Source organism: Homo sapiens, chromosome 1, assembly GCF_000001405.40.
Source record: "Homo sapiens chromosome 1, GRCh38.p14 Primary Assembly".
NCBI classification, from domain to species: domain Eukaryota; kingdom Metazoa; phylum Chordata; class Mammalia; order Primates; family Hominidae; genus Homo; species Homo sapiens.
In genome coordinates this window covers 24,484,431-24,696,879 of record NC_000001.11, presented here as the reverse complement: position 1 = coordinate 24,696,879, position 212,449 = coordinate 24,484,431, and the positions used below count along the sequence as shown (strand labels likewise).

The window sequence follows — 212,449 nt, the reverse complement described above, 5'->3', positions numbered from 1 at the left end:
AGTGTGACTCTGTCTTTAAAAAAAAAAAAAAAAAGTATATTTTACATGCTCAATGTGTCAGTTTATTTTATGTCAATATGTCAGTTTATTGTATGTCAATTTTACCTCTGTGAAGCTGCGAAGTCACTATTGTGGAATCCCAGTGTGTAAAAGCTAAAAGCTAAGAATGGAGCAGCTCTGGATGGTGGGGTGAGGGCTGGAGTACCAGTCCCCATCTGCCCCTGAGGATTATCCACTTCACGCCTGGCCTCCACCTGGCACATTTTGAAAAACCACAGATGCTTTTGACAGAGCCTTGCCTAAAGTCCTGCAGACTGAGTTGAGCAGAACCAGGAGCAGAAACTGGGGTTCCTCCCTGTGTGGCCAGAACGCTGCAACAGGCACTGGTGATGGAGGCCATGTTCATCAAGGGCCTCAAGGATGGCCCAACAGCACAGCTGCTAACCAGCCCTGAGGGTCTACTCTGTGCTAAGCCCTAGTTCTTGGGGAGGGGTAAGGAGACCCCAGTTGCTTGTCCTCAGGGAGCTCTCCATCTACTTGGGAACAAGAAAGAACTGGAATTCAGGAAGCACCAGAAACAGAAAATGACACAGATGACTTGAGTGTCATCTGGGTGTCACACTTGAGTGTCCTGGGCTGGGGAGCTGTTGACCACACCCAGAGAGGGCAGCACATGTGGCATGAGCCTTTTCTCCAGCAGCCCAGGAAGAAGGCACAAGGAACAACACTTTGTGGCAGGGGTAGCAAGTGGTACGCCAGATCCACACTATGTAAATGCCCTCGAGGGAATGTCCCTTATTCCACAGTAGGGATGCTGATACCCAGCGAGGAGAAGGGACAAAACCAGAACAAGAGCCGGCGCCTCCTGACTCCAGTTCCAGTCACTTGCCAAAGCTGCCCCTTGGGAGGGTTTGGCATTTGTGCATCGCAGTGCTGGAGTCTGGTGTTCCCCTTGGTAGGACAGGCTATGGGGACTGAGTCCTGGACCATGAGGCCAGGGCAGGGCCATGACACAGGCTGAGGGGGAGGCATGCAACCTACCCATCCAGGCCTCTCCCCAGCTGTTGCTGGGTCAGGTGCTGACAGACTTTCTCCCTGCTGAGCCCTCTGGCATGCTTGGAGCTCAGTGGTGATAATCCAGAACTTCTCTTCCCTTGGAGGGCTCTTGCATGGAGGCAGAGTTCTAGATAAGGACCTAGAGCTTTGCCCTTTCTTCCGGCCCACCCTCCTCCTTTCCTGGGGACTTAATGAAGAACACCAGGGACGGAAGTAGTCACTCTTGGGCAGGGACACTTGGCCGCCCTAATCAGCCTGCCTACTTCCTGCCCTGGCTCCTGCTCTGAGATTAAGAAAAACAACAACCTCTTAAATTTAGACAACTTCTTTGCCATACATGGGGGATGCTCACATACATGCCCTTATTAAAAATGTTTTTACCCAATCCTCACAATTTGGATGACAAATTATGATCCCCATTTTACAGATAAGGAAACTGAGGCTGAGCAAGATGAAAGATTTACCCTGGCCTTAGAATTAGTAAGTGTTCAGAGTTTGTTCGTGAACCTAAGTCTTTGTTTTTGTTTTGTTTTGCTTTGTTTTGAGACGGAATCTCGCTCTTGTTGCTTAGGCTGGAGTTCAATGGCAATGGTGTGATCTTGGCTCACTGCAACCTCTGCCTCCCGAGTTCAAGCGATTCTCCTGCCTCAGCCTCCCAAGTAGCTGGGATTACAGGCGCCCGCCACTGCGCCTGCCACCGCAACTGACAAATTTTGGTATTCTTAGTAGAGACGAGGTTTCGCAAGGTTGGCCAGGCTGGTCTCAAACTCCTGACCTCAGGTGATCCATTCGCCTCGACCTCTTGATGTGCTGGGATTACAGGCGTGAGCCACCGCATCTGCGCAAGTCTTTGGTTTTGTACTTTTTTATTCTTTATTTTTTAAAGGTCCTCTACCATTTCCAAGACATAGTCTTTCTCTGTTTCCCAGGCTGGAGTGCAGTGGCACGATCACGGCTCACTGCAACCTTGATCTCTTGGGCTCAAGCCATCCTCCCACCTCAGCCTCCTAAAATGCTGGGATTACAGGTGCATGCCACCATGCCTGGCCCCTCAAGTCTTCGGACTCCTAGCTTTCCCCTCCCTACTCCTATCCTTGAGCTCCTGTGAATGCCTAGAGGGAGTGTTATGTGATCGAAAACAGATGAGTGCTGAGATGTTCAAGCTGAATTTGAATCCCAGTTACATGGCTTACTTTTGCTGGACTAGTTACTCCACCCCTCTGGGCTTCAGTTTCCTTATCTGTAAAAGGAGATAATTATAGTAACCACCCATCAGGTTTGATGTGAGAATGACACAAAGCAGCCACATGTGAAGTACTTGGCACATAATAAGCAGAAAGCACTTAGTGAACCACAGCTGCTGTTTAATCACGGGTCCTGCTGGTGAGGCCACGTCTGTCCCGCAGCTCTCTGCACGTACCCTGTCTTGCTGCTGAGCCTCTGTTGCCTCCAGTGCCTTGCCCCGTGTCCTTGCTGGCTGCTGGGAGGATCAGATGAGATGGTGAAGGGCAAAGGGCATGAAGTATGCAGCTTTTTCTCTGCCGGGGTATGAATGACCACGCAAGACCCGGTGTGTTGGAAGTGAGGCTGCTCCTAAAATTTCATCATCTTCTCTGGACAGAAGTGAACTAAGAAAACCCCAAAGCATCCTCAGATATGTTAATACAACCTTCTGCATTCAAAAAGGAGGAAACTGTGGCCCAGAGAGGAGCAGGGACTTCCTCAAGGTCACACAGCAAGGCTGAGTGGAAGCTGGCCCAGAGCTCTTCCCACCTGGCCACATGATTCCTCTGTCTTCCTTCCCCCGAAGGGACTGACCCAGAGAGACCTGGAAATTGTTGCCCAATGTTTAAGGGCAATTACAGGATGGAAAAGCCATGTCTTAGCAGGAGTGGCCAGTGGAAGGATGAGTACCATGGTCAGGAGTCCATAGAACAATGTGGTTTTCCTGTACCCAGCATCACTGGTGGCCATGGGACAGTAGTGTGTACCCACTATGTTGCCCAGGCTTGTAGTATAAAGGACCAAGGCTGAGCATGGTGGCTCACACCTGTAATCCAGCACTTTGGAAGGCCAAGGTGGGCAGACCACCTGAGTTCAGGAGTTCGAGACCAGCCTGGCCAACATGGTGGAACCCCGTCTCTACTAAAAATACAAAAATTAGGCCGGGCTTGGTGGCTCACACCTGTAATCACAGCACTTTGGGAGGCCGAGTGGGCAGATCACGAGGTCAGGAGATTGAGACCATCCTGGCTTACACGGTTAAACCCCGTCTCTACTAAAAATACAAAAAATTAGCCAGGAGTGGCGGTGGGCACCTGTAGTCCCAGCTACTCGGAGGCTGAGGCAGGAGAATGGCGTGAACCCAGGAGGGGGAGCTTGCAGTGAGCCGAGATCGCACCACTGCACTCCAGCCTGGGCAACAGAGTGAGATTCCATCTCAAAAACAAAAACAAACAAAAAAAAAAAACAAAAAAAAAGGACCAAGGCCAAATGTGGTGGCTTACGCCTATAATGCCAGCACTTGGGGAGACTGAGGCAGGAGGATTGCTTGAGCCCAAGAATTCGAGACCAGCCTGGGCAACATGGCGAAAACCCATCTATATTAAAAATACAAAAAAATTAGCCAGATATGGTGGTGTGAGACTGTAGTCCCAACTACTTGAGACGCTGAAGTGAGAGAATCATCTGAGCCTGGGAGGTTGAGGCTGCAAGTGAGCCATGATAGCTCCACTGCACTCCAGCCTGGGTGACAAAGTGAGACCCCTTTTCAAAAAAAAAGAAAAAAAATAGGACCAAAGACTGAGAAGGTGAGAAGGGTCCACCCTTCCTCCCCTAGAGTCTGGGCCCAGCTCCCACCACTGCCCATAAAAGGAGCATAGTCAGACAAGGCAGATCTGGAGGATAAGATGAGGAAGATAAAAATCATTCTTTGAATGGTATGACTTAGAAAACCTAGGTCAAACTGGCTTCACCATAAGGGGAATTAACTGGATTCGAGGTGAGTCCTCAGGTGAGGGCTTCCTCCAGCAGCTCGAGTGGCGTCACTACGGTGTGGTTTAAAATCAGTCCATGCGTTCTTTGGCACTTCCTTTAAAAGGAATCCTAGTTATGCTTCCCTTGGCTGTGGGCTGGACATAGTGACTTGCTTCTAATGAATAGAAAAAAAGCAAAGATGATAGTGTGCAGGTTGTAGAAGGCACTGTGGCTTCCTTCTCTCTATCACACACACAATCATCATCATCATCATCGTCATCGTCATCGTCATCATCGCTCTGGGGAAAGCTAGCTGCTATGGAGAGCCCGCTTGGTGAGGCACTGAGACCTCCTGCCAATTGCCACATGAGTGCACCATCTTCAAAGTGGATCCTCCAGCCCCATCTTGGAAGTGGATGACTGCACCCCTAGCCAACATCTTAACTATAAACACATTAGAGACCCTGAGCCAGAACCACTAATTGGGATCTCTTCCAATTTCCAATCCTCAACTCTGGCGACTCTGGGAGATAATAAATGTTTTTTGTTATTGTTGTTTTTTTTTGTTTTCAAGACAGAGTCTTGCTCTGTCACCCAGGCTGGAGTGCAGTAGCCCGATCTTGGCTCCTTGTAACCTCTGCCTCCCGGGTTCTAGCAATTCTCCTGCCTCAGCCTCCCGAGTAGCTGGAATTACAGGCGCCTGCCACCACGCTCGGCTAATTTTTGTATTCTTAGTAGAGACGGGGTTTCACCATGTTGGCCAGGCTGGTCTTGAACTCTTAACCTCGTGATCCACCTGCCTCGGCCTCCCAAAGTGCTGGGATTACAGGCATGAACCACTGCGCCTGGCCCAATAAATGTTTTAAACTGCTAAATTGGGGGTGATTTGTTACACAGCAATAAGTAACTAATAACACCACAGACTAGGTTCTATTTCTTCTTTCATTGTTTTCTTTTTTTCTTATTTTGGAGACAGGGTCTCCTTCTGTTGCCCAGGCTGGAGTGCAGTGGTGCAATCACGGCTCATTGCAGCCTCTATTCAAGCGATTCTCCTGGGCTAAAGTGATCCACCCATCTCAGACTCCCAAGTAACTGGGACCAAGTAACTGGCTAATAAAAAAAGATTTTTTTTTTTTAGTAGAGAAGAGGTCTCACAATGTTGCCCAGGCTTGTCTTGAACACAAGCTGAAACGATCCTCCCGCCTTGTCCTCCCAAAGTGCTGGGATTGCAGGTGTGAACCACTGTGCCTGGCCTAGGTTCTTTTTCTTCTTGAAGTCTCTGGGCTCTGCCTTCCTCTGTATGTTGACTTCATTCTCAACAGAAATTTTTGGGAATAAGAGCTACTGCATCTCTAGCTCTCACATCCCCTTAACACACTGTCCAGGGAAAGAGAGTACCTCTTCCAGTACTCCTGTAGAAATGAAAAGCAGCTTCTCTCCCTCAAAAAGCTCCACTGACTTCTCTTGGCAAATCCTTGGCTCTGACTGAGGTAGTGTTCATTTCTGTGACTAGAGAGATTGGATGCATATGGCTTCTCCTCCAGGGTCATCAGAGCCCACCCTGGAAGAGTGCTACCAACCCCACCCACTAGCATAGAATTCCAGTAGAGCCCAATATGGCTCTGATGGTGGGAGAGACAGGGAACATATGCTGGGAAGCCATGTAATAGCCATGACATCGGGGTAGTACGTGGAAGGCTCAGAACAGAAAATTCCCCACAGGCCCCAGAACATCCTCTAGAGCAGCAGTCCCCAACCTTTTTGACACCAGGGACCAGTTTTGTGGAAGACAATTTTTCCACAGGCAGCAGGAGCATGGTTTCAGGATGAAATCTTCCCACCTCAGATCATCAGTCATTAGATTCTCATAAGGAGCACAAAACCTAGATCTCTCAAATGCACACTTCACAGTAGGGTTCGTGCTCCTATGAGGATCTTTTTTTTTTTTGACTGGAAGTCTAGCTCTGTCACCCAGGCTGGAGTGCAGTGGCTCGATCTTGGCCCACTGCAACCTCCGCCTCCCGGGCTTAAGCGATTCTTCTGCCTCAGCCTCCTGAGTAGCTGAGACTACAGGTGCGTGCCACCACACCCGGCTCACAGTGAGCCAAGATTGTGTCACTGCACTCCAGCCTGGATGACAGAGTGAGACTTCATCTCAAAAAAAAAAAAAAAAAAAGGCCAGGCACGTGGTGGCTCACACCTGTAATCCCAGCACTTTGGGAGGCTGAGGCGGGTGGATCATGAGGTTAGGAGTTCGAGACCAGTCTGGTCAACATGGTGAAACCCTGTCTCTACTAATAAGGCTTAGAGGTGAAGGGGTGGGTTCTGGAGTCAGACAGACAAGATCTAAATCCTGGTTCTATTGCTCACCAGCTATGTGACTTTCTTTTTTTTTGAGACAGATTCTGCCTCCCAGGCTCAGGAGATCTTCCTGCCTCAGCTCCCAGAGTAGCTGGGACTACAGGTGCGTGCCATCACGCCTGGCTAATTTTTTTGTAGAGATGGGGTTTCTCCATGTTACCAAGGCTGGCCTCAAACTCCTGGGCTCAAGCAATATGCCTGCCTTGGCCTTCTAAAGTGCTAGGATTACAGGCGTGAGCCACCGCGCCCAGCCTATGTGACCTTTGTGTGCCTTGGTTCCTTCATCTATAAAATGGGAGAAGAATGCCCAGGAACACAGGTGGAAGAATTAATGAGATGCAGTAAGGGCTCAGTGCTGGAATTACAGGTGGGAGCCACCGCACCCAGCCTGTGTGAAAATTTTAAGAATTAGAATCAGGCCGGGCACCGTGGCTCATGCCTGTAATCCCAGCACTTTGGGAGGCCAAGGCAGGTGGATCGCTTGAGCCCAGGAGTTCAAGACCAGCCTGGGCCACATGAAAAACCCAGTCTCTACAAAAAAATTTTTTTAATTAGCCAGGCATGGTGGCATGCGTCTGTAGTCCCAGCTACTTGGGAGGCTAAGGTGGGAGGATTGCCTGAGCCCAGGAGGTCGAGGCTGCAGTGAGTTGTGATCATGCCATGTACTCCAAGCCTGGGCAACAGTATGAGACCCTGTCTAAAAAAAAAAAAAAAAAAATCAGAATCACTTTGCTCTAAAACAGATCTTTCAGATAATAAGAGCAGAGCTATGGCAGCCAGGTGTGGTGGCTCACACCTGTAATCCCAGCACTTTGGGAGGCCAAGGCCAGCGGATCATCTGAGGTCGGGAGTTGGAGACCAGCCTGAGCAACATGGAGAAACCCCATCTGTACTAAAAATACAAAAATTAGCTGGGCATGGTGGCACATGCCTGTAATCCCAGCTATTCAGGAGGCTAAGGCAGGAGAATAACTTGAACCTGGGAGGTGGAGGTTGCGGTGAGCCAATATCACACCACTGCACTCTAGCTTGGGCAACAAGAGCGAAACTCCACGTCAAAAAAAAAAAGAAAAAAAGAGTAGAGCTATCTGTAGCTATTAAAGAAGAGAAAAAATAAGAGGAAAACAATATTTGCTGAGGATTTATTATGTACCAGGCATGGCACTAAACCTGTTTAGAGGTCCTGTCTCATTTAATCCTCACAGCCTTATGAGGTAAATACTATTATTAACCCTGTTTCACAGGTAATGAAACAGATGCACAGAACAACTGAGTGTGTTCATTGACTGTCATTCATTCACTCAATGCCTCGCCTGTGCCAGGCCTTGGGGACTCCCCAGTACACAAAGTAGACAAAGGCCCAAGTCGCCTGCTGTTGAAGGACTAGAAAGTGGGTTCCCTAGGACCCTCGGGGGAGCGTCTTCAGAGCCCAAGTGCATGACCACGATGGAACGGGATCCTCATGAAGTAGTGAGTTTCCTGCCACTGAAGGTATGCAAGTGAGAGCTGGGGACTTGCTGGGAAGGAATTCCCGCTTGGGATGGGCTGGAGCCAGTGGACGGCAGGAGCCCTGTAGCTGTTCTTCAAGTTCTGCAATCCTACAGGGAACCTCTGAGCACTGAATCAAAGCCTCCCACTTGCAGGATAAAAGGTGGGGAGGAGGAAAAAGGAAAGGGGAAGAAAGCATGGAGAAGCCGGAGGGGCAGGACTGACCTCAGGGCATCAGCTCCACAGCAGGCACCCAGGCCCGGGTGCCACCTAGTGGAAGGCTCAGAAAACGAAGAGAAGGCCAGAGAGAGGGACAGAGACGAAGAAATTGAGAGTGACGGATGAGTGTGTCCCTGAGCTAACTCAGGAGCCCTACCTCAGTGTCCCAGACCCTTCTGAATAATGACACTGGATATAGTGAAATTTAAGACTTTTTTCCCCTGTATTTTGACCTCTCTAAAGTCAGATACGTCTTACAATGAATGCGGTGGTGGTTTAATAGGTGGTGGTGCATCCTACAATTGCACGTATGTAAGATTTGATGGAACACTGAAAACTGTCATTGATGGAGCCCTTGTGACATGCCAGGCATGAGCTAAGCCCTCTACCTGTATGATGTTATTGAATCCATGCCCATTTAACAGAAGAGGAAACAGAGGAGGCTGAGGGAGGTGAAGTCATGTGCCCAGGTCTCACAGTAAGTATGTCTGTGGCTGAGAAGCTGGCTGCAGGACTGCTGACCACTGCTACACTGCACAGCTCCCCTCTCTGTGTCACCAGTCACCTTGTTTTATCACTGCCTGAGTGTCCCCTGGCTCCCACCCTCGACCCCTGCCCACATGCCATGATCTCCGCTGGGACAGGGCCTGTGTTTCATTTGTCTAATTTAATGCTCACAAAAACCCTGTGAAGGTGGGTACCATCACTACCATTTGACCTACAGAGGTTAAAGTTTAAATAAATAGAAGCATCTGGCTGGGTGTGATGGCTCATGCCTGTAATTCCAGCACTTTGGGAGACCGAGGCGGGCAGATCACTTGAGGCCAGGAGTTCCAGACCAACCTGGCCAACATGGCAAAACCCTGTCTCTACTAAAAATACAAAAATTAGGCTGGGCATGCTGGCTCACGCCTGTAATCCTAGCACTTTGGGAGGCCGAGGCGGGTAGATCACCTGAGGTCAGGAGTTCGAGACCAACCTGGTCAACATGGTGAAACCCTGTCTCTACTAAAAAATACAAAAAAAATTAGTTGGGCATGGCACGCTCCTGTAATCCCAGCTACTCGGGAGGCTGAGGCTAGAGAATCACTTGAACCCGGGAGGTGGAGGTTGCAGTGAGCCGAGATTGCACCACTGCACTCCAGCCTGGGCGACAGAGCAAGACTCCGTCTCAAAAAAAAAAAAAAAAAGTATGCTATAATTCTAGTTCATATTATGCCCAGTGAAAAAAAGAATATTAAATATTATGTGTATCTGGTATGATCCTGATATTTGTAGCTATGAATGTACTTATAGAGAAAAAACCTGACTCATTTTATATATTAGAGGAGAGGAGCTCAGGGTGGGTTCGGTGTAGCCAGGTAGGACATTTGACCTAGGACAGGTGTCTTTGATTATATTAGGATGGTGGGATTGCCAATAATTTTTTCTCTAGATTTTTATGTTTTCCAAATTCTCTAAAAATGAGCATGTCTTTTTAAAATTAGAAAATATCCTATAAGGCCAGGCGCGGTGGCTCACGCCTGTAATTCCAGCACTTTGGGAGGCCAAGGAGAGCAGATCACTTGAGGCCAGGAATACCAGACCAACCTGGCCAACATGGCAAAACCCTGTCTCTACTAAAAACACAAAAATTAGGCTGGGCACAGTGGCTCATGCCTGTAATCCTGGCACCTTGGGAGGCCGAGGCGGGTGGATCACCTGAGGTCAGGAGTTTGAGACCAGCCTGGTCAACATGGTAAAACCCCGTCTCTACTAAAAAAATACAAAAAAAATTAGCCGGGCATGGTGGCACATGCGTGTAATCCCAGCTACTGGAGAGGCTGAGGCTGGAGAATCAGTTGAACCTGGGAGGTGGAGGTTGCAGTGAGCCAAGATCATGCCACTGCACACGCCAGCCTGGGCAACAGAGCGAGACTTTGTCTGAAAGAAAAAAAAAAGGCATCTAAAATTATTTTTAAATGACTGGGTAAGAAATTTACAACGGGGAGGACTGTGGCTGTGTTTTGATGTTGGCATAGGGGTGACTTTTATTTATTTTCCAATTTTCCTGGCCATAGAAAACACTTTTAAAATGTATGCTATAGCCGGGCACAGTGGCTCACACCTGTAATACCAGCACTTTGGGAGGTCAAGGCGGGTGGATCACCTGACGCTGGGAGTTCGAGACCAGCCTGACCAACATGGAGAAACCCTGTCTTACTAAAAATACAAAATTAGCCGGGCGTGGTTGGCACATGGCTGTAATCCCAGCTGCTCGGGAGGCTGAGGCAGGAGAATCACTTGAACCCGGGAGGCGGAGGTTGCGTTGAGCTGAGATCACACCATTGCACTCCAGCCTGGGCGACAAGAGCAAAACTCTGTCTCAAAAAAAAAAGAAAAAAAGAAAAAAAAGAAAAGAAAATATCATATTAAATGCATTTATAAGTCCAACAAAGATTTGGACAAGAAAGGACATACCAGGCTAGGTGCAGTGGCCCACCCTGTGATCCCAGCACTTTGGGAGGCCAAGGTGGGAGGACTGCTTGAGCTTAGGAGTTTGAGACCAGCTTGGGCAACGTGGCCAAACCCCACTTCTACCAGAAATACAAAAATTAGCTGGGCCTGCTGGCATCCGCCTATAGTCCCAGCTACTCAGGAGGCTGAGGTGGGAGGATGACTTGAGCCCAGGAGGCGGAGGGTGCAGTGAGCTGAGATCACGCTATTGCACTCCAGCCTGGGCGACAGAGCAAGACTCTGCCCCCACCGGCCCCCGCCCTGGCCACCCCCCACCAAAAGAAAAAGGACATTCCAGGCAGAAACAGCAAGAAGCAAGAAAAGCAAAAGAAAGAAAGTGGGAAATCCCAGGGTATGAGCCTTGAACCAGCCATGAGCACCTGGCGGATGCTCGGCAAATCCCTACTGCCTGGGTGGGTCCGACCGGGCTGAGACCAGTTAGGCTTTGGCACCTCCCTCTGGTTGGCTACAGAAGCCAAGCCCCCACGTTTAAAATGCCAGAAGCCCCGGGCCTGGTTGTGCACTGAGGAGGGTCTTGGTGAAGAAACACATGCTGAACTTCATAAGGACCGTTGTTTCACACCCTTTTCCCAGGTGCGGCTTTTCACTCCATGTTACCAGGGTCCACTGGAACCACTTCTCCTCCTACTTCAGACGCCCTGGCTGACCTCACCTGGTCTTTGTTTCCTTCACTACAACAGAAGTTGGGCAATTTTACGAGCACCCTGGCTGAGGCAGTGTGATAGAGTGGGAAAGTGCCGGGGCCATGAGTTTGCTATGGTGTGTGGGAGTGTGGGGACCTTGGGCTAGTTAGTTCGGGGCTTTAGACTATTTTTTTTTTTTTTTGAGATGGAGTCTCGCTCTGTCACCCAGGCTGGAGTGCAATGGTGCGATCTTGGTTCACTGCAACCTCCACCTCCTGGGTTCAAGCAATTCTCCTGCCTCAGCCTCTCAAGTAGCTGGGATTACAGGCGCCCACCACCACGCCCAGCTAATTTTTTGTATTTTTAGTAGAGACGGGGTTTCACTATGTTGGTCAGGATGGTCTCGATCTCCTGACCTCGTGATCCGCCCGCCTCGGCCTCCCAAAGTGCTGGGATTACAGGTGTGAGCCACCGCGCCTGGCCCAGATCAGTGGTTTTCACTTTTTTTTTTTTTTTTGGCTAGGTCCTACTAGTGGCTCTATTTTACAGAGAAAGTTTGAACTATAACTTCCTCCTAAGGACTCTGCAGGCCAGTTTAAAAACTGGCAGCCTAGATATCTATAAAGTAGATAGTTTTGATTTTGTTAATTATAAATCGCATTAGAATACTTTTTTTTTTTTGAGACGGAGCCTCACCGTGTTACCCAGGCTGGCATACAGTGGTACAATCTCGTCTCACTGCAAACTTCACCTCCCGGGTTCAAGCAATTCTCCTGCCTCTGCCTCCTGAGTAGCTGAGATTACAGGCGCTTGCCACCACACCTGGCTAATTTTTGTGTTTTTAGTAGAGACAGGGTTTCACCATGTTGGTCAGGCTGGTCTTGAACTCCTGACCTCATGATCTGCCCACCTCAGCCTCCCAAAGTGCTAGGATTACAGGCGTGAGCCACTGTGCCTGGTCTAGAATATTTTTTATTTTATTTTTATTTTTATTTTTTTTGAGACAGAGTCTTGCTCTGTTGCCCAGGCTGGAGTGCAGTGGCGCGATCTCGGCTCACTGCAAGCTCCGCCTCCTGGGTGTCAAGTAATTCTCATGCCACAGCCTCCCAAGTAGCTGGGACTACGGTGTGTACCACCGCGCCTGGCTAATTTTTGTATATATATATATTTTTGGTAGAGATGGGTTTTCACCATGATGGCCAGGCTGGTCTCAAACTCCTGGCCTCAAGTGAACCACCTGCCTCAGCCTCCCAAAGTCCTGGGATTAGAGGCATGAGCAACCATGTCCAGTCTAGAATACATTTAATATTGCAACCCCATACACACACACACACACACATACATGAATATATATACACGATCCATGAAACAATACTTAACCCGCTATATGCGATTCAGACTCAAGTTTATTGTTTTCTTTTTCTTTTAATGCTAGTTGTGATACATTAAATTTTACAATTCACTCATGGGTCTCAACCTACAGTCTGTGAAACACTTCCTTAAGGTAGCTTCCAGCTAAGGAGTTTACAATTCTACTGATATTAAGTTGTTCCCGTCGTTCCTCCTGCCCCATCTGGTGAGAGGTATCCATAGCCCTCTGCAAACAGGGTGCTTCTCTTGGGACTCAGCACCCATCAGCTCCTCCTCTCTGATAGACATGAAATATAAGGGTCAGCATCTTGGCAGAAACCCCGAGAGAAAAAAAAAAAAAAAAGCTCGGGGCAGTCTGAGCTATGTGAGTCATGCAACATTTATCAAGCTCACAGATATAGGAGCATGGGACTTTAGTCATCCCTCTTCCCCACAACCCCATGCTCCGGGGCAACTGTTCAAAGGCATTTTGTTCCTGACTAGCTGCCTCACCCACTATCTTCATGCTCTTGGAATCTGTGATACAAAGAACAATGTACGGCCAATCAAGAACTAATTTTTTTTTCTTTGAGACGGAGTCTCACTCTGTTGCTCAGGCTGGAGTGCAGTGGCCTGATCTCACTGCAACCTCCGCTCCCCCGGTACAAGCGATTCCCCTGCCTCAGCCTCCCGAGTAGCTGGGATTACAGGAGTGCACCACTGCGCCCAACTAATTTTTGTATTTTTTAGTAGAGATGGGGTTTCACCATGTTGAGCAGGCTGGTCTTGAACTCCTGACTTCATGATCTGCCCGCCTCGGCCTCCCAAAGTGCTGGGGTTGCAGTCATGAGCCACCGCGCCCGGCCCCTATTTTTATTTTGGTTTTTTTTTAAGACAGTCTTGCTCTGTCGCCCAGGCTAGAGTGCAGTGGCATGATCTTGGCTCACTACAAGCCTCCCAGGTTCAAGCAATTCTCCTGCCTCAGCCTCCTGAGTAGCTGGGATTACAGGCACGTGCCACCACACCCAGCTAATTTTTGTATTTTTAGTAGGTATGGGGTTTTGCCATGTCGGTCAGTCTGGTCTCAAACTCCTGATCTTAGATGATCTGCCCGCCTCGGTCTCCCAAAGTGCTGGGATTACGGGCACGAGCCACTGTGCCCGACTGAGCTTATGTGATAGATGTAATAAATTCTTGGTAAACAATTTCAGAACTGCCTCTTCTTTATTCCTTCAAGAGACCCATTTGTAACTGCTGCTAATTGGAGTGTATATTTAGGACAACCTGAATCTATCCTCTTGGGTAGCCAACCTCAAGCTCTGGGCTCTGTACGTAGTCTTATTTTTTGAATCTCGTTATTCAAGCTTGACATTCTTATAATTATGAAAGCCTGCCAACCTGCTACATATTGACAAACATGAAACGTTTTTGCCAAGAGCTTTGGAAAAACCTGTACTTCAGATCCTACTGTGAACCCAAAGTGTCTGAGACAGGTCTCAATCAATTTAGAAAGTTTATTTTTGCCAAGGTTAAGGATGTGGCCATGGCAGCCTCAGGAGGCCCTAATGACACGTGCCCAAGGTGGCGTGGGTACAGCTTGCTTTTATGCATTTTAGGGAGCCATGAGACATCAGTCAATACGTGTAAGATGTACGTTCAGTCTGGAGAGGCAGGACAACTTGAAGCAGGGTACAAGAGGAGGTTCCAGGTGATAGGTAGATAAGAGACAAAAACAGTTGCATTCTTTTGAGTCTTTGATTAGCCTTTCACTGAATATACAATTTATATGTGACAGGAAAGTAGAGAAATAGTCACCTATGTTTTAGTTTGGCTCAGTGAATATACATTTTTACATAAAAAAAATAGGGCAGAGGGGCTGGGTGCAGTGGTTCACGCCTGTAATCCTAGCACTTTGGGAGGCCGAGGCCGGCAGATCACTTGAGGCCAGGAGTTTGAGACCAGCCTGGGTAACATGATGAAACCCCATCTCTATTAAAAATACAAAAAATTAGCTGGGCATGGTGGTATATGCCTGTAGTCCCAGCTGCCTGGGAGGCTGAGGTGGGAGGATCGCTTGAACTCCGGAAGCAGAGGTTGCAGGGAGCTGAGATTGCACCACTGCACTCCAGCCTGGGCGACAGAGGGAGACCCTGTCTCAAAAAATAAAATAAAATAAAATAAATAAAAGAGGGCAGAGGAAGCAATCAAATATGCATTTGTCTCAGGTGGCCAGTGGGATGACTGTCTCTCCCGCACCTGTGAAGACGAGCCATCAATTTACATTGCCAGGGTGAAATTCATCATAACTGTTTTATAGTAAAGATGTTGAGTAACTGTTTTATAGTAAAGATGTTTTATAGTAAAGTAAAGGAATTTCCTCGTGGGCACATTGTGAGGGAGGTACGTCGCTTTTTTATCTTTGCAGCTATCTCATTTAGAAATAAAATGGGAGGCAGTTTTACCTGATGCAGTTCCCAGCTTGACTTTCCCGTCGGCGTAGTGATTTTTGTGTCCCGAGGCTTATTTTCCTTTCACGCTACCAATTCATCAAACTAGGAGCACAGCAATAACTGAGTCCCTAAGAGCCAAAGGGCAACGTTCGGTATGAACTAAGATGGGTCTTTCAAATCAAAAATATGGGAATCTTAGAGTTGATCTTGCAGGATTGAGCAGAGTTGGGGCCTCAAAATACGCCTGCCTGTATGTAGAAGGATCGCTCGATTCTGGGAGGTGGAGTTTGCGGTGAGCCAAGATTGAGCCACTGCACTCCAGCCTGGGCAAAAGAGTGAGACCCTGTCCAAAAAGAAAAAAAAAAGCCTGCAGGGTGGGTGACTCACATATGTAGTCCCAGCACTTCAGGAGGCCAAGGCAGAATTGCTTGAGGCCAGGAGTTCAAGATCAGTCTGGAAGACATAAAGAGACCCCTTCTCTATAAAAAAATTTTAACACAATTAGCCAGGCAGGCCAGGTGTGGTGGCTCACGCCTGTAATTCCAGCACTTTTGGAGGGTGAGGCGGACAGATTGCTTGAGCTCAGGAGTTTTGAGACCAGCCTGGGTAACATGGCGAAACCCCTTCTCTATTAAAAATACAAAACATTAGCTCGGCATGGTGGCGTGCACCTGTGGTCCCAGCTACTTGGGAGGCTGAGGCAGGATGATCCTTTGAACCCAGGAGTTCAAGGTTCAAAGTACAGTGAACTATGATCATGCTGCTGCACTCCAGCCTGGGTGACAGAGACCCTGTCTCTAAAAAAATAAAAAATTAATGCCATGCAATTTTCAACTTCTAAACTTGGATTTCTTGGGATAATAAGCTACACCCTAAACCCCAGTGTTTTCCTAACAACCACACATTTGGGTGGTGTTTCTATATCCACTTTTTTTTTTCTTTTCTAAGACAAGGTCTCGTTCTGTCACCCAGGCTGGAGTGCAGTGGTGTAAATATGGCTCATTGCAAGCCTCGACCTCCCAGGCTCAAGTGATGTTCCTGCCTCAGCCTCCCAAGTATCTGGGACTATAGGCACACACCACTATGCCCGGATAATTTTTGTATTTTTTGTAGAGACAGGTTTCATCATGTTGCCCAGGCTGGTCTCAAACTCCTGGGCTCAAGTGATCCACCTACCTTGGCCTCCCAAAGTGTTGGGATTATAGGTGTGAGCCACTATGCCGCACCCTACATTCACTATCTTATGTGACTGTTATAATATTAGAAGTTGGACAGGTATATTGAGGAATTTTTTTTTTTTTTTTTTTTTTTTTTTTTTGAGACAGAGTCTTGCTCTGTCACCCAGGCTGGAGTGCAGTGACACAATCTCGGCTCACTGCAACCTCTGCCTCCCAGGTTCAAGCGATTCTCCTGTCCCAGCCTCCCAAGTAGCTGGGACTACAGGCGTGCACCACCACGCCCATCTAATTTTTGTATTTTTAGTAGAGACGGGGTTTCACCATGTTGGCCAGGATGGTCTTGATCTCCTGACCTCGTGATCCACCCGCCTCGGCCTCCCAAAGTGCTGGGATTACAGGCGTGAGCCACCGTGCCCCACCGAAAATATTGGGTTCTTTATCAGATGGTAGGAGGGACAATATTAATTAGAACTGCACCTACCAGTTACCTTGTCACACTCTCCCTGAGTCTCCTGATCCTGTTTATAAAATGGGAACACATTTTGGTTTGGCCATAATTCCCTATTCTCAACCTCCACATATGAGTATGAGAGTACTACAAATATCATCAGCTCCACTCTACGGACTCTGAGTCCAGCCCTGGATCTAATCCTATAGCCACAACTTCAGAAACATGCTCATGCAGATACAAATCAGCTTAAAGTGGCATTGAGGAATACCAGCACATGAACAGATGCTCACCATCACCAGCCATGTGGCAAATGCAAATCAAACACAGTGAGATAGCACTTCACGCCCACTAGGATGGTTATAATCAAAATGACAGATAATGACAAGTATTGACAAGGACATGGGGAAACTGGAATCCTCACACACTGATGTAGGAATGTAAAATGGTGCAGCTGTGGCTGGGTGCGGTGGCTCACGCCTATAATCCCAGCACTTTGGGAGCCCGAGGCAGGTGGATCACCTGAGGTCAGGAGTTCAAGACCAGCCTGGCTAACATGGTGAAACCCCACCTCTACTAAAAATACAAAAATTCGCCAGGCGCGGTGGCGGGCACCTGTATAATCTCAGCACTCAGGAGGCTGAGGTAGGAGAATCGCTTGAACCTGGGAGGCAGAGGTTGCAGTGAGCCGAGATCACACCATTGCACTCCAGCCTGGGCAACAAGAGCAAAACTCCGTCTCAAAAAAAAAAAAAAAAAAAAAAAGGTGCAGTTCCTAAAAACATTAAACATACAGTTACCACATGACCCAGCAATTCCAAATCCTAGGCACATATATCCAACAGCGTCAAAGCACATGCCCACACAGAAACTTGTATGCAAATGTTCATAGCAGCTTTATCCTAGTAGCCAGAAGGTGGAAATAGCCCAAATATTCAACTGATGGATAAACAAAACATGGTATATTCAAACAAGGGAATACTATCGAACAGTAAAAAGAAATGAAGTGGCTGGGCACGGCGGCTCACGCCTGTAATCCTAGTGTTACCAGAAAGGGGTCCTGATCCAGACCCCAAGAGAGAATTCAGGGTGAGTCCATAGAGTAAAGTCAAAAGTCTGTTTATTAGGAAAGTAATGGAAAAAAAAGTCTACTTCATAGGCAGAACAGCGGCATGGGCTGCTCGACTGAGTATACTTATAGTTGTTCCTTGATTATATGGTAAACAAGGGATGGATTATTCATGAGTTTTCCAGGAAAGGGGCATGGATTTCTTGGGACTGAGGGTCCCTCCCCACTTTAGACCATAAAGGGTAACTTCCAGAAGTTGTAAACTGTCACCGTGCTGGTGGGAGTGTCTTTTAGCATGCTAATACATTATAATTAGTATATAATGAGCAATGAGGATGACCAGAGGTCACTCGTCACCATCTTGGTTATGGTGGGATTTGGCCAACTTCTTTACCACAGACTTTTATCAATCAGCAAGGTCTTTGTGACCTTTATCTTGTGCCAACCTCCTGTCTCATCCTATGACTAAGAATGCCTAACCTCCTGGGAATGCAGCCCAGCAGGTCTCAGCCTTATTTTACCCAGCCCCTATTCAAAATGGAGTTGCTCTGGTTTGAACACCTCTGACACCAGCACTTTGGGAAACTGAGGCAGGTGAGTCACTTGAGTCCAGGAGTTCGACACCAGTCATGGTGAAACCCCATCTGTACTAAAAAAATGCAAAAATTAGCCGGGCATGGTGGTGCATGCCTATAATCTCAGCTACTTAGGAGGTTGTGGTGGGAGGGTTGCTTCAGCCTGGGAGGTCGAGGCTGCAGTGAGCCATGACTGCCTCACTGCACTCTGGCCTGGGTGACAGATAGACATCCTGTTTCAAAAAATAAAAATAAAAAAATAAAAAAGAAATGAAGCACTGATGCCTGCTATAACATGAATGAACCTGGAACACACTGTGCTAAGTGAAAGAAGCCAGACAAAAGGCCCAATATTGTATGATTTCAGTGAAATGTACAGAACAGGCAAATCTATAGATAGGAAAGTACTTGCCAGGGGCTGGGGCTAAAAGAACTGTCAGGGTAATTGAAGTGACTGTTAATGAGCGTGAAGTTTCTTTTTGGGGTGATGACAGTGTTTTGGAATAGATATTGGTGATGGTTGCATAACCTCTGAATACCACTGAGATGGTGAATTTTACGGCATGTGAGTTAAATCTTAAAAAAAAAGAGAAATAAATTGCCTTAAATGGGGCTGATCTAAAATCCGTTTTAGTCACCTAAGCTAAATTTTGCCATAATTACAAGAATGGCTATGTGTCGTGTTAGAATGGGAAGCTGTCTTTGTGGTATCATTGCATTATATGTATTAACTGACACATTTAAATCTTCAGAAACTCTTGAGATAGATTCCGTCATTTCCATTGAAGAAGAAATGGCACCACTTCAAGGTCAAGTAACTTGCCCAAGACCACACAGTAGAAGCTATGGTAGAAATCCTGGTTCACCAGACTCAGTGTGCAGTCTGCAAATTGTTTGCATGTCTGCATACCCAGTAGGTGGATGCTCCTTAAGGACAGCAACCATCTTTTCTTTTTTTTTTTTTTGGAGTGAAATGGCACAGTCACTGCTCACTGCAGCCCTGACCTCCCAGGCTCAAATGATCCTCCCTCCTCAGCCTCTGGAGTAGCTGGGACTACAGTCACATGCCACCATGACCTGCTAATTTTTAGGCTTTTTGTAGAGACAGGAGTCACCTATGTTGCCCAGGCTAGTCTCAAACTCCTGGGCTCAAGCAATCCCCCCACCTCGACCTTCCTAAAGTGCTGGGATTACAGACATGAGCCACTGCGTCTGGCCTCTTCATTTTACCTCAAACCCTGGTAGTATCTGGCCAGTACGGATGTAATGATAATTAAATTTATTCATTCATCGAATGAATACACTGGAATACGGTGTACAGTGGTACACTGGTTTGTACCACTGGGGACACAGCCATGAATAAGACAACTTCCTAGCGAGCAAAAATGCATCACTTTAGGTAGCAAAAGTTGACATCCATGAAAACAAAGGAGAGGGAATTAGGGAAGTGTCTGAGGCAAACCAAGTAAAGAAACAAGCAATAAGAGCAGGAGTGCCTTCCAAGATAAAGGCACAGTGGGCACGGTACAAAAATCTCTGAAAGAGAAGTCAGCTTTTTGGAAAAAAAGGAAGACAGGGTGGCCAGCATGGCTTGAGTAGACTGCTGAGTGACAATAAAGTTGCCAAAGCCAATTTGGCCCAATCCTATTAGAACTTGCAGGCCATAGTAAGAAATCTGCGTTTTATTCTAAAACAGCTTTCTGAGGATTTTTAGCAGACCTGTGATCTGACTTGGGCTGTAGGGAACAGCATGCACGGGTATTGGGGAGTGGACAGTATGGCCACTGATTGTAAGGACTCTTCAATTTTGAATAAATCACAGTGACAGGCACTGAAATGGACTGAGATCAGGATCGTATAAAAAATCCTATTTTGGACATGTTAATTTTGGTATGCCTTTTATGGTATTATGGCCGGATGTGGTGCCTCATGCCTATAATCCCAGCACTTTGGGAGCCCGAGGCAGGCGGATCACTTGAGGTCAGGAGTTCGAGACAGCCTGGCCAATATGGTGAAGCCCCGTCTCTACTAAAAATAAAAAATTAGCAGCCAGGCACGGTGGCTCACGCCTGTAATCCCAGCACTTTGGGAGGCCGAGGCGGGTGGATCACCTGAGGTCAGGAGTTTAAGAGCAGCCTGGCCAACTTGGCGAAACCTTGTCTCTACTAAAAATACAAAAAATTAGCCGGGTGTGGTGGCGGGCACCTGTAGTCCCAGCTACTCGGGAGGCTGAGGCAGGAGAATGGCGTGAACCCAGGAGGCGGAGCTTGCAGTGAGCCGAGATCGCGCCATTGCACTCCAGCTTGGGCAACAGAGCGAGACTCCGTCTCAAAAAAAAAAAAAAAATTAGCCAGGCATGGTGGCGGGTGCCAGTAATCTCAGCTACTAGGGAGGCCGAGATGGGAGAATTGCCTGTACCTGGGAGGGGGAGGTTGCAGTGAGCTGAGATCGCGCCACTTGAACTCCAGTCTGGGCGACAGAGCAAGACTCCGTCTCAAAAAAAAAAAAAAAAAAAAAATTAGCTGGGCATAGTGGCATGGTGGTAGGCCCTTGTAGTCCTAGCTACTCGGGAGGTTGAGGCAGAATTGCTTGAACCCGGGAGGCAGAGGTAACAATGAGCCGAGATCGCACTACTGCACTCCAGCCAGGCAACAGAGGGAGGCTCTGTCTCATATAAATAAATAAAATAAATGGCATTATCAAGCAGGTAGCTCAACAGGAGCCTAGCTCAGGGAGAAGTTTGAACTGGAGATTAAACACCTCAAACATAAAGATGACACTTAAAATCACGAGACTAGGGATTAAGTATAGGGAAGGCAACCAAGCACAAAAAAAGGCATACTACATCACTGCATGTTTAAAAGGACCCTTTAGAGACAAAAGTTAGTGAGGTAGGAGGACGACTAGTGTTGCTTAAAAGAACACGAGTGTGAGTCAACAGAGTGAGTGATTGAGCCCAATCCTGCAGAGGTCTAATAAAATAAGGATTCAGAACTGATTGTTCAATTTGGCAAAAGGCAGGCTATGGCTAATCTTTTTTTTTTTTTTTTTTTTTTTTTTTGAGACGGAGTCTTGCTCTGTCGCCCAGGCTGGAGTGCAGTGGCGGGATCTCGGCTCACTGCAAGCTCCGCCTCCCGGGTTCACGCCATTCTCCTGCCTCAGCCTCCCAAGTAGCTGGGACTACAGGCGCCCGCCGCTACGCCTGGCTAATTTTTTGTATTTTTAGTAGAGACGGGGTTTCACCGTTTTAGCCGGGATGGTCTCGATCTCCTGACCTCGTGGTCCGCCCGCCTCGGCCTCCCAAAGTGCTGGGATTACAGGCGTGAGCCACAGCGCCCGGCTATGGCTAATCTTAAGACCAGTCAAGTGGAGGAATAAAAGCCTACGGAGTAAACAAATGGACTGAATGATTGGCTAGACCCAAGTACAGTTGACCCTTGAACACAGGTTTACACTACATGGATCCACTTATAGGCAGATTTTTCCACCTCTCCCATTGCTGGGACAGCAAGACCAACCCCCGCCCTCTTTTTCAGCCTCAGAGATGCCCAGGCTGGAGTGCAGTGGTGTGATCATGGCTCACAGCAGCCTCAACTTCCAAGGCTCAAGTGAACCTCCCACCTCAGCCTCATGGGTAGCTGAGGCTATAGGCACACACCACCATGCCTAGGGCTTTTTTAAAAAAAGTTTTTTGGAGATGAGGTCTCGCTATTGTTGTCCAGGCTGGTCTCAAATTCCTGGGCTCAAGCAATCCTCTTGCCTCGGCCTCCCAAAGTGTTGGAATTACAGGCATGATCTACCATGCCTGGCAGGTACATTTTTAGGAAGTAAAAAAATTATACTTGAATTTTTGCCTGTGCAAGGGGTCAGTGCCTCAACCCTCTCATTGTTCAAGGGCCAACTCTACTCTGACGATGTTCACTGGTTTGTTCCTATTGGAAAGGAAATGTCAGCAAAAATCATCTTAGAAAATAAGTATTATGTGCTTTTCTTTTATCATAGAATTGTAAAATCAAAAGGAGCCATGTAGAAGGCCCTTGAAAATTCTTAAGTTGCTGCACACACATAAAATTCTATTATCATGGATAGAGCGTAGAGTCACTCACTCTACACTACCTTAGTGCAGTCCCTATAGAAGTTTCATCAAGCTTTTTTGCTTGTTACAAATCACTTTAAACCTGTAAAACACCTGTAAAAACAGCTCCTCATTGTTGAAGGTATATTTACTGTCCATGTCCTTTGAAAGATGTTTTTACCATCTTTATTTCAATAATTAACTGTGGTGAGTGCTGTAAAGGGAAAGTCTCAGCATGTGATTGGAACATTTAGAATACTGGTGGGAGAAGTCCACCAGGCAAAGGGAAGAGCACTGCAATCAGACAGTGTCTGTGTCTTCCCTAAGGCAGAAGGAGCGGTGCGGTGGCTCGCACCTGTAATTCCAGCACTTTGGGAGGGCGAGGCAGGCAAATCACAAGGTCAGGAGTTCAAGACTAGCTTGGCCAAGATGGTGAAACCCCATCTCTACTAAAAATATTTAAAAAATAGCTTGGCGTAGTGGCGGGCACTTATAATCCCAGCTACTTGGGAGGCTGGGGCAGGAGAATCACTTGAACCCAGGAGGCGGAGCTTGCAGTGAGCTGAGATTGTGCCACTGCACTCCAGCCTGGGTGACAGAGCAAGACCTCAACCAAAAAAGAAAAAGAAAGAAATTAAGATTGTAGGCATTTTCTTCCTTGTTTTGGTTCAACTGCCAGAACTTAAAATCAAACTATACATGCGTCGACCTGCTCAGCTTAGGTTTCTGGTGAACTTCTTTCATACGAATGTTGCTGTTTTACCTCACACTATGTTAACAACTCCAAGTTTCCCCAAATTTTCGTTCCACTTAGTTTTAAATGCAAAACAGACTTGGTTGTAGATAGCCAAATATTACGTGCGCACGCACACACACACGCACATACACACACACAACCCCCCCCCCCCCACCCCGCCCCTGACAGAGGGTGTTCCAGTCATTCCTTAGCCTTTGTTCACTTCCTAACATGCCAGCAGGCTCCTTCTGCCTCAGGGAAGACACAGACACTGTTTGTCTGACTGCAATCCTGTTCTCTTTGCCTGGTGGACTTCTCCCACCAGTATTCTAAATGTTCCAATCACATGCTGATTCCCTTTATAGCACTCACCACAGTAATTATTGAAATAAAGATGGTAAAACCTTAATTTCATCACCTTTTCTTTCCCCTGCCCAACTCCCAACACACCAAAAGGTTTACATAAGCACTACTAAGTAAGAGTGGCAAAATTTTTAAATTTAGAAATTTATTCTGTTTAATCCACAAGCTTTATATAGCTTTAGTTTAAAAAAAATCAAAACAAAAAAAAAATCAAAACAAAAACAGTGAAACCAAGACACTATTCCAAAGTCTGGGCCCTTCCAGCCTTCCAAATACAAGAGGCTCTGAAAGTTGTATATACCAATTGGAAGAACAAGACAAAAATATGAACAGAGCCATGACATTTCATTAAACAAATTGTATGTAACTGAAGGATCCTTTCTGGGACTAGCTCATTGCCTTTACAAAAGAAAAAAAACAAAACAAAAAAAACAAAACCAGAATAACAGAATGAGAGTCCAGTGTTCCAAATCAACTTGTTACACATCAATATAAACCCACAGTGTCCTGGCAAACAACATGCTTTCATTTTCTGTCTCATCCTAGAGCTCGAATCCTGATTCATTTCAGCAGAGACTCCACAGGCAACAGGAAAGATTGTGGCATTAAAATATTCATTTATACTTTTGTGGTAGTTCAAAACAGTGGTCTTATTTCTGGGCAAGCTTACAGACCATACAAGGTCAGAAGCATAACTTAAATGGGAGCTAAGACTCAAATGAAAAAAATAAGAAGAAGAAAGAAAAACAAAAAGAAAATCAAAACCAAAAAAACAAACAAAAAAACCCCTCTGGGAATAGCTAGGGCATTTAAAGGAACCATAAAAATGCCAACAGTATTTAAACCCCCTTTTTTAAAAAGGGAATTTTTTTTTGGCTTAAAATATTTCACTCAATGAATTATGTCAGCTGTCAATGAAAGAATGTCACTAATACACTGTGGACACCTTTTGCAATGTAAATCCATGCCCCCTTTTTTTACATGTTGAACTTCAACCTAGCAATTATTACAACAAATGTTATAGTCTAAAGCTCAAACACATTTTAGCAATTTTGAAATTGAACTGCGTACAAACCAAATAAAATTTACATCATAACAAACATTTCCCCCTAAGACTGTGGGGACACTTGGGCCTTCCTCATTGATCTCAGGGCCTTTTCACGCAGGTGCTTTTCTAAATCATCAAGGTTATCTTCAGCTTCACTTTCAGTCTCCTAAAAAAAACAGAATTTACACGGTTAAGTCTTGAGACCCTGGTGGGAAATGCCGAGTAAAGAGCAGAATCAAAGTGTGGGAGGGGAACATCACACACCGGGGACTGTTGTGGGGTAGGGGGAGCAGGGAGGGATATACCTAATGCTAAACGACGAGTTAATGGGTGCAGCACACCAACATGGCACATGTATACATATGTAACAAACCTGCACATTGTGCACATGTACCCTAAAACTTAAAGTATAATAATAATAAAATTAAAAAACAAACAAAAAAAAAAACCAACCTCACAAATCTTTTGAGTACTGAACTGTATGCAAATATAATGGCCACTGTGGATAGTTAATATTTTAAATAAATAAGTCACCTTTATAAAAAAAAAAAGTGTGGGGATCGCTGCACAACTGATATACTAAAACCCAGGGAACCACAAACTTTAAATGGGTGAACTGTATGGTACGTGACTTTTATCTCAGAGTAACTGGCTAATTAGTAGAAAAAACAATTTTGCTACTTCTCAAAACAAAATGACTTTGCTATCTGTACGTAAACTGCAAGACAGCCATATACAGAGTTCATAAATACCTTCTTCGGCTCTGGCGCTGCCACTGGCTCTTCCTGTGCTAATGTGGTTGTGGCAGCTGCAATGGCTGCAGGGGTCACAGCAGCTGCAGCAGCTGCAGCCACAGCCTTTTCCTTCTTGTGTTTTTTGTGCTTCTTGTGCTTCTTATCCTTTTTGTGTTTCTTGTCCTTCTTTTTCTTCTTTTTCTTTCCACCTCCTTCCTGATCTGAATTCTAGGAAGAAAAAAAAACAACACCCAGCATTTATAATCAATCTGATTAATATTCTGTCCAACTGAACATTTTATTTCCTCAAATCCCCAATGGACAAATCTCAAGATTTCCGAAAGGCTTTGGAGGGTGTGAGTGGGGAAGGCCCAAGGCCAATTATCACCAAGAAAAGTATTCAAAAGTCAGGGGCTATCTCCAGGATGAGCTCAATTCCAGCTCCTGAACTATTTGACCTTAGACAAATTGTTGAACTCTTTCTGAGACCTTTTTACCTAAAATAAGTGTAATAATCCCTACCTGATAAAGCTCTTGTGAAAATTAAATGAGAATATCTGTAAATCACCCATAATACTTGCCTAACATGTAGCAGACTTTTAATAAATGGTACCAGCCATTAGTCTAAACACATGCCTGTATGAATGCCATGTCTCTAGCTACCATCTGAGCTCTCCTATCTTTAGAGTGGGGATGACTGGTTCTTCCTCATGACACACATACCAAATTTATGCAAAAAGCAGGCTCCTATAATTTAATCCATAATATTTCAATTTCACACTTCTAAGCAATTACTTAAAATTCCTCACAAGTTAGCTTGCACAACTATTCAGTCAACCCAATTAAATATGGACATCTGAGGCCACAGCAGGAGGATCACTGGAGGCTAGGAGTTCAAGATCAGCCTGGTCAACACAGCAAGACCCTGTCTCTACAAAAAGTTAAAAACAAAAAACCAGCCAGGTGTAGCAGCATGTGCCTATAATCCCAGCTACTTGGGAGGCTGAGGCGAAGGGATCACCTGCGTCCAGGAAGGCTGCTGTGAGCTATGATCATCCCACTGCACTCAGCGTGGGTGACAGCATGAGACCCTGTCTCAAAAACAAACAAAAAACAGATGGACACCTAACCACTGATTTTATGCAATACAGAAACCTGCCCAAGATCAGATGTATAACTCACAAATGGGAAAAAAAGTTTAAACACCAATATTTTAATGCCCCAATGACATTTTCTCTGCTTCAAAGTGACCATATACATATTTATAAAAGGGTGTCCAAAATAAGGCAGACACATACTCTTGGCGGTGATGGGCTCGGTGTTGGGCTTTTGGCCTTTTTGACCGGTACAGCTGGTGACCAGTTTGTAGACGGTGACTGAGACTGGACGGGGGATGGAGGTGCTGGGGGCTTTTTAGCTGCTGGCTCAGGAGACCCGGAGACAGATCGGGAGGATGAGACCCTTCTTACAGACTGTGGGCTTGGGGAAGCAGCCCTAGACAAAAAGGAAAAAACATTCAGCATTGAGAACAGCCATCTCTCTTCACATGAGAAAACCACCAACTACACTGTACAACCAGGTTATGAATTTCAAATATACCACTTAGATTGCTGGTTGATTCAACTAACATATATCCAATTTACATTACCTATGTTTCCCAGAGGGTGGCTAAAGCCCCATAATCCTCTATCTATTCTGTTAATGATGCTTCTTATGTAAGATTAGTAATGTCAGTTCCTTACATCACACACAAGAAATGTTCAATGTCTTACTCAAGTTTAGTTTTGGAAGCATACCCCTCAAAAACAAATTAATAACTGCTAAGAACCAAGTAAAAGCCTGTGGCATTTAACTTATACCACAGAAACTATCCCAAAAAATGGAATAAGATCTGTAAATAGTACCTCAAGTTTGACTTAAAAGCTCATATTCATAACTTATTCCTTTTATATGGGGGTGGGGGGAAGCTTCCAAATATAAACAGCTATGTAAGTATTCCTAATGGAAAAGCATAAAATATTTTTACTTTTTTATCTTTTTAGGTTCCGGAGTCCTGGAGACTCTCCTAATGGGCCTAGTACTTGGAGACGGGGACTGCCTTCTTTGGGGTGATGACGACGCTCCTCTTCGAACGGGTGGAGGACTTGAGGAGGTCTGAGGAGCTCGAGGCCGTGGTGAGGGCGAATGCCGTTTGTTTGGTTGTGGTGATCGGGCCTCCCGGGTAGAGCGGCTTGGGGAAGACCCTTTCCTATGCTTGGATGATAATGAAGGTGAACGTCTCTTGGTGACTGGGGAGCTTCTTTGTTTGGGAGGTGGAGAATGGGAGACCCGCCGCTTTGGTGGTGGAGATGGTGATGCTCTTCGTTTAGGAGGGGGAGGAGGTGAAGCCGTTCTTCTCTTTGGAGGTGGAGAAGGAGAGTATCTCCTCTGTATTGGAGGAGAGTATCTTCTAGGAGAAGGTGAGCGCCGACGTGGGGGAGGAGAAGGAGTCCTAGGAAAAAGATACATAATTAAGCTGAAAGGCTCAACAAAATACAGAAACAGGATGAAAAGTAATCAGTAGGTTTGGCTATACTGTAGTTAGCACTAGGCAAAGGGAATATATTTATAAGTGAACATGCTATCTTTATATTCTCACTTAAATATCAATAAAACTTGTTTATCTCAGCTGACTGCAACACAGGACACTGTCTGCAGGACTAAGTACAAAAAAGAAAAAAAGACATTTTGATTAACAAAAATTTGCAATTTTCAGAAGATGTGAATTTGTCAATCTTTTAACATCTATACAAAATTAACGTTTTTTGAAAACAGAATCTTGCACTGTATTAACTGAACATCAGTTATTATATAATAACCAAGTAACTGTATTAGCAAAACTCTATTATGGTCACCTTAGGAAGTCTGCACTTTAAAGAGGTCTCCTATGTGGTATCCTCTCTGAATGAGCATTTGGACACTGTATGAATAATTAAGAGTTCACTGCACAAGCCTTAAAGACACTTCTACCTCCCCTCAAAGAGACTGTTCCATTTTCTGTCTCAAAAGGCCACTTTTCAGGCCAAACTGCCTAATTTCCTCTTGGATATTGCAGACTTTTAGATCAAAGTAAATTCCTGCCCAGAGTTAGCTTTACAATAGGCCATATATTTTGGCAATGTGGTAGGGCACAATTTCATCACTGTATCTGGGTAATTACTTAGTAATTCTCAACTCCCATTTCCTCACCTGAAAAATGCAAACAATACCAACTATCAAGCAAGGTCGCTTTGAAGACTAGTAGTAAAGCATATAAAGCACCTAGCACTTTGCCTGGCACTTAACAGGCATTCAAGAGTGGCAGCCAGGCTGGGCAGAGTGGGTCACACCTGTCATCCCAGCACTCTGGGAGGCTGAGGCGGATCACCTGAGGTCAGGAGTTTGAGACCAGCCTGGCTACCATGGTGAAACCTCATCTCTACAAAAAATACAAAAACTGGCTGGGTGTGGTGGCAGATGCCTGTAATCCCAGCTACTCGGGAGGCTGAGGCAGGAGAATCGCTTGAACCCAGGAGGCGGAGGTTACAGTGAGCTGAGATCGGCCACTGCACTCCAGCCTGGGTGACAGAGTGAGACTGTCTCAAAAAAAAAAAAAAAAAAAAAAAAAAAGAGTGGCAGCATGTCATTACATTGCTTGGCAACATATCCGAGCAATGACATTAAAACATTTTCCCCTAATTTTCACTTTAAAATAGTTGTAAAGAAGAGCTACAAAAATAGGAGATTTGCCACTTCACCATGCTAATATTTTATATAACCATAAGAAAATTAGCAAAACTGTAAAATGAACCTCAGTGATAACTTAGTATTACTAAAATAGCAAACAACCCAGTTTTCCACTACTGAATGTCCCTTTTCTGTTCCAGGACTTAATCAATGTTCCTTTTCTGCTCCAGGACCCTACATCTCTTTAGTTCTTGCCAATCTGTGACTGTTTCTGTCATTGTCTTTCATGACTGACACTTTTGAATACTGGTCAGGTATTCTGTAAAATGACTTTCAATTTGGGTTTGTCTGATTATTTCCTAATAATAAGACTGAGGTTTGGCATAATTGGTAAGCATACTACAGAGGTATCCAGGAAATACACGATGCCAATGTTTTATTGAGGATGTTATCTTTGATTATTTAGGTAAGAGATATCTGCCAGTATCCTCTAAATTTTCTCTTTACAATTACTAGTCAATACCATCTTTTAATGTATTAACATCTTTATGACAATACATGATTCACCTGCTATAAAATCTACCTATTTACCCATTTAAGGTCCATTTAAAGTATACAATTAAATGATTTTAGTATATTCATATAGTTCTGCAGCTATTACCATCCCCATGTCCACCCCACCCTAATCTGTTTTCTATCTCTATAGATTTGTGTATTCTAGACTTTTCATATAGATGGAATCATACGTGTTCTTTTATGACTGGCTGAACAATGCTAGTCTGCTTACTCTAATAAGATATAATCATCAGAAAGATTCAGAGATCCTTTTGTAGTTCATAAGCATGATGATTGGGTTTTCACATGCACACATGAGCTGTGCCTCTCTCCAACCTTGTTAGGAAGTGAGCACCATTACTCATCTGATGTTATCAGGGGCGGGGGGAGTTGGGGAGATGCTCCAGTTAGCATATTTGACAAAGTACCTTCGTCGTGGTGGTGGTGTGGGAGTCCTGCGCCGTCGAGGAGGAGGGGCGGGAGAAGGAGACCGTCGCCTTCTGGTGGGTGGTGGGGATGGACTTCTCCTCCGTCTACCACTAAACCAAGAAGAATTATAGTTAATTTTTTTTCTTTTTTTTGTGTGTGTGTGATGGCGTCTCACTCTGTCGCCCAGGCTGGAGTGCAATGGCATGATCTTGGCTCACTGCAACCTCCGCCTCCCAGGTTCAAGCAATTCTCCCCCCTCAGCCTCCTGAGTAGTTGGGATTACAGGCACCCATAATCATGCCTGGCTAATTTTTTAAAATATTTTTGTAGAGACGGAGTTTCACCATGTTGGCCAAGCTGGTCTTGAACTCCTGACCTCAGGTGATCTGCCTGCCTCAGCCTCCCAAAGTGCTGGGATTATAGGTGTGAGTTACCACGCCTGGCCTATATAGTTAACTTTGAGTCAGTGGCATTTATAGTTAAGTGACCCAGAAGACACGGTTTCAATTATCATTAACCCCAAGGGCAGCAATGGTTACTAAGTTTCAGAACAGTGTTTTTCAAACTACAGGTCAAGATCATCAGTCAAGACCCTGGGTGGCAGCATTAAAAAACTTAATAAAACCAGAGTGTTTTACTTGTGACAAGGGTAAGTACCGTTTTGTGAAATTTTTCTTTTACTCTGGATCACAATACCAAACATTCTTGACATGACACAGAGTGAAAAAGTTCGGCAACAGCACATAAGAGCACTGCTTTTTATTGGGGATGCACATTAGAACCACCTAGGAAGCTTATGTGAGATTTATGCCTACCAGGTCTGGGCTAAGGTCCAGCCAGGTGTTTTTGGGAAAGGCTCTCCAGGTGATTCTAATTCCTTATTAGGAATCAACTGCTTTAGAGACTCTAATACAGAAATTCAAAAATGCCAATAGTCACAAGTGGCTTAAGACCCAAGTCTGGACGTCTCTGCTCCAAGCTCTTAATTTTTTTTGCCCAGGACAGGACTCATGCTTCCTGTGAATCTGGAATTATGTTTTGTCTTGGTTCCCGTTAGAAACTAAGAAATCTCTGTTAACTGAACAGACAAAATCCTAAAAGTCACCACTAAATTTTTCAACTTAAATCTGCTTATGCTTTGTGGGGACTAAGACCTCACACTAAATACATATAAAATATTCAAAACCAGGCTCTATCTCCCCTTCTTTTCTTGAGACAGAGTCTCGCTCTGTTGCCCAGGCTGGAGTGCACTGGCACGATCTGGGCTTACTGCAAGCTCTGCCTCCTGGGTTCACACCATTCTCCTGCCTCAGCCTCCCAAGTAGCTGGGACTACAGGTGCCCGCCACCACACCCAGCTAATTTTTTGTATTTTTAGTAGAGACGGGGTTTCACCGTGTTAGCCAGGATGGTCTTTATCTCCTGACCTCGTGAACCACCCGCCTCGGCCTCCCAAAGTGCTGGGATTACAGGCGTGAGCCTCTTTTTTTTTTTTTGAGACGGAGTTTTGCTCTTGTTGCCCAGGCTGGAGTGCAATGGCACGATATCGGCTCACTGCAACCTCCACCTCCCGGATTCAAACGATTCTCCTGCCTGAGCCTCCCGAGTAGCTGGGACTACAGGCATGCGCCACCACGCCCGGCTAACTTTTTTGTATTTTTAGTAGAGATGGGGTTCCGTCGTGTTGGCCAGGCTGGTCTCAAACGTCTGATCTCAGGTGATCCACCCAACTCAGCCTCCCAAAGTGCTGAGATTACAGGCATGAGCCACCGCACCCGGCCTCTATCTCCCCTTCTAAAATACGATACTGAAGCATAATTCCAAATAATCCTTCCTCCATCTCTAAATCCTAGGAACCTGATGGCAATTTCTAATGGCATTAAACTTGAAGCTGCTGGTATATAACTTAAAATACTTTTTAAATGACGAGAAACAAAACAAAAACATCCTGGAGTAGAGCAATAAACATTAGTGTTGATTTTACTGCTGTGAGGAATCTCTTTCCAGAACAGAAAGTAGTGCCATAATTTGGTGGGGGGGTGGGGAGGGAAGGGGAGATGAAAGAGAAGAAATTGCACCACTAATCTAACTCTGTAAAGCAATTGTTTAGTTGCTGTGCTAGCAACTTCACAAAAGCCAGAGATAATTATAGCTGGGAAAGGAATGCTTTAGCAGCCAAACTAATCTTTTTTAGGTTTTTATCTTTTATTATCATGGAGCAGTTTCCTCCACAGTGTAAATACCCCGTGCTTTGCTCCATCACAAACACTGCTCACTGGTTCCTTTCCAAGAAAACACTCTTATTGATGAGATTACCTAAAACAACACAGCTTCAAAAACTGAGCTACAAAAAGGACAGTGGGATAGCTTCAGCAAGGATAAATACTTCAAAATTCAGTGGCAGCTAAGGCCCCAAAAGCAGAAAGCTGGTTAAGACAGACTAGTGTAATGCCAAATGTATAGGTCTAAGATCCAACTTTGTCACTTTGCGGCCCTAAGAAACTACCCCATCAGGGCCGCTATCTTCTCACTTATGAGAGTAAGGCCTGAATTAGGGATTTGGCTCTAAAATTTTACAGTTTTATGGTCACAGTGACACTAATAATCAAAAGTTTCAATAAAGATATGCAGGTCGGGCCCAGTGGCTCATGCCTGTAATCCCAACACTTTGGGAGGCCGAGGCGGGTGGATCACCTGACTTTAGGAGTTTGAGACCATCCTGGCCAACATGGCGAAATCCCTTCTCTACTAAAAATACAAAAATTAGCTGGGCATGGTGGCATGTGCCTGTAGTCCCAGCTACTCAGGAGGCTGAGGCAGGAGAATCGTTTGAACCTACAAAGCAGAAGTTGCAGTGAGCCGAGGTCGCACCAATGCACCCCAGCCTGGGTGATAGAGCCAGACTCCATCTCAACAAAAAAAAAAAAAAAAAAAAAAAGAGAGCTATGCAACCCACCTTTCTAGTACTGGAAAGACTGAACAGGGCCAAAGCCTTCCATTCGCTTTTATTTATTATTATTATTATTATTATTATTATTATTATTATTTTTGAGAGGGAATTTAGCTCTGTTGCCAGGCTGGAGTACAGTGGCGTGATCTCAGCTCATTGCAACCTCCGCCTCCTGGGTTCAAGCGATTCTCCTGCCTCAGCCTTCCGAGTAGCTGGGATTACAGGCACGCGCCAACACTCCCAGCTAATTTTTGTATTTTTAGTAGAAATGGGGTTTCACCATGTTGGCCAGGATGGTCTTGATCTCCTGACCTCGTGATCCTCTCACTTTTAATATTTCTAAAGTTTCTCCCTAGTTTTTCCTTGCCCTCCCTAATGTCACCACAAATACAAAGTCCCTCCCCCCAAATCTAAGGAGCAATAATCCTATCTCTGGAAAAGTATCCAGATACTGTTAAAAATCTGCGTGCTGCTTGATGTAAGTTGATGCAAATTATCACAAAAGAGCACAACCAGATATTAAAAATCTAAGTTCAAATAAGGGTCTAAACCAAATAGCTCATGTATAATTCTCCCTATCATTAATCTAATGTGTTAAAAAAAATACTCAAACCAAAACAACTTAGGATCTGCACATTCACAGCCACAGCCACCATATATTTAAGAATGAGATGAGGTCACCTAAATAGGAAATTAAGTCACTACAATTTTTGACATGTAACCCTAATTTACAAAGTAGTGTCTAACCAACCTTTTAGTCACTGGCGATTGCCATCGCTTTCCCATCTGCATCCTGAGAGCAGTGGAGAAAAACAAATGTCAAGAATTCCATTCACTAAATTATTTACTTGGGTGGATTAAGTACCATTAATGGAGACATTTTTAAATATTCAAAGATGTTCAGGAGTTACTGCTATAATAGTTTGGTTTATTTTTCTAATCATGCACACATATATGACATGGTGGTTTAAAATTTACCAATTCTAAATTAATTATTAATAACCACCAATAAAGCAAAAACAAAACAAAACAGAAACCCTAAAAAGCAAACAAAAATCCAACCACATCCAAATACTTGAAGGAGTTAACCAAATTCTCAAATAATCCCAAGTTATCAAATTTCATCACAATTACAGAACATCAGTGAACATCACTGAAGCAAAGATGTTACCGAGGGGAAGTCTCTTTTTGGCGCTTTCGTGGTGATGGAGAAGCACTCCGGGAAGGGGAATGTCTCCGCCGCCTGCCAACCTCACCATTCTTCACATGGGATCTCTTGGGTCGTTCATCTTCTGAGGAGGAGGAGGAGCCAGAGTCTATAATTACAAAATTAAAAAAATATTACATTAGGTTTGTGCTTGAATCTGTCCAAGTTTTCTGAAATCTAGGTGGATGGAGTGTTCACTAGGGTAAGCAAGCATGTATACAGGCCATCAGTTCTGAACAGAATCATTATCAATATATGATCAATGATTTCAAAGCCAAGCATATTATTTAAATAAGACATAGAAATAATTTCCACAGTGTAATCCAATCAAGATGGCATACTCTAAGAAGTTTGAGCTGGGCACGGTGGCTCACCCCTTTAACCCCAGCATTTGGGAGGCCAAGGCAGAAAGACCGCTTGTGCCTCCTGAGTAGCTGGGATTACAGGTCTGCACCATCATGCCTAACTAATCTTTGTATTTTTAGTTGAGACAAGGTTTTGCCATGTTGGCCAGGCTGGTCTCGAACTCCTGACCTCAAGTGATCCATCTACCTCAGCCTCCCAAAGTGTTGGGGTTACAGGTTAAGCCACCATACCCAGCCTGGTATATTCTTACAATAAAAAATGCAAATAGTAAAATAATAGGGTAGATTATTATTATTTTTTTTGTGGAAACAAAGCCTTGCTCTGTTGCCCAGGCTCCCAGGCTGGAGTGCAGTGGCGCGATCTCAGCTCACTCACTGCAACCTCTGCCTCCTGGGTTCAAGGGATTCTCCTGCCTGGGCCTCCCAAGTAACTGGGATTACAGGTGTGCGCCACTATGCCCGGTTAATTTTTGTATTTTTCGTAGAGATGGGGTTTCGCCCTATTGGCCAGGATGGTCTTGAACTCCTGATCTCGGCCTGCTCACCTCGGCCTCCCAAAGTGCTGGGACTACAGGTGTGAGCCACTGCGCCCAGTCTAGATTTTTAATAGGGAAAGATGTTCTAAATATACTGTTAAGTTAAAAAGTGAGGCAACATATCTACAGTTGAGCTTCTGTGGGGTTTTTTCTTTTCCTTTTTCTATATGCACAGAAAATTTCTGAATAAAAGCTTTAGGAGGTTGGAAAAAGAATGATACGTTTCCAATTTTATACTTCTGTTTTCTGTTTCACTATTGTATCCTAGGGACCTATTACTTTTATAACAATGTAACAGAAAATTAAATTTTGCAAAAGGACTTAAAACCAAAAAAAGAAACAATCCTGCCTCCTCAGACAGATTTCTATGTAGGCAAGTAAGTACTCATGCTGCACACACAGATGTTTATATACCAAGTATTTTTTAATAGGAAATACAGGTAGAAAAAAAACTTTCATCACCATCCATACCAGATGAAGACTGCTGGTTTTGTCGTCTGTATTGGCGTCTCTGCTGCACAGAATCTGCTGCAGCCATTTTGCCACCTTTATCTTCTTCTGAAAGATGGATGCATTTAGAAAGTGTTTCTTTAGTTAAGCATATAGAAAATTTGCAATTTGAATAGGAAAATAGTCTCTCAAACCTTCATTTGGTTGGATCAAAAATACAACTACTATATATTTTTTTTAAAAAGAGTTTAAAATGCCAATTCACAGGCTGATTTAGACTATCTTCACCAAATATAATAAAATTTATTTAGGCATTTACTACAGGTCAGGCTGGTGCCAAGCATTTTACAAGCAGATACAGTTAACTGTCAAAAACCTCTACTGTCCCTATTTCGGAGATGAAAGAAGAAAGGCTCAGATAAGTTAATTAAAACAGAAACAGTTAAATTCTGGAATGGGGGATTCCACCCAAGTCTGTCTGCCTTCAGAGTCTTAGCTCTTACCCTATACTTAATCTTCAAGCAGAAGGGGATGACCAAATGTGCAAAAAATCAAAATCAGCTTTAAGAAAAACAAAAACAAACAAACCAAAATCACAAAAAAAAACAACAAACTTACCCGATTCAGATAACTCTACTTTTCTAGGCTTCGGTGCTGGTGAAGGGGATTCTCTTTTCTCAGTACCTTTATGTTTTGTCACTAAAAAAGAATAAGAGTGGAAAAAAGCTTACGTACAAAAAAAGGTCTATACAAGATGCTTTTCTTTTAATTTTTAAAAATTTATTATTATTTTTAAATAAAGATGGGGTCTCACTATATTAGTCAGGCTAGTCTTGAACTCCTGACCTCAAGCAATCCTCCTGCCTGAGCCTCCCAAAGTGTTGGGATTACAGGCACAAGCCACTGTGCCCAGCCAAGATGCCTTCCTGCTATTACAAAAATGGGTGTGACTACTCTCAAAAAGAATTTATGAAGACTTAAAAAATTCCTGTAAGACCTTGTTGTCATATCTGAACATTATCTGAAGTGAGACAAGAATTTTTAAATGTTTAATGAAAAGCCTCAAAAAGTTCTACAATGATTTTCAAATCTTGAGATTCTCCCAAGAAAACCAACAGTTAAAGGAAATTGGGAGCTGCTACTGAGTAGAACAAGCTCAGTAAAGTAAACCTCTGTGTGCTACACGAGCTCCACAATCTAAAATACACACCCTCCACACCCACACTCACTCCCTCACACTCAACTTCAGAGACTTCATCAACATGAAAGCTTTTAAGCAACCACAATAGGTGGGTTCAGAAAAGTAAAAGATGATAAATGATTAAGAAATAAGATCTCATGAAACTTTCACAAAGATATTTGGTCTAGAAAAGAAGAATGACTGCCCAACAGGTTAAAGGTTCTTTATGTAGAGCATAATCTTCACAATAGCACAGGGGATTTAAACTACCCATGAAAAAAAGCAGACCGCCACAAATAGTAAAAATGATTAAATACAAAGACGAGGATTCTTTCCAAAGAGCTAGAAAGAAAAAAAGGCATTTCTATACCTCAAGTAGTAGGAGAGCAGTGGGTATCCTATGAATTATCCAATTGTCTTTTACCAATAACATAGAAATATGGTAACTACCTTTTGTAAGCCTGCTGTATTAGACACACTATTAACACAGTAGTATCACATCCCTTTCTCCCTGTTCCATTTCACAAGAGAGGAAACCTGAGGCTTAAAAAGAAGCAACTTCACCTCAGTCACAAAGACAATTTAAGTGAGCTAAGATGTGAATCCAAGAATCTATTTTTAGGCCATGGGTTTTAATCTCAACAACTAACTCTGCTTATAGTATCTATCCATTGCTACAACTAAAATCATAAGTATATTCACATATAAACATATATATACCATAAATTAACCTAAAACACCACTTGAGAACATCCCAATAAGAAATAAACCTACAGACAATTTGATCCTCTCAGGATCCTGATACCTGTTTTGTGTGATTAAAGCAATTGCCATGGAATGTTTGACTCAGAATACAGATACATCTCATTTAACAGACACTCACATTCAGAATTCTGTAATGGTTTATTCCAAGGGGCAGTAATTAGAGAACCAGTGATCTAACACAGTAATCGCATCTTTGCTAAAGAAGTCAAAATGAAGAATTTACCAGTATGCCTTTTCAATGAACAGACTTTTCCCTTTCTCTCTCTTTTTTTTTTTTTGAGACAGAGTTTCGCTCTTGTTGCCTAGGCTGGAGTGCAATGGCATGATCTCGGCTCACTGCAACCTCCGCCTCCCGGGTTCAAGGGATTCTCCTGCCTCAGCCACCTGAGTAGCTGGGATTACAGGCATGCGCCAACCACGCCCGGCTAATTTTGTATTTTTAGTAGAGACAGGGTTTCTCCATGTTGGTCACGCGGGTCTTGAACTCCCAACCTCGGGTGATCCACCCACCTCTGCCTCCCAAAGTGCTGGGATTACAGGCGTGAGCCACCGCGCCCAGCGACTTTTCTTAAAATTTCTACGTAATAAGCCATTTGGACAAATCACTGGATTGGGTAAAGAATGGCTATCACTCAATTAGATATCAGGAATCATGACAGTGCAAATAGCAAACTATACTTAATACTTATATTTTAACAAATTCAAAGAAATAAAAATATTTTAAAATTGTTAACTATTTGAGGCTCTTTTTCTAAGTCCATATTCTCTATTTTTAAGTGTTACTTAATCCTCAATTTCTGCAAAGATATTATGGGCACGTCGTTAAAAAGTGCATGTCCAAGTTACCACACCTTAGAGAACTGGGTTCCCAAGCTTGCTTTGGAAGCTGATTGTTTGGATACATTTTCCCCTAAGAAACATTAAAAATGTGGTTATGCTTACAAGATAGTTGGCAAAAGCCTACTCATTATATAATACAAGTGAATTTAACATTATTTCCATTCTCCCCCAGTGGAAATACACATCTGGAGTTGCATCCTGATTCAATTTCTCACTAATTACTCAGCTAAAGTAGTCTTTATTAATACATTTGTATTAGCTGGGTGTGGTGGCATGTGCCTGTAATCCCAGCTACTCGTGAGGCTGAGGCAGGAGAATTGCTTGAACCTGGGAGGCAGAGGTTGCAGTGAGCCAAGACTGCACCATTGCACTCCAGCCTGGGCGACAGAGCAAGACTCCGTCTCCAAAAAAAAAAAAAAAAAAATTTATACCATCAAACAACTATCATTTATATACTCCTACTCTGGTTTAATACAATTGAATCACAGCATTATTAATATTATAACAGCACTTCAGATTTCTATTTTTCTAGATGAGACTTTACACCATTTACTTTATGTTAATGTTGTTTTAAGTATTCAAGGGACAAAATCATTCTAGCATGAAGTCAGAAATCGTAGAAGGCAACTTTAAAACCACAATTTTAAATTTACTCCAACAGTCCTATTAATTATTAATCTTAGACCTGCCCAAAAGATCACTTATAAAGATAAGTTACTCTGTGACCAACAATAGTAAAATAACCATTTAAGTGTCCAGATAGCACAATGTATGTGGCCAAGCTAATCTAAATAAATCAAAATTACCACACCGTCACCACCAGTATTGATCATGTTAACATACTTCGCTGACTGTGCCACTGATTTCAAGCACTATTTTATGTACTAAGATAATGCCAATTTATGAAATGTCAGTAATTACAAATGTTTCCCCTAAGATCCCTTCAGATGACTGTATACTGTATTCCAAATAATTAACCTGTAAGTTCCCCAAAACACTTTTCCTGCCTCCCTCCCACTCCATTTGCCCACTATCAAGAGCAGAGCCCTAAAGCCCTGATTAGTGGCCACTAGGGAAAATATTAACTGTAATATCTATTACATTTCAATGATGTTACTGTTCTAAGCAGCAGAAACTGCAAAGTAATTTCTGAAATCATACTACCAGATAGAGAAGCTAAAGAATTTCAACCCTGCCCTCCATTTCTCACCTTTAGCAATCAAAGAAGAGTTCTGGGGTAGGAAAGTTGTGAAAAGTATTCACTATTTAACTGGGAATGACAACTCAAGTTTTATTCCTAGTTGGTTGACCTTGACCAAGTCAACTAACCTGAAAATCTGTTTCTTGATGACAACTGTTAAGGTCTTTTCTAGCTCTGAAATTTCATCACAGAGGGCTGGGATCAGTTTAATATAAAAGGTTGTCTGGGCCGGGTGTGGTGGCTCACACTTGTAATCCCAGGGGTTGGAGGCTGCAGTGAGCTATGACTGGGCCACTGCACTCCAGCCCGAGTGACAGAGTGAGATGCTGGCTCTATTTAGCGGGGTGGTGGGGAGAGGTTATTTCCAAGTAGGTCAAACCAATATTCAGCTCCAGTGGTCACAGGGGAGACTGACTACACTGCCTGTAGTGCCTCTCTTTGGGTAGGTTGTTTGAACACGGAAGCCCTGTCCCAAAACCCACAGAAATACTTATTTTCACCATGGCTTACTTCTTTCCTATGTACATATCCACTCTTGTCTTGTTTGCAAAAAGTATATGCCAAAACACAAGAAATTAGCATCTGTGCAGATGCTTTTTAAAAGTACCTAATAATTCTTAACAATCAACCTATTTTAACAAGGATTGGTCCCTCTGTTCAGGTACTTTTGCAACTCTTAGGCTATATGATATAAATAGAAAAAAATCATCACTTGATGTGTTTTTGCAAAGTAACAGGTAAAAACACTTGTTTTTTTCCCTGGAGAGCTTTGTGGCTCCAGACAAAGAATAAATATTCAGAAGTACAAACTTTACAGGAAAAGACAAAATAGGCCAGGGCCATGGGCATCAGATTTGGACATGGTAACTGAAAATGGACTGAAATTTTCCCAATGCTGAAAAGCAGTATGGTACATGAGGTTATGAAAACAGTGATCCCGAAGCCCCTCTCTCAAACTGAGGACTGAACCTGGAACAGTTACAGGCTTCTCTACTTTCACTAGCTGCTTCTCTAAGGGGCCAACAAAAGTGGCCATGTCTTATTTAATGAACCTATCACTACAATAAAAATGTCACAATTCAGAAAACATTACTTTTTACAGACTATCATAATCTGCTGGTCACCCTTTCACTCTGTCAGCTTATCTATGCCTCATTGTCACAGATACAAAAAAGGAAAGCAAAATTTGCCTTTCTAGGTATCACCACATTGCAGCCTTGGGGAGTGGGGAGATAAGGCAACAGGGTGAATAATTAGCAATGCTGGTCTCATCAAGCTCATTAAAATGTATAATGAAAATTTTGCCCATCCCCATTTCTTTGTTTCTAACCTGAAATTTTTTCTCTCTCTTTTTTTAAGAGTCAGGATCTCGCTATGGGGCTGAGGCCAGCCTTGAACTTCTGGGATCAAGTGATCTTCCTGCCTTAGCCTTCTGAGTAGCTGGGACCACAGGCTCATGCCACCACACCTGGCTCTAACCTGAAATTTTCAATATGATCATAATAACCCCAGCGTGTGTTAACCTACAGATTGCTCCTTAAAACTCAATTGCTTTAGCAGCTTTTAAGATCCTCCCCATCCCTTACTACTCACCTTTTAGGCTGTATATCATTCCAGCCCTAAGCTCCAGAGAGCCTGGTTCAAATGGACACTACAGTTTTTTCCATGCGTATTTAATGCTCACAGAACAAACCCCAATAGACCACAACCTTCACTCAGACTAACACAGCATTCTACTTGCCTGGCAGGTTCACAGATCATAAATTCCTCAGAAATCAATCTGCAGAATAAAGCAAGGACAACACTCAGAAGAACCCTGCCTAGAACCTAAATTAAAAAAACAAATCAGCTTTTAAGAGGACACCATGTCCTTTGCTTGGGAGCGCAATGCGACCAAGAAAGAACTAAAAGAGAATATGAAGTCCTCTTATTTAAGATATCAAACCAAAAATCTTCAGGAGAAAAAAAAGTTAACTGGTCTCATAGTAATAAAATGATCCCTTATCATGCCAACGCAAACTTTGATATGTTACCCCAACTCAAACAGCCCACGGCTGGTAAAAGATTTCTCCACCTGCGCAATGCCACAGGGCATTGCTAAAAACAAAACCCTTTTACACATAAAAAAGCCCCAAGATTTTAAAGCAGGAAAGAGGTAGGCTTATAAGTAAACCTACAGAGAGTATTAGATACAAATATTATCTAGCTATTTCATACTTTGAGAGTGAGCAGGGGGCAATAACTGACTACGCTTTGTAGCCAAAGAAAGAGAGACCATGTTTCATATGTGTTTGATTTTTACCTTTACCTGAAGTTCTCCCTGGAGACACAGAAACACGACTTTTTCTTGTACGGTTTGACTGCTGGGGTGTAGGGGAATGCCGAGTTTTGGGTGGTGGAGTTGCAGGAGGTGATGGCCTGTGCCTTCGCCTTGGAGGACTTGCTGAAGGAGATAACCTACGAGTTTTCCGAGGGGGGCTGGATGTCCTCTTGGGAGGCTTCTTTGGTGGTGACCGTGAACGAGATGAAGAGGATGATGAGCTACTCCCAGACAAGGATGCTGACGAACGTCTTCTTCTGTGGAATAAAGTATTCATATTCACTAATTGCACACTTATAAAGAACGGCCTTACAGGTATGAACAGTTTACACAAAAATACAGCTATTTTAATCCGACTTTTGAGTTTATGTAGCTAAGCACATAAATGAGTCCAAAAGAATGGGGGAAAAAACCATAACCTAGGCCAGGAAACAGCTAGTTCTGAGATTAATATAAACAACTTAATCTGATAAATACTTCTGTCTGTGTTCTCTCTCCAGTTATAAAACTTGTCAGGTTGAATGCTATAATAAAATAACTAACTAGTCCTTCTGCCTTAGGAATGGTATTGGTGTTTTGGAGTTTGCATATAAAATTTGGGGGCAAGGTATTTTCCATTTAATAACACAATGTTGAGAAACCTTTAGGTTGCATTTTTAAAAAAGATGTGCAAAACTAAGAATTCATTTAGCTACATAAACTTAGAAGCAGGGGCCTCTCGAATTCTGCGGCAAAATTTGTGTTAAGTTCTGTTGCAATTATGTGTACCTGCAGAATTCACCTTTGGCGGAAGAATTCCTGAGAACCTGAAAAAAAGAAACCCTACCTTAAGTGTGAGATAAAAACTGGCTGAAAGGGAATCTTAAACAATCTGTAAAATATTGACTGCTAAATGGCTGAGTAAGCACAATTTAAACATGCTGTTTGCAAAACTCCAGTATAAGAAATAGCTGTTTCCACTAATCTTGTACTAGGAAGCACCAGCATTACTTTTCTCCTAAAAGGGAATTAGAAAAGTGTGATGCCTGAAAATTGACTGACCATTTACCTCACTAATTTCCTCTATGAGCACAACACATCAATTCTTTGCAACAGTAGTAATAGTTCAATATATCTTAACAACCCCTCCCCAAAGAAAATTTTCAAAATATGGGACTCTGAAAAACCTGACTGCAGAAACAAAGTAACTTTACAGAGCTTACTTGATTTTTCCCCTCTTTATTTCCAAATTGATTTGGTTCCCTGAAAAGAACTTTAAAAGACTCAAACAAAAAATTCTGTCCAAAATAACTGGAAGCTTAATCATCGGCATTTCTTCCCAAGCCAGGTGAAACGTATTGCAAGAAGGCACAAAAACTGCTACCAGTGCACTAGGACTCTACTTTGGGTAGACTTAGCCACTAATTTTTGTTTAAAGTGATATATCCAAGATTCAAATATTTTATCTTATGCTCATTTTAGAATGATGTAAAAAAAAGAACACTGGTACAGTTGGGGTTTTGAAAAATAACCAGACACTAAACTAGTAATAGCAATTATATCTATGGAATATAGATATATTCCCCCACGGATTATGGAAAACTTCCAAGTTATGCTATTTCTGTCTGAATTACTTATAAGCTTCATTACTTCTATAATGAGAATTTTCTGAGAATTTTATAAAAAATTCATAAAAATACTTTTCTCAAAGTATAACAGCAAATGAATTACTTTAATACTGGTAAAAGGAGCTTACTGGCCCTATAATCAGCTACTTTTCAGAAGCCAGTTAAAAGCCAAAGAGAAGGTGGCCAATTCTCTTACTTAGTATGATTTCTTGGTGAAGTCTAGAAGGGTAAAAGTTAACAGAAAAGTATCAATAAGATGAATTTCTCGTTTACTTTCCAACACCAGACTAGACACTTTTCATAACACGAACAACTGCATTACACTTCAAATGAAACAGACTCTTTAGAAGACATTGTCTAATATCACCTATCAGTTCTTTCTTCCAGGGGACACTAATTTACAGATTATCCTAAAAGAAAGATTATCCAGAAGTGTCAAACACTTGACACTTCCAAATTTAAAAAATCTTACCGTCTTACTGGAGATCTACTCCTTCTATGCCTTGGTGGAGGAGGCATTCTTCTTGGCGGAGTTCTTCTTCGAGGAGATGGCCGCCTTCTTGGGCTTGGCCGCCTTCTAGGTGAATACGATCTGCCATAACAAAGAGAATTAGGTCCTGAATAAACCAGGAGTGAGGAATTTCTTGGCTTAGTTTTCTCAATGGCCACATCTAAAAAATAAATTTCAAAGATCAAAATTTTCCATTTATGTAGATTTTTATGGTACACAGAAAAGTGTCCTCAAATTCTCTGTGTACATTCAAAAAATATTTGTACTAAACATCTTCTACCACTTTGAAATTATTTATCTAATTGTACCCAGTAGAGTAGTATATAAAACCTAAGATCTTTGTTGATCTTAAAGCCACAACTCACCTTGATCGGGATCTATGGCGCCGTCTAGGTCGAGTGTGAGAAGGAGAGCGGGACCGCGTCCGGGATCTTGATTTGGAGCGTGACCGAGATCGTGGTCGGGTCTTCTCCTTCTCCTTTTCTTTTTTGGAATTTTTTTCCGGAGAAGGTTCTTTAGGCTCTGGTATAGGTTCAGGTTTGGGAACTTTCAGAATGTCACTGTGGAAACAAAAGCTTTTTTTTTTTTTTTTGCCTTCTTGTACTCAGCCTTCTAAATCATTACACAATGATGTAATAAAGTATTTCTAAAACTTTTCAAAATTCACAGACTTGTCTCTATCTCCAAAAGACACATAAGTATGTATGTACCTATCACTGAAACCCAGAGAGCAACTAATAATTCCAACCATGTACATTTTCTTTTCTTCTTCTGAGACAGGGTCTCACTCTTGTCACTCAGGCTGGAGTGTACTGGCATGATTTTGGCTCACTGCAGCTTCAACCTCCCAGGCTCAAGTGATCCTCCTGAGTAGCTGGGACTATAGGCATGTGCCAACCATGCCCGGCTAATTTGTGTGTGTGTGTGTACATATATATATATATATATATATATATATATATATTTTTAGTACAGATGGAGTTTCACCATGTTGCCCCAGGCTGCTCTCTAACTTGTGAGCTCAAGCGATCCACCCACCTCAGCCTCCCCAAGTGCCGAGATTACAGGCATGCACCCCCGCATCTGGCAACCACATACATTTCTTAAAAGTGCGAAGTTGTCCACAATACGTTGAGGAAAAAAAGCAAGTTACAATATATAAAATACCTGAAACAATACAACCAAAAGATAGTAATGGTCACCCTCTGGGGCATTTTCTTCTAATATACTCTCCTAAACAATTTCTTTTCAACAAACTAATTTTATAATTTAAAAAATCTAAAAGGAAAATAAGTAGTTTTATTTTAACTCAGATGTCATATTTGCAGTCACTATTAATCTAAAATTGTGATTATTTATAAATGAATTTTTATATACTTGCCTAGTAGAAGTAGCCTCTTGTACTGAAGGTTCTTTTACTTTCACTGAAGGTTCTGGGAGCTCTGGAGTTTTTTCCTTCTTTTCTGGAGCAGGGGAAGGACTCCGGCTCTTGGTTCTGTGACGGGGAGATCGAGAATGACTGCGCTTTCTCTCTCTCCTGACAGGGGAAGATCGTCTTCTAGGGGAAGGAGATCTGGATTTGCGTCTAGGATGAAAGTAATTTTTTTCAGGTTTTTAAATAACATGGATTGGAAGAGAGGAGTCAAAGGGAGAAGTGAGGATTAATCTTTAGTTACACTACTGTTTATATCTGAGATGTTTCCCTATGGAAATAAGACATGCTAACCTAATCTACTTGACAGGGAAGAGAAAGACAAGCAAATGAAAGATAACATTCTCGAGTATATCAGTTATAAGGGAGAAAAGCACTAACTTGGGACTCTAGACTTAGGTTCTTAATCATTCCCAGAGATCAAAAGACCAACTTTTCAGAGGCAAAGAGGATGCTTTAAAGCAAACAATGATAATCCTTGACAACAAATCAAACTCCCAAACATAAAACATTTAGATGCGGACAGATTACAATGGAGTTCATCAGGAAGAGCCTCAGTATGCCAGAAAAATGACTAATACCATTAAAGCAACATGTTCTTCAGAAAAGAGAAATATACATCAAACATCCAGAAGATAGCTTTTTTGCGAGAGGAGAAGCCCTCTTTCTTAACAGTAGCCTGCCTAACTCGAAGGGTTTTTCTCTTATTCACACAGAAGGAAAATGGCAGACATACTTCATCAATAGTCAAGTAGTTACCACCATGACAATTTGTGCTTAGCTCTATAAATATTACTTCCATAAGGAGATTTTAGTATCAAATATATAAATGAAAGGGACAAAGAAATTACCTCTTCTCTTTACTAATTCCAGCAGACATTTATGAAAGAAATAAGCAGAACCCTAAAAATAAAAAGCCTAATGGAGTTCTCACCTTTCACCACAAATATAGAAGCTGAGCCGTGGATTTAAAAATGTGAACCTAACAATAGTCTCACTGGAAGAAGAAAACAAATAAATGATCTGAAGTTTGGGTTCAGTACAACCATCTAAGAAAAGCAGAACAGGGAATTAGGTAAGTATTACATGAACGGCTAATGAGTACAGATTTCGAGTACAGATTTCTTTTTAGAAGAAAGGAAATGGAAAGAAAAAGTGAGTCAGAGTACATTTTTAAAAACCCAAATTAACTGTTATGAACTAAAGCAATATGGAAGAAAAAGTTTAAAGTTTTGATTTAGGAATTTAGAGTTGGATAATTTATGAACATCTGCGAGACACTCATGGCTAAATTATCTGTCTCAAACAAAATATGACAGATTTCTTTAGTCCAGAGGCAAGGCACAGGTCACCATGAAAACTGCATGATGGAACAAATTCCTTGAATAGCGCTGTTAGATTCCTTTTTAACTAAGGAAGTTTCTTAAGACCTAAAGTACCTGTAAAACATCAGTTATGCATCTATTGTATGATACCTTCTTGGGCTACGAGACCGCTCCCTTTTTTCTCTGCTGCTTTCTTTTTCTTCCTTATCTCTTTTATCTTTGTCTTCATCTTGCTTTTTCATAGATGCCAGTTTTTCTTGTTCAATCTGCAAAGACCAGGTTTTCAAAATACACATAGTTGAACATTTGAGAACAAACTGAAGACTACTTTCTACGTGTGTTAAACACCAATGCTATTATCATTTCATCGGCCTCTTCTTTTGAACCAGACCTGTTCTTTCTTCACCTACACTACAGATACGCATTAAGACTGGTATTATCGCCACTCATTTACAAATAAATATTCACTGAAAGTTAATCTCTAAGACCTGAACTAAAGAGATGTTTTCAAGCTTACTTCAAAAAAATAAAAATAAAAATAAAAAATAAAATAAAAAAGAAAATCACTTTCACATTGACCTTATTCTTTCTGGGAGTTCATCTGTATTGCCCATATTAAGAGTTTATGCTGGCTGGGCACGGTGGCTCACGTCTATAATCCCGCCAAGGGCGGGCAGATCACTTGAGGTCAGGAGTTCGAGACAAGTCTGGCCAACATGGCAAAATCCCGTCTGTACTAAAAATACAAAAATGAGTTGGATGTGGTGGTGTGCGCCTGTAATCCCAGCTACTCAGGAGACTGAGGCATGAGAATCGCTTGAACTCAGGAGGTGAAAGCTGCAGTGAGCAGAGACCACACCACTGCACTCTAGCCTGGGTGACAGACTGAAACTGTGTCTCAAAAAAACAACAAACCAAAAATCCTTATGCTTACCTTTCAGTGTTAAATTCAAATTTCTTTTAAGCTACATGCACTCACATATTAAGAATTTGTAAAAATCTAGCAAATCACTAGACTGGGAAAATGACATTCTAAACTCAATGTTTGGTTGGAGGGAGGAGCAGTGAACCAAAACTGAATGTTTAAATACAGTACAGCAAAGCAAAACTACATGAAGATCCTAGCTGAGTCATATACTACCTAAGGTGTCTCGGCAGCCTGGCCAATACTCTCAAATCGACATTACAGAAAAGAAAAGGTTATTACCTGTCTTTGTTTTATTTCTTCTTTCTTCAGTTCTAGGAAAGCAGAAGGGATTCCCGCGATGTTTTCTTGTGCACTTAGCAGCAGGGGCCACAGTTCTCCCATAAATTCTCGAGCATTTTTTCCATTCAAAAATCCAGTCAGGTTGATTTGCATCATTTTGGAGTCTGGATTCTGCAAAAAGACACGACAGGAAGAAAAACAGGTTACTTCAAAACCAACCAACCAACAAATCAACCAACCTAAAACTCATTTAAATTAGTATTTTTTAAGTCTACCATAGGGGCTTAGACATATATATAGTCCTTACTATTTTACAAATAGTCTTCCCTAGTAGCTTCTCAGCAATATAATCTCTAACAGATTACCAAATTCTCTCTCACTCTACCAAAAGCATCAGAGCAGCCTGTTAATCCTTTGTGGATTTCGTAAGTATTTTTAGACTCTGTGGCTGTTAGTGGGCCTTACATTTATTAACTTTAAAAACCATCATGAAACATCCACAAATTCTAGTATTTACTAACAAGAAAAGTATTTGCTTGCCTGGAAATTTTCCCCCAATGAGAAACGGAAAAAGTACATAAACTGCTCCCTAACACTACAGATAGCTTTGCATAAAATATCTATTGTCCAGTTATGAAAACTAACAAGTTATGCATGCAGTCTGTAACTTCTGAGGGCTAAGCTAAAGGCCTGAGTTTTATATAAGGAAAATCTATTATAACAATGCCTCAAATTCTCAACTGTCCACAAAGTGCTAAGAGGTCAAGATTTCTCAAAAATAATTGGGTTTTTAAATGCTAAATCCGTTGGTCAAGCAACAAGGTCTGTATAACAAGCACAGCTCAATAGCACAAAGCAAGTACAGATTCCAGGTGTCTTCAGTTTCTTCTTGGAACCTTGGGGGTTTGGAATCGCCAAGTCCCCTGTAGAGAAAGATGTTCCCTTGGCTTGCTTCCGACTCCCTACTGCAACTCAACCACCTTGAGTTTAATGTTATATCATTTATCTAAATTGCAAAAGACGAACAAGCAATAATGAGTACACAACCACAAAAAAAGAATTGTCTTAAAAAGTTCTAAACTTTAATCTCATGCTCACTACAAGGGGAATACTACCAGATACTTAGGTTTTTAAAATGCACTAAAATACACATCAGTAAAGCATTTCTCCAATAAAATCTATCTTCAATCATCATTTAAAAAACTTTCTCCCCTGTTCCTGGTTTTCTAAGATGCATATACTTTATAGAAAGTGCATTCTTAAAATTAGTCTTTAAAAATATTCAAAACAAAATACAAACACCAAATTATTTTAAAACTAGAAATACCTTATCAGTTGAAATGCCAACTGTTCTGTCAAAACATAGGGTGAACTCTTTGGGGGAAATGATTAATGTAAAAGTAAATTCACATTGGTATATATGCAAAAAGGTCATATGGTACATATCTTAACTGTCCTTTGGGTTGCTGTGGCAAAACAGAAACTGTCTTACAATAAGAATGTTCTTAAACATCAGTTATATCATCATATTATCTCATGTATAAAGGAACAATTATATGCTGCCAATTTGTCTGAAGTTTAAGTATAAACAAAAATCCTGTCTCTAAAATGTAACTGATGACTAGCTGACATGCAGCTACAAAGACCTTAGTTCCTTTAAAAACAATATCCAATCAAATCAGAATTGCCCCTCATGCTTCACATAAATGTCCATCTCATAATAGTATTTTAAAAGAGCAGTGTACAGCTTTACCCAATTGCTCTTTCCTGTTTGTGTTTTTTGTTGTTGTTGTTGATGTTTGGCCACTTTACACAACTCACCTCCAAACACACACTGCATCATCAAGGGAGTTGGGTCAGAGCGACATTGGGACACTCACTCTGCTGTGACCTAATAAGGTGATGGTGCTATACTTCAGACGCAAGGAATAACTTCCATTTTGGTTCAGGCCTTTTAAATCATAAATCACATTATCATTAGAAAATTGCTGTCAAAGTAACTTAACATGTAACAGCAAAATTACAAACAATAAGTTTGATTTTTCACCTGTGTAGCTTTCAAAACTATGCACCTTCACTAAACTTCCAGCCTTAATAGTTGTTTACAAAGTGAATTCTTTTCACAACAAACATTGTAAAATAACCCTTCTATATTTGCACTCCATAGAAAAAATTCAGTTTCCAAAGATTCACAAATTATATCACATATTCAGAAACAAGAGCCATTTGTATATTAGTACCTTCACTTCCAGCTGGTTGAATATAAACTCAATCACAACATCATCTTCAAACCCAAGGATTTCCGTTACTCTTTTTGTTATCCAAGGCTTTATAACCTCCAAATTTACTTTGCTCATGTCCACCTGATGAAACATAGAAACAATTAAGTACAACTTCACAATCCTAAAAAAAAATGCTCAAGTTAGAGTTCTGTCTACCAAAGTTCCTTTTAGCTTAGTTTTTTTGTTTGGCATAGTAGAATCTGCTAATTTTTTTTTTTTTTTTTTGAGACAGAGTCTTGCACTCTTGCCCAGGCTGGAGTGCAGTGGTGCTCAGCTCACTGCAAGCTCCGCCTCCCAGGTTCGTGCCATTCTCCTGCCTCAGCCTCCCAATTAGCTGGGATTACAGGCACCCGCCACCACGCCCGGCTAATTTTTTGTATTTTTAGTAGAGACAGGGTTTCACCGTGTTAGCCAGGATGGTCTCAATCTCCTGACATTGTGATTTGCCCGCCTCGGCCTCCCAAAGTGCTGGGATTACAGGCGTGAGCCACCTCGCCCAGCCACAATCTGCTAATTCTTATATGGCTGTGCCACGTGTGGTGGCTAAAAGGTGGTTAATGTTCAATTATGTTTTTCTTAGCATTCAAGTTACAATGCATCTCCAAAACAACCCCAGAACTTGAGTCAAGTAAGTGTGCTATAAAGATGCACAACAGTCTCATCCAGAAGAATACCTTTTTTTCTAGGCATTCTGCAAATTTCAGCTGCTTCAGTAGTTTCTTCTGTTTGTTGCTGAACCGATTATCCTGTTCTGCACTTGTTCCCTGCAGGAAGAGAACCACATCTTAACTAAGGGTTCAAAGTTAAATCCTTACTTTTTATCACCTACGACCTTTATAGCCAAAATAGGGTAACCAAGTAAACACAATACCAAACTAGTTTTCATAGATGAGAAATGCATACTCCTTCCCCAATGTAGCTGATACTTGGAAAACTTGACTGGATTTTTAAATTATCAAGTATATGTTCATCATAAGTCAAACCTAAAACAACAGTATACAGCATAAAGCCAACACCTCCTCATATCCAATGTTAGATTTGATTTGTATCCTTTCACACCTTTTCCTATGCTAATAGATACGTAGGGCTTTTCTGTTTAAATGAGAACACATTGAAGTATTTGAAATTTCATTCTTTTTTGAAAGCCAGTTGCATGCTTGCAAAACTACTGTGGCAATGCATACAAACAGGGTGAAAGGAAAAAAGAACATCCCAGGACTGTGCTGTTAGTCTTCTACAACTTTTAGGAACTTGGAATGAGTGAAGAAGACAGGGTTACCTAAATAAACTCAATTTCAGCAAAGAACCTGGAAAAATGAAAGCTTACAAATACTACCTTAGATCATCGAGTGATCACTAATTATTCTTTTCATTTTGTCATTCCTACTGGCCCAATTAAACACGGAAATAACTGGCTGTGCCATCTGAAATGTACTGATTGGTTCACTGAGTTGGCCACAGTCCCCTGGAAAGCGATCAAAAAAAATTTTGTTTGAGAAGGTAAAAACTGTGCCACTACTTAGCCGTAAGATCGTAAACCAAGTTACCCAGCCTCTCTGAGGATAGTTCCTTCCCTGCTAAAATAGAGGTATAGAAACCTACTCTGCAGGGTTGCTGTGTACATACCAGAAATAACATATGTAAAGTATCTGGCATGTGGAAGAAGTTCATTGAATGGAAGATATAACTTCTATACTACCTGAAATAGTTCATCTGGTTGGCAGGGTACTAGATAATGACCCTAAAATATTTTAACTTGGATCTTAAATCCAGTTAACTCTTGTATTTAAGCAATTGTAGGCTGTGTACTAAAAACTCGCCCCTCTCCCAGACCTTTACCAATACCACAAGCAAACTTCATGTTAAAATTTGCTCATCAATCACCTTACTCTTTTATTTATTTGGACTCCTTTCCACAGAAAATATTTTGACAAAAGTCAGAAAAGGCTTTCACTTGTTTCAAAATACTACTTGCACTGCAGAAAATATTGAATATTTACTACAAAACACTTTGATGGAAATTACAAAATGGACAGTTCATAAGCAGTTTGCAAATTCGATACGCTAATCTGAAACTATCATTCCAAAATAAGTATCTTACTGTTTGCCTAAGAACAGCTGGTTGTTCTTAGGTAAAATACTTGGGGGATAACATTCTAACATGACGAAAAACTCGTTGGCATATTTAAAGCCAATTAAAGAAGGATTTCAATGTCCAATTCGGAGTGTCCAAAGATATTTTTACTAAAGTTCTGGCCCTCCTCCCTTCCAATTTTTCCTTTGAAAACACACAAACTGCAAATTACATGCTCTAAAGAGAAGAGCTAACGTGTATTTCAGAAAACGGATATATTGGCTTAGATCAACTAGTTTCTATACGACTTCATTCTGCATTAACAGTTTGCAAGCCCTGAGAGACCAATGGTGCTCAACTCTAGTCCTGTGTCCCTTCTAGATCTTGATCTAGTACTAATTTCCTACAGGAGGGGACTATGGGACACACAGGCTCCAGCACGAGCCTGATAAAGTGTGGGCCCCGAGAACCAACTACGACGGAGTAACTTCCCTGCCTGCAGGCGATGGGCAGACGACGCTGGCAGAGCCTAGGTAAGAGTTACCTTTCACCAGCGGACTCCAAGAGTAAAACACGATGGTGGCGGGTGGTGAGGGATGTGGAGGGCGGGAAGGAATTGAATCACTCCACAACCTGCCTCCATACCCGCGCATAGTTTTCGTTGCACCCTCTACCCTCACAGAACCTTAAATTCACATTGTCCCAACAAGTTATCTACGTCCCCCTCCCTGAAGGGATATCAAATTGGGCGGGAGCTCCCGCGAACCCTGACCTGGCGCCTCCACGAAGGCTTAGGACCTGGAGGGAGGACGTTGGGGGGCGGGGAGGGCGCTTTTTCAAAAAAAGCCGCTGAATGCTTCTTCCTGTTCTCCCTCCCCTAAGGTGCTCTCCCAAGATGTACCCCCAAACCATATTCTCCCTGCCCTGCCGCCACCAGTGACCTTAGGGCTTTCCTTTGGCCTCCCACTCGGGACTTCCTCCTCCGGCTCCGCTAGGCCCCAGGACCCGGCGGCACGCACGGCGCTCGGCCTGCAGGCCCCGCCAGGCAGGCGGGCAGCGAGGTACCATCCCGGCCCATTCCCGCCGCCATTTTCCGGCCACCGTCGCCGCCGCGTAGGGGGGACCATTCCGGAGGAGGAGACTGCGCAGGGGCGCACCGGTCTCCGCCGCAGCGCACGGGGGGGGGGGGGGTGCGCCGGCTCTAGGAGGAATCCTTAAGATCTCCGAAGCTCCCCTCGCTGGCCACCCTGTGCCAAGCTAAGGTCTCCTACCAGGCCTTACCGAGAAGTCCCTGGCCTCACCCCGGCGCCCGGCGCTTCTACTTACGCGGAAAAATCCCGCGTCCATCTTGCCGCCTCGCTCGGAGATCGCTCCCTATCCCAGGGTACACCGCGCCGCCGCGACGGAGGGCGGGACCGGCGGAGGGAAAGCCGAGCGCCGGGACGCAGCGCGCGTCGTTGCGCCCGCCCCCTCCGGCCGACACGAGGCCGCGCCTGCTCAGTGCGCCGAGAGCCCGCCACGCGTGCGCACGAGCGCCAGCGGGGGCGGGCTTCTGTCAGGCCCTAAACTCCCCGGTAGGTAGTGGAGGAGGCGAACCTGACGACCGCAGCCAATGGGAGCAAAAGGGAAGGCCGTCGAGTCGCCCCGCCCTGCAAGTCCTTTTGTGGCGCGTGACCATCCTTGTTCGCGCAATGTGACGTGACCCATCCTTCGACCCGTAGTGGAAGAGGCTTGGCGTCCTGGAGTTCCATGAAGCGATTGAAGAGAAAGGCTGTTACCTCAGAGTGACGCGGGCGAGGCGGCCCGTGCGCCGACGAGAGGCCTGCGGCTTCCCTCTCGTTGTGAAAGTTGTGATTGTGTAGGTTTTACGCGTTTACCAGACGAGAGAGGATTGTCTGTAAAGCGGTCGAGCCTGGCAGCAGACATGAAATCTGCCTTGTAGCTCAGCTTGCTCAGCCTTTGGAGGAAGCTGGAAGTGTCCAGTAGATGGGTTTCGGTTTCGGCGGCCCGGTAATCACGCCGCTGGGCAGGACGCCCGCCAGAGAGCCGTGGTCCTCGGGCTCTGCCTCGGGCTCTCCCCAGCCCGGGTCTCGGACTCCGAGAAGCACCAGCTTCCTCGCAGCGCCTCGCCTGGCCGCCCTGGTGCCTCTGCTCTGGCTGCGAGGGCCTTGGGTTGGATGCGCACTGCTAGATTTTCTTATTTTGAAAATTATTGGCCGGGCGCGGTGGCTCACGCCTGTAATCCCAGCACTTTGGGAGGCCGAGGCGGGCGGATCACGAGGTCAGGAGATCGAGACCATCCTGGCTAACACGGTGAAACCCCGTCTCTACTAAAAATACAAAAAATTAGCTGGGCGTGGTGGCGGGCGTCTGTAGTCCCAGCTACTCGGGAGGCTGAGGCAGGAGAATGGCATTAACCCGGGAGGTGGAGCTTGCAGTGAGCCGAGATCACGCCACTGCACTCCAGCCTGGGTGACAGAGCGAGACTGTCTCAAAAAAAAAAGTTATTTTTATCTAATAAAGCAGAGATGGGGGTCTCGCTCTGTTGCTGGTCTCGAACTCCTGGCCTCCCAAAGTGCAGGGACTTCAGGCCTGAGCCACCGCGCCCGGCCCCACTCTGCCAGCTTTTTCGCAAGCGCTTCTCGCCCTTCTCGCTTCCCTTTCTCGGAGGGAAAGCCGGCGTCCCTTTCTCAGAAAGGCCTCCTCCGGCCATCTTTTGCATCGTTCCCGCCCCCACACACACTCTCGCCTCCCTTTTCTCTTTTTTTCCATGGCACTTAGCCCACCTGAAAGTATGTGTGTGTTTGCTCTCGTGGCTGGAGACACTAGCTGTGTGCTGGAGACATCCCTGCATCTCCAGCTCAGACTTCTCTCTTGACCGTCCCACGTGCCCCAAGTTGAAATCCTGATTCCTTCGCCCTCCATCCACCAAAACCACAAACCACCTGCCCTTCCCAGGGTCTTCCCTGGCTCCCGCTGACCGCAGTGGCTTTCCTTTGGTGTAGGACGCAAGCGTGTGTTACTCTTGACTCCTTTCCTTTACCTCGGCTTTCAAACCATCAAGAAACCCTCCCTGCTGTCATCGTGGTTCAGGGCACCATCGTCTCTTCCCTGAACTGCGCTAACCCCCTAAGTGGTCTTCCTGCTTCTACCCTGGCCACTCAGCATCTACTCTAAGTGTAGCCGGCAGGGTAGTTCTGTTAGAAAACCTTAATCAGACACTTTTCTCAAAACCTTCCAGCAGCCTCTCATTTTTGTTAGAACAAAAGCCAAAATCCTACCTGATGCACGCTATTTCGTCTTTGATGTAATCTAGAATGCTCTACTTCCAGATATCTTTTTTTTTTTTTTTTGAGACCGAGTCTCGCTCTGTCGCCCAGGCTGAAGTGCAGTGGCGCGATCTCGGCTCACTACAACCTCTGCCTCCCGGGTTCAAGCGATTCTCCTGCTTCAGCCTCCCTGGCAGCTGGGACTACAGGTGCGCACCACCACGCGCGGCTAATTATTGTATTTTTAGTAGAGATGGGGTTTTGCCATGTTGGCCAGTCTGGTCTCAAACTCCCAACCTTCACTGATCCTCCCGCCTCGGCCTCCCAAACTGCTGGGATTACAGGCATGAGCCACCACGCTGACCTACTCCTGGATATCTACTGGGCAAACTTAAAGTCCCCACTGCCCCCCCGCAGATGGGGTCTTGCTCTGTCTGCCCAGGTTGGAGTGCAGTGGCAGGATCTCGGCTCACTGCAACCTCCACCTCTCAGTTTCAAGGAATTCTCCTGCCTCAGCCTCCCAAATTGGGAGCTGGGATTACAGACGCCCGCCACCAAGTCCGGCTACTTTTTTTATCTTTAGTGGAGATGGGGTTTCACCATGTTAGCCAGGCTGGTCTGGGACTCCTGACCTCGTGATCCACCTGCCTTGGCCTCCTAAAGTGCTGGGATTATAGGCGTGAGCCACCGTGCCCGGCCTGGGCAAAGTTTTTACTTTAAAGTTTTTACTCGATGGTCACTCACTGAAGCCTAACCTGACTGCCTTGTTGGAAGTTGCTCGGATATCCTCTCTACATCCTGATGCCCGTTACTCTTTTTTTTTTTTTCATAGCTTTTATCACCTAATATGCATTTAACCTGTTTTTTTTTTTTTTTTTTTTTTTTGAGGCAAGGCCTGGCTCTGTCACCCAGGCTGGAGTGCAGTCACGTGATCTTGGCTCACTGCAGCCTCCGCCTCCTGGCTTTAAGCCATCCTCCCACCTCAACCTCTGGAGTAGCTGGGACTACAGGCCCGCACTACCATTCCCAGCTAATTTTTGTATTTTTTGTAGAGATGGGGTTTTGCCATGTTGCCCAGGCTGGTCTCGAACTCATGAGCTCAAGGGATACCTGCCTTGGCCTCCCAAAGTGCTGGGATTACAGGTGTGAGCCACTGCGCCCGGCCGTTTAACCTGTTTTTAATGTTTGTTTATTGTCTGTTCCCCACACTAGAATGTAAGTGCCCTAAAGTCAGGGCTTACTGTTTTGTTCATTCATGTGTCACTAGAAAAGTGACACATGGCATGGGTTCAATAAACATTTGTTCAGTGAATGAAGGCTTTGTCAGACGGCCAAAGACAGGGAAGTGACAGGCCTCCACAGAACAAGCCACTTGACCAGATGGGAACTATGAAATCACAACACCCCACATCTCCCTGACTATTCTCTATGGTTCTGATTAGTCATTCTGTTTTGGGCTTCCTTCACTGTCTCTGTCTGTTTGCTGTCAATCCTATAAATGTTGTTTTTTCTGGTAGTTCTGTCATTGACTACTTTTTCCCTCAACAAAGGTGCCCTCTCTGACCTCTCGGTTTTGATTACCTTTCATATTTCAAACCTGTGTATCTCAGGCACAGGCCTGCTCCAGACCTATATTTTCAACTTCCTGCTCACCTATTCACTTGGATGTCCCATAGGCACCTCACACTCAACATACCCTAAACTGAATTCATCTTCATCCACTTGCCTTCAACCTTCTGGTTTCCCATTCTCAATGAATGAGCCCACCTTTCTTTCTATCATGATTCTTCTCTCTTCCTCACACTCTACAACCAACTCTTGCCTTTTCACCTCTCTTAATAGCTTATGCCTCCCTCTCCTCATCCGTTACTTCTAAGTTGCAGCCACAATAAACTACAGATGCTTGTCTGATTATGAACAGATTTAGATTTCGAATGGCAATTTATTTGTCTATATATTGGTAAGCCTAAAATGACTAAGAGATGATTCAAATGGCACCTCTTCATCAAGCCTTTTCTGAACAACCTTCCAAAAAGGACACCCTCAATCCCCTCACTCTGTCTTACCTTTTTCTTTCTTTTCTTTTGGAGAGAGGGTCACTCTGTAACCCAAGCTGGAGTGCAGTGATGCAATCACAGCTCATTGCAGCCTCCTTAATTTCCCCAGCTCAAGCAATCTTCCTGCTTCAGCACCCTGAGTAGCTGGGACTACAGGTGTGTGCCACCACACCCAGCTAATTTTTAAATTATTTTTTAGAGACGGGGGCTTTATTGTATTGCCCAGGCTGGTCATAAACTCCTGGGCTCAAGTGAGCCTTCCACCTCAGCCTCCGAAAGTGCTGGGGTTATAGTCGTGAGCCACCATGCCTGGCCTATTTTTCTTTTCTTTCTTTCTTTTTTTTTTTTTTTTGGAGACAGGATCTCACTGCGTCACCCAGGCTGGAGTGCATTGGTGTGATCTTGGCTCATTGGTGTGATCTTGGCTCACTGCAGCCTCCACTTTCTGGGCTCAAGTGATGCTGCCACCTTAGCCTTCTGAATAGCTGGGACTACAGGCTCACACCACCACGCCTAGTTAATTTTTGTATTTTTTTCTTTTCGAGATGAAGCTTCACCGTGTTGCCCAGGCTGGTCTCAAAATCCTGAGCTCAAGCAATCTACCTGCCTCATCCTCCCAAAATGCTGGGATTACAAGCACGCACCACTATGCCCAGTCCTATTTTTTATTTATTTATTTATTTATTTTTTTTGAGACAGAGTCTTGCCATCTCCCAGGCTGGAGTGCAGTGGCCCGATCTCGGCTCACTGCAACCTCCGCCTCCCAGGTTCAAGTGATTCTCCTACCTCAGCCTCTTGAATAGCTGGGACTACAGGCATGCACCACCACGCCTGGCTAATTTTTTGTATTTTTAGTAGAGACAGGGTATCACCGTGTTAGCCAGGTTGGTCTTGATCTCCTGACCTCGTGATCTACCCGCCTCAGGCTCTCAAAAAGTGCTGGGATTACAGGCATGAGCCACCGTGCCCAGCCCCTTATTTTTTTTTAAATAACACTTAACATTTCCTGGGATTATTATCTATTTTGTTTATATGTTTACTATCTTCTTCCTTTTTTTTTTTTAAATAAAAAAGCTCTATGTGGGTGTGGATTTGCCCATCCTTGGAGCTCAATAAACATTTGTCGAAATGAGTATATGAATGAGAGTCTAAGGCTGGGCATCATGGTTCATGCCTGTAATCCCAGGACTTTGGGAGGCCAAGGCGGGAGGATTGCTCCAGGCCAAGGGTTTGAGACCAGCCTGGACAACATAGTGAGATACCCCCAACCCCACTGCCCCACCTCTATTTTTAAAAAAGAGTCTAAGACTCAATTTCCAAAAGTATTTCTATCAATGAGTGTCTGTTGGTTAAAATGTTGCAACCACTGATTCTATCAGTAAGAGTCTATACCGGAAAATCTGCTGAGGCCGATGAGCTGCCTACCTGATGATCCCTGCAGATGCAGTGGATAACTACTTGGCAGTGAAAGTTTTTGCAGACACCACCTGTTGCTCACTTTGATGCTGGGCAGATCAAAATAGGTGTTGGCTGGGCACGGTGGCTCACGCCTGTAATCCCAGCACTTTGGGAGGCTGGGGCGGGTGGATCATTTGAGGTCAGGAGTTCAAGACCAGCCTGGCCAACATGGTGAAACCCCGTCTGTACTAAAAAATACAAAAATTAGTCGGGCAGTGGTGGCACACGCCTGTAATCCCAGCTACTTGGGAGGCTGAGGCGGGAGAATCTCTAGAGCCTGGAAGTGGGAGGTTACGGTGAGCCAAGATCGCGACACTGTACTCCAGTCTGGGCGACAGATTGAGACCCTGTCTCAAAAAACAAAAACAAAAAAACAAACAACCAAAATAGGTCTTAATGCCGAGAAGCCACTCCTAGTGAACCTACCATGGCTCTTTTGCTGGGTCTGCTCTTTGAATCCTCAAACTCTGAGCCTCAGAAAGCTAATAGGCATCCAACCTTGGTGCCGATCGTCAAGGCACAGACTCAGATTTTTCCATTTCATCAACAGCTTTTCCTCATTGCTTGGTGATTGATGTTGATGGTTTAGGAGTTTCACCTGTTGCTTGTTCCCTGTGTTCTTCAGAATCCCTCCTACCGAACATTTATTCCATAGGCTGGGGCAGGTTTTATACTTTTCTTATTTTTGTTATCATCTTCACTTTTGTTTCCATCGTTTGCCTCTTCCTTCCACTTCTGCTTTTGTGTTTCCTGGATACAACAGGATTAACAGTCTTCCTAAAGTACTTCAAAAATGTGTAAAAAATGTATAAGCTTAAATTTACCAAGGAAGCTGTGGAATCCAACCAATAGCTCAGATGAAAATGACTGAAGAATAGAAACAGATGCATTTGCTCCAGGAGATATTTTTGAGCACATTAGTGAGTATATTATCTATTGCCGCATAACAAATTACTCCCCACATTTAGCAACTTAGAACAATAAACATTTGTTATCTCTCATTGTTGCTATGCATCAGGAATCTGGGGAGGCTAAGTTGGGTGATACTGGCTCAGGGTTTCTCAAGAGTATATAGTCAAGGTTACAGTCAACTGGGGCTGGAAAATATATTTCCAAGAAGACTCACTTATATAGCTATTGGCTAGAGGCCTCAGTTCCATCCCACAATGATAGGGCATCTTTGGTTTCCATGACATGGCAGCAAATGATCCAAAAGAGAGCAAGACAGAAGCCACAATGTCTTTTGTACCATAACCTCAGAAGTCATGCACAATAGTTTTCATAATATCCTATTGGTTACACAGGTTACCCCCATTAAGTGTTGGAAGGGACTACAGAAGGACATCAATATTATGTCCTTCTGTAGCAGGGGGAGGGTCATCGGGGGTCATCTTGGAGGCTGGCTACCACAGTAAGTGTGTAAGTTGAAACTATTTCAGTGTAGCAGCTTGTATACTTCCAGATCTAGAATGGATGTATTCTTTCTCTCTTTCTCCCCTCAGATCTTTGCACATATTCTGTTCCCTTGGTCTGAAACCACTGTTCCTTCCCAGCCCTTCCTTTGCCCTCCCCACTTTGCCTTTCTACCCTTTAACCCTTTAACTGGCCAGCTCTGATTCTTCCTTTAGGATTTAGTTTAGATATGACCTCTTCCAGGAAGCATTTCTGCTTAGTAGGGCTCAGTATTTATCATCTGATTATCTTTTAGGGAGTTGCTGAGCCTCCCAAAAACCCTGGGTCTAGACCTTCCAAAACAGGATTCAATTTTTCACATATGGTCTCATAGCATATTTTCCACTATATTCTAATCATACACACACACACACACACACACACACACACACACACACACACACACACACATATCTCTACTCTCTTCCCTATGTAAGAGGAACTGTTTGGAGACAAGGACTTTGTCTCTCTCATCTCTTTTTTCTCAGTACCCAAACCAGAATTTGGCAAATAATATGTTCTAAGTAGACGTGCAACAAAAATGCATCTTGGCCAAAATACAGAATGGTTGAGTGTTTAAAATAGTATTTTGCCAAAGCTGAAGATTTACATCGTACAATAAACTTTTGAGATAAAAGAGTAAACTTTTGTTTTTTTGAGATGATGTTTCATTCTTGTTGCCCAGGCTGGAGTGCAATATCGATGCTTTATGATTTCTGAATTTCTCTTGGTCTTCTGTATATTTATTCCATGGTCAATAATTGCATGACACTTTTATTTGTTGCTTCTCCATTCTATAAATAATCAGATTCACTGAGGTTAACTATATGAAGGCCAGAAGTCTCTTGGCAAGAGAAATAAAAGCTTAGTTGAATTTATCATTAATATATAAAGCTGCCAAACTATAAGATTTCTAGTTGGGTTTGCATATACAGATATCAAATAGATGAGACATGGAAGTAGCAATCTGAGATTTCCTGAATCTCACAGTTTTCTAGTCTGATAACAAGAGTCACTAGATGGCGTTCTACTCTCTCAGTATAATGTGCCTCTAATCGGGCAGGACTTGTTCCAAGACTAACTCAACTATCACAAGAGCATGTAGTTTGATTGGTTGTTTTTTACTGAGCCCTTCCTATATGCTTAGCATGGTGTTCTTAGATAGTAAGGGGCACAAAGGAAGTGTAAGTTAGTCCTTGGAGAGTTCATAATATTACCAGAAGAATAACAGCAACAGGCATCAGAGAAAAACGTAACATCTTTGCTTGTCATCCCATGGAAAGACCTCCACAGATGTTATATTCAAGTATTATGTTTGCTTTTTTTTTTTTTTTTTGGAGACAGAGTCTCGCTCTGTCACACAGGCTGGAGTGCAGTGGTGCGATATCAGCTCACTGCAACCTCCGCCTCCCGGGTTCAAGCAATTCTCCTGCCACAGCCTCCCGAGCAAAGCTGGGATTACAGGCATGCGGCATTATGCCAGGCTAATTTTTGTATTTTTATTAGAGATGGGGTTTCACCATGTTGGCCAGGCTGGTCTTGAACTCCTGACCTCAAGTGATATTCCCGTCTTGGCCTCCCAAAGTGCTGGGATTACAGACGTAAGCCACCGTGCCTGGCTGCATTTTTTTTCTTTTCTTTTTTTTTTTTAGATGGAGTCTCACTCTGTTGCCCAGGCTGGAGTGCAGTGGCATGATCTCGGCTCACTGCAACCTCCGGCTCCCGGGTTCAAGCAATTCTCTGACTTCAGCCTCCTAAGTAGTTGGGATTACAGGCATGTGCCAACACACTTGGCTAATTTTTGTATTTTTAGTAGAGATGGAGTTTTACCATGTTTGCTAGGCTGATCTCGAACTTTTGACCTTAAGTGATCCGCCCGCCTCAGCCTCCCAAACTGCCGAGATTACAGACGTGAGCCACTGTGCCCGGCCATGTTTGCATATATATATATTTTAGGTGGAGTCTTGCTCTGTCGCCAGGCTGGAGTGCAGTGGCACGATCTCGGCTCACTGCAACCTCTGCCTCCCAGGTTCAAGCAATTCTCCTGCCTCAGCCTCCCAAGTAGCTGGGACTACAGGCACACCACCACGGCTGGCTAATTTTTGTTATTTTTAGTAGAGACGGGGTTTCACCATGTTGGCCAGGATAGTCTCATCTCTCGACCTCGTGATCTGCCCATCTCGGCCTCCCAAAGTGCTGGGATTACAGGTGTGAGCAACCGCGCCCAGCCCATGTTTGCATATTTTTAAAACAAGAGCTGGAAGAATAAGAGCAGCACCCATCAGATGGGAAATGAAGAACCATGGTTGGAATTCCCTGTACCTGTCTATGTTCTCTCTGTATTTAGATGGCAGTACTTTTCTTTTATATGGGATTTCATAATAATAATTACCATTTTGGGGGGGTCATATTATGTCAGGCTTTGTGTTAATGCTTTAAACACTTTAGCTAATTCAGTCTTCACAATAATATCTAGCAGATTGTTACAGGCTGAATTGTCTCCCCCTCCCAACCCCTGGCCGAATTGTCTCCCCCTCTCAACCCCTGCCCTGTCCCTTCACCATCTCCAAATTCATATTGAGGTCCTAACCTCCAGTACCTTGGAATGTGACTGTATTTGGAGATAGCGTCCTTAAAAAGGTAATTAAGTTAGAATGAGACCATTAGGTGGGTCCTTATCCAATATAATTGGAGTCCTTATAAGAAGGGGAAATTGGCTGGGCACAGTGACTCATGCCTGTAATCCCAGCACTTTGGGAGGCCGAGGTGAGCGGATCACTTGAGGTCAGGGGTTCGAGACCAGCCTGGCCAACATGGTGAAACCCCATCTCTACTAAAAACACAAAAATCAGCTGGGCGTAGTGGCAGGTGCCTGTCGTCCCCGCTACTTGGGAGGCTGCGGCAGGAGAATTGTTGAACCTAGGAGGCGGAGGTTGCAGTGAGCCAAGATCGTGCCACTGCACTCCAGCCTGGGTGACAGAGCAAGACCTATCTCAAAAATAAATAAATAAATAAAGAAGAAGAGGAAATTAAGATACAGACGCACACACAGAGGGAAGACCAAATTAAGACATAAGGAGCAGACGGCCACCTATAAGCCAAGGAGAGATGCTTCAGAAGAAAACAACCCTGCTGACACTTGATCTTGGACTTCCAGCCTCCAGAACAGTGATAAAATACACTTCTGTTGCTTAAGCCACCCAGTGTGTGATACTTTGTTATGGCAGCCCTAGCAAGCTAATACATCGGTATTATTCCTGTTTTACAGATGAGTACAGTAAGGCGTGAGAAAAAGTGAGTTGTGTAAAATCACACAGGCAACATACAACAGAACTTACTTTCAGGGTTTGGTCCATCTGCTTAGGGTTAAGACCACATTACCAGTTGCTTGACATTCATGTAGGTGTTAAAGCAAATGGCTGGAGGAGGGAATATAGACAGATCTTATCTTTCTGGTGAATGAGCAAACAAGCCTTTCTTCATCTGGCCAGTGACTGCCTCCCAGCTGGTTCCCAAATCCACAAGGTGAGAGGAAGGGAAAGCCAGTGAGGCCTGTGCCAATTTTCTTCACCTTCAGGCCCAGCAACACTTGGACAGCAGGGGTCATAGTGGTCAGTGATTAAAAATCATCCTTGACTTCATTTAAAAATAATCAATAGCTCTTGTTGCTCTAAGTGGCCTTTCTTTTTTCTCTTTACCTCCCACACCCAAATTCCCTAGCTAGGCAGGGTCCTTAACACATTGTCTTGTAAATGTAGGGCTGGCTAGAGACCATTCAGCATATATGATAAACAAGACTTCTCTTTTGACCCTGGAGAATTGTAGTCCAGTTACCCATGGGCAATAGATAAAGACCCTTAGGCTGGATAGGTATGAAGATGAAGTCTATGAGTCCATGAATTATTGAAGTCCAAGTTCCAGCCCATGAGGGTTGCTTACATTGCAGGGAGGGTCATCACCCCTTATCAAGTGGACAAATTGCGGCTATTTGCTTATATGTCAAACCTACAACCAGATAAGGGGGGGTGGTAGAACCAGGATGTGCAGCAATCATATCTAGAATCAACATATTCACTAATATGCATATAGCCAATATGCATATAGCAAGGATGTGAACAACACCACCCCTATGGAAACTATTCACAGAAAGGAAGCTCCCAACTACAGAAAAGAAGAAGGCTAAGCTTTCTTTTTTTTTTTTTTTTTTTTTTTTTTTTGAGACGGAGTCTCGCTCTGTCGCCCAGGCGGGACTGCGGACTGCAGTGGCGCAATCTCGGCTCACTGCAAGCTCCGCTTCCCGGGTTCACGCCATTCTCCTGCCTCAGCCTCCCGAGTAGCTGGGACTACAGGCGCCCGCCACCGCGCCCGGCTAATTTTTTTTGTATTTTTAGTAGAGACGGGGTTTCACCTTGTTAGCCAGGATGGTCTCGATCTCCTGACCTCATGATCCACCCGCCTCGGCCTCCCAAAGTGCTGGGATTACAGGCGTGAGCCACCGCGCCCGGCCAGAAGGCTAAGCTTTCATAGCTCCATAACACTGGCTTCCACAACAGGAATGCCTGTTATTCTTCCATTCTGCTAAGTCTCAGGCAGCAGCTGGAAAGAGAGTGAGGAGCTTCTATATGTACAAGGTAACTAATGGACCATCGTAGACACTCACCTAGAGATTAAGATACTGTGGCCTTGGCTGGGCTCAGTGGCTCATATCTGTAATCCCAGCACTTTGGGAGGCCAAGGTGGGTGGCTCACTTGAATCCAGGAGTTTGAGACCAGCCTGGACAACAGGGCGAAACTCTGGCTCTACAAAAAATAAAAGATTAGCTGAGTGTGGTGGCATGTGCCTATATTCCCAGCTGCTCTGGAGGCTGGAGGACCACTTAAGCCCAGGAGTTAGAAGCTGCAGTGAGCAGTGAGCTATGATTTTGCCACTGAACTCCAGCCTGGATTTTTTTTTTTTTAAAGAAAAGCTGTTTTAGTGAAAGCTCAAGAGATGGGTGAATGGGTGAAGGAGAGAAATCTTTATAATGCCCTGAGAGGCTGGAGGCTAATCTATATAATAAAGGGAAAAGAGTGTTGGCTGGTCATGGTAGTTTACGCCTGTAATCCCAGCACTTTGGGAGGTAGAGGCGGGCGGATCATATGAGGCCAGGAGTTCAAGACCAGCCTGGGCAGTATAGCGAGACCCCATCTCTACTAAAAACATAAAAATTAGCCAGAATGATGGCGCATGCCTGTAATCCCAGCTACTGGGGAGGCTGAGGCACAAGAATTGCTTGAACCTGGGAGGGAGAGGTTGCAGTCAGTGGCCACTGTGCCACTGTACTCCAGTCTGGATGATAGAGTGAGACCCTGTCTCAAAAAGAAAAAAAAAAGAGGGTTAAAGAGAGAAGAGATTGTTTGGAGAGGAAGAGGCAACAGAGCAGCTACAGGTATCAGGGAACTGAACAGAAGTAGATAGGATTATTAACTGGGTCCCCTTTGCTGGTTTTTGAAAAATATGATTGGATTTTTGGATTTTTTTTTCACTATTTTTGACTACTGGACTCTTTATTTGAATGTGTGATACTAACATCTGGGCCATAAAGGACCCAAGATTTATTCAGATTATTCAGATACTTAAAACAGAGAAAAATGACTCTTCACTTATTATTATCATTACTACTTTTAGAGACAGGCTCTTGATCTGTCACCCAGGCTGGAGTGCAATGGCACAACTATAGCTCACTGTAACCTCAAACTCCTGGGCTCAAGCTATTCTCCTGCCTCAGCCTCCCGAGTAGCTGGGACTACAGGCATGTGCCAAATGTGCCAACATGCCTGGCTAATTTTTTTTTTTTTTTGGTAAAGATGAGAAGGTCTTGCTATGTTGATCAGGCTGATCTCAAACTCCTGGCCTCGAGCAATCCTTCCACCCATCTACACCTCCCAAAGTGTAGGGATTACAGGCATGAGCCACCACGCCCAGCTGCAGTACATTTTTGGTGGTGATGGTCAGGAGGTTCAGACATCAAGCTTGCCATAAAACTCAAGTTTACTTCTCCTTGATTATAAACCCCTCCCACACCAGCGTGATTCCAGTTCACCTGAAACTCTAAGAATATTCTGCCATCTTGGTAGATGGTCCTCTGTGATTGCTGTGGTCGGTTACTGAAGGCTTTTTTTTTTTCTCCTGACTGACATTTGTGAATCCAGCCATGTACCAGAGGTTTGTCATAAACCCCTGGCCTATAAGGCCATCTCCCTGGACAAGAGAAGTGTTTTCCGCTGTAACCCACAAAAACTAGGTAGGAAAGGAGAGTAGAGTCATGTTTAGATCTCTTGGGTTATGATGAAAATTGCTTAAGAAAATTAGATTTTAGGCCGGGCACGGTGGCTCACACCTGTAATCCCAGCACTTTGGGAGGCCGAGGCAGGCGGATCACGAAGTCAGGAGATCGAGACAATCCTGGCTAACACGGTGAAACCCCATCTCTACTAAAAAAATTAGCCAGGCATAGTGGCGGGCGCCTGTAGTCCCAGCTACTTGGGAGGCTGAGGCAGGAGAATGGCGTGAACCCGGGAAGCGGAGCTTGCAGTAAGCGGAGATCGAGCCACTGCCCTCCAGCCTGGGCGACAGAGCAAGACTCCGTCTCAAAAAAAAAAAAAAGAAAGAAAATTAGATTTTAGACAATTTAGTTATGGGCATGTGTCAGAGTTTTGTTACAATCATGTTACAAGGGAAAAGGACTTTAGTAAGCCAATTAATAAATTTGCTCTCTTAAAGAAAAAGAAAATGAGTACATAATCACTGAGAAGAGATAAAGAAAGAAAAAAGGATTGGTTCAAGATTACTAGGCTCTTAACAGAATACTCACAGGTAGCCTCTCAGAAAAAAGTCAATCGGATAGAAGTTTTTTGTTTTTTTTTTTTTGGAGACAGAGTCTCACTCTGTCGCCCAGGCTGGGGTGCAGTGATGTGATCTTAGCTCACTACAATCTCTGCCTCCCGGGTTCAAGAGATTCTCCTGCCTCAGCCTGCTGAGTAGCTGGGACTGCACGCATGCATGCACCACCACGCCCGGCTAATTTTTTTGTATTTTTAGTGGAGGTGGGGTTTTACCATGTTGCCCAGGCTGGTCTCAAACTCCTGGCCTCAAATGACCCACCCACCTCAGCCTCCCAAAGTGCTGGGATTACAGGCATGAGCCACCATGCCTGGCACCCAGAATAAGTCTTAATCATAGTTCATCAGAAAATAATGTAAACATTTTCTCAAGAATGGTATTTTTTTTCCTAGAGAAAAACTGGGAATTATATCCTACAAAAACATTTTGCCTCAGATCAGGTTTAGGACAATTTCCCTTTTACCAAGATTAAATGAGTTGATACTTGTAAAATGTTTATCATAGTGCTTGGTACAAATACTGTAGAAGTGTTTGAGAAAGGGAGAGAAAGAGAAAGAGGGAAGAAAAGGTACACACATGGTTGGGCGCAGTGGCTTACGCCTGTAATGCCAGCACTTTGCGAGGCTGAGACGGTCAGATCACTTGAGGTCAGGAGTTTGAGACCAACCTGGCTAAAGTGGTGAAACCCCATCTCTACTAAAAATACAAAAACTAGCTGGGTGTAGTGGCGCATGCCTATAATCCCAGCCACTTGGGAGGCTGGGGCAGGAGAATCGCTTAAACCCGGGAGGCGGAGGTTGCAGTGAGCTGAGAATGTGCCACTGCACTCCAGCCTGGGCAACAGTGCAAGACTCAGTCTAAAATAAAAAAAGAAAAGAAAAGGTATACACAAGAATGCTATAGAAGTGTTTATGAGAGAAAAGAAGGGAAGGAAGAAAGAGAAAGTTCTTAGAGGTCACATTTCTCTCCTAACTCTTGTTAACAAAAACTATTCAAAATTTGGGAATAGAGAAAAATAAATTATTGCATGTCCTTTCAGTGCTTAGGGCCATTGCCTAGCAAGCTCGCTCACAGATTATTCAGTTCTTTATAGGAATGTATTTTTATTTCAGTTACCATTTACCGTTGATTTATTTACATTGAGATACTTTGTAAGGCTAGATTTTAACTTGTAGGAAATTGAGAGCAATGCAAATAATTGTTGTCCAATAAGAATGGAAATAAATTTTGTTTGATAGAAAATTAACCCCAAAGATTTTATTATTTTTTTTTTTTTGCCTTTTGGACATTAGCCGGTTTTTCATTTTTTAATTTTTTTCCTGATTTTCAGTCTTTTATTCTCTCCATTGGGATGATGTTTATTGATCTGTTTTTAAATTCACTGATTATTTCCTTGGTTGTATTCAACCTGATGTTAATCACATTCAAGACTTTTTTTTTTTTTTTTAAATTTGAAATAGGGTCTTGCTTTGCCCAGGCTGGAGTGCAGTGGCTCCATCAGGGCTCACTGCACCCTCGACCTCCTGGGGTCAAGCAGTTCTCCTGCCTCAGCCTCCCGAGTAACTGGGCCCATGGGCACATGCCACCACACTTGGCTAATTCTTTATATTTTTTGTAGAGATGAGGTCTCACTATGTTGCCAGGTCTGGTCTCACACGCCTGGGCTTAAGTGATTCTCCCACCTCAGCCTCCCAAAGTACTGGGATTACAGGTGTGAGCCACTGCGTCCAACCAACAAAGTATTTTTTGGCTGCGCATGGTGGCTCATGCCTGTAATCCCAGTGCTTTGGGAGGCTGAGCGGGGAGGGTTGATTGAGCTCAGGAATTTGAGACCAGCCCGAGCAACATAGCGAGATCCCATCTCTACAAAAAACACAAAAATTAGCTGGGTTTGGTGGCGCATGTCTTGTACTCCCAGCTATTCAGGAGGCTGAGGTGGGAGGATCACTTGAACTGGGAGGTGAAGGTTTCAGTGAGCCAAGATCTCAGCACTGTATTCCAGCCTAGGCACTAGATCGAGACCCTGTCTCAAACAAAACAAAACAAAGCAACAACAAAAAAAAGGCCAGGCGCAGTGGCTCACGCTTGTAATCCCAGCACTTTGGGAGGCCAAGGCAGGCGGATCACAAGGTCAGGAGATCGAGACCATCCTGGCTAACACGGTGAAACCCTGTCTCTACTAAAAATACAAAAAAAAAAAAAAATTAGCCGGGCGTGGTGGCGGGCGCCTGTAGTACCAGCTACTCGGGAGGCTGAGGCAGGAGAATGGCGTGAACCCAGGAGGCGGAGCTTGCAGTGAGCTGAAATCACACCATTGCACTCCAGCCTGGGTGACAGAGGGAGACTCCATCTCAAAAAAAAAAAAAAAAAAAAAAAAAAAGTAAAAGCAGCCAGAGAAAATAGATGCATTACATAAAAGAGAACAATGATAAGAATTACAGTTGATTTCCGATTAGAGGCTAGAAAATAATGGAACTACATCTTTGAAGTGCTGGAAAAACAAAAATCAACCTAAAATTCAATATCCAGTGAAAATATTTTTCAAAAATAAAGGTGAAATATAGATATGTCTGATAAATAAAAGTTGAATGAATTTGTCACCAGCAGACTCTTACCACAGAAATTCTAAAGGAAATTCTATAGGCTGAAAGAAAATGATAGCAGTTGGAAATTTAGAAATACAGGAAAGGCTGGGCACGGTGGCTCACGCCTGTAATCCCAACATTTTGGGTGGCTGAGGCGGGTGGATCGCTTGAGGCCAGGAGTTCGAGACCAGCCTGGCCAACATGGTGAAACCCATCTCTACCAAAAATACAAAAATTAGCTGGGCGTGGTGGCGCGTGTCTGTAATCCCAGCTACTCGGGAGGCTGAGGTAAGAGAATCGCTTGAACCCAGAAGGCAGAAGTTGCAGTGAGCTGAGATCACGCCACTGCACTCCAGCCTGGGCGACAGAGTGAGACTCTGACTCAAAAAAAAAAAAAAAAGAGCCGGGCGCGGTGGCTCACACCTGTAATCCCAGCACTTTGGGAGGCTGAGGCGGGCAGATCACAAGGTCAGGAGATCAAGACCATCCTGACTAACATAGTGAAACCCCGTCTCTACAAAAAATACAAAAAAAAAAATTAGGCGGGTGTGGTGGCGGGCGCCTGTAGTCCCAGCTACTCAGGAGGCTGAGGCAGGAGAATGGCGTGAACCCGGGAGGCAGAGGTTGCAGTGAGTTGAGATCGTGCCACTGCACTCCAGCCTGGGCGACAGAGTGAGACTGTCTCAGAAAAAAAAGAAAGAAAGAAATGAAGGAAGGAAGGATGGAAGGACAGACATTGAGATTGGTAAATAAAGTGGATGAGTATTTAAAAAGCCAATTTCTAGGCAGGGCATGGTGGCTCATGTCTAGAACCCCAGCACTTTGGGAGGCCAAGGCGGGTAGATTACTTGAAGCCAGGAGTTTGAGACCAGCCTGGGCAACATGGTGAAACCCCATCTCTACAAAAAATATTAAAAAAGTAGCCGGACATGGTGGCGCATGCCTGTTGTTTCAACTACTCAGGAGGCTGAGGTGGGAGGATCACTTGATACCTGAAGGCTGAGGCTGTAGTGAGCTGTGATTGCACGCCACTGCACTCCAGCCTGGGTGACAGAGTGAGACCCTGTCTCAAAAAAAATAAAAACAAAAAATACCACAAGAAGAATAAAAAGACAAGTTGCAAATTGGGAGAAGATATTTGCAATAATATCATAACTGAGGAAAGGCTAATATCTAGGATATATTCTTTTATTTCTTATTTTTTTAGTAGAGGTCAGGTATCGCTCTATTAGTCAGGCTGGTCTCAAACTCTTGGCCTCAAGTGATCTGCCTGCCTCGGCCTCCCAAAGTGCTGGGATTACAGGCGTAAGCCACCACATCCAGCCAAGAATATATTCTTTTAAAGCAATTCCAAACAGATGAGAAAAAGACAGGCAGCCCAACAGAAAAATGGGCAAAGACTTGAACTGGCACTTCACAGAAGAACCTATCAACAAATGCAAAAATGCTTGACCCCAGCTGATCCAAAGGTAGTGAGTTGACTGTTTACAGTTAGCTACAGATCATACTGTTTGTTCTATTCTTTCACCCTTCTCGCTGCTGCATTTGACTAGTCCAAAAAAGAAAGAAAGAAAGAAAGAAAAATGCTCAACTGATTAACACATGACAAGATGCTCAATCTATGTAATAACCTGGGAAATGCAAATTAAGATCATAAAATACCAACTTATATCTGTTAGATTATTCAACATTAAGAAGTCTGGTAATACAAAGTGTTGTTGAAGATGTGAAGGTGTGAAAACTGTAACTCTTATATATTGCTGGTAGAAAGGTAAATTGGGGGCCAGGCGCGGTGTCTCACGCCTGCAATCCCAGCAGTTTAGGAGGCTGAGGTGGGCGGATCACCTGAGGTCGGGAGTTCGAGACCAGCCTGACCAACATGGTGAAACTCCGTCTCTACTAAAAATACAAAATTAGCCAGGCATAGCGGCGCATGCCTGTAATCCCAGCTACTCGGGAGGCTGAGGCAGGAGAATCGCTTGAATCCGGCAGGCGGAGGTTGCAGTGAGCCGAGATCGTGCCACTGCACTCCAGCCTGGGCAACAGAGCAAGACTCCTTTAAAAAACAAAAACAAAAACAAAAAAAAGCTGGCATGGTGGCTCACGCCTGTAATCCCAGCACTTTGGGAGGCCAAGGCGGGCGGATCACGAGGTCAGGAGATCTAGACCATCCTGGCTAACCTGGTGAAACCCTGTCTCTACTAAAAATACAGAAAATTAGCCGGGCGTAGTGGCGGGTGCCTGCAGTCCCAGCTACTCGGGAGGCGGAGGCTGAGGCAGGAGAATGGCGTGAACTCGGGAGGCGGAGCTTGCAGTGAGCCGAGATGGTGCCACTGCACTTTATGCTGGCGATAGAGCGAGAGTCCGTCTCAAAAAAAAAAAAAAAGGTAAATTGGAAGAAACATTTTGGAAAACAATTTGGCATTATTGAATAAAATTGAAGATGTACAAACTTTATGACTCAGCATTTCCATTCCAAACTCTTGCATGTGTGCACCAAGAGAAATGTATGGAATATTCACAGTAATATTTTTCCCGCTGGCACAAAACTGAAAATAACATAAATGTCTGTCACCAAGATAATGGATCAGTAAACGGTAATATGTTTAAAAGGTGGAATATTATGCAGAAGGAAAGAGAATTAAGTATAGCTACAGGCAACAAAATAGATAAAACGAGAAATATAACATTGAGTGAAAAAAATTGCAAAAGACTATACATGTTATGAGCTCATTTATAAAAAGCTGGAAAAAACTAGGAAAACTAAATATTGTATTGTTTAGGGAAGCATCAATCTATGATAAAATCATTTTTAAAGTGAGGAATGTTCAGGAAAGTGGTTCCCTCTGGAGAGTAGGATGGAAGAAGAGAGGGAAAGGGCACAGAAGTAAATTGCTCAACAGTATTGGTAAGGCTTCAACTCTTGATTTGAGTTAGAGGGTGTTCAAAGCCATTTAAAAAATTGTTACAGTGTGTAGTTGCTCACACTTATAATCCTAACACTTTGGGAGGCTGAGGCAGGAGAATCGCTTGAGCCCAGGAGTTCAGACCAGCTTGGGCAACATTAGAGAGACCCTGTCTCTACAAAAAGAAAAAAAAAGGAAAAAATATATATATATAATATTAGATGAGTGCAGTGATGTGGGCTTGTAGTCCCAGAACTTTGGGAGGCTGAGGTGAGAGGATTCCTTGAGTTCAGGAGTTTCAGGCTGCGGTGAGCTATGATCATGCCACTGCACTCCAGCTTGGGTGACAGAGCAAGACCCTGTCTTGAAAAAAGAAAAAAAAAGTTACATTTACAGATATAACACAATGTGGGTAGAGGATAAACTTGTGGAGAGAAAAAGCAGATTGTCAACAAAAGATCAAAAGATTTTTTTTTTTTGACATGGTCTTACTCTGTTGCCCAGGCTGGAGTGTAGTGATGTGATCTCAGTTCACTGCAGGCTCGACTTCTGGGGCTCAAGCAATCCTTCCACGTAGCTGGGACTACAGGTGAGCACCACCACGCCTGGCTAATTTTTGTAGAGACAAGAGTCTCGCTATGTTGCTCAGGCTGGTCTTGAACTCCTGGGCTGAAGTCATCTGTCCGCCTCAGCTTCCCAAAGTGCTGGGATTACAGGCATGAGCCACCAGGCCTGGCCCCAAAAGAACTTCTTAATCGCTGGGATGCAAAAAACACCAACAAAGTGACATTTTCTTTCTTTCTTTCTTTCTTTTTTTTTTTTTTGAGATGGAGTTTTGCTCTGTCGCCCAGGCTGGAGTGCAGTGGCGCGATCTCGGCTCATTGCAACTTCTGCCTCCTCGGTTCACGCCATTCTCCTGCCTCAGCCTCTTGAGCAGCTGGGACCACAGGCGCCCGCCAGCACACCCAGCTAATTTTTTGTATTTTTAGTAGAGACGGGGTTTCACCGTGCTGGCCAGGATAGTCTCGATTTCCTGACCTCGTGATCCACCTGCCTCGGCCTCCCAAAGTGCTGGGATTACAGGTGTGAGCCACTGTGCCTAGCCCGAAGTGACATTTTCAAAATGCTGAAGGAAAAAAACTTTAAAATTTGAATTTTTTTTTTTTTGACAGAGTCTCGCTCTGTCCCCTAGGCTGGAGTGCAGTGGCTCAATCTTGGCTTACTGCAACGTCCACCTCCCGGGGTCAAGTGATTCTTCTGCCTCGGTGTCCCAAGTAACTGGGACTACAGGGGTCTGCCACTATGCCCTGCTAATTTTTGTATTTTTAGTAGAGGTGGGGTTTCACCGTGTTAGCCAGGATGGTCTCAATCTCCCGACGTCATGGTCCGCCCACCTTGGCATCCCAAAGTGCTGGGATTACAGGTGTGAGCCATCACGCCCGGCCATAGTGAGATCTTTTAAAAAAATATGTTCAGTGAGGAAAATAAAAAAAAGAATATCCGGATCACATTTAAGTAAAATTCAGGGGAAGTTCTCTCTGATAAGGTTGACCTTTGAGCTGAGCAAAGCCTGCTTTTAGAGGAGGAGCAAGACTGTGGATTTGTGGAGGAAGAGAATTCCAGGCGAAGAGAACAGGAGGTGAAAGGTCCTGAGGTGGGAGTGTGTTTGGCATGTTCCAGGCTCCTCTGGGAGGTCAGCAAGTGGCTGCAGTGGAGCAGGGGAGAGAGCCATAGGAAGCGAGAGGGGTTGTGAGGGGCGAGATCCCCCAGGGCTTTGCCCACCCCACCCTCTCTTACTTCCTAGAGATGCTTAGGCTTTTGCTTGGAATGCAATGAAACTCCATTGGAGGCTTTTTAGCACAGAAATGAAATGATCTGGCTTATTTTTAGATCAGCATGGTTACTGTGTAGAGGCAATGCTAGAAGCTGAGAGAGCAGTAAATAGGCTGTTACATTGACCCAGGGCAGAGGTGATCATGACTTAGAATAGGGTGGTAGAAGAGATGGAAAGGGCAAAATAAACAAACAAAAAAGAGCTTCAAAATGTCTTTAAGACCTAAGGATAGGGTGTATATATATATATATATATATATATATTTTTTTTTTTTTTTTTGAGTTGGAGTCTTGCTCTGTCACCCAGGCTGGAGTGCAGTGGCATGATCTCGGCTCACTGCAACCTCTGCCTCCCACGCTCAAGCAATTCTCCTGCCTCAGGCTCCAGAGAAGCTGGAATTACAGGCACATGCCATCACGCCTAGTTCATTTTTGCATTTTTAGTAGCGATGGGGTTTTGCCATATTGGCCAGGCTAGTCTCGAACTCATGACCTCAACTGATCCACCTGCCTCAGCCTCCCCAAAGTGCTGGGATTACAGGTGTGAGCCATCACACTCAGCCAAGATATTTTTTTAAAAGTGCCAACCATAACAGAAAAAATTGAAAACCTGACATTAAGTTAAACACATTTGTTCATCAGTAGATACCACAGAGGGTACAAAGACAAGTTGCAAACTGGAAGAAGATATTTAATTTAAAAACAGAGCAGACAACTACTAATGGGTGGGTGTGAGAGAATGAGAGGAATCAAGGGTGTTGCTGAGGATTTTGGCCTGAGAATCTGGAAGAATGGAGCTGCTTGTTACTGAGTAAGAAAGACTAGGGGAGGAGTAGATTTAGCTGAAAAAAACAAGAGTTTGGTTTTGAGATGTTTGAGATGCCTATTAGATATCTCAGCGAGCCTGGGAAACACGGTGAAACCCCATCCTAAAAAAGATTCAAATATTAGCTGGCTATGGTGGCGCAAGCCTGTAGTCCCAGCTGCTCAGGAGGCTGAGGTGGGAGGATCGCTTGAACCCAGGTGATCGAAGCTGCAGTGAGCAGAGATTGTGTCACTGAACTACAGCCTGAGTGACAGAGTGAGACCCTGTCTCAACAAACAAACAAACGAAAGAAAAAGAAAAAAAGATATTCAAGTGGAGCTACCAAGTTGTGTGTTGGCCATTCATGCCTAGGATTCAGGAGAGAGATTTGATGCTACACATTTAGGAGCTGCAGCATATAGATGGTATTTAAGTCATGAGGTCAGATGAGGGTACCAAGGGAGTGAGCATAAGTAGTCTGGAAGTCTGACGGCAAACTCAGGCTCTCCATTATTTACAAGCAGAGAAAATGATGAGGAGCCTGCAGAAGAGATTGAAAAGGAACGGCCACTGCATTCGAAAGAGAACCAAGAGAAGGCAGCGTTGCAGAGGCCAAACAAGAAGATAATTCCAGAAGGAGGAAGTCATAGGCTATGGCCAATTTGGCTAAGTAAGTAGATAGATGAGGGTGGAGGACTGAGTAGATTTGGCAAGGACAACTTAGTGCAACGAGGGATGAAAGCCTGATGGGAGAGGGCTCTAGAAAGACATGGAAGAGAAATGGATGTAGCAGTAGAGACAGCACTTTCGAACAGGTTTGCTGTCCAGGAAAGCGGAGAGGTCGAGCAGTGCTTTGAAGGGGCCTGTGTTGTCAACGGAGGGTTCTTGTTTGTTTTTAATCTGAGACATAATAAAGAAATTAGAGGAGGATGTCTATAGTGGGGAAGAAAAGTAGAAGTGAGGCTGGGCGTGGTGGCTCACACCTGTAATCCCAGCACTTTGGGAGGCCGAGGCGGGTGGGTCACCTGAGGTCAGGAGTTCGAGACCAGCCTGGCCAACATGGTGAGACCCCATCTCTACTGAAAATACAAAACGATTCATCGGGCGTGGTGGGGGGGGCACCTGTAATTCCAGCTACTGGGGAGGCTGAGGCAGGAGAATCACCTGAACCCAGCAGGAAGAGGTTATAGTGAGCCAAGATTGCACCACTGCACTCCAGCCTGGGTGACAAGAATGAAACTCCATCTCAAAAAAAAAAAAAAAAGTAGGAGTGGAAATTCAGGATGAAGTAGAAAAAAATTATAAAACAGGAGGGGCTCTACATGGTCAAAGATGACAGTGTGCCATGAATTGGAGAGAATGGTAGAACCATCTCATCTGGGGACCGAGAAACAAACAAAATGAAATAAACATCACCCTCTTATCCCCTTTTTTTCTAAGTGGAGCAAACTGTCCAATTCACAGATCCTTCAATTTGAGGTTGTAATTATGCATATATGAATTTTTAAAAATCCCTTTTACTCCCATGGGCCTTCCAGGGCAAGAACTGGAAAGCTGGAAAGAATGAATAAGTTGGTTGTTATATTTCTCTGAGATCAATTAAGCCACTGCAGCATTCTGTAAGACCATGGGGGCCCAGGTAAAATGTATTCAAGAGATTGAATTTCAGCCAGCGAGGGACCCTCCCTGATAATAGCTGAGCTGAAGTCAGACAAAGAGGGTTTCATATCGCCAGCGACCTGAAGGTCAGTCTTGTTTCTACCTGCTTCTCCCAAATGTGGACAGTCTGGCAACGGCCGGGATGGTAGTATCTGCTGAACCACAGGAGTTTGCTTCTTTGCCAGGAAATTTTCTGTGAAGGGAATGGGTGTCCTGGGACAAAGGGCTACAGTACTGAGACAATGCCCCTGCTGTGTGCCCCCATCCAGTGGGCCTGAGATGATTCCTGGGGACATTTTTGTTGGGTTACTCCACACCCACAAATAGCTACTTAAAAAAAGAAAAAGAACAAAACTTAACACTTAGTGGGCTATTTGGAAAAGGCATTTTAAAACTAACAGATACACAGATGCGCCTGTTACTTCTTGCAATAGGCTCTAAATTGTTCTCCCAGCCTCCAGTCTCTCCCACACCAATCCATTCTGCACATTGTAGCAGAATTAATCTCCTTAAAGCACAGATCTGATCTTGCCACTTCTCCACTCAAGCATTTTCAGTGTCTCTCCACTGCCTTCAAAATAGCCAAGGAATGAAGATCTGTCAGCCTCTTTTCTCTTCCCAGCCCATCTCCCGCTATCTCCTTTGGGCTTCTGCGAAACCGAAGCTTTTCTCTCCTGCAGAGCGCTTTTTTTTTTTTTGAGATGGAGTTTCGCTCCTGTTGCCCAGGCTGGAGTGCAGTGGCACGATCTTGGCTCACTGCAACCTCCACCTCCCAGTTTCAAGCGATTCTCCTGCCTCAGCCTCCTGAGTAGCTGGGATTACAGGTGCCTGCCACCACGCCTGGCTACTTTCTGTATTTTTAGTAGAGATGGGGTTTCACCATGTTGGCCAGGCTGGTCTTGAACTCCTGACCTCAGGTGATCCACCCACCTCGGCCTCCCAAAGTGCTGAGATTACAGGCGTGAGCGACCACACCTGACCCAGAGCTCTCTTCTTTATTTCTCTTCTTTTCCCACTTCCCTTCACTCACTCCTACTCCATCTGTTTTTTTTTTTAAGACGGAGTTTCACTCTTATTGCCCAGGCTGGAGTGCAATGGCGCAATCTTGGCTCACTGTAACCTCTGCCTCCCAGGTTCAAGCAATTCTCCTGCTTCAGCCTCCCAAGTAGCTGGGATTACAGGCTTCTCCACCATGTTTGGCTAATTTTGTATTTTTTAGTAAAGACGGGATTTCACCGTGTTGGTCAGGCTGGTCTTGAACTCCTGACCTCAGGTGTTCCTCCTGCCTCAGCCTCCCAATGTGCTGGGATTACAGGTGTGAGCCACCGTGCCTGGCCCTACTCTATCTGTTTTGTTTTGTTTCTTTGAGACAGGGCCTCATTCCGTTGCCCAGGCTAGAGTACAGAGGTGTAATCGTAGTTCACTACAGCATCAACCTCCCAGGCTCAAGTGACCCTCCTGCCCCAGCCTCCCAAGTAGCTGAGACTACAGGCATGCACCACCGTGTCAGCTTTTTTTTTTTTTTTTTTTTTTTTTTTTTTTTTTTTTTTTTGCTAGAGACAAGGTCTTCCTAAGTTGCCCAGGCTGGTCGTGGACTCTTGGTGTCAGGCAAATCCTCCTGCCTTGGCCTCCCACAATGCTGGGATTACAGGCATGAGCCACTGCCTCTGGCCCCTACTCAATCTTTTACTCTTAGTTTATATGTTATTTATTCTGGGGAGCCCTTCCTGATTCCCACTCCCAATCTATGAACCTCCAGACTGAGCTAGGTGCTTCAGCAAGAGGTGTATATAACACCTTGAACTTCCCCTATTGCAAAAGAAATTGTTCTATATTGTGGTTGTTTGTTTAATTGTCTGTCTTCTCTGGTAGAGGATGATATGGTTTGCTGTGTCCCTACCCAAATCTCATCTTGAACTGTAGCTCCCATAATTCCCATGTGTTGTGGGAGAGATCCAGTGGGAGGTAATTGAATTATGGGCACTGGTTTTTCCCATTCTGTTCTCATGATAGTGAATAAGTCTCATGAGATCTGATGGTTTTATAGAGGAGAGTTCCCCTGCACACACTCTCTTGCCTGCTGCCATGTAAGACATGACTTTGTTTCTCATTCTCCTTCCACCAGGATTGTGAGGCCTCCCCAGCCATGTGGAACTGTGAGTCAATTAAATCTCTTTCCTTTATAAATTACCCAGTCTCAGGTATGTCTTTATTAGCAGTGTGAGAACAGACTTAATACAGGGGATAAGTTGTGAGGACCACAGGTAAGTCAGGGACCATGTTTATCTTGCTCATCGTATTAACTCCAATGACTGGTATGCGCTTATAAAAGTAAGCAAGAAAGATGCTGGCCACAGCGGCACCCCTGTAGTCCCAGCTACTCAGGCAGGAGGATTGCTTGAGCTCAGGAGTTTGAAGGCATCATAGCAAGATCCCATTTCTTAAAAAAAAAAAAATAATAATAAGAAAGGAGGAACAAATGAACTGAATGTTTTTCCTTGACTTCAAAGTTTTACTCTTGCCTTTATTTATCCCACCTGACCTCTCTTTGCCACAATTCCTATCAATAAAATTTCTACAGAAACTACACATATACAGTCACTCAATTCATGATAAGGTGATGCTATAGTAACACAGGAAAAGAATAATCTTCTTGACAAATGATTCTTAGTTAATCAGATATCTATATGGAAGAAAGGAATATTGACCCCACCTCCCACACATGGCAAAATCAATTTCAGACACATCACATATCCAGATACAAAAAGTAAAACAATGTGACTTTTAAAAGAAAACATAGAAGAAAAATCTTTAGGTAGGCAATGATTTCTTAAGCAGAATACAAAGAGCACTAATTATAAAGGAAAACATTGATAACATTTAGATTAAAAATGTATTTTCCCTAAAAGAAACCATTAAGAGATATAAAAAGGCAGACACCGAATAGAAAAATAATAGAGAAAAAAAATCAACAAAACCAAAAATTGGATTCTTGTAACAATCAAGAAAATTGACAAAGCTTTAGCTCAATTGAACAAAGAAAAAAGGAGAAAAGATTCAAATTACTAAAATCAGGAATGAAAGAGACAGCATCACTACGATCTTTCAGAAATAAAAAGGATTATAAGGGAATAGTATAAAAAATTGTATGCCAAGAAACTAGCTAACCTAGATAAAATGAACAAATTCCTGAAAAGACACAAGTTACCAAAACTGACTTAAGAAGAAATAGAAAATCTGAATAGACCCATAACAAGTAAAAAGATTGCATTAGTAATAGTAGTTAAAACAACAACAACACACTTCTTACAAAGAAAAGCTCAGACCCAGATGGCTTCACTGGTAAATTCTACCAGATGTTTAAAGAATTAATACCAATGCTTCCAAAAAATAGAAAAGGAGAAAATGCTTCCCAACTCATTCTATGAGGCCAGTATTACTCTGATATGAAAACCAAACAAAGACATCATAAGAAAACTACAGACCTATATGTCTTATAAATATAGATGCAAAAATCCTCAACAAAAACATATGAAAATCAATAGAGGTAATATCCCATATTAATAGAATAAAATATGAAAACAATATGATTATCTTGATAAATATAGAAACAGCATTTGGCAAAATTCAACTCCCTTTCCTGATAAAAACACTCAAAGTAGAAACAGAAGTTAATTTCCTCAACCTAAAAAAGGCCATCTGCAGAAAAATTCATGGGTATCATCATATTTAATGATGAAAGACTGGTTGCTTTCCTCTAAGATCAGGAAGAAGACAAAAATGCCTGCTCTCATCACCTCTATTCAACCTAGTACTGGAAGTTCTAGCCAGAGCAATTCGGTAAGAAAAAGAAATAAAAGGTATCCAGATTGTAAAGGAAGAAGTAAAATGACCTCTATTTGCAAATGACATGATCTCATATGTAAAAACCCTAAAGATCCCACAAAAAACAAAAAACCTGTTAGGGCTAATTTTAAAAATTCCTCAATATTGCAGTATACAAAATCAACAGGCAAAATTAGTTGCATTTCTATGCACTAGCAATGAAAAATTCAAAAAGGAAATTAAAACATTTATGATAGTATCAAAAAGCATAAAATACTTAGAGAAATATTTAGCAAAAAAGGTGAAAGATTTGTACACTGAAAACCAAAATTTCTTTGCAAAAATTAAAGAAGACCAAAATAAATAAAAATACATCCATGTTCATGGAACAAAAGACTTAATGTTATTAAAACGGCAATACTACCCAATTTGATCTACAAATTCAACTTAATTTCTATCAAAATCCCAGCTGCCATTTTTGCAAAATTGACAAGCTGATACTAAAATTCATACAGAGATACAAGAAACCTAGAATAGCCAAAATAATCTTTTTCTTTTCTTTTTTATTTTTTTTGAGACGGAGTTTTGCTCTTGTCCCCCAGGCTGGAGTGCAATGGTGTGATCTCAGCTCACTGCAACCTCCGCCTCCTGGGTTCAAGCGATTCTCCTGCCTCAACCTCTGAAGTAGCTGGGATTACAGGCAGGCACCACCATGCCCGGCTAATTTTTAGTAGAGTTGGGGTTTCACTGTGTTAGCCAGGCTGGTCTCAAACTCCTGACCTCAAGTGATCCCTCCACCTTGGCCTCCCAAAGTGCTAGGATTTCAGGCATGAACCACCACGCACGGCCCAAAATAATCTTGAACAAGGAAAACAAAGAGGGAGGACAGGAAAAAGTTTGAGGACTCACACTTCCTGATTTCCAAACTTATTATAAATCAACACAGTGTGATAATGGTAGAAGAATAGAAATATAGATCATGGAACAGAATTCAGAGTCCAGGTATAAACCCTCCTATTTATGGTCAACTGTTTTTTGACTAGAGTACCAAGATAATTCAATGGGAAAAAATAGTCTTTTCAACATACGGTGCTGGGAGAAGTGAATATCTACATGCAAAAGGATAAAGCTGGTCCCCTATCTCATACCATATATAAAAATTAACTCAATAACTTGGTCCTCAGTTTGATCAGAATAAAAAGAAAAAAATTAACTCAAAATGGATCATAGACCAAATTTTAAGAGCTAAAACTAGAAAACACTTACAAGAAAACATGGGAGTAAACCTTCATTACTTTGGATCAGGCAATGATTTCTGAGATATGAAATCAAAAGCACAAGTGACAAAAGACAAAAATAGATGAATTGGGCTTTGTCAAAATTAAAAATGTTTGGGCCGGACATGGTGGCTCACGCCTGTGATCCCAACACTTTGGGAGGCTGAAGCGGGCAGACCACCTGAGGTCCGGAGTTTGAGACCAGCCTGACCAACATGGTGAAACCTTGTCTGTACTAAAAATACAAAAATTAGATGGGAGCGGTGGTGCGCGCCTGTAATCCCAGCTACTCAGGAAGCTGAGGCAAGAGAATTGCTTGAACCTGGGAGGTGGAGGTTGCAGTGAGCCAAGATTGTGCCATTGTTCTCCAGCCTGGGAGACAGAGCAAGACTCTGTCTCAAAAAAAAAAAAAAAAAATAATAATAATAATAATAATAATAATTTAAAACATTTGTGCTGCAAAGGACATCACCAAGAAAGTGAAGAAAAGACAACCCACAGAACAGGAGAAAATGTTTGCAAATTATATATCTTATAAGGGACTTGTATCCAGAATATAGAAAGAATTCTTACAAGTCAAAACAACAAAAATCAAATAACCCAATTTAAAAATGAGCAAAGAAGTTGCAATAGACATTTCTTCAAAAATGATATAAAAATCACCAATCTGTACATGAAAAAGATGTTCAATATCATTCACTAGGGAAATGCAAATCAAAACCACCATGAGATACCATTTCTTACTTATTAGGATGGCTAGAATAGAAAAGATGGACAATAACAAGTGTTAATGAGGAAGCGGAGGAATGAGAACCCTCATACATTACTGGTGACGATATTAAATGGTGGCGCCACTTCAGAAAACAGTTTGGCATTTCCTCAAAAGGTTAAACATAGAGTTATCATATCCTGCAGCAATTCCTCTCCTAAGGTATATGCCCAAGAGAATTAGAGCCTATGTCTGCACAAAAACTTGTACATAATGTTCACGGCACCATTATTATTATTATTATTTGTTTATTTTTGAGATGGAGTCTCACTTTGTCACCCAGGCTGGAGTGCAGTGGCACAATCTCGGCTCACTGCAACCTCAGCTTCCCGGGTTCAAGCAATTCTCCTGCCTCAGCCTCCCGAGTAGCTGGAATTACAGGCATGGGCCACCATGTCCAGCTAATTTTTGTTTTTTTTTTTTTTTTTTTTTAGTAGAGAAGGAGTTTCACCATGTTGGCCAGGCTGGTTTCAAACTCCTGACTTCAAGTGATCCGCCTGCCTCAGCCTCCCAAAGTACTGGAATTACAGGTGTAAACCACCGCGCCCGGCCTCACAACACCATTATTTATAATAGCCCAACAGTGGAAACAACCCTGTTGTTCACCTGATGAATGGATAAACAAAATGTGATATATCTATATAATGGAATATTATTCGGCCATAAAAAGGAATGAAATAGTGATACATGCAACAACATAGATGAACCTTGAAAAGTTATGTTAACCAGAAGAAGCCAGTCACAAAAGACCACATAGTGTGATTCCATTACATGAAATGTCCACAATAGGCAAATCCATAGAGACAAAAAGTAGAGTAGTGGCTGCCAGGGGCTGGGGAGAGAGGGCAGTGGGAAGTGACTGCTAACGGGCACTGGAGGTTCTTTTGGGGATGATAAATTTGATAGTGGTGATGGCTGCACAAGTCTGTGAATATATTAAAACCACTGAATTGGGCCCTTTACAGAGGTGAACTTTATAAATAAATTCTATCTCAATAGAGCTATTTTTTTTCTTTTAAAGGCAAGCCAGAGGTGGCTCATGCCTGTAATCCAAGCACTTTGGAAGGCCAAGGCAGACGGATCACTTGAGATCAGGCGTTTGGGACCATCCTGGCCAACGTGGCGAAAACCCGTCTCTACTAAAAATACAAAAATTAGCTGGGTGTGGTGGTGCATGCCTGTAATCCCAGCTACTTGGGAGGCTGAGGCAGGAGAATCACTTGAACCCGGGAAGCGGTGGCCGCAGTGAGCCGAGATCACAGCACTGCACTCCAGCCTGGGCTACAAATGGAAACTGTCTCAAAAAATAAAAAAAAAAAATAAAAGAACTTAAAAAGGCAAGCTATAGGACAACAAAGGACTTATTAATATATCCAGAATGTGGCCGGGTGTGGTGGATCACACCTGTAATCCCAGCACTTTGGGAGGCTGAGGTGGGCAAATCGCAAGGTCAAGAGATCAAGACCATCCTGGCCAACATGGTGAAACCCTGTCTCTACTAAAAATACAAAAAAAAAAAAAAAAATTAGCCAGGTGTGGTGGTGCGTGCCTGTAGTTCCAGTTACTTGGCAGGCTGAGGCAGGAGAATCGCTTGAACTTGGGAGGCAGAGGTTGCAATGAGCCGAGGTTGTGCCACTGCACTCCAGCCTGGGTGACAGAGTGAGACTCTACACCCCCCCCAAAAAAGAAAAATATCTACAAATAATAATAAAAATGGAAGATAACCAAATACAAATATATGAACTGAGCTGATCACAGTGGCTCATGTCTGTAATCCCAGCTACTCGGGAGGCTGAGGCAGGAGGATTGCTTGAGGTCAGGAGTTCAAGGCCATCCTGAGCAACATAACAAGACTTTGTATTAAAAAAAAAGTAAAACCAAAAAATAGACTGAAAAGTAACTTCTTAAAAGATGAAATTCAGTTGGCCAATGACATAAGAAAAAGTGATCAATTCCATTAATCATCAGGGAATACAAATTAAAGCCACAATGAGAGACCATGGCACACATATCAGGATGACTGAAATTAAAGATTTTGGAGATATCCTAGTGTCAGTGAAGGATGGGGAGCAACTGGAATTCTCATACGTTGCTAATGGGAATGGATATTGGTACAACTCTTTGGAGAACTGTTTGTCTCTGTTGACTAAGGCTGAGTATACACATATCTTATGACCTAGCAATTACTCTACTGGAAATGTTCCCAACAGAAACATATATACAATCACCAGAATATTCCTAGTAGAACCACTGGACAATCACCAAAATGTTCATAGTAGCACTATTGATTACAGACCCAAACTAGAAACAACTTTTAGATATATCAGACAGCAGAATGGATACATAAAACCTACTTATATTCACAAAATGAAATACTACTGCAAGGAGAATGAATTATCTTCAACTACATTGACAACAGGAATAAATATTAAGAATACAATGTTATAAGAAAGAAACCAGAAACAGAAGAGTTGACATTGTATTATTCAACCTGTAGACAAGGTCGTTCTAGGGTGGTAAAAGTCAAGAGAGTGTTTACCTTTGTCAGAGGTGAACAGAGTAGGAGGAAAAGGAGGGTATCTGGGGGCTGATAATATTTTATTTCTTCATCTTTATGCTGGTTACATGGGTGTTGTCAGTTTGTGAAAATATTTTGAGCTGCAGATTTTTTCAAGCTGTGTGTTTGTGTGTCTGTGTGTGTGTGTGTATTGCACTTAAATTTAAAAAAACACTTTACTTAGAAGCATCCTAACCATTCTCCCAGATTAATTTTAAATACTCCCCCCACCAACTTTTTTTTTTGAGATGGAGAGTTGCTCTGTTGCCCAGGCTGGAGTGCAGTGGTGCGATCTCGGCTCACTGCAACCTCTACCTCCCGGGTTCAAGCCATTCTCCTGCCTCAGACTCCCAAGTAGCTGGGACTACACGCATACGCCACCATGCCTGGCTAATTTTTGTGTTAGCAAGTGATCTGCCCACCTCGGCCTCTCAAAGTGCTGGGATTACATGTGTGAGCCACCGCACTCAGCCAATACCCCTTCATTAACATTCACCAAGTCACAAAGTCTCTGGATACCTACAGTTGGAGACAACTCTACTTTCTCCAAGATTCCACAGCACTTGGTAGAGTCCTTGGATGACTCAGCCTCATCTAGAAGCATCTGTAGGGAAAAAACAAGAGCTTTGGAGTCCTGGGTTCTAGCGCGAGCCACTTCCCAGGTGGGTGACCATGAGCAAATTCCCCACAGCTGTTCAGTTCTTAGCTACACACAGCAAGAAGTGATTCTGCTGATATAAGGGGCTCAGGTAGTTGCTGGAATCTCCAGAAGACCCAAGCCAGGCTCAGAGGTATGCTGCAGGTGTGTCTAAATCACACTAAAGAGCTCGTCTGGTGCAGGCACCATTGCTGTTGCTGTGGGCATCACTCACATAGCCAACCCTATGGACACTCAGTAAGGTACTGCTACTAGAATCCCTGATATAGCTGCCTCTTGAAATGGAGAGTGCCATATACATGCCACCAGGACAGATTCTGCACAGTTCCTGCCCTTTTATGTTACCAACTTTTAGATCCAAAGTCCATGGCAGGAGTGTCTGATCAGTCTGATTAGCAGAAGTCCAGGTCATGTCCCTCACCCTCGCTGCAAGGGATTCTGGCAAAAGAAGTATCTGGCCTCTTCAGCTTTCATAGCAGGAGGTAGTCTGGCTTCTTAATGTAGAGTATTTCCCAAACATGACAACAGTCACCAAAAGAATGACAAATGTTCATTGCATCACTCAAGGACAAGTTACCTTGCTGAACCTGTTTCCTGATCCATAAAATAGGATAATGATGGCTCCTACGGATAGGAGTTATAAGGATTAAAGTTGCTGATGGTTATAAAGGGCCTATTCTCTGCCTGGCACACAGTAGGAGCTTCATTTATGGTAAACATCATTACTGGTGTTTTAGGGTTCATTCTAAGGTCTCCAACAATTCCAGCAGTCCCCATCCTTGGCATCTCAGTGCCTCTTGTGTTCTAACTACAGGCTGTGAAGTGGGATTTCTTTTGTCATATCTGAGCAAGTTAACAAGTTTTCTAACTCACAGAAATGTCTGTTGACAGCCAGCCCATCTTCAGTCTTTAAAAGTGATGAAGCAAATGACACAATGTTTGAAAAGACTTCCCCTTAGGACTCTTTTCTTTTTTTTAAAAAGACAGATTCTTGCTCTGTTGCCCAGGCTGGAGTGCAGTGGGACGATCTTGGCTCACTGCAAGCTCCGCCTCCTGGGTTCTAGCGATTCTCCTGCCTCAGTCTCCCAAGTAGCTGGGATTATGGGTGCCCGCCACCTCACTTGGCTACTTTTTGTATTTTTGGTAGAGACAGGGTTTCTCCATGTTGGCCAGGCTGGTGTCAAACTCCTAACCTCAAGTGAGCTGTCCACCTCAGCCTCCCAAAGTGCTGGGATTACAGGCATGAGCCACCACGCCTGGCCATCTTAGGACTCTATTTACTTTGTCAGGGAAAGGAAATTTTAGAAAAGGTATTTGTTAGCTCTAAACTTAACTGAAATAAACTCAACACATTTGATTTAAACCTTTTTATTGTCAGATATTTTTCTTTAAGCATTTATTAGCTTTGATTGTTTCAGTGGCCAAATAAGGCAGCATCTGCTAAGAAAGGCACCTCATCAGAAACAAAATACATAACCACGTGGTGAGATCCCTGCATGAGACCAGCTGCTAACTCCTTGAGAGCAGCAATTGTGTCTTAATGTACTTAGTAGCACCTCAACTTGCACATAGGAACCCTTCTTACAGGATGTTTATTGAATCATCTTCATTAGTCAAAAACGAGACACTCAAATCCTTTTATTTGACTCGCCCTCACCACTCCATCTCCCCTTCTTCCCTCCAACTCCAAGCCTTCATTTAGCAAAAGAACATATACCAGAGGGTAACCCTTAGAAGACTGCACTGTGGGCAGAAGAGTCTAGTTTTAGGGTTGAAATATGCTTTGAGACAGGGTCTGGCTCTGTCACCCCGGCTGGAGTGCAGTGGCGCGATCTCAGCTCACTGCAACCTCTGCCTCCCAGGCTCAAGCCATCCTCCTACCTCAGCCTCCCAAGTAGCTGGGAATACAGGCGTGCACTACCACGCTTGGTTAATTTTTGTATTTTTTGTAGAGACGAGGTTTCGCCGTGTTGCCCAGGCTAGTCTTGAACTCCTGGGCTCAAGTGACTGACTGCCTCTGACTCCCAAAGGGCTGGGATTACAGGGGTGCACCACCACAGCTGCCCCAAAACAACTTTTTCAAGCCGAATATGTTTAGGGGAGCATATTTGTTTATGGCTTGAGCCCTCAAAGAAATGGCTTTGCTCTGGTTAGATGCCATTCTACCCCTTGCTCCTTGGGCCTAAGTAGTAGCTTGAATGAAGCAGGAATCCTTAGCACTTGGATGTGTTGAGAAGGGGCTCTTTTGGCCGTGAGCATGGATGCCCAAAGGAGTTAGAAGTGGCTTTTCCCTCACCTTCAGCCTGGAAGCCAGAACCCTGATCTCTACTCAAACACATGGACAAACCCGTACTCCCCTTGTTCAGCCCATAAAGAATCTGTGCTGCTTTGAGCTGGGCCAGCAGAGGAGTGTGACTTCACAAAAAAGACAGACTTTGGAGTCAAGAGACCTGGTTTTGAGTCTTGTCTTTGTGACTTACTAGCTGTGTGACTTTGGAAAAGTACTTTGTTTTCTTTCTCTTTGAATCAGAAATTATCATCTGTTTTGGAAAAAATAATTCCTCCCCAGGTTTTTGGGAAAATTTAATCCTATGAGATAATTTATGTGAAAGCATCTTACAAAGTCCTTGACACTTGGTGGATATTTAAACACAGTAGGAAGAAATAATGACCAGAGAGGAAGAATGTGCCAGTATTTCTCCAGAGCTATTCCACAGAGTATTTTTACAGTGGGATATCATGAGCTGTGTGACCCTGGGTAAGACCTCTTACCTCCCTGACTCTTGATTTCCCCTCATAATGGATTTTTCTTTTTTTGAGATGCAGTTTCACTCTGTTGCCCAGGCTGGAGTGCAGTGGCACGATCTTGGCTCACTGCAACCTCTGCCTTCCAGGTTCAAGTGATTCTCATGCCACAGCCTCCCTAGTAGTGGGATTACAGGTGCATGCCACCATGCCCAGCTAAATTTTGTATTATTAGTAGAGACAGGGTTTTGCCATGTTGGCCAGGCTGGTCTCAAACTCCTGACCTCAAGTGACCCGCCTGCCTCAGCCTCCCAAAGTGCTGGGATTACAGGCATGAGCCACGACACCTGGCCTCAGAAGGGATTTCTGACCCCAAGAGGGAGAGACTCCTAAAATTTGAGGTTAAATGTCAAAGTGTGTCACTTTCTTTAACAGAATAGAGATTTATTACCTTGTTTCCAAGATGCCATCAATTATAAGATCACAAGTTTTTGAGAGGAAGTAAAGAACTACAATTATATTAATGAACCCATCAATTGCAAGATATGTTCTGATTTCAGAATCATTAAAATGTGAAGAAATGTCTATCTTGCAATTGAAAAAAAAGCCTATAATAATAATAATGTTGGCTCCTAGGCTGGGCACCATAGTCCATGCCTGTAATCCCAGCACTTTGGGAGGCCAAAGCAGAAGGATCACTTGAGGCCAGGGGTTCAAGACCAGCCTGGGCAACACAGCGAGACCCCATCTCTACAAAAATAAAAAATAAAAAAATTAGCCTGGTGAGGTGACACATACCTGTAGTCCCAGCTACTCTGGAGGCTGAGGAGGGAGCATCCCTTGAGCCCAGGAGTTCAAGGCTGCAGCGAGCTGTGAGCGTGCCACTGCACTCCAGCCCAGGTGACAGATTGAGGCTCTGTCTCAAAAAAAAAAAAAAAAGAAAAGAAAAAAGAAAAGAAAAAGAATCCTGGTTCCCATTTATTAAGCATCTCCTGGGTGCCAGGCGCTATACTCCAGATGTTTTCCTAAGTCCTTCACTTGTTATAGTGCCCCAATGAGGCAGGTGTTATCATTTCCACTTCATGGTTAGGAAACTGAATATAAAGAGGTTGAGTCACTTTTCCAAGGCCACACAACCAGGAAGTAGGGCTTGGATGGTAGGACTTCTTAATTCCAGATACTTTCTCTTCTTGGTAGATTGTTCTCCAGGCTAAGGAGTCACAGACGAGGTTGCTATAGAATAGAAATGGGTTGTGAATGTGTTGCTTTGAACATGTCTTGAATCTGCAAGGTGACCAGGAAGGACAAAGGTAACATAGATAGAGTTGTAATCTAATTAATCTCCAAATACTGGTCCTTGGAGGGAAGGCATTAACAGGACAGTCAGCGTGCTCAGAATCCAGATAAAGGGGAGCCAAAGACCAAGACCGTCAGGGTTGATACAGCCCAGAGTGGGAGAAGGACCCTGATCAGCCACCAGGATCATTCCAGGCCCACGGACAACACAACAAGCTCCTACCCTAGAGGCCACTATTCTGCAGAGTCACCCTATTCCATCACTGACTCTTTACTAATGAAGCAGAAATCTTTTGAGGATAATTTAGTTCTTCTTGCAACCTTTCTTCAAGAGGGGAAAATGTGCTGAGCAATTGTCATGAGCCAGCAGGCAGAGATGTAGTACTGGAACAAGTTATACGTTAACAAGGTTTTCTGGTTAGTTAGTCCAAGTTAGTTCCCCTGTGCCTGGTTATGGGATTGAATGTTTTGCTCTGTGAAGCAGTGGATACGGCGCTTCATCTGATATGAACCCCGTGACAGATCCTATTGTGATACTCTCAGCAGTGCTCCCTGACACCTGGCTCCTGGGCTATCTGTCTATCTGTCTAACTACAGTGTGGGGGAAAGCCAAGCCCACATTGGTGGATTCCCAACATAGCTCTACCTCATCAGATGACAAAAGAATGTTCTGCAGCTTTTTGGTGGGGTGGCGGCAGGGATGTGGACACAGTTGGGGTAGGGCAGGGCAGACAAGGTTGAGGATTGCTGGAAGCATCAGAGATTGCGTCAAAGATGTCTCTGTCGACCTGACCAGAAGAAGCTCATTGTGAAGCTGCCAGAGAGTGTGCCTCTGGGTCTTGACTCTGGAGAGGCTCTTTGGACAGTGGTGGAGATAGCGCCAGGGTAGAGGTCATCGCGTCTCCACCTGGACGTCAACAGGACTGAAGGTCACAGTTGCTGGGTGTTGGCTGCCGTTGCTGTTTGGGCCCACGGCAGAAGGGGCGGTTGGCTTGGGGCCCTTGGGCTCTAGTTCCCGCCTCGTCCTCATTTTCCTGTAGGGAGATAATGTGCACATGGTTGAGTCTTTCCCCTGGTATGCCGCGGGGAATGGGCTCTGCGACTACAGTTCTGGCCAACAGATTAATGTAGATTAATGTAGACATTAAATCACATTGCTTACTTGCCACCACAGAATTTTACAACTGGAAGTGACCTTAGGCATCAGCTAGTCTGCCCTTCAATTTTTTCACTTAGATCAGATATTTAATTTTATTTGTTTCTATTAAGGAATGAGTAAGATGTCAGAGGTGGCTATATAAAAGATAAAAATAAAGATATTACATTTTTTATGTTCAAAGTTGTAGCATGTATTACATTTTCCAGCCTCATTATGCTTGCTAAGTTTATTGCTAGAAATATTTAAGAACTTTTTACATAATTGAAAAGAGAATGTACTGAAAACATTTATCTTGGCTTCATTTAATATGCCGTAAAATTCAATAATGAACAATAATTATTAATTCTTTTTTTTTTTCTTTTTTTGAGACAGAGTCTGGCTCTGTCACCCAGGCTGGAGTGCAGTGGAGCGATCTTGCCTCACTGCAACCTCCGCCTCCTGGGTTCAAGCGATTCTCCTGCCTCAGCCTCCGGAGTAGCTGGGATCACAGGCACCTGTCACCATGCCCAGCTAATTTTTGTATTTTTTAGTAGAGATGGGGTTTCAACATGTTGGTCAGGCTGGTCTCGAACTCCTGACCTCAGGTGATCCACCCACTTCGGCCTCCCAAAGTGCTGTGATTACAGGCATGAGCCACCATGCCCAGCCAAATTTTTGTATTTTTAGTGTAGATGGGGTTTCACCATGTTGGCCAGGCTGGTCTTGAACTCCTGGCAAGTGATCCTCCCCACTTGGCCTCCCAAAGTGCTGGGATTGCAGGTGTGTGCCACTATGCCTGGCCAACAATTATGAATTCTCATGTCTTCATGGTATTTCATCTTGCTGACATATATATATATATATATATATATATATATATATATATATATATATATTTTTTTTTTTTTTTTTTTTTTTTTTTTTTTTTAGACAGTCTTACCCTGGTTGCCCAGGCTGAAGTGCAGTGGCACAATCTCAGCTCACTACAGCCTCAACATCCCAGGCTCAGGTGATTCTCCCACCTCAGCCTCCCAAATAAGTGGAACTACAGGTGCACACCACCATGCCTGGCTAACTTTTTGTATTTTTAGTAGAGACAGGGTTTCACTATGTTGCCCAGGCTGGTCTTGAACTCCTGGATTCAAGCAATCCACCTGCCTCAGCCTCCTGGGGTGCCGGGATTATAGGCGTGAGCCACTGCACCCAGCCTTATAATTATTTGTTAAAAATGTCAAATCTTCAGGGAAGTTGCACAAATAGTACAGTTAATACTCTAATACTCTTGTTACAATTTGAATGTGGCCCCCAAAAAAGCCTGCATTGGAAACTTAATCCCTAATTCAACAGTATTGAAAGCTGGGGCCTAATGGGAGGAGTTTAGGTCATAAGGACTCCACCCTCATGAATCCATTAATGCCAATTATAAAAGGACTTCTTAGGCTGTGAATTTGATCTCTTGCTCTCTCTGGCTCTCTCTTTGCCCTTCTATCGTGGATAACAGAGCAAGAAGGCCCTTGCCAGATACTGGCCCCTCAATATCTTAAACTTCCCTGCCTCCAGAACCGCAAGAAATAAATCTCTTTTCTGTATAATTTACCCAGTCTCAGATATTCTGTGATAGCAGCACAGCATAGTCTAAGACAGCCCTTCACAGAACAATTGACTAATTACTAACAATTTGCCACATCTGCTTTTTTTCTCTCTATTACTTTCTCTTTCTCTATTGTCACACACAGTTTTTTAGAACCGTGAACCATTTGTGAGTTGCAGGCATCATGCCACTGCACTCCTAAATACTCCTAAGAACAAAGACATTCTGCAATGTATCTATAATGCAATTATCAAGCTTTGAGACTCTTCATTTTAAACATGACAACATACAGGCAGGAGGAGGTTAAATAACTTGCTTGATTTTGACAAACCAAAGACTACTGAACCCAGGTTTCTCACTTCCCAGCTCAGGCATCAGTGCAAACAGGGTGGGTTGAGTGGATTCTCCATTCAGATTACGACCTAAAAAAGAGGTTCAGAGCTCCAGCAACAATGGAGAGAAATAAAGAGTAGACATTGGGGTTTGATGCCACTCCTGGTTTGGGATAGACCCAAATTGTAATATCCTAAATTTTTTTTTAAATAATTTTTTAATGTTATTATTATTATTACATGTAATTGTGGGAGTATTTTCTTTGAAACCAGATGAACTAGGTTTGAATCCCAACTGTGCTAATTAGGGCTGAACAACCTTGGGCATATGATTTAGTCTTTCTGTATCTGTTTCTATACCTACAAAATTGAGGATAATAGTAGTACCCACCTCGTGCGGTTGTTAGATGAGGATTAAATGCATTAACACATGTAAGGAGCTTAGAACCATGCCTGGCATGTGGTATGAGATCAATATATGTTAGCTACTTTTATTTTATTTATTATTTATTTATTTTATTTTATTTTGTTTATTTTTTGAGATGGAGTCTCACATTGTCATCCAGGCTGGAGTGCAGTGGTGCGATCTCAGCTCACTGCAACCTCCGCCTCCCGGGTTCAAGTGATTCTCCTGCCTCAGCCTCCCAAGTAGCTGGGATTACAGGCACCCGCCACCATGCCCAGCTGATTTTTTGTATTTTCAGTAGAGATGGGGTTTCACAATGTTCAAACTCCTGACCCCGTGATCTGCCCGCCTCAGCCTCCCAAAGTGCTGAGATTACAGGTGTGAGCCACCACGCCCGGCCTAGCTACCTTTATTTTAAAAACTTTTTTTTTTTTCCAGAGACAGGGTCTTGCTATGTTGCCCAAGCTGGTCTCAAACTCTGGGGCTCAAGTGATCCTCCTGCCTCAGCCTCCTGACTAGCTGGGGTTACAGGCAGAGCCACCACACCTAGCAGCTCCCTTTATAAATAATATTCATATTCTTTTTTTTTTTTTTTTTTTTTTTGAGATGGAGTCTCGTTCTGTCGCCCAGGCGGGAGTGCTGTGGCGCGATCTCCGCTCACTGCAAGCTCCGCCTTCCGGGTTCACGCCATTCTCCTGCCTCAGCCTCCCGAGTAGCTGGGACTACAGGCGCCCACCACTGCGCCCGGCTAATTTTTTGTATTTTTAGTAGAGACGGGGTTTCACCGTGGTCTCGATCTCCTGACCTCGTGATCCGCCCGCCTCGGCCTCTCAAAGTGCTGGGATTACAGGATAATATTCATATTCTTATAAAAACAATGCGTGTTTACCATTCCTCAAAAATTAGGAACATCCCCCTCCCAGCAAAAACTAACAATGCCATCATGTAGACACACCAGTTGTTAAGACCTTGCTGTGTTGCTTTCCCTTGGATATGTGTATGGGTAACCTATGTGTATGATTGAGATTACCATGTATATATAGTTTTGTAAACTTTGACAATATATTGGAAACAGCTTTCCTTATTAATCAGTGCACTTCTAATACATATATATATGATTTTTTTTTTTTTTGAGACGGAGTTTCGCTCCGTCACCCAGCATGGAGTGCAGTGGCGCGATCTCGGCTCACTGCAAGCTCCGCCTCCCAGGTTCACGCCATTCTCCTGCCTCAGCCTCCCGAGTAGCTGGGACTACAGGCGCACGCCGCCACACCCGGCTAATTTTTTCGTATTTTTAGTAGAGACGGGGTTTCACCATGTTAGCCAGGATGGTCTCCATCTCCTGACCTCGTTATCTGCCCATCTTGGCCTCCCAAAGTGCTGGGATTACAGGCGTGAGCCACCGTGCCTGGCCCATATGCAAATATATTTGTATAGACAGGGTCTTGCTATGTTGCCCAGGCTGGACTCAAACTCCTGGACTCAAGCCATCCTCCCGCCTCAGTCTTCTGAGTAGCTGGGATTACAGACCACACTACCACACCCGGCCACGATACCTTTTTAAAGAAATGGCTTCTAGGTCTTCTATGATATGTTTTATTTATAGTTTTTTAATTTTGATTTCTTCCCTGAAAAGAATTACCTTCCATCAAGGTTGTGACTGAAGGTAATTACACATAAGGTGATAACATATAAAATTTATTTTTTGTATGATCAAATTATATTCTTTTATTTCCCCTTATACGTCTCCAGAAAGCAGAGTCAGGGTACATGCTTCCAGTATTTGTCATCTCAAATACTTATGTGGCCAGCTCATACAACCTAGAAGAGAGATCTCTGAGAGAAGAGGTCTGAACATTCCTCTATTATCTGTAAATTACAAACAAATGTTTACCACAGTGCTCAAGACCATTATCATTGTCATTATCATTACTACGTTTAAAAAATATTTCTCCAAGTACAAAAATAGTCACTTTGAAATTCCTTCAACAGAACAGACTGCAAAAAGGATCCCCAAGGGTTAGAGCATTTACTAAAGGCTGAGGGATACTGCCAGGCACACGACGGACACCCATATATCACCTCCCATTTATTCTGATGTCACTGAAGGGACCGTCCAGGCAGTTCCAAAGCCCAGGGCATCCGTACCTGTTGTACATCTTCAGCAGGATCAGAACCACGGTGAAGATGATGATGACAACCACCACAACGGCAGCAACAATGGCTCCAGAACCTACAGAAAGGAGAGAAGCAGAGACCGTGAATGTGCAAACTGAACGCAGACCAGGAGGGCGCCCTGCTGTGGCACCTGACATCCTCACTAGGTCAAGGGAGGCAGGAGAGAAGGCAACATCCTGGGACACTCCCAGTTGACCCCAGGACAGTCACATCTGGAGTGGCTGTGCACCCCTGCCCCGAGCTGCGCTTGAAGGACCCTGTCCTTAGCACATCATCTGCCAAAACTCTGCCTTAGGCAAAGTCCTGGTTCTTATCAGCTCCAGCATGCCTCAAACTTCTGGGAAACAAACAAACAACATACCCTCCCCTCCTTTTGATAATGCAAAAGTAGCATGTGATTTTTGTAGAAAATAATTTTGAAAATATAAATATGTGCAAAAAAGAGGGGGTCGTTGAAGAACTCACTGGCCCAACAACTGCTGATCGTCTGCATATCTACATTCACCAATGTGATCGTGTTGATGCATGGTAAATATCTATCAGCCAGGTGCAGTGGCTCATGCCTGCAATTCCAGTACTTTGAGAGGATGGGGTGGGAGGATCACTTGAGCCCAGGAGTTCGAGACTAGCCTGGGCAACATAGCAAGATCCTGTTTCTAGAAATAAAAAATTAAAAATTAGCCAGGTGTGGTGGCATGCACCTGTAGTGCCAGCTACTTGGGAGGCTGAGGAGGGAGGATCTCTTGAGCCTGGGAGGTTGAGGCTGCAGTGAGCCAAGATTGTGCCACTGCACTCCAGCCTGGGTGACAGAGCAAGACTCTATCTCAAAAAATAAAAATAAATACATAAATAAAAATCTGGCTAGGTGCAGTGGCTCACATCTGTAATCCCAGTACTTTGTGAGGCTGGGGGGTGAGGATCACTTGAGCCCAGGAATTCCAGACCAACCTGGGCAAGATGGCAAGACTCTATCTCTGTATAAAAAATTAAAAAAAAATACCCGTTATAGTTTTTAAATAATTTAATACTTATATGTTTCAATATCTGTCTTAAAGGAAATATTCCTAAATATGGAAAAATATGTACTTGATAAAAATGGAACCATGGCCAGGTGTGGTGGCTCACACCTGTAATCCCAGCACTTTGGGAGGCCAAGGGGGGGGGGGGGGGGGGGGCGGATCACGAGGTCAGGAGTTCGAGACCAGCCTGACCAACATGGGGAAACCCTGTCTCTACTAAAAATACAAAAATTAGCCGGGCGTGATGGCATGTGCCTGTAATCCCAGCTACTCAGGAGGCTGAGGCAGGAGAATTGCTTGAACCCGGGAGGCAGAGGTTTCAGTGAGCCGAGATCGTGCCACTGCACTCTAGCCTGGGCGACAGAGCAAGACTCCTTCTCAAAAACAAACCAAAAAAAAGGAGCCATGTTTCACATACTGTTTTATAACAATATCATAATCATCTTTCTGTTTAATTATATATTTTTCTTCATGACTTTCCATGGCTGCATAGTACTCCATTGTTTGGGTGTACCACAATCTGTTCACCAATTCTCTATTGAGAATACTTATGTTTTCAGTTTTTCACTATTAAAAACAAGGCTGTGATGATGTCCTTGTAGTTTAATGTCTTAGACTCTAATTTCAATATTAGTTCTCAGCTCCAATGTCACACTCCAATTTTAATTTCTTTCTTGTTTTTTTTTTTTTTTTTTGAGAGGGAGTTTCACTCTTGTTGCCCAGGCTGGAGTGCAGTGGCACGATCTCAGCTCACTGCATCCTCTGCCTCCCGGGTTCAATCGATTCTCCTGCCTCAGTCTCCAGAGTAGCTGGGATTACAGGTGCCTGCCATTACACCTGGCTAATTTTAGCATTTTTAATAGAGACGGGGTTTCACCATGTTGGCCAGGCTGGTCTTGAACTGCTGACCTCAAGTGATCTGCCCCCCTCAGCCTCCCAAAGTGCTGGGATTGTAGGCGTGAGCCACCACACCCGGCCTCCAATTTTAGCTTCAAGATCAACATCCTTGTCGGAATTGATACTGAAAATATCAAGAACTGCTGGGTTTGGTGGCTCACGCCTGTAATCCCAGCACTCTAGGAGGCCGAGGCAGGCGGATCACCTGAGGTCAGGAGTTTGAGACCAGCCTGGCTAACATGGTGAAACCCCGTCTCTACTAAAAATACAAAAATTAGCTGGGCCTGGTGGTACAAGCCTGTAATCCCAGCTATTCAGGAGGCTGAGGCACGAGAATCGCTTGAGCCCGGGAAGTGGAGGTTGCAGTGAGGCAGTGAGCCGAGATGGCACCACTGTACTCCAGCCTGGGCGGCAGAGTGAGACTGTGTCTCAAAAAAGAAAAAAAAAAGAAAGAAAAGAAAAGAAAATAGAAGAGATTACATACATCCACCCAATATATATTTATATAGTATATGTTACAACCATTAAAATATGTGCATACAAGCATAATGTAGAGCAAAAGAAGCCAGATACGAAGGAGTGCATATGGTATACCTATAGGCCATTTATATAAAGTTCAAAACCAAGCAGAACTAATCGATGGTGGTAAAAGTCAGAATAGCAGGTCCCCTTGGGGGGGTGGAGGATGGTGATTAGAAGGGGAACCACGACCTCTAGGATACTGGTGGTGGCTCTCTTTTTTGATTTGGGGACTGGTTGCGCAGGTATGTTCACTTTGTGGCAATTCACCCAGCTGGGCACTTATGATTTATGCACATTTTGAATGTAAGTAATGCCTTATAAAAAGTTTACTTAAAAGCAAACAACCGTGTGCAAATATTCATAGGAAGAAACACTGGAAGGGAAGAAGCAGAGAGGGCGGGAAATCCATCATGGGGCAACTTAGGTTTTTTTCCTTCTTGGGGAGACTTTAGTTCTGGGTTTTTCAACCTCAGCTGGCTAATTCTTTGTCGGGGAGGCTGTCCTGTGCATTGCAAGATATTTAATCTTATCTCTTGCCTCTATCTACTAGATGCCAGTTGCAATGCCTCCAAGTTCCCCCCACCCCCACCAAACTGTGACTACTAAGATATCTCCAGACAATGCCAAATGGCCCCTGGTGGTAGGGTTGCCAGATAAAATCAGAATTTTCAACAAACAATGGATACCGTTTTAGTATAAGTACATCTCAAATATTGTATGACACATACTAAATAAGGATTCATTGTTTATCTTAAATTCAAATTTAACTGGGCATTCTATATTTTTATTTGCTAAATCTGGTAACCCTATCTAGCAGGGCAAAAACACCTAGTTGAGAACCAACCAATCTTTCCTTCTTTCTCTTTCTTTCTTTCTTTTTCTTTTCTTTCTTTCTTTCTTTCTTTCTTTCTTTCTTTCTTTCTTTCTTTCTTTCTTTCTCTTTCTTTCTTTCTTTCTTTCTTCTTTCTTCTCTTTTGTTTTTACAGGAGAACCTCCCCCCCTTCTCCTCCCCCTCCCCCTCCCCCTCCCCCCCCCCCTTCCTTCTCTTTCTTTTTTTGACAGTCTCTCTCTGACACCCAGGCTGGAGTGCAGTGGTGTGATCTCGGCTCACTGCAACCTCCACTTCCCAGGTTCAGGCGATTCTCATGCCTCAGCCTCCCAAGTAGCTAGGACTACAGGTATGCACCACCACACCCAGTTAATTTTTGTATTTTTAGTAGTAGAGATGGGATTTTACCATGCTGGCCAGTCTCAAACTCCCAACCTCAGGTAATCCACCCACTTTGGCCTCCCAAAGTGCTGGGATTACAGGCGTGGGCCACTGTGCCCGGCCAAGAACCACTACTTTCAGTTCAAGAAAAACAGAATTATTCTCGTCTTCCTGATAGTGATTCTCTCTACCCTGCATTTCCCTCAGGACTGTTTGGAGACACACCTCCTCAGGCCTCTGTAGGTCTGCCCACCCAGCCAGCAGCAGGATAGCCCATGGGACCCCGTCCTGGGAGCAACCCCTTCTGACTCTTCATGGAAGAGACACATCCTGCCCTTCATCCAGCCACCTGCCAGAACCACAGCCTGAAGCTGTTTATCCCTGTGTGTAGGGAAGTCTGTCCCATGCCCAGGGGTATATGTGTAGCCAGCTGAAATGGCTGACACACACCCAAGCGTCTCCTTATACCATCAATTGATTTTCTGAAGAGTCATCCTGAAATTTTTCCTTCCGGGGCCACTAGTTCACGGCAAATGCCTCCCCAGAACTCACTCTTCCCGCCTACATTCATTTACTCTTTCATCAGTTGATGGGATGTTTTTTTGCCTTGCAATATAGTATAAAAATAGCTACTTCGGATTTTTGTTTGTCTGTTTGTTTGGAGACAAGTTCTCGCTCTGTCACCCAGGCTGGAATGCAGTGGCACAATCTCAGCTCACCACAGCCTCGACCTCCCAGGCTCAAGCGATCCTCCTGCCTCAGCACCCCCCGTGTAGCTGGGACTCCAGGAGCGTCACCACCATGCCTGGCTAATTTTGGTATTTGTTGTAGACATGGTGTCTCCCCATATTGCCCAGGCTGGTCTTGAAATCCCAAGCTCAAGCAATCTGCCTGCCTTGGCCTCCCAAACTGCTGGGATTACAGGCATGAGCCACCATGCCCAGCAGTAGCTACATTTTAAGGTGACCCATTTAGAGCCATTTTATAAGAGATTCAAATTTCAGTGCTTTCTAGGTCCCAAGACTTTTTAACGAAAACAATAGCAATCGTAGTAGTAGTAATATTTTTTTGTTTGTTTTGGAGGCTCACTTTGTTGCCCAGGCTGGAGTGCAGTGGCACGATCTCAGCTCACTGCAACCTCTGCTTCCCAGGTTCAAGTGATTCTCCTGCCTCAGCCTCCTGAGTAACAGGTGCACACCACCATGCCCAGCTAATCTTTGTATTTTTAGTAGAGATGGGGTTTCACTATTTTGGCCAAGCTGGTCTCAAACTCCTGATCTCAAGTGATCCACATGCCTCAGCCTCCCAAAGTGCTAGGATTAAAGGTGTGAGCCACCACACCCAGCCAATAGTAATAAAAATAATCATCATCATTAGGTACTTAGTATGTTACCAGAGGCTGTGCTAAACTGTCAACCTGGATTATCCCCTTTAGTCATCACAACTGCCTTATGTGGTAGCTTCTTTAATATCCCCATTGTATAGATGAGGAAACTGAGGTACAGAGCAGTAAAGACATGTGCTCCATCTCAAAAAAAAAAAAAAAAAAAAAGACACAGTCCAGTCCCCATTTGCCCTTCCCTGGAAGACTCCCACTCAGACAGAAATAGCGGTTCTGTCCCCTACCCTTCCACAGCAGTGCCCTGCAAAGAAACACCACCGAGGCATATGTCCATTGCTTTGTCTGTCATTAATGCTGCAGTTGGCACGTGGCAGAACTGGGCCTGAGACCCAGGCAGTCCACCTCCAGAGCCCACACTCTTAACCTCTGCACTATGACCATGACACTGGTCCTGCCATCCTTCCCCCAGCCTCTAAGCGAATTTGACCTTACTCTTATACAGGAAGTCTTCTCCCCTGGTGGTCATGTTCAGTGAGAAGAAGGTGGTATCCCCCAGAGGGGTGGCTGTGGTCATCTCGATCCTGATGAGAAAGAAGAAGATATTTTGTTTAAAATTAGATAAATCCTTATTATTGCTACTTGATGCCTCTTTTGGTCTTTATCTGGATGACTGTAGAATATTCAAGCATGCAGTTTCTCTTGGCAGCAAGTAAATGCAAAACCCATTATTAGATACCGTGGGTGGGGATTTAATACTAATACCCGACATTTGTAAGGAACTTTGTTTTTCTAAACTGCTTAAATTTATTCAACCATATTTACTCAACTCCTTCAAATATCTGGATCAATCTCTCGAAACTATGTGAGGTGAGTTACTGTTGCCATTTTACTGGTGAAATCAAAGTCCCCAAAGCTACCTGGAGTCCCAAGTTGACCTAACAGAATTTAACCAAAGATGTCAATCAACCTCCCACTCCAGTGGGCTTTTCTCCACGCTGCAGTGACACTTGAACTGGCATTCCTACTTTCAAAGGCTTTACTATATGAGGAGGCAAAAATAAATAAATAAATAAACAGATGAAAAATTAACTATGATTTAAAAAATTTTTTTTTTACATAAAGGTCTTGCCCTGTCGCCCAGGCTGGAGTGCAGTGGTGCAATCACGGCTCTCTGCAGCCTCGACCTCCTTGGGCTCAGGTGATCTTCCCACCTCAGCTTCCTGAGTAGCTGGGACTACAGGCATGTGCCACCAAGCCTGGCTGATTTTGAATTATGATTATGAAGCAGTCAGTGACATGAGCCATTGGGCTATGAGGAACAATTTCATGGAAGAGATACAGTTGAATATGCCTTGAAAAATGGGCATGGTTGGGGCGTAAGGGGAAAGAGAACAAAGGCTGGGTTGCACAAAGCCTTCAATCGGAAGAGAGTTAATGCAGTTTGGGAATCTACCATGTACCAGGCTCTGTCTCAGGAGACTTCACACACTATATTATCGATTTAATCCTCTCAGGCACTGAGAAGTGGCTGTCATCTACACCCTCCTACTGAGCAAGCTGGGACTCAAGGTGGTTGAGTGAATCAACCGGTCATACAAGTAGGAGGTGGAGCTTGGACTCAAACACTCTCTGAGTGTACAATGTATTTTTTTACCCTGAGGCCACTAAGAATCAAAATGCACAAGGCTACAATGTTACATTTGAGGGGTGAGCCAGGACCTACACAGTTAGTATGATGTCACCACTGGAAAGAAGTTTTGAGATCCTCCACCAAGAACCATAATCTAGGCACGATGATATTATAATCACTCTGGGCCTGGCATGGTGGCTTATGCCGGTAATCTCAGCACTTTGGGAGGCTGAGGTGGGCAGATCACCTGAGGTCAGGAGTTTGAGACCAGCCTGGTCAACATGGTGAAACCCCGTCTCTACTAAAAATACAAAAATTAGCCAGGCATGGTGGTGGGTGCCTGTAATCCCGGCTACTCGGGAGGCTGAGGCAGGAGGATCACTTGAACCTGGGAGGTGGAGGTTGCAGTGAGCAGAGATTGCACCACTGCATTTCAGCCTGGGCGACAGAGTCACTCTGTCTCAAAATAAAAAATAAATAAATAAATAAATAAATAAATAAATAAATAAATAAATAATCGCTCTGAACTATAGGGGTCAAGAATATAAGGAAGCAAGCCAAGCTTGGCTTCATTATTTCCGAGTGGCACTTTTACTCCAGCTGCTGACAATTTGGAAGCCCACGAAGGGTCTACATTGAGAGAATTGCCTAGGCTTGTTTGTAATCTTAAGAAGCCATAGGCCTCAACACAGCCATCTACTGGAGAAAGAGAGATTCTGGACATTTTAAAAAATGGTGTATAAATTTATTTTCTTTTTAAAAGTAAGAAATGTTTTTTAAATTATGAAGACAAATATTACAGGAGCCCACGTACTGACCATTCACATTTAGCAAATGTTTACAGTCATGTTTTCTTCAGTTTTTCTATTTATTTATTTATTTGAGATGGAGTCTCACTCTGTTGCCCCAGCTGGAGTGCAGTGATGTAATCATAGCTCACTGCAGCCTCAACCTCCCAGGCTCAAGTAATCCTCCCACTTCAGCCTCCTGAATAGCTGGGACTACAGGCATTCACCACCATGCCTGGCTAATTAAAAAAACTCTTTTTTTTTTATAGAGGCTAGATGTCATTATGTTGCCCAGACTGGTCTCAAACTCCTGGACTCAAAGCGATCCTCCCACCTTGGTCTCCCAAAGTGCTGGGATTACAAGCATGATCCCCTATGCCCAGCCCAGTTCTTTTTTTTTTTTTCTTTTGAGGTAGAGTCTTACTCTGTCACCCAGGCTGGAGTGCAGTGGCACAATCTCGGCTCACTGCAACCTCTGTCTCCTGGGTTCAAGTGATTCTCCTGCCTCAGCCTCCCACGTAGCTGGGATTACAAGGGCCCACGACCACATCCAGATATTTTGTATTTTTAGTAGTATGGGGTTTCACCACGTTGGCCAAGGCTAGTCTCAAACTCCTGACCTCAAGTGATCCACCAGCCTCAGCTTCCCAAAGTGCTGGGATTACAGGCGTGAGCCACCTTGCTCTGTTGCCCAGGCTGGAGTGCAGTGGCATGATCACGGCTCACTGCAAGCTCCGCCTCCCGGGTTCACGCCATTCTCCTGCCTCAGCCTCACGAGTAGCTGGGACTACAGGCGCCCGCCACCACTCCCGGCTAATTTTTTTGTATTTTTAATAGAGACGGGGTTTCACTGTGTTAGCCAAGATGGTCTCGATCTCCTGACCTCATGATCCACCTGCCTTGGCCTCCCAAAATGCTGGGATTACAGGTGTGAGCCACTGCGCCTGGTCCCAGTTCTTCTTTATAAGAAAAAAAATCAGACATAGCTGAAATCCCTTTTGTATTCTATCTCAATCCTATTTCCTCTCTTCCCCAAAGTAACCACTCCCTTGACCATTAGTGTGTATTCTTATCAAAGTTTTAAAATGTTTACTACATAACATATATATTATATATATCCATAAACATTGTATATATTGTGGCTGTACATATCTATGAAACACATCTATTAAATATCAACGTGGCACCTACTAAGTGACTGATGCTGGGCTCAGTGCTGGGAGTACACAGGGAATACTAGACGAACTCCTTGCCTTGGGAAGCTCATGTTCTAGTGAGCACGACAGACTATAGGTTTGATCATATGATTCTGGGGCTCAAAAAACAATCATTTCCCCCTGTCGACACTGCAATATCCAGTAGTGAAAGCCCTTCACTCGCTGGTTCTACCCTCTGTTTCCAGCGTCTCAGCTACTCACACCACCCTCTGCCAAACTGCTGTGACAGCAGGGCACTCCCTCTTCCCCCATCATATTTGGTCTTTGCTGCCTCTGGGCTGGCTGCCCCAGGCATTGGCCTCCCCAGTCCCTGCCCAAGGTCTCTCCAGAGAGTCCTTATCTATGGGCTGCGGCTTTCCTGCTCTCCCAGCTCTGATGGAAGCAGGGGTCAGCACCCACCTTGAAACACACCCACTAGGGTCAGGCCATCTGCATTCCAGCTCAGGGCTCTGGTGGCAGTGGCCTGCCCCGGGGGCTTCACAGGGTCAGAATGGCCTCTGTGGCCTGGCCCTGTTAATCTATAAGGTGGGCTCTGCCTCTCCCTTCTCTGTGCTCCCTTAATCCGGGGCCCTGCCTAACCCTCCCTAGCTCTTGTCTACCCCTCCTTCCAAAGACCAGACCCTCCGGACTCCCAGACTCAAGCTCCCACCAGGAACCCCGTGTGGCTCTGCCTGACCTCCCCACTCCTGCCACTCTGTCTCCCTGCCTGGGCTTCCTGTCTCCCAACACCTGAAACAGGCCCAGGCTAGCCATGCCCTATTGCTCCCCAAGAAAAAGAGCGTAGCCTTCAAGACACGGCCCAGGCCAGGCACGGTGACTCATGCCTGTAATCCCAGCACTTTGGGAGGCTGAGGTGGGCAGATTACTTGAGGTCAGAAGTTTGAGGCCACCCTGGCCAACATGGTGAAACCACATCTCTACTAAAAATACAAAAACTAGCCGCTTGTGGTGGTGCACGCCTATAGTCCCAGCTACTTGGGAGGCTGAGGCAGAAGAATCGCTTAAACCTCCAGGAGGTGGAGGTTGTAGTGAGCCAAGATTGCGCCACTGCACTCCAGCCTGGGTGACAGAGTGAGAGTCCATCTCAAAAAAAAGACACAGCCCAGTCCCCAGTCGCCCCCCAAGGAAGACTCCTACTCATACTGAAATAGAGATTCTGTCCCCTACCCTCCCACAGCAGCTCCCTGCAAAGAAACATCACCAAGGCATGTGTCCACTGCTTTGTCTGCCATTAATGCTACATTTCATTGTCAGGTCCTTGAGGATGGAGACTATTTCTTGTTCTTTCTCATATCCTTTTACCTTCCTCAGATAAAGTGTCTGGGTCTTCTCTCCTTCGCCGTGCAAGGGCTGGAATGAGTAACTGAATTTCTCCCAGCTTCATTTGCTCATCTGTAAAACGAACTGCCTCTCCCTTTCCCTAAGGGAGCTGAGAGTGAGAAGTGGGGTATGGAAAGTGTTTTTCAGTGTTCACTAAATGGCAGCTCTAAGTATTATAGTGAATATTAGTAAATATTTGCTGAACTAACTTAGAGACAGGGAAATCTGGAGCTGAAAACTAGGAGACATTCTTTCTATAAAAATAAGCACAAATTAGCCAGCCTGGTGGTGGTGTGTGCCTGTAGTCCCCACTACTTGGGAGGCTGAGGAAGGAGGATCACTTGAGCCCAGGAGTTTGATGGCACAAACTACAGTGAGCCATGATGGCACCATTGCATTCCAGCTTGGGTGACAGAGCAAGACCTTGTCTCTAAAACTAAATAAATATAATAAAATTTTAAAAGCACAGACAAGTATGAGAATTTGGAATGAAAGCCTTTCCCACCCAGCACTGCCCACCTCTACTCTCAAGGGGAGATGCCGGCCCTGCCTCAGTACGTGAAGGGTATTAGCATGCATTTCCCTAAACCTTCTCCTTCTAGCCTCACCAACATCAAGCTAAGAAGACTCACCAGTGAGGCTTTCATACAATTCCTTTTAAATACAGAAAAGAGATACAAATAGGTGGCTGCGGATCAAGGTTTGCTTAGTGAGAGAGACATGGAACAATCATTGGCCAACCCAAACCCATGGACATATTCACCGTGATACCAACACGCACAAAAATGACAGAAGCCACCATTTGAGTGTTTGCCGTGTGCCAAGACCTTGTGACAGATATTTTCTATCCATGCCCTGATTCAACTAGCAAAATGCCATGTAAGATAAGTTTTCCTTTCCCCTTCTCTCAAATGAAGACCCTGAGACTTGATAATATAAAGCCAACTCTCAGCCGGGTGCAGTGGCTCACACCTGTAATCCCAGCACTTTGGGAGGCCAAGGCGGGTGGATCACTTGAAGTCAGGAGTTTGACACCAGCCTGGCCAACATGGAAAATTAGCCAGGTGTGATGGCAGTTGCCTGTAATCCCAGCTACTCTTGAGGGAGGCTGAGGCAGGAGAATTGCTTGAACCCGGGAGGCAGAGGTTGCAGTGAGCTGAGATCTCACCATTGCGCTCCAGCCTGGGTGACAGAACAAGACTCTGTCTCAAAATAAAAATAAAAATAAAAACATAAAGCTAACTATCCACACTTACGTAGCCCCAAAGCTACAGAGCTGGTTTGTGAACCTGGGTGTTGCATGTGGCAACGTCTGCATCCTTCCTACCACACCACCCTGTCCCTGACACACACTGGTGGGGTCTATGACCAGTCACTGCAGGAATACATGGAGGCACACACATGCACACACATACACACACTGACCAGTAATGCAGCCACCTAAGGCCACCAGGACACAGGCTCCTCTACAGGTCCTGCAGGGGTGACCTCCTGGGTGCCGAGTTCCAGGTGCAGACTGTCTTTTGGATGGGCCCAGTAGCTCTTCTCTCTCAGAGAACAGTGAGGAATCTCAGAGCATATCTTGCCTCATCTCGGGACTGAGGGCTCTCAATTGCATCTCTGTCCCTGCTGCATCAGAGAAGGTGGGAGGGAGGGTGGTAGCACAGCCATGGCCAAGCATGTGGGTGTTTTCATGTGTGGGGCCCCAGCAACAGTTGTTAACCAAGTGAGGGCCAGCAGGAGCACTTCAGTATCAAACGTCCCTAAGACCAGGGGCCATGACCATAGAAAACACAAAGAGGACAGGGAGAGGGAGGCCAGTCTTCACTGACAGAGGTTAATTTAATAATAATAATAATGCGCTATGTGTCCGGCACCGCACTCGGTGCTTTATGTTGGAGATCTCACTTAATCTTCATACCAGTCCTGTAAGGAGGGCACAGGCACTTTGTCCATTCTGAAGATGAGGAATCTGAGGCTTGGAGCAGAGAAGAAACTGCCTTAACTTCACAAGGCTAATATGAAAACTATGCCAACCATGCCAGGATTCAAACCAGGGTCTATCCGATTTCACAGCCCCTTCTTCAAAAACCCTCCCAGCAAATCCACAAAGCACAGGTGGCCCAGCATCCAGGGCCCAAATCAATGTGGGGCTTTGATGAAAAAACCCACACAGGCCAGGGTTCAGCAGACAGACGAGGGCCCTTGCCCCAGGCCTATGACCCTGACCCTGACTCCTACCCAACTACTCCTGCCCTTGGCCACACTCTGAGCCTCTGTGTTCAGCAGAGCCTCGATCACATTTACAGAATCTACAAGGGACTGTTGTTTTCTTGGGTTGTTTACAAAGGCCTGTGTGGGAGGCGAGTTTGGGAAGTGATGGCAGGTCATAACCATTTATTCACGGATCCATCCTTCTCTGACTAGCTCTTGGCCAAGTCTAAGAGCTGAATGTGGAAGATAAACGCTGTCAGACTCCCACCTGTCCAAAATATCTCCCCTGAAGCTCTGCCCTAGGGGTACCCCCTCTCCCTCTGGCCTGGCTTACAAGTTCCTCCCTGGATAAGACAATAGAGAGACTACCAACCCCGGCAGACCTCTCCTCAATTGACCACCTGTAACTCAGAGCAGGTAACCCACGAAAGCCCTCGACCCACCAAAACATTGGGATTGATTTCTCCCAATCTCCTGAGGGATGGGAGATTCAGCAGGACTTGATCTCCTCCACAGACAAGTGGCTCACTACTCCCAAGCAGCTCCTGGAGATATTGGGATGTTTTAATGGTCAGAAAATTGACCCTAAGGCCAGGTGTGGTGATGTGAACCTGTAATGATAGCTACTCGGGAGGCTGAGGTGGGAGATTCGCTTGAGCCCAGGAGTTTGAGGCTGCAGTGAGCCATGATCAAGCCACTGCACTTCAGCCTGGGTGACAGAGCAAGATACCATCTCAAAAAATTAAAAGGAAAAGAAAATTGAGTCTTTTCCTCTCAGAAGTCCCATCTTTCTCACTAAAGACAGAGCTGTTTTCCTTTCTGTTTCTTTCTCTTTCTTTTGCCTATTAAACCTCCGCTCCTAAACTCCTAAAAAAAAATAAAAGAAAAAATAAAAGAAAAAGAAAATTGACCTTCATATTGGCATCTTGTAATTTTTACTTATTGGTGCAAATTATCTCTCCACAAAGGTAAATCTGCTACCTCTTCTAAGTGAAAACCTGTCAGGATTAAGAGCACTTTTCTGGTGGGGAGTGGTGGCTTATGCCTATAATCCCAGCATTTTGGGAGGCCGAGGTGGGTGTATTGCTTGAGCCCAGGAGTTCGAGACCAGCCTGGACAACATGGTGAAACCTCTTCTCTACAAAAATACAAAAATTAGCCGGGCATATTGGTGTGCACCTGTAGTCTTAGCTACTTGGGAGGCTGAGGCTGGAGGATTGCTTGAGCCTGGGAGGCAGAGGCTGCAGTGAGCCAAGATCATGCCACCACGCTCCAGCCTGGGTGACAGAGTGAGTCCCTGTAAAAAAAAGAAAAGAAAAGAAAAGAAGGCACCTTTGACCTTTGTGCATGAAAGGTTCAATTCAAACTTTCACCGATGGAACAGAGCAGTTGGGGTAGCTGGTATCACCACATCAATGTTACCTCCCACCAATAGGTGGCGATAGTAGTTGTCTGTAGGTTGGTAACCATCCTGCGAAGCCAATCTGTTTTTAAGCAGAGGAGCTTTCTGCCCTTCAAAACACCAATTGTATGTCCTCTGACGATTTTCTTCTCTGGGGTAAATATTCTCAGCTCCTTCAAACAAGCCTTCGGGTGATGGTGTCCCTCATGGGTTCCTCATTCCTCTGTGTCAAGGACTCCCCTAAGAATGACCCCAAAACTGGACACATGACTCCAGAGGGGGGCTGACATGTTCAGAATGACAGTTTTCTTGATACTTATCAGATGTGAGCCTGAATTCTGCTATTTACTAGCTGTGTGACCTTGGCCAACTTTCTTCACCTCTTGGTTTTCTGGTCTGTGAAATAGGAATTATAAAAGTCACAACTCCATAGGGTTGTTGTGAGAATTAAATGAGATGAAGCATGTCCTATACTCAGCACAGTGCTGTACACAATATCTATCGATATTACCCTGGATTGATAAAAAGAAATAGCTCACTGGCCTTACAGGCAGCCACAGCACACCTGCTGAAAGATGGCCCCCAACTCTTTTTCACATTTATCCTTATGCTCGTTAATGGCCAATCAAAGCCCCAAGATCACCAAGTGAAGGTGCTTTTTTTTTTTTTTTTTTGAGATGGAGTCTCACTGTTACCCAGGCTGGAGTACAGTGGGACGATCTCAGCTCACTGCAACCTCCGTTTCCCGGGTTCAAGTGATTCTTCTGCCTCAGCCTCGCAGAATAGCTGGGAGTACAGGCACCTGCCACCACGCCCAGCTAATTTTTGCATTTTTAGTGGAGACTGGGTTTCACCATCTTGGCCAGACTGGTCTTGAACTCCTGACCTTGTGATCCGCCCTCCTCGGCCTCCCAAAGTGCTGGGATTACAGGCGTGAGCCACCGTGCCCAGCCGTGAAGGAACTTTATAAACTGCAAAGTGGAAAGAGAGCGGCAGTGACAGTCGCATGATGACAATATCATGATGGTCTGCTGTCCATTCGCCAGGACTCCATTCTGCACTTGTGCAGATGACTTCCTGACAATCAGGACTTTGCATTGATCCCTGTTAGCCTTGACCGTGTTGATTTGGACCCTCAGGAGAGACATTTCCGCTCCTCCTGGGTGGCTAAATGACAGTGCTGTGACACAGCACATTGTCTCGGGGCTCATGACCCAGCAAGGGCTTTGGGGTTGCCTAGACCTGGATTTTCATCTTTGCCTCATCACTGACCAGCTTGATAAACTGAGCCGCTCTTTCATTTGTAAAACAGGGATAACAGCCCCTGTCTCGTGGGGTTGTGAGAATAAATGAGATACCATAATTGCCCAACAGAGTGCCTGGAGTGCTCATGCCAGTTCCCAGCCCTTCTTCGCTTCTCCCTGGCTCCAGTCTGTGTTCTCCCTGCTCTCTTTGGAGCTTGAATTCCTTGTTCTCTGTCTGGTCAAGTTTTGGGCTGCATTTGGTCAAACTCAGGTATAAACAGGGAGGTGAGGGAGTCAGACCATGAACGCTGGTGTCCCAAGGAGGGGATCTGAGCAGGGATTCACCAGGACCTCTGAAGGACCTGATCTTCCTCTCCATCTCCACTGAGAGCAGAGACAGAAGAAATAGTGAAATCTCCCCCAAAGAGAAAAAAGTCCTGATGGGACCGGTGGGACACAGGGGCTGTGGCTGGGCAGGGGAAGAGCAAGCTGTGGATTCATAACCTGAGACTCGGAAGACCAGGATTTCCCTTGTCACTCATTTGCTACCTGATCCTGGAAAGTCCTCTCCCTTCCCTGGACCTTGGTTTTCCTGCCTGTAAAATAGCCCAGTTTGGAGATCATCTCTAAGGGCTTTTCCAACCAGTGATTCTGTTACATGGAACTGTTCATAGCTTCACAAGAACCAGTGTCTTCCAAAAGCTTATTCTTCTTTGTAGATATGGACTCAGGGGATGTGAGGAGAGGGAAGTCAGCGTGAGCACATCACTCTGGAAAGCAGCGATCCTTCCTAGAAGGCACTAGAGACTGGAACAAACCGAGGCAGATTCCATGAAGGGGCTTTGATTTGGCAACAGCAGTGCACAAGAAAGGAAACCCGGGAATGAACTTCCAAGCACTCTGTAGGGTACATAGTCACCCGAGCCGCCTGAATCCTTCATGGCCATTTCCTTCACCCTCTATTCCTCTTGGATCCCTTATCATAAGCTCCCCACCCCGTCTGCCCTGTCTGTTCATGGCTCTGTGTATCACAGCTCCCAAAGTTGGGGTAGGAATTCTGCCGTGTGCTCCCCTGAACTGGAGGCCATACACAATTACATACTGAACATGTGTTCCTTGTAGTTGGTTCCCAGAAATAAGGGAGCACATTTTCTGCTCCATTTACCCATCTATTCTTTCATCCTGCTATCCACTCATGCCCCCACCCACCCACCCGCCCACCCACTCACTGGGCACACAGTCCTTCCACCCGTTCTTCTGTCCATCTGTCCTCCCATCCATTCAATCAATGCCCACCCTGTGCATAGGACTGAGAAGACGCAAAGAGGGCCGTGGGTCTGTTTTAAACCAAAGAACAATACATAAATAAATAAAATAAAAACCAAAAAACCAGAGGGGCCAAGGGGATTATGTCCTGAGGAACTCAGACCGAAAGAATGAGAAAAGGAATTGTTTCCTTTCAGAATCTTTTCTTCAATCACATGTACTGGGCATCAACCCCACCCCACCGCCCACCCCATGCCTAGCCCAGCACTGACCACAGAAAGGTGCCTGATCAATATCATACTGCAGTCCTATGGCAAAAGCCGCAGCCTGTGGCTCCAGAAGTCTGGGTTTCAGGCCCACCACACACAGACTTCAGGGGAAGTCTTACTTCCCCACCCTGTCAAACGGTGGCTCAGATGTCCTTTGCTCTGATTTTTGTGACCCACATTGTAAGAAAAGGGGACTCCAGGAGCTTCTAACCCAAGACCTGCAGATATGATAAGCTGAGTGTGCTAAGAGTTATAAATAGAAACCCCAGCTGAAAGTGGTCACAAGGCTTACTTTGCTGGTGCCAAAAGGGTGGCACACACAGTGCCAGAAGTCGGTGGGAGGAAGAGACCCGTGGACATTGTGGTGGAGATTGACTGAGAGCTAGAATGTGACCTGTGGCTTCCGTCTACCTCTCAGTCTCTGGGCTCAAGCCAAGGACCCAACTCTTGAGAGTCCTCGACCTCCATAGGAGCTCCCATGTAAATCTCCAGGTGTCCCGCTGTCCCTGTGGGGCGGGGGGAGGGCACAGGGTTAATGGGTTTATGCCCCTCAGTGAATATGTCAGAGGATAATAATGCCACCTCGATATTCTAGGCCAGGAGGGAAGGAAGCCCACACTCAAGCAGACCCTATGCAAGTGCCAGGCACTGTGCTTTCACATGCTTCCCCATTCAATCCACACAGCGAGGCAGGTCTTTTCATCTCCACTGTGCTGATAGGAAACGGAGGCTCAGAGAGGTTAAGGGACTTGCCCAAAATCTAACAGCAGGTCAGTGGAGGAGCTGAGTCTCAAACTCAGATCTCCTACTCCAAACCGTCCTCGGCAATCCTGGTCCCCGGGAGGTAAGCAGTATTCCTGGGGACACTCTGATGGTCAGTGACCCTGCTAGGGAAGGATTCTGCTCACCTGCTCACTTTTTTTTTTTTTTTTTTTTTCTGAGACGGAGTCTTGCTCTGTCACCCAGTCTGGAGTCCAGTGGCGTGATCTCAGCTCACTGCAACCTCCACCTCCCGGGTTCAAGCAATTCTCCTGCCTCAGCCTCCTGAGTAGCTAGGATTACAGATGTGCGCCACCACACCTAGCTAATTTTTTGTATTTTTAGTAGAGATGGGGTTTCACCCATGTTGGCCAGGCTGGTCTCGAACTCCTGACCTCAGGTGATCCGCCCGCCTTGGTCTCCCAAAGTGCTGGGATTACAGGCATGAGCCACCGTGCCTGGCAACTCTCTGCTCACTTTTCTTTCTACCTGTTGATATTTTGAGCCCAAGAGGTACAGCCAGGCCTCAGAGTATGGCAGAGTTTCTCATCCTTGGTACTACTGACATTCAGGCCAGGTAATTCTTTGGTGTGAGGGGCTGTCCTGTGCATTATAGGATATTCAGCACCATCGCAGCATCCTTGGCCTCTCTGCTCACTAGATGCCAGTAGCATCCCACCAGTTAGAACAACCAAAAATGTTACAGGACATTTCCAAATGTCCTTGGGAGACAAAATTTTCTCTGCTTGAGAATCACTGGAGTAGAGCTATTTGGCCTGCCTCTTAACAGTTTCCTATTCTCCCTATCCAAGAAGAACTAGATAAGAAGGAAAATGTCCAGTCTGTTTTCATACCTGTGGATAAACAACCAATAACCATGATGATGACGACGATGGCGATGACCAAAAGCACAATTACTGCCATTGATCAAGTGTCTTTTACGTGCCAGTTACCATGCCAAGTACTTTGTATATGTTTTCTCCATATATTATTCCTATTTTACAGACATAGGAGCTGAGGCTCAGAGAAGTTAGGAAACTTGCCTGAGGCATCTGTGCTGATACATGGCAAAGCTAGGATCTATACGTTTCCTATTGCTGCTCTAACAAATTATTGCAAATTTAGTGGCTTAAAACAACACACATTAATCTTCTTTCAGTTTAAGAGGTCAGAATTCTAAAGTTGGCCTTAGTGGGCTAAAATCAAAGTGTTAGCAGGGCTGTGTTCCTTCTGGAGGCTCTAGGGGAGAATTCATTTCTGGGCCTTTTCTTGCAAGCTGCCTGCATTCCTTGGCTCGTGGTTTCTTCCTCCATCTTCAGACCAGCAGCGTAGCATCGTCTTACCTCGCTCTCTCTGATCTCTGCTTCCATCATCACATCTCTTCCTCTCTCTGTGACCCTCCTGCCTCTCCCTTATAAAGAACCTTACGATGACATTGGGCCCACTCAGCTAATCCAGGATAATCTCCCCACCTCAAAGTCATGAACTTAATTACATCTGCAAAGTTCCTTTTGCTGTGCAAACTAACATATTCTGAGGTTTGGGGGATTAGGATGAGGATGTTTTTGGGAGGCCATTATTCAGCTTCCTACATAGGAGTTGGGCTCTTATCTGTCTGATCCCAAGGTGTGCACTCTGAATCCACTCCTGCTTCATCTACACTGCCTTTACACGCAGACACACAGGCCAAGCACCACGGGAGGCACTGAGGTGGATCCGATGTGTGCAGGGGGTGGTCGGCACGAGCAACGAATCAGGAGGTTGCGCATGAGAAGGGCTGTGAGAGACGGACAGAGAAAGAGTCCTGGAGCCGCTAGGCCAGCTGGGGTAGGGGAATAGGGAGTGGGCTCAAGAGGCAACTGGGCAGGCCTGATTCCTTCCCTGCTGAGCAAGCTGATTTCATGTAAGTCTTAGCACCAACTTACCTCTAACTTCACTTCAAAGGTATCCATAGTTCATCCTGTCCTGAAGGACCGGTCCAGCCCAGCCCCTGCCAGCCAGAATTCTATCCCATCTGTGGGATTTATTTGCCTAGTTAACTCATAACCAATCTCAAATCTTCCTTTCCAGAGTTCCTCCCTGCCAAGGGCTTAGAAGGTCTTTGGTCTTGTAAGGACTTTAGTCTTGTAAATGTCTACTAAAGTAGACTGTCTGCTTTAGGCCCCTCTCTGGCCAGTTCTGATTTGCAAGGATGTCTTTCAGCTGTCTGGCCCCTCCATGAGCCTCATCAATCCCTTTACAGACTAGAGGAAGTGCGCTGGGTTGGTTAGCTGGGCTCTCTTTCCCAGACAGGCAGAGCCTTGGACTTCTCCCAGCGACTCTCAGTCCGTGCAGTAACTTAGGGTGGTTTCTCTAGGCTACTGAACACAATGAATTTCCTGCCTGCAGGGAACTTACAGGTAAGAAGGATGAATTCCGGTTGGCCTTATCTTGACATAAACAAAGTTTGGGATACATCTTTTAAACAAAAGAAAGCAGGGGCCGGTCACAGTGGCTCATGCCTGTAATCCCAGCATTTTGGGAGGCCAAGGCAGGTGGATTACTTGAGGCCAGGAGTTCGAGACCAGCCTGGTCAATATGGTGAAACCCCATCTCTACTAAAAATACAAAAATTAGCCAGTCGTGGTGGCGGGTGCCTGTAATTTCAGCTGTTTGGGAGGCTGAGGCAGGAGAATCGCTTGAACCTGGGAAGTGGAGGTTGCAGTGAGCCAAAATAGCACCACTGCTCTCCAGCCTGGCATCGCAGCGAGACCTCGTCTCAAAAAAAAAAAAAGCAGAAAGGACTTCTGGCTGGTTCAGCAAACTAGATGGAGCACGACTATTCATCTCTGCTTCATCCTGAACCCCCTGGCACATGACAGTGAAGGAATCAAGAATCAAGAGGCGTCAACTCTCAAGGCCAAAGGGTACAGAAGAGAAAACAACCACACTGGAGAGACGCCAATCCAGGTTTGAAAGCCGGAAAAGCCGACGGCTGAGTATGACTTAACAGCCTGGAAAAGGCAAAGGCCTAAACCTACAGACTAGGAAACCAATTAAAGCTGATTGCACTGAAGAAGCCCCCCAGACTCAGGAGTGAGTGGTGACAGAGATCACCAAACGTCAGGGTGCCAGGTGGGGCTAAACAGAGGAAGACTGCCTGGGCGCAGTGGCTCACGCCTGTCATTCCAGCACTTTGGGAGGCTGAGACGGGCGGATCACCTGAGGTCAGGGGTTTGAGACCAGGCTGGAACTTGACAAAACATGGTGAAACCCTGTCTCTACTAAAAATACAAAAATTAGCCAGGTGTGGTGGTGCATGCCTGTAGTCCCAGCTACTCAGGAGGCTGAGGCAGGAGAATCGCTTGAACCTGTGAGGCGGAGGTTGCAGTGAGCTGAGATCGCACCACTGCACTCCAGCTTGGTGACAGAGCAAGACTCCATCCCCCCACCCAAAGAAAGAGGAAGACAAAAGTTAAGGCGCAGCTCCACTCTGCCCCCCTCCACCCCTTCCCTCCGTCCTCACCACTGTGGGCCTCCTCCACCCTGCAGAACAGAGTGAGTTCTGCCCCCGTCTGCAGAGGCAGCCAGGAGGAGGTAACCCTGCACTGCCTGACATGATAGCCACATGTAGCCATGGCAAGTTAAAGAAAAATTAATTACACTTAAATACAATTAAGAATGTAGTGTCTCCGTTGCATTAGCCACATTTCAGCTGCCCAGTACCCGCCGTGGCTGGTGGCTCCCGCATTGGACAGCACAGGATGGTGTCAAGTCATTTTGGGCAGTGCTGCCGCAGGCTGTGGCCCTCACAGTGTGGTCCATGGATCAGCAGCACCGGCAGCTCTGGCGCTTTGTTGGGAATGCAGAATCTCAGCTCCACTCAGGCCTGCTAGCCAGAACCTACCCCTCGGCCAGACCCCAGGAGATTCATAGGCACATTTGTCTGGGAAGCTCAGCTCTGCCAAAGGCTAATCTCTGGCTGAAAATGGGAATGTCAAAGCCTAGGCTCTGGGAAACAGACCAGCCAAAGGGAATAGACCTACAGATACTGATTGACTAGAGAATCTTCTAATACAATGGCCAGGTTCTGTCCAGTCGGCCTATGGAGAGGCTGCTAGTTGACAAGCTCTGCCCACCTCACCTAGAGTTTTGAACGGATTTTTGTTTCCTTATTTATTTATTTTTGAAACAAGGTCTCACCCTGTTGCTCAGGCTGGAGTGCAGTGGTGCAAATCATAGCTCACTGCAGCCTTGAATTCCTGGACCTAAGTGCAGCCTCCTGAGCAGCTGGGACTACAGGTGTGCACCACCATGTCTGGCTAACTTTTTTAATTTTTAGTTTTGTAGAGATGGGTCTTGCTATGTTGCACAGGCTAGTCTTGAACTCCTAGACTCAAGTGATCCTCTGGCCTCAGCCTCCCAAATTGCTAGGATCACAGACATGAGCCACCACCCCCAGCCTATGTCTTACTCTTAAATAGGAACAGATAGCCAAGGAGAGGAGAAAAGACCTTTGAGAGGAGAAAAGCCCCAAGCATGACAGACAGCAAACAAAACAATGAACAGATGGAGGCATTTAAGGCAAGTAGAGACAATGCACAGAGAAGAAGAAAACATTGATATATTCAGACAGCTAAGATATTGCATCTATAAAACAAGAACAGGATGCTATGAGAAAGGACACTTTTGGGCATGAAGTCTTTAAAAAAAAAAAAACCCCCACCCTACCCCATGCACCTTTTCCCAGGAAGCCCCTGGAGGATGCACCCACTAAAGTGAGCGAGGGGTGAAGCAAGAGAAGGGCAGGGATTCCAGGGACCAGGGGCTCCAGCCTCCAGTAGGAAGGAGCAAGAAGATGCCGAGGTCCGCGCTGCCGGGCACAGTCTGCGGGTAACCAGCCTGACTGGGGTGGGGGAGGTTCTGTCAGCCAAAGAAAAAATGAAACCTGTAGATTTTCTGATGTGTTTGTCTAGATGGAAAGGAGATCTACTCTTCTCTTCTGTTGGAGAGTTTGCCGGATGAGTTTATGATAGAAAACAAAGCTCTCAGTCAGGTGTAGTGGCTCTTGTCTGTAATCCCAGCACTTTGGGAGGCTGGGGCAGGAGGATTGCTTGAGGCCAGGAGCTTGAGGCCAGCTTGAACGGTATAGTGGGACCCAATCTCTACAAGAAATAAAAATAAAAATTTGCTGGGCATGGTAGCATGTGCCTGTAGTCCCAGCTATTTAGGAGGCTGATGTGGGAGGATCACTTGAGCCCAGGACGTTGAGGCTGCAGTGAGCTGTGATTGTACCACTGCACTCCAGCCTGGGAGACAGAGCAAGAAACCGTCTCAAAAAAAAAAAAAAAAAAAAGAAAGAAAGAAAAAGAAAACTAAGCTCCCTCCCCCAACAGGCTTAGGGATTAAAACTCCTCCTTTCTATTCCAGCTACCCTCCCTCCCACCCCACTCCCAATTTCTCTTCACCACACCACACACCCTCTGTGGAGGCTCTAGGAAGCAACTCCGTGTCCCAGGATCCTGGAGACCCCAGTTGGAAAACTCCTGTGTCCATTGCCCTCTCTTCTACAAATGGGGAGACTGAGGGCCAGCAAAGCCCCCGGGAGCACATAGACAGAGGAAGGTTCATTGGTAGTTTATTTGGTACAATTTTTTTTTTTTTTTTTTTTGAGACAGTGTCCCACAGGCTGGAGTGCAATGGCATGATCTTGGCTCACTGCAACCTCTGCCTCCCAGGTTCTCGTGCCTCAGCCTCCTGAGTAGCTGGGATTACAGGCACATGCCACCATGCCTGGCTAATACTTTTGTATTTTTAGTACAAACAGGGTCTCACTATGTTGCCCAGGCTGGTCTCCAGCTCCTGGCCTCAAGTGATCCACCCGCCTCAGCCTCCCAAAGTGCTGGGATTACAGGCGTGAGCCATTGTGCCTGGCCTATTTGGTACATTTTTTAGACCTCTTTTCTAATTCATTCAAAACAAAATGCGCAACAGCAGCAGCAAGAACCAAACCACCCCTAAAGGAGCCATGGCCGGGAGGCGACTTGTAAGACCCCCGACCCCCGGCCCATGCATCTCTCCTTTAAGCTTTCCTCGCAACCACCCTGCTGTCGTAAGGCACTAAGTCTCCCAAAAGCTCGAACTGAGGTTTCCGAGTCACTTCATAGTCACCTACAAAAAGCAAGACTATGTAGATGTAGTTAATATCTATGCCATGAACAGGGCAACTGAAAACTTCTGAGAAAAAAAATTGGGGATGGGAGTGCAGGAAAAAATTCAACTCCAAATGAGTGCCAGCAATCTCTTTGGAACCAAGTGTGTTGACTTCCAGAACCAAGGCCAGGCCGGGCATGGTGGTTCAAGCCTGTAATCCCTGCACTTTGGGAGGCCGAAGTGGGAGGATCACTTGAGGCCAGGAGCTGGAGGCCAGCCTGGGCAACGTAGTGAGAACCCATCTCTACAAACGAAAAACAAACAAAAAAACCAAAAAAAAAAAAAAAAAAAAAAAAAAAAAACAAGGCCAGTGCCTTCTTAGAAACTCCAAAAATCTGAATTTATCCCTAATGGATCTTTCAGTGGTCTCGCTTTTGTTTCTCTGTCTCTTCCTCTGCCTTATCCAAGGGCTTGGCTAACCACAAAGTGTTTGTTATTAATGAGTTAAGGATGACAATTCTCTGGGAGTATCTGCATTTTAATATGAAATTCTAGGAAATCTAGTGCTCTATAATTTTAGCATGTGACATCCTTTTTATTTTTTATTTTTATTTTTATTTTTTTTGAGACGGAGTCTCACTCTGTCGCCCAGGCCTGGAGTGCAGTGGCGCAATCTTGGCTCACTGGAACCTCTACCTCCTGGATTCATGTGATGCTTCTTCCTCAGCCTCACGAGGAGCTGGGATCACAGGCATGCACCACCACGCCCAGCTAATTTTTTTGTGTGTGTGTGCTTTTAGTAGAGACAGGATTTCGTCATGTTAGCCAGGCTGGTCTTGAACTCCTGACCTCAGGTGATCCACCTGCCTCAGCCTCCCAAAGTGCTGGGATTACAGGTGTGAGCCACTGTGTCCTGTGTAACATCCTTTCTTTGAGTCCCAAGGTCTTGGTCTATGGGGCTCACTACCTCACCTACTTAACACGGCCATCTTGAAAACTCCAACAGAGAGGCCTGAGATGGGGGGCAAGAACCCTGGGCTGGAGTTAGGAATCCTGGGTTCTAGTCTCACCCCTGTTACTTACTTTCTGTGTGACCTGGGGCAGGCCACTTGTTCTGTCTGGACTGCAGTTTGCCCTCCTGCAAACTGAACAGCTGGGGACCAGGGACCTCCCTCTCTGGCCCCTTCCTCCTTGTGACTCTTCCAGCCTCTCACTTGGTTCAGGACACCCTCCCCGAGGCTTGTTTGCCTCCACACCCTCCATTCCAGAAGGAACACCCCTCCCCTTTCCTGCCAAGCCTGGGCCTGGCAGCCGCTGGACTCCAGAGAGGACAGGAGTTGGGGAAACAATCCCAGCCGTTCAAGCTGCCCACGGTGTGAGCTGGCCAGTGGCCAGTCACAATAGGCCCAAAGATACAGAGGGGCGTTTGTCTGGGGGACCTGCGGTGTCATTTAAACCTACACTCTCGTCTTGGCCTGCCGCCTGTCTTTTCTTCCCACCCTCTCAAGCAGCAGTGCCAGCCCCCAGCTTTGTCAGGAGGTGGGATGTGGATGCCGCACAGACCTAAGTGGCCTTTCTGTGGCTGGGAAACTGGACCAAGAAAGGCAGGTCGGGGGACAGGCAGGGGAGCCATCTGTGCAGGGTGGCAGTGGTGAGGGTGGAGGATGGGGACAGCGAGGGAGGGCAGGAGAAGCTCTGGACGGGGCAATGCGGCTGTGCAGAGAGGATCAGGATGAGGGAGCTAGTTCTGACTCCTTCACTAACTAGCCAAGTTACTGTGGGCAAGGCGCTTTCTTCTCCTCTCCAGGACTTAGTTTCCTCATTTTTTTTTTTTTTTTTTTTTTTTTTGAGAGTGCAATGGTGCGATCTCGGCTCATTGCAACCTCCGCCTCCTGGGTTCAAGCAATTCTCCTGCCTTAGCCTCCCAAGTAGCTGGAATTACAGGCACATGCCACCACGCCCGGCTAATTTTGTATTTTTAGCAGAGACGGGGTTTCACCATGCTGGTCAGGCTGGTCTCAAACTCCTGACCTCAGGTGATCCAGCCGCCTCGGCCTCTCAAAGTACTGGGATTACAGGCATGAGCCACCACGCCCGGGCAGTTTTCTCAGTTTTAAAACGGGGCAATTGCTCCTAATCTGTGAGGACTGGGTTAAATACAGTGATGAGCTTGCAAATGCCAAGTGTGGCTTGGCGAAGACAAGGGTTTGGGCTCAGATGGACCTAGGTTCAGATTCTGCCTCTGTCACCTTTAAAATCACTGTTGTAGACAAATTATTCACCCTCCAGGAGCCTCATTTCCTCATCTGGATTGTAAGGATCAAATAAGAGCTGACAGAAAGCACCCTGCCCAATAAACCTGTCTGAACGAATGAAGACTCAGTCGGGTGCATTATGACTTCTGTGGGGCTCTCCCAGCGTAATACATTTTCGTGGGCTCTAAAAATTTTATTTTTTTTCCAACCCGAGGGAAAAAAACTGAAACTTTTTTGCTGCTCTAAAAGTTCTTTCCCCTGCTTGATTTTAAAGAAATTAAAACATCTTTTTTTATCTGAGACAAAGTCTCACTCTGTCGCCCAGGCTGGAGTGCAGTGGCACGATCTCGGGTCACTGCAACCTCCGCCTCCCAGAAATTAAAACATCTTAATGGGCCCTTAAAAGTATTATGGGCCTTGGCCAGGTGTGGTGGCTTATGCTTGTAATCCCAGCACTTTGGGAGGCCAAGGCTGGCGGATCACCTGAGGTCAGGAGTTCAAGACCAGCCTGGCCAACATGTTGAAACCGCATCTCTACAAACAAAAATTAGCCAGGCATGATGGTGGTGCCTGTAATCCCAGCTACTTGGGAGGCTGAGGCGGGAGAATTGCTTGAACCCGGGAGGCAGTGGGTGCAGTGAGCCGAGATCATGCCATTGCACTCCAGACTGGGCGACAGTGTGAGACTCCGTCTCAAAAAAAAAAAAAAAAAAAGTATTGCGGGCCTTGTCTACTGTGCCTCGTGCTCCTGGTACTGCTGGTTCAGGGTTCTCTCAGAGCTGACCTGTCCTGGACACCGTCTCCAGTGTCTACTGGGCCCCTGATGTTGTCTCTGAAGAATCTGCTGTGGAGCTCAGAGTCCTGGGACATGGTATATGTCGGAGTTCTCCAGAGAGACAGGATCAATGTGTTATACAGATACAGAAGAGGGGACTTACTAAGGGAATGGGCTTATGCAATCGTGGAGGCTGCGAAGTCCGGTGACAGGCTATCTGCAAGCTGAAGACCTTGGGACATCAGGAGCGTGGCTCAGTCCAAGCCCGAAGGCCTCAGCACCAGGGACACTGATGATATAACTCTCAGTCCCGTTGGCCGGGCGCGGTGGCTCATGCCTGTAATCCCAGCACTTTGCGAGGCCGAGGTGGGCAGATAACTTGAGGTCAGGAGTTTGAGACCAGCCTGGCCAACATGGTGAAACCCCGTCTCTACTAAAAGTACAAAAATTAGCTGGGCATGGTGGCACGCACCTGTAATTCCAGCTACTCAGCAGTCTGAGGCAGGAGAATCACTTCAACCCAGGAAGCAGAGGTTGCAGTGAGCCAAGATTCCACTGCACTCCAGCCTGGGCAACAGAGCAAGACTCCGTCTAAAAAAAAAAAACCCCTCTCAGTCCCAGACTGAAGGCTTAAGCACCTGGGGGCCGCTGTGTGGGTCCTGGAGTCCAAGGGCCAGGGGGCCTGGAGTTCTGCTGTCCAACACAGGAGATGAGCGTATCCCAGCTCCAGGAGCTAGACTGACATATTCCCCCTTTTTTCTGTTTTTTTTTTTTTTTTTTTGTCCTCTCTGGGTCCCCAGCAGAGTGCATGGTGCCGCCCACACTGGGAGCGGATCTTCCCCGTCTAGTCCACTCAGACTCGCTCGCTAATCTCCTCTGGAAACACCATCACAGACACACCCCAAAATAATGCTTTACTAGGTTTCTAGGTTTCTTTTCTAATTTTAATTATATTTTTTCTGGAGATGGGGTTTTACTATGTTGCCCAGGCTGGTCTCGAACTCCTGGGCTCAAGAGAGCCTCCTGCTTCGGCCTTCCAAAGTTCTGGGATTATAGGTGTGAGCCGCTGCACCTGGCCGGTTTCTAGGTTTCTCAGTCCAGTCAAGTTTTTGTTTTTGTTTTTGTTTTTGTTTCTTTTTTGTAGGGGGGACAGAGTCTTGCTATGTCACTCATGCTGGAGTGCAATGGTGCGATCTTAGCTCACTGCAACCTCTGCCTCCCAGGTTCAAGTGAGTCTCCTGCCTCAGCCTCCTGAGTAGCTGGGATTACAGGCACACACTGCCACGCCTGACTGATTTCTGTATTTTTAGTAGAGACAGGGTTTCGCCATGTTGGCCAGGTTGGTCTTGAACTCCTGACCTCGTGATCCACGACCTTGGCCTCTCAAAGTGCTGGGATTACAGGAGTGAGCCACTGCGCCCAGCCCCAGTCAAACTGACACCTAAAATTAACCATCATAGACACTGATGCCTTGCCCACTACAGAGCTAAGCTCAGGGGTCTGTGTTTGAGCCGAACCACCTGGTTTCAACGTGATATGAGTCCTGTCCCTGAAGGCTGATGGGGCCTGGGAGAACCTCAGGTGTGAAGGCTGGGAGGACCCAGGTCTGCCCCATAGACAGGCGTGGAGGTGTGTGAGCAGGGCCTGGCTTTCCTAGACCTGGGGTGTAGAGGGTGGACACTTCCCACACAGTCATGGTTGCTCCTTCTGGGTGCCTTTTCCATGCCCACCACTGGGCATGGGCTTCATGTTCACAGTCCCATTGGATCCTTATCAAACTCCATTCTGCTTCACACCCAGGGTCACTGAGGCTCAGAGAGACTGAGTAAATCGTCCAAAATCACAGAGCTACTGGGGCAGGATTGGGATCCAGTTTTCTGCTTCCCAAACCAGGGCCTGGCAGCACCCATCCTGCCCGCTCCTTGACGTGCCAGAGGAAAAGTGGAAGAGACTTTTAGGACGTGCGGAACGTGCGAGGCAAGTGTGAGCTGGGGGTCCAGGAAATGCAAACATGAGCAGGAACGAGGTTTGGGGAAGGATGTGGTGGGTGTGCTGGGGTGCTGAGCTCTCCAGGGGGCCTGTGTACTCCTAGGAGGAGGGGGCTGAGCAGTGGGGAGGGGCGGTGAGTGTGTGAGCAAGTGTGCAAGCGAGTGTGCCTCTGTGGGCTGGTGTGTCCAGAGCCGGCCCTGGCACGGGGAGCTTGGCCAGGCGGGGCTAGCAGGTTCTTCACTTCCTCTCTGAGCTGCCCAGAACCATATCTGTTACCCACAAACCATAGCAGGTGCCGAGCTCAGCCCCAGCCTGCACCATTCAGTGACCACTGACTGCCTCGGGAAAGAGCAGGTCAGAGGCACAGGAAGGAAGGGTCTGATGGGGTTGGAGCCTCAGACCTGACATTTACCTTGGACGGGAGAGTCCTTCTTGGGGATACGGAGCCCATCTCTACCTCCAAGTCATATCCCAGTGGGGGAACGCCCTCAGTGTGATCCATCCACCCTAAGGTGGAGAGGATAGAAAAGCCCTCTCCCCTTAAAATCCATCAACTGTACAGCCACCCCAGAGAACTTTCTAGAAATACATCTGAGCATGCTCGCCGCTGCCCCAGCTTTGGATGGCTACTCATCAGCTAAGGTGAATGAAGTCCCAATCCTCAGCCAGGCTTTCACCACCCAGCAGCATCTAGATCTGTGCTGTCCAGCGTGGTGCCCCTGGCCACGCATGGCTATTTGAGCCTCGGAAATGTGGCTGCTGTGAGTTACAATGTATTTTAAGTGCAAAATGCCCATGGAATTACAAAGACTTAGGACAAAATAAAAGAATGTAAAACATCTCATTCATAATTTTTTTCTTCCAGGCGCGGTGGCTTACGCCTGTAATCCCAGCACTTTGGGAGGCCGAGGCAGGCGGATCACTTGAGGTCAGGAGTTTGTGACCAGCCTGGCCAATATGGTGAAGCCGTGTCTCTACCAAAAACACAAAAATTAGCCAGGCGTGGTGGCGCACACCTGTAATCCCAGCTACTCGGGAGGCTGAGGCAGGAGAATCTCTTGAACCCGGGAGGCAGAGGTTGCAGTGAGCCGAGATCGTGCCATGTCACTTCAGCCTGGGCGACAGAGCAAGACTCCATCTCAAAGAAAAAAAAAGTATATATATGAAGTTTTTTTCTATTGACTACATGTGGAAATGTTCATATTTGGAATATGCTGGGTTACATAAAATATCAAAATTTAGCCTGTTTCTTTTTTCTTTCTTTCTTTTTGAGACAGAGTCTTGCTCTGTCACCCAGGCTGGAGTCCAATGGCGTGATCTCCACTCACAGCAACCTCTGCCTCCTGAGTTCAAGTGATTCTCCTGCCTCAACCTCTTGAGTAGCTAGGATTACAGCTGTCCACTACCACGCCTGGCTAATTTTTGTATTTTTAGTAGAGACGAGGTTTCACTATGTTGGCCAGGCTGGTCTTGAACTCCTGACCCCGTGATCCGCCTGCCTCGGCCTCCCAAAGTGCTAGGATTACAGGCATGAGCCACCGTGCCCAGCCTTCTTTTTACTTTTTTAATGTGGCTACCAGGACATTTACAATAACATATGTGGCTCACATTATATTGGACAACACCAAACCACACTCTGTCCTTCTCTCTTTGCTTTATACCCAAGGACGCTGGGAACTCCAAGAGAAGTCTCAATGTCCCTCGTTGTGAAGCAGAATGGGGTTTGATGAGGATCTAATGGGACTGTGAACATGAAGACCATGCCCAGTGGTGGGCATAGCAGAGGCGCCCAGAAGGAGTAATTATGACCGGGTGGTAAGTGTTCACCACCCACACCCCTCTCCTACCAACACCAACTCATTCATTTGTTCATACATTCATTCATTCAGGAAATATTCATTAATCATATATTATGAGCTAGAGACTGTGGCACTGAGCAAGGATCGGGCACAGGGCACCTGGCATGTACCTTCCCCCCATGTGTGGTCTGCATCACCAGGAGGCAGATGAGACACTAACACAGAGGTGCCGTGAGCTCAGAGGCTGAGGGTTCTGAGCAGGGGCCTGGGGGAGGGCAGGCCACCTGGAGCAGTGGAATTTGAATGGCACCATGGGGTCATTAAACTCTTCGGCTGTGGGGTCAGACTGACCTGGATCTGAATCCCAGGAATATAATAATAGCTTGTATGTACTTAGTTCTAAGCGCTAAGCCCCCTGTTAAGTACTTTGTTTGTTTATGTATTTAGTTTTTGAGTGAGATCTTGCTCTGTTGCCCAGGCTGGAGTGCAGTGGCACAATCACGGCTCACTCCAGCCTTGACTTCCCCAGTTCAAGGGATCCTCCCATCTGCACTGCCCAAGCAGCTGGAACTATAGGTGCAAGCCACTGCACTCGACTAATCTATAAAAAAATTTTTTTTTGTTAGAGATGGGGCCTAACTTACTTTATGTTTATTTGATTGTTTCTAAGCAAAAAGCATATTGTTTGTTAAAATTTCTAGCCTGGGCATGGTGACTCACGCCTGTAATCCCAGCAGTTTGGGAGGCCAAGGTGGGCAGACTGCTTGAGCTCAGGAGTTCAAGAGCAGCCTGGGAAACACAGGGGGACCCCGTCTCCACAAAAAAAAAAAAAAAATTTCCAGGTGTGGTGGCTCACATCTGTGGTCCCATCTAGAGGTTGAGGTGGGAGGATCACTTGAGCCCAGGAGTTCAAGGCTGCAGTGAGCAGTGATTGTGCCACTGTACTCCAGCCTGGGTCACAGAGCAAGAAAAATTGTCTCAAAAAAAAATTTTTTTTAAGTGAGGAAACTGAGGCCCAAGGAGGTTAAGTAACTTGTCCAAGGTCACCAACTGAGGAAGGACGTGACCCCAAAGAATCTGACTTCAGAGTCTGCACCATGTTTTGAGGGCTTGAAAGTAAGAGGAGCATTTAATGAGCACTTACTGTGTGCCAAGCACTTTTCTAAAAACTTTATAAGTAAGCTTTTATTTGTATAGTTTAAATTTTTATTTGTATAACTCATTTCATTCCATGCCAGCCCTAGGAGGTGGGTATCATTATTTCCATTTTACAGGTAGAGAAACTGAGGCCCAGAGAGACTAAGTATCCTGAGGTCACACAGCCAGTGAAAGCGGCAGAACTAGGTAGAACTTAGGCCAAGTACACCACAGTTCATGCTTTTGACCACTCCACTTTACTGCTGCCGCTCAATCAATGAACATTGTTACTATTATCATTTGACTGGGACTTTATGAGGTGGGAAGGGAAGAATGCCAGTCTAGCTGGGAAGAACAATGGGAGTGAAGTCTGGGGAGGAGGGGGTGGGAATGGGCACATTAGGGAAGGAAAGTGTAGGATGTGGTGAGTGGGTGGGAGAGTGAAGGTCCCAGCACAGTGAAGTCTAGTGCCCAGGGAGGGCCAGAGTGGAACCTAGATTCAAGAAATATGTTGGGACTGGACATGGTGGCTCATGCCTGTAATCCCAGCACTTTGGGAGGCTGAGGCAGGTGGGTCACCTGAGGTCAGAAGTTTGAGACCAGCCTGGCCAACATGGTGAAACCCCGTCTCTACTAAAAATACAAAAATCAGTCGGGCATGGTGGCAGGCGCCTGTAATCTCAGCTACTCGGGAGGCTGAGGTGGGAGAATTGCTTGACCCCAGAGGTTGCAGTGAGCTGAGATCGCACCATTGGGCGACAGAGCAAGTCTCCAAAAAAAAACAAAACAAAACAAAACAAATATATTAGGAATTAAAGCTGTGGAAGAACTTCCTCCACAATAAGAAACTAGCATGCTCTGGGCTCTCAAGAACCCCTACATTATGAGCCGGGTATGGTGACGCATGCCTCTAGTCCTAGCTACTTGGAAGGCTGAGGTGGGAGGATCTCTTGAGCCCAGGAGTTTGAGTCCAGCCTGGGCAATATATCGAGACCCCTGTCTCTAATAACAACAACAAAAAGGATCCCTATTATGGGATTCAGTTTATTATGGATTCAGTTTGAGATGCTTGAAAATGAACCAGTAGTGGTCAGAGCCAGACTGACCTGGCTCGGCTGGGTGGCCTTTAGAAAGTTACTTAACCTCTCTGTGCCTTCATCTCCTTTTCTGTAAAGTGGAGGTAATAACAGGACCCTCTTCATGGGATTGCTGTTTAATACTACTACTAATAATAATAAATATAAAGTCTCTGGCAGTGTTTGGCACAAAGCAGCCCTTTAATATATTTCCTTTCTCTCCCCTCCTCCACCTCTAGGAAGATCTCCCCAAACCCCCAGCCACATGAGAATCGAGGTTAAAATCAGCAATGGATCTAGCATCACCGAGGTCCCTGGGGACCCCAGGTCAGTAAGGTGAGGGAGGAAGAAGACAGGGCAATGTCAAGCCATCCAGTTTCCAAATGTGTCTAAGACTGAGAAAAAGGAATAACTAGAACTTGTTTCCCTCTCCTTCCTGCTGTGTCAACTCTGAGTTATATAACTGAGCTTCTCTGTGAGGTGCCCCGTGCGGGCCTCCAGGAGGCAGGGTTGGCAGTGACATAAATAAATATTTCTGTGCTCTCTGCCCCCGGGCTCAGGTTCTGAGCAAATACCACAGCCTGAGAGGGAGGCCGTGACAAGGAGGAAGCTCTGGACTGTGAGTTGCCCCGTGTTCCAGGCCCAGCCCTGCCTGGAAGGATGTGAACGGGTCACAGGCGGGTGCCTAATTAGGTGACGAGCGGTCACGGGAGTGTGACCTGGAAGGAGAGATTCCAATACGGCCAGGGCGTCGCGGAACCCTCGGTCGATTCTCTCTATGGGTAGAATCAAGCCCACTCTCCTACCCCACCTGGTGTTCAATGCCCTTTACACTTCAGCCCCCGCCACCTCTCTCCTGCCTCCTCTCCCATCCCACCTGGGCACCCACATACTCCACACCCTGGCTCCTTGAGACTATTGAGTTTTCCCAAGGTTTGTCCCCTCTTTGGGAATGTCCTCCACTTCTTCCCTCCTCCATGAACTAGAAAGAGGGTGGAGACAGAGATCAGGACTTTAGAATTAAATTGGGGATTGAACTCCGGCTTAGTTATGTCCCCTTGGGCTCACAACTTAGCCTCCATGCCTGTTTCCTCAACTGTAAAGGAGGCTTTGCGACTCCTCTCTAGTTCCTTCTTGTTACACTCAAAGGAGATGATAATTGTTAATATTAAGTGTCAATCACTTAGCCTTACTGTATAGACCAGGCCTGTGTAAGGGTTTTGTGTGCATAAGTCACTTAGCAGTGCACGTTAACCCCCTAGCAGAATGCCTGGGCCCTAGTGGGTGCTGATAATGTCAGTTTCCTTTTTCTCCAAGACCTGCCCAAAGCCTCTCCTCCTATCTGAAGGAGGTCAGCCTCCTCTGAGACTCTTCACAGCATCTCATAGGTACCTTAGTTATAGCACTTATCACCTGAAAGTGTTGTTATCAGTAGGGAGGTCCGGCTTCCTTTCTATTCTAGGTGCTCCCTGGGGGACCTGCCTTACTTATAGCCATCCTGCCAGCACCCAGCACAAGGCCTGCTGTTTAGAAGGCACTTGAATGAATAAATGCGTGAATGCATGTGTGCGTATGGGCTGCGTGGAAGAGATGGGGTTAAGCAGGTGCCTGAGGATGGGTTGGCTCCGAATATACGCTTAACTCTCTGGGGTCCGGATCCCTGAGCTCGGGGCCTGGACCATCACAGCCCCTCTCAGCTCTGTGCAGACTCAAGGGACAAGTCACAGCCTCCTTTGTACTTTTACATTGCTTGGACTTGGATATTTTTCTAGTAAAAAACCAGGATATTTGTCCTGGCAAAGGGTTTTTGGGCCATGAGGCATCCAAGAGGGGATCTAGAAGCTATGGACTGGAATTTCCAGAATTCAGGTTTATGAATCATAGACTCACCTCTACAGTGCCTAGCCTGGCCTTGCACCCAGCATACAATAATTGTCTAATAAATGCTTAGTGGATTTGAGGCAGTGTGCTTTTTATGCCATTGTGGGGCTGGGATATGTCACTGTGAAGGAATAGAAGCCTCCAGCCTCTTCCCTGGGGAGCCACTTGTTGAAGGAATTAGAATTACAGACCTTTGCTTTCTGCACAGTTTCTCCATTGTTCCAAAAGCAATGATCATTTCCAACTTGCTACAGAATAAAGTTCTAATGATCTGTTGTGGGAATCAAGGTCTTCCATGAACTTGCCTCAGTCTTATTCCACCAGCCCCTGTCTCCTCTTCCCTTCCCCCGCCAGGCAGAATGAGCAATTTCCTGTCTCCAAAACCCACCAGTGCTTCCCAGCTATGCAAATTGCAGTTTCCAAAGACAGCCTCATAATATCTCCCATCCCATATTCTCTCCTGCAGTGTGACCCGGCCACTGCCCACATCAAGAGGCAGAGTCCATTTCTCCACTCCCTTGAAGCTAGGTGGGCCCTGTGACTGCTTAGACCACTAGAATATGTCAGAAATGGCCAGGCGCATGGCTCATACCTGTCATCCCAGCATTTTGGGAGGCTGAAGTGGGAGGATCACTTGAGCCCAGGAGTTAGAGACCAGCCTGGGAGCATTAGTCTGTTTTCTTACTGCTATAAAGAACTGCCCAAGACTGGGTAATTTATAAAGGAAAGAGGTTTAACTGACTCGAAGTCCAGCATGGCTGTGGAGGCCTCAGGAAACTTACAGTCATGGAGGAAGGAGAAGGGGAACCAAGGTAACTTCTTCACAAGGTGGCAGGTAGGAGAGGTGCCAAGCGAAAGGGGAAGAGCCCCTTACAGAACCATCAGATCTCATGAGAACTCACTCTATCACGAGAACAGCATGGAGGAAACCACCACGATGATTCAATTACCTCCATCTGGTCTCTCCCTTGACAAGTGGGGATTAAGGGGACTATGATTCAAGATGAAATTTGTGTGGGGACACAAAGCCTAACCATATCACTGGGCAACAGAGTGAGACCCCATCTCTACAAAAAAAATGCAAAAATTAGCCAGGCATGATGGTGTGCACCTGTAGTCTCAGCTACTCAAGAGGCTGAGGTGGGTGGATTGATTGAGCCAGGAGGTGGAGGCTGCAGTGAGCCATGATCACGCCACTGCACTCCAGCCTGGGTGACAGAGTAAGACTGTCTCAAAACACACACACACACACACACACACACACACACACACACACACAATCTTCTATCACTTCTAAAAATGGCCAGTGTCACTTGCCATTAATAGAAGGTAACAATGAAATAAATTAGATGAAATAGATCAATGTCATTAAATTCTAGCTAGACAATGTCACCTCCCAACCTGTCCAAGCCTAGGACTCACTCTCTCCTTGTTGAAAAGAGAACAAGTGTTGCAGTGACATTGGTACCCAGACTCTGGGTTCCAATATCTGGGCAGTTACAGTGTATCAGCTTCCAGGTCCCTGGATCCAGGATGTATGTGTCCTTGAATTCAACAGTTCCCTGTCAAGTTCAGTTTCAACCTCCAGGGCAGCCTTGAGATTCCTCCACTTTCCTGGTTATGGCAGATGCTGTAGCTCCCCAGTCTGGCCAGTTTTGCAGTATTTTGGGAGCCTCTAGCCTTTCCTACATTAAAAAAAAAAAAAAAGGTGTATAAAATCCCCTCCTGCCTAAAATGCCAAATACTGCTTCTATTTCTTGCACTGAAGCCTGACTTCCCACAGTTCTTGCAGGATCTCCTGAACATTTCTTTCATTATTTATTTCCTGCAAGAGTATTTTCAATGTGGGTCTTTGTGTATTCCACCTTCTGAGGCTTTATTTGCCTAAGAATATTTTTATTATGACCTCATGTTTGAATGACAAATTGGCTGGCTTTAAAATTCTGGATTGAAAGAGTTCTTTTTTTTAAATTACTAGTGACATCACTTCTTTGACTTTATCGGGTATTGCTGTTGAGAAGAATAATGCCAACCCAGTTCTTGTTCCTCTGTACGCCATCTGTTATTTCTCCCTGCTCTTCTTCCTGGTCTTTCATATTCTTAATTTCCCCCTGATACCTATGTGTGAATTTTTCCTTATTCTTTTCTACTGTTGGTTACTCTATGAGCTCTTTCAATCTGTACTCATTTAAAAAACATTTTTGGAACATTTAAATCTCCATTATTTCGTCAATTATTTATTTCCTCATCTCCACTTTTATTTTTCTTTCCTTTTGGGAATCATACGTATACTCTCCATCTCTCTCAGGTTTTTTTTTGTTTTTTTTTTTTTTTTTTTGAGACAGAATCTCACTCTGTTGCCCAGGCTGGAGTGCAGTGGCGTGATTTCAGGTCACTGCAACCTCCAGTCTCCCGGGTTCAAGTGATTCTTCTCTTGCCTCAGCCTCCCGAGTAGCTGGAATTACAGGCGCCCACCACCACACCGAGCTAATTTTTGTATTTTTAGTAGTGATGGGGTTTCACCATATTGGCCAGGCTGGTATCAAACTCCTGATCTCAAATGATCTGCCTGCCTCAGCCTCCCCAAGTGCTGGGATTACAGGCGTGAGCCACTGCGCCTGGCCTCTCTCAGCTTCTCTTTTCTATGTGTTGTCTCTGTTTCTTTCCCTGTTGCTTTTGGGGATAATTCTCAATCTGATCATCCTATCTACTCGCAAATTCTTCAGTTGTATCCATCCTGATATTCAGGCCATCTATTATGTCTTTTATTTTTTAAATCTTAAATTTTTCATAGCTAATGTTTTGGCTTGATTCTCTCTTATGACTTTTTTTCCTGTTCATTGCAGCAGTTTTTTAATGAAAGATGTATGTAAGATTACTTTATTCCTACATCTTCCCAATTGCATTTTCCTTGTATTTGGCCTTTTCTGTTCCTACTTGGTGAGATTTAGCTTTTGGCTCAAGGATCTCAGTCTTTGTTCAGGGTTAAGAGCCCTGCTGGGGCAAATGGCCAGCCTTCTCCCGCTGCATATGTCCAGTGCAGACAACGTATTTCTTCCCATAAACTTGGACTACTTTGCTAATTTGCTGACCTCTATAGTGTCCTTGTGCAAACTGAGCTTCTTCATCCTTTCAGATGGGCATGGACCGAACATTATATTTCTGTCTCAGCTCTTTGGAAAAAGAAGACATAATCTTCCTGTAAATATGGGAAGCTGCGTTAAAATACCGCTTATGGTTCTTGTGAGAGTCACAAAGATTTCTTGACTTTCAGAAGTCACTGAATTTCTTTTTCTTTCTTTTTTTTTTTTTTTTTTGTTGTTGTTTTTGAGAAGAAGTTTCTTTATTGTTGCCCAGGCTGGAGTGCAATGGCGTGATCTCGGCTCACCGCAACCTCCGCCTCCCAGGTTCAAGTGATTCTCCTGCCTCAGCCTCCTGAAGTAGCTGGGATTACAGGCATGCACCACCACGCCCAGCTAATTTTGTATTTTTAGTAGAGACGGGGTTTCTCCACGTTGGTCAGGCTGGTCTTGAATTCCCAACCTCAGGTCATCTGCCTGCCTCGGCCTCCCAAATTGCTGGGATTACAGGCGCAAGCCACCTTGCCCGGCCAAGTCACTGAATTTCATTTTGGCCACCGTTGCTTCAGTGATAGCTGAGAAAGGGAAGTGCCTGTGACTTTTTGTTCTTGTATTATTTCATGAATTTCTTCCTTTATCTCCTTAAGTATAATCATGCTTTACTTTAAAATCTTGGTCCATCTGCTTCGGTAATTCTGCTCTGAATGGCATATGTGGTTTGATTTATCTTTCTTTTGTAGTAGCTGCACTTCTCAAGTGTCTAATTATTTTGGCAGGTGAGTTCCTGTCCCCCCCCAGGGATGCCAGCTCTCTGTCTGGTAATGTGCCCTGGAGAAAGGGCATAAGGAGGGGGAAGGGATGAGCCCCAGGGCAGGAAGCTTCCTTGGCTTTTCTGCCTGGCACTCTGCCAAGTTCACCTTTAAGTTCCCAGAGAGAAGCAGGCTCAGCAGGAGGTAGACTCTGCTTGGGAGTTTCCCCCAGCTGGGGGTGGGTGTGGGGGTGGGACTGTAGGGGCATTAGTGGAGAAGTCAATGCCTGATCCCTTGCCTGTTTTTATAATTCCTCACTCCAGCATGGCTGTAGCTGCCAATATCTGCACCAAAGTGACAGGCAGTGATTGTTTCAAGACAAAGAGCAGGGGACCTGAAGCAGGTGAGTTTCCCTGAAGGGCAGAATAGTGGAAAGGGTAAGAGTTCAGGCTCCGGGGTCTGTCAAGCATTTGTTCATTCCACATGGAAAGCTGGTATGTAGCGGGCATTGTGTTGGGTGATAGGGAGACAGTGGGGAACCGGGCACAGTCCTCACCCTCAGGGAGGTTACAGTCTGACAACAAACTAACAGACGTGGATCCATGTTGGCACTGCCAGCTGGGCAACTCACTTAGTCTTTCCAAGCCTCAGTTTCTTCATCTGCAAGATGGAGATGATAATAGCACTCATTTATAGGGTTCCTGAGGCTTATCAGGAGACAAGGCTGCAAAGTGATTCGTAGAATGCCTGGCACATTAAAGGCTCTCAAAAATGTTAATTATTCTTGTTATTATTGTGACGAATGACGCTGTTACTGGGAATTAGGTAGGAACTTGGAGCTGCTTAGAAAAAAGATAAATGAATTGCTTTTCATCCTCTGGGCAAACCAGTTACCCTTAGGAGGCAGAACATTCAGAATTTCAAAGAAGGAGGATTGAGTAGGCATGGATCTTAAAAAGTTGAGGTAAAAAGCAGCAAGGCAAAGAAACAAAAAACCAAGTTTCATTTTCCAGCAAGAACTATTAATATCATTAAAGGTGTTCAGATTTTGGATAACTGGTCTCCTTCTCCAGTTCTTTGTCCCTCCCTCCTTTTTCTTTTTTTTTTTTTTTGAGACGAAGTCTCGCTCTTGTCCCCCAGAGTAGAGTGCGGTGGCATGATCTCAGCTCACTGCAACCTCTGCCTCCCAGGTTCAAGCGATTCTCCTCCCTCGGCATCCCAAGTAGCTGGGATTACAGGTGTGTACCACCACACCTGGCTAATTTTTTATTTTAAGTAGAGACAGGGTTTCACTATGTTGGCCAGGCTGGCCTGGAACTCCTGACCTCAGGAGATCTGCCCGCCTCAGTCTCCCAAAGTGCTGGGATTACAGGCATGAGCCACCGCGCCCGGCCCCTCCCTTCCTTCTTTCTTGCTCAAGGCAGTACTGTGAGGTTAGAGCTTCCACAGTGAAGGGCCTGGCTGGAGTTTCATCCCTGTGCTTGTTAGCTGGAGGACCCACGTCTCCATTAGGTGCAGGTGGCATGATGCCCAGATTACTTTTAGGGTCCCACAAAAAATGTTTTTATTTCTTTTAAAATCCAGAGGAAAAAGCGACTTTCAGGTTGAAGAAGATGTTTTGATATACCCATGCAGTCATATAAATATCACTGTAAGTATTTCTTTTTCTTTTTTTGAAACAGACTTTCACTCTTGTCACCCAGGCTGGAGGGCAGTGGTGCGATCTCGGCTCACTGCAACCTCCGCCTCCCCCATTCAAGTGATTCTCCTGCCTCAGCCTTCCAAGTAGCTGAGATTACAGGTGCTCGCCACCGTGCCCAGCTATTTTTTTTTTTTTTTTTTTTGTATTTTTAGTAGAGATGGTGTTTCCCCATGTTGGCCAGGCTGGTCTTGAACTCCTGACCTCAGGTGATCCGCCCTCCTCGGCCTCCCAAAGTGCTGGGATTATAGGCATGAGCCACTGCGCCGGGATGATTTTAAATATTTCTTATGGGGCATGGGTCCCATGAAGGCAAAATCGCCCCAGGCTCAGGGAAGTCAGAATGCATCCCCAAGGGCACCATGGAACAATAATACTCATCTCTGGGGGTGTTAAAGGGCCAGGGCTTGTATAGCATTCTGCACTGTGTGGGCACCTAAGAAGCTCTCCGCAAGCAAGTTAACCATTTGTTTTCCTCAATGAACTGCAAGTTGAAACCTTAGGAAACCCCCATGAGGGTCATGGGATTGGGCACAGCAGCGAGGGGAAAAGTTGCACAACTGCTTTTTTTTTTTTCTATGAGATAGGGTCTTGCTCTGTCACCCAGGCTGGAGTGCAGTGGTGCCATCACAGCTCACGACAGCCTCAACCTCCTGGGCTCATGTGATTCTCCCACCTCAGCCTCCCGAGGAGCTGGGACCACAGGTGCACAACACCACACCTGCTAAAGTTTTTGTTATTTGTAGAGACAGGGTCTCCCTATGTTGGCCAGATTGGTCTCAAACTCCTGGGCTCAAGTGATCCTCCTGCCTTGGCGTGAGCCAACACCCCGGGCCCACATTTGTTTTTTATTACACGACAGACTAAGGAAACACCCCAGGTGGAGGAACAGATGAAAACTTCAAAGCAAGGCCACTGTGTTCCAGGGTGTGCACGAAACCAGACAGGCAGCAAAAAGAGCTCTTTCTGAATTCCCAGTGCAGGTGTCAGCAAGCCCTGAAGAGGTGGGCTGAGTGAATGAACAAATGAATGAACCAATGACGAGTGAATTGTGGGACGAATTTTTAAATCCTGAGGTTGTTTGCCCCAAAAGGTAGCTCCCCAGACACAAGTTTCTTCAGAGGCAAAGGGAAACAAATTTTTTTTTTTTTTTTTTTTTTTTTGAGATGGAGTCTGGCTCTGTCGCCCAGGCTGGAGTGCAGTGGTGCCATCTCGGCTCACTCCAAGCTCCGCTTCCCGGGTTCACGCCATTCTCCTGCCTCAGCCTCCAGAGTAGCTGGGACCACAGGCGCCCGCCACCACGCCCGGCTAATTTTTTGTATTTTTAGTAGAGACAGGGTTTCACCATGTTAGCCAGGATGGTCTTGATCTCCTGACTTCGTGATCCACCTGCCTCGGCCTCCCAAAGTGCTGGGATTACAGGCGTGAGCCACCGCGCCCGGCCACAAATTCTTAATAGATGATTGCAGAGGGTACTATCGTCTCTGGTTAAATTAGGAAACTGAGGCTCAGAGAGGTGATGTGGCTTGAGGCAGAGTACAGGGCTTAACGCCCTGCTCATCTCTGCCTCCTCGGGGCTGTTACTTGGAGCAAAGCCCTCCAAGCCCAGAGGCCCCAAGCAGGTACCAGCCCCGCAAGGGCCCCCACAGTTCAGATGTGTCCAGCCCAGGCAGGAGGCCCTTCGGAGAAGGCCTGAGCCCAGCTAGAGAACAGGCCTCTCTGTCTTAGAGGTTGGCACACCCTCTGTTCCTTCCTTAGACTAAACTGCAGCCACTACCTCGGGGAATTTCAAACCACATGAGAAGGTCCAGCCCCACTAGCCAGCTCCCCCTCTGGCTCCGCCCCCTCAGCTTCACCCACACCCCTGCCCTGCTCAGGACTCACTGCTGGCTCTTTTCTTGGCTCAGCCCCTTTCCTTCTTCCTGCCGCCTCCTGCCCACCTAGGATCTATACTTCTGATTAGGAATTCTTTTCAGTGTAAACAGCAAGAAATCCATCCTGCTAGGTCCCAAAGCAAACAGCGGGACTCCAGTGGCTGAGATGCCAATGACTGCCTCAGGAGACTGGATGGATGGAGATGGGGAAACCGATAGGGGAACTAGAACAAGGCTTGGAGGTTGTCCAGGACAAACAAACCGGCCGCTGCTTCCGGGCTGACTTCAGAGGCCCTTGGACAGCAGCATGCAAAGTGGACATCTTACCACAGGCACTTCTGGCCAGCAACAGGTTTAGCCCAAATTACAGAAGTTCTGTTTTGGATATTTCTCTTCAATATCAAATATATATATCTTTTTAAAAGTCAGGTGAATAGATGTAATTTGGGGTCTTTCTTTTCATCATACATGAGGTTTTTTTTTTAAGAAATTAAAAGAGTTTATTGGGCAACTTAAAATCCACTTTACCTTTCTTTTCTTTTCTTTTTAACCTTTCATCCCAATTTATTGGATGACTGAAAAATAAAGGGAAGTGTTGCTGCATTTACAATTCCTGGAGAACGCCACCGCTTACTGAGTGTGGAAAGCTGTTGGAGTTAGGAGAAATGGTCTTCCCCAACTCTACGTGACCCTGAACATCACGTCCAGATCCTGGTTTGCAAACCCTGAGAGTGACAGTGCGCTCCGCTCCCTGTAGAGATCCTGTCACCTCTAACACACTATGACCCTGTGTCCCAGGAGCAACAGGATGAGGGGGGGTCAGCTTGGACGTCACTTTCTCCTCTGGGAGCCCAGGGAACAGTGACATAGTGTGAGGCCTCCCCTCATGTGTCAATGTCTAGCACTAGATCCTTCTCTGAGAAAAGGCATTGATGATGGCAGGAGAAAGGGTGGAGGTACAAAATGTGAGAGAGGGGATGGGGACAGTGGGGGGACCACACGATGAAACAAGAAGCTCATGGTCAGTGTTGTCGGAATCTCCTCTCTCAAAGCCAAAAGCTCCATCCTCAGCCTGGGTGGATGCATTCCACATAGATTCCTTGAGCCCCTCCTGTGAGCCACACACCATGCTAGGTGGGGACAAAGTGAGAAGCAAGGCAGCCTTGCTCCCTGCTTTTCTAGAGCTTAGGGCAAAACACCGATATTAAACAAGGGTTGTTGGCAATTATGGAAAGTGCTACAAGGAGAAGCTTCGAACTTGGCCCCCTTAGGGGGTCCAGCGCCTCCCAACTGTTCATGTACTCCTCCAGTCTCCACCTGCACTTTAGAACTTTGCTTCTCACATATTCGTGGTCAACCCAGGGAGATGGAAACCCACTGCAGCTGCCTGCCAGGACGTCACAAAACTGAAACTAGCTTTGCTTAGAGTGGCTCTACCTCAAGGACACAGCTCCTTCCTGACTTCAGGCAGGAATGGCCATAGTCCACATGGTGCTACGGAGCCCAGGAACTGGCCCAGGGGATAAGCTGTTGATAGGAAACCACTACACTAGATTCCCACAGAGCCCAGCCAGTTCCTCAAGCCCAGCTCACTATATGCCCAGCTCACCGCACGCGCCGCGGCTGGCTGGCTTGGCACCATGCTGCCTCCCCACAGCTCATCTCGGCCCCAGCCAGCACAGAGCCCAGCAGGGACAAGGTGAAGAAAGCCACAGGCCATGAAGGGGTCATGGGAACCCCCTTCCCATTTCCTCCTCCCCTCCCACCAGGCATTCATGGTCCTTTGGTGTCTCTTGGCTGCCCTTCTGTCCCCTCTCCCCACTTAGAGGACATGAGTAAAGGTATTGGCCTACCTAGAGTTCCTGCCCCATCATCCACTCCCACGGGCTGATGGGACTCAGGATTCCAGGGTATTATGTGCCCTCTTCTATCCCGGTGCTCTGGCTGTGCCTGTCACTTTCTACTACCACCACCAACACACACACGCACACACACGCACACACGTGCACACACCCACATGCACACACATGCACACAAGCGCACACACACACACATGCACACATACACACATGCACCATAAGAGGGGGTGCCTATAATCTGTTGCTCTTGGCTTCTGCTTATAACTGTTCCATCCACCTAGACCACTGTCTCTAGTATCCATACCCACCTCTTAGAACCAGCCATCTGTAAATTCACTATTTGTGCCAAGCATTGTACTTCATATGCATTCATTCATTCATTGGACAAATATGTATTGAGACCTACTGCATGCTGGGCACCGTGCTGGTGCTGGGGATACAAGGGTGAACCAAATAGGCATCATCCCTGCCCCCAAGCAGCTGCTAGCAGACATTAATAGCTCATGTTCATTGAGTGCCTACTATATACCCACCCTGTATTAAACACTTTATGAGTTATCTGATTTAATCTGTCAGAGAAATTGTTTCATTTAAGGAGCACATCAAACTGAAACATAGAGAAAAGTGTGGACTTGCCCGAGACTGTTGGACGGCCTTGGCTGAGGGGTAAAGCAGGGACTCCAAAGCGCTGCCCTAACCACCACCTTTCCTTTCCCTGCCCCACTCAGATGCCACCTCCTCCAAGGGGCCTTCCAGAATCTTCTCCCAGACTCAAGGGCTGCCTTGGTCTCTCTAATCCAGCCTTCATATTTGACACAGCCATCTCCTCCCACAAGGATACCCAGAGGACTGGAGCCGTCTCTGCATCCTTCCTCAGGAGCGCTGCTGGATGAGCGACCCCCGAGCCCCTCCAAACGTGCTGTGGATGGAAACTACGGCCCTGGGCTCCTTCTCTGCCGTGGGTTTTCATCTCGCTGAATCGCAGATCTTCCGGAGGGGCCTCTGCATAGGGCAGACCCATCAAGGCGCCCATTTAACAGATGGGGCGGATAAGGCCCCAAGTGGGTAAAAGTTCCTTTATCTCCAGGCCGGGTCAAGGTCGACTCCCTTTTCTTCCAGCGAGCCTCGGCCCCTCCGCCAGATGCTTGGGTGGGGAGGGGACAAGGAAACGACCTCGTCTCCAAGACCCACTGGAGATGATCAGCCTCCCTCCCACCACCCCGGACCAACGCCCTCCCGCGCAGACCCCAGGCACTTCCTCCAACAGATGTGGGGGTGAGACTGGGGACCCCTCGTCCCCACCCCCGGGCCCTCCTTCGCCCAGCGCGGCCGGCAGGTGGACAGGAAGCCACCGCACCTGGGCCGGACCGCTCCTCGCTCCCCGCAGCCCCGGGCAACCCCGGCGACCAGGCGCCTCCTACCTGCTCTGTCGAGCCCCGCTCGGCCTCCCGCCGGCACCGCCGCGCTCCCAGCCAGGGTCCCCGCCGCCGCCCGGCGCTGCCACCCTGGGATCCCGCCCCCGCCCGGGGCGTCCCGCCCCCGGCCCCGCCCCGTGCAGGTGATCCTGGGGAGGCCGGAGAACGCGCCGGGGGTGCCAGGGTCCCGCACACTGGAGTGGCGGCGCCTCCCCGTGGTGTCCCCGCTCCTGGGTCCTTTTTGGGACTGGCTCTGGCACTCCCGGGCACTCAGTCCAGTAGAGAAGTCCAGCAGGAGGCTTCCAGGTCGGACTCCTCCGCGGGGTAAAGAGAGGGAAAGGGCCTCACAAACACACCCAGGTGAGCTCCAGGCACTTTGAGTAGGGTCTTTAAAGGAGCACGGCGCTAATCTGATTGAAGGTTTTGAGGGGCAGCTGGAGATTCAGACAACCACAGAACGTTAGACCGGGAGGAAACAGGCTTGGCAGCCGGCAAGTGTCAAGAACTCTTGCCGCTGTAGGATCAAAGGCTCCTTCCTCCCCAGGCTGTCGAGATTCCAGCTGTATCCCAGGAGCCCAGGGCGATATCCCTGGCAGGCAGCGGGTACTCAATCAATATTTATAGAAAGCGGGAAGAGATCTCGGAGAGGGGATCTCTTCTCTCAGAAACAGGGAAGCTGAGGCCCAGGAAGCAAAGGTGAGCACAAAGTCTTATAGCAGGTTAGTAACAGTATCAGGAGTGGAGGCTGGTTTCCCGGTTCTATTTTCAATTGATTTCCAGAAAGTGATTGCATCTGGGCCGACTGCCTTGCCGCTCAGTGCCTGTGAGATGCTTTCAAACTCTCCTCAGCTAAGAACTAAGATTTTTATAGGAAGAAAACACGTATTTTTATAGGAAACTCCAAGGTAGTATTTATTTATTTATTTATCTTTGAGACAGGATCTCACTCTGCAGCCCAGGCTGGAGTGTGGTGGCACAATCTCGGCTTACTGCAACCTCTGCCTCCTGGTTCAAGCGATTCTCTTGGCTTAGCCTCCCGAGTAGCTGGGATTACAGGCACATGCCACCACACCCGGCTAATTTTTTTGTGTGTGTATGTATATATATATTTTGGTAGGGACAGGGTTTCACCATGTTGGCCAGGATGGTCTTCAACTCTTGACCTCAAGTGATCCACCAGCCTTGGCCTCTCAAAGTGCTGGATGAGCCACTGCTCCCAACCCATTTTATTTTATGGAGACTGGGTCTTGCTCTCCTGCCCCAGCTGGAGTGCAGTGGCGGGATTTCGGCTCACTGCAGCCTCTAACTCCTGGGCTCTAGCGATCCTCCCACCTTGGCCTCCCAAAGTACTGGAATTACAGGCATGAGCCACCATGCCCAGCTGCAAGGTGGTATTAACAAATATTGATTGAGAGTATAATCCTGTAATTCTACTTTCTCATCAAAGACTTGAGACACTTGAGTATGGTCTTTAAGGAGCATGGTGCTAATCCATGGCTTCAAGAGCTTCCCTGTTGTGGGGGAGGCAGACCTGGTTACAGGGAGAGGCCACAATGTGGGGAGAGGAGTCCAGTGGGAGCCTGCTCTGGCCCTGAGGCCTGAGTTCCACAGTAAATGGCACTGGGGGGGGCCACTTCAGGATGCTTCTGGAAGTTTTTCCAGGTTTGTTTGTGGGGGCAAGAGCCCCCAGTGCATGGTCTCAGGTTCAAATCCTGGCTCCACTGCTTACTATTCGCAAGATGGGAGTAGTTTCTGAGACTGTTTCTTTCTGTAAAATGAAGAGAAGATACTTCAGTATAGTTGCGGTGAGGATTAGAAATGAGATCACACTTGTGAAGTGCCAGGTAAGTGGGAGAATGATTATGCCAAGTGGCAGGAGCTGGGAAGGGGGACTTTGATGTCTTAGGTCCTTCTCTGTGGGGTTTGGTAGTCTTCAGCCTTCTGTTATCTATGGCTCAAGCCCACCTTCTGCTTTGTCCCTTAATCCAGGCTGGCTAAGCCACAGGACACCTGCCCTGTCAGAATGAGTTTGTGCACACCGACAGTAAGGGGTTTGGGAAGGGAGCTCTTCCTTGCACCAGCCCTCCCATAACCAGGGTCAGAGACACCAGCCAAGCCCAGGAGGCAGAAGCATGAAAAGGCTCTTCATCGCGCTGCATATTCACTCATTAAGTGCTACAGAGTGTTCACTATAGGCCAGGCACTTTGCAAGGTGGGGCAGAGTCAGTGGTGGCCCCTCCCTGCCCTGTAGACCTCACCTTCCAGTGGGGCTGGGGTTGAAGGGACAGATGACCCAAGCACAAAAGATGGTAACAAAATAGTGAGACCATCTGAAAAGTTCTAAAGGAAATAATAATATGGTGTCATTGATTATTATGGGTGGGAGGGCAGGGGCTCCCACAGAAACCTATCTGCCAGGGGAGGACAGGGGAGCTGAGACCCAAAGGACAAGCAGGCAGGTGAGGAGGGGCTGGAGCTGGGGCCGGGGAGCACTCTAGAAGGGAGCAGGGTGGGATAGGGTGGGGGAAGCAGCAGGTTGGTTTGTGCAAAGATCCTAAGGCCAGTATAGCAACCAAAGCCAGGGGTGGTTTCAGGGAGAGTGGACAGAATGAGGTCAGAGGCAGGCAGAGATCAGATGCAAGGTCTTACAGGTCAGAGTAAGGATTTTATTCCAAGGACTAGGGAAAACCATGGAGGGTTTCCCGTTGCAATTAAGGAAAGCAACAGGCTGGGGGCGGTGGCACACGCCTGTAATCCCAGAACTTTGGGAGGCTGAGGCAGGAGAATCACTTGAGTCCAGGAGTTCAAGACTAACCTGGGCAACATGGCAAGGTCCCATCTCTACAAAACAAATTTTAAAAATTAGCCGGCCATGGTGGTGCATGGCTATAGTCCCAGCTGCTTGGGAGGCTGAGGTAGGAGGGTCACTTGGGCCTGGGAGGTAGAGACTGCAGTGAGCTGAGATCGCATCACTGCACTCCAGCCTGAGTGACAGAGCTAGACCCTTTCTCCAAAAAAAGAAAAAAAAAAAAAGGAGAAAGGGAAAAAAAAAGATTTTGAAAGCAATTTAATGGAATAAAAAAAAAGTGTGGTGATTTTTCATTTTTAAAATAAAGAGGATGTTTATATATAAATCAGTTTTATTAGTCAATGAAAATTGCTTATACAATTACCCAACATCCCAGCACTTTGGGAGGCCAAGGTGAGAGGATCACCTGAGGTCAGGAGTTCGAGACCAGCCTGACCAACATGGCAAAACCCTGTCTCTACTAAAAATACAAAAAAAAAAAAAAAAAAATAGCTGGGCGTGGTGGCGCACATCTGTGATCCCAGCTACTCGGGAGGCTGAGGCAGAAGAATCACTTGAACCCAGGAGGCAGAGGTTGCAGTGAGCCGAGATCACGTCGCTGCACTCCAGCCTGGGTGACAGAGCGAGACTCTATGTCAAAAAAAAGAAAAAATTACCCAACAAACCACTCCAGTTTCGGATGTTACCCTATGGAGTCTGAGGTGCTGGGGGATTTTAAAATAACAAAAAGCGGCTGCTTCCACGTGGAAAATACCCAGAGACAACCAGTTATCCTTCCTTTTCTTATTAGCAGAAGATGTAACTACAAACTAGCCTTTGAGCGGCTGTGTTTTCATCTCCTGGCCAGGCATGTCCAGTCTTTCATGTCTCCCCTCAAAGCCTTAATCTGCTGTTTATGGCTTTTGAGATGGTTGCTGGGGAAACCAGCCAAATGTCATGTGGGATTAGAATGCAATTTCAGGGGAGGAGACGAAGCACAGAGAATCATGAGTCCAGAGAAACCCAAGTCCACATTGTTTAATCTAGTACAGAGAGAGAGAGGGAGAGAGAGAGGGAGAGGAGGCAAACATACCTAGGCCAATTGATTTTGAAACAATTCCCTGTTTTTCAACTAAGTAGGCAGAGAGTAGAGGGAGCAGCAAAGGCCGCAAGACACAGGCCAAGGTTCTAAATGACCTACAGGGCTCGTAGTGCAGTGTGTCATGTGGCTGATCCCAGATGGACATGTGCTGGGCGGACGTGAAGTGCAGGGGAGGACCAGAGCCCCTTCCCAAGCGCTGCTGTCCTGCATGTGGTCTAATTCCCATCTTACCTCTAGGAGCATCTGGCGATGGAGGATGAGAAGACAAGAGAATGACGGGGGCAGGGTCAGGGGTCTAATCTCCTTGCGAGCCACCTGATCTCCCCGGGCCTCTGTTTTCTCATCTGTGAAATGACGGGTTGGACGGCCTTGTCTCTGAGGCCTCATCCAGTTCCACGGTAAGTCTGATAATCGTGAGTGTGCCTTTAAACAGCCAGCCCAGGTCATTACCTGACAGCTTCCTCATTTTTTATGCTACATTTTTAGGAATGTGCGTTAGCGCAAACCATTTGTTGGTAATTACAAGGGAAAAACTTCTCAGAATGAAAATAGGAAGCTGTAAATTAATTTAAGTCCTTCTGCCATCAGCGGAAGCCACGCCTCCTCACCTTGGCAAGGAACCTGTGCTCTCCTGGTGGCAGTCAGCCCATTCGCAGCTATCTCAGCTGCTGAGTCCTCCTCCCCTGGTACCTCCTTGGTCTATCCTACTATCACAGTCACCCTAGGAATCCCAGAGTGAGAGCAGAAAAAACACACACCGAGAGAAGACGCAATCTAATGGCTACTCCGTTTACTTGCTGTGTGACTTCAGGCAGGTCTCCTAACCTCTCTGGACATGAGTTTCCTCTTCTATAATTCATTCATTCAGTGAATATTTACCAATAGCCTGCTGTGTGCCAGTGATGAATAAAAGAGATGACAATTCCTGCTCTGATGAAGCATGCATTCTGATGGGAGAAAAACAACAAAAATGAAGAAGCCAGGCTGGGTGCCGTGGCTCATACCTGTAATCCTAGCACTTCGGGAGGCTGAGGAGGGTGGGTCACTCAAGTCCAGGAGTTCAAGACCAGACTGGGCAACATGGAGAGACCCTGCCTCTACAAAACATACAAAAATTAGACTGACGTAGTGACACACGCCTGTAGTCCTGGCTACTCAGGAGGCTGAGGTGGGAGGATCACTTGAGCCTGGGAGTTTGAGGCTGCAGTGACCTGTGATTGTGCCACTGCCCTCCAGCCTGCGTGACAGAGTGAGACCCTGTCTCAAATAAATAAATAAACAAGCCAATGATATGGCATGTTGGAAAGTAATAAGTGCTTTGGAGAAAAATAAAGGGAAGCTGGGATAGTGATATCTGCCTACCCCAAAAGGCGTGGAGCATGAATGAGTTTATAACCTTACTTTCAAAGAGTAGGCCAGGCATGATGGCTCACGCCTGTAATCCCAGCACTTAGGGAGGTCGAGGCTGGCGGATCACTTGAACCCAGGAGTCTGAGATCAGCCTAGGCAACATAGTGAAACCCCGTCTCTACTAAAAATACAAAAATTAGACAGGCATGGTGGCGGGTGCCTGTCATCCCAGCTACTCAGGAGGCTGAGGCAGGAGAATCGCTTGAACTTGGGAGGTGGAGGCTGCAGTGAGCGGAGATTACAACACTGCACTCCAGCATGGGCGACAGAGCGAGACTCTGTCTCAAAAACAACAACAACAACACGCACATGCACACGCACAAAGAGTAATTACTCTTGATATTTGCATACACCCTTGTGCAAATATCAAGATTAATTATAGTATTATAGATGGACATTGTGTTAAATGAAAGCATTTACAGTAATTCTAAAGGCCCAGGAAATGGGGTAATCCAGGGAGTGAGAAACCAAGTTTGGGTGAACTCGGACATCCCCCAGCCCTGGGTGTCTCAGTCCTGGTGGTCCCTCAGAATCCCTTGGGGACTTTGGAAAACTCTGCTAAGGTTGCACTTTACAGCCATAGAGCTAGAGGCTCTGCAGTGAGGCCAGACCAGTCATGGGTTTTTATGAGGTGCCCAGGTGATGCTAATGTGTGACCAGGGTTGGGAGCCACTGAGGAGCCCAAGATCATAGAGAGGGAATGACTTGCTCAAGGGCTGGCACCCAAAGTGCTGGGATTAGAGGCGTGAGCCACTGCGCCTGGCCATTTATACTTACTTTTAATTGCATACAGATTAAGGGATGGTTTATGAAGAAATTTCTAGGAAAAGAGTAGTAACTTCTGGGTTTTTGGGTCATTGCCATGGAAAGGGGAGGTAACTCCTGGATGTTGGGTTAGCTGACATGGAACACTGGTGGGTGCATCTCATGGAAAGCTGCTTCTGCCCTGTCCTTATTTTAACTACTCCTCAGTTTGATTCAGCATCCAAGTCCCCCTCCAGAGTCTAGTCCCACCTTCTACCTCATGGCTACTGTTAATGATCCAAAAGGATCCCAGTTATGAAAGATAATAATATGTCAACGTGATGGAAACCCAGTCTATCCTGTCCTCTGCTCTGGTCATTTGCCTTAGGAGGTAGATTCCTCACCTCAGTTCCTTTCAGGAGAACAGTGGGGGCTTTGAGGCTGGTTTAAGATAAATAAAAAGAAAGAAAGCAAAAAGCCAAAAGGAGCCAATGGGCCATCTCTGGCAATTAAAAATCTCTGATCACATGACCAGGTGCAGTGGCTCACGCCTGTAATCCTAGCACTTTTGGAAGCTGAGTGGGTGGATCACTTGAGGTCAGGAGTTTGAGAGCAGGCTGGCCAACATGGTGAAACCCCATCTCTACTAAAAATACAAAGATTAGCTGGGCATAGTGACATATGCCTGTAATCCCAGCTACTTGGGAGGCTGAAGCATGAGAATCGCTTGGACCCGGGAGACAAAGGTTGCAGTGAGCCGAGATTGCATCACTGCACTCCAGCCTGGGTGATAGAGCGAGACCCTGTCTCAAAAACAAACAAACAAAAAAACCACTGTGATCAGGTTTGTCTAACAAATAATCAAATGATCACAATTACAAAAAACAAAACACAATTTCTGAAAAAATATCTGGCATTTGGAAAACCACTGTCCTGCTTTTAGAAAGTTCTTCCTGAGCTGTAGGATTGAGTTTTATTAAACTTATTCTATGGGGACTGGAAGTTACTTTTTCTGGGATATACAGGTGTTCGCTCAGTTAGACACATGCGTGAGTTCATTTGAGTGAACACTTCCTGAGAGCTTAAGTGGGCAAGGCACTGAGCTGGGCTCTGCGAGAGACACAGAGGCTGCGTTCTCTGCTTTTTTCTTATGTGTTCGTTCCCTTACCGGACCTCTCTCCTCCCCATCATGCCAGGTTCCTCATTCTTCCATGTGTTTTACCATCCACTGTGAAATTTCCCCTGTACGTTTTCTACTTCCTAAACTATGTGAAAACTACATTTTTAAACACAGAATTCCTTCCAGTGATTTTTTTTTTTTTTTTTTTTTTGAGACAGAGTCTTGCTCTGTCATCCAGGCTGGAGTGCAATAGCACGATCTCAGCTCACTGCAACCTCCACCTCCTGGGTTCCAGCAATTCTCATGCCTCAACCTCCCGAGTAGCTGGGATTACAAGTGGCTGCCACCATGCCCAGCTAGTTTTTGTATTTTTAGTAGAGAAGGGGTTTCAACATGTTGGCCAGGCTGGTCTCGAACTCCTAACCTCAGGTGATTTGCCTGCCTCAGCCTCCTCCCAAAGTGCAGGGATTACAGATGTGAGCCACTGCACCCGGCATCGTTTATTTATAAAGTCAGAAAATCTAAATAAAAACATGTTATGAAATTATTTCCTTTCTTGGATCTTTAGGTGCTTAAATAGGGAAATGGCACAAAACCAAAATATAAGTGGCTAACCCTATTAAAAATTTAGAGTAATGATAAAATACTGTTCTTTATGTATACTGGCATGTATGATATGTCTCTTCTTATGACGTGGAAGACTGGGATAATTGTGTTGTTTCACATTCAACATCAAGATCATAAGGAAGCTCTGTGGTAAATATCATAAAAACTCTCTGTCTGAAACTCTCTATACCAGAACTTACTTTGGGTACATTTATCAAACATGCTTAAAATCTACTTCTCGTATCTTGCCTGGAGTCAGAATTGAGTGGTGAAAAAAATGAAGACCAGATAAAAATCAGTGCTTACTTATTAGGTCTCTAAACTCGGACTAATTCACCAATGAATAAAATACTCTCCCCTTTTGGTCTTTATAAAGTTTCTTGAGATATTGAAGTTTACTGTGATTGAAGTTCACTGTGATAGCTATTTTATTTTTGTTTGCCCTGCTTTCATTTCCCTTTCTTGGGTAAAAGCCTTGCCCATCTGGCCTCAGGGATGGGCAGGCAACCCAATCTGGCCAATGAGAATCCCACTGCAATATGGAATCATAGAAAGAAGCTCTCCTTCCACCTGAGTTGTTGGTTACCATGTTCTCTGCTGCGAGCGGACATCCTTTTTGCAGTAAGAAGGAATTTGGTGGACACACAAAGAGAGGTAGAGACAAAGACAGCTGAGAGATGAAGAAAGAGTCCTTACCCTATGCCCTTCTAAGCTCTTAACAGAAGCATTTAGAGCTATACATTTTCCTCTCTACTTTAGCCCCCTTTTTCTCCTACTACATTGTACCAGGCTGGTCTATGACCAATACCATATGGCAGAAGTGATGGTCTGTCATTTCTGAGATTAGGTTATAAAAAGACTTCATCTTGGGCTCTCTCTCTTTCTCTCTCTCTGATCACTCGCTCGGGGGAAGCCAGCATCCATGTCCTGTGAGCAGGCTTCTGGAGAGGCCCCTGTGGCGAGGAACTGAAGCCTCCTGCCAACAGCCATGTGAGTGAGCAGGGAAGCAGACTGTCCAGCTGAAACAGGAAATTCCCCTTGACCTCTTTGTGAGCCTTGCGACAGGGGTGCCTCACTTACTTATCCCACAGCTCTCAACCCCTCGTGGGATGGGGAGCACAGGTGAACAGGTGCAGGAGCTGGGGCAAGTGCTTTTGGGCACTGGTAGGAGCAAAACTCCCATGGCAGCATCTAGAGGGGAGTACCTGTGACCCCCCCCCCCAAGAGACTGGAGGAGTGTTACAGTGAACACTCTTTTTAAAAATTATTTATTTATTTATTTATTTATTTATTTATTTATTTTGAGACAAAGTCTCGCTCTCTCACCAGGCTGGAGTGCAGTGGTGTGATCTCTGCTCACTGCAACCTCTGCCTCCTGGGTTCAAGCGATTCTCCTACCTCAGCCTCCTGAGTAGCTGGGATTACAAGCGCACGCCACCACGCCCGGCTAATTTTTATATTTTTAGTAGAGACGGGGTTTCACCATGTTGGCCAGGATGGTCTCGATCTCTTGACCTCGTGATCTGCCTGCCTCAGCCTCCCAAAGTGCTGGGATTACAGGCGTGAGCCACCGCACCCGGCCTACAGTGAACACTCTTTTAGCTTCTGCCGTTCACAGACGGCTTAAGTGTTAAACAGCTCAGTGGGCCCTCTCTCCACCTTTTCACGTGAGGTGGTTGCTTTCCACCAGCGAGGGCAGAGGGTCAGTGTGACAGCCTTCCGTATCCCAGGCTCTTGTCTGGATCCAGAAAAAAATCAGGTCACATGAACAAATTGAAGGATAGTAAATGCGGGGGATTTTATTGCTGCCAGAAGCGGCTCTCAGATGGAAGGAAAGCTGGAAAGGGGATGGAGCGGGGAGGTGGTCTTCCCCTGAAGTCTGGCCATCTCCAATCGGACTTTTCTCCAAAGTCCCACTGTCAAGCCGTCCCTCTGAAGTCAAGCTGCTTCTCTCTGACATCCGGCTGCTTCTTCTCTTCTCCCCTTCTCTGCTCTCTGCCAGTGGAGCCTGGGGTTTTTATGGGTACAGGATGGGGATTGGGTGGGCCAGGGGTGGTTTTGGAAAGGGCAACATTTGAATGGGAATACAGGGATTTTCTAAGTTTGGGCCATGTTTCCAGGCTTGAGGGTGGAGCTTTGCCAGGGTCCCTGTCCTTTTCAGCCTAGAATTTCTCTGCCTCCTGTCCTTATCACAGCCTTGCTGATGACTTGATGGCAACCTCTGAGAGACCCTGAGCCACCACTGTCCAGCTTAGCCACTCCCAGATTCCTGATCCTCAGAAACTGTGAGATAATGTTTTCTTGTTTTAGGCTGCTAAATTTTGGGATAATGTGTTGTGCAGCAATAGATAAGTAATACACCCCTTAATGGATTTTTATTAAACCTGCAGTTTAACTGTCTCCTTTTTCTCTAGCATGAACAACTAGTTAACTTCTCTCCGGGAAAACACACCTTAAAGTGTTCAATTCATATAATTGGACACATCTAGAGACAGGAACTAAGCAGGAGGGTAGCTCTGTGCCCTTTCACAATAGAAGTCATTAGTATACAGTATCTAGGATTAGCAGGATGCCCAAGGGCTGCTTCTCATTTGCAAAGGAGACAAATCTCCATTCTAGACTTTCCAACAGTTGTTAGAAATATCTAATGGGATAGAATAAATAGCCTGCCAAGTAACTGAAGTTATCAAGGAAATAAGTCAGAGGAGGCTAGTCCATTTAGTCCATAAAAGACCTTTCATTCACAGGGCTTACTCAGGCAATTTCTGAGAAATCATTTTTGGTTTAATTTCCTCCTTTGGGGGAAGGAGCCTGGTCAAATCTCTCAGGACAGAATACTGTATAATTTCCCATCAAAGATCTCAATTATTCAAAAGATATTTAAGAAAGATAGCACCAGGCCGCGAATTAACCTGATTACTTCTTTGAACCAAAAGGAAATGGTGAATCTAGAGTCAAACCACATGCAACGCTCTTCATTTGTAGCTCAGAGAAGAATGAATGATACAGTATATTTTTTTCCATCCATATGGGAGTACATTTAATAAAGAATTTTCATCTACATAATGTAGTAAAGTAAAAAAGAATCTGTTAACCCTTTAAAGTCTATCAAAAGGTGATATAAAGTCTCATAGTAAATCAGACTTATTATCCTTAATCAATTATCCTGCAATTATCCTTGATCAGTGTGCAATTATCTTGCACATTATCCTTGATCTGTGCAAGATGCCTCTTATGTTTGGAGATATATGTTTAATGTGTATCTTTTTATTTATATGTATTCTTGCAAAGTGCATTACTGTCTTTGTGCAGTACTTCACATAATGCAAATGTTAGATACATCTTCCTCCTTTTGGCACTCAGCTGTTTTCAAGATATATCCATGTGGCTGTGTATATGGCTACTCTTGCTGCATGGTTCTCCATAGTGTTCATTTTCCAGTTGCAAATACCAGTTTGTCTCCATAAATAATGGTGCAATGAACATCCTCAACATAGCTCTTTATGGCCCTGTGTGAGAATCCCTTTGGGATATTCTTGGGACATCTCTCTCTCTGTCTCATCTATCTCCAGGAGCAGAACTGCAGAGTCAGAGGTTTTGTTCTTACTTAGATGACCAAGGACTGCCAGTTTGTTCTTCAGAATGACTAAACTAGTCTATACTTCCACCAGTTTTATATCAGATTTCCTATATGCCCTCCCTCTGGCTATACTTGGCATTAATTGCTTTTACATTTTTGAGAATCCAATAGGTATAAATGGCATCTTGTCATTTTAATTTGCACTTTATCTGATTACTAGGTTTTAGTATTTCTTCATAGGCTCATTGTTTTCCTTTTCTGTCAATTACTTTTCATATCCTGTAGCCTATTTTTCTATTGGGCTGCTTTTCCTTGTCAATTTGCAGAATCTCTTTGCATTTTATAGTTATTTCCCCTGTGTTAGTGTCAGAGGTGTTCAAACCAGGGTGACTCCATCTTGAATAGGGGCTCAGTAAAATGAGGCTGAGACCTACTGGACTGCATTCCTAGGAGGTTAGGTGTACTTAGTCACAGGATATTTACAGTTAAGGGTACAAGTTAATAATGTTAATGTTAATGGGAAATAATAGACCCAGGAAATGTCCTGATGTCCCAATATCTTAAGAACAAAAGCATTTTTAGTTTAAGAATATGTTTCGCTTTAAAGATAATAATATAGATGCTTGTGGAAGACAGCAGTTACGCAAAGATTAACAGTCCTTTGTCACAAACCTTTGTAGTAGAGCACATCTCCGCCATGATTTTTGCTTTATCTTATATATAAACAAGCATTGTATCTTAGGCAGGCACGTTCCCCCTTGTGCTTTTGGGAACGCCCTACTCTGTTTATGGAGTATCTATTCTTTCACTCCTTTACTTTACTTTCTTTTCTTTTCTTTTACTTGAGACACAGTTTCACTCTGTCATCCAGGCTGGAGTGCAGTGGCACAATCTCGGCTCACTGCAACCTCCGCCTCCTGGGTTCAAGCGATTCTCCTGTCTCAGCCTCCCAGGTAGCTGGGACTACAGGTGCGCACCACCACGCCTGGCTAATTTTTGTATTTTTAGTAGAGACGGAGTTTCATCATGTTGGCCAGGCTGGTCTCGAACTCCTGATCTCAAATGATCCACCTGCCTCAGCTTCCCAAAGTGCTAGGATTACAGGCGTGAGCCACCATGCCTGGCCCATTCCTTTACTTTCTTAATAAACTTGCTTTTACTCAGCTAGGCACGGTGGCTCACGCCTGTAATCCCAGCACTTTGGGAGGCTGAGGTGGGTGGATCACCTGAGGTCCAGAGTGCGAGACCAGCCTGACCAACATGGAGAAACCCCGTCTGTACTAAAAATACAAAATTAGCCGGGCGTGGTGGTGTATGCCTGTAATCCTAGCTATTCGGGGGGGCTGAGCAGGAGAATCGCTTGAACCTGGGAGGCGGAGGTTGCAGTGAGCCGAGATCACACCATTGCACTCCAGCCTTGGCAACAAGAGTGAAACTCCGTCTCAAAAAAATAAAAATAAATAAAATAAACTTGCTTTCGCTCTACTCTGTGGACTCATTCCGAATTCTTTCTTGCATGAGATCTAAAAATGCCCTGTAGGGGTCTGGATCAGGGCCCTTTCCGGTAACATCAGGACTGCAAATATTTCTCCCTATTGTGTGAACATTTTCATGGCATTCTTCATTGAACATGAATCATTGATTTTGATGTAACCAATTAGAATTCTTACCTTATAGCTTATGCTTTTAAAGTTTTATGAAGTCTCTCCCTGCCTCTAGGTCACAATGATATTCTCCCACAATTTGTTCTATTAGTAATTTTACATTCTAGATTTAGGTCTTTAACTTTTAATTTTCAGCATTTAACTTTTCCAAACATTTCGGACCACAAACTTTTCCCAAGTAACTTACTTTGAAATACCTTACTGAAATATCTAATCTACAAATTGCTTACATTTATACTTTCTATGTCTCAGAAGACCCGGGGAAGCTTGGCAAGATGAGATCTTTCCTGTGTGTGCAAGAATTTTAATCTTTTCTTCTTCTAGATTAGAACATTTTAATGTGTTCATTGAGGGCAGGAACATAGTGGTGGCTCACTCCTGCCCTTTAAACATACTTCTCAGTGATAATAGGACTCTGATACATCTGATACATACATTGTATGCGTTTAACTTGAAGCCAGTCTATTAGGTAAATTACTTAAATCTTGATTCTTGTATTTCCTACTCTGCATTAAAAATTTTGTTTTTGGCCGGGTGCAGTGGCTCGTGCCTGTAATCCCAGCACTTTGGGAGGCTGAGGTGGATGGATCACCTGAGGTCAGGAGTTCAAGACCAGCCTGGCCAACATGGTGAAACTTGTTTCTACTAAAAATACAAAAATTAGCCAGGCATGATGGCGTGCGCCTGCAGTCCCAGTTACTCGAGAGGCTGAGGCAGGAGAATTGCTTGAACCCGGGAGGCAGAGGCTGCAGTGAGGTGAGATTGCGCCACTGCACTCCAGCCTAGGCAACAGATTGAAACTTGGTCTCAGAAAAAAAATTTGTTTGTGTGTGTGTTTTGTCCTAGGTTCTTTGCAGTGGTTTTCCAATTTTCTGTTTTAGCCAAGGAATCCTTAGCTCAAGTGGAAAACATGCTAGGACCTTTAGGTATAGCAAATAATAGGAGAGTTGAAGCAGGAGTGAAAGGCCCCAGGAACCTGGAAGCATGGCGCCCCCTGGAGGCAGCCCCACAGAACACAGCTTGGAAAAACTTCAAAGTGGAAATGTCCTCAGCGACTCCGCTTTAGTTTTTTAAAAACAAAAAAGGCCAGGTTCGGTGGCTCATGCCTGTAATCTCAGCACTTTGGGAGGCCAAGGCAAGTGGACCGCCTGAGATCAGGAATTAGAGACCAGCCTGGGCAACATAGGGAAACCCTGTCTCCACAGAAAATACAAAAATTAGCCGGGTGTGGTGGTGCACACTTGTCATCCTAGCTACTTCGGAGACTGAGTTGGGAGGTTGGGGCTGCAGTGAACTGTGTTCATGCCACTGCACTCCAGCCTAGGCGACAGAGCAAGACCTTGTCTCAAAAACAAAACAATATCAAGAACCTTTTTATCCAGATACATTTATCCAGAAAAATTAGATTTTGGTGTAACAAAGTAGTGGAGTGTGGTAGAAAGAATGTCAAGAAATGGGTTCTAGTCCCAGGTCCATGACCATCCAGATGTGTGCATTTGGCAATGCCTCTGGGGCCACTTTCTTGTAAAGGTGTGTTGGGGGTGGGGTTGGGATGGAGGAGGAAGTGGAGGGAGGCAGGGGCAATAGAGGGGTGTGTCTGGGTCTGTTCTGCTGAGCTCTCACAGGGGTTGAACTCAGGTCCCCATTCTTCCCCCAGCCCCTTGAAAAGGAGCAGCTTTGTTTACCTTTCCTTTTTGTAATAGTTTTACATTGGCTTTGTGTAAGATTTCATTTGAACAAAGAGCAGAGTCCTATGGCTTAAAAATAAGTATTCGAAATCCCACTGCACTAGATAACCTCTACTGTCATTTATAGTTCCACATTTTGGAGATTTTTTTTTTTTAACCGAGACAAAAAGTAAGTCTTTACCCGGAATAAATCATTTTTAACCAAAGGGGAAACCAGGGTAAAAGGTTTCTTGGGGAAGAGCTGAAAGTGCAGTGGTTATTTACAGAGTGAGCAGTGACTCACCACCTTGAACTCTGGCACTGCACGGCATTAATGTTCAACAGGACTCTTGTGAAAGGAACAAACACAATATTGCACTTCTCTGTCTTATTAGCTAAATGTAAGTGATGCGTATTGAAAATACTACACACAAAAAAACTCAACTCAATGGACTGATTTAAAAATAGTTACTAACTTTATTTGTATTCGTTTTAAAAACAGAACTTGTTACAGGTAATCACGAAGCTTCCAAAAAAAAATTACATTCTGCTTTTGTCATCTTGATAGGACAAGGAATGTTTAGATGTCCTTAAAACACAGGGTAAAGTTGACAAATAACAAACTACTACAAACTATGGATTGTCACTTCAAGCACACTAAAATGTGGAATACATGTACATAAATTACTGACCAGTTTTTTGCAATACAAAGAGTATGCACTACAGCTTATATACCATAAAGGTAACATGCCCCAAAATATAACAGAAGATCACAAACACGTTCGGAGAAAATAATAACTTTGACTCTTGGGTTCAATTAAGATTGAAGTGAAATGATTGGGAAAGTTTTCTGAAACTTGAAGGGCACGCACATTATAGCAGAACCGTCAATCAACAATCACGTGGGGTTGAAAAGCAGCAAGAAGAATATGGCACGGTAACAGGGGTAACCACCTTTCTCTCTCCTCAGTCCCCAATTTGAGTTAGGAAGATTGAGGACTAAACAGAAAACAGTATTTAAAAACATGTATTATCTGCATAGATAGAAATCTTCCATTACGATGAGAGTGAACATTCGGTCAAAGCTATGCAGGAGTGCCAAGAGTCTGCAGGATATGATTCTGTTTCAAAAGGAAATATATAGGTTTACATCCAGACAGACCACATAACGAATTTAGTGAAAGATCTTTACGCTGTTATTTAAGTGGGTAGAGACGCTGACTCAGCCCCAGGTTAGTTCTTGACCTTGGCTAAAAACTCTACTTTGAACGTGATGATTTTTATAATCTTTGTCAGTGAACCCAGCAGTTGTTGCTTTCAGTTGTCTTATGGATTGTACATTTGGTAATAAGAAAACAGTCTCCAAATGATTAACATTTTCCCCTGATTCACAATGAAACAACGGCATTCTGACGAAGATGATCCATACACCGAGGGGAGTTTAAAAGACAAATAAGTATTCAGCGAATTGTAGGACAAGGTTCATAAATCTTTTAAAACTTTTTAAATAGTGAGTTTCTGTAACATGGACTTACAGCTCCAGCTAGGAAGCAACTATTGCCCCATCTTTTGTTCCTTTATATTGTCACCCCAATTATAAATAATTTGTTTCTTTTAGTACAGGAAGATATAAATGCAAATGTGCAAAAAAAGGAAGAAGGAAAGATGGACCAAGTTCACCTGTTTGGTACGTACAGGGTCCACAGCTCTGCAGAAAGGGGAGAAACCTGGTAGACAGAGGGCCTGACGCACCATAGCATTGAGCACATTTTCCACTGCTTAATTATGTGTGAGATTTTCCCTTTTAAAATAAATCTATGGTCTGTGAAATAGTCTGTATAAAAATATGAAGCCTTGAATAGGCCAGTCATAGCAGTTCCGTCTTGAATAGAACTCAATTTTACAAGCACGGAGTGAGAGTATCATTCCACTGCAAACTCTTTTATTTCCACAACATATTAGATCTCATTCTGCTTTAGTAGAGTTACCTCTTAAGTACGACTATTAGTCATTTCATTAATATGAAAATCTGGGAAGGCCCACATAAAATACCAACATAATTGCTGGCTACCAAGATAAAATTATTTAGGCAGATTCCAGCCCCAATGGTTCAATGATAACAAAACTACAAAACATGGGACATCAAATTCATTAATAAAATTATTAAGTCACCTCTTCCATCGAATGATGAGATTTTTCTTATTCACTGTTTCCCATCAGGGAAAAAAGAATCCTCCCACCTCATGCCTTTTTTTTTTTCTGATGCCAGGAATTAGTATTCATTGCCTCTTTAAGAGGCCAATGCAAAAAAAGGTAGAAAAAGCCCTAGCCCAGGAGTTGGGATTGCCAGTTGTAGTCCCTGGGTTGCCTTGCTGGGGGTGCCTAAGTCAGTGCCATAACCTCAGTTTTTCTAATCTGTGTAACATGGGGATAGAGTATATGATTTCCAAGGTCACTTTCACCTCTGTGATTGAGCCTCTAAGAAAGCCAAATCTTTTCACTTTGTAATCATGACATTTTTAAAAGATGGAGTTAATATGAATGGGAAACTTTTTTTTTTTTGAGCCAGGGACTTGCTATGTTGCCCAGGCTGGTCTTGAACTCCTGAACTCAAGTGATCCTCTCACCTCAGCCTCTCAAATAGCTGAGACTACAGGCACACACCACTGCACCTGGCTAAAGACTATATTCTTAAAGAATAAAAGTACTGCACTTCACCTCTATCTCCTGGTATCTCTTCAATTCAAACACACCATTAATGACTACAATATTTTATTTAAGGCCGGGCGCAGTGGCTCACGCCTGGTTAATCCCAGCACTTTGGGAGGCCAAGGCAGGCGGATCACTAGGTCAGGAGATCGAGACCATCCTGGCTAACGTGGTGAAACCCCGTCTCTACTTATAAAAAAAAAAAAAAAAAAAATTAGCCGGGCGTGGGAGCGGGCGCCTGTAGTCCCAGCTACTTGGGAGGCTGAGGCAGGAGAATGGCGTGAACCCGGGAGGCGGAGCTTGCAGTGAGCCGAGATCACGCGGCTGCGCTCCAGCCTGGGCGACAGAGTGAGACTCTGTCTCAAAATAAATAAATAAATAAATAAAAATAAAAAATAAAAAATATTTTATTTAAACCTTTATGTTGAACTTAAAAGTTCCTTGAAGCTTTGCTTTGGCTCTTAATTACTGGTATGTTTTTGAGTACAACATTTTGAAGAAGCAGAATGTGAAAAGACTAATTTGCTTTCCAGCTGAGTTTTAGTTCTCGAAGGCAATGGAACTGTTGCTATCCACTTCTGCCTCTTAGTACCTTAAACCTCAGAGATGCTCACTGGAACACTTTTTACATGGATTTGTCTTTGGTTTCATCAGGTGAGTGTGCTACAAAAATCTAGAACCTAAGAGCCAATGCAGCGTCGGTTCTGTGACTATCCTTGTTAAGTGTTACGGTTTTCTAATCCTTCACAAATGTTTTTTTCCCAACACAAAGCACCATTATCTTTCCTCACAATTTTCAACATAGTTTGATTCCCATGAAGAGGTTATGATTTCTAAAGAAAACATGGCTACTATACTATCAATCAGGGTTAAATCTTTTTTTTTTGAGACGGAGTTTCGCTCTTGTTGCCGAGGCTGGAGTGCGATGGCGTGATCTCGGCTCACCGCAACCTCCGTCTCCCGGTTCAGGAAATTCTCCTGCCTCAGCCTCCCAAGTAGCTGGGATTACAGGCATGTGCCACCATGCCAGGCTAATTTTGTATTTTTTAAGTAGAGACAGGATTTCACCATGTTGGTCAGGCTGGTCTTGAACTCCTGACCTCAGGTGGATCCACCCACCTTGGCCTCCCAAAGTGCTGGGATTATGGTGTGAGCCACCACACCTGGTCCTATCAGGGTTAAATCCAAGTAATAACTCAATTTCAAAAAAATTGCAGAAAAGCCTATTAAAAGAAAAAAAAAACCATGAGACTTATCTCTTGTAAATTTGTTACATGAACTAGATATTAAACAGCCAAAAAAGGACAGCGATGATAGTATCTGTTAAGATCCTGGTTCATTTCACAATATGAAAAAGTTGATGGGTACTTAGTAGCTTTTTTAAAAAAATTCATTTTATTATATTATACTAGAAAAATGAAAATATTAATACTTTCCATTCAGAAAAGCTTAAATGACTCGTCTCTAATTTTGGTTTAAAGTTTTCTTCAATTTATTCAAGGCTCTCAAAAAAAAAATAGAAAAGCACTGTAATTTGCACTGCTTGACTGTAAAATGTTTTATGTGTTAGGAATAGAATATTCTTTAATGGGCAGGCAGAGAATGAAAGCCAAGCCAAATAACAAAATCTCATGGGTTTTGATCACTTAGAAAATTACAGTGAATCAATATTACCTAAAAGGAAATTCAAAAAATTCCCAATTGTTGATAATACATGTCTCCTGGCATACAGGGTCCATCTTGCAGTAAAAAATGGGCACAATGCTGAGTTCAGAACTGCAGAGTAAATTTATTGGGTGGTTGTCGGTTAAAATGACAAATGATGATCTGAATTCAATACATTAAATTGCTGATAGAATTGCAAATTTCAACTGAATTTACATTGAGGCCTAGCAGTGGTAGTTGGCTACAACTGGAACAGTTTATCACCTCAGGGTATTTGAGGGCAAGGAAGATACAGAAAAAAAAAAAATTAGGGGTATGCAACACAGTTTAAGTGCTCAGAAATAAATTTTACCACAGTGAGAACGAAACCACAATGACATGTTACTAACACTGTGCAGACGTCATGGTTGAATGCCTGCGTTCTGTTCCTTCCTGGTGGCAGCCGCCTTGGTTCATTAGTTCTCATGTTTGCAGCTCCTTCACATGCCCCGGAGCTTCCCAAGTGTGCCACTCAAAGGAAACAGCACAGTGAGTGGAGGCCAGCAGACCCACCCGGCCCAAAACAGAGCCTTCTCAGTTATGAGACTTTTCTACAGAAGGGACTTCAAAGTCTAAACAGACCAGAGAGAGTTAAAAAGATCCTGCTGCTTCTTAGGGAAGTTCAAAGGTACATTCTGACACCTAAGTGGGAAACAATTCTGTTTTAGGAAAAGTGCCAACTGCAATCCGGGTACAAAATTTCAACAAAAAGAAAAGTAAAACTGAATGATCTCCCCCTCATTCCCTAATTCATAGAAAAATAGTAGGTGTGACTTTTGTTTCAAAGCAAGCTGAAAAATGGTTAAATGGACAATTTACAAATGGTCTTCAGAAAACCTTATCATTACCTTTTCTAGTTGAAAGTCCATGAATGACATACATAAACGTACACATCATAGCCAAAAAACTCAAGAACTAGTGGTTAACAAGATACTGGAAAAGGTGAAGGATAAAAACTGGTGAATGAAGGTAGCTGGGTGGTCTACAGGCTAGAACACGGTCACGAACGGCAGAATGCAGTAGCCACCTGCGATCCTAATCATTCAAGCTTACTGGTGATACGTCCCACTTCTAAAGTGGCCGTCCTTCCTGGGCAGCCATGTCTGGAGGGCGCCACATCAGGAATGAGGGCCTGTGCATTGCTTTGTCCCAAATTCCAGATAAGAGCAACATGTGGGTGGATCTGTGTCGTAAGACTCATCCTCAAAGTGGATTTGGCATTTCTTCCCCAAAGCTAATTGAACAAATACTTGAGAACCATGATTTCTATGAATTATTCTGTATTTCTGGTTTCTTTTCCTGCAAAAAATTTCATGTATACTGAGTAACAACCTTTGATCGATTTATTAATTAGAAGCTATTTATACCAGTAGAAAAATACCCACAAACAATTAAAATTATAAGACTATTTTTAAATTCATAAAAATGGTACTGTACTGGGTGTGACTACATTTCCAGTTTTTGGTGTCTCATGTGATACAGAATCAGGAGGACTTACATGGCTGGAGGGGAGGGGAGCTGTTTTCCTAATTTGTTACTATTTAAAAATGGTTAAGGGTGGCCACATCTTGGGGGCTTCTCCTTTAATGTAAAGTCCCTTTTGGAATATCACTTAAAATCTGGGACAGGTCAAATCAGCTGCTACTCTACACGACCGTGTCTGCAGTACAGGCGTGGTGAGAAGACCTATACCTCACTCGGCAGAGTCTCACCTATGCTGTTCGCAGCAACGCATCGGCCGCAGGCACAGAGCGCCATGGCCAGAGCCCACCAGGGCAGCCGCCTCGCACCACAACCAAGGGCCTCACAGCGCGCAATCAAAGGTCTGGGGCTCATTCAACGCTGCGGTCGGAGGGTCGGGGCGCCTCGTCTGGGCAATTTTCTGTTTGGGGTTTTTTGTCTCTTCTTCCTCTTCAGTTTCACTTTCACAGACATGAACCACCACGCTGGGTGTCGACTCTGTTCCCGCGTGAAGTTCATATTTCTCTCCTGCAGAGGCAAACAAAATAACCATGACAAAAGCATCACTTCCAGCAAAAAGAACTCTTTTGTCCCTTGCAACTTTTTGTTCTACTCCTATTTTAATGGGTGATTCTTGTTCTTTAAATCTTTAAATACTATGTTAGAGTATTTTATCTTGTTTTGGTGTTAAAGATTTGATACTTTAAGGCTTGTATAAAATGTTGTTTCAGTACTGAAGTCTTGGGAGTTAAAATGCAAATGCTAATTATTGTTTTATGAATAATATGAGTTAATCTGTTTAATTAATTAATTTATTTATTTGAGATGGAGTCTCGCTCTGTCGGCAGGCTGGAGTGCAGTGGCACGATCTCGGCTCACTCCAACTTCTGCCTCCCAGGTTCAAGCGATTCTCCTGCCTTAGCCTCCCGAGTAGTTGGGACTACAGGTGTGTGCCACCACGCCCAGCTAATTTTTGTATTTTCAGTCGAGATGGTTTTTTTTTTTCTTTTTTTTGAGATGGAGTCTTGCTCTGTCGCCCAGGCTGGAGTGCAGTGGTGCGACCTCGGCTCACTGCAAGCTCCGCCTCCCGGGTTCACGCCATTCTCCTGCCTCAGCCTCCCGAGTAGCTGGGACTACAGGCGCCCGCTATCACGCCCGGCTAATTTGTTTTTGTATTTTTAGTAGAGACGGGGTTTTATCATGTTGGCCAGGCTGGTCTCGATCTCCTGACCCCAGGTGATCTGCCTGTTTTGGCCTCCCAAAGTGCTGGGATTACAGGTGTGAGCCACCGCACCCAGCCAAGTGACTCTGACATCATAATGGTTTCAGTTTGGGAGATACTTGTAAGGATCCAGGCAGCATAGGCACTCCCTTGATTATAGGAACTTGGATATCTAAGACACAGCTCTAACGTCTAAAAACAGCACTGAATCACTTCTTCCTCAAAATGCCTCTTTTATTCCCCTACAAGAGACATAACTCTGTCTTGGGTGGACAACTGTCTGAACCAGCATCACATCGGTTTCTTATATGATTTTAAAAGGAAGAGAGGTAGAGAAAGTAAAGAGAAGGAAAAAGGAAATGAAAAAGAAATGACAAAAATATTGAAGGAGTGAGATGATATCACCACCAATTCCTTGTAATATATTCAAAGTAGTTGTTGTTTGTCTGATACTTGGTGGGGCTGGGGAGAGAAGGCACCTCATATTCACTAACTGCCTATCAAGTACTAGCAAAATCTGTAGTAGTAAAAATTAGTTACATTTACTGAGTATTATCTATACATCATTTAATACTTAATTTTTTATTTTTACTTTTTTGGAGACAGAGTCTTGCTTCATTGCCTAGGCTGGAGTACAGTGGTACGATCTCGGCTCACTGCATCCTCTGCCTCTTGGGTTCAAGCAATTCTCCTGCCTCAGCCTCCCAAGTAGCTGGGACTATAGGCGTACGCCACCATGCCTAGCTAATTTTTTATATTTTAGTAGAGACGGGGTTTCCCCATGTTGGCCAGGTTGGTCTCGAACTCCTGACCTCAAGCAATCCGCCCACCCTAGCCTCCCAAAGTGCTAGGATTACAGGCGTGGGCCACCACACCTGGCCCTCATTTAGTACTTATAACCACACTGAATGGTGCATATGATTCTCCCTGCTTTATAGATGGAAAAGCAGAAGCTCAGAAAATGGAGGCTAAGTAACTTGTTCAAGATCACAGAGCAAGCAGATGCCACAGCTGGAATCTGAACCCAGGTGTGTTTGACTTTATCCTCTGCTCTAATCATACTGCCACAATGCACACTGCTGAATACGATCTTCAATACAAAAGTTTCTTGGGGAAGAAAATAGGAAAAATAGAAGTTTATTACCTGGTCCCAATTTGGAAACAGCACAGAGTAAATCATAATTTATAACAGGCATCGCATCTTCGCTCTGCTTCCACCCCACCGGGGGAGAGGCTGGAGGGGAGATGAGGAACTGCTTGACAGGCTGGGGCGGCAGGAGATAGGACTTGTCCCGCACTTCGCCGGACATCTGCACCTGCAGGGAGCGAGACGCTCAAAGCCAGTTTGCAAACCGGGCTATGTTTTCTTCATTTTCACCTTTATGTTGACTGTTCCATCTTTTTGTAGAAAATTAAACATTTCTTTTTTTTTTTTTTTTTTTTTTTTTTTGAGACGGAGTCTCACTTTGTCGCCCAGGCTGGAGTGCAGTGGTCCAATCTCAGCTCACTGCAAACTCCACCTCCCGGGTTCACATTCTCCTGCCTCAGCCTCCCGAGTAGCTGGGACTACAGGTGCATGTCACCACGCCCGGCTAATTTTGTTTTCATATTTTTAGTAGAGACGGGGTTGCACTGTGTTAGCCAGGATGGTCTCGATCTCCTGACTTCATCATCCGCCCACCTTGGCCTCCCAAAGTGCTGGGATTACAGGTGTGAGCCACCGTGCCTGGCCTATTTCTTGTAAACAGTCTATAATCTCCAAAAGGGTGGGACTGGGTCTGTTTGGCTCACCACTGGCCACTCAGTGTACAGCACATGGCCACACACAGTAGGTGCTTCATGAATATTAACTGCATAAAAAATAAATGGATGGGCCAGGTGTGGTGGCTCACACCTGTAATCCCAGCACTTTGGGAGGCCGAGGCGGGTGGGTCACCTGAGGTCAGGAGTTTGAGATCAGCCTGGCCAACATGGTGAAACTCTATCTCTACTAAAAATACAAAAATTAGCTAGGTGTGGTGGCATATGCCTGTAGTCCCAGCTACTTGGGAGGCGGAGGCGGGAGAATCACTTGAACCTGGGAGGCGGAGGTTGTGGTGAGCTGAGATTGCATCACTGCACTCCAGCCTGGGTGACAGAGTGAGACTCCATCTCAAAAAATAAAAAAATAAAAATAATAAATAAATAAATAAATGGATGAAGAGAGAAATGAACGACAGCAACTACTAAATTCCAATCTTAGAAGACATTAGGTTATATGGACTTATTTGTACTCCATCTCAAGAGACTCTACCAAGAAACGTCAAGACATCTCTTTCATTTAGGTTTTTACGTGGAAGGCAAGAAAACAAACCTTTTTTTTTTAATTTGTAAGGGAGACTGAAAAAAATGTTTTGAAAATAAAACAGTGCATTTAATACACGAGTAATCTCCTGATTTTGCCCACTCTTCTCAGAAGAAATTGGTTTCTCAGAGAGTCACACCAATGCAGGATTAGAATATACTAAGCGTAGCCAATTTTTGGTACCCTACAGGGTCCTCTGCAATTTCAAAGTCGAAGACAGCCCTTTTGTACAGTTCCGTGACCTCCCTGGTTCCTCATATGAATTATGGAAATGATTTAAGAGACCATTTTCTCAGTTTTCCCAAGGATTTCATGTCTTATTTCATGTATACCATTCTAGATGCACAGGAGAGAAGTTAGTTTCCGAACACTAGGGTGTCAGGGCGTAACCCACGCAGAGTCCCAGTTGAGCAAAGCTGCCAGAAAAATCAACTCCTTCAACTACTAGTCTCAGCAAAACAACTTAGGAGGTAAATGTGCTTAATAAATACACGAAATTATGTATCTATAAAATAAAGGGAAAATATTTTTGTATTATTTGCTGATTGAGATGGTTCACTCTACACACCTCTGCTATAATAATATAGAAAACGGTGAAATAAAAATATTTTTGGATGGAGAAAAACAAGTTTAGAGAACAGTGTTCTCTGCACGGTGAAGTACCTGTGCAAAATATAGCTTTAGCTTCTGCCCATTGAAGTCTGTTTCGTGGAGTTCTATTCGCGCTCTTGCTGCCGCTTCAGGTTTGCTGAAATTTATTCTGACTCTTCTAAAGCTTTTAAACAGCTGAAAAGTAACCTGGTCATCATAGATGGTGAAGAGTGCTTCAAATCTTTCCTACAATTAAGGAGCAGCAAGGCAAAGGGAAGGGGAGGAAAAAAAAAAAAGAAAAACCTTTAACAGAAGGGGAAATTTAAATCATGAAACCTAATTAAGAACTCATTATAAGTTAACCTTTTCTCCAAAAAAAGTATACTTTTCTTGCACATATACAAGAACAGGTATCCTGTAATTTAGCAATTACACTTACTTTATGTATTTGTTTGAGACGGAGTCTCATTCTGTTATCCAGGCTAGAGTGCAGTGGTGTGATCTCAGCTCACTGCAACCTCCACCTCTTGGATTCAAGTGATTTTCCTGCCTCAGCCTCCAAAGTAGCTGGGATTATAGGGGCCGGCCACCATGCCCGGCTAATTTTTACATTTTTAGTAGAGATGGGTTTCACCATGTTGGCTAGGCTGGTCTTGAACTCCTGACCTCAAGTGATCTGTCCACCTGGGCCTCCCAAAGTGCTGGGATTACAGGCGTGAGCCACCAAGCTGGGTCGTGCACTTATTTTAAATGTAATTAACTTTATTAAATATTGTCCATATTCAAAGGTTATAAAATGAATGCAAGATATAAGAGAATGATACAAACATGCCCAATTCTAGAACACTGCTATTGTTCTGATGTCCCCGGTGGGACAAGGTTGGTTTTTCCCTCTGTCACATTCCTTTCCTCCTTCAAAGTTGTCATTTCTGGAATTTTATCATTCCCTTGCTTTTCTTTAGAGTTTACAACATCTATTTGTATCTCTAAAAATGTTATCATGTTATAGGTATTCTTCCACAACTTGCTTTTTTTGCTTAGATCTTGCTCCTGAGGTTCTCCCTTGCTGTTGTGTGTGACTGTCTTTTTTTTTTTTTTTTTTTTTTTGGAGATAAGAGTCTCACTCTGTTGCCCAGAATGAGGTGCAGTGGTACAATCTTGGCTCACTGCAGCCTCAACCTCTAGGGTTCAGGCAATCCTCCTGCCTCGGCTTCTTGGGTAGCTGGGACTATAGGCACCTGCCACCACATCCAGCTAATTTTTTGTATTTTTAGTAGAGATGGGGTTTTGCCACATTGCCCAAGCTGGTCTCAAACTCCTTGGGCTCAAGTGATCTATCCTCCTTGACCTCCCAAAGTGCTGGGATTATAGGTATGAGCCACTACACCCAGCAAGACATCCATTTCTAAGTACTGTTTCAGCTGTTCTCCACCAGTTCGTTTAATTTTGTTTTGTTTTTTTTTTTGAGATGGGGTCTTGCTATATTGCCTAAGTTGGGCTCAAGTGATCCTCCTGCCTCAGCCTCCCAAATAGCTGGGAGTAGAGGCACGTGCTACCACACCCAGCACCTGAACAGTTTTGATATGTTTTATTATTTATTTTTTAAAATAGAAGGCAGGGCACAGTGGCTCAAGCCTGTAATCCCAGCACTTTGGGAGGCTGAGGTAGGCGGATCACTTGAGGTCAGGAGTTCAAGACCAGCATGGCCAACATGGTGAAACCCTGTCTCTACTAAAAATATAAAAATTAGCCGGGCATGGTGGTGGGCGCCTGTAATCCCAGCTACTCGGGAGGCTGAGATGGGAGAATTGCTCGAACCTGGGAAGCGGAGGTTGCAGTGAGCCAAGATCCTGCCACTGCACTCCAGCCTGGGTGACAGAACGAGACTCTGTCCTAAAAAAAAAAAAAAAAAAGAGAGACAGAGTCTCTCTGTCACCCAGGCTGGAGTGCAGTGGTGTGATCAGAGTTCACTGCAGCCTCAAACTCCTGGGCTCAAGCCACCCGCCCCTACTTCAGCCTCCTGAGTAGCAGGCACCACCACAACTGGCTTTTTTTCTTTTTTTTTCTTTTTTTAAATGAGATGAAGTCTCGCTATGTTGCGCAGGCTGGTCTCAAACTCCTGAGCTCAGGCAATCTTCCTACCTTGCCCTCCCAAAATGCTGGGATTACAGGCATGAGCCACCATGCCTGGCCACACCTGGCTAATTTTATTTTATTTTTGTACAGACACAGTCTCAATGTCTTGCCCAGGCTGGTCTGGAACTCCTGGGCTCAAGCATCCTTCTGCCTGAGCCTCCCAAAGTGCTGGGATTAAAGACGTGAGCAACTGCGCCAGTTGATTCTAAATACTCTCTAATTTCCCTTATGATCTCTCCCTGTCTCATGAATTATTTAGATGTATGTTTCTCAAATTGCAAATAGATGGGAGTTTTTTATCTTTTTAATGTCTAACTCATTTTCCCTCTGATTGGAGTAGGCTATCCACAGTGATAGTAATCCTTTGACAGTTTGAGGCTTGCTTTTGGTTCAGTGTCATCAAATTTCATAAATCTACATGTGCTTACAAAGAGTGTGTTTGCGCAGCTGTTTGGTACAGTATTATAAACATGTTCAGTATATCCAGCTCCTGTGCTTTACAAGTTCTATATCCTGATTTTTTGGGGGTCTGTTTCAACTATTATCAGGAAAGATCTATTAGATTCTCCCACTATTAGGTGGATGTGTTATTTTTTCGTACATTTGGTCACTTTCGCTTCCTACCTTTTAAGGCTAAGTTATCATGTGCATACAAGCTTATGATTTTTTTCTCTTCCTGGTGAATGGAACTTTTAATCATTAGGTAGTGACCCTCTTCGTCTTCCAGATAAAGGAATGCCCTTTGTCTTAAAGTCTATTTTGTCTGGCATTAATATAGCTGGTGTAGCTTTCTTTTGATTATGTATTGCATGGAGATCAATTTTCAGCCTTTACTTCTAACCTTTCTGTATCCTTATGTTTTAGATATGCCTCATAAAAAGAATACATGTGTGTATAATGCATGTGTGTGCCTGTATGTAAATAAACACAGTTTGACACTCACTGTCTTTTCACTAGAGGAACTAGTCCATTGTTGATTACTGATATTTTGGGATGTCTACCATCTTATTTTATCTGTTTGTCTCAGATTTTCTGTGTTCATTTCCTTTTTCTTTTTTTCTTTTTTTTTTTTTCTTTTTTTCCAACTATTTTTTCTCTTTCTCTATTTTCCTCCCCTGAATGAAATTCCCATGAAAGATGCTAATGTACGTTTGGCAACTTCTTTAAAGATGCCTAACTCCCTATAGCCACAGTTTCTCTTTCACAAAGGCAAAACAATCAAACCTTTTTCTCAAAATTCATACTGGGACTATGTAATTCCACAAAAAATGCATTTTGGGGTGAAAAGCATTGGAAGAATATCTGAGCACAAATTATTTTATATAATTTGCAGTACGTGTATATCTCCTGAGTATTTTGAGATGGACTAGAGAAAAAGAAAGAGAGCAATATTTGAGTCGTTCATGAGGCTGAGAAAAAAATTATTTTCCCATTTATTAATGAATTGGGATAATGAAAAGCCTAATTTCAATCACTAGAAGAAAAGCAACATTAAATTTTCTTTACAGAAAACATATTTAGGCAATAGTTTAATAAATGAAATGCAATAAAATGGATCCAAGAAACTTCTCAATACCTTTAGAAATATTCCTTAGGCTTGGCAATGGTAACACAATAAAAGGAACCTATAAATTAGCTTTGTTCTTGCTTCGCCTATGTAAAGATCTTTCAATGATCTGTTGATCCTGAAGTGCAAATTATACACTCCCTCATTTATTAACTTCTCTCAATTTGAACATTTACCTGCCACTTTGCAACATTTCTCCAACTAGATAAAATATAAAATAATTTGTGCACCAATATTTATTCTTCCAGTGTTCAAATATCCTTCATTATTGAGGAAACATCATTTATCCTAAAAACTATGTATTTTTTGTCAATTCATTTAAAAAAATATATTATGTCAGACCTTCTACTCAGTCTGGCTTTTCAGTGGACTGCAAGCTGCTTCCAGCAGGGGGCAGTTTTAAGATTAATCCTACTCTTATTTACTATCGTGTTTCCATATATTAAAGTAATACAGAAAGCCATGCGCGGTAGCTCACGCCTGTATTCCCAACACTTTGGGAGGCAGAGGCAGGCGGATCAACTTCGAGACCAGCCTGGCCAATGCGGTGAAACCCCATCTCTACTAAAAATGCAAAATTACACACCTGTAGTCCTAGTTACTCTGGAGGCTGAGACATGAGAATTGCTTGAGCCTGGGAGGCAGAGGTTGCAGTGAGCCAAAATGACGCCACTGCACTCCAACCTGAGTAACAGAGCAAGACTGTCTCAAAAAAAAGTAATATACATAAATAACAAAATATTATATAGATATAGTAAGGATTTTAAAGTAGCATATCAGTTCTTAAAAGGGAAGGTGAATATGTAAGTATATTAAATGCTGATAATTATTATTGCTTCTGGATACATTTCAAAGTTTCTTTAGCATCCATTTCAAAGGTGGCTAGCTTTGTCGCTTTTAAAGAGAATTAGAATTGAGATTTTGCAAAATCACATCCCATTTGGTTCTTGGTATTAGCTTATTTTAAATGTATTTTAAACATTAAGAAAATACTAAAATTCCTATGTGAGATAGTTAAGAAATATTAACATTGAACACAATGGAAATTAAGGAAGAACTAATTAAGAAAGAATAGCTTATAAAATATTAGTACTTTGTAATTCTGTACATTAAACATTTTCCTTGCCCAAGGGAAAAGGCTCATGTATTATCCCTAGCCCCCCACAACGAATTCTTCCTAGTACCAACGCATCGTATGACAGAAGCTATCTTGCAAACAGTTACTTGATAATCATATCCTTCTTCCCATTTCCCTTCAAGATAATTTTTTTTTCAAATTCCAGAAATACACTGTAACTGAATGTAACATGCAGATGACAGCAATGGGTTATACGGCGCTCTCTCTCTCTCTCTTCCAAAATCCAATACCTGTGATAGGATTAAGAATTATAACAAAATGGCCAGGCACAGTGGCCCATTCATCCTAGCACTGTGGGATGCCAGGAACTTGAGACCAGCCTGGACAACACTGCAAGACCCCATCTCTACAAACAATTAAATAATTAGCCAGGCATGGTGGCATACGCTTGTAGTCTTATCTACTCGGTTGGCTAAGGTGGGAAGATTGCTTGAACCCAGGAGTTCGAGGCCGCAGTGAGCCACAATCTCACCACTGTACTCCAGCCTGGGCAACAGAGTGAGACCCTGTCTCTCTCTCTTAAAAAGAATTATACAAAAATGAAGCCATGCAAGAACCGATTAGCAAGCTTTTACTGAGTTTTGTGTTCTTTCTCTCTCCTCCACACCCATTTTCCCCTTGAAGTAGCATAAATATGGTTATGAAATACGTGAATTCTAGCTGTGAGGTGCTTTGGAAGCATGAAGAATTAACTTGGAGGCAAAACCATCAGTTTCCTATTTGTGAAAAATGGTTACGAGCCCTCAGCTGGTAGCTTTGCCCTTCTGTGAGTCCACAGACATCCCCATGTAGATTCCTGAGGCTGCCCCTGATAACCCGGCATTAGCACGAAAGGGATTTAGAAGATTGCAGACGGCAGGGGAAGGACATAATCTATGAAAATGGACTGAAAATGACTTGCGATAAACAGGAAGGATCTGCAGCTGTTCATTCAAAAACCAAATGACTATTTTTCTCCTTAGAATTATTTCAGAAATAGCTCACTTTTAGAAATTTCTGAATTCTCTAATGATATAAAATTAACATCATCCTGTTGGGTGATGGCCGCATATTTATTTGAGAAAAGATAATGGGGATTCCATTAAAATAAAAATCATCATTAACCACTTAACTTTTTCTGTAGTCACTTAGTATCCCCCTCTGGCAGCACAACGTCTACAGGCATAACACAAACAATGCAGCCTAAAAACCAATGCCTGAGGCTTTTTCCTATGATGTAAGTAGGTTTTCCACAAAATACAGACCAGAAGCTGCCTTCATATGCTAAGATCACCTGTGCAGTTAGTCAGTCATCAAAATGACAGTACATACCTTGTACCTAAAATAGCTAAGAACAACACATAACCATCAACCTTCTTGGGAACTTAAGAAAGAGTGCTTGACAGCTGGATAATAGGCATCAGTAAAGGAGAAAAGTGGAAAAGGCCATATGGGAAGGTCAGTTTCAAGGAGCAACAGATGAGGATGGCAGCCAAGTGTGTATTTCCTGACCTTTCTGGATCCACCATGGCTCCACTCTGTTGCCCCATCCCAATTCGGAGAAGGCAAGGTTTAGCTGTTTCACTGAAGAACAAACTGGGAACATGATTTTGCCACACACCTTTGCTTTGGACTGAAAAAAAAATGAGGAGCCCACCACTTCTATTAAACATTAAAGAGTGGGAGGACGGGAGACTGATGCACGAGAATTGCTTGAACCTGGGAGGCGGAGGTTGCAGAGAGCTGTGATTGTGCCACTGCACTCCAGCCTGGGGAACAGAGCGAGACCCTGTCTCAAAAAAAAAAAAAAAAAAACAAAAGAAAACAAAATAAACAGAGTAGGAGGAACGATTTTACTCTTGAGAAGGAATGGCTTGATCCATTCAGCAGTGAAATTATCTTTAGCATCCTAAGGCAAGAGATTTATATTCTACGTCTTTCTGTAAATCTGATCTAGAAAATTCCATTTCTCCAGTGTCCAGAGCCTGCAGGTCCACTAATATCAAAGGCAAGGCCTCCATTTCTGCCTGGGGGTAGGCAAAGTGCTTTTGGTTCTCATCAATCACCACTGACTAAAACAGCCAGAGAGATGGACTTTACTAAACAGAAAAAAGTGCACATACAGCTAGACATGGTGAATTTAAAAACTTTACTTTGATAATCTGAGTACTTGTAAAATTCTGGGACCTACAGTCAAAAGTGCTAGAGGGGAGCAGAATATATGAAAAATGCAAAAACCTTTGATAACCTTTATTATTTATGTTGCCATCATCATTTTTCCAGATCAGAAAGAAACCTGTAACTGAATTAAAATTCAAGAAAATATGGAATGCTAGCTATTCAAGATGGATTTTTATGTTTTAATGGCTACTGTATTTATAAACACAAACTCTGACTTATTGGAACTCCTTATTTTTTATCTTTTTTTCTCAGTCTCTCAGGCTGGAGTGAAGTGGCGCGATCTTGGCTCTCTGCAACCTCTGCCTCCCAGGTTCAAGCGATTCTCCTGCCTCAGCCTCCCAAGTAGCTGGGATTACAGGCGTGCACCACCACTATGCCCAACTCACTTTTGTATTTTTAGTACAGATGGGGTTTTGCTATGTTGGCCAGGCTGGTCTCGAACTCCTGACCTCAGGGTGATCCACCCACCTCGGCCTCCCAAAGTGCTGGGATTACAGGCCTGTGCCACCACGCCTGGCCAATATATAAAATTTTAAATGATGTAAAATACTATTTATTTCATTAGTGTTTTAGCATACAGTTTAGCATATAATTTTCAGCATACAGATCATACACATATTTTGTTAATGTATACTTAAGCTACAAATATCGTTGAAGGTAATTGAAGATGCTTATCTCAAAATATATTACATTATTTCATGGCCAGGCATGGTGGCTTGCTTGAACCCAGGAAGGGGAGGTTGCAGTGGGCCGAGATTGTACCACTGCACTCCAGCCTGGGAAACAGAATGAGACTCCATCTGAAGAAAAAAAATATATATGTGTGTGTGTGTGTGTGTGTGTGTGTGTGTGTGTGTGTATTAGAAATAATATAGATTTGATATACCTTTATATATGTGTGTGTATACATATTTGTGTAAATATATGTGTATATATATTTAGGGATTTTGAAATATCCATAGATATTTCAATTTCCAAATGTTTACTGTTACAGAGACAGTTGATTTTGGACATTGACCCCACATCCTGCAATCTTCCTAAACTCACTTATTCGTTCTAACAGCTTTTATGTAGATTCCGTTCTAAAGAGACAATCATGTCGACTCCAAATACAGATAATTTAAAATCCCAGCACTTTGGGAGGCCAAGGCGGGCGGATCACCTGAGGTCAGGAGTTCGAGACCAGCCTGGCCAACATGGTGAAGCCCCGTCTCCACTAAAAATACAAAAAATTAGCCGGGCGCAGTGGCAGGTGCCTGTAATCCCAGCTACTCGGGAGGCTGAGGTAGGAGAACTCTTTGAACCCGGGAGGTGAAGGTTGCAGTGAGCTGAGATTGCGCCATTACACTCCAGCCTGGGCAACAGAGTGAGACTCTGTCTCAAAAAAAAAAAAAAGTGTGTGTACATACACACAGAATATCAGGCTCAATCAGAAGAAATGCTGATATTTGACCACTTTTGACCAACAAATATAGCAATTTCATATGGTTCAACCTATTAAAGTTTACAGATTTCGTGGAAAATGAGAAACCTGAGTTCAGGATGATGGTTATCTCTGGGAGGAGACATGGGATTCAACTGTATTAGTAAAATTTTATTTGCTAAATTGGGTGGGCACGTGGGTGTTTTTTATATTAGTCTATCCTTTTTGCATAACCTAAAAATTGCCTTTTTTATTTTGAGAGTCTGGAACAGCGCCTTACATAAGAGGAATAACCATAACCAAACTTGGAAGCGTTACCTGTGCCTTACCTGGGCTCCTTGGAGAAGCAGAGGCAAGGCAAAGGCACACACGCTGAGTGTTTGTTTTGGGAAGTGACCCCATGAGACAAGCGTGGAGGCCTGGGAACAGTGGCACCGGGAAGGAGGGCAAGCCCATTCTCTGTCCCTCCAGGTCGCGTTTTCAAGCTGGTCACCTCTGTGGGCAACTGGGGCTTGATCTGCTGGGGAGCCAGTAAGAACCTGCCTGAGAACTGTTGGCTTCAGTGTCAGAACACAGAGGAGCTTATTCACCGGGTTTAGTTTTCCACTGGTTGAGGGCTACCCTATGGGACTTTAACTCCCTCATGCTTCCAAGTCTGTGCATGCATCAATAAGGCTGAGCATCCTTGTTCAGGCAGCACAGAAATGCTGGGATGGAAAGACACGGCAGCTCAGGCCAGGTGTGAGGTCACACCTGCACACAGCTGGCTGCTCCAGCAATGACTAGGTGAAAAGAGGGTTAAAGTGGAGCCAAACAGGTGTCCAATACATACATACCGCACACACATGTGTGTGTATAAATATATGTATGTGTATATTTAAAAATATATTCTTGGTATATACATATTACCAAGAACACTAAACTCAAGAAAAATAGGCTCTTTTTGCATTATTTTTATTGTGGTCAAATATACAAAACACAAAATTTATCATTTAACCATTTTTAAATGTACAAGTCAGTGGTATTAAGTACAGTCTTACTGTGTGACCATCACCACTATCTGTCTCCTGAACTTTTCCATCATCCCATACAAGCTCTCAATACATTAAACTGTAAATATTTTCCCCACCCCCCCCAGCAACCAATATTCTATTTTCTTTTTTAAAAAAATTTTTTTTGTTTGTTTGTTTTTGAGACAGAATCTCACTTTGTCACCCAGGCTGGAGTACAATGGCACGATCTCAGCTCACTGCAACCTCCACCTCCCAGGTTCAAGCGATTCTCCTGCCTCAGCCTCCCGAGTAGCTGGGACTACAGGCGTATACCACCATGCCCAGCTAATTTTTGTATTTTTAGTAGAGGTGGGGTTTCATCATGTTTGCCAGGCTGGTCTCGAACTCCTGACCTCAGGTGATCTACCTGCCTTGTATTCCCAAAGTGCTGGGATTACAGGCGTGAGCCACTTTGCCCAGCCTAAATGATACTTTTAAAAGCATGCTATTATGAGCTGTGCCATAGAGGGTAGCACAGTTCCAGCACATAGAGGAGCCTTCTCTCTGAAGATGCTACTGCATCTTCTAAGAGTTTTATAGTTTTAATTCTAACGTTTAAGTCTTTGGTTTTTTGTTTTGTTTTGTTTTAGGAGATGGGGTCTCACTACGTTTCCAGGCTGGCCTCAAACTCCTGCGCTCAAGCAATTTTCCCACCTCAGCCTCCTGAGTAGCTTGATCCATTCTAATTTTTTATTTGATATAAAATAAGGATGCAACTTCATTCTTCTGCATGTGGATTTCAGTTTTCCCAGCACCTTTTGTTGAAAAGAGACTGTCCTTTCACCCACAGAATAGTCTTGGAACCTTTGTTGAAAATCATTTGACCATATATACAAAGGTTCGTCTCTGGGCTTTCTATTCAATTCCATCCATCTCTATGTTTGTCTTTATGCCAGTACCACACTGTTTTGATTACCATGGCTTTATACTAAAGTTTTGAAATCAGGAAGTGTGCATCCAACTTTGTTCTTTGTTTTCAAGACTGTTTTGGCAATTTGGGATTCCTTGAGGTTCTATATGAATTTCAGGGTAGGTTTTCTATTTCTGCAAAAAAAATCATTGGGATTTTGATAGGGATTGAGTTGAATCTGTAGAGCACTTTAGGTAGTACTGACATCTTTTAATTTTATTTTATTTTATTTTTATTTTATTATTATTATACTTTAAGTTTTAGGGTACATGTGTACAACGTGCAGGTTTGTTACATATGTATACATGTGCCATGTTGGTGTGCTGCACCCATTAACTCGTCATTTAGCATTAGGTATATCTCCTAATGCTATCTCTTCCCCCTCCCCCCACCCCACAACAGTCCCCGGAGTGTGATGTTCCCCTTCCTGTGTCATTGTGTTCTCATTGTTCAATTCCCACCTATGAGTGAGAACATGCAGTGTTTGGTTTTTTGTCCTTGCGATAGTTTGCTGAGAATGATGGTTTCCAGTTTCATCTATGTCCCTACAAAGGACATGAACTCATCATTTTTTATGGCTGCATAGTATTCCACGGTGTATGTACTGACATCTTAATGTTATTAAGTTTTCCAGTCCATAGATACGGATGTCTTCCCCTTTATTTGTGCCTTCTTTAAATTTCTTTCAACAACGTTTTGTAGCAATGTCTATAACTCTAAACCCACTGTATAAAATACAGACTTGACTAGGATTTCTTAATTCTAAACTATGATTCTCTAGTATTTAATTGAGCCTCAAAGCTAACTAAATTACTAATTCTTGGCCAGAACAGCACTATAAAACCAATTAAACAAACACTTAGTGAAACCTTAGGATGTTTCATGCTCTGTTAAAAACACAGTTAACTATAACAGAGATATTCTTCCTTTGAATCCTCTTTTTTAATTCCCAAATTTAAAACATCACTTTCCTTAAAGGATTCTACTTTTTCTGGGCTGAAGGCTATGCTAGAATGTACAAACAATTGATTTAGTCTAAAAATCATAAGATCACTTCACTCAGCTTCCAAATATCATTTACTTTTCTTAAATAATATTTTTGATACTTCTTTAAATGGAAGGTACAGAATCAAAGCTTGAAAGGAAGATTTAAATTGTGCATATGATTATACAAGCCACAAAAGAATTTAGGCCAGTGTATCTGGGAGCATAATTTCAGATTAAATCTCCTACGTACTATTTTGCCTCACTCAGCTCACAATTCTGTTTCTCGATCATAGCATTGCATCACTAAGCCTCAACAACCATCTTACAGAATCCATTCATTCAACAAACATTTAACAGGTGTTGCTTTGCACTGGGAACTCAATGAGATGCTCAGTGTCACCCATCACAGAGCAGGACAGCAGAACAAGTAGTGATGTCTTAATATCCCTCAACCACCATAATCAGAAACACAAATCAAATGTCCTATGGTGAGGAGGTCAGATAAACAGTTTTATATACAAAGGGCAGTACTTTGCAAGGGGACTAGATTCTACTGCATTTCTTTGTACAGGATGTCCTGCTGAGAAGACTGCTAACACTAACATTTACTGAGTCCCCTCAAACACCAAGACCTAAGGCAGAAAAAAACAGTCCCATTTCTCATGTTATAAAAACCTAAATTATATTTTGAAAACTCCTCATGTTCAAACCAGAAGCAAGATTAATTTGCTTCTGGAGGGGTCAGGCATGGTGGATCACACCTATAATCCCAGCACTTTGAGAGGCAGAGGTAGGAGGATCGCTTGAGCCCAGGAGTTTGAGACCAGTCTGGGCAACATAGCAAGACCTTGTCTCTTAAAAAAAAAAAAAAAAAACATCAGGCCAGGCACAGTGGCTCACGCCTGTAATAACAGCACTTTGGGAGGCTGAGATGGGCAGATCACTTGAAGTCGAGAGTTTGAGACCAGCTTGGCCAACATGGCGAAACTCTATCTCTACTAAAAATACAAAAATTAGCTGGTTGTAGTGGCATGCACCTGTAGTCCCAGCATTTTGGGAGGTCAAGGCAGGCAGATCATCTGAGGTCAGGAGTTTGATACCAGCCTGGCCAACAGGGTGAAACCCTGTCTTTACTAAAAATACAAAAAAATTAGCCGAGCATGGTGGTGGATGCCTGTAATCCTAGCTACTTGGGAGGCTGAGGTGGGAGGATTGCTTGAACCCGGGAGGCAGAGGTTGCACTGAGCTGAGACTGCACCACTGCACTCCAGCCTGGGTGACAGAGTGAGACTCCATCTCCAAAATAAATAAATAAATAAATAAATAATAAATTAGCTGGATGTGCTGGTGCATGCCTATAGTCCCAGCTACTCGAGAGGCTGAGGTAGGAGGATTGCTTGAGCCCAGGAGGTCAAGGCTGCAGTGACCTATGATCATGCCACCACATTCCAGCCTGGGTGACAGAGCAAGACCCTGTTGCTTTTTTAAAAGACAGAGAAAAAAAAAAACTGGGGTTAAAGACAGCAAACAAGCAAATACAATCACATTGGGACAAATCCAAATCTGTCAAAGAAAAATGAAGCACTAAGCCTGTCGCACTCCTGATGGAGCTATTGATTAGCAGAGTACATGCATAAAATTAACAACCCTATAGCTGAGAAATATACATTGAAAGATAAGTCCTTTTCTCCACCTATTTTTCTTACAGTTTATTTTTCTATGATTTATTATCCCTCCAACACTATTTTTAAGAAATATTGATAAAAACATAGAGCCAAAATCTAATGATCTAGAGCAAAGATTACATTTACATGATAATGGCACCTGTGTTATTTATTCTACTATTCGGAAGAATGTAAAAGCTTACTCCAATAGTTAGAAGCTTATAAAGACAAAAACTTTTTCAAGCTGGGAAAAAAAAATTTTTTTATAGAGATGGGGTCTTGCTATGTTGGCCAGGCTGGTCTCGAACTCCTGGGTTCAAGCAATCCACCTGCCTCGGCCTCCCAAAGTGCTGGGACTATGGGTGTGAGCCAATGTGCCCAGCCAGAAATTATTTTTTGAAATTAAAGTGTTTAATTGCAATCGGGATTATTCTGCCTGTAATCCAACAAAAGCAACTGTTTTATTTTTTGCACATTCATAGATAACCTGAATAAACAGCTGATTTCAGGAGAAACTACAACAAAATAAGACACTGATAGAAGAAAAATGTAAAGGAAACATTTGATTCTGCCCATATCTTAAAAAATGTTTCTTTAATAGAAACGAGGTCTCACTCTGTTGCCCAGGCTGGTCTCAAACTCCTGGTCTCAAGCGATCCTCTTGCCTTGGCCTCCCAAAGTGCTGGGATTACAAGCATGAGCCATCATATCTGGCCTTGATTCTGTCCATATTTTATATCCAACTGATGATCTATAGATAACCATAATATAAACATTTTATATTTTGTCATTTCAGATATTACTGTTAAGGGTATTAAATACAATTTACTAGGAAGTCCGCTGAACTGCTGTTATTAGAATTTCTGCTGGGATGATTTCCAGTATAAATTTACGTTAGATATAATCCCCAAATGGTTTAAAAAATGAAACCCAACAAGGACCCACCCTTTTTGCAGGTTAAAAATTTCCCAGGCTACAGTTAAAAAGAAAAGGTTGAAATAGAAAAGATTGGCCGGATACGGTGGCTCACGCCTGTAATACCAGCACTTTGGGAGGCCAAGGTGGGCAGATCACTTGAGGTCAGGAGATCAAGACCAGCCTGGCCAATGTGGTGAAACCCCATCTCTACTAAAAATACAAAAAAATTAGCCGGGCATTGTGGCATGTGCCTGTAATCCCAGCTACTCAGGAAGCTGAGGCAGGAGAATTGCTTGAACCTGGGAGGCGGAGGTTGCAGTGAGCCGAGACTGCGCCATTGCACTCCAGCCTTCCAGCCTGGGAGGCAGAGAAGGACTCCATCTCACCAAAACAAACAAACAAACAAAAAAAAAACAAAAAAAAACAAAAAAATAGAAAAGATTGTGACGTTTCTTGAGAGAATTCCTACATATATAATTTTAACATAAATTGGCAATTCATCTGGTTTTTTACAACAATAAACAACAAGGTTAACTTATTTATAACATAAAAACTTAGAGCTCTTAGCATGAAACTCAAAAGGATGATTTCAAAATGTCTAAATTATGACTGAACTTGGGAAAGCAAATAGCATTTGTAAATGAAACAACCCTGAAAGACACAAAGTTGGCGAGTGCAGCCCCCTTCCCTGCTCCGCTTGGGGTGGGTCATCTCCAGGCGGGTGCAATCCGAGAGCTCCCTGGCTCCCTGCTCTGCCCTCTTCTCCCATCACTCTGCCATCCACGTGCTGTGGGCTGAGCTTCCTGACGTGGAGCTCTGATGGCCGCTCTGTGCTCAGAAACCCTCCGACCGTTTCCCACAAAAGGACAAGCTCCTGAGCTAGATGTTCATGAGATTTTGCTGGGTGGCCGCATACTCACTCTTCTAGTCCGATTTCTCCTGACTCTGGCCAAATATCAGCTATGTGCTAAGCACACAGAATGGCTTGCTACTCCCGAAATGGCCCACACTCTCCCGATTCAGCTCTTTTCTCATTCTGTTCCCCGTGGCCAAAATTCCCTTTCCCTTCCCTGCTAAAATCCTACCCAGCTCTCACAGCCCTTCTCCAATGCCACCTCCCTGTGAGATCTTTTATTCCAACTGGCTGTGATCCTTCCTCCTTTCTTACCTCAACGCACTATTTAAATTATTATTATTATTTTATTTTATGGAGATGGGGTCTCGCTATATTGCCCAGGCTGGTCATGAAACCCTGGGCTCAAGTGATCTGCCCGCCACAGCCTCCCAAAATGCTGGGATTACAGGCGAGAGCCACTGCGCCTGGCCCTGTTCTTTCAAGTGTTTCTTTCTTTCTTTTTTTTTTCTTGAGACTGAGTCTCGCTCTGTTGCCCAGGCTGGAGTACGCTGGCGCAATCTCCGCTCACTGCAACCTCTGCCTCCCAGGTTCAAGCGATTCTCCTGTCTCAGCCTCCTGAGTAGCTGGGATTACAGGCACCTGCCACCACGCCCAGCTAATTTTTGTATTTTTAGTAGAAACGGGGTTTCACCATGTTGGTCAGGCTGGTCTGGAACTCCTGACCTCGTGATCTGCCTGCCTTGGCCTCCCAAAGTACTGGGACTACAAGCATGAGCCACCACGCCCGGCCACTTTCAAGTGTTTCTAAAGGCACTAAGATTCCATTTGATAACATAATTGCTTGTCATCCCTGCTGCCTGGCCTTGATTCTGCTGCAGGGCTGGACACCATGAGGCAGAAGCTGCATGACTCACACTCTATCCCCTGAAGCAACTGGCACCAGCGCCTGGCACACCGTAGGCACTCAAGTATGTCCTGAGTTAAACGGTATTGAAGTTCTGCTCCAAGAAAGTCATCGGAAGGGAAATATTTTGGGTACATCGGCTGAAAACTAAAGGGCCAGTGATAGGGTTTTGAGAAAAAGCTCAGAACAAGGAAGACACATCCCAGTGGCAGAGCTATTTTACTTTTGTGGGACTAAGACCTATAGCCTTTTGTGAGGTCATGACGGGGAAAAACAAAACAAAGCACACACACACACACACACACACACACACACACACACCTCTCTTTCTAGGTAAATAATAAATGAACTAAAGGAATCTTTAAAATAATAAGCTCAATCATTTTCCCCAGTTATAGAAACTAATACAAGAAACGTGAACAATTTTGTTACGACAAAATCATAAATAGTCCTAATAGGTTTTATGTAAATCAGCCCCAGGAAAAAGCTGAATTCCTTCTTTTGTGAATGCACTCCCAAGTAATAGGAAGCCCGGCTAAAGATCCCCAGGTTTTCTTTAATTGTAGTCTCCGAAAATGAATAAGTGAATAAATAAGTGAATGGATTGAATAAGACTTGACTCAGAGTTCACTAAATGCCAGTGCTTCTTAAAGTGTCTATGGAGAAGAACTGGTTTTGAAACATTTCCTAACTGCTGCAGACTGAAACTCTTCTAAAAATACAATAAAAATTCTGCGGCAACATCTAAAAGTGGACATACACTTTCTTTTTTTTTTTTTTGAGACAGAGTCTCACTCTGTCCCCCAGGCTTAAGTGCAGTGGCATGTTCTCAGCTCTTTGCAACCTCTGCCTCCCAAGTTCAAGTGATTCTCCTGCCTCAGCCCTGCGAGTAGCTGGGATTACAGGCGCGCACCACCACACCCGGCTAGTTTTTGCATTTTTAGTAGAGACAGGGTTTCTATATGTTGCCCAAGCTCGTCTTGAACTCCTGACCTCAGGTGATCTGCCCACCTCAGCCTCCCAAAGTGCTGGGATTACAGGTGTGAGCCAATGCGCCCGGCCTAAAAGTGGACATACACTTTCTATACTTAATTTGTCAGGGACCAGTCAAGCTCTGTTTCCCCAAATCCATACACATTTAACATGCTACAAATGTAGGGAAAGGGAGGATAGATGCCTACCTTCTGCTCTCGTGCCTCAAACACTGCTTCATGGACGCTGCAAGCAAAAAGTGAGGTAGGCAGATCACTTAAATCCATCATCTCATCCAAATCATCTTCATTTTCACCAAAAATCATCTCTTCTTCCTCTTCTTGGTCAGTGCTACACAGATCTGACTGGCTATCATTCCAAGATTTCATAGTGTCCCTCAGCATTATCCCCCAAAGTGGGCCTTTTCCTTCTGTATAGTCCTAGGATGTCTATCAGGCACCCACTGTTAAAAAAAAAGAAAATGCAGAGGTAAAACTCCGAAGACCAAATAATGTTCCAATCAATCAATGTCTCCAGGCTGCAATTCATCAAATGAAGCAATTTTATTTAGAACGATGAATCAATATTTAAATCAATGCATTACAGTCCTCGTAAGTGAATTCTAGATACGCTAATTTGATTTGCTTAGCATATTTTATGTAACATATTTCACTGGCAATGATTTATTAAGAAAAAAAGGCAAAACGTTTTCTAGTGAACCTAGGGAAAAAAGGGTAATATAAAATGAGATCATATCAATATGTATTCTAGTTTATAAGCAGTAGAAAGAAAAATGTGAACCAGAAGAGCCTCCACATATTTGTTTGGGGTTTTCCATCTACAACACTGTAACTGGCACAGCCAAATACAACCCACACTAATTCTCTCACCATCTGTACCCTGAAATATGGTCTGTGATGAGCTGACTCTACCTCTCCTAACCAATTTGTTCTTTTTGAATACACTTGAAAGAATTAAGTTACACAGAATCAAAAGCTGTCTATAAATTCAGTCTTTGTTAATGTTAGAAATATTTGCGGTAGGCAAAATTTAACACAGAAAATCAAAAAGAGGGCCAGGTACGGTGGCTCATGCCTATAATCCCAGCACTTTTGTTTTTGAGATGGAGTCGTGTTGTGTTGCCCAGGCTGGAGTGCAGTGGCGCGATCCCGGCTCACTGCAACCTCCGCCTCCCGGGTTCAAGCGATTTTCATGCCTCAGCCTCCACTACAGGCGTGTACCACCATGCCCGGCTAACTTTTTATATTTTTTTGGTAGAGATGGGATTTCACCATGTTGGCCAGGCTGGTCTCCAACTCCTAACCTCAGGTGATCTGCACACCTCAGTCTCCTAAAGTGCTGGGATTATGGGTGTGAGCCACCACATCTGGCCAATCCCAGCACTTTGGGAGGCTGAGGCAGTGATCAAAGGATCACTTCAGCTCAGGCGTTCAAGACCAGCCTGACAACATAGTGAGACCTTGCCCCTACAAAAAATTAAAGAAAATTAAAAAGGTGTCCTTTTTCTGAACTTTTTTTTGAGACAGAGTCTCGCTCTGTCACCCAGGCTGGAGTGCAGTGGCACAATCTCGGCTCACTGCAAGCTCCGCCTCCCGGGTTCACACCATTCTCCTGCCTCAGCCTCCCAGGTAGCTGGGACTACAGGCGCCCGACACCACGCTCAGCTAATTTTTTGTATTTTTAGTAGAGATGGGGTTTCACTGTGTTAGCCAGGATGGTCTCGATCTCCTGACCTGGTGATCCGCCCAACTCGGCCTCCTAAAGCGCTGGGATTACAGGTGTGAGCCACCGCGCCTGGTCCCTTTTTCCAAACTTTAAAAAATAACCAATTTTAAGGCAAATGTCTGGAGCTGACAGTGTCCCTGGGTGGAATAACAGGACAGAATCTGTCTCTCATAGGCTGTTTCTATGCATGTCTGCCTCTTCCAATGAAGTGCACATCACATGCACCAAGCAGAGAGCCTTGGACATGACACATTTCAAGATGCGGAGGCAGAATTTAATAAATACGTAGCAGGCACAGACAAACTAAGTGATTATGATTACTACCTCAATACCACCTGATTTGTGATTTTTCCCTTTTATTTCAAAGAACAGAAGGTCACAAATACATTGCTTACACACAGTATAATACAGAATGGTAATTATGGAATAAAAATAGTGAGGTTTTTTGGTATTCTACAATATCAATCAAGACTACTTCTAAGAAGTAAAATCTTTACTCATTTGTATATACATTTTCTGAGTGCCTACTGCTTGGTGTTGGGGAGTGAAGAAAACATGGTTCCTACCCTCAAGGCACTCCCAGCAAAGCCAGCATTTCTCCTCTTCAACAATGCTAAGCACCCAATCTCCTAAAGAACCTCGTTCCATCAGCTGTCAGCTGTACTTAATTTTTTTTTTTTTTGAGACAGAATTTTATCCTGTTGCCCAGGCTGGAGTGCAGTAGTACGATCTTGGCTCACTGCAACCTTCGTCTCCCAGGTTCAAGCCATTCTCCTGCCTCAGCCCCCCAAGTAGCTGGGACTACAGGCATGTGCTACCATGCCCGGGTAATTTTTGTATTTTTAGTAGAGACAGGGTTTCACATGTTGGCCAGGCTGGTCTCGAACTCCTGACCTTAAGTTATCCGCCCGCCTCGGCCTCCCAAAGTGTCAGCTGTACTTTCAATTTCTCCTTCTCCACTTGTTCCTCTTCCTCAGCAAACATGTGTTCCTGCGAGCCCTACCATCTGGATTCTACCCTCCCCTCATGCTCCCCCTAATTCTCCTTCACCTTCCTACCAGCTTCTGGGAAATGTGATCTCTTCTTGCCGTGCTCCCTCTGCTCTAGTCACTCCTGAATTAGGTGCAGTTTGGCCTCCACACTACCTTTTGGCTGCAGCTGTCCTCCTCATGGATGGCAACGGCTTCCCAACAGGCATCCCACATTTTATCATGCGTCACTTTATCACACTGCACTGCATTTTTTCCAAAGTGAAGGCTTGTCACAACCCTGCACTGAGCAAGTCTATCAGTACCGCTTTCAAACGGGATGTGCTCACTTCATGTCTGACATGTTCTGGTAATTCTCACAATATTTCAAATTTTTTCACTATTGTTTTATCTGTTATGGTGATCTGTGATCAGTGATCTTTGATGTTACCATTGTAATTGTTTTGGGGCACCATGAACTGCACCCATATAAGATGGCAGACTTAATCAATACATGTTGTGGGTGTTCCTAACCGACACGTGTTGTGGGTGTGCCTAATCAATACGTGTTGTGGGTGTTCTTCACCAATACACATGGGTGTTCTTAATCAACGAATACACGTCGTGGGTGTTCTTAATCAATGAATACACGTCGTGGGTGTTCTTAATCAATGAATACATGTTGTGGGTGTCCTTAACCAATACATGCTGTGGATGTTTTGTTTTTTTGTTTTGTTTTGTTTTGTTTCTGAGACGGAGTCTTGCTTTGTCGCCCAGGCTGGAGTGCAGTGGTGCTATCTTGGCTCACTGCAGCCTCCGCCTCCCGGGTTCAAGCGATTCTCCTGCCTCAGCCTCCCGAGTAGCTGGGACTACAGGTACACGCCACCATGCCCAGCTAATTTTTTGTATTTTTAGTATAGACAGGGTTTCACCATGTTGGCCAGGATGGCCTCAATCTCTTGACCTTGTGATCTGCCCACCTCGGCCTCCCAAAGAGCTGGGATTACAAGCGTGAGCCACCACGCCCGGCCATGGGTGTTCTTAATATTTGTTGTAGGTGTTCTAACTGCTTTACTGAGTGAGGCCATTTCCCCGACTCTCTCCCTCTCCTCGGGCTCCCTACTCTCTGAGACACGACAATATTGAAATTAGGCCAATTAATAAACCTTCAATGGCTTCTAAGTGTTCAAGTGAAAGGAAGCATCCTGAGTCTCTCACTTTAAATCAAAAGCCAGCAGTGATTAAGCCTGCTGAGGAAGATACGTCCCCAGAGGCCAAAAGCTAAGTCTCTTGCACCAATCAGTCAAGTTGTGAATGCAAAGGAAAAGTTCCCAAAGGAAATTAAAAGTGGTACTCCAGTGAACACACAAATGCTAAAAAGGCAAAAACAGACTTATCGCTGATACGAAAAGTCTGATTGGTCTAGATAGAAGATCAAACCAGCCACAACATTCCCTTAAACCAAAGTCTAATCCAGAGCAAGGCCCTAACTCTCTTCACTTCTATGAAGGATGAGAGAGCTGAGGAAGCTGAAGAAGAAAAGTCTGAAGCTAGTGGAGGTTGGTTTATGAGGCTGAAGGAAAGGAACTGTCTCTATAACATAGAAGTGCAAGGCGAAGCAGCAAGTGCTGATATGGAAGCTGCAGCAAGTTATCCAGAAGATCTAGCTAAGGTCATTGATGAAGGTGGCTACACTCAACAGATTTTCAATATAGACTAAGTAGCCTTCTATTGGAAGAAGATGCATCTAGGACTTTCATAGCTAGAAGTCAATGCCTGGCTTCAAAGCTTCGAAGGACAGGCTGACTCTTTTGTTAGCGGCTAACATAGCTGGTGACTTTAAGTTAAAGCCAATGCTCATTCACCATTCTAAAAATCCTATGGCCCTTAAGAATTGTGCTAAATCTACTCTGCCTGTGCTCTATGAACGGAACAATTCAGCCTGGATGACCGCACATCTGTTTATAGCATGGTTTACTGTACGTTTTAAGCCCATTCTTGAGACCTACTGCTAAGAAAAAAAGAGAGATCCCTTTCAAAACATTGTTCTCGTTGACAATTCGCTTGGTCACCCAGGAGCTCTGACAGAAATATACAGGGAGATGAATGTTCTTTTCATGCCTGCTAACACAATATCCATTCTGCAGCCCATGGATCAAGGAGTAACTTTGACTTTCAAGTCTTACTATTTTAAGAAATACATTTCGTAAGTATACAGCTGCCAGAGATAGCAATTCCTCAGATAGATCTGGGCAAAGTAAATGGAAAACTTTCTGGAAAGAAGTCATCATTCTAGATGCCATCCAGAACATTCGTGATTTATGGGAGGAGGTCAAAATCGCAACATCAACAAGTTGGGAAGAAGTTGGTTTCAACCCTCATGGATGACTCTGAGGTGTTCAAGACATCAGTGGAGAAAATAACTGCAGATGTGGTGGAAATACCAAGAGAACTAGAATTAGAAGCGGAGCCTAAAGATGTGACTGAATTCCTGCAATCTCAAACAAAACCTGAATGGAAGGGAGTTGGCTTCCTGTGAATGAGCAAAGAGGGTGGTCTCTTGAGATAAAATCTACTCCTGGGGAAGATACTGTAAACATTGTTGAAATGACAACAAAGGATTTACAATATTCCATAAACTTAGTTGATAAAGCAATGGCAGGGTTTAGAGGATTGGCTGCAATTTTGAAAGAACTTCTACTGTAGGTAAAATGCTATCAAACAGCATCACATACTACAGAGAAATCTTTCGTGAAATGCTGTTGTCTTATTTTAATAATTGCCACAGTCACCCCAAACTACAGCATCACCACCCTGATCAGTCAGCAGCCATCAACCTCAAGGCAAGATCTTCCACCAACAAAAAGATTACGACTTAATCGTTTGCATTATTTTTTGAGATGGGGTGGGGTCTCACTCTGTTGCCCAGACTCTAGTGCAGTGGCGTGATCATGTTCACTGTAGCCTTGACCTTCCCATGCTCAGGTGATCCCCCCACCTCAGCCTCCCAAGTAGCTGGAACTACAAGCACACACCACCATGTCCGGTTAATTTTTGTATTCTTTGTAGAGATGGGGTTTTGCCATGTTGCCCAGGCTGGTCTCAAACTCATGGGTTCAAGTGATCCACTCGCCTCAGCCTCCTAAAGTACTGGGACTATAGGTGTGAGCCACCACACCAACCGATCATTAGTATTTTTTAGCAACAAAGTATTTTTTAAATGAAGGTCTATAAATTTTTTTAAGACATATGCTATTGCACACTTAATAGACTATAGTATAGTGTAAACAAGACTTTTATATGCACTGGGAAACCAAAATTCGTGTGACCGGCTTTATTACAATTATCTGTAACGAAACCCGCGATATCCCCGAACAAGCCTGTAGTTGAAACCCAGTGTCAGGTCTCAGCCTATCTCTGTAGCACATGACCTGGCTGCCTATTCCATTCATTCTTAGACCTCCCTGTGTCCCTGCCTTCTGGGTCTTGCCTCTTCCTGGCCCTTCTTCCTCACCAGCTCTATCTTTTTTACTGCCTCTTTCTCCACATCCTCATCCTTTTTTCATCTTTCTCTCCTGCGTGACTTTATCCACACTGGAGTATTTAGCTGCCTAATCACCAGAGGTTCTCAACTAAGTTCCTGCCTCCCTGTGGTTCACACACACCTGTGTCAATACTGGCTCTCATTTCGTGCAACGACCTTAAGACAGGATGAATGTCACCAAAGTTGGGAGGGAAGCCAGAGCAGAACCTTGAGCAATAAAGAGGATGGGTAGTTTGGAAAAGTACCATGTCCCCAAGAGCCTGTGATCTACCTGTTGGTCTTTCCTGCCTACATACCCTGAAAATCAGTCATCCATATGGGTACATTCAAATTTATATACCAAGACTCACTCTCAATCCTGAGTTCTAGTCTTGTATTTTTCACTTTTTCTTTCTTTTTTTTTTGAGACGGAGTTTCACTCTTGTCCAGGCTGGGGTGCAGTGGCGCAGTCTCGGCGCAGTGGCGCGATCTCGGCTCACTGGCGCAATCTCGGCTCACTGGCAACCTCTGCCTCCAGGGTTCAAGCGATTCTCCTGCCTCAGCCTCCCGAGTAGCTGGGACTACAGGCACATGCCATCACACACCTAGCTAACTTTTTGTATTTTTAGCAGAGATGGGGTTTCATCATGTTGGTCAGGCTGGTCTCAAACTCCTGACGTCAGGTGATCCCCCCGTCTTGGCCTCCCAAATTGCAGGCGTGAGCCGCCACCACGCCTAGCCGTATTTTTCACTTTCTATTGAATATATCTATCTGGGTGGCCCACAGGTACAACAACTGTTTTTAACTTACTCATTTATCGTGCCAGAAATCTCCAATCTGGAAAGGGGCCCTGCGGAAGCGGGGCAGGGAGTGACAGTGTATCTCACTGTGGCTTTCATTAATCTTTTCTTCAAGACAAAGTTGTCAGGTGGACTTAGCTCTTACAGTGCTTGGTTCATTTTTCTGTTATACACTTACATTGTGATTATTTGTTTACAAATCACTCCTAGCTACAAGACTGTATCTGTGAAACCCCAGGCCCTGGCATAGTTTCCCGCTCACAGTGTATGCTTAATAAGGGAGGCTGAATAACAGCAGGTAGTATTTTAGTTACCCCACTGATATGTCAGCACAGACAAAGGTAAATTGAATTCTGCATGGGATTAGAGATAGCTTCCCAAGGAGGCAATGGTGAGACTTCAAGGATGAACAGAATTTCAGGAGGAAAAGAATGGGGAGCATTCCACACAAAGCCAGCAGGACATGAACAAAGGCAGGAAGACAGTAGGACCAGCATGCACAAAGGTCACGTGATCTGGCATGGCTAGGGTGCAAGGTGTTTGGTGGGGGTGGCATGAGACAGTCGGAAAGGCAGGTATGGGCCAGGTTGCCAAGCAAGTAGGGTTACAGAGTTTTGACACAAAAACCATGTCAATATCAGCATGCCATTGTGGGTTTTTAGGCAGGGAAATGATAAAACCAAGTGCAATTTAACTTTTAGTATCTCTAAAGGTGGGCTGTCTTTGTATCTTATCTCTTAGAGGCACTAATGTTTCTATCCTATTCCCAACCCATTAAAAAGAGGTAGAGAAAATACTGTGCCCGGGTTTTTGGAGGCTGGTAAGTTGGGGAGCTCTGGCTGACTAGATTTTGAAATTTGAGAAAGTCAACCTATTCTTGATAAGATTTGTTTGTTTCAAGTTCCCTCGTCTAACCCGTAAAAAGATTTTAAAAAACAGAACACAGGAAATAATCCTTCACCTGACTTAAAAAAAAAAAAATTCTTAGAATATCACACCTTCATTTCCTGTTTTCTACCTTCAATTTTGAGTACCTTTTTTTTTTTTTTGATATAACTTCAAACAGAAGTTATAAGAATAGCACAAGGAACTCGGGTATGCTGTATCCTTTACCCAGAGTCACCAATTCCTTCTGTTTTGACCATCTGCTTTATCTTTCTCTATTTTTATAGACATGCATTTTCCTGAGCCATTGAAAGATGGAGCATACCCCTTTTACTTCCAAATACTTCAGTGTATAAGAACAAGATCATTTTCTTATATAACCCATAGGATAATTATCAAAAACAGGAAATTTAACATTGATATAATACTATTATCTAATACATAATTTGTCAAATGCATAATCTGGATTCAAATTTTATCAGTTATCCTAATAATGTCTTAGCTATTTTCCTTCAATTTTTCTTTAGATTATTGTCAAATTATTTGTCGTTTGTCCCAAGATATCTATATTTCTTTCTTTTTCCTTTTTTAGAGACAGGGTCTCTGTCATGCGGGCTAGAGTGCAGTGGTATAATTATAGCTCCACTCCAACTATCACAAGACTAAACTGTTCCTCAGTTTACCAATCCAGGGAACTCTTGACTGGCCCAGCAGAAAGGGCTGAACCGATATCCTCCAGCTCCTGTAAGCAAAAGTCTGTGCTAATCCAGGTTTCCCGTCATCTCCAGCACAACTCTAACTACGGCTGGCTTCTGGCAAATTGTTTCTTCATGGAAATATCAAATGAGTGGAAAAACTCCAAGTAGCATGACCATCTGCTCTGCCACAACAGGCCTGTGACAAAAGTCATCTATCAAGGCAAAATGTCAAGCACATGGCATGGATCTTGCATTTTCTGTTCTGATCAGGAAAACGCAAATTCTTTCTCCTCCAGGATTAAAATAATAATAATTTTTCAAATTAATAGGCTTCCCAACTTGGTGAACATTTCAGTATCTTAGCTAGATGTACTTTTCACTTTTTTTGTATGTTAAAAATGCTACCAAACAATACTGGAAGCAAACAAGTGCTCCATTATCAGCTCTACAAGTGTCCTGCTGTATAACCTTGGGAAAAATCCCTTGGTTTTTCTGTATTTATAAAATGAACAAGATAAAATACATAAAGTGTATAAAATATATAAAATAAACATAGGTGCTTTGGGCTACTAAGTTCCTTTTTTAAATTTCTAAATTAAAAATTTCAACTAAGTTAAACAAAACAAAACACTTGGACTGGTGTGGTGGCTCATGCCTGTAATCCCAGCACTTTGGGAGGCGGAGGCAGGCGGGCTGCCAGAGCTCCAGAGTTCGAGACCAGCCCGGGCAACATGGAAAAACCCCGTCTCTACAAAAAAACACATGGTGCACGCCTGTAGTCCCAGCTACTCAGAAGGCTGTGGTGGGAGGAATACTTGAGCCTGGGAGGCCAAGGCTGCAGTGAGCTGTGTTTGCACCACTGCACTCCAGCCTGGGCAACAGAAGGAGATCTCAAAAAAAAGAAAAAAAAAAAAAAAAAAAAAGAAAAAAGAGAAAAAAAAAAACAAAGCAACAACAAAAAGCCACTTAGGATCGTCAATGCGAAGTTCTGAACGGCTATCACGAAGCCCTACCTTCTATTCTCTACTCATTTACCACTTACAGGTAGAACTGTACTATTTTTTAGTAGCTGTGTGTAAGAAAAATTTCGTGCGACAGTAAAGTAAAACGGGTGAAAATTTGATTTTTGTATTTTGTATGTTTCAATGACCCATGTCTTGTTTTCACAGATAACCTAGAATTGGTCCTGTTATAATTGAAGTTCCACTCCACCAGGAATTTGTCAGCAAGAGACAGATAGAAATAAACAACAAAAACCAGCCTACAAAACATATGAAAACAACAGGTTTTAAAGAATAACTGAAGTTGAGATATATAAGACTGATGCTATTTGTTGTGCTGTGTATAATTTCTTTTCCCTGGATAGAACCTCTACATTCTAGGGGAAAAGTGGAGATTGCTGTCCGACCTCCACCTTCTGTGTTTTTTTTCTAAGTAACAAACGGTGTTGAACTTTAGAGCTTCCATTATTTCACAGGCTTCAGGCTAATGGATTTCCGCGTCACACTATTTTTCATGCTTTAAGTCCTTCAACCAACAACTCTAACACCATATAAAATCTGCTCTTGTCTGTTACCTAATGTTCACATGTTTGAAACCTTTACAAACGTTATATTTCAACAGCAGGAAAAATCTTGTTTCCTAGAAAAGCACTGAAATCTGTTTTCAGGCTAAGAGAGAAAAGGTTTGGCTGGGTGCGGTGGCTCATGCCTGTAATCTCAGCACTTTGGGAGGCAGAGGTGGGCGGATGGCTTGAGCCCAGGAGTTCAAGAACAGCCTGGGCAACATAGTGACACCCAATCTCTACAAAAAATTAGCCGGCATCTGTAGTCCCAGCTACTCAGGACGCTGAGAGGTGGGAGGATCGCTTGATCCTGGGAAGTTGAGGCTGCAGTGAGCTGTGTTTGCACCACTGCACTTCAGCTGGATGACAGAGCGAGGCCTTGTCTCAAAAAGAAGAAAAGAGAAGAGAAGAGAAAAGAAAAGGCAAGGCTTGCCAATGCAGTAAAATGTAAAGCTGATGACCTGGCTAAAGAAGAGACTCAGTTTTCAAGCTTTTCACAGTCTTCCTGGATGGAAAGCCCATTTCTAGATCAATTTAAATCCCCACCAAAAAGAACACATTTGTGTGATGCATATCTGGCTCCTGAATTATGTGTTTACAGAGTTTAAGATATTGAACCAAAGCCAATGAAATAGTCTTAAAACAAATTACTTTACATCGTATGTAATCACAGCTACAGATAAATCAATTGCTTCTTTTGCCAAATAGTACATCAGAGACTTCTATGAAAAGTTCAAATAAATGTGGTGTACTTGGTGGCTTCCAACAAGTGGAAGCGAATATTTTTGGCTTTCAGCACTACAGGAAAACATCACTTTAAATAATCCTTGTTTGTATCTGAAACACGGATCTGGATTGCTTCCTACACTAGAATCCTAATCTCTAAAGGAGATGATCAGATTTTGCACGGAAGCTAGAAGAATCAACCTGGAACAGATCACTCCTGCCCTACCTGTCCAGGCGGCGGACAGAAGCAGACAGACAAGTTTCAAGAAGTTAGGGAGTCACTAATGCGATGGTGATCCACGCACCGTGGGGGAAGCGGGGCAAGGGAGAAAGACAGGGGGCTTCCACCTTCCAGGCGCCCCTACACCGCTCCTGCCTTCACAGGCAGGCTGGGCCTGTCGGCTTTTCAAAAGGTCAAACACACTTGGTGGGAGAAAATCGTTGGTGGAGAAGACAAAACATTTTTGTTTTGTTTTCCGGGACACCACCCTCGAGGCTGCCAGACTAGACCCCGCGCGCGAGAAGGGTGCGGCGGGAGGCGAGGTCGCGGGAGGCGAGGTCGCGCGCGGTAGCATCTCCCGGTCCCGCGGCTCGGAGTGCCCACCCCTCCCGGACTTCTCGGGGCGGCTTTTTTTTTTTTTTTTTTTTTTTTAACTTTTCATGCACCACCCCCCCCACCCGCCCCGCCCCGCCCCGCCCCGCGCTGGGTGCAAACCTGCTGGAGAGGCCGGGCGCCGTGGGGCCTCACCTGCACGCCCCGCCGCCGCAGGACGGGAGCCGGGAGGGCAGCGGACGGGCCCGGGCTGCCCGACGGGGCTGCGGGGAGCCGGACGGCGCGAGCTGCGGGGCCTCTGGGAGCCTGGTGGGCGGCGGGCGGGGCCGAAGGCAGAGCCGGGAGCCGCCTGCAGCAGCAGCCTCGCCGCCACGCCCTCGACGCCGGCGAGAGCGGCCCCCTGGGCTGGGACTAGGGCGGTGTCCCGGCTGAGCTAGGCTGCCGGCGCCGCGCGCCCGCCTCGTCCCCTCCTGTTCTGGCAGGGCGCGCGCACGGCGGCGCAGGCGCCAGAGCCCAGGACAAGGCGGGGACCCGGGCGGGGACCGGGGCGGGGGCGCGCGGGGGCCGGGGTGGGGGTGTCTCGCCGCGCGCGCCCTCCTCCCGCTCCTCCGGGTTCCTGGTCCCCAGCCTGTGGGGGGCTTGGGCTGTAGCGCTGGGGCGGGGGCTTTAGATCACCCCGAAAACAGGACCTCTGGCGACCTTCTCGTTTTCCACCGGGAGCGGAGAGAGCCGATCTCCTTTTCCTGCTAGCCCCGTAGGACAGTCCCCGGAGCAGCTCATAGGAATATGACGAACGTTTACTCAGGGCTGGTTACTATGTACACTGCGCCCCGCGCGCGGCGAGTTTACCTCGGTTCACCTCCCGGCAACCGGCGGCCCGGATATTATCAGATGCTGTGGGCTTCCCGGCGCCTCATTGCCCGAGGAGAGGCGGCCGCAGGTAGCTGAGCTGGAGCTAGCACAAGGTGTGGGACGGCACAGGCTGGGTCCCGCCCTGGCGGGTACAACCCTCTTCCCCTTACCCACTCCTTCCCCTCCCCTCCCATCCCCTCCCCTCCTCTCCTCCCCACTCGTGCTCTTCTCCCTCCTCCCGCTCTCCCTCCTCCTCTTACTCCTCTTCACCCTATGCCCTATCTACCGTTGTCATACAATCCACATGTTTAATGCTTTCTTTTTCGTGTAAAAACCCTTCCACGCAGTCTTGCTTGTCTCCGACGCCTTAGGAGACCATGGGACATGATTACAACTATTACGCAAAGGGAAGAGCCGGGGTCTAAGCTGTTGAGCGAGTTTCAGTGATAGGACCGAGGCTTACATTGGCAGGTATTATTACCACCAATAACAACTATGATGACAAAGCTCCTGAGCCCAACTTGGAAGGCAGCTGGTGTCTCTTCCCTTAGCCGGCAGAGAAGGAAGCAGGGTCACACAGCAGGGAAAATAACTGGGCTCATCTCCCACCTACAAGGACGCGCAGTCACGCAGTGGTGCGCACCCGTAGTCCCAGCTAACTCAGGAGGCAGAGGTGGGAGGATCGGTTGAGGCCAGGAGTCTGAGACCAGCCTGGACAGCATAGCAAGACTCCGTCTCAAAAAAAAAAAAAAAAAGGAATGTGCAGTTAGAAGAAAATCAGCTCTCATTACCCACTCAAGACCTTTCAGAGGCAAAGTGAGGCACAGTGAAGCTTAACATCAAAGGCACTCAGCGCCTGCATCATGGGGCAGGAAGATGGACTAAAATGTGTACAGCACATCTAATCCCTGTTAGATGTAAACTAAGAAATCAGGGTTGGATTATGACCCCAAGGGCTCCCCAGCAGTTGAGCCCAGCATAGTCACCGAGGTATGTCCAGCAGATCGCCCCTCCTACTTCCTGCTTGCTGCTTCTGTGGTTCCTGCTGCCTCCAACCGTGCTGCTCCTGCTCCCCATCTTGTCTTAAACTAAGTTCTTCACTTTCATTCGTTTAACTAATATTGATGGCAAGCTGCTTCTTTTGTCAAGGTCACTCTAAGGACTATAGTAATTATTTTTTCTCTAAATTCCTCTAACACAGCAACTTTTGCAAAAATTGAGGGTTGTTTTTTTTTTTTTTTTTGGTGTTTTTTTGTTTGTTTTGAGATGGGTCTGCTCTGTTGCCTAGGTTGGAGTGCAGTGGCACAATCATAGCCTCAACCATCCAGGCTCAAGTGATCCTCCCATCTCAGCCTCCTGAGTAGTTGGGACTACAGGCACATGCCACCATGCCTGGCTAATTTTTCTACTTTTTGTAGAGACAAGGTTTCACAATGTTGCCCAGGCTGGTCTCAAACTCCTGAACTCAAGCAATCCTCCTGCCTTGGCTTCCCAGAGTGCTGGGATTATAGGCGTGAGCCATTGCACCTGGCCAAAAAATTGAGTTTTCACATCAAATGAGATTGGAAACAGCTGCATTCCATAGCCCTGCCTGGAGATGTCTGATGCACGTTCACACAAAAAAAATGGCCCTGAGAGATCCTAAGTCAAACAACCAGATTAGCTTAATTTAGTTTCCCTGAGGTATTAGGCCCTGTGTGGGTGTTGGGCTTGCAAGGGTAAGGTCCATAGAGATCTGCCACCTGAGGAGCTCACAGATGGGGGAGACAGTGATTGTGATACAGTTGTATTTGTGCACTGAGACATTTGCAAAGTGCTGACAAAGCAGAGGAAGAAGTGAGCAATCCTACATGATGGTTCAGGGAACGGGGTTCGCATTTTCCAGTATTATTCAAGATTCTCTTTTTTTCATGGAATACATCAATCAGACTGGGTTAAGCAGCAAATGGAATGCATTGACTCACATAATAGAAAAGTTTGGGGCTTCAGGCATGGCCGGATTCAGGGGCTTAAACTACGACATTAGGATTAAGTTTTTTCTCTCCATTTTTTTTTTTTTTTTTTGAGACGGAGTCTCGCTCTGTCGCCCAGGCTGGAGTGCAGTGGCGCGATCTCGGCTCACTGCAAGCTCCACCTCCCAGGTTCATGCTATTCTCCTGCTTCAGGCTCCCGAGTAGCTGGGACTACAGGCGCCCGCCACCACGCCCGGCTAATTTTTTGTATTTTTAGTAGAGATGGGGTTTCATCGTGTTAGCCAGGATGGTCTCGATCTCCTGACCTCGTGATCTGCCCACCTCGGCCTCCCAAAGTGCTGGGATTACAGGCGTGAGCCACCGCACCCGGCCTCCATTTCTTGACTCTATTTCCTGTTGACTTTGCGTTCTTAGGCTTCCTTTTCCCCATGAGATGGCAGAATGGCTGCTTACAATTTCAGATCACACCCTTTCCAGCAGAAAGGGAGTTTCTTTTCCCTGATGCTGTCAACAAAAGTCCCAGGACTACATCCCATTGGTCTAACTTGTGTTACCCGTGCATCACTAAACCACTCTCCTGAGAAGGGGCATGGAACATTCTGACAGCTCCTCACAAATCGCGTGGACTGAGATTTGGGGAGAGGTGGCTTCCTGTGCTAGATCATTTCTGTTGGCCCTTCCAGACCTACTCTCCACCCTTTTCCTTCCTGATTTGAACCTCAAGAGGCCAACCTGCATGGACTGCTTCCACAGATCCCTTGTCCTCTGACTTACAGTTGAATTCACCAAATAGAAGACATTGGAAATGAGACCCGAGGGTTGGAGGAGGAGGAAGGTAAGGGTATTATTCCTCTGGCCCCTGCCCTTCTGGGTCGCTGCAGGTTGGCTACATGTATTTATTGAAGCTTCTGTCAACTGGCCTTCTTCACACAGCTACTCTCTCCTAGTTCTAGTAAATTCTCCCTTCTCCACCTCCAGAATTATCCACCCTGGAGGTGATAATGGCTCCCCTCTGTTGCCTGCCACAGTGTATCACACCATCAGCCCTGCTTTTTCCCTCAACCCTGCCCACACATCTGTATGTAACCTTTACTAAACCCCCTTTAGATTAATCATCTGCTGGGATGCTGATGGTTACATTCAACAAAGGAGATTCAAGTCTCTATTACCAAAAGAAAGGGGAATGAATCAAGGGCAGGCAACAGCACTATGGTACTGATATTGGTTTGGAAGAAGTATCACCATAGTGCAGACCACAGATGACTGTGGCTTGGACAGGGTCGTGATGGGGGAAGCAATGAGAAATGGTAGGATTCTGGCTATATCTCAGAGGCAATGTTAACACAGTTTACTGAGGAATTGTATGTAAATCATGAGCAGTAGAGAGGAGCTGAGGGTGGAAGTAGTTGGAAAACATGCATCTGGAGCCTAGGAGTGAGCTCAATGAGTAGTGATTTGGGAGGGAGGCGCGTTAGTTAGTTGAAACCACGGGCTCAGATGAAATGACCCGGGGAGCCCACGTAGAATAGAACACAGAAAGGGCAAAAGGCAGAATCTAGAAGAACAAACACCAGCCTTTCCATGGTGAACAGAGGAAGAGTTGCCATCTTGTATCTATCGTCTAGATCGTGGGCAACTCGATAACTTGAGCGCAAGAACAGAATCTTCCACATCCTTCCTTTTTACCATCGTGTCTAGCGAGGTGATGACCACACGGTGGGTAATCAATGCTTGTTATGAATGAACTTGACAGTTCCACATTTCTAACACTCCCTCCCTCTCCTTCTCATGTGAGGTTTGAGTTACAGGCCGAGAAAAAGAGAAATTGATCCCTGTGGCTCAATCCGTTGAAACCTATGCCCAGGGTGCTAAGCATTTCGCTGCCCTGGAAAACTTCAGTAGAACCTCTCAGACAATGCCACAGATCCCGAGTAGCACACCTCTTGCCTTTTAGGAGAATTTCCAGACCAGCGATTTCATTTCAGATTTTCTTATTCCAGATTTTCTTATTCTTATTTGAGTAGATTTAACAGTAAATATCCTAACAAATCCTTATTAGGTTTGTTTTGGGTTTGTGCTATGAAAATGATACAAGTGGCAAAAGATCTCCATCTCACATGCATACATTAGTAGTGGAATGTAAAAGGATGCAACTGATTTTTGGAAACTGCCAGTTTATCAAGCTAAACGTACACCTACCCTATGACCCAGAAATTCCACTCCTAGATGCAGACTCAAGAGAAATGTAGGGAAATGTCTACCAAAAAAGAGGCTGGTACAAGAATGCTCTTAACATCTTGGCCGGGTGAGGTGGCTCACGCCTCTAATCCCAGCAATTTGGAGGCCAAGGTGGGTGGATCAGTTGGGGTTAGGGTTTGAGACCAGCCTGGGCAACATAATGAAACCCTGTCTCTACTAAAAATACAAAAATTAGCCAGGTGTGGTGACGGGTGCCTGTAATCCCAGTGACTTGGGAGGCTGAGGTGGGAGAATGGCTTGAACCCGAGAGACAGAGGTTGCAGTGAGCCGAGATTGTGTCACTGCATTCAAGCCTGAGCAAAAGAGACTCCCATCTCAAAAAAACAAAAACAAATCAACAACACAAAATATTTAATCATACTATTCTCCAACTGTAAATATCCCAAATGTCCACAAGAGGAATGGATAAGAAAACCATGGTATATTCAAACAATATAATACTACACAGCAATAAAAAAAAATCATGAAATGTTGATACACATAACAACGGATAAATCTCAAAAGCAATTGTTGAGCAAAAGAAGTCAAAACGCATAGATGTATGATTTCATTTATATGAAAGTCAAGAAGAGGCAAAACTAATGTAATAAGCATGAGAATAGTGGTTGCTTCTGAGGGTAGGGATTAATTGGAAAGGGGCACAGAACATTCAGGGGTTATGGAAATGTTCTTCCCATGCCAGTATGTTTGCCAGACATGGTTCTAGGCATTGGGAATATAGCAGTGAACAAAACAGACCTAGTCCCTGCTTTTGTACAAATCCATCTCAGTTCTTTTAATTGGTTGCATTGTTTAATGCATTTTAAATAAGAAAAATGTGGCCTTTCTTTAAATATAGTCTATGACAAATCTGAGGAGCTTTCTTGCTTCGTTTTCAGTTGCTGATGGGAAGGCAGAAAAGTACAATGGAAAGAGTATGGGCTCCAGGAAGTCAGCGCTACCACTGACTGGCTGTGTGATTTTTGGGCAAGTTCTTTAAACCTGTGAAGCCTTACTTTTCTCATCTGTTAAGTGGATTTTTTAAATTATTTTTATAATTTACAAGCAAGGTCTCGCTTTTGTTGCCCAGGATGGTCTCAAACTCCTGGGCTCAAGCGACCCTCCAACCTCAGCCTCCCAAAGTTAAATAGAATTGATGATACCGCCTTGCAAAGTTGTTTTGTAAAGTGCCAGACACATTGCAGATGCTCGGGAAACATGAGCTGGTTTATAATCAGTTTACAAGGAAAATTTTACTTTTGCCCAGTGAGATATAAGCAGAGGGAGGCTGACTTGGCTGGCAGAGGTACCCTTTTGTTTTTTTTTTTTTGTTTTTTGTTTTTTTTTGAGATGGAGTCTCACTCTGTTGCCCAGGCTGGAGTGCAGTGGCACAATCTAGGCTCACTGCAACCTCTGCCTCCTGGGTTCAAGCAATTTTCCTGTCTCAGCCTCTTGAGTAGCTAGGATTATAGGCATGTGCCACCATGTCTGGCTAATTTTTGTATTTTTAGTAGAGACAGGGTTTCACCATGTTGGCCAGGCTGGTCTCGAACTCCTGACCTTGTGATCTGCCCATCTCAGGCTCCCAAAGTGCTAGGATTACAGGCGTGAGCCACCACGCCCAGCCCAACCTTTTGCTGTTCTTTCTTCTAGCCTGCAATGTGAACACGATGGCTGGAGCTCCGGCAGCCATTCTGGACCAGGAGGTAGCCTTGAAGATGGAAGCCACATGTTGGGATGGTGAATCCAAAAGATGAGGAGCCTGTATCCCCTGTGACACCAGAACTGCCATACCAGCCCTGGGTTCCTCCATCTATACTGCCTTCATATGGTAAAGAAATATTCTTGGATCTTGTTAGGTGTCTGTTGCAGCCAAACACAATCCCAACTGATATTCACTGTAAATGATTCCATGGCTCCCTGTAGTACTTCTACAAAGCATCTATCACAATTGTAATTAATAAAATAATTATGCAATTACTGGTTTAATGCCTAAGTCCCAAGTAGAATATCAGTTCCATGGGGGCAGGGATTAGTCTGTTCATGGATGTATTCCCAGCTCCTGTAACAACATCTGGTTCTGGTAGGTGGTAAGTGCACAATAAATGTAGCAGAGTGAAAGGTTGAGAGGAAACGGAGCTGCTTCTGATGAGGAGAGAAATCACTGCATATCGATCGATCTCTATCTCAGACTCATTAATATGCATCTGGGTGTGCTGGATATTTTAATTCATGTTCTACCACACTCTAGATCTCCTATGGGATTTGCATCACAGATGGTACCTTTTCCTGAAGAGCCTTAAATTAACCTGCCTCCCTGGTAACACCCTCATTTGTCTCCCATTCCTGGCAAGTCAGCCATTCCCCCAAGAAGAGAGTTGCAACACGATCCAATAGTTTGCTGGAGGAGTGAAACTTATCAGCCCCACATCCAACATTGGTTGGGAGATGAGTCATGTCGATTTTTGATATTTAAAATTTTCTCATAAAAATTGGACTTGGCTTTTATAGAACATTTGAAAACAAAAAGATAAATTAAAAAATTCAAATCACGTACAATCCCAGGATCCAGAGATAGTCATGTGCAAGGAAAATATCTTGGGTCCCCCAAATCACTAAGCCAAAGGGAAAAATCAAGCTGGGAACTGCTCAGGGCAAACCTGCTTCCCATTCTATTCAAAGTCACCCTTCTGCTCACAGATAGATGTATATCTGATTGCATCCTTTGGAGAGGCTAATCAGAAACTCAAAGGAATGCAGCCATTTGTCTCTTACCTACCTATGACCTGGAAGCCCCTTCCCCGCTTCAAGTTGTCCTGCCTTTCCGGACCAATCAGTGTTCATCTTACATATGTTGGTTGATGTCTCATGACTCCCTAAAATGTATAAAACCAAAGTGTGCTCTGACCCACCTTGGGCACACGTTGTCAGGACCTCCTGAGGCTGTGTCATGGGCATGTGTCTTCAACCTTGGCAAAATACTTTTTTTTTTTTTTGAGATGGAGTCTCACCCTGTCGCCCAGGCTGGAGTGCAGTGGCGCAATCTCGGCTCACTGCAAGCTCCGCCTCCTGGGTTCAAGCTATTCTCCTGCCTCAGCCTCCCGAGTAGCTGGAAATATAGGTGCCCGCCACCACGCCCGGCTAATTTTTTTGTATTTTTAGTAGAGACGGGGTTTCACCGTGTTAGCCAGGGTGGTCTCGATCTCCTGACCTCGTGATCTGCCTGCCTCAGCCTCCCAAAGTGCTGGAATTACAGATGTGAGCCACCACGCCCGGCCCAACCTTGGCAAAATAAGCTTTCTAAATTAACTGAGAACTGTCTTAGATTTTTGGAGTTCAGAGTCACTATTCAATATTTTAGTATACAGTGTTTCTCTCCAATTTTTTGGGTAAGATTAGTATACCATTAGAATCAGCCAATTTGGATCTCTTACCTATTTCACTTAACATATTGCAAACATTATCTTGTGCTTTAAAATACTATTTAATTTTTAATGACTACATAATATTGCATTGTGTTATTTATCTAATTATTTCCTTATTGTTGTAATCAAAGTTTCATTCCAATTTTCTCTTACATAATTAACCATACGATGAATACCTTTATATGTAAAATATGCTGTTGCATTTATGATTATTTCCTCAGCATAGATTCCCAGAAGCAGTTACTAGGCAAGGGGCATGAACATTTAAAAAAACTCTTACTGGAAAATGACAAAATGCATTTCAAAAAGGTTGTTACTCTATTTAATTATAAATGCCTTTCCTGATTGATAGGCAAAAAACAAAAACAAAAACCTCCCCAAACATGACATCTTGATTTTTCACAAATGCTTCATTTGAGATCTGCCCAAGTTCTCTGTGCATTCTTCCACTGAGCTATTAGCATCGTTTGTTTATAAAAACATCTTATACACTGTGGATAGTAACCCTGTGATTACATTTGTTGAAAATTTTCTCTTCATAATTTCCCTTTCGAAAATTCTTTTTGATATAAAGATGTTTTAAAAATTTTATTTGGCCAGGCGTGGTGGCTCATGCCTGTAATCCCAACAATTTGGGAGGCCGAGGCAAGAGGACTGCTTGGGTCCAGGAGTTGGAGATCAGCCTGGGTAAACACAGTGAAATCTTGTCGCTACAAAAAATAAAAAAATTGGCTGGGTGTGATGGCACACACCTTTGCTCCCAGCTACTCAGGAGGCTGAGGTGGGAGCATCGCTTGAGCCCAGGAGGTCAAGGCTGCAGTGAGCCATGATTGCACCACTGTACTCCAGCCTGGGTGACAGTGTTTTGAGACCTTGTCTCAAAACAAACAAAAAACCCATATAATCCTACCACTTTGGGAGGTCCAGGAGGGAGAATCACTTGAGCCCAGGGGTTCAAGACCACCCTGGGCAACATGGCAACCCCTCAATCTTTACCAAAAAAAAAAAAATTAGCCTGGGCATAGTGGCAGGCACCTGTGGTCCCAGCTACTCAAGAGGCTGAGGTAGGAGGATCACTTGAGCCCAGGAAGGTTGAAGCTGCAGTGAGCTGTGATCACACTGCTGCACTCCAGCCTGGGTGACAGGGTGAGATCCTCAGAAAACAATTATTTGTATACAGTGTATTCATCTTGTACTTTATGATCTCTTAGCTTGCTGAAGTCTGATTAATCATGACCTTTCTTTTTTTGGAGACAGGGTTTATCAAGATGTAACACCATGTAAGTCAAGGTAAGCCTCAAACTTAAATACTATTTCCAGTGGTTCTAACATTAATAATTAAAGAACCCACTGCTTCATATATATACAATTTACTATAGATGCTCCTTGACTTATGATGGGTTATGTTCTGATAAATCCATTGTAAGTTGAAAATATCGTTAAGTCATAAGTGTATTTATTTATTTAGAGATGCAGTCTCGCTCTTTTACCCAGGCTGGAGTGCAGGGGTGTGACCTCGGCTTAGTGCAACCTCTGCCTCCTGGGTTAAGTGACTCTCCTGTCTCAGCCTCCCGAGTAGCTGGGACTACAGGCACATACCACCACACCAGGCTAATTTTTGTATTTTTAGTAGAGACGAGGTTTCACCATGTTGGCCACGCTGGCCTTGAACTTCTGACCTCAAGTGATTCACCCGCCTCGGCCTCCTAAAGTGCTGGGATTGCAGGTGTGAGCCACCTTGCCCAGCCCATAAATGTATTTAATACCATATACGTAACCTAGTAAACATCATAGCCTACCCGAAGCATGCTCAGAGCACTTACGTTAGCCTACAGTTGGGCAAAATCATCTAACACAAAGTCTATTTTATGAAGTGTTGGATAGCTCATGTAACTTATTGGTGATGGTACTGAAAGTGAAGGCAGAATAGTTGTGTGGGTACTCAAAGTACAGTTTCTACTGAATGCGTTATGTTTTCACACCATTGCAAAATGGAAAAATTGTAAGTTGAACTATCAAAAATTAGGGACCTGGGCAGGGCGTGGTGGCTCCCACCTGTAATCCCAGCACTTTGGGAGGCTGAGGCAGGCAGATTGCTTGAGTCCAGGAGTTTGAGACCAGCTTGGGTAACTTGCTGAAACCCCATGTCTACTAAAGACACACACACACACACACACACACACACACACACACAAACTAGTCAGGCATGGTAGCATGTGCCTGTGGTCCCAGCTCTTAGGAGGCTGAGGTGGGAGGATCACTGGGGAGGTGAAGCTTGCAGTGAGCCACTGAGCTCCAGCCTGGGTGACAGAGTGAGACCCTATCTCAATAAAAAATTTAAAAAAAGAAAATTGAAGATTGAATATATAAGAACATACTACATATGTATTTCCGGATGATTTATTCTGTTGCATTGATCTAGCTGTTAATAGAAATGGTTTTATTATCTGGAAGGGAATGTTGGTACACATATTTCCAAATACTTTTCAGAAAGGTTGTATCAATTTCTACCTGCCTCCTCCCAGCCCCCGCCCCCGCCTCGACTCTGCCCCCTTTCCACAATCTCACCAAAGCTGCAGGCATTTTCCTTGAAAGTCTTCACATCTTCAGAACACTCGGGCTCCCATCCTGCTCGCGCTACTAACTACAAGTGGCTGTTTAACATCGAGCAAACCTCACATTCTTTAAGCCTGGCTCTCTTCAGCTCAGTGGAAATAAGTGGTACTGCCCTTCTAAGATGGTTTGGGGGCTCAAATGAACCGTTTGTGACAGCACCTAGAAAAGTATAAACTTTCAATAACAAGGTTGGCAATCAGTAACTATTGCATTTTCATTAAAAAGAAACATGTCTTAAAAAAAAAAAAAGACACTCTTGCATAATTTTGAAGATCGGGCATGGAAATATGTCTTCAGCATGTTTGCAAGCCTGGATGCTGGGTGAGATTTCATCTTGCAGTGTTGCTCTAAATTAGAAAGACTCAATCCCATTTGCCCAAAGATTCGGAAGCTGCTGAATTAACTACAGATCCGTTATCTTCGAGGGCATCAGTACTTACGGGTCCACACTGGAAGGAGCTGCTCTTTAAACGTTGCAATCCTGGAATTTGGGGGGAGGAGATATTATTTCCTGATTAACTTCAGCTGCAGATGGTGAAAAATAAGAGCTAGATGGCCATAATCAGAAGGAAGAAGGGGCAGGCAGAGAGCAAAGGAGAAAATGGAACATTAAAAATGGGCAGCGGCTTGAGCAGCCCACCGATTCAAATGAGTCTGAGTTTTCTCAAGTGTCCATCAGGGTTTAGTGAAGAGACAGAAATCACATTAGTGAGTTAAACAGAAAGAATTTAATATAAAGAATTGTTGGCCAGGAGCAGTGGCTTGTGCCTGTAATCCTAGAATTTTGGGAGGCCCAGGCAAGAGACTATCCCTCAAGGCCAGGAGTTCGAGACCAGCCTTGGCAACAGACACCCCATCTCTGCGAAAAAAAAATTTTAATTAGCCAGGTGTGGTGGCGTGTATGGGTAGTCCTGGCCATTCAGAAGGCTGAGGTATGAAGATTCCGTACACCCAGGAGTTCAAGGTTGCAATGAGCTGTGATCGTACCACTGCACTGCAGCCTGGGCAACAGAGTGAGATCTCCTCTCAAACAAGAAAAAAGAATTTGTTACTTAGACATAAAGCTATTACCAGAGTAACTGAACAGGTAAAACTCGAAAGAATCATGGTGGTAGCAACTTTAGAGAGCTATGTCCATTCCTAGTGTGTCCAGAATTGGTGGGTTCTTGGTCTCGCTGACTTCAACATGACTTCAGGAATGAAGCCGCAGACCCTCGTGGTGTTACAGTTCTTAAAGATGGTACGACCGGAGTTTTTTCCTTCTGGTGGGTTCACGGTCTCACTGACTTCAAGAGTGAAGCTGCAGACCTTCACCATGAGGCTTCAGCTCATAAAAACAGCACGTCCAGAGTTCTTCATTCCTTCAGGTGGGTTCGTGGACTCACTGGCTTCAAAAGTGAAGCTACAAACCTTCGTGGTGAGTGTTACAGCTCACAAGGTCACTGCCAACCCAAACAGTGAGCAGTAACAAGAACAGCCAAACAACAAAGGCTCCACAATCAGTAACCAGACCCAATCTGATTGCCACTGTCCCTTTGGGCAGTCTGCTTTTATTCCCTTATTTGGCCCCACCCACATCCTGCTGATTGGTTCATTTTACAGAGAGCTGATTGGTCCGTTTTACAGAGAGCTGATTGGTCAGTTTTGACAGCGTGCTGATTGGTGCATTTACAATCCCTGAGCTAGACACAGAGTGCTGATTGGTGCATCCACAAACCCCAAGCTAGACAGAGTGCTGATTGGTGCATATACAATCCTCCAGCTAGTCATAACAGTTCTGCAAGCCCCCACCCAACTCAGGAGCCCAGCTGGCTTCGCCTAGTGGATCCCGTGCCAGAGCTGTTCGCCAGTCCTGCCGATGCGCGCCTGCACTCCTCAGCCCTTGGGTGGTTGATGGGACGGGGCACGGCGGAGCAGGGGGCGGTGCCCGTCGGGGAGGTTTGGGCAGTGTGGAAGCCCACAGGGGGAGAGGGGTTCAGGCATGGCGGGCTGCAGGTCCCTAGCTCTGCCCTGTGGAGAGGTGGCTGAGGCCCTGTGAGAATTTGAGTGCGGGGTGGGTGGGTCGGCACTGCTGGGGGACCCGGTGCACCCTCCACAGCTGCTGGCCCGGGTGCCAAGTCCCTCATTGCCTCGGGCCAGCTGCTCTGAGTGCGAGCGCCTGCGAGCGCCGCGCACAGCCCTGACTCCTGCCCGTGCTTCTCCCTCCACACCTCCTGGCAAGCAGAGGGAGCCAGCTCCCACCTCGGCCAGCCCAGAGAGGGGCTCCCACAGTGCAGCGATGGGCTGAAGGGCTCCTCAAGCGTGGCCAGAGTGAACGCCGAGGCCAGGGAGGCACTGAGAGCCAGCGAGGGCTGCTAACACATTGTCACCTCTCACTAGGACCAAGGGAACCAAAGGAAGAGGTTGTAATGATTAAACTTTAGAAGAGGTGATTCAGACATGAAAAGGAAGTACCTGTGCTACAACTTGGATGAACCTTGAAAGTATTATGCTAAGTCAAAAAAGTCAATCACCAAAGCCCATATATTATTTCATTCCTAGGAAAATCCAGAATAGGGAACTCTATAAAGACAGAAGGTAGATTGGTGCTTGCCAGGGGCTAGGAGTTAAAGGGTACCAGGAAGTGACAAAGAGTATAGGGTTTCTTTTTTAATTGTGGTAAAATACACCTAACATCAAATTTACTCTTTTCACTATTTTTAAGCATACAATTCAGTGGTATTAAGTAGATTTTCACTGATGTAATAATTAGAGCCTCTTCCTTGGTTCCCTTGGTCTTAGGAATGGACATAGCTCTCTATAGTTGCTGCCTCCATGGTTTTTTAGAGCGTTTACCTGTTCAGTTACCCAGGTAATACTTTATGACTAGGTAACAATTTTTTTCTTCTTTGAGAGGAGGTTTCACTCTGTTTCCCAGGCTGCAGTGCAGTGGTGCCATCACAGCTCACTGCAACCTCAAACTCCATCCATCTCCAGAACACTTTTCATCTTGCAAACCTGAAACTCTGTACCCATGAAACCCTGGACCCATTGACTTCGCAGTTCCCTCTCCCCTCTCCCCCAGCCCCTGGTAGCTGCCATTCTACTTTCTGTCTCTATAAATTTGATCCTCTAGGTACCTCATATAAGAGGAGTCACATAATATTTGTCCTCTTGAGACTGGCTGATCGGACTTGGCCTGATATCTTCAAGGTTCATCTATGCTGTAGCATGGGTCAGGATTTACTACTTTTTTTTTTTTGAGATGGAGTCTCGCTCTGTCACCCAGGCTGGAGTGCAGTGGCGCGATTTTGACTCACTGCAAGCTCCCCCTCCTGGGTTCACGCCATTCTCCTGCCTCAGCCTCCTGAGTAGCTGGGACTACAGACGCCTGCCACCACACCCGGCTAATTTTTTTTTGTATTTGTAGTAGAGACTGGGTTTCACTGTGTTAGCCAGGATGGTCTCGATCTCCTGACCTCGTGATCTGCCCGCCTCGGCCTCCCAAAGTGCTGGGATTATAGGCGTGAGCCACTGTGCCAGGCCAATTTCCTTCATTTTTAGGGCTGAATGATATTCCATTATGTGAAGAGACCACATTCCCTTTATCAACTGATAGGCACTTAGCTTGCTTCCATACTTTGGCAATCATGAATAATGCTGCTGCAAATGTGGGTGTACAAATACCTGTCTGAGACCATGCTGATATGGTTTGGCTGTGACCCCCACGCAGATCTCATCTTGAACTGTAGCTCCCATAATTCCCACGTGTCATGGGAGGGACGCAGTGAGAGGTAATTGAATCACCGGTGCGGTTCTTTCCCATGCTGTTCTCTTGGTAATGAATAAGTCTCACAAGATCTGATGGTTTTATAAATGGGAATTCCCCCGCACAAGCGCTCTCTTGCCTGCCACTATGTAAAATGTGACTTTGCTTCTCATTTGCTTTCTGCCATGACTGTGAGGCCTCCCCAGCCATGTGGAACTGTGAGTCAATTAAACCTCTTTACTTTATAAATTACCCAGTCTCAGGTATGTCTTTATTAGCAGCATGAGAACAGACTAATATGCCTGCTTTCACTTTTTTTGTGTGTATAAATAACTCAGAAGAAGAATTGCTGGATCATGTGATAATTCTATTTTTAAATGTTTTTTGGACTTGCACTTATTTATTTATTATTTTTGAGATGGAGTCTCGCTCTGTTGCCCAGGTGGGAGTGCAGTGGCACATCTTGGCTCACTGCAGCCTCCACCTCCCAGGTTCAAGCATTCTTGTGCCTCAGCCTCCCGGGTAGCTGGGATTACAGGCATATGCCACCACACCCAGCTAATTTTTGTATTTTTAGTAGAGCTGGGGTTTCACATGTTGGCCAGGCTGGTCTTGAACTCCTGACCTCAAGTGATCTGCCCACCTTGGCCTCCCAAAGTGCTAGGATTAAAAGCGTGAGCCACTGCGCCCGGCCTATTTTTAATTTTTAAAGAAACCACCATACTGTTTTCCACAGTGGTTGCATCATTTTCTTTCTTCCTTTCTTTCCTTTCTTTCCCTTCCTTCCCTTCCTTCCCTTCCTTTCTTCCTTCCTTTCCTTCTTTCCTTTCCTTCCCTTCCTTTCTTCCTTCCTTTCCTTCCTTTCCTTTCCCCTTCCTTCCTTCCCTCCCTCCCCCGCCCTCTTTTTTTCTTTCTTTCTTTCTTTCGAGATGGAGTCCTGCTCTGTCACCCAGGCTGGAGTGCAGTGGCGCTGCAACCTCCGCCTCCCGAGTTCAAGCGATTCTCCTGCCTCAGCCTCCTGAGTAAGTGGGATTACAGGTGCATGCCAGCACGCCCGGCTAATTTTTGTATTTTTAGTAGAGATGGGGTTTTACCATGTCGGTCAGGCTGGTATCGAACTCCTGACCTCGTGATCCACCCGCCTTGGCATCATTTTGATTCCCACCAGTGGTGCAGAAGAGTTCCCAGCTTCTGTACATCGTCTCCAACACTCGTTATTTTATTTTCCTGTATTCTTTTGAATTGATGAACATATTCTAAAATTAGCTGTGGTGATGCATATATTTGTGATATACTAAAACCACTGGATTGCACACTTTAAGTGAATAAATTGTATAGTATGCGAATTATATATAGAAAACAGTTTTTTAAAAAGAAAAGTAAGAGGAGGGGGCCCTGTGGACCTGGGACATAGACCTCTGAGGAAGGAGAGCTGTTGTCTTGGGTTGGGGGAGGTTCTGTGAAGCTGGTCGTGCAAGAATTGGAAAGAATCGCAAAACTAGATTCAGCTGCTGCTACGCTAGAGTAAAGTTGTGTTCCTGGGGTGATGTGTGTAGGAACAGGAAGTAGATAAGAAAGAGCAAGTCCTTTCTTCCTCCTCCAGCCTCAGTTGCCCTCACAGGCCCCTCACAGGGAGCAGCTGGTAAAGCAGAGAGATGGTTTGGAGAGTTCCAGCTCCAGCAATAGGTTTGGAGCTGAGAGAAAATAGCTCCAGCAATAGGTTTGTTCCAAAGCCACCAATAGGTTTGGAGCTGAGAGAAAATAGCTTAAGAACTTGCACTTGATCTTGGCAACTAAGAAGGCTTCAGCAGGAATCAGACTGGTTTTGTCATCTCAGAGGCCCCAAGAGGGTCTTCAAAAAGATACCCACAAATTTGGAGGTACAGTTAAACTTGTAAATGTTCGTTGAGAAGTGGATCGATATCTTTGGAATAGTAATCCCCCTCCCTCCCTGTTGTGTCCAAAATGTAGCCTCAAGACCCACATGAAAGGCAGGAAGCTACAAGGGAGGCACAAAGCTCTTTGCCTCCTGCCTGGTGGCTGCATCTCTACTTACACTGCTTCATGGCTTAAAGAAAAATAGTAACAACAGCTAACATTATTGGCCGGGTGCGGTGGCTTATGCCTTTAATCCCAACACTTTGGGAGGCTGAGGCGGGCGGATCACAAGGTCAGGAGTTCGAGACCAGCCTGGCCAACATGGTGAAACCCCTCCTCTACTAAAAATACAAAAAAAAAAAAAATTAGCCGGGCATGGTGGCAGGCTTACAGTAGCTGTAATCCCAACTACTTGGGAGGCTGAGGCAAGAAGAATCGCTTGAACCCGGGAGGCGGAGGTTGCATGTGCCATGATCGCGCCATTGCACTCCAGCCCAGGCAACAGTGTGAGACTCCGTCTCAAGAAATACAAAACAAAACAAAACAAACAAAAAAACCCAGCTAATATTATTGAGGTCTTACCATGTGCGAGGCATTGTTCTATATTCAGTTCTTATAAACACTTACAAGGAAGGGAGTATTACTATCCCAGTTTTACAGATGAGGAAACAGAGGCCCAGAGGGGTTATGTACTTTCTCAAAGTCATCTCAGAGAGTGAACGCCAGAGCCTGGCACCCTTTGCCACGATGCCATGCTGCCTCCCAGAGTCCTGCCCTGTGCTTGTTATGACTTGACAGGCCACGTGGTCTTCCTTTTACCTATGCTGCAGGCAGCATCCCAAAAGATCTAGATGACACTGAAAACCCACCTATGCCTGGGAATTGAACAATGAGAACACTTGGACACAGGGTGGGAACATCACACACCGGGGCCTGTCAGGGGTGGGGGGCTGGGGGAGCGATAGCATTAGGAGAAATACCTAATGTAAATGACGAGTTGACGGGTGCAGCAAACCAACATGGCACATGTATACCTATGTAACAAACCTGCACGTTGTGCACATGTACCCTATAACTTAAAAGTATAATATATTAAAAAAAAAAAAAGAAAACCCACCTATGCCATCAAACCAGAGATCATGGTGAATGGTCCTGCTGCAATACACGTAGCCCCTTGAATGGTTTCAAATGCTGCCAGCATTTGCCTTGATGTCGCTGTGGCCTGACGGGCTGGATTGACATCCTCCTCTCAGAATGCAATGGGGTACTTGGTGAAGACCTGAATCAAAATTCTGGACTGGGCATGATGGTTCACACCTGCAATCCCAGTACCTTGGGAGGCCAAGATGGGAAGATTGCATGAGGCCAGGAGTTTGAGACCAGCCTGGGCAACATAGGGAGACCTCACCTATAGAAAAAAAGTTTAAAATTAAAAAATTAGCTGGCATGGTGCTGACCACCTGTCTACTCTAGAGGATCGCTTGAGCCCAGGAGTTAGAGGTTGCAGTGAGCTATGATTGCACCACTGCACTCCAACCTGGGCAATGGAGCGAGACCTTGGCCCCCACCCCCACCGCCCCCGCCAAAAAAGAAAATCTGAAGCTGAAAAAAATCTACCATTTGAAATGTTTTTCTTTCCTTTCTTTTTCTTTGACAGAGTCTCACTCTGTTGCCCAGGCTGGAGTGTAGTGGCGCAATCATAGCTCACTTTAACCTCCAAGTCCTGGGCTCTAGCTGTCCTCCCACCTCAGCCTCTCAGGTAGCTGAGACTATAGGTGTGAGCCACCTCACCCGGCTAGCTTTTTATTTTTTATAGAAACAGGGTCTCGCTATGTTTTCAGGCTGGTCTCAAATTCCTGGCCTCAAGTGATCCTCCTGCCTCAGCCTCCCCAAAGTGCTGGGATTATAGGCCTGAGCCACCTTGCCTGGCCTGAAATAGTTTTTGATGTTAAGGGTGAAGACTTGAGTTGCCTGAGTTCTGGGAGGGCCAGCTCTGTGGGGCTCTTTGAGAAAGGAGATGTAAGTTAAGTTCTTGAGGAAAGACTTGGGCCCAATGGAATGCAACAGGTCTAGCTTCTCTGGTACTTGGAGAGTCCTAGTGGAGGGAAAGAGAGCTGCCCTTGAGCCATGAAGGCTTACACGGATGGGGGAT

At 44.8% G+C, this 212,449-nt stretch overlaps 3 protein-coding genes, 2 long non-coding RNA genes, 1 other non-coding gene and 1 pseudogene across 92 annotated transcripts, besides 19 other annotated features; 3 read left to right on the top strand and 4 right to left on the bottom strand.

The window, feature by feature from the left end:
* Positions 1,256–1,375: a silencer, noted in NCBI's record as "silent region_436". NCBI's record gives its function as "represses an Ori minimal core promoter by ATAC-STARR-seq in GM12878 lymphoblastoid cells {active_cell/tissue: GM12878}" and the evidence as "EXISTENCE:reporter gene assay evidence [ECO:0000049][PMID:35858748]".
* Positions 12,848–13,142: an enhancer, noted in NCBI's record as "tiled region #11281; K562 Activating DNase unmatched - State 8:EnhW". NCBI's record gives its function as "activates a minimal TATA promoter and a strong SV40 promoter by Sharpr-MPRA in K562 cells {active_cell/tissue: K562}" and the evidence as "EXISTENCE:reporter gene assay evidence [ECO:0000049][PMID:27701403]".
* SRRM1 (serine and arginine repetitive matrix 1) lies at positions 23,599–53,578 on the bottom strand. 73 transcript variants are annotated; one of them, NR_159387.1, is made up of 20 exons: positions 53,533–53,578; positions 50,807–50,896; positions 50,091–50,213; positions 49,672–49,801; positions 47,851–48,021; positions 46,794–46,909; positions 45,268–45,471; positions 44,252–44,446; positions 43,848–43,967; positions 42,537–42,574; positions 41,751–42,025; positions 36,081–36,161; positions 35,484–35,570; positions 34,076–34,220; positions 33,656–33,697; positions 29,955–30,065; positions 27,293–27,757; positions 26,565–26,760; positions 25,285–25,494; positions 23,599–24,698 (listed from the first exon to the last, which is right to left on the bottom strand). NR_159387.1 is itself a non-coding variant. In NM_001366600.1 (19 exons), exons 5-19 carry the CDS (start codon positions 48,004–48,006, stop codon positions 24,594–24,596), a joined length of 2,508 nt encoding a protein of 835 aa, NP_001353529.1. In that variant the 5' UTR covers positions 48,007–48,021; positions 49,672–49,801; positions 50,091–50,213; positions 50,807–50,896; positions 53,533–53,578; the 3' UTR covers positions 23,599–24,593. The 73 variants fall into 73 exon arrangements, 59 of the variants coding, with proteins under 59 accessions (NP_001353529.1, NP_001353507.1, NP_001353500.1 ...); NR_159383.1 differs by lacking the exon at positions 42,537–42,574 and adding an exon at positions 41,190–41,228; NR_159386.1 differs by lacking the exon at positions 49,672–49,801 and adding an exon at positions 41,190–41,228 and having other exon boundaries at positions 41,757–42,025; positions 45,268–45,381.
* LOC124904829 (small nucleolar RNA U13) lies at positions 29,793–29,897 on the top strand. Its single transcript, XR_007067425.1, has one exon. It is a non-coding gene; the product is annotated as a small nucleolar RNA U13 (small nucleolar RNA).
* Positions 41,780–41,965: a silencer, noted in NCBI's record as "fragment chr1:24981406-24981591 (GRCh37/hg19 assembly coordinates)". NCBI's record gives its function as "represses an EF-1alpha promoter that drives an FKBP-Casp9 reporter gene in an ReSE screen in K562 erythroleukemia cells {active_cell/tissue: K562}" and the evidence as "EXISTENCE:reporter gene assay evidence [ECO:0000049][PMID:32094911]".
* Positions 53,197–53,256: a silencer, noted in NCBI's record as "silent region_435". NCBI's record gives its function as "represses an Ori minimal core promoter by ATAC-STARR-seq in GM12878 lymphoblastoid cells {active_cell/tissue: GM12878}" and the evidence as "EXISTENCE:reporter gene assay evidence [ECO:0000049][PMID:35858748]".
* Positions 53,517–53,836: a silencer, noted in NCBI's record as "silent region_434". NCBI's record gives its function as "represses an Ori minimal core promoter by ATAC-STARR-seq in GM12878 lymphoblastoid cells {active_cell/tissue: GM12878}" and the evidence as "EXISTENCE:reporter gene assay evidence [ECO:0000049][PMID:35858748]".
* Positions 53,907–54,006: an enhancer, noted in NCBI's record as "active region_405". NCBI's record gives its function as "activates an Ori minimal core promoter by ATAC-STARR-seq in GM12878 lymphoblastoid cells {active_cell/tissue: GM12878}" and the evidence as "EXISTENCE:reporter gene assay evidence [ECO:0000049][PMID:35858748]".
* On the bottom strand, positions 87,552–140,793 carry NCMAP (non-compact myelin associated protein). Of its 3 annotated transcripts, none has more exons than NM_001010980.5 (4): positions 140,711–140,793; positions 101,368–101,456; positions 95,856–95,940; positions 87,552–91,274 (listed from the first exon to the last, which is right to left on the bottom strand). In NM_001010980.5, exons 2-4 carry the CDS (start codon positions 101,447–101,449, stop codon positions 91,133–91,135), a joined length of 309 nt encoding a protein of 102 aa, NP_001010980.1. In that variant the 5' UTR covers positions 101,450–101,456; positions 140,711–140,793; the 3' UTR covers positions 87,552–91,132. The 3 variants fall into 3 exon arrangements, with proteins under 3 accessions (NP_001010980.1, XP_011539765.1, XP_005245929.1); XM_011541463.3 differs by lacking the exon at positions 140,711–140,793 and adding an exon at positions 131,451–133,348; XM_005245872.4 differs by lacking the exon at positions 140,711–140,793 and adding an exon at positions 107,256–107,430.
* Positions 127,120–127,622: an enhancer, noted in NCBI's record as "NANOG hESC enhancer chr1:24895749-24896251 (GRCh37/hg19 assembly coordinates)". NCBI's record gives its function as "activates a minimal SCP1, AML or CMV promoter by ChIP-STARR-seq in primed H9 embryonic stem cells {active_cell/tissue: H9 hESC(primed)}" and the evidence as "EXISTENCE:reporter gene assay evidence [ECO:0000049][PMID:30033119]".
* Positions 128,773–129,274: an enhancer, noted in NCBI's record as "H3K4me1 hESC enhancer chr1:24894097-24894598 (GRCh37/hg19 assembly coordinates)". NCBI's record gives its function as "activates a minimal SCP1, AML or CMV promoter by ChIP-STARR-seq in primed H9 embryonic stem cells {active_cell/tissue: H9 hESC(primed)}" and the evidence as "EXISTENCE:reporter gene assay evidence [ECO:0000049][PMID:30033119]".
* On the bottom strand, positions 132,909–133,283 carry RPL26P8 (ribosomal protein L26 pseudogene 8; annotated as a pseudogene).
* A 62-nt stretch (positions 140,794–140,855) lies between the features above and the next one.
* NCMAP-DT (NCMAP divergent transcript) lies at positions 140,856–157,606 on the top strand. The gene is made up of 3 exons (NR_109781.1): positions 140,856–141,064; positions 144,832–144,992; positions 157,004–157,606. It is a non-coding gene; the product is annotated as an NCMAP divergent transcript (long non-coding RNA).
* Positions 155,527–155,821: an enhancer, noted in NCBI's record as "tiled region #2491; HepG2 Activating DNase matched - State 5:Enh". NCBI's record gives its function as "activates a minimal TATA promoter and a strong SV40 promoter by Sharpr-MPRA in HepG2 cells {active_cell/tissue: HepG2}" and the evidence as "EXISTENCE:reporter gene assay evidence [ECO:0000049][PMID:27701403]".
* Positions 155,840–194,536, bottom strand: RCAN3 (RCAN family member 3). Of its 10 annotated transcripts, none has more exons than NM_001251979.2 (5): positions 194,417–194,536; positions 182,313–182,566; positions 165,489–165,662; positions 163,626–163,797; positions 155,840–161,787 (listed from the first exon to the last, which is right to left on the bottom strand). In NM_001251979.2, the coding sequence occupies exons 2-5, from the start codon at positions 182,505–182,507 to the stop codon at positions 161,603–161,605; spliced, it is 726 nt and encodes a 241-aa protein (NP_001238908.1). In that variant the 5' UTR covers positions 182,508–182,566; positions 194,417–194,536; the 3' UTR covers positions 155,840–161,602. The 10 variants fall into 10 exon arrangements, with proteins under 10 accessions (NP_001238908.1, NP_038469.1, NP_001238906.1 ...); NM_013441.4 differs by lacking the exon at positions 194,417–194,536 and adding an exon at positions 193,730–194,044; NM_001251977.2 differs by lacking the exon at positions 194,417–194,536 and adding an exon at positions 193,763–194,044.
* Positions 160,248–160,897: an enhancer, noted in NCBI's record as "H3K4me1 hESC enhancer chr1:24862473-24863122 (GRCh37/hg19 assembly coordinates)". NCBI's record gives its function as "activates a minimal SCP1, AML or CMV promoter by ChIP-STARR-seq in naive H9 embryonic stem cells {active_cell/tissue: H9 hESC(naive)}" and the evidence as "EXISTENCE:reporter gene assay evidence [ECO:0000049][PMID:30033119]".
* Positions 160,332–160,421: an enhancer, noted in NCBI's record as "active region_404". NCBI's record gives its function as "activates an Ori minimal core promoter by ATAC-STARR-seq in GM12878 lymphoblastoid cells {active_cell/tissue: GM12878}" and the evidence as "EXISTENCE:reporter gene assay evidence [ECO:0000049][PMID:35858748]".
* Positions 160,898–161,549: an enhancer, noted in NCBI's record as "H3K4me1 hESC enhancer chr1:24861821-24862472 (GRCh37/hg19 assembly coordinates)". NCBI's record gives its function as "activates a minimal SCP1, AML or CMV promoter by ChIP-STARR-seq in naive H9 embryonic stem cells {active_cell/tissue: H9 hESC(naive)}" and the evidence as "EXISTENCE:reporter gene assay evidence [ECO:0000049][PMID:30033119]".
* Positions 160,898–161,583: a biological region, named in NCBI's record as "H3K4me1 hESC enhancer GRCh37_chr1:24861821-24862472".
* Positions 161,524–161,583: an enhancer, noted in NCBI's record as "active region_403". NCBI's record gives its function as "activates an Ori minimal core promoter by ATAC-STARR-seq in GM12878 lymphoblastoid cells {active_cell/tissue: GM12878}" and the evidence as "EXISTENCE:reporter gene assay evidence [ECO:0000049][PMID:35858748]".
* Positions 162,200–162,851: an enhancer, noted in NCBI's record as "H3K4me1 hESC enhancer chr1:24860519-24861170 (GRCh37/hg19 assembly coordinates)". NCBI's record gives its function as "activates a minimal SCP1, AML or CMV promoter by ChIP-STARR-seq in primed H9 embryonic stem cells {active_cell/tissue: H9 hESC(primed)}" and the evidence as "EXISTENCE:reporter gene assay evidence [ECO:0000049][PMID:30033119]".
* Positions 191,995–192,195: a silencer, noted in NCBI's record as "peak119 fragment used in MPRA reporter construct". NCBI's record gives its function as "represses an SCP1 promoter by STARR-seq MPRAs in K562 erythroleukemia cells {active_cell/tissue: K562}" and the evidence as "EXISTENCE:reporter gene assay evidence [ECO:0000049][PMID:32103011]".
* Positions 193,702–194,201: a silencer, noted in NCBI's record as "silent region_433". NCBI's record gives its function as "represses an Ori minimal core promoter by ATAC-STARR-seq in GM12878 lymphoblastoid cells {active_cell/tissue: GM12878}" and the evidence as "EXISTENCE:reporter gene assay evidence [ECO:0000049][PMID:35858748]".
* Positions 194,483–194,655: a silencer, noted in NCBI's record as "fragment chr1:24828715-24828887 (GRCh37/hg19 assembly coordinates)". NCBI's record gives its function as "represses an EF-1alpha promoter that drives an FKBP-Casp9 reporter gene in an ReSE screen in K562 erythroleukemia cells {active_cell/tissue: K562}" and the evidence as "EXISTENCE:reporter gene assay evidence [ECO:0000049][PMID:32094911]".
* Positions 194,498–200,626, top strand: RCAN3AS (RCAN3 antisense RNA). 4 transcript variants are annotated; one of them, NR_045409.2, is made up of 3 exons: positions 194,498–194,532; positions 197,169–197,227; positions 200,284–200,626. It is a non-coding gene; the product is annotated as an RCAN3 antisense RNA (long non-coding RNA). The 4 variants fall into 4 exon arrangements; NR_045407.2 differs by having other exon boundaries at positions 197,117–197,227; NR_045408.2 differs by having other exon boundaries at positions 197,076–197,227.
* Positions 195,259–195,358: an enhancer, noted in NCBI's record as "active region_402". NCBI's record gives its function as "activates an Ori minimal core promoter by ATAC-STARR-seq in GM12878 lymphoblastoid cells {active_cell/tissue: GM12878}" and the evidence as "EXISTENCE:reporter gene assay evidence [ECO:0000049][PMID:35858748]".
* Positions 200,627–212,449: the final 11,823 nt, after the last annotated feature.

Bases quoted from the DNA above. Each gene is read 5' to 3' on its own strand.
- SRRM1 (NM_001366595.1), bottom strand. From the start codon at position 53,553: ATGGACGCGGGATTTTTCCGC. The intron at 36,162-41,750 runs GTAAAAATCAAA...ATTCTTTTTTAG, and splicing joins AGGGAGAACTTCAGGTAAAG to TGACAAAACATAAAGGTACT. The intron at 30,066-33,655 runs GTTGGTTAGACA...TTCTTGGTTTAG, and splicing joins CAATCGCCAGTGACTAAAAG to TGGTAGACGGAGGAGAAGTC.
- NCMAP (NM_001010980.5), bottom strand. From the start codon at position 101,449: ATGACCACAGCCACCCCTCTGGGGGATACCACCTTCTTCTCACTGAAC. The intron at 95,941-101,367 runs GTAAGGTCAAAT...TCCTTTCTGTAG, and splicing joins AGAAGACTTCCTGTATAAGA to GTTCTGGAGCCATTGTTGCT. The intron at 91,275-95,855 runs GTACGGATGCCC...ATCTCCCTACAG, and splicing joins CTGCTGAAGATGTACAACAG to GAAAATGAGGACGAGGCGGG.
- RCAN3 (NM_001251979.2), bottom strand. From the start codon at position 182,507: ATGCTGAGGGACACTATGAAATCTTGGAATGATAGCCAGTCAGATCTG. The intron at 165,663-182,312 runs GTAGGCATCTAT...CCTTAATTGTAG, and splicing joins TTGAGGCACGAGAGCAGAAG to GAAAGATTTGAAGCACTCTT. The intron at 161,788-163,625 runs GTAATAAACTTC...TTGCCTCTGCAG, and splicing joins TGTTTCCAAATTGGGACCAG to GAGAGAAATATGAACTTCAC.